Raw genomic sequence first — 288,358 nt, forward strand, 5'->3', positions numbered from 1 at the left:
GATGTTCAGCTGCATATTTAGCTAGCATTAGACATGGTGGGGCCTTTTGCCTTTGCTCAGGGACCCGGTGTTTCATAATACGCCCACTTTCATGTGTCTTCTAACTAAATTTTTCACAAAACTGGCTACACAGCTGGAGGGCCATCCCCCTCACTTATTTGTCGTCATGCATAATTTTGTAGTATTTTTTGTCTGGATAATGCTCCATGCTCCAAAAGACTGGATGGCAAAAAACAGATAAAATTGACTTTTTTTCCTATGTCTGCATTGGTGTTATCTAACACAGTGAAGAAGATCTCCTTTTGAATTTAAAGGAGATGTGGTCATTGGGTGGTAATGCAGCTGAAAGCACGAAACAGGTTTTGCTTATTGGTGCATTCAAGTGCTTCAGTGCACCACCTGGAAAATTCCTCCTGGAACAGTTGGTTTTGACTGTGGGTGCCTGAAAACATTGCATTAAAACATATTCAATATAAGAACAAAATAGCATGTTGGCAGTTTCATTGCCCAAATATTGATTTCACTAACTGTTTTACAAACTCTGCAGTTTCACTCCCTCTCCTCTGTCCTTTTTTCCCCTTCTCTTTGCTCCTTTCCGCACGCTTCAGCCTCCTTCTGTCCATCTCTCAGCGGAGCTGTCGTGTTTTGAGGCTCCCCTCTTGTTTGTTTCCTATTGTTTGGATTTTCCTCCGTCGCTGATTCTTTCCCCAGTGCTCTCCATCCATCTTTATTTCCATCTGCCTCTTTTTTCCCCTGGCGCTTACTGGTGTTCCCTCATTACAGGGGTTCGCCGACGGCTACTTCCCGCTGCACTGCTCTGTGAGGGCTGCGCACGGATTACATGTGTGCGTGTGTGATTGGGCGTGTATTTTTTTTTTTTTTTTTTTTTTGTTGTTGCTTAGTTGGCAGAGAAAATATGACAAATCCTACATTATTTCCAGCCCCTCTCTGATTTTTCATGTAAGTCGATGCATTTTAAGGAGATTTGTCTTAACTTGAAAAGAAGACTCCCTTTCACAGGCTAAGAAAAATGTAAGTAAGAGCACACAACCCATCAAGGCATGCCTTAACTATAAATCCCAACTCAGTCTTGCAAAAAAGGCTTTCTGTTTTGCTAAATTAACGAAGAAAATCACCAAATTTTAACTGGATTTCAAATCAGTGTTGATGGTTGGTGCAGTCAGTCAAAGCTATAAATTCCTCAGTGCGTGCTTTATTGTCAGAGAATGAGTTTTTCTGAGTGTTGCCTCCTGCACAGCCAGTATCGTGTGCCTTCATGAACAAGGATGCATTGCGCCTGAGTTCTTGACACTCGGCCCACAAATTCTCCTTAAACTATCCCTGCGCATGGAGGTGGGCGTCCCAAACACAGCTTTGTTTACAAAAAGTAAAAGCATGTGAAATAATTTAATTCACTGTTCCAACTGAAACACCAGGAGAACACTACAGTGTTATCAACAACAAACAGGCCTTATTGTACAGTGCTTGGAAGCTGTGTATCACTACTACGGCCTATTACAACTATTACTTTGTTAGCCAAAACACAGCGCTAGGTGACAAAAATACTCATTCAGTGGTCATCTGCATTCTCGGCCTGCTGACCTTAGTTGTTTTTCCAGTTTACCTTCGCAATCCAGAAGATGGTCTCTCGTGAGTTTCCAAGCAGCCACATTTAGCCCAACAACCGGCTACAGTTAGCCCAAAAAAAACGGCCAGAGTTAGCTCAACAACTAGTCAGAATTGGCCCAACAACCAGCCATGGTTAGCAGAAAAACTTGCCACAGTTAGCCCAACAACTGGCCAAACATTGTGTTTTATGTCACACAGTACCCCAAACTTGGATGCTTAAAGTTAAAGTTGAAAAATGGTAAAGTTATCCTTTAAGAATAAAATCACTCAATCAGAGCATTTGTCGCTGCTTTAGAGACAAGCTATTGGTCAAAGTCCCAATTTCGAGACACATGATATTCCTGCTGCATCTCTGCATGTGTGTGTTTGTGTAATCACAGCCATATGTGTACACATTCCTGTACTGTACATAACATCAACACACTCACAGCTCATGATGCCCAAACACAGAGATGCCGACTCCATCGCCATAGAAACCGGATCCCAGCCAGTAAGAAGCCTTTCTCGGCAGTGTAAACATTTTCTTTGTTGTCATGGAGAAGTGGACACTGTTTGCATGCCATGTATTTGTTCTGATTTTTAGACCGCTTTTCACTGTGTGACCCTTGATGTGTTGCCTGAAGACGTGTGAGCAAGAGTGAGAGAGGGTCAGGGGCGTGGTTAATAGCAGCAACAGTTTATGGCGCTCACAGTGTGGTGCACTTGAAGGTGGAGGAATGCTCCGGCAGACTCCACGTGTTCTGGACTGCGGAGGCTGTGGTTGGGAGCGCGTTGGATGTTGTATTGGCGCGTAGGTCTGGGAGAGGTTATTTGGGGTTGCTGTTCAATAGCTGTTTGTTCTTGTTTGGGTTTTGCTGCACGCTTGAACTTTGTGAAAACGACATCACCGCCAGGCGAAGACTGTCAAAAAGGAGCTTATGTTTGAAGATTTAAATTTGCTGTTGTTGCAAGTCCTTCTTAGAGATGATTTTTTAAGAAGTCTCCCTCTCTTCCTCCTTCCCTTTCTTTCTGTTTTTGATGTCGGAGGAAGCCAAACAACACAGACCTGGGATTTTTGTAAAGCTACAGAGAAAGTTTTGAGTCATCCAACACTTAATATCCACAAGGCATTCTTCGAGATTGGCAAAGCTTTTAGAGTCACTGGGGTTTATGGGCTCTTTTTCTCCCTCACACACGCTTCCCGCTTACCTCGCTCTCCCTTTCTGAGAAGCTATTGGGGCCTATAGCCATGGCTTATTTGCTCTGTATAATGGGCCGCTCAGTGCCAGAGGATTGGCTTGGCTGAGAAGAGAGACCAGAGGAGAGGAGAAAGTGGAGTCAAGGGAGGGAGACAAAGCAGAGTTTTGGGCCCAAGGTTCCCCAGGTCTCTATTGTAATGACTATGTGTTTATGTGTATCTCTATGGATGAAGTAGTGGCCACAAGCGGCAGCCAAGTGGAGACTGAGGGATACTTTAAGTGCAATGAGAACCAGACAATACACAGAATACAACAAACATTACAGCATCCTCACTGCCCCACTTATTTTAAATGATTAAACTGAGAGAGAGTGTGTAGTTGTACAACCTATTCTCATTCACAGGGTGTCAAATACAGCAGCTTCGTCTCGCCCCTCAGCATCATTTGGCAGTATATATCTGATACCAATCCACAAGACACCCTTAAGCACCTGTATGAGACATTTTGGATTTTTAGTTAACTGTTTATGTATAAACCCATCCGCAAGAATGGTGTAGTATTAAGAGTGAGAAAGTCTGTGAAGGGGGAATGTTTGGTTAAGTAGATTGGTCAAACAAACACAGGACTTTGACCCAGGAGATCACTGTTTGTGTGCCGTGTGAAACCAAAAGTCAACGCCATTTTAACCTTAACCATGACTGTTTCCTAAACCTAACCTGGCAGTCTTGTCAGCCAAATCTCATTCCAAAGTTGTCAAATACAGGCACGTGGTCAGTGAGTTTGGCACCAGACACTGACGCCAAAGGTCGCCTTCTCTGACGTTATGGGACGACAGTTTTTGTGATGTTATGATTTGATATGTCGGCTGGGGTGGCACCTGTTGTGCTGAGTCAGTTTGAAATACTGCTTTTAATTACGTAATATAAGGAGCTGAAAAGTTCCTAATGTGAGGGCAGAAGGGGCGGTGGATGGGTTCAACAAACCCTGGACTTTCAAAATGAAATGTAAATAAATTTAAGTAGGACTTACCCTCGATTTACTAAGCACAGTGTCCTATATGTAATGGAATTCTCAAATACTATCTTGAGATAAGCCTCAATGTGTTTGTAGCTGTTGACTTGGCCATAGATTAGTGGCTGTTGTGGAACACCATTGAAATGTAAATGTAAAGTCTGTGAAAATGCTTTTCCCCCTGACAGATGTTAAACTTGCATCTGAGGTGGATAATAATCATATATGTACACCAACATACACAAACCAACACTTATCTATAGGTGTCTTCATGTGAATGTGTGTTTGCTTGCAGTGGTAATGTGCCTATAGCAGTAGAACTGAATTAATATCCCTCTCAACATTTGAATTGTATTTTAGTACCAGTAATAAAAACAAACCCCTCAGCTGTCTCCCCAGCATCTGCAGTCTGAGAGATGTCTCCTCACGCTACACCAGCCAATCTCATCACTGCCAGCATTGGTAGGAAAAAAGATCCGTGATTTAGGACCAAACATTTAGATTCACTTTTATTTCTTTCTCATTCGGAACAGCACAAGAGAAGACAGCAAGAACAGGCTGTTCTTTAAAAAATGTTCAGACAAGAAAAAGCCACAGACAGAAAGATTAGAGCTACAGCGTACACTGCTGCTGTTGTACAGGTGTAACAACCGCTTCAAGCTTGTCACAGATATGCTCACTTTTTTAGGATCCGAGTCTAGTGTAATAGAAGGGGTTGAGAGCTAAGTGGAAAGATAGTGTACTAGCAGAGTACAATATAATCTGAACTTCTAATGTGCAGTATTTTTACAGTCTCAGAAAACAACCCAAGGTCCACATACTTGCATTTTTCAGAGCTTTTTAACCACACCTGTCATCTTAGACTTAGCTGTGGAGCTCTGGTCACAACTCATGACACCTAAGCCAACTCTATTTGCTGAAAAAGGCCCTGAGATGTGGTAGAAAACTCTGTAAGGTTAGTAAGTCGACCGTTAAGTTGATCTGGGATCATTTTGACAATGTTCCAAAGTTTGGAAATTAACATCCATGCTCATAGCGATGCTTACAAAAGAAGAAAAAAACCCAAGCTGGAAAGCAGAGTTTTCCTTCAAAGGAGCTCTATACATCAGAGCCAAAATTCACATCCCGAGTCGCTAAATATTGCTGCTTGCTCAGTACCGGTCACCTCTACATATGATGAGCTATGTACTCTCCAGTGTCAATTGTTTACGATCTGGGACAGCATGTCAGTCTACACCCGTTAAATGCATTGTGTCTTTTCAAAATACTTCATTTTCACAGGAATTTTACAGTTTTTCTGCTTGTTAAACGCACACAGTCTTTAAAAAAATAAACTTACAAGGCTGGTAAAACACCTTGAAGTAACGTTTATTTCCTTGTGCAACATAATCACATGGTTCTGGGGTTAACTAACAAAACAACAACAAAACGTTATGGGTTGGCTCAATATTCACACGAGTAGTGAACAGTGGTCCCCCTGGTGAAAGTCCTGGATTTGTTGGACCCATCCATCTCCTCTCCCGACACCTTATATTATGTTGTTACCATTTGGCCGTGTTATAACTGCAAGCTACCCAGGGGTGTATCATATATCATGCTGCCGAAGGTGCCTTTGTGTGTCGGTGTCTGGTGCCGAAATCACTGACCAAGTGGCAGTATTTGTGTATTTGTCAGTGGGATAAGCACATAGGACTAACATGCATCCACAGCCTGGCCATCAACCACAACAAAAAACAGTGAAGCTGGAATAACAACGCACACAGAGGGAGCATCACTTCATTCTCTGCTCTGGATGCCATTAATCACCTATCACTTTAAGTAATATAATAGCTGTCTGCTGCTTTATTAATGCTCTGAGTGTTGTATAGAGCTCCTTTGACTAACAGTATGATGTTTTTTATTCAAACCATTTTATTTTGGCCCCACCAACACTTGAGGGTCCATATAACCGTCTAAAAGCTCTTTTCTTTGTCCGTTTATGTGCATGTCGTCATTCCACAAGGTCAGACCTGTTTTCCCGTTAGCGCTGATTGCTAATTAGCTTACTATCTGAACTGTATCTAACACATGAAAATCCTGTGTGTGAGAGCTTTCATGTGTTCTCATTTATATTGTTCTGCGTGCAGACTACAGTAGCGTGCCTCCACCAACGTCCCTAATATTAGCCTGTGTTCAGTTCCGGGACCAGATCAGCAGCATTGATAAAACTGACCTCATCTTAATCATGCTGATTCTGGCGCGGCGCTGCATTTTTCTCATATCGTAACTTCCCTCCATTTGCATATTTTCAGTCAGGGCACTTCCATTTTTCTTTTTTTTTTTCTCAAAGCTTTTCTTCATCCTCTCATTCTGTTTGCTAGATGACCTCTAGCTAACCTGTCAATGCAGAACAGGGTGTGCTTTTCTCTTTCCTCTCCCTAAAGAATTAAGGGCTTATTTGTTTGCGGTGGCATTTAAGTGGATTTCCTTGGGTGTACGTACAGCTTATGTGTGTGTGTGTTTGTGTGTGTACGTTTGTGGATGAGCATTCAATGCTAATTCCACTGAATGGAAAGAGGTCTCTAAATAGCTTTGCCTATGAATGAAATGGCAGTAATGGCAGACTCAAGACTGGGCCGAGAGAGATAGACCTAAGGAGAGAGCGAGAGAGCGATTCAGTCAAAGCTTAATTAATAAGAAGCTACAGGGAATTGAAACACTGCCTGACCTCTGCCCTTGCATAACTCCCCCTACGCCTCTCTTCCCTCAAACACACACACTTTCTGACAGACCAGTTGCGTCTTAAGAATTTCTGAGTGTGCGCACCAACCCGCAACAGGTCTGCCAGCCGGTAGCAGCTGGTAGCGGCCATTAGCTGTGATATTTCTGCATTTGTGTGTGTGTTAGGTAAAAAAAAAACAAAAACAAAAAAAACACTCAGCTGAGGATTTGGATCAATTATTCATCCCTCATCTCTCTTCTCAAACTTTTTACTGGTTTAATTTGTTCTTCTCTCACCTCAATCTTTGCATAGCTTTTTTTCGCTCCATTTTTTTCCCTCATACCTGCGTATTCCCGCTCGTCAAGTACTGGTTGTGAGATATGAGACATGAGTAAAAAAAAAAAAGAAAAAAAAACCGTGCACACTCATCAGGGTGATTTCTGTAGAAGGTCATCCTCTGCAAACATGTAATATATATGCTTTCTGTTTCTCTGGGCTGTTAAAGCTCTCACTCACAGTCAGAAAACTGTGAAACCAAGCACCTGGACACGGACACACACGCGCGCACACACACACACACACACATATTGGCCAGTACATCTCTGTCAATTAGAATGACAGATGTGCTGCTCTGTCCTGTCAGACAAACACACATCTGTTAATTCCGAGCCTTGAGAGCACTTCCTGGCCACAGGTGTTTCGGTGAGAGTGTGTGAGTGTGCCTCATGGTTGTACAAATAACTGTCATCTTTCAGTTGCAAAGGACAGAGGAAGTTGTGAGGAGTTACATCAGGACTCGGGCTGGACAATGTATCGCTATTACATTGATATTGTGATATGAGACTTAATATTGTCTCAAATTTTGGTTATCCTAATATAAGTGTTGTCTTTTACTGGGTTTTTAAGGCTGTGTTCATTATTGTAATGTAATTTTCCGAACTTACCAGACTGTTTTAGCTTTTTATTATTTGCCTCTACACACTTGGTTGTCATAATCACATAATCGTTGATAATTTATCAAAATCACATTGTGTAAATATTTTGTAAAAGCATTACTAGTCAACCCCATATCATCAAGATATAGACATTAAGGTATTCTGTTCAAAAATATTGTGATAATCTGTTTTCCGTTATTGCCAAGCCCTCACAACAACACAAAAAGTCTCACAAAAGAGGTTCTGTGTACAAAGAGTGTTTGATTTGAAACCCAAGGACGTAATATGTGTCATTTTGTCTACAGATGGTTGGTTGAGAAAACAAGCGAGGCCAATTTGCTCCTGAATTATTGGCATAAGTTTTGCAGCTGGGCTGTTTTAGCACTCTGTGTTGATTCTCCCAAAACTGCAGATTTTTACTAACTATACAGACAGTAGCTGTTACCTAGTAAGAGAGGTGCTAACTGTGCTAACTGTGTGAGTTTGGAGCTTGTGTTTTTGTGACTGGACTCAGAATTCATCAGGATCTCTACTTTTACTCCCGCCAAGGAAGTCGTGTTTGATTCTGTTTGTTTGTTTGTCAGCAAGATAACTGAAAAACTACTGGCCTGATTTGCATTAAACTTGTTGAAAGAGTGTAGCCAAGAGAGAATCCATTTCATTTTGGGGCAGATCTGAATCACAAGGCGAATACATGAATTTTTTCTCACTTTGGTAAACATTGAGATATAGAGCATTTGGCCTTGGTGAAGGTCTGCGCTCTCCAAGTGCCCTTGTAGTTTTCTGTAATTTTATGATCGTCCTTATTTTCCTTTCATCTTTGTTTATGAAGCAGATTCATAAAGCTCTGGAATAAGCGTGAATTCTTGGGGCAAATCTTTGCCCAATTCTACTCCATTTTGCCCCTTTCACAGAACTTTGCATGCACTGCCTCTGACATTCACCTCATCTTTTGGCAACAAAAAAAAATCTGCTTATTTCATTGCTGTCTTTCCTTATCTGAAACAAACACATCTTACCACAAGGTCCACTTAGTAGCACTTCTGCTGCTTTCTCTCATATCACATGATCTTCAGCAGATGGAAATTGCCTGGGTGTCATTGTTCCTATGGTCAAAAATGGAATTTGAGTGGGAAGTCTTTTAAATAATGGAAACGGAGACATCTACAATCTCATGAGAAGTCCAGCGTCAAACTCCATCTGCTGATGAAAATTGTGTATTAAAAGCTCCAGAACAGCTAGTAAACTTTAAGCCTGTTATTTGTTGGACATGATGCCCAAACCAGTATCTCTTGAAATATTGGATGATTCTGCAGTGCAAAATTTATGTCCAAAACCAAGGTTTACTCTTTTTGCTGGAAGCAGTATGGCCTTCATATGTTAATGTGGTGCACATCCCTAATTTAAATAGTGAAATTTAAAAATGTTAGCACTGGACATTCAGACACATTATCTTTTAGGGTTTTGCAGCAATATTGAGTATCAGTTTCTCATCTGGTGAATTGGTTATGGTCTTCCTGTGTGTCTGTATGTGTGTTCATGTGTCTGTACCTTGATATTTCTAAGACATCAGTGACTTCTGAGCCAGAACAGCAAAGTATTGTAATCGTCAGTGAGTCCATTTCAACATTATGACATCAATTAAATGCAAAAGGTTCCTTTGCCTTTCCAAAGCTGCTGATGTGTCTTGTCTTAGATCAGTGCAAAGAAGCCTTTAACTGAGCAAATAATGTACATCATAAAACTATACTGCAGAAATTAGCATATTTCAGACTCCAAATGGCAGCAACTGTACCAGGATGTGATATGATATCCTGAACTATAGTTTCTACCTTCTTGCTGACTGGAGTGGAGAAAAGTGATATTTCCTCATATTACGTCACCAATCCAGCTCCTCCGAAAGTGTGAAATCTCTCCCACTCCCTTTTCTTTCTCTCACTTCTCACACGTTGGCCTGCTGCCATTTAACAGGATAGTGGAGCAATATTTTTGGCTAAGAGTGTGGCAGAGTGCTCTGACACTGGATCAACTCTTTGGTCATACTATGCTTTTGTCACCCTATTGCACAGCAGCGACCTGTGCGAACTGTGAATAGCGAGGGATGCAAAGCGTGTCAGTCTAAGCAGATGGTCACGGACAGAAAAGCGAACCCCTCATGTTCTGGACCGTTTCTGTGGTTGATGACATTGCCAAAACAAATGTCAGATTAATCAGACTTCCAAACGTCAAAGTTCTGCTGCGACAACTCTGCCCCATCACCTCGTCTACAGATACCACGGCAATGGAGATGTGACTTCACAGTACTTCCCAATGAAAGCCTGCGTTGCTAAGCAACTCACAGTCCGCAGTGGCAAGATACAGGGGTGTTTCCTGGCTGATGAGAGAGATGTGTGTGTGTGTCTATGTGTGGAGAATCTGTTTGTGCATTGAGCCCATTAGGAACCCCCCCTTCTTTGGCGCATACATTTCATATGTAAAACTTGCTTCTAAAAGCACAAGGCAGCAGTTCACCAGCTGAAATGATGTATTCACAGGAGGACATATTGGAAGATAAACCGGTTTTGTTCTGAATATTGACGAGGCAACCGATTTGTGAAGTCAGCCTTTTCTTTCACATAAAAATTAATCACTTCATACAGTTCCTCCTAAGTGTTCCCATTCTGCCAGTATAGCCTAATAGTTGGGCTGCATGTATCCATATTCATGAGCATAGGGGGGCATGAAACAAAGTTGCTGCCTATGTAAATGTCTTAGAGTGAGGGCTGAATTTATCAATAATGTAAGCTGGTAAAAGTTTAATGGTGTTTTGCTGTCGTCTACGTTACCCCCGTGGGAAAACCTTCGGTCAGTTATCTGACCTCAATGACAAACATCCTCGTGAGGAAGTTAAACTGATACGGATGTGTTCAGCTCCATCCTCCTCACGTGCTTCTTCTTATTCCCCCGTCTTTCACATTTGCTACTCCTTGTGTCATCTCTTGTTCTCACACATGCCTTTTTTCTTTCACATATTCCTCTTTTTTTCCATCCCTTGTTCCCTTCTCTTCCATCCATCCTCCCATTTTTCAACCCGCCTCTCATATGGCAGGCACTGATACAGCAGGCCTAACAATATGCCGCTATTTCCCTCAACCCCCTAACTCCCCAGCTCCTGACTCAGGCTGCTGATAAGCCGTGTCAGCGAGCGGCTGGGATATGCAGTGTTATACCAGCTGGATTTTCCACGCCATAAGTCGAGGCGCTCCGCTGTAACTTGCTGGCCTTTTGCTAAGAGGTGCGCCGCTTAGTATGTCGCTGAGGCAGCTTATTTACAAGCTTAATGCTCATTTGAAGTGGTATAGTTTTGATTAAACTCGCTGCCACTTAGTGACAGCTGTATCACAGCAAAAAATTGCAGGATTTATCAGGTCTTAAAGGTTTTTGTGGGCTTTCTTTTGCCTTTCTGGGTTATGGAAACAGAGAAACAGTTTATAGACACAGAGTGAAAAGGATCTAATCGAAACCAGATTTCTTTTAAAATACTTAAAGGAAAACCATGCAGTTATGAGTAACAAAGTTAATTTATTAACTTTCCCTACACATATTTTTCTAGCTAGTCCCTGATTTCAAACTTACATCTCTGAGGTCACATACTTTTGAAACCTCCATGCTATATCTGTCCCAATAAGTGTTTTGCAAGTCTTTAAATGTCTTAAATTCAGTTTTATGAATGTAAGGCCTTAAAGGTCTTTAGTCTTAAATTTGGATTTGTTAGGTCACAAATATCATTTAACATCTTTTTGTCAAAATGAGTCAAGCTCTTCTGTGACATTTCTGACCTACCTAATTGAATTCAATATTTTACTTTTCACTTTCCTTTGCCTGTTGGCAAAATGCAGATTCAACCTGCAAGACAGCCAACCAGCATTTCAGGCATGCCAGGAATCTGTTTGATTGTCCAAATGACAGAGCTTTGATTATCTGGGCAATTAATCAGGAGGTGGATTATTAGAGTCACTGCTTGCCTCATTTTGTATCCCAAATGTAGCCATTCCCAACTCTGATTGTCTTAGATTTTGGCGTCTGCTGTGAGAGCACTCACTGATGGTAGGATAAAGTGAAAGAGAGACTGATCAATCTTAGTTTAATGTCCTCCTGCTCAGAACGGGAACAGCAAGACAGCCAGAGGACTGCCATCCCCTTTTTATTATAAAGTGGTATTTTGTCATGTGGGGACTCACAAACACAGAACTAAATGTAGATGCGTGAATGCACACTCATGCATGAGCACACATGCACACATTTAAGCACAATGACAGTGACAGATCGAACATTACAAAGGGCTGCAGCAGTCGCTCTCAATATTTCATGAACATCCTTCCCCTTTCAGTTCTCTCCTCCTTTTTTATTTAATTCTGGCATGTTCAGCATTCTTCTCCCAAAAAAAGCTTCATTTTTGTCAACCCCCTCCCTGAAAATAGCTGGGTTAAGATGGTATAGGTGGAAAAGTGAAAGGAGCAGGAAAAGAAAGTGATCAGAGAGAAAAAAAAGCTTTGAGGGGTTTGGAGAAAGGAGGGATTGATGGGGGATGAGCAGCCAAGGTTAGGCAGCAGCAGCTGTCTCTGACTTGCGAGATAAACCTCACTTTTCACCCAGAGCTACCTTCCTTCCTGTTTTGCACACCATCACATATAGTTGCTGTGCTTTCTTGCCTTTGTAAAGTTTGTCTTCTGAAGAGAACGCGTTGAACTCCTGAGGAAACAAAGACGAGAAGAGGGACGGTTGTCATGAGTGGTAAAAGACAGAGAATGGTCTGTATAGTAGAGAGGGCACTTCAAAGAAGCTGAACTAAGAAAGGGGAGACAGATTTTACTGTCAGCGTTCCTCTTCACAATGGGTATTTTATAATCATTTCCCAAATGATTTCCTGTCATCAGACATGAAAAGTCTCAATTACTGTCCCTCTCTCAAACTGACTTCTGGCTGAAACCAATTGTCTCGTCTTCCCTGTCCTTGCAGACTTTAAGAACTGTCCAAATCCGAGACTGTCCTTCATCAGCCATTTCTCAAGGAAATGCCAAAAACAACATACGCTTAAGTTTAAATAACAAATCTCTTCGTTGGCTGTAGAAATCAGAAAGTACACCACTGTTTTTAGGAGAAAATAAAGGAAAGGGAATAGTGTGAAAAAGTGTTGTTAAAGAGCCACAACGTTCATAGAGGAAAGAAGTTCCTGTGGTTGGAAGTGTCAGCATGACATTGTCAAATGACCATGACCTCATTACACTGCATTATGTGGTGGTGCTACATAATGTGTTAAAGTTTAGGAAACAATGCCAATGGGAAGTCAATTATATATGGTTTCAGTTTTAAACATCTGGTTAAGGTTGTAGAACAGTCACAGTTTAGTTAGGTTTAGGCACCAAAACTACTGTTGTACTGTTAGATTTAAGAGAAGATAGTGGTGATGTTTAAATTTAGTATTGTAAGCTTATGTTAGTTTTTTATGTACGAGAGGTAAGTGTGTCAAAGAGTGACACATAGAGTCACCATTGACTGAAGATTTGACACTGGACACAAACGGTAGTCTCCTGGGTAGAAGTCCTGTGTTTGTTTGAACCATGCACCATCCTGACTGCTATTTGCAGACTTTCTCGCTTTTTATATTACCAATCGCGCGAGTTTGTACAAGGAATTTATGCTGGCACATGATGTTAACACATTATATGCCATCAGTGTTGAAGTACTGGAGATGAGTCTCAAGACCGCTTGTTGAGGAACATTTGGATTCAACCATGTTTTTACTCGGTCTTGTCTTGGTCTGAGACAAAGAAGGCTTGTGATTTTAGTCTGAGACCAGTTAAGAACATAGTTTTGCTTGTTTGATTGTAGAAAACAAAGGAAAATTCCTCCCCATAAAATGTACCTCTGCAATGCCTTTTGATAAGACATTTTTTTACGCTACACTTGTACCAACTACATACACTATACATACCCGCTCTACTGACTGAGCTACAGGTGTTCCACAATGTAATGTTGGCCCTTTATGGGCCAGGTCTTTATCTTTATTCAGTTTCATCCAGTCTTAGTCTTGACTTGGTTGAAACCCCTCAAAGTCTTGTTCTTGTCTTGGTCTCGATACACTCTGATGTCAGTCATTATTTGGTATTGGTCTAGTGGTTTTGACCACAACACTGCGTGCCACTATCAAGTTAAGCTGTGTTAATATTTCTGTGAGACTAGGCTGTTCAGGTCAGAGCCCACAGCCCTGGGGCTCACTGACAGGTTTATTCATCCCTGGTCAGTAGTGCTGGTAATATCAGACTGACTGAGGTCTAAAATTGCACTTTTTTGCCTCTTGGCTCAGCAGCCTCACAGACATACCATAGTGGCACTTAGCTTGTCACTGCATGTATGAGACTCTTCAAGAACCCAGCTCATGTGTACAGAAAACATCATATTTACACCTTTTCTTGGGCACTCTCTTCCGTCTTCCTCTCATTCTTAGTCCTCCCAACAAATTGCCAGCAAACAATCTATCAAAGCATTAAACCCTCCCTATTTCTCATATGTCCTGTCTGCTTCTCACATCCACCTACCTCTACTTCCATCTGTCCTGTTCTTCATGCTGTTCCCGTGCAGCCTGCCATTTCCTTTAAGTCCAACCGTCAACTTCTAATGAGGGGACACACTCACACATTGTGACGTACGGTTGAATATCACAGCACCTGTCCCAACCACAGCTCAGTTTCCCAGCTGCTTAGTATGCCAAGGTACCTTTACGTTTACCAGTGTTGGACTGTGCCTTTGTCATGTCTGAACTTCAGGGCACAGTGAGTTTTAATCAAGAAGAGGTGCCTTTGCACATCCTCTGTAGGAATCCCTGTGTGCTTTGATGTGAATTCCTTTCATGAGCATACTGGGGAGTTGTGAAGACAGAATTGCACCAGGTTGCATCAAGCAGTCTCAGTCACATACTGTACAAAGTAAGCAATTATCATGTTTTTTTCAACTTGGACTCATACATGTTTTTGAATTCCAATGAGTAGCTTTTGTGACTTGAAGCTATGACTTCTTAAGACACATTATATACCATGAAAACATTTAGAGGAAACCCAGAATTATGGTATTTCCAATTATAAGAGATATTTCTGGTAAGCGGCCCTACGATAGTCTGGCAACCTATCCAGGGTGAACCCCGCCTTCTGCCCGATGACAGCTGGGATTGGCTCCAACCCCCCGCTACCCTTGCGAGGACAAGTGGTTAAAGAAATAGAATGAATGAATGATTTCTGATAAGCCAATGAGTCTTCCTCAAAATATTAGCCCGGACAAGCATCGCACCCTCTCCTTTACACATTATACTAAGTGGGTCATTCAATAATGGTAGAAATTATGAATCCCTGATGATCTTTTAGCTTTGCTTAGTTTAGAGGTTTGTTGGAATAAATAGTGTTATTTTTGTTCAGATATTTGATTGCATCATGGGTCACAATGCTGAAACACCTCATTAGGCGCTGCTTAGAACAGGTTTCAGTGCAGTTTTGATTTCCAACTCAGTCTTAGTTCAGTTTGTTGGTCATCATTGTTATTTTGAGTACATTTTACAATCAAGCACAAATTTTGAATAATTTCCAGATAATCCTCAAAAAAATAATTGTGTTTCTGTCTACTACAATTATGTTGACCAGAAACAGCCCCAAATGGTTTTTGTCGAAGCCACCAGACTCCATTAGAATAAACAGTAATCATATCTTTGTAAAACACACTGTGTTCAGAGTCAATTGGAAAAAAAATAAAACTCACAAAAATCGTCTCGGTCCATCTTTCCACTTTTCCAACAACCCCAACTCAGGTTTGGTAGAAACAAACTCTTAATTCTCCTGCTTAAATGTAAAAAAATGCGGGTTGTACACACTGTTTTGCGCACTGCTTTTCTGATCTGACCTCCCTCTTACTCCTCTCCTCATATTTTATACATAAAAACAATCTGAGCCTGTCAGTGGCAAAAACAAGCACTCTTAGTGGATGTTAATTGATGTGCATTGGAATGCCAGTCCAGGGCTGTTTCTAGTTAAACAAAAGGGATCATACTCTTCAAACAAAAGATCTATCTTTGTTGGGATCCTTTCCATAATGTTGTCAGACACTTAGAATAATGTGCTGAGCCTGCCAGTGGCAAAAACAAGCATTGTAGCCTGTTTTGCCCCTGATAGCTGCAGTCCTCTCAGTCAATATTAGACCAGTTTCAAAAACTGTTGTCTCTATTAGTCTCTGAGACACAAAAACATGGGAAAATAGGGTCCAAGTTGAAAAATATCCCCATAAAGCTGTCTGGTGTTTACACTGAATGATATATTCAAACTTAAACTTTTTATGGCTGTCAGTTTCATCAAATAGACATCTAAGGATTCTTATTTTCTATACATTTCCCCAAAATACATCCTGACATTTTTATCCTTCACAACATTGCAATCTTCACTTGAATTATACATTTATCTGCATGCATGAACAGACAAACCTGAGTTTGTAATGACTTGATGAGTTATGCATACTGTATGTCACAGCTGAGATGATGCTTAAAGTCACTAATGAGTGGAGCTCCAATGAAGAGCGCCACTGATTCAGTATATTTATTTCAGCCTGAGGACTTCAAGCGCTGAATACCTACGCTATACAGTCTGTGATTGACAGTTCCCTCACTGGGCTGGTAAAGATCATTGTGTTACATTTTCAATCTGGAAAGACATAATAAAAACTGTGAAAACGCTGTCACATTTCTCTCAATGTATTCACCAATATTGGTTCCTGAATACATTATAGGTGTGATGTATACAGTGCTGTTACATAACATGCTCTATTATATACCTGCAACACCTATTTGAAGTGTTAAAGAGATTTAGGAGTGTGGAAAGGTGGTGTCTCACGTTTGTTGATGCTTCCTGTGATGCTTCCTGTACTCACTCTATCTGTTAGGGGTTTTTAAGCTGATTGTATGACTCTGCGCTGGCGATAGCCATGGCCGAGGCATTATGTTTGGGGTTGTCCTATTGTGTACCGTTCCACTCTTGTTAAAGTGATATCTTAAGGATGCCTCAACAGAATTTCTTCACATTTTACACAAATCTCCACTTGGAGTCAAAGGTTGAACTGACAGGATTTTAGTTGTTATAGGTTGAAAAGACAAGGTCACTGACACACCTATTCTGTCTCATACTTGTAAATGCCATATGTCAAGGACACCCTGAGGGAATTTTTTAGAATTTGGCACAAACGCCCACTTGGACTCAGGGATGATATGTTTAGATTTTGGTGGTCATATGTCAAAGACCACTGTGACCTTGCACCCATCTCATTCTTGTGAACACAATATCTTTCAAATACCTTGTGGGAATTTCTCCAAATTTGACACAAACATACTGAGACATAACATTGAACTGCTTAGGATTGAGTGGTCAAAGGTCAAGATCACTGTGACCTTGCATCTGTCTCATTCTTGTGATCGCAATATTTGAAGAAAGGAAGGGACTGTTTTGAGGGAAATTTGTCAATCTTGGCCCTACATCCATTTGGACTAGAAATAAATTCGTAAGAATTTGGTGGGCAAAGGTGAAGGTCATAGTGACCTCATAAAACCTGCTTTTGGCCATAATTTAAGAATTCGTTTGCTAAAATTTCACACTAATGTCTTATAAAATATAATTATGATGCGCTAACATTTCTTATCCAGGTGGTTAAAGGTCAACTGTGACACTATTATGTTATAGAAAAACACTTTTCTGGCCATTACTTAGCATTGTATGTAGCATTGAAAAATTTGGTCAGATACTGAATAGGTGACACTCATCTTAGCTGCACACCTTGAAACAAGGCTGATTGTATAGAACTGGTGCACAGAGGCGTACAACAGCAAGGCAGTAATTCAAGTTTCAAGACATATTTCTTAATCAAAATGTACTCACTAATGTGCAACAAGTGTAGACTTGATCATTTCCACAACAAATCATATTCTAGATGGCTAAAGTGCTGGTGCCAAATATTTACAGCAGCTCCTTATGCAGCTGTAGTACCATATCATGCACAGCCCCTTGGTGAGAGATATGGATTTGGAGAAAAGAGCGTATGAAGAGCCAAGAATGTGTGTGAAAATGCAGAACCATGTTCTGTGTGAGTTATAGTAAACACAATGAATAATATCTATTCAGAGAGGCTCGTCCGTATCGATCGGCCTTCGGAATGTGTACGCACCTCATCTCTCGCTGCTGAGGATTCATTCCATGTTCTCTCATGAAAGAAACAAGAGCTGGAGAGATGAAACTTTTTCAAACTCCAAACTTTGCTCTTTTGAATATGTTACTTTATTTCTTCCTCTGGAGCCACACTTGCACATATATATAAATATACACACACACACACACTGTTTCTCCTCTTTGTTGTTTGTGTCCTGCTGTCTGGTGTCAGATCATTAGTGGACAGAATCAGAGTGAATCAGCGGTGTGAGGCAGGGGAGGACATAACGGCTTGCATATTGTGTTCCCTTCATTAGACAAGAAGAAAGGGACTTAAACTGTGTGTGTGCGTGTGTGTGTGTGTGTGTGTGTGTGTGCATGTGCGTGTATGTGTGTGAAAGAAGGGGAAAAAGCTGAAAGAACCCATGAGAGCAGAACACAGGATACTTTTTGAGGTGCTGATGAGTTTGATAATGTTGCCTCTTTGATGAAAGCGTTGTTGTGTGAGTATGTGTGTGCATGTACTCATTTGTGTGCATACATGTGTGTTTGCGTGTGTGCGCTGCGTGTGCGTGTTAAGTGCACGCTTCTTGCTTTCAGAGTTTTGACAGAGCATATCCTTGTGTATCTTTCCTCTAATTGAATCCATCCCTCAGGGCGTCACCGCTTGTTTATATGCTGACACCATGAAGGTGTGTATGTGTGTGTGTGTGTGTGTGTGTGTGTGTGTGCACCAAAGGCAGAACACTGCAAACACTCTCTCCTTATTGTTTAATTATAGCCCACCAGCTGGGGAGACAGAGGAAGAGAACGAGGGCAGGAGAGGAAGAGTTATTGATCGAATTAGTCAGATTATTCATATTTAATGTGTTGCTTTGTCTCCATCCTTCTGCCCAGGCCTTCTCCATTGCCGTCTCCTTGATTTCTTTCTGCTAATAAATTACTTTTATGTAAGACTTCCAATAAACATTACATTTCATAAACTTCTTTTGTCGACAGGGTCTGAAGTGCATCAGTAAAACATGTCTGCTTTATGCACCTGTGCCCAAAGGCAGGGAGTGAAGCTGCCAACTTTACAGTACTTTATTCATTGTCCTTTTAAAATATGTTTTCTAGCCTTGTCTGTTCAAGCAAGAGACTGTAATCTACTTTTTCTGTAAGTCTGTGATCTCTTTTTTCCCCTCTTTGGTTCACTAATTTTGTTTTTCACCTTGATTTCAGCTCATAAGCAGTCTGCACCCACTATCAAGTGCAAGATTAAGTCAAAAGGAGTGACCGCTTCCATAGTTAAGGCATGTGATCCATTATTAATAAAAGATATATTGATTATAGATAAGGATTTAGTGAGCAAAGATGGATAATTTATCATTCTGACTCACTAAAGTTAACATAACAAAAAGAAAGAACAGTTCTGACTCTTCTAATGTCATTCTTTTTTTCCAAAGTACATCAGAAAATCTCCCTAGCATACTTCGTTTTTTTACAGGGCTTTTTGCCAAATAATTCAAATTTAATGCTCTGACATAATCTGTCAAATCAGACATGTCAACATGTCAAAAAAAAGTAATTGAAACAAAAAGCAAAGTGCATCTTTCAATACGAAAATAAAGGCTTTGTGTTACGCACCACACAGTCTCTCCGCCTTCCCATCCCTTGAAGAATAATGCTGCAGGAGTGTGAGCTCTTTGCCGAGAACAGTTAGTGATAGTCCGCCCGCACACACATTGACAGTGCTGCTAGCATCATACAGATATGTTACCTAACGGGGACGGGTACACAATAGAGTTGTCTTCCTCTGAAACTGTGTTGTTTATTCCTTGGTATTCCGAGAGGAAGATTATTGTTTTTCCTCTTCAGAATATATAGTCCCACTTAAGTTTTTTTGACTTGTTAGTCTTTGTACCAGTCACTCAACCTGCCTGGCAAATTGTCCTTCTCCCTAAATCCCAACCTGTCTGTCTCTTGATTGTTACCTTTGCAAGATACCAGCTTTGCTAAATAATGGACTATGTAATGTCTTCAGACAAGCCCTCTGTCCACAGCAGCAGACGCTAATGATCCTCAGCCTCAGCATCAGTATTTATGTCAGCAGTTCACTGTGATGACTGTCTTTGGTAACATTGTTCAGAAAGCTGAGTGCAAAAACGCCCATCCAGTGATTAGGAATGATTGCAGAGAGTTTTTGGCGTCTTGTTCAAGGTGTTGAGAGGCAAGACGATTTTCTCATGGAAATCTCACCAACACGGATCCTGACACTAAAGTAAAGAAAACCTGGCTTCCTTTGTGCAACACATAAAGTGGGAATTGTTTCCGTTGTCTCCTAGGTACTGTAGTTGTGCTTGTACATCTTGTTTTCTTTGTATGTTGTTGTGAGAGTATTCATGCTGACCTGTGCAGTCCTCCGTAATGAGGACAACTTTTGATGCTATTGTGGTCCAGACATCAGTCGAATTTACAGGTTCTGAATACATTTTTAGTGTCAAATCAAAGATTTGTTTTGCTACCATGAATTAGGAAGAGACCAATTACTCTATGAAGTCTTAAAATTCTATTTGTAACCCTGGCAATATCAGCAAATTCTGTGACGCTGTTCATATTTGTGTTCATTTTTTAGGGGCCAATTATATGAAGTACAAGGTCTGCTTATTAAACTCGTCTTGTTTTGCAAACGGGACTTTGAAGAAAGAGTTTTCAGTGACCTGTGATGTTGTCTATCTATTATTATCTATCAAACACCACAAGCATGTGAAGTTTTAGGAAAAGGGGAACAGAGTGTGGAAGCAAAAGAGACATAAGAATTTGGATTTAAACAAAAATTTTTAACACCACTGAATTTGTGGCAATGAAATGTTTCTCTTTCAAAATCATGTATCTAAATGTATTTGTTCCGAATTCACCTTTTTGAAATTAAAATATGAAATTTATTAACATGCAGCTTCAAAGGATGAATTTGAATACTTGTATTTTACAATGCCTACTATTAAGATCTAAAAATTCAAGTTGAAGAAGTCCAAATAGCATCATATGAAATTTTGGATCTTCATTTGTGAACATTAAAAAAATTAAACAAAAAAAAAAATCACAGAAAAACAAAATCAGCCTTTCACTAAGGTGAATTCAGAACAAATAAATTCTGATAGGTTACATGGTTTTCAAAGTAAAATACTTAAATGCTATGAATTCAGTAGTGTTAAAATGTCAATATTAAGTATTCAGTGTCTGTTAAAATTCATATACTTAGGGCTCCTATTTGCTTCCATAACAAAGGCCTCCTTTGAGTTTAAAGCAGTCGCACACACAAACCAGCAGACTGTAAAGCATGGCATGAAATGTAGTCATTTTGCTGTTTTCTTTTAAAACTTCTCTGTGTTATGGTAAGCATGTTATGGATTATAGAATAGATCTTGTTATATATTAGAACATGTAATCAAAAATGCCATGCTCATGAATTATTTCTGATGGAGAAGGAAATATAATTGCTTAAACAAACCAGTTTAGAAACAACATACAGTAAATCAGTCAGTTTATAGTTGCTGAAGAAATGATCAAGTGAAACTTTACTGAACTAAAATAACATTGTGTTTAGCTATAATAGAAGTTGATGATTACAAAGGCAACACATGCAGCTCATTATTTTTAATTAGCCCCACCTTCCCAGTCCTTGGCAGTGAACTTTTGTCGACACTGCTGCTGCATGTCAACAACAGTTTGCTCTCCCTAAAACTTTCATTGCCACTGCTCTCAAACAACAGGCCAGAGTGTCTGAGCTTTTGTTTCCTGTTTAATGATCCCACTCTCCATACCGACTGATCTTTTTAATTGCATCCCTTTGGACTCAGACAACTTTCTGTGCATCCTCCGGTGTGTGACATAATCCTGTGCTGCCTTCCAGACACAACCATCATTACCCAACTCATGCTACTGAGGAGCCTTGTGGTCACGGACTCAACTTTCCTCCAGCCTGCATCTATTATTCAATATTCCTGGTCAATACTATATAGGAACTACCACAGAGTATCACATTCCAGCCCGGTATCCCTTACAACTACTCTCAAATTGGGTGATTCTGCAGGACATGATTCATATCCAGTGTCGACGTTCATAGCTGATGCAGTGAGAAGTGTCTTTTCTTTTGCACGCTATAAAGCAAAGTTTTGGAAGTTGGTGGATGCACTCTGACTTTAATGCAAAAGGCAGTAGTTTGCTTACTGTCACGATCCAAAACTTACAGGATCAGGTCTGTTTTTTTCAAGCTGGATCTTATTTTTACCATGTTTTTGTGTCTAAGTGACTAACAGGAAAAACTATTTTTGAAAATGGTCCAGTACTGAGTGCGAGGACCGCAGGCGGCAGTGGTGAAACAGGCTGGAATGTAAACTCTCAGGGCATGTTTGCATTGTCAATTTAAGTCCTCTAAAAATGCTTCTTTTTTCACTGACAATTGATAGTTGTTCGAACTACAGATTGTACTTACTTATTTTGAAATGTCTGCTGCCACCATGGACACAAAGACAATATTAGCGGATCAAGAGAGACACCTCTCTCACTCTCTCTCAACTTCAACATGCCGCTGCCTGTAGGGCTGTTGCCTAACTGCAGATTATACTTCAGCATTTTTGAATACCCACCACCATGAACACAAAGAGCATAGAAGCGGATCCAGAGAAAAGGCTGCATCTCTCTCTCTCTAACTCAAATTTCCGTTGCCTCTAGACTGTTGCTCTAACTACAGATTCTATGTCTACATTTTTGTATACCCGCCACTATAGACACAAAGAATATAGAAGCAGATCAAGAGAAGGAGCTGCCTCTCTCTCTCTCTCTCTCTCTCTCTCAAACTCAAATTTTCGCTGCCTCTAAGGCTGTTGCTCTAATTATAGATTGTATTTCTACATTTTTGTGCACTATGCACAGTGCATATTTTAATGCATTGTTTAAATGTGACATGAGAATTTGTGAACAGGAAGTGGACACCATGCTATTTTCTGTGTTTTGAAATATGTGTTGCCTGTGTCTTGCCTCAAATGTTTTCAGATACATATTTTAGCTTACTGTTTAACTGTAATACAAGATTGTTCGTTGCCAGCCAGCTGTCATATTGTTTTTCGGATGAGCAACTGGCATTACTTCACCCACTAGTGAGAGCATTTATTGGTCGGCTGTGGTTCAGTGCACGCTGGTAGTTGTAGGTTTTGAGCAAAAGTGAGCACCACAGCTCTTTGTCTCTGGTCATGTTGCACCGATTTCACAGCCAAGTTTTGTGAAAATAGCGTCCTTCCAGCAGAGAAAGTACTCCTTTAAGAATATGATTCTTTTTTTGTTAAAGAAGAAACAGCCCTAAAATTGCCATCTCCAAAGCCACCTGAGATATTTGGGATTCTCAGTGTTTAGCTCTCGCCTACAGATCTGTTTTGTCAGCTTTTATCAGATTGTCTGGTATTCTACTTTGAAACTCCAGCCTGGGGTGGCAGCTTTGACCAACATAAAGGAAGAAAGTTGAAAAAATCTGGCTTTCACAGTTGTCCTGCACTCAATTTTTTTGTGTCTCAGCTCTGGGGCCATGCTGACCCAGCTGCATTATGGGTCAGCAGGATGAATGAGCAAGTGGCGGCAAATGCGATAAAAGACGGACAGGTCGTTTGTCCTCACAGCCTGTGTGCACCCTTTTACACACACAGGTTCACAGATGAAAAGCACCGTTTTCCTCTGAGCTTACACACACACACACACACACACAAACACACATACACTTGGATGACAAAGAGTCTCTTCTGTCTAACATTGTTAGCCAGGCTGGAAGCAGGGTGCTGACTGTGGAAGCAGTAGCAGTCTATATAATGTGTGTGTGTATGTGTATGTGGATGCAGCCCACATTATCTGACGGCACATATTGTGGCAGTGGCGGCCTAATCTGTGTTTGATCTCATCATTGATTGGTGTCACATAGCCCAGCCTGGCATTTAACCTAACCACATTAGGAATGCCCACTCGACCCTGTGGTCAATAAAAGTCATGCACTATGCATCAGGATGTCTTCACATTCGCTAACTCTTAAGCCTGATACTTCATTCTCCTCTCAGTCAGCCTTACAGTTTCTAAGCATATGCCTCTGTTTTTGTTTTTTTGCCTAACACAGTCTCTGTAAGCTGCCTTAGCAGCGCCCTTGCTAACACTGAACGTTTTCCAACACGCTTTTCAAACAGATTTTTAGATAACAGGGTGAAATAGGAACAATGACTGCCACTCAGAACAGCCACAGGTGGGATTTCCTACTTCCCACATTCCTCTAAAGGCTCATTTCTTCTCTCAAAAACATTTCTGATAGTGAATTGGAGTGGAAGAGATAAACGTGCATCACTTTCTCAGAGTTTATACATTTGAATGAGATAATGAGGTCACTGGAGAGAGCACAGAGATTGTTTTTGCTTGTTGTTGTTACTGTAAGCCTCTTGAGTTGTCATGTGCCTGCAAGCTGTTATCATCTTTCTTTGTTATATTCCTTAACTGTTGTTCTCCACATGGTTCGAGCGAGCGTCCATGTTGGTGATCCTGCTGAACTGTGTGACACTGGGCATGTTTCATCCCTGTGAGGACATCGACTGCGACTCTGAGAGGTGCAAGATCCTTCAGGTAAGACAGTTTGTGGCTTCATATGTTAAGGTTGAATGTGGGGTACTACAAACAAACTACAAACCATATCTAAGTATGTCCTGATACTGATGCTCAAGCCATTATTTCCAGAATATCAGTATATGTGTGTGCATCATTGCACTTACAGACACCATACTGTACCTGACATTTTCATAACTTTCCAAAACCAACAATCCTACTTTCACACCCACTTCCCACTGTGGTTGTCCAGCTGTGCAGCCGTGAGAAAGACGGCAGGGTTCTTTAAATTATTATTATTATTATTTTCAAGCAAGTAAGTCCAACTCACTGGATATGTGTCCAGCCATGGAAAAACCAGGAACAAGCTGCCAGAGGGACATTTTTAGTTATTTACAGATTCTGAAAGTGTATTTTCTAAGCTTTCCAACGATGTCTAACATATGGAAATCTGAAAATATTTGAAGAAGATGTGGCCATTTTAATGTAGGCGCTCCTCAAACTAGTTTTGTGAGAAATCCAGCCTCAAAGATTCTGAAAGATGCTTACCTACCTGGGGAGCCAGGTAACAGTGGCTGCTCATTTGCATCACATTTACATAAATCCAACCAGACTAGCTATCAGTGACATCCGTTAGCCCACAGGACAGTCAATACTTTATTCATGTACCCATGGTTGTGTCATTCACACATTATTCACATTATCAGGTTGGTGTGTTATTCAAATTAATAGCAGATGCTCACAGTTTCGATGTGCGTATCATTGCATTTTTCAAAACGACAATACTGAGCTAGCTAGCTGGATAACTTGACCATTAATGAAACTCACAGTGGATTATTAAAAGATAGTTTCTAGCATGAAAAACATTTTGTAATCCCTGTATGTGACTTTGTACGTGACATAGAGTGAGTTTACATTAATGTCCAAGTTATCTACGTTACGTTATCTATAAGAAACTGAAAAGTATTCCTGCAGACTTCATTGCCTCCGATCAGATAACAAGTTCGCCGCAGGTTTCTTGGTGGATGTTGTCATCTCAGGAGTAACTACTGTACGCCTGTTCACCTCAGGGTGTCCATTCATTCTCATGTCCTGCCACTCTCTTTTGGCCACTAAAGAATCCATCTGTACGTTGCACATAAGCTCAGGAGAAAGTTTGCGGCTACACGACTGTGTCCTGAGGAGAGAATTCTCCTTTCTTCGTCCGTAGCATTTTGCTCTTGTAGATTTTTTCAGTTTCATCCTCTAGTTCGGGTTCAGAATCAGAAGTGATTCGGCGTCAGCATGACCAGAAGATCTGGCTTCTTGAAGAATTACTGCCAAAGATTTGCGCTATAACAGCCCTGCTTCAGTTCTTCTGCAATGCGTTTTTCCTGCTCCATCTTCATCCAATGATGAAAACACACACAGCTTCCACACAGCAGTAACAGGTACTAGCCTACTTTAAATGCAGGAGCGGCTGCTCAAGTAGCTATGTGGTTCCTTTTTAACGTGCAGCTGATATGCCGAAAAAAGGAACAAAAGCACATGAATAGCCAAAGAAAGCCAGTATGCTAATTTACTGCGGTATCACCACACCCCCAAAAGGGAACTGGCTTTTCCCCTAAAACAACCCAAATTCACATACAAAGTTTTTGGTTTTAAGACCCCAATACTGTTATTTGAAGTATGGAATGGCTTCTTTTTGATTTCAGCTTGCATATTCTGCAAAAAAATGAAAATCACTAATTAAAAAAAAATGGATTTTTCTTTGTTTACATGACTTGTGTTGGGCCGACTTGTTGCTGAGTTTCAGGTGGCGGGTCACATATATCTTACCGGTGAGACTGTCTGAAAATGTGCTCTTGTCCTCATATTTAAAGGATATTGAGTCTCTCCCCTCTGTATGAGGCTGGCTTTTCACCCCACCTTTGAGCGTGAGCATGTAGAAAAGCTATAAACCCAACACGTTTGGGTAAAGCTCCAACTATGCTAGACTTCAGCATTCTAGCAGAGAGGTTTTTCATGAACATTCACTGTCAATATTAACCTTTTTTGCACAGCCTTTTCAAGGTGGTAATACCGTGGTGTTATGCTGCCTTGCCGTTCTGCACAAATGGTAAGATTGCGGATAGGGGGGACAGAGTTGTCTCGCTTTTGTGCCAGCAATGGAGGAAGCAACAGCAACGAATTGATGTCTATGTAAAAGGGACAGAATGGGAGTGACATTTTGATGTTGTGTTATGCGTGTTACCTACAGCGGGAGATTTAAGAAGCTGATGATAGAAAGAAGTGGCTAACTCAAAGAGGAAAAACAGCAGCTGAAAATGTCTGCAAATTGAAACAACAATGTGATTCGGGACCTGCTTACCCTCTGAGCAGAGGAAAAGATCAGCCACTGTATAACATCAGTGATAAACAATTGTTGTCATATTTTGCCATTGTTATGGTTTAGAAAGGGCTTCCAAAGCATCTGTTATATGTCACAGAAGAGGCAGATACTGTTGTGTTAGACTTCACTCTCGTCATGCCTCTTTTGCTTCCATGATGCCAGCATGCTGTCTTAAATTACACACTGGAGCGGCATGATGCTGCCGCTGTTTGGTTCTGTATAAAAAAACTGCAAAGACGGTGTAAAGAAGGGACTTTGTAGCAGCTCTATAGTAAAAGGGCAATTTAATCTTGAGATTCAATAGGTTTTTTTGTAATTTATGTTGAGTATATAAAATTTTGACATGATAAAAGTGAAATATGTTACAAGTCACATCTGATACATCGGTTTAAGTCAACTTTGACTTCTGGTTTTACATGGGACACAAACAGCTGTCTCCTGGGTCAGAGTCCTGTTTGTTTGACCCATCCATCAACCCTGACCTGCTTAATCGGGCTTGCTTTTTATACTACGTCACCTTTCTTCCTCCTTTGCTCCCGTCATAAGCACTAAAGCAACTAGAGAGTTAAAGTTTGAAAGGTCTGAAAGTTTAGTCATCTAGTTTAGTCTGAGTTTTTATTATGATTTTACTGTTGATTGACTTGATGTTTGAGTCATCGTGTTGAAAGAAACAACACCAACACATGACAGTAAGACACATTTATCATCAGCATTCGTTTATCTTCATCACCTTTATTCAGTAAGACAAGTACAACTCACTGGAAAGCTTTCTGGTAGGATTAGCATGAAGAAAACAGAACACAAATTATTAAAAACAACAGTCACACTCATACAGTAAATCTGACATGAGTATACAGACAAGACATTCAGAAAAATGACTGAGACAATACAGAAAGGCAAAACCAGCACAGTTTAAATGAAAGGTTATTCAAACACGTGAAAACAGATGACGGAGCGCAGGAACCCTGAGAGGTACAATTTTCTAAACCAATGCCTTTGATAGAGTCCCATAGAGAGAGAGCTACTAAAACAATATTTTCCATCATATCTGGCCTTTGCAGCTCCTTCGATTTGCATTATCTCTGGTGGCAAATAAACAACAACATCGTGTGGAGGCGTTTCCATTAATTTATGGACCTCCTTTAACCTAACAAACACTAATGGAGGCTGCATTGTTGTCTTTGTAAAACACGGAGGATAGAAAAGCCATATTTCCACTGCGTCGGCTAAGGGAATGAAGCGGACTGAGGTGCAGCAGAATAGATCTGTGTTATCTGGCACCGTACATCTTCTGCAGTGAAGGGATAATGTGCTTGCAAAGTGGTTCCAAATAGATTGAATCAGAACAAAGTCCTCTTATTTTCTCGTCCACTGACTCAGTGAAATAGAGCAAAATGAGATATCTGTCATTTAAAAAAAAAAAAAAAATAGCCATAGTCCAAGTATATCCTTTCTGATGTGAAAGTCAATTTACTGGGTGGACATGTACTGATCTGATGCTTTTTTTTAAGGAAGTAATCATACTTTGGGTTTCTCCAAAAAAAAGGGATGCATACGCTTAACTTTCTGTTATGCAATTGACCGTTACTTTTGAGAGAAAAGTCAAGGAAAAGAAAGGAGAGGAGAAGATTTAGGAGGAGTAACAGGCAAAGGAAAGCTGCGTTTTGAGAACAGGTCAGTTTGGAGAGGAGAGTTTGCTGTTGCCGGGCAGCCCGAGCCCGTCGACTCCTTCCATCGCTCTGCTCAAGGATATGAGATGTGATTTAATTCAGTGGGTCTCCTCTCCGGAGCGCAGATGAATGCACAGCCTAGAGGTTAAACGCATTCCCATGAATTCCCCGCTTCCTCCATTTCAATCTCGCCATCACTCTCCGCACCGATATGTTAAGAGATCGTAAAAGCGGATAAACGACTCACTCCCGTGCTCTTGTTTGTCTTTGATCCGTCTCACACTGTCTGGAACATACTGGCTCTCCGGTTTTCTCTCTCTTTACATCCTCTCACATCTCTTTCTTTCTCTCACACCCTTGACGTGCTGTTGCCTCAGTCCTTTTTTACTTCTCAGCTTAATTTGATGTTACAACCTCCGCAAGTAAAATATTAAGCTCAATGCATTAATTTCAAATAGATTTTGATAGCATATTATAGTTGTAAAGGGAAGAAAAAGGTGCAAATGTTTCATTTAAGGCTGTTACACGCCAAGCCAACGGTCGGCCCTTGTCAACTCTGGCCGGCTTTTTTTGGCCAATTCAGCGTGTTGAATCGGCAGTGGCGGCTATGGAGCCCATAGCTCGTAAACAAAAAGCTAAAGTTAGAAGAGAGTGAGTTGAAAGCAAACTTTTTACATGAGGTAAGATTGTTTATCTTTTGAGCTCTTAACAGAAATGTTTCCTGATCGTTTTTGTCATTGTTCACTGGCGCACAGTAAAATTTGCTTTGTTCTTTTCAGTATTTATTGTTAAGGTGCTAATTGGCTAACTAGCATTAGCTGGCTCAGATAGGGCTGTCGGGTTTCCAGTTCTGAATGACTATTACTGACTGCTGCTGTCTGCTGGTATGGAGGGCTATCTCCTTTTAGGCAGGTGCAGATCAAACATGCTTATTGTTTTGGTGTGTTCCTCTGCAACTTTTTGGCTGAGACATGGTGACGTGAGACAGCAGGGGGCTTTTATCGCCGCTAGTTCTAGGATGTCAACTTGGTGTTTTATTGCCTTTAGTGTGTTTTTTCTTCTTTTAGTAGGTAGTTAAAAGGTGCATATGTAGACATATATTTGACTCACTGTTTAAAATGAACCCTCGTTACGCTTAGCAGTAAAGTGGGATTTAACACGACACACAAACATATTGTGTGCTTGCAACATAAACCTGTAGTTAAAGACACAGCAGTGGCAGTATCTCCTGCTTGGAGGTTGTCATGTCTGGCGTCCTCAGCAGCGGCCTCATCTTCTTGCCCCTGTTGTCTAATAGAGTCAACTTGCTGCTGCTCATCTGTCCAGAGTAACATCACTCTTTCCTCCTCTTTTGGTACCTGCATTCTGTTTATGTTATCTCTGCTAGAGCTAGCAGGATTTTGCATGATGCTTACATTGTCAAAATTAGTTTTGAATGATAAATGTGGACATGAAGCCAATGGGGTTAAAGCTCTAGATGGATTTTGCTTCAGTATGACACCTGTAAATGGCATGAATAACTAAATAAATAAATAGTACAAGAATTACACAGATAATTTATCATGGCTGACTCCCTCTTGAGTTTAGGATATAGAGACTTTTTTTTAAAAGTCTTGACATGATACGCATGCATACACATTCCATTGATGTGAAATTTAAAGGTAGGGGCTTGAACTCTGGTTACTATAACGGGGCTCTATCAAGCCATTCTCTCAAAACCAGTCAGAAAGAAGAAAGTTGGAAAATAGTAAAAACCTAAACCAACCAACAAAGACAAGTATTTGATAAAGTTATCACTGAGCATCAAAATGAGTCTCTTCTCTTTCTTATATCAGCCTAAATCCCCCAAAATAATTTTCTTTTGTCACCCTTCATGCCTGAGCTCTCACATCAGGCCTGTGCTTAACATAGCCATGCTAACATCAGGGCTAATAAGGGAGGGTGGAGGATCAGTCAGGCCCCTCCATAACTCTCCCCTCTGATGCAGGCCAAATGAGCTCTCATCTCCTGACACAGCTAATGGCTGCTGTAATGGTCACAGGCCACTGTGTAGCTGCAGGGTAGAGAAAGATGAGCCACGCTTTATGTGTCAGCACTGTTGAAAGGTTACCCCGAGGCATTATTTACAATTTGTTTTAATGACACTCAGAAGTCGCTTTAAATTCACCTGTTTTGAGCTTCATTACAGCATGGACAGATGATCTCAAAAGTAATCAATGATTTGGTTGTTACTACCACCGCCACTGAAGTTGTGTTTCGGTGTTATTTGTGAATTTGTTTCTTTCTTTGCTTGCTAGCAGAATAACAGAAAAACTACAGGTCTGAATTTCACGAAACTTGGTCTAAGGCTGCACCATGAGCCAAGAAAGAGACTGTTACATTGTGAAGCAGATCTGAATCATGAATTATTATTCAGGATTATGAATAATAATAATCATTGTGAAACCTGAGATATAAGCACACGGCTCACACTGTGGAGACACAAGCAAACATAGAGGTGCATAGCAGTGCTTATAACAGCAATGGTGCTTATGGAGCTGACAGTATTAATACAGAAATGTGGGTGTTATGGTTATTCTTCTTCCTCTTTTTCTTCTTCTGCCTCTGCGACATATACATGTTTTTACCGTTTGAAATGGGTGAATTGTTTAATTATATAACTCCATGCAGTGTATTGGTTCCTTGGCTCTTCTCATCCATTGATCTGATCAGCTCTTATCAGACACATACAAGAAAAAAAGTAACACTGTCTCCCAACCTTTTTTCTTGCTTAACCAGCAGCCACAACATTTATGATTTTTAGTGTGTTGTCTTGACAGTCATTAAATACTGTAGATTGCCAACCAGTTGCCATCAGCTCAGACATTCATGCCCATGCTAAGTTAAACTGTAAAAACTCTGTTAGATTACAGCTATATAATGGCCAAACTATGTCTGTATTCCACATCTTTTGCATTTCTATGCTGCAGTTTATTGTTATCAGCCAACATAAATACAGATATGAGAATATCAGTGATCTGCTAAACTGTATCCCTCAGGCTCCAGTAACACCTTAATGTATATGTCTAACACCAAGCAGCAAGTAGAAAATATAACACCACTTATCTCCCTTTTAACACTTTATCCTGGTTGATACACAAACCTGGACAGACTGCAGATGAGGTAGAGAGAAGAAGATCAGAGAGCACTCCATACAAGAGTGCAAAACTAAGAGATAAGTGATGATTTAGATGATGGAGTAGTTTCAAAGAAATGTCAAACTGCGGCTATAATGTAGCAGCTCTAATGTTAAAGGTTGTTTCTTTTTTTTCCTGAAGGAGAGATTTCAATGGGATACATTGTGCTCTGAATGCTACAGCGCGCACTTAACCTTCCACCGTCCCCCCGCAGCAACAGTACAAAACGATGTCTGTGGAAAGCGAATTAAGTCATTGCCGATACAAAAGGGAACGCTGGGTTACATGAAGATTCACAGAGGAGGAAAGAGAGGAGGAAGGAGGGAGAGGAGCTGGCAGGAAGAAAAAATGGATTTAAATTCCTTGCTGAGAAGGAGCTTCTGACATTTGTGTAGAGTCGGAGTTGCTACATGGAACTACTTTAGGAGCTTTCAGGCCTGATTGTGGAAAACACACACACACACACACACACACACACACACACACACACACACACACACTGGTTCAACCTCCCGTCAGCCTGGAATGCGCTCGTAGGATGAAGAACCTTCAGATCCTGTGTCTGCATGCGTTCAACCTGACAGCTCTGAATGGCTGTGATGAGCTGAAAAGTCTCGGTCACAATATTATCTCCATCCACCTGTGAGGTGTGAATCTCAACTAAATGGCAGATTACAGTAAACCCGCCCCATTGTCCTCACCACATGAGGCATACGCCGCCTCCGTTGGCATATATTGCTGTCCGCCTTCCTGCACAGTGCACCTGTGTGTGTTTTGAAAGCATCTGACCCCTGCGATAATGGCATTCAGACTTGTGACAGGCAGAATTAGCATACATAGTGGCTGAGATTTCTTTTCCAGAGACGTTGCAGCCAGGGAAATGTTTCCACAGAATTGATGGCACCTGTTTTGGCCAAAAAGACTTTACACATTCATATATAAAACTTTCTATCTGTTAAGATGCCCTTTAGTTAAGTGCGGGGACGGACACAGCAGTCACGGAGGAGAGAGATTCTCTCTGGATTCAGGCTTCATTAGTTATGTTCTGAGAGATCTTGTTTACCATCGGCCATCTACCCTCTGGGAGAGGGCTGCAGAGAATTTGGCCCAACATCCATTTATTCATAGCTTATTTATCATTTTACCATCATCTCTAGCAGCATTATTAGCAAATAGAAATAAAAGACATCAGCCAAAAGAATTTTCACAACTTACCAACTTCATTTTTTTCTCATGAATGGCTGAGTTGCTGATTTATAAACCAACCAGTAAAGCCATCTGTTCAACTGTTTTTGTTCCTCTTGAAAACCCTAGACTGTATTCCAGGATGGATGACATGTCTCCAGTTCCTCCCAATGTACTAAAAAGAAGCCTAAATATCCCTGATATGGCCGCTGCCATCTTGCGATCATGATGTCATTTGGAGCCAGTCTGTACAGTATCCAGCCCGCGTACCTGTCTGACTCAATTACAAGACAATGGCAGTTGTCAATCATGACTTTACACCCCCTTTTTAATGGATCAAATAAAAATGCATATTCAGTGGACTGCATAGTGTGGTAGCATTTTTTTGAAATTACTTTGTAAATAATTTTTTTGTTCATCATCAGTAAAACAATTTTAAAAAAGTGTTGTAATTGACAATAATTTTCTAAATGAAAAAAAATTAAAAATTTTGTTGAGTTTGCCAGGATAAGACAAAGAAAAAAAAGCAAATTTTTGGAAAATCAGGAGCTGAAATGTTGCATATTTTTTCTGGGTAAAGTCTAGTTAGTCTATTTAGTCTATTATTGAAATAGTAGCAGGTATTTCCCTGTTGATCGACTAATCATTTAATTGAGTAATTGTTCCAGCTCTTAAACAGATCTGAGACGAACAAGGACTTCCCTTCTGAAATCTTTTGTATTTTATTGATCTGGAAAATGATTCCTGTTTACACACTATTTATGGGGATTGGAGGCCGTGGTCAGAAGCAGCACAGACACAAGGGTTTTACTGAGGGGCGCTTTCTCTGGGTGGATACTTGCTGTAGACTTAATCCTTCTTGAAAGACAGACCTCCTGCCAATCTCCCCCCTCACCCCCGCATCAACTGGTTGATTATTTAACCACAGCAGCCTGTGCTCATGTGCAGAAACACATGGCGATATTGGAATTGTGCGCAGGAACGCTTCCCTGCAGATCTCGATTGTTCATGGAGGGCTGCAGCACTTCACACTCGGGCACCATACTGTATCTAATAGCTGCTTTGACACTTGAGGATTTGGAGTGAGCGGCATCAAGTCATTAGGGAGTGTTTTAAGTGCACTTCGCATTAGTGATTAAGAGCACTTAGAACATAAAGGCTCCGTTCAGGAGGTGATGAGAGGGCGTGTAATGTTGGCACTTGCTTGGCGCATTGATAACACGCAATAAAGCTCGCTGTGCTTGCTGATGTCTGCATGAGCCTGGTGGACACGTGTGTTTACACTTGTTCTCAGGCAATGTGAGAAGTTGCAATGGCATTCACACACACACACACACACACACACACACACACAAACACACACACACAGGGGGCTGTTAAGATGGTGTGTGGTGTCACTGTTTAGGCTGAGGTTCACGCAAGCCTGGATACACATGGAAGGAGACAGAGAAAGAAGGTGTCTGAATGCTTTAATTGTGTTTTACACACAGACACACACGCACAAATACAGTCAAAGTTATTATAAACAAGCACATGGAAAATGGCATACTGTATACACATGCGCACATGCAAATGTACCATTATTCACACAGACACACACACACTCACACCACAGCTGTGCACAGAGTGAGATACTGCGGGAGTGATCACAGTGGCAGGGCAGTGATAACCACGGGGGAGAGAGAGAGAGTGTGAGGGGGGGTAAGAGGAAGATAAAGATGAGAGAGATGGATGTCGGTGGCATAGGACTAACGATATTAGTATGTATCCCACTACTTTTTTTTCTTAATTGGCACAAAAGTAAACTTGCATGGAAAAAAAAAACAAAATTACAGATGTGCTATATCTAACATGAAAAAGTGATGAGCCTCTGGTGCTGGCCAGTGGCAGGCTGTTGTCATATTCATCGACTGTATAGCTTATGATATCACCTGTGGGTTACTTGGGCTGGATTGGGTTTATGGCTTACTACCATTTTAGGCAGTCCCATTAATCATTTTGACATCAAGGGCAAAGCTTTGCATTAAAGGATTTATATTAAAAATCAGTATACATGCAATAGACTGTTTATTTTTTTTTGCTTTGCTGTCATACTTTCTGGGCAGCCTGTTCTCATTCTGAACCCGTAAAATAGCAATGCCTTGACAGGACTTTTGGCATCAGTTTACGATGCCAAATGAAATGCTGCTGGACGGCGTCAGGTGAGAACATGGCTGGACAGAGGCGGTCACAATGTTATTGTCCGTTGTCAGATAGTAGAATGGCACCTGTTGTGCCTGCATGAAATGCAGCAGGATGGCGTTACTTGAGAACGCAGCTGGTCTGTGTCAGGTTGAAACACTGCCGGTAACGACTTCACATAAGGAGCGCGAGGGTGCCAAAAGGGTGAGTGGGTGGGGCAGTGGATGGGTCAAACAAACGTTGGACTTTCATGCTGGAGTCTAGTGTTTGCTTCCTGTCTGAATGTGATGTGTTTTTCTACACCTTACCACGTGCCTCCTTTCATCCTTATATCCTGGAATGTAAAGAGCAGAGATGAAGGATACCTAAAGCGTCACATGTAGACGTGGAAGTCGCCTGCAAAGCAGCACGATGTGATGACTTGAGATGAGAATGTGTTGTTCTGGGGGTAAGAACAATTAGGACACTCAGAATGGTGAAATAATGCACCAGCACATAGGGAGTGATTGTGGACACATGCTGCCTTCAAACACATGTGGGCTTGTACAACATTGTTACGTTTTCTACCCAGTGTTTAAGGTGTTTCTTCATATTTAATACATTTAACAAACTGATATATATACTGTATTCTCATTATGAAGCTTAAGTTGGAGCTTAACTTTGAGGGAATGGTTAGTAGCAGCTCACAGTAAATATAGAAAGTGATGCTACATGAAAATGTTTATTAAGATTAAAAATTAAATTAATGCAGTTTTATTGGCTTTAAAATGTAGTCAGCTTTTATGCAATGAAAAAGTAAATGCTATCAGTGTTAATGATGAAACCTTTGTTATATGTATAAGCCTAAGGACCTTTTTCCAGGAAAGACATTTAACAAGTCACAGTAGAAAGAGCACAGGTGTAAATAATACAGTTAACGATATCTGAATTCCATTTATCTGCTTCAGTTCCAGGGTCCTGGTATTGTTTATGCTGGATAACTGTCATACTGTCATGACTTTCTACTTAAAAATTACTTTATAGTGATTAGTCGTGTACCCACAGTTTATGATCTGAGGCTTTCAGAATTGCTGTTATAAACAGTCAGCGTCTGGTAAGTCTTTACAGGGATCGTCTGGTGCACAGGAAGTGAAGGCTTTTCCTTTTCTGGCAGCAGCAACAGTGGTTTGTTTGGAATAAATATAGAAGGATGAGCAGTTGCTATCTAACACCTACACAAAATCAAAAGACAAAGGCTTTACAGTACTGCCAACACTGTTTCATTGACAAATGATTTTGGAGAGATGCAGTGCAAAAAAACACGGCAGCAATGAGCACAATAAGCAATAGCAACACATGCAAAACCTGAATGAACAGCTGGCTCCTTTTGAACAGTTTCTGAGCTATGATATACCCATAAAAGGGTTTCAGTTTACCAAAGAAAATTGCATAACCGCCCCTTATATGATCTGATTACCCGCTTAATTTTGCTTCAACAATATCTTTGCATTTTCTTCCCCCTCTATTTCAAAGAGTTTTAGATTGGACTGACTCACCACAAGTTCTTTGCCGTCATTTGTTGGCCTATTTCACACTTGTGTGACTGTCACGCAGAATGAAAGCCAATTTCGTAAGGCTTGTCTGAACTGGGATTAGACTGGATGATATTATAATTAACTTTTTAGTTTTGTTTTCACATAATGCGAAAGTCTCATTATTATTTGGGGATATTCTAAAAATTGCAGAAAATATCCAAAGGAGTTCAAATGCTCTGTTGCTCTGTAAATCTCCTCACAGGGAGAGAACGCAGTGGAGGGTAGAAATTAGGAAGTGCGAGAGCAGTGAGCCGTTCAGCACAGGTCACTTGTGTCTATTCCCTCTGAGGCAGGCGTATGCATGTGTGTGAGGCTTCTCTGGTCTCCACATGGACGTACAGCCAGTGAACCATGGTGACAAGCAAAACACACACACACACACACACACACACACACACACACACACACACACACACACACACACACACACATTTCCATTCTGGTAAACACTCTGTTTGGCATCATCAATGTCAGAAAACCCTGGAGATCTTTGGATCTACAGAGCGTTTCCTGTGTGTTTGGATATCAAATACAGTCCATGTTCATTAGGATCACGCAACATGTTTCACGCTCCACTGATGTATGATACAAGTTTCGGGGAATCAATTTCCTGAATGCAGAGGCTGTATTACGATGAGCTGCTGCACCAGTGTGCTTCTGTAGGAACGCCTCTGGCTGACATGTTTGTTGATTTCGATGAATTTGAATCCCAGCTGTGTGTAGAGTGTGTTTACATGTTGAGAACCGTATTGACATCATCAATTTATCAAGAGTCCCTAAAGGCTTGATCTCATGTTGTATGTGATACAGTTTGCATGTACTCTATGTGCTAATAAATGAGTTGTGTAATCAGTGTGCAGATGCACATCTGAAGTGTGTGAGAAACAGTAGATATTGTACCCATCACCCTGAGTCTTAGAGGGGATTCTTATATTGTGAGTTCTGCAGGCATGCAGGCTTTAGCTAATGCAAAATAGATGAGTAATTACTCCCCAGCAGAGACAAGAGGAATGGTTCCGTCATTACACAAAAGAGAACAGAGATAGAAGGATGGAGTATTAGAGGGGAAAACAATGCAGTCATTTTATGCTCAGCATGGTGGTAAACTCTTTTTGCTCTTCTCCGTTTCACCCAACAGCAGACCTCTTGCAGTAAGCCGTGCATTTTGGGTCGTAACACCCGTCACTAGTCAGACTGTCTTGTTATTTTTTCCAACAGACTGTTGATGTGACCTTGTTATTGGTTTTCATGACAGGTCCAATGTAAAAAGCGTCTTTTGAGGAGCTGATGACTAGCATGAGCAGGGGGCCTCCCTGTTGGTCCTAGATCTTGAAAAAGGCAGACAGAAACCATTCACGCATACTTTTTACTGTAATTCATGTGCAAATGTATCTATTTCATGGAGAAAAAAAACTTGAGAAACCTGCACCAAATAATCTAGATAGGATTTAAAGTGGAAACAGACAACTTTCAAGTGGTAGTATTGTTGGCATTGCTGTTGCAAAGGGAACTGGATCAGTTTCCATTTTCCTCAGAGCCGAGCAGCTACTGCAGTTTAGACATTTACGGCTGTTGTTCTGCCGTCCGCCATTTCAGCTTCCTTTCAATGTACCTGACGTTCTGCTGCTCCGTCTCTACCGTGAGTACACTCTGTGCTCAGACACTGTGGTGCGAAAAAATACTGAATGGTATATATATATATTCTGATAGGGCTCCTAAAGAACGGTCCAACTCCAAAACCAGAAAATATGTTTTGTGTGCAGGTGTGTTAATTGCGACTGTAAAAATGTGTGGGAAACCCCTTGGATAATACATGCGAAGAACTGTTACACTTTTTGGTAAGGATAGGAGAAAACACAAGCGCTATCCCCTTCCTGTTTTGGTTGTGCGAGGGTTGACACACTTCCTATGTGCCATTAATTGAGCCTTTGTTTCCTAGGAGATTGTACCCTGTGCAACAGTGAAAGCAAGGCTTATTGGGAATAAATCACAGTGCCAATGGTGTCATATTATAGCTGTTATATTGCACAATCAACATTTACTTTAAAATGATGACTTAAATAAAAAAAGATGCCTGTTTCCATTCTAACATTATGTAGCAAAAAATAATGTTACAATAAGAATTTGAAATTTTAAGAAATGTAATTATTTGCTTCGAGTTACATGACAGGATTGGTTACCGCTCTCATGTTAAATTTTGAATCAGATTCAAGAGGCGATTAGCTGAGCTTAGCATAGAGACTGGGAACAGGTGTAAACAGTGAGCTCTATGTGGGGAGTTAGGAGCTGTACCTTGCTGGACGAGTCGCATTTTCTTCCTGGAGTCTCCGCTGGTTACCTGGCAATCTAACAGTGACTACAAAATTTGGACATCTAGCTTGTAAAAGTCTTGGCAAGGCTGAATCCACCTGGAGTCACCCAAATTTGGATTTGAAGGGAAAGGTTATACCTGACTGAAGTTTTTTTTACTCTGCTTCTTTACCTGAAATATGTCTCTCCAGACTTCAGTACAACACTCTTTAGTTGCAGGGTTAAAGGGATACCTTGCCGATTTTCAACCAGCTTTGTATCAAAGCAATGTGGTAGCATGTGTAGATGAACTGTGATAAACGTCCCTCCATGTAACCAGTGCCAAGATATCCCTCAGGCAAACACCACCAAGTGACGTAAATTTCATGCTAATTTTGCTGGCTCCTGGGGTTGTTGCTCAACCTACAGGATGTCCTTATGCATTCATGTATTGTCCACCAACTACCATCATGCACACAAAGAGTATAGAACTGATCAAGAGACCCAACCCTCTCTCTCTCCTTTTCTCTCAAATTGGAATGAAATCCGATTAAACAGTAAAACTGCGCAGTGCTGATCGCATATAAATCAAGATTATGTTACTGCACTACCCATTTCTTGCCTAAAATGTGTTCAGAAACTAATTTCAACCCCTAGTTTTGTCATAGAGTTTGTGAACAGGAAGTGGGCCCCATACTCCTTCTGCATAGTGAAAAAGGCCAAGAAATGGAGATCAAATGGTTGAACTAAGCAGTGCTGAAGTTTATGTTTCTCGATCCATATCTTTGTGAGCAGACGGTGAGGGAATCCCTCACCCTTTTAAAACCAAAATTACCACATGTTTAGTAAAAAAAAAATCGTTAATAATAAGTAATAAACTGCTTTCCCAATGCCATTTGACCAGAGCCATGCACACAGCTCTAGAGCATGTGCGTGTGCCTTTATGTGTTTTTTTCCCCCATTTTTTTAACTGGTGTGTCATGCTCAACATCACAGACGTGCCTGAAAACAGATTAGTAAACAGAAAAAGCAGCATGGAGTCCATTGAAAACGTTAATGGTGGTTACTTCTTTTGTTGTATCTGTTGCTTTTTCAGTCTCTTTCAAACTCAGTCTTGACTACTTTTGAGCTATGTCTGAGTTCTGCTTGGATGGAGACAGATGATATTTTGTGGTGGTCAGTCATCGCATTGCTCTGTCAAAGGCCTTTTGCTAAAATCAGGGCATCCACCCAACTGTTGTCTTTCTATCACTTCCGATCATAGCCAGTCAGAGGTGGAGCTGATAATTACTCACGATTGCAGAATCATTTGTCCAGGGAGTAAATGCTGATTGTAACCTTTGCCATGAAATACAAAAGTGAGATGGCAGTGTGTTTGTGTGTTTTGTCCAGGGGGAAATGGGCTATTCTTGTTGGTCAGGCACCGGCACAAATAGCAGGAACTCCCCGTGTATACAGCCCCTTTGACGTAGAGGTAGTGCATGTCTGTCACACACTGTGAAGGTCAACAGTGGAGTTAGGCTGCAGTGCTCTGGGCAAATTCGAAGACAATATCAGGTGATGATCAATCAACAGGCATTGATCACCACCTGATAGCACGTCAACACAATACCTGTCACTGGCGTATCACTTGTACTATGGCAAAGACAAGTTGGTTCCAGCAGTGAGACAGTTCAGATTCAATTTAGATCAAACACTGAACACAATGCTTTGTTTCCCTCTATCTTTTCTTTTGGGGGATTCTGCATCACTGAACAACCTGCTCGATGGCTCTTCTGCCTCTTTGGAGTAAATGGGTGATGTGTAAAACATCTGTCGTGATGTGCGGTCAACATTTGGGAGGAACCTGGGGCTTCTATTTGCTGAAGAAACCTATTGTCTGATAGACTGTATGCCCTGGAAGTATCAGTGCAGACCCATATGTTGTGTGAAATATGTTGGGATTTCCAGACGCACAACATGAATGCTCTCCAAAGACAGATAGGAACTTTGCATCGCACACACATATACCAGTACATTCCCATGTGAAGCTCTATATTTTATTTACAATAAGAGGCTAGCTTGTGCCTAAGCTAACAGGATTTGATATTTTTATACATTTCTCTGTTCATGTTTGGATGACTCATCTATCAGTGGGTGTCCTGTGCCTTGATCTCCTTCCAGATTTTTTTTTTCCACTTTTTGACTTGCATTCTTTTAGCTCCTAGTCACCATTTCCCTCTCTTATCCCTTTTTGAAATGTATTTATTGATTTTAACATTTCAAGAATTAAGGTTATCTTCCTTTTAGTTCTTTTCCAACTTCCGTCCTCATTCTTGTTTTCGTCTTCAGTCCAATCTGATAATGATTGGGAGAGCTCAGCCAGACAGCCAGACAGACAGTAATGAGGGCAGAAATACTGATTAGTGCAATGAGCGGCATGTTCCAGGTTATTACATTATATACTCTGAATCGGACACAACTTGTCACTTGAGTCCCTGCTAAAGCAGTAAGTTGGCCTCCTGGTGTGTAAAACCATCCTTTGGCCAGAGGACCCATGTTAATGTAAGCATGTTGCTTGTTGAAGTGTCCTTGAGCAACATACTAAATCCTTTGCTGCAAGGAGGCTGTTATCTTTATTCTCTTCCGCCTTCCACAGGGAGCCTGCCCTCCTGACAGCAGGGCAAAGAGAAAAGAGGATTCCTCTGCAGGAATTAATAAAGTATGGCATTACTGTCAAAGGTTCTCAGTGGGCTATTTTTAAACAGGCATAAAAAATGTTAGAGAGAAAGGTCTGTTGAATGGTTGGTCAGGCCACCATGTTGGTTTGGACTAGAATATCTCCAAAACTATTTGATGGATTACCAGTAAATTTTGTAGAGACAGTCATGGTCCCCAGAGGATAAAGCCATCTGACTTTGGTGATCACCTGACTTTTGTTCTTGTGCCAACAGCAGGTCACAGTTTTTACTTATCCAATAGAATATCTCACACATCGACCAATGCACCGGCACACCATCTTGTACAACCATGCACACTTTTCCTCTCTGCCACCAAGAAGTTGGCTATTCTTACCAAGCTGCAGACCACTGTGTGAGACCCAAAAACAGCTGAACTGGTTGTGTCTTAGTGACCTGTGCCAGTCATTCCACAAGGGATAGTGCCACATAGATAGTTTTTTTAGAAAGACATTGCTGTTGTTCAAGCCTGGTCTCATTCCAAACCCATCAAATAGGCCACTTTGTGAGTGCTTTTGGTGTGACGCCAAAAGGCACCTTTTGCATGCACATTGAAGCTGTCATGTGTGCATGAAACGCATCAGGTTGTAACACTGCCGATAATGACGTAATATAAAGAGTGCAAGGGTGCTTATCGGCTGGGGGGGAAGGGAAGTGCATGGGTCCAACAAACCCATCATCTAATGCAGGATTCTGGTGTTTGCTCCCTGTCTGAATGTGATGTTTTTTCTACACCTTACCATGGACCTCCTCTGCCTAAACCTAACCATCTGTGACTTTATTGCCTAATCTTAACCTTCGTGCTACACCATCCCATGGTAGTGGCATCCTGGAGCGTGAGATAGAAGGATACCTTACTCGATGTCGATGTGTAATTCCACTGACAGAGCTGCAATATGTGATGAGTCGGGGTGATGATAATGCCATGAAAAATGGTTGTTTTTTATAAAGAAACTGCTGCATTTCAAGCTGTGATAGTGCCACAGAAGATGGTTGTTCTTTTTTAAAGAGACATTGCTGCGTTTTTAGCCTGAATAGTGCCACAAAAAGCTTTTTTTTTTTTACATAGACATAATTCTGTTTCCAGGCAGGGTAGGGCAGAGTAAAGCGGTTATTTTTACAATGACATTGCTGCATTTCTTGCAGAAATAGTGCCATGAAATGGCGTTATCTTTTCAAAAAAAATGCCTGCATTTCCAGCCAGGATTTTGCTACCAAACTGGATATTTTAAGTCAAAACATGACCTTTTCTAATAATATCAAAATGTTTTTGCGTCCAAACCTCACCTTTGGTAAATGGTAAAAGGACCTGCACTTGTATAACGCCTCTCTAGTCTTCCAATCACTCAAAGCACTTTTCACACTACATGACACATTCACCCATTCACACACACGTGACTGATGGTACCATACAAGGTGCCACCTGTCACTCATTCACACACACCCACACATTGATGGAACAGTCATTGGGAGCAATTTGGGGTTTAGTATCTGGCCCAAAGATACAAAAGCTAATCCTCCAATAAATGGATGACCCGTTCTACCTCCTGAGCCACACCTGTGGCACTATTATGTTGTTTACTTTCCATAATAATGCTAACTTGTCTTTTCCGTCTCTGTCTGTCCCTGCAGGACTTTGATGACTTCATCTTTGCGTTCTTTGCCATCGAGATGGTGATCAAGATGGTGGCTCTAGGGATTTTCGGCAAGAAGTGTTACCTCGGAGACACGTGGAACCGCTTGGACTTCTTCATAGTCGTGGCTGGGTGAGTTGCGCAGATACACGTGCACACAGACACACAGGTGGCCGTGCATAACTGTGCGTAAACACCGACAGCTTGCACAAGAAGCTGTACACAAAAACACATGCAACAAATTTGAGTAGTAATCAATGTGCAAGTGGAGGACAGAATCGAGATAGTTGTTTTGAGCTTGTAAATGTAATTGTGTCACCAGATTTCAGAAAGCTGCAGGGTTTTCTTTGCCTGATGCCCCCCTGAGCAGATCAAACAACATTGGATTTAAAGCATAAACCTGTTAGAACCAGTCCTCTAAGTAACATCAGGCCTCCTTTCTGCACGCTCCACTGGGTTTGCCATTAAATGAATTTACCCTGAATGTCCTGTAAAAGCCTTTTCAAGAGAAATTGGTAGCAAGTACCCTCTTAAAATTCTTAAGTGCTCAGAATCTGTCAAACAGCTGAAGAGTGAGATCAGATTCACAGAGTGAGGGTGTGAATGCAAAATTAGTTTCTTTTGATGAACATGTTCATGTTGTTTACTTGTCATAACTTCACTCGCAGATTGAAGCGATTGGAGCTGATTGAAAAGTTTTGTGCTTTTTCAATTTCGCACGAAGACATGAACGCTGCATGCACAGATCCAGGCACACAATATAGTTGCAAACACGCATGCACACACACAGACACACACGCCTACAGATGCATATTAACAGGCATTCTATGCATGCGGTGTACGAGCGCAGTGGGCACAGACACTCACACAGTGACACACGCAGCAATGCACACACACTGTAATTTGATTAAACATGTTACAAAACATAGCCTGCTGGTTTTGGTCTGACATTTTCATCACACTACATCCCCTGCTGGTTTTTAATGCCATCCTTCTGCCACGGCTTCTGTTGTCCATCAGTGGGAACAGGGTGAGTTTCCTTCCCTTTGCGTGTGCTTCAGCACAGAAATGAGAGACATTTCACCTCCTTGTATCCAGTAACACACCTGTAAATATGATGAACTGAGATATTCTGCCTTGATGCATACAGATGAAACCATAATGTACTGGTGAGGGAAACTGGGTCATCGTAGCAGTGCGGGGTATAATGGGCGTAGGAGAGAGGCATTAGATGATATATTACTGTGCGGAATGTCAGAAAAAAAAATGGAAATAGACAAACCCATCCGTTTTTCATATTGCAATATCAGGCTAGAATTGAAAGTTTGACTAAGAGCATAATTATATTTCAAAAGTTTTTTATTGTTGTTTAATATTTCAATGCAGCGATTTGACTTGGATATTTCATAAATGAATTCAAACGCTGACTGAAGTCAGCAACATTCTGTCTAAATATCACTTCTAGTTTCCTGGGAACCAGACAAAATCTGCGAGCTTTTATTTGCTCTGGCAGATGCGTATAGTCCCCCTCTGCTTTTGGAGAGGCTTCCAGCAGCCAGAGACATGCCCGACCAATCACAACAGTTTATCAGTTTGAGACAAAGACCATAAAGAGGAGCGCTGTTGAGGCAAAAAAAATCAGAAGGACTACAGAGGATGTGGAACTTTTTTCTGTTGAAGCCATGACAGTGTGTAACAAACTGGACGGTATAATTTGGCTAACAAAAGAACAGCTAACTGCTCTTAAAGCTTTTTGGGAGAAGAAAGATGAATTTCTTGCAATTCCAGCAGGATCTGGCAAAAGTTTATTGAACCAGCTTATAACATACCAGCTCATTTCTGCACGCTGTAGTCTGTACTCCATTGCTCAAGCCTTATTTTAATCACCCTAGTCAGTGGTTGCTCAGTGCCAAGTCACATGTTGATTCTAGGAATGTCAGTGGTTGGCTATTAATTGGTTAACCCCCAGGAGTATTTTTGATTGTCCGTCTATAGGTTAATTTTGCTACTCTCCAGTTAACTATGCACCACTCAGGTCTGGTAGAAGCTGGCTAAAGATGAAGCTTATGTAGCTCCTCCTCTGACTAAAAAATACAGTATGTAGTAGGATTTAGGGCCAAATGTTAAAAAAATGACAAATATATCTACCTTGCACCTTATTTGTCCATTCCTGCTAATAACACAGTCACAAACCAACTGCCCATCCTCTGGTAGTCCCAGTTCACCCTGGTGAATAAGTAATCAACTGTTGCCGTCCCCTGGCGTATCATACTGCCATGAGAAATGGCTTGCAATGACGAGGTGGCAATATTTGACAAGTTTGGAATGAGAATGGGCTCCCATAGCCACAACGTATACTGTTGCACTTCTCAGTCTGCACATTTTATGTCATTTCAGTGATGCACTCCCAATAGTTCTTGCAGACAGAGATGAGTCGTCAGTCCTGGCTGTCATGTTGCGTGTATGTGGGAATCCAAACTTTTCTTTTGCATATTATCTCTCTGGGAATAATTTCACATGTTTAGCAATGCTCTCTGAAATCTTCAAGCTGCCCTATGAAGCCTGATTTTTATGGTTTTTTTTTTGGTTTTTTTTTAAAAAAACATGCTAGTTTGCTTAGCATCTTTCAGCACCACTACTCTTTTAAAAGACTCAGTGTTATTGAACTCATCTTTGAAGTTTTTCTCATGCTTAACTTCAAAATGACACTGTACCCTTGATGTCTGACACACCACATTTTCACATCAAAACACACACGGCTTAATCTCCTCCTCAAATGAATCCAAACTCTGTTGTTTAACTGGGCTGAAAAGGCCTGCTAGATTCAAATTGGAGCGGTGCAGTCTCCACTTTGCCAGATGATTACTGGAAATGGCACCTGTGCTGCTGTGTGGCGAGCTAGGTGACTATTTGTGCTTTCGTTTGCTAATTTGACAATAATTGAACACTTTTCAGAATTCAGAAAAACATATGTACACCGTCCACTCCTGTCTCTCAACTGAAGACAGACCGCCTATTTTGTGGTGCAGAAAATGGTAAAAATACATAGACTAAAACAATAACTACATGCAGAGACATTGCTAAATATATTTCTGCTTATTCACAGCACTCACATAGACTTTGATCCCACCTCCCTGCTTGACTTCACAGCGTCACATTGATGGAAGCTGTTAAAGCCAACATAATGCAGGTTGAGGCTATATTTCGGTCCAGCAGTCTACATGCTATGTAACATGCAACTGTGATGTCTTGCTGTCAAATTGAGCCTGGGAGCACTATCGCATATCACCCTCTCCTCTCTCCCTCAACATATTTCATGTCACTTTTTCCCCTCTAACTGTGAAAAAAATCATTTCTGAAAAATGTTGGCGCAGGTTCTGTGTGTGTGTGAGTGTGTGTGTGTGTGTGCGTGTGTGTGTGTGTGTGTGTGTGTGTGTGTATCAGAGCATGAAGGATGTGGAGCGTGAAAGAAAACATGGCACAAGAAATTAAGTTTGTATCCTTGTCATATACGTTGGCTTACATGGGGTGTAGGTGTGAGTGTGTGTATATGTTATATATATATATATATTTTGGTTTTTTTTTATGGGTTTCCTTTTCTGAACAATTAAAAAAAAAATCTCATCTGTACAGAAAGCCCCCAGCCAAACGGAGACAATGGTAACCTAGGTAACGGCTGGTTGTCGAGCATTTGATATATCCCGGCAACAGTTGTTAAGTCTGTGGAGGAAGGCTCTGATGAACTGTTTGTTTCTTTCCGAGACGATAATTACAGCTAAGCTGCTTTTTCAGCAGGTCTTCGCTCTCTCCTCCTAATCACCTCGCTGTCAGGAGGGAATGATGGAGGGATGAGTGTACCAAACAGGTGGAGTGTGGAGAGAGAGTGTGAGATGTGCAGGGAGCTTTTTTGGCTGTTGAATGTTGAAGGGAGTGCAGGATGGATGTAGTGCTGTGTTAACATGATGAAGAAAAAAAAGCAGGAGATGGGAGTTTCCTTCTAGGGGTGTAAATCTCTATTCACATCATAACGTATTATATTGATGGTTGGGACAATTATACGATATTTGCCGATAATTCTGCCACGATATGATTTCAATTCAGTTTAGTTCAGGGGCCTGCAATCAACATGAGGCGATGTTGTCGGGCCATTTAACTCAGTCTGGAGAAGAAGTAGCTGCCAGACCTCTTTTTTTCTGCTTTTAGCCATAAAAAAACAACAAAAAAACCCCCACATACATACAGACAGCCTTTTGAGATAAATGTTTTCACTTTTAATCCAAACCATGATCTTAGGGCTATCTGTTGTAAGGGCAGAATTCTCCCAAAAGTCATAAAACATGGATTCACAACAAAATCACCTTACCAATGTTCAGTAATAACTGTTAAAGTTGTAGTCTTGGTTAATTTAGCATCACATGGAGTGACTGTTGGTAACCGCAAATGCGGTTAAACAGACTTCTGAGGCAGCAAAAAATTGTTTTAATATGGAAGTCAGGCAATAATGGGGATTTTTCCATTATTCTGGGAACACTCATGGTTTGATTTTATGCTGCACATGGCACCATTCTGCAGACAGCAGAGCGCAGTTGCTGCTGCTGACTGTTCCTTGACTCCCTGCAGTATTTTAAACTGATCCACTGTCAAAAAAAGACTGACAATGGCTGCTTTCGTAGCTGTAGTGCTAATCTTACTGACAAACACATTGCATTTCTTATGACTGCTTCATAATAAAAGTCCACTCATGTTTTACCAGCTAATGCCTTTAATGTGAAGCTGCAGCAGTAGGAAATGTTCAGTTTGCATTAGCAGTAATTTAGCAGTAATAAATCTTTTTTTTTTTCACAAACATTGCTGCTGATATCCAGTTCATAAAAATGCAATTATATAAATAATGCAATACTTTCATCACTGGGCCATAAGCTCAATTAACTTAGTGTAATCTCATCTGTGGACAGAAAGTGATTTAACAGACATTTATTTAAATGAAAATGTTTGAGATAGTTAGTTTAAGGTTCAAGGATGAAACAACTGTCTTTGTCATGTTTTCCCCACTTATATAACCTGATAACCTTTTTCAGCATAAGTATTTTACATTGCATAAATTAGCCTAGTGGCTAGAGTTTTCTCATACTCATCTACTCGTAACTTAATAATTACATGTATTATTTATACTTCCTCTGACTTGGTTTAAGTCACTGCATCTGACAGAATAGCACGGTCCAGTTTCAGCCTGTATGCAAATTTTTTAAGGATTTCATTGCTGAAAAAGCAGCTAATGTTGTTGCAAAAGGTCCAGGCAGGTACGTCATGATTTATCTTAACTGAGTTGTTTACATAGGACATTTGTGGTCTCTGTTGACCAGTATTTTCTCCAAAATCAAATACATTTATACACTTCTAATGTATTCCTTAGGAAATAACATTACCCTCCTTGTCTTTTCTTGGCTGCTTGCCGTTATCGCTGTTCGCTGTTAACACAGCGTTTCAAGATAGAGGCATGTCCTAAAGGTGATGATATGAATGGATGTTTTCACTTTTATTGATCAAATTGCATAGTTGATCATTGAATTAAAATATCAGTCCAGATCGATGGATTGTTACATCATTGTTTCCTTCATCCCTTTTTTCTTCCTGGTGGTAGATGAAAACTCACACCTAACAAATGACATTTTAATCTCACAAAAACACATAAGTCATTTTTACAATTGCATCAGTGGAAATTCTGCCACAATGCTGTGCTATTTAATTTCTGAGTTGACTTTGCGATGCTGAGTTTGCTCTCAGTCATGAACTCAGTCATGGACATGTGTCACTTTCAGCTGCATGTGTGAGAGGTGTGAAAAAGCTGATGACAGCGCCCAGTGTGAATAAAAACATTCCCTGCCTGATGGCTTCAGATGACTGGTGTTAACACCTCCAAGTTGTTTGTTTTACCTGTCAAGTTGTTCAGAGTCATGAACACAGACAAAGCACATATTCTCTCCTCTTGAAGTTTTCTGTGTTTTTCCAGTACACAAATTTCTGAGCCCAGACAGGTGTTGTTTTAATGTGAAGATATGTTTTCTGTCTGTTTTTGTGTGATATTTAAGACAGGGCTCTAGAGCTTAATACTCCCAAAATCTTTTATGAGCAACATTTTTATTGGGCACAGAGGTGCATGTGATCTATATTATAATCCCAATTCCAAGAAAGTTGGAATGTTGTTTAAAATGTATTTTTTAGTTGTAACTAAAAATAAAATGGAATTGTTTTCAAATCTTTTTTGACCTATGTTCAATTGATTACAGTTAAGAGATAAGATATAAATTATTCAAACTGACATAGCTTTTTAGTAAATACACAGTTGGAAAGTTGGAACATGGGGCTTTTTTACTATCCAGAGAGATTATCTTTTCTTTTAACAACACTCAGTGCATGTTTTGGAACTGAGAAGACTAATTGTTGAAGTTTTTAAAGTGAAAAATTTGCCCATTCTTGCTTGATATACGGCTTAAGTTGCTCAGCAATCTCCGTTGTCATATTTCGCAATTAATCATGCACCACAAATTTTCAGTTGTAGACAGGTCGGGACTGCAGCAAGCCAGTTTAGCTCCTGTTCTTGTTTACCACAAAGCCACACTGTTGACACTGATAAAGAATGTGACTTGGCACTTTCTTGCAACAATGAACAGAGACGTCTCTAAAGAAGATGTCATCTTAATGGCAGCATATGTTGCTCCAAAACCTGTATGCGTCTTTTAGCATTCATGATGCCTTCACAGATGTGTAGGTTTTCGAACTCCCATCAACATCACTTAATTTGTGAGATTTTGGAGTACAATGGCATCACCCAAGAGAAGTCCAATGAGACAAGTAACAATAGTGGTCTGATGAAGTTACACTTAGAAAAAAGTATTAGAAATTTTACATTATTACCCAAACTAGAATATAGATAGATGTAGATATCAATAAAAGTTTTCAAACCTACTTAATTTAACCTACCCTTCCTGTGTGCATGCAGAATTCTGGTGCAACAGAAAATTATTTAGTTGCCCATTTTTTCTTTAAGCTCTGAATACAAAGGTTTAGCAAATCTGGCTAAACTTTTAGCTTGTTTGTAGCATGTCTGCTCTTTTCTGGTCCTATCTAACTGCTCTGTGCTGATATCACTGTATTCCCACATCGCAATATCTGAAATTGTCGTTATAACTAATAGGAATGATGGACAGTTCTACAAACATGAGACAAAAGTTCTAATAAATTGGAATTATTCTTTGCTGTAGCAGATGCCTAACAAACAGTTGGCATAATGAATCTGGCTCTGTGTTTGCTCTGTAGTCTAGTTTCTTATCTGTTTTGTCAGCTCTGTATCTGTGAATTCATTCAGAGCCAAAAGTAACTTTTTAATTGTTCTAGGAGGACAGTTGTCTGACTGAAGACTTGACACATCGTATCACAAATTATAAAGTAGGAAATATTCTGCTACAAAGTTACAGAATGCACATTTTTCACAAAGATTTTTAAATGAAACAAGACAGAGATTTGAAGCGTCCCTAATAAGCCAGATTAATCAGTTCATATCCAGTTAGTAAAAACACTCAAAACAAGTCAATTTGCATTAAAAAGAACTGAGTTTTTGTAACTAAACTCAGCTCTAGATTGAATGACTTGTCATGAGAGTGTTTTCATTTATTTATGTATTTATTTATTGATTGGTGCAGCGGAGCCCCAGTCAATAGCCGAGGGATTCAAAGTGCAGAGTGTATCAGCACTCACTGTTGCAGGCTGACTATGCTATCCATAGAACATCGATCTGAATTCACACTTTCTCTGGCTGGATTCCTCCCGGAGCGAGACAGAAAGGAGGAGGAAGAGGGGGAGTGAGGAGGGAACAGGACGAAGGGCGATGGATTGACAGAAAAAGGCAGACGGAGAGAGGAAGGGACGCTAAGACAGTCGGGTCGATCACTTCACTGGACTCCCTCAATATATAATCGGGTGTGATGTTTGATGACTGACACCATGGATGAAAATACTCATTTTGGCTGTATAGCTCAGTTTGTAAAAATGTCATTTTTTTCTGGAACCTTTATATTTCAGAGGTTAAAAATAATATATAAATTACCTAAATGATCCCTACAAAAAAAAGAAAAGAAAAAAGAAAGGAAATGAACCTCAAAAAAAACTTTTTTCCTCACAGCAAAACTTTTTATGTTTTCATTTCCACTTGCTTCACATTTAAGAAAAATGTTAGGGATATAAAGATTATCCTGGCAAACGCTTTTTAAAACATGTTCTTATATAAACACAGGAGAGAAAACAATTTTAGATCAGACATAGAAAATGTTTAACCAGATTTTTTTTTCTCACTTGCCCCTCGGGGCCTGTGTAGAATTGCTAGTCACAGGATCTGTTTTCTTTTTTTTTTTTCAATGTGAAGCAGAGCTGAAGGTCTGAGAGTTTGTTAGGGTTGTGGATGTCAGATGTAGACAGAAGCAAAAATCAATCAGCTGCAATGTGCTTGTCCTCTTCAATAAAGTAAAAAACAGCCAAAAATTGTATAGGGAGTGCGGCCTTACTGTAAATTTGCGGAAGATTAAAACAGCCTGACACAAAGCAGAGACTGTATGGGAAACCTTTCACCTTGACCATGTTTTCAATCATTTAATTTAATTATATGAGGGTATAGCTATTAATTTTGCCATGATGTATTGATGTTTAAAATGCACGCTTAGCACCTTTAACTGGCTTTAAATATTCAACATATCCTCTTGGAATTCAGACCTGTGATTGAGTCACACTAAAGGAGGTGAAGCACAGGAACTAATCCTCAGCATCTCCTTCTCTCTTCTCTTCATGATTTATTGATGATGCTTTGGAACGACTCCAGCCCAGTTTAGGGGACAGCGGAAGGGAAGAAAGGGTGTGAGAATGGAGGAGGAAAGGTGAGGGTAGTAGACATGTCCAAAGGAAGTGAGACAAGGAGACAAAGAGAGAGAGAGAAAAATAGACAAGGTGAAAAGGAAAACATGAAGGTGAGATGCTGTTAGAGAGGCAGCATGCATATTTCAGTGTTATGAAGTAATTTATCTGTTAAACATTTTGGGAAGTACTCTCAGTTGCTTTCTTCTCAAGATTGAGATAATCAATGTCACTTGCATGTCAGTGAGTGAAGTACAGAGCCGCAGGCTGTTGCAGCAACATCCCAGTCATTTGAATAACATGTTGGCATTGTACATTTCTGCAGAATGACATAGTACACTTATATGAGCAGCAGACTACTGTTATATACATATAAACAATGTAAGTGGGTATTTTTCAACATTTCGAGCTGAGTTTGTTGCGACAAAAGCGGGTATTTTTTAGCAACGCTTTGCTGTATTTTTGGCTACAAAAACAGGTATTCTAAGCCAAACAGGAAGTTTTCCTAACGCTGACAGTATGGTTTTTGTGCTTAATTCTAAACACATGATAACCACAGCAATGTCACAACATAAAATTTAAAATGCAAACGTTAAGTGTCATTATATTCCCTACGTATGAAAATCACAAATTCAGTATATGAAATGTACAAATGTATCTGTGGTTTGCAGAAATGTACATTTATTTTGGAGACTTGGTTAGCACCAGCTATGTCTTAGTTCATACATAGCTTAAAGGGATAGTTTGGGATTTTGAAGTGGGGTTGTCGGAGATAATTTTGTATAGTCAGTGCATAATACACACTCCTGTTTTGCAGAAACAGCCGGGCCACTCCAAAGCTGAGCACTACCATGCTCTGAAGAAGGGTTGATATAAAAACATATTTTAGCCACTTTAAAAAAGGCCTGCCTAAAAAAAATCAAAACCTGTCTAAGTGGAGGCGATACTTCAAGCGCATAACTTCCATATTCCTTCGCAGAAGGCCAACTGAGCTGTGAACTGCATCATGCCACTGGTGAGCTGATCTGCAGTCTGTTTCTGCAAACCGGGAGCGTGCCGCCCTCCAGCTACTGTATGTTGTACACTGACTATACAAAAGTATTTCAAACAGCACCATATCAAAAATCTGTAACCTTCACTTTAATGTGTATGTACTGTAATGTAGTTAAGGCTCATTTACACTCCCATGTGCGAAAAGTAGATACATCTTTTTCAAACGTAGCCGTCACTGCCCTCATACTTCCATGCGTCATTTATGATAGCATAGATACAGCCAAAAGATGGCGTTAGGGGGTGGACTCAAAAGTTTCACACAACAATAAATTAGGTGACAATGAAGGAGGTCTTAATCATTTTAAGGAGGCAGCGGCGGTCTGTGAGGCCATTAAATACATTGCAATATGTGGACAGAGAATTCTTTTCACTTGAGTACTAATTCATTCCTTTCTACAGTACTTTAAATATCTCCATTGTCTCCTACAGTCATATGTCACTTTAACCAGGCTACACTGCCCCAGCACTGCTCCATTTTGTCCGTATCCACAAGCTTTAAGAAAACGTGCACAAAGACGAATGGAATGAATGATGAGGCTCCATCTGTGTCAGTATACATATCTAATATTGAGCATTAATGAGCCCTTAGACGGCTTGCACCATGCAAGTTACAACATCGAGTTAACATAGAACTTGAAATTCAGAAATTTTCATGTGGGTGTAGGTTGTTCTTCGAAAAAAAAGAAAGCAAAAAAGATGGGAGAGAGACAAATGACAGAAGAGCCAGATGATATTTCATTTCATACATGGTCATGTTGCCTTGACATCCCGTTACATTTACAATAGCACTTATGTTAACCCTTGCTATTATGCTGAACAGTTACCTAAATCTGACTGTGATGTTGCAATGCATTCAATTTATTTAGGAGTTGTGGCTTAAGCACCTTACATTAACTTTTAACTGTTGACTTTGGACAATCTTTTATGCCAAGATGGACAGATTATTTATGATCATGAGTACTTCAACAATCCTCATATTTACTTTTTTTAAAAAAAGCCAAAAAAACCCATCAAAGTACAGCAAAACCCATTGTTGAGCCCCTTATAATGGATCAAAAATTCAAATTGTATCATACTGGCTAGTTCACAAATTACAGCATACATTACCTCCCCTACTTTGTGTCTTTAGTCAGGGGAAACAACCAGTCTCGCTCTGTGTTTAGTGCGAAAGATACACGTAACATCAGTTTTAAGGCTGATAAATTAACATGTTGTATGTCGGTAAACCCACTCCTAAAGTGTGTGTGTGTGTTAGAGAAAGAGAGAGAGATAAAGAACCAAGTGTGCTAAAGTGTTGTCGATGTCCAGAAGAGAGAGAGACAGTGAGAGGACACAGACAAGGATACAGCATCCATGAGCAATGATGGCCATTAAACAAACTGTCTTCTATCAAGAGTCCAGCAGCGGGTCCCTCTCCTCCCTCTCTCTCTGTGAGCTTGCACTGTAAAGGATCCGGGCTCGACTGCAGTACTTCCTTGTCCTGGGCGTCCTTATCCACCTGGATTCTCCTCCATTAGCTAGATTATCTCCGTCAAACAAGTGGGTCAGCAGATCGGCTGTAGATTATCAGTCAGGGAAGGAGGGGATGCTGGCAGAGATAGAGGGAAGAAAGATAAAGATGAAAAAGGGTTGAGCAGAAGTGTGAGTGGAATATTTTAAAGCTTCACAAGGATGCATTTGAATGCAAAACTGCGCCTGTATTATCAACTAAAATTACAATGTGGTAATAGAGAGGAGCATGGTGTAGCCTCAGCTCATTTACACTGTGCTACCAAGTGAAATCATGCTTCCATTAGTCATTGGTGGGAAACCCTCTTCGTGCACAGAAAGCGAATTGGACTCAGCCTTGTCATGTCGTGCATCTTGTTTGCAAGAATATAGGTTATATTGAAATGAAGTTATCATGGAAATGCTTCCAACAAAAGATGACATGGCATTTTATTCTGTATCTTACCTGGAAGGCAAAACTCAGGACAAAAAAAGTCCACAAAAGCACTTGCCACTGCTTGTAAATCTTAATGGCTGTAAGCACACAGTACTAATTAAAAGATCAGTGTATCAACATTTTCCCCTGTGAATTTTGGCAGCTGGATAAGTCGGATGACACTATTGGTTTTAGTTCCAGAGAGAATGACGTCCTCACTTGTTACGTTGAGATTGTGGTCACTAACAGGATTAAAAACAAAATTATAATCTCTGTAAAGTGACATCATGTAGCGAGGTCTGTGGGAGCTGAGGCTTGGAGTTGGAGCCTGTAATTTACAAAATTGGCCTGTACAGCTTCGTGAAAGAAAAGGAGGACAAAATAGTTCTTTCAAAATTCCACTGACTGGCCAAAAGGATGTGCTGCAATTCAGCACAGTCACCAGAAGAACATAATGGCATTGTACATTTCTGCACACCACATATATATGTTACATTTGGACATTTCATGCATATAATATTGCCATTTCTAGAGTGAGGTAGATGTGATTACATTTATATCAGCTGACCTCATCACTGAGTGCATTTCCATGCACAAAATATTCAGGTTTTTTGCCCTTATTCTAAAAAAGACTGTATTCCTTCTAAGTTGTTTACATGTCTAATGAAAATGACTATTTCACTTTCCTGTTTGCATGCAGCCGTGCATACTCTGATTAACGTGCGACATGTCATTTATCACATCAAAATATGGAAAATTTGAACAGCTGGAGCTGCTTGTCATTATGCTTATTTGAATTAAAAGACTTTTCTACCAGTGGTGGACTTGTTGGACTCTCTCTTTCCTTCCCTCGCCGTCTTGAAAAGGTCAGCGCTGCAACTTTTGCACATATCCAAAAACCTGTCGATATCCAAGACTGTCATGAAGTTAAAAAGCAAGTGTGGTTCTCCATCGGACCAGAAATGTGGGATTTTCTTTTGGGCACGCATTTCTACCGCAGCCTTGCAAACTGTCAGTGAGTTGGTTTGTGAATAACGTCTCCATGACAACACACAAAGCTGACTGTAAACAAGCATGAGGCTGTGTGTTGCAAACTGCAGTGAAAACACCAATTGAGATGTATATTCAGAATTGGCTGTATAAATGCCCAAATAATGCTCCTGAAACCCAAATAATACCAGCATATCCCAAATGCCTAAATGCGGAAATGCCTAATTTGGAATATTTAAACTGAATATGCTGTTTGTTTGAACCACATTATATTCAGAATATTGTCATATGTGGAATAGTAGGAGAATATTGGTGTGCATGTAATAGTATCCATGGGAGGTGGAGGGGATGGTGGATGGCCTGACTCTGAGGCGAGGTGGCTGCCGCTGTTTGAAAATAAACAAAAATAAACAATCCCATGAAAATCATCATGGGATTGTTTATTTTTTAAGCTGGTTTGTTGTATCACATAGTATTCAAGAGTATTTGCAGAGAATACTTGATTCCTGATATCCTGGCAGGATTCTGAAGTTTCAGTTGTTGTCTCTTGTTGTAGTAAACTATCACGAACACAAAGGTTGAAACTGAAAGTTAATTTATCAAAAGCACTTTGCTTAAATAAAGAGCTCTTGTGTTTGGATTGATTTGAAGTGGCCGAGGTATCAGCGGGATACCAAGCTCTGCACTTATCAAACAATAACACATTATTGTTTGAATGGAGAAAAGAAAGCCCCTCAGGCACATTAGCACGTTCACGGGGAAATTGCTTTGTTAAGTTTGATTTTGTTTGACCTGGGAACAGTCGAATGGAACTACTTTATATGCAGCTTAGACACGGTCACATTTTGCAAGCATTTTTGTTTACATAGTTTGCTACAATTACAAAATAATAAGATTCCTGTAGGGACTGATGAAGCATATAACTTTATGACTATTATGTATTATTAAATATGTGCTGCTTATACAGATGTCTTTAGGTTTTATTAGTTTTTACGCTAACGGCACCTCATGGCCATCCTTAACAGAAAGGGTGCAACAACAAGATTTTGGAGTTAGATTTCCCATTTGGACAACTCTGAAGTGTCCATGAGCAACACATTTATTGCCTATGTGAGTGCAGTTTTGTCGCTAAGACATCTGACTTTTCTGCTCGGGGAGGAGAATTCCCTCGCTGTGTGTGATTGTTGCAAGAGAAAGAGAGATATTCGGTAATCAAGCATGACTGCGAAGAAGAAGTTGGTTAACATTTGGGTTAGATAAGCAGCAGAGTGGGTTGATGGCAGAACGTGTTGCTGATGAAAGGCTTTCAATCTGATTCAGCATGAAAACACTCCATCTGTCTGTTCTCTGTGGTTTTTCCTCCCTCCGCTTCTCAATAATACTGCACGCTCTCACTTTAATGTTATCAGACTGTCATCATTAGCTGGTGTCCATGCAGCGTCTTGGATTGTTCGTGTTGTTTAAGTCTTATATAAGGGTTGAGTTGCTTCTGTGATGCACATACTGTTGCACTTTAACAATATACTGTGTACACAAAACCACCTCCGACACTCACTCAAAGAGCTACCCATCACTCGCAATCCATTTGTTAAGGAACATTGAGTGTGACAGCTTGCCTGTCACTGATGTGGAGGCGACTAGAACGCAGGCAATATATGACTAAAGGAATATCAGTGAAGAGGACGGACGACTTGTTAGTTCATAATAAGTGATAAATGACAGATTAGACGGATTATTTTGGAAGGAATGTGCTTCGCTAAAGCCCTATAATCCAATAATCTCAAAACAAAGCCATTATTTCATGTAATAATAACAGCAAGGTTAAACTGGTGAATCAATCAAATCAAACTACCACTTAAATGCATTCCTTAATAATTATGATTGTGACTCAATATTTCACGGATAAATCATTTCCCTTCAGGGTGTTAGTGTTGTGTATGCAAATATTATGTGCAAATGAGAGCTAGCTGTGTATGGAAGCAATCTGTTTTTAAACAACAAATAAAGCATTTTCTCACTCTGCTTGGCACATATTATAATTAAGTGCAAGGACAAAACGAAAGCAGGCATTATTTTAAAATGAGATTAATAGAAGTTGTGTAAAATTTGGTTATTACAGTAAGAGACGGGGTTCTTTAAAGTTTTTCAGGCCATGCCCCGCTTTGCTTGAAGAGAGATGGAGCACTGACTCCTACATATATTGTGTAAAACTGAGTTGCACTCAAGATAATTCTCTTTGTATTTTCTGGCCTCACCCTCTGCACTTGCACCGCTGGTTTCTGAGGTGGACAATGTGTGAGTCTCTCATTCAAAAAAGTTGCAAAAGGATCTATTGTGGCTTACAAGAATGTCTGTGGTAATAATACAAGTAATTGGCCAAAAAAAGGTGCTGCACAGTAATTTAGTGTTAGTTGCTCACATGATTGCAGAAGGATTCATGGGTAACAGTTAGCTTGTCACTAATGTAGTGTAGCCCACTCTAAACTAAATAGGTTTATGAGATGGCTAAATTATCTCCACTAGTTTTGGATTTATGGTAATGTGTATTTTTAGAATTGTTAAAATACTACTACTACTACTACTACTACTACTACTACTAATAATAATAATAACAGATTAAAACTTGGATAAACAATCAAATAAACAATCATTTCGAGTTATTTAGCAAAAAATTGTGACTTCTATGCATTGGGCTAAAACAATAAATGCCTGATAGTACTTTAAATGCATATGGTCATGATTAAAGTGTATTTTTGGGGGGTCAGAGTCATTGAAGGGAAGTACATACAATAAATGGTCAGTAAGTTATATTAAAATGATATATTATTATATTAAAAATTTGCAAAAAAGTGCTAATGTGCCCATGTATAACTATGTTAACAGTATGCAGACAATAACAACATAAATAACTGCTGCATACACTGAATGAATGGATAGAAAATACGTCCCTGACCTCACTTTTGTAGAAGGGACACAGTGTTTTAAGCTATTGATTGTTCTTTTTTACCGCTTTTTGGAACTAGATGTATCTGCAAGCTCATGTTTTATTTGTTCAAACTATTGCTATTTTATGCATTCAACATTAGCATTCACTTGATGTCAATATTTACTTTCCTTGTAGCACTTTTTGGTCTCCACCAACTCCTTAAGGAATTTTATTTTAGCTCTTTAGCTGCTAAATGTTCCGTTACAACTTTGTAAAGGACCGTTGTTAAAAGCCGTAGCGTAGAGTTGCCTTTTTAAAGCTTTTTTTGTGCTTAAAACAGCTGCCTATTGAACCTGAAAACATGATCAATTAGAGTGGAGTTGCAGGGCAAAAAAAAAAAACCCAAACGATCCACGAAAAAGAGGGTAATACTGCAGAATCTCTGTTTCATTTTCAAATTACACACATTATTTGATCATTTAAAAATATCAGCTTTATAGGACATGTTAATAAAAACGTGTATTTTCTGAGCTCTCAATTCGTCGGAGGATGTATTCTCTCTTCATAATGCTATGCAAGGCTTAGCACTTCTTTGTTTGTGCGATACACATAAATAAAACCGCCTTGTATTTCCTATTCACATCAGTCCTCTTGCTTTTGGTAACCACACAAATAATATTTAAACTATGTAATTATCAGCTCTCCACATGAAATAATCTGTGTGTATAGCAGTGGATATGCATCATGTCTGTTTTACACACACTGTGCCATCGCAATACTGAAAAACATTACAGAATACTCAAAGCCATTTGTCAACTTGCAGCACAGTGAGGATGCCGCAGCTCACCTCATTAGGTATTCATTCGATGTATTTCCAACATTATTTATCGCATAATTTTCCTCACTGATAAAACAAACTCCCCAACCTCAAATCGAGCATGAAAACCGAGGAGACTCCATCAAAATTTGTCAATTTCATTTATCTTTTTCTCAGTCTATCCATCATGATTTGCATAAGAGAACAAAGATGGAAACCCAGCCAGGGAAATGATGAAAGAATACACTTGTGAGTTCACTTTTATATCCGTCTCTGCCTTTTGGTCCATTTCTTCTTTTTCATCTGTCAGATATAAGACTGCTGGCTACTTCACAGTGTAACAGAGCCGTAGCTGCAGGAGGACAGATGGGCGGACTGACTGAGATGGACAAGAGATGGACAGACGGATAGATGCAGACAGAAAGGCAGAAAGATAAAGGTTAGGTGAGGACAGGACAGGTTAAACACTGGACACTGCTCTACATTCTTGAGCTGCCGAGCGTACTTTTCCTAGTATAGCTCCTTCTGGGTGGCATCATGTGTAGTGTCTGTGTCTGTGTTCCAAGCTACTGTTGGCTTTGTTTTGGAGGAGCTGGAGCTGGAAAGTTGTATGTATACCATCCTTCATGCGTCTGGCTGCTTTGGCACAAACACATTCACACTGTGATAAGCTAAGAAGCTACACGACTAGAAGAGTGTGTGGTTCTTGTGCACGGCGTATATCGTTGGCTGCTTTTTATTTTTTGACTTATACAGCATGAATGTCATTACATTCTTCTGCGAGTTTGTCCTTGCACCGATCTCTCCATATCAAGATATCAGAGTGTGTATGACAGGATGTAAAAGTGTTTTTCTTCCTCGACCCCGTCCCCGCTGTGTGGATCTGCTTTAGTTTGGGAATTCTCTCACGCAAACTCCTTCCAAGGCTGGGCCTCCCCCCCCCCCGTCCCTCTCCTGCTTCTCATTTCTCCTCCGGTTGCCCTTCCCCGCACCAGCATCATCAACACTGGCACGGACTCTGACAAAAACAGTGCACGACTTCCTGTCGTTTCCATCGTTTGTTTGATACACTCCATTTCTCCTCGGCTGTTTCTTCATTCCAGATGAGGGGAGATGGGTCAGTTTTCACTGAGAGCACCAAACTTCATCTGGCTCTCATCAGGGGCAGCAAGTGTTTTTGCATGGACTATTTTTCAACAGACGTCATTCATCATCCGCTTTTTATGTTTGTTTGTGCAACTCTGTCTGACGAAAAATTACCCTAATATTTGTATTATATTGCTCTGGGGATTTATAGCATGTCAATGGCACTCACATGAGTTTTCCCATTGGAATCCTTATTGTGTTGCCGTTAATTTCCCATAGGGACTATACTATATTCAGCATTGTAATGATGGTGAATTATTGTATATTCTCTATAGCCTGATAATCAGACTCAGTGGCCATTTTGCTGTAAATTAATTATTCAGGTGGACATTGTTGGCATATAAGTCATTTTCTGTCTGTAACGGTTTGTTATTTTAATTGCATGAATCACTAATCTAAGTGACCGATGTATTTGTCCTCTCAACACTCCACAGCAGTGGTTGCTGGAAGCCGTTACAGAGGACCTCTTTATGCTATTTTTCAGGCTCATGTTTGTAAAAGAATATATTTAGCCTGTTGAAACCTAGAACAACATCGCTTTTCTTGTGCTGCAGTTCACAACATTGGAAAAAAGGCAATGGGCTACTTAGTGAGATGCTCCTCAATTCAATAGATTTAGAAAAAATATTATTTTTAAATCTAGGGAAAAATTTCAAGGCCAAAAAAGAAAAAGCCAAGGAAAAACCATATAACTAATTACAATAATAATATATTTATAATTATGTTACAAAATTATTCTAATTTTGTAGCAAACTTCTTTTTCCCAGGTTATTGTTCTGGATTTTCATTACTCTTTTTTCTTTTCTTTCAGGTAATATTATTGTGCATCTTACTAATTTCTTGATTTTTTTTTTTCTTTTGTTGCTCATTGAATTCTTGACAAGTTTTTGAAAGAAGTCAAACCAATCTGCACCTTTCTCAGGGTTAAGCCCGCTACCCGAACAGCTGTTAGCAGTGTACTTGCAGAGCATGACAGTAGTAGCGAGTATGGTGGCACTTTCTTCTATGAAAAATAACCAATAAAAGCTTTTAAACACAACCAGACGCGTTCCAGAATATGATCCGAAATCAGGGAGAAATTTACAACATCTGCGTTTAAGTGTTTTTCTGATGTTAGCACGTAGCAGTGTTGTTGCAGCTGGGAAATGACTGTAACAGAGAATAGCGGCACTTTCTGCTACTAAAAAAATAATTACAAAGCTTCTAAACACAAGCAGACATGTTCTAGATTTTTTGACTATACAGCATGAATGTCATTACATTCTTCTGCGAGTTTGTCCTTGCACCGATCTCTCCATATCAAGATATCAGAGTGTGTATGACAGGATGTAAAAGTGTTTTTCTTCCTCGACCCGTCCCCGCTGTGTGGATCTGCTTTAGTTTGGGAATTCTCCTCATGCAAACTCCTTCCAAGGCTGAATTCAGGGTGAAATCTACATCAGTCATCAAGTTTTAATTTCCCTGATGTTAGCATGTAGCTATATGTAGCAGTGTACTTGCAGCTGGGGAATAACCGTAACAGAGAATAGTTGCACTTTCTACTGTGAAAAAAATCATTGAAAAAAGCTTCTTAACACAACCAGACAAGTTCCCGAAAAGGATCCGAAATCAGTAACCAGGTTGACATGATTGCTGATATTAGCGTAAAGCTGCACATATATTTGCAGTGTACTTGTAGCCAGGGAATGACTAACAGAGAATTGCGGTTAAAATCCACTAAAGTCTCTATAGTGGCATAACAGACATTTGTGACACAATCTCAAGCAAGAAATTCGAACAAACTTGACCTGAGTCGATACCGATTTTGAAATATTGCAAGCTTTTAAAGTCCGGTTTGAGCTGTAGTCGCTAGTATGGTTCAAGTTTCTAAAACCTCGGATCCTACACTTCCCATAATACAAGTATCTTCTTCTCGTTAGGCCTTTCCCATCTCCAAACACAAAGTTGTTAAAGTTATTCACAGTTGAGTGATACTCTGTATGATTTGTAAATTGACTTTGACGTGTAATTTTAGCGCTGTGTTTCTTTAATGTTTTTTTTTCATTTCCTGTGCTACATGATATTAACCTTAGTCCTGTTTGAACTAATAGTCTTTTTTAATGGGCTATTCATATGCCACTTCTTGCTTTTTTTTCATAAAAGTTTCATAGAAGTACCACTTGATTCCTTTTGACCTGAATGTCTCTGGTGGCTATTACAGAATATGACACAGCTGCTGATGAGATGTACCTGTTCCCAGAGACCGCCAGACACCGTTAGCCTCGCGTCTCTGTGCTGGTGATGGGAGGGCATCCCTGTGCTTCTGTTAACTGTTTACCCATTTACCTTCTTTTCGTAGTCCGCTGGCCATCTGTCAGCTCCGAGCGTGTGTGTGTGTGTGTGTGTGTGTGTGTGTGTGTGTGTGTGTGTGTGTGTGTGTGTGTGTGTGTGTGTGTGTGAGAGCGAGAGCGAGAGCGAGAGAGAGAGTGTATTCTTGTTTTGGTTGTACCAGACTAGAAAACGCTCACATTAGGATAAACACACAGATTCATTAAGGGAGTTTCTTGCTCTTAAGGTGACCAACAAGCCTACACACACACACGCACACGCACACACACACACACACACACACACACACACACACACACACACACACACACACGTGTGCTCATGCACATACACCGCCGGACATGTGTTGCAAGTTTGTCAGACAGACAGACTTGGAGTCTGCGCAAGGAGGGAATTCCTTCATCTGCACGCCCCTTCAAGCTGCACATGTGCTCTGCATCTGCTCCACACACACACACACACACACACACACACACACACACACACACACACACAGAAAAGGAGAGAGTGAGTGGAAGATGAGATGATGATAAACACTGATCAAGAATCAAGAAAAAGTTTTTTTTTTAGCATTCCATGGTCTCTTAAGCGCTGTCCTTCTAACCTCCCATCACAGCCTTAGAGAGTCTCTAAAGAGCTTCTGGAGAGGCTGTTAAAAGAGAGCGCGCCGTCTCAAGGTTACGAGGCGGACCGATCTGATGCTGTTCTTTTATGTACTGTGGATGCCACATTCTCCTCTCAATGACATGTGATTCACCCACTCTGAAAGTCTCATAGGGGATCCACATATGACGCTCACTTCTTTTGAAGGTCGACCATGCGAGGGTGAATGCATGCGTGTGTTTGTTAGGCACACAAACATTGCTCCATATACGAGCACAAATGCACGCATTGCAGGTGTTTTTCCAACTTTCTGCTCCGTTAGCAGCAGTTAGAATGAAAGCACATTGTTTGCCAGAACACATGTACGGCAGTCATGTCTAAAGGCAAAAATGTGATTCAGGATATTAGGTTAATTACGACTTGCCCGGTGAGAGTGGGAGAGCGTGTAATACATGCAATATATAATTGGCGACATAATATTGCCCTAACATTTTCTGTGTTTTTATTCCCAGATGATAAAGAATGCTCTGCGGTATGAGCTGTAGTAGCAATTAAAGGATTTGGTTTGTTGTTGCTGTACTCACACATCCTTTTTTTCCCTCTCCGCATGTTACAGGATGCTGGAGTACTCCCTCAACCTACAGAACGTCAGTTTTTCAGCGGTGAGGACAGTTCGCGTGCTGAGACCTCTGAGAGCCATCAACAGAGTGCCAAGTGAGTGCAGACCTACTGGCCTTTCACACTCCAGCTCTCCAGCCAGACTCTAGATCCCAGAATGCTCTTTCCTCTAATATCGCAGCACTTTTGGCTTCCTCTGGAGACAAATACACATCTTTGATCTAAAACTACAGTCATGCTGCCAATGATACGAACTCTGTGGATGACTTTTAAACTGGCTATTGCTTGAGGCGATTGTCAGTTACATCAGTGCAAGTTTGGGGCGATAATTATGATAATCTGATAGTGTGTGAGGTTTCGATAAACAATCTTTTACACCGCAAAACAAAATTACATGTTGAAATGTCTTTATATATCCTGAATAATGTCAGCTACTTAAAGAGTACATTTTTTCGTCGTATGTTTTTGTGACTAAGTGACAAAGGGAAACAGCAATTTTTGAAACTAGTCCAATTCTTGGGCAAGAGGGCTGAACAAATACAAGCAATTTGGGTTGATGGGTCATTCCAACTACCAACCCGAAGCATTGGTATTTTACAGCCTGGGAATGAGACTTAACATTTGACAATCTTCTCCAAAAATCGCAAACTGACCCTTTGAGGGAAAAAAAAAGTGTTGTTGTCAGATGCTCGGTGTCTGTACACTTTGTTCCCAGTTTAAGAAAGTCAAACAGATCAACCAACACAATGACAGCTGGCAGTAAAAAGTGACGTGTCTCTTTTTCCTTCATGTGAACTTCTGCGATAATTTGAAGTCAAATGTCACATTATTACTATCTGACACGTAACTTTAAAACTTGGCACCAAAGAGCCGACTTTAACTGACATTTAATAACTTATCACAATGACCAACAAGTTATATCTCGATTACTCGGTACTTTAGATATTAGCTGTGTACCTCCGCTCCTCTGTCGCTGTAACAGGCAGGTGGATTGTATTCCTACGCAGCAGTGGAATTTAGGTCAGGGACAAGCTGCTCCACACTTAGTATGCCGCTTTCTCTGTGTCTCTGTGTTTTGGCGTCCCCCGGCCGGTCAGCTTGGTCTCAGAGAGATTCATATGCAATTTTCCAAGTCACCGAATTATATTAAAGAACTGTAGCTCATAGCTACACCCGCGCACACGGGCTATCACACTTGTTCATTGCGACGCGAAAATCCCAGAGTCGCTCACTCCATCCGTCATCCTCCCTCCTCCCTTTCTCTTGCACGCTCACATATTATCCTAACCCTGCAAAAATGGTTCCATATTTCACTCCCCTTTTCTTCCATCGGTCTCCATTAGAGTTTAATCAGCACAAATTGAATTTCCAGTGCACGCATTAATGTTTAAATAAATCATAAGCATTTTTATACCCACCCAGTAGTCCACTCTCCGCATTCCCTCTCACCTTATTCCGCCCCCTGCGATGCTTTCATTTAAATACAGACCCTAATTATGTCATTAGCTCACGCAATTGTTCAGAGGAGATTGCAGACAAAGTGAGCAATGATCCCAGAATGTGTGTGTGTGTTTATGTGTGTGCGCATGCAGGTGTTTACCCCGTGTAGGTGCATCGATGGGGCATCAACCTCCTATGAATCCGCGGATGACACTCCCAGAACCTCTTCTGTAATCTCACCCTCTTGTCAATCAAAGCCATGGTAGGGGTCCAGCGCTGCTCATTAGGCCGCACAGTGATACACGCAGCCTCGCTCATTAGGCATCCAACCATTCCTCATCCTAATCACAGAGGCTAATAGCGGCATTAATGTGCAGATGATTCGGTCTGGTTCTGGCCCTGCAGGGAAAATGTCATTGGTGGTGCTGGTGGTGGTGGAGGGGGGTCCCCAAGCGTTTGGTGTGGCTGATATCTATCTGTCTCTGCCCCACCCCCACCCCCCCACCCCCACTCTTCATCTCTTTACCAGCCTAATCAAGTCCTGCAGAGAAGCTCGCAGCATTCATCATGGCTGGGTGGGGATGTTTATTGTGGAGTATTCTGAGGCGCACTTAGCTGAATTTGGTGCTGTAGTTTTTGGATGCTGTTAGTTAACCCTTAGAAACCTGGGGCAACATCAGTTTCCTTGTGGTGCACCCAGACACCCTTCACAAGTATTTAAACCTTTGAAACCTGAGCAAATTGGCTTGATTTCTTTCAAAAGCATGGACAATGAGCAACTTGGTAATATATTTTTGACAAATTTCAAGAAATTAGTAGATTCAGAAAATTATTTTTTTTTTTAAAACGAAATAAATTCTCAAATTTTTTTTTAAATATATAATATAATATTTAAAATTCTGTTACAAAATAATTTGAATTTTTAGGCACTTCTTCCAGGTCCTTTCTGACTTATATGTTTAAAACTTTAAAAAAATGTATTTATTTATTTTTACTAATTATCAGATACTTTTCTTATATTTCTTAAAATACTTTTTACTATTTTCTTGCTAATTTGGGGGTCTTTCCATCTGTCGCTGCTCACCTCCTTCCTCCCATGTTTTTGAGAGAAATCAAGCCAATTCTCTCAGGTTTCAAAGGGTTAATCCTATACGATAGAGCGGATTCATGGAACTGAATCGTGTTTTTGTCCTGTTCCATTTTTAAGCAGGTCCTGAGTTGGTAGGAAACAAGGCAGAAAAAAGTAAAAGCTACAGTTTGCCCTTTTAAAGTTCTGCAGGCACAAGGAGTTTGACCTGCTTAATTGGCTCGGTGACATTACAAAGAAGCTACATGATAGGGATGACATAGATGCAGCAACAAAGTATGTGACAAGATCCACAGATTCGCAGTAGTAGCGGTGCAGCAGCATTGAGTCATACTTGTGAGGTACAGTTGCCCTACATTACACACTTAGAAGTTGATTTAAGTAGCATCCTTATGTAATTCCCACAGAGCAAACTCTCTGTGCTCTTGAAGTATAGATTCAGATTTTTCCAATTCTATCTTAGAGCAATTGTTACTTGTCAGTATGCATAGTGTTAGCTGTAAGCATTCCTCTGGACGAGAATGGTGTAAAAAATGGGATCACTGCACCTTCAGTATGGACAGGAGGACTTATTAAATGTACTGTATATAGGGGGTATGTGGTGACTATAGTCCCAAGACAGACCTTAAAAACTGTAAACCTGGGGGGGGGTTAGGGCTAACCCTAACCCTAACCCATAACTTTGGGCCTTATAAAATTGAAACGAAGAGCTATAAAAAAAAAAAGTGTTGAAATTAGTCACAGAGACCAAAATGACCAGGCTGTGAACTGCTGCTCTAAAGTTGGATATTTTAACATGGGGGTCTATGTGGATTGACCCGCTTCTGGAGCCGGCCTCATGTGACCATACGATGAACTGCAATGTTTTGCCCTTCCTCATTGGCTTAATTTCTCAGCCTCGCAGGTTGAGGCTTGTTTTTTTTTCATTGGAGTGGCAGCTTGAATTTGGCTACACAAATGCACCTGAGGTTGTGACTTTTGCAGGTCAAAGTTCAAGTTCAACTCTCAAATTCAGCAAACTTGTATCCTCACATTGTGGAGGGCACACATTTTTTATTTGCCCCTTGGCTCACAATAAAGTGAACAGGAGGTGATTACTTACCACTAGTAATTTTGCACATGTATGACTGTACTCTAAAGCTTTTTGGGATGTTACACACGAAAACAAACTGCTGGGCCACAAGATCGAACTGATCAACATAACCATCCCTAATGCTGTGCTGCTAGCATGGCTAAAAAAATTGGTTCTTTGTTAATCCAATTCAGTGTGAATAGGTTTTATCACTTAGTATACATGCTAATCTTCCTAAGCTAGTATTCAAAGCTCATGTGTCAAGCTGCTGTGGTTGACAGAGAGCCACTTAGCACATAAACAGCGATGCAATGAGCATCCAATCTATCTAAGATAGCCACCATGTAAATGAAAATAGATTTCATATCAAAGGCTACTGGAAAGCACATAAATAAACAAGCTGTTGTCAGTATTGATAGATTAACCGTCAAGAACTGATCTCAGGTTACTGTTGTGAATAGAGCTGTCAGTTTTAAAACCCATAAATCCTGAAAGAGGAAGCAACGAGTGTATTTATTTTTGTTTTAGCGAGGACAGGTAAAATGTATTGTGTATTGTGGAGATGTAGCTGTATTTCAATATAAAGTGAAAGGAGTCCAGTAAATCATAACCTGACACGGTCCAGATATGAGGTGCTTTTTATTGCCAGGTTGAAACAGAGCCAAGGCTGATATAAAGTTGAAGATGCAGGCCAGTCAGAGCTGCTGGTTGATGCACGCTGTGGTTTAAATAGCTCATATCAGTGTGCATTTACAGGTCAACGGGGTTCACTCAGTCTGTCAAACCAAGCTGGTGTAAACTTTACATATGCAGCCTCTTAGTTGACTTTCTTGTTGATAGCCGCCCAGAATGTAAGCCATCTGAACCTGGATCAGTAGAAGTATAAACTGTCAGTACTCACATCCCTCTTCCTCGCCGACTACGACTGCACATCGCCCTTTTCGTGCCCTCTTTCTGTCTCTTACTTTATGTATTGGAACAGAATGCTGGAGCTCATCTTAAAACACACACACACACCCTCAGACTTGCATTAATGAACACATTGTTCCCAGTGTCCATGTCCTCGACTCTGGCATTGATTGATGCGCTAACACGGCGCTCCTGCCAGTGGAAGTGACAGATACATTTCGCAGGCTTTATCCACCGGCTGCCAACAAAACCCAAAAATCTCAGGCTGTGCCACCGCCACATCACCACCCACCATCTGCCACCTGATTGGCTATTACCCTTACGTCCAGCGTTGGTCTGCACCGACTTGTACCAGGTCTGTCATTGGCTGCATCAAGGCAAACATAACAACTTGTGGCTTGCCTCTGGATGTGTCTTAACCCTTTAAAGTCCTCATCGAGAAAAATGCAGTAGAAAAAATGGGTTTTTGCTTTTTTTTTGTCTGTGGGACTGTGATAACAGGAATCAACATTTATTTTTTAACATCCCCCATAATTTCTTAAATTTAGTTCTCTACCAAACAGTTGAGATGGGTTCTCATGGTATTGGTAAAAGAGAAAGAAAAAATCCAAATTACAAATGATATACTGTTATAACACTTGTTATATGTTAGTGTACCTACATCATGAAATTAAAAGTATCTCCATTGCTAGTGTAATCTTCATGTGTTTTTACCATTACTATACTTTGAAAATGTCTCAGAAATAGTACAAAAAAATTATACTCATGTAATTTCTTTTACCACATATAATGGACTAACATTAAGTATATGGTATTAACAACAAGGAAAATTCATCCTTTTCAAAATTTAATACAAAAGGTAATTATATTATCTTAGCATCACTACTATTATTATAGATGGCCAATCCAACCATTTGGTTTTTTTTCACGGTATATATAATAGATGACATTAAATGTACGTTTTAACAACAAAGATTGATCCAAAGTTAATTTATTTCTTAACAAATAGTCAATTTTAGCAACATTAGCTTAGCTTTACTACCAAAGAGGGCCACATCAGCTATTTGGTAGAGCACCTTTCTTTCTTTTTTTTTTCTTTTTTCTTTGATATTTGACCCTTATTAGATTCTGATTTTTTTTTATATAAATCTGTTCTATAAGACCTCTGAAACTATAACATGTTAAATAGATATTCCTACCTCTGAAAATCCCACAAGAGCCCTAATACCAGGATTGACTTTTTTCTTACAAACCTTTTGTAGGAGGCGAACTGAAATGGCAGACAGTTTAAAGACATTTTTTTTTTTTTTTAGCATAACAAACCTAAACTGAATGGTAGAGATGGCACAGGTTCAATTTACTTCAAAACATTTTAAATTAAGATATAGTGACTCAAAATGTGCTCTGCCATACAGCCGAGTGGGACGTGAAAGGCAATATTCAAAGGGAGCGACTGGCCAATCGTGTGTCCAGAATACTGTTTGTTTTTCTAGGAAGCAGAAGAGGATCTCCCTCACTAGAAGAAAATAATATTTTCCTTGTGGCATGGATACAGATTTGTTGCTTTGGTGGGGTTGTATTATGTGTTTGTATCGGTATATACAGTATAGTTCATGGAAAGAGCAGGAAAAGAAAGAAATAATATCCTTTTTCAAAGTAAGGGATGGTTCCACTAAATATTAAGTAACTGCATACTTTATCATTTAGAATCTATTATGAATAAATGCTACTTTTGTGACCTTGATTCTGCAGCTACAATATGCAAATAGAAGTGAAGAGCTGCTTTAATGGGTTTTAGTTTCAGGCCTCTAGGCACTCAATCCTCGAATACCGACTTTAGAATGCTGAAATATCATTTTCTGTCTTTTGTCTGTCGGAGTAAAGGTGTCATTGTTATACACAGCCAGGGAAAATAACTTTTTCTATCCTCAGGCTAAAATGACACATTGATTTCACTATCCAGCAGATACTGTTTTTATGTTCAAGCCAAACATATTTTTGGAATAGAAAAGGACCACAGGATGGCGAATGCTCACCTGCCAAAGCGCCTGGTTTTGTGGCCGTGCCAGCCAGCTGCAGTCTGAATTTGCAATTCATTATTTACCTGCTGGCTTAGGTTGATGCATTTTCCCATACTAGTTATTGACATTTCCTGAATACCAATGTTAGCTCAGGTTGGAGGGGAACTCCAGTGATTTTAAGTCTACTGTACAAGTCAGTTTAGAAGACGTGAGGAGTAGTGCACAGCTGACAAAACAGTTATATAACGTCTTTTGTAGCTGTGGAGGAGTGTCTTCTTGTGGCGTCTGAGAAGATAATCCCTCGCGGTGTCATCAGAAAGCCTGTCTTTCAAACACAGCAGCTACAATTATATGGACTGCAGAGGGCATGCAGACAGAGAGACATTTGCAGAAAAGGTCAAATACACATAGAATACTGTTTGCATTATTTCAGGGTGCAGGATCTGTTTTTGCTTGATCACAGACTAAAAGTCAGAGTATCTTATCCCCTGCTGCTCTAGCTGACTAGTCATTTTTTTATTGTTATCGCTCTTTTGTGAGTAACTTGAAACCGAGACCTCAGCTTAGATCCTGTCCCACATCTTTAGGACCCAACCAGACTGAATCCAAATGTTAAACCAGGTCTTAGACCAGAGTTTATGTTTTTACTATTATTTTACCAAGTGCTGACCGCTATTTTACCAGGAGATTGCAACAAATTTGCTCGACTGTCTTTGTCCTTCCCTCTATACCAGGCATGTCAAACCGGTCCACAGGGGGGCCGGTGTGGCTATAGGTTTTGTTTCCAACCAAGTAGCAGCACACCAGACTTGACTCATTTAATCAACTGATCTCCGTCTTCAGACAGTTGATTGGTCAAACTGTGTGCTCTTGGTTGGTTGGCACAAAAACCTGCAGCCACACCGGCCCCCCTGTGGACCAGTTTGACATGCCTGCTCTATACACTGGGGATTGAGACATGTGCTAGGTAACCCCAAGAAGTGAGGCGACGAAGATGAGGAGAGTTTCAAAGGTACTAAAGGTACCATCCGGAAGTGTTCAAAATGGAAACACCAAAAAATAAGTACCAAACTGAACTGAGCCGACTAGAAGCCTGCGAGTTCCACATTTTTAATCACTGAATCATATCCCTCTTTAAGGAGGCAGTGATTCATTGGTATCTACATTAAGATGGAGAATACACTGCATCAGCGTGGAGGGCAAAGGCGGCACGATGCTGCAGGCCTGCAAACCTAACAGACATAACAGGATGAGACATTAGTTTACTCCCCCTCCCAGAGTCGATGAGTCTTGATGAATCTCTCGATGCTGTCAGTAAGCCATGTGTGAGTGAGGCAGTGCTGATTGATAAGCCAGAGGCAGCAGTCAATAGGTGATTATTGCAGGACAAAAAAACCCCTCACACACACACACACACACACACACACACACACACAGATACAAGTCTCTGTCTTAACTAGACTGAGCCCAGAATAGCCATTGCACGCTTCTTTATTGGCAAGCCACAGCCTGTGCCCTTTCCCCAAGCCTTATCAAACCCGCACACATGCAAGCAGTGCTCACACACACATACACACACACACACACACAATTTCTTCACACTCGTACATGCGCACAGTACTGGAATGCATGCACGTTTGTGCTGGTATTTTCACGCTTCAGTAACACAGAGTGTTTCATCCTGTTTTCCACGCTTTGTTAGACCCGGTGTTCGAGCAGCGCGTGGTTCATACACACTGTCTTGTACTTCCGCCCAGATAAGCCCTAAAGGCAACAACAACACAACATCATCGACCTCCCAGCTCCCTGCGTGCTCATGCCCTCCTCCTCCCACTGCACATTGTTTGCTGAGCCTCATTACTGTAATTAAAGAGCTTGCAAGAACGTCCTAGCTTCTATTCTTCGCAAGGCCCATAAGTCACCCCTTGACTTTTGCTCTTGTATTGTGATGTTAAGCCGAGAGGAGAGCCCGGAGAAGTCAGGGTCGGGTGTAATCCGGGAGCTCCTTGTTAAGTGGAGCTGAGAAAATAAAAGACTGATAAGGTTAGATGCAGTTCACTGGTGGAAGTTGTCTGCCAGAAGCAAAGAATGTCACCACGTAGTGCTCGCTTTTTGCTGTCAATCCGTTCGCTGCTAAAAACAAAGGCTCTTGTTAGTCGGATCTCAATATGACAAGAACACCTCCAGCAGCTCTTGTTGTTTGAAAAGAGAAAAGATTCAGTTTTTCTTGTATTTTCAGTCCAAATTCATTTTCAGCTCAAGGTTTAAAGTTGCTACAGATTCTTAAAGCTTGAAATTCAGTTCTTTGATCACTTGGAGTCGTGCTGCGGTACAGTATTCCCAGATAGCCTTTCAGGTACGCACCTACCTCCCAAACACAGCTGTGATTTGTCAAAGAGATTTCAGTTTAAGCTGTAGTAAGTGCTGCTTTTGAACGAATTGATGCATAAAGGTGGAAGGCATAAATGATCGTTCTTTTGAGGGAATGATTTAGTCCAAGTGAGATGTTGTGGAAACAAAAATCTGGGAAAATTTCCAGACAAACATGCATGGAACAATTTCTAAATAAGTCTCTGCTAACAAAGAGGCATACTCACATCTTCACGCAGTGAACAATGATACATTTCTTGTATGCTGTATCCATCTTAGTGTACAGACTGAGTAATTCTCATCGGCAACGGACTCCAGGATGTCATATATGATCAACAGCATCAGCATTTTAGGATTCAAGTTGTGGACAAAAGTAGCAATGAGAAAAGGTAGAAAGGAAACCATTACAGACAATAGGGTTAAAGAGGACCCGTTATGCTTCATTGTTGAATCTGAAGTTTTAGTACATGAGACAGAAAAAACTCAGCTTTAGACTGCTCTGAATACTCTGTTTCCAAAAGTTATCTTTACGTAGGCGCAAAGCTGATTTCTTTACATTGTCTTGTGCTCCAGGTCCACTACTGCAAGTGTTTGCTAATGTTGTCATGGTTGTATAATGCTGATGGTTGCATGATGGCAGAAGTGCTGCTGAACTCCGTTATAGCAGTTTGCAAGTACACTGCTACATATGGCTATATGCTAATATAGGTGAAACCTGTAATCTTGGTTTCTTATGTTCATTCCTCCCAGCTTTCAGATCATATTCCTTCTGAACATGTCTGATTGTTAAGATTTAGGTCTAGAAGCTTTCATTCTTAAATTGCCTTGATAAAAAGTGCTGCTGAATTCCATTACAGTCGGTTCCTAGCTGCGAGTGCTCTACTACATGTAGCTACATGCTAACATCAGGGAAACATGTAATCTGGGTTGCTGATGTTGTTAGAGTTGCATGACATTGATGGTTGCATGATGGTAGAAAGTGCTGCTGAACTCTGTTACAGTCATTTGCCGGCTGCAAGTACACGGATACATGTAGCTACGCTAAAATCGGGGAAACATGTAATCTTCGTTGCAGATGTTGTTAGTTTCTCCCAAATTTCAAATCATAATTGTGATGGAACATCAGGTTGTGAAGATTTTGGTTAAGAAGCTTTTATTCTTAAATTTACATGCTAAAAGTAAGTGCAAGTGAACTCTGGCTTTCCCTTCTGCAATACAGTGCAACATGCCAACATCAGAGGAACCTTAAATCTTGTTTGCTGATGTTAGTTTCTACATAATTTCAGATCATATTCTTGTTGGTACATGTCTGGTTGTGATAATTTTGGTTTAGGAGCTTTTAGTGGAGATTTTCCACAGTAGAAAATACTGCTATACTCCATTATAGTTCTTCCTTGGCTGCAGTTAAACATGTAATCCTGGTTGCTGGTGTTGTTAAGTTCTCCTGAATTTTGTATCATATTTCTGCTGGAACATGTCGTTGTGAAGTTGTTGGTTTAGAAATTTTCATTTGGGGTTGGTCATGGTAGCAAGTGCCACACATTTCCTGCAATTCAGCTGCCACATATTAACCTTAGGAAAAGATTTAATCTCGGTTGCTAAAGCTGTTAATTTCTCCCTGATTTCTGATCAAATTAGTGCTGGAGCATGTCAGGTTGTGAAGATGTTGGCCTTATGGGAAATTTTTTCACATAGAAAGTGCCACTATACTTCGATTATGTCATTCCCGCCGGCTGCAATGACAGTACGGAGCACACCGAGATGCTGAGTGTAGATACAAAAGACTGTGGACGAATACACTTACTGATTAGAGCATTATAGGTTTTTTTGTGAAGGGGTCTTAAAGAGACAGGCACTAAAACAGAGTCTCAGAGAAAGGGACAGAATATAGGTGTTCCAGCACAGACAGTATAAGAATAATAACATGTTTCTGAATAGTATAAACTTGAAGATGAGCATAATAGATTTCCTTTAAGTTACTATAGCGACCAGCATGCATTCGGGCATGGACTTACAGAAAAAAGCGTAATTTAATGTGTTAATGTGTTTCAATCACCAGACAATCTGTGAGGTATGCTCACAGGATTGGAAGTAAAGTTGGGGATTGTTTTTCCGTAATTTAGGAATCCTGTTTACCCTGGAGAACATCACTGTGTCACTAAATGTTTGTTGGTATTGTACGCAAGTTGGGATTGGCTCTTAACATATGTGCATTCTCACGCACAAGAAGAGAGAAATTGTTAAATGAAATTTCATGTGTGGAAATAAGCTTAAGCAGTGCTTAAGATCCAGATCCAATGAGATCCGATTCGGTAATTTCATACAAATTGGTGAACACAAAAACAAGTAAACTCACTCGGGCAAATAAAACCAGCAGGTAAACAGAGTTCAGAGGCTTCTCTGTCTTCTTTTCTCTCCATCAGTTTTCATTTTTCTGCATGTACCCTTCTCTTCGGGTCACATGGCTCGCTTATGCAAAGGCACGTTTCCATTTCAGGGACGTCTAGTCATCTCCGTCTGGAGTCACTGACATGATGCTAGTTACCGTCCGCTCGGAGCAAATAAGAAGAGACGCAGGTGTACTCTGGCCCTCGACTCAGAAAGCCCATTAGTTCACAGTACACAGATTACAAAGCTGGCTAGGCCCGAGCTGGACCTGGACAGGAGAGCAGAGGAAGCAGACCTAATCTGCGTGCTAACAGATGGCTCCTCGATCACACACAGCCACCCGCCTGCCAGCCATGTTGGAATGGAGTGGCCGCCCACAGCGAGGTTGGAGAGGGCGCACAGGCGGAGGAGGAGATGATTGTTATTGAATATGAAATGTCGATCAGTTGGAATGAGCACGGTTTTCAGGTCGGGGGAGGCTCACAAGATTGATTCTCTTATCTGGGAGATAAACAGAGGTGCTCTATGTGATATTCATGTTTCTCTGTGCCGCATTTGAGTTGTCCTCAAATATAGCTCTGCATTGCTTTCTAACTGTCATCACTCATATTACTAAAATTCAAGCGCCGACCTGTTCTGTACATCTTATAGGTAAAATCAACATAATACAGCTTTGTTATGGTCACCATAACATTATTCATTTATTACATTCATTGGCTTTAAGGATATACACAGTAGCATTATTTTGGGTGAGAAATATTGAATGTAGACATAACTTTGTTTGCGGGGAAAAATCAACAGAGTGCCTTTATGCATTTATTTACTTACTGAGCGTTCTGCAGCATGAAGTCATTCTTACTGAAGTGCTTCATAATTTCACCCATTTTGCATGAAATTAGATGAATTTTTGCAGTAGCCTTTATCCTAAGTGTCTTAAAGGTATATTATGAAGGAACTGTATGTAAACAGGACATTCAAACTTTTCTTTTTGACTCCACAAAATTGGATTTGCCTTTGCTTTTGCCATATATGTATATCCTCATACCTCTAGATAATTGGAGTAATATTGACTAAAAAGTAGACACCTTTACATATTGTACCTAAAAGTTATGACAAATTAAGTGAAAAGTACAAATTTTTGTCAATTCCGTGATAATTTGTGACATTGATATTTTTTCCATCAAAGACTGAGTTGTCACACAAGGAAATATGTGGTAAAAGTGTGTTGCTCTCCATGGCTGCAGCTGTCAGAGGTGTGGAAACCACAATGAGGCAGTTTAAGTATTAAACTGATTGAGCAGATGTATCTCCTCTCTGGATCGCTGCATATGAAACCAGTTAGCGTGCCTCGCGCCTGCTGCGGACACTAATCCCAGCTGCTGCCACTAACTCAGGCACAGCTAAGCAGCATCCTAACAGCTCAGCACATTACACTCTGAGGGCAATCACTTGAAGGAGCTAAATGTGTGTTCCGCGTGTGTGTTTGGAGTCAGACGAGGGTGTGTGTGTGTGTGTGTGTGTGACCGCAGAGAGAAAGCTAGAGATAAAGTTGCTGTTGTAGGCAGCGAGTCAGGTCTGTCAGAGCGGATCAGAATACTCTTTCTTTGCGAGTTCAGGGCAATTATGTTAAACGGATGTCCTACCGAAGAGCAAGTGGCAACAAACAGCCCCAGGCAATGACTCACAGTTTAACTTTTACATAACTGCGTGCACTGGATCTCCTGAATCATGACACGATGTTTCCCTTACGAACAGCGCTGTGGCAAAGCATTTAATAACTTCTTTCACGGCGCCGTTATGAGATATTTTCTTTATGACTTTCATCTCACACTGTGATTGTATACTCTGTTATGCTAGTAATTGGCATGCAGGGTGTAATGTGGCAGCTGTTATTAAATTGAAATAACTCGAAAACAGTGTTTTTCAGGAGTCATGGATGTCATTCATCTGTGTTTTCACTGCCAACGCTTTCCCCCCAGCTGGGTTTCACATTCACATCTTTCCCTCTGAGAGAAGGATGCAGCCAAAGGCTCAATCCAAACATGCATGTGGTCCCATGATGCCACTCATTCTCCTGTCCTTCAGTAGCAGGGTGTCTTTGCTCCTCTCCCGCCTTTATCTCCTCCCCACATCTCCTGGCTGTCTTCTCCTCATTTGTTCTCTCTATCCTAGCAAATCTGCGAGATCCTCCTTGTTTTCCATCCATCTGTCAACACCAGGGAATCTCTCTCTCAGTGTGTACCCACATTTGAAAAAAAGAAAAGAAAAGAAAAAAATCGACAAATATGAAAAGTTCTTCATGCAGTTTGGTGTGCCACTCCCAGATGGAAGAGTATTGTTGAAAGATTTTGGAACGTGGATAGAGTTGTATTTGTGGCTCAGCTTCGGCAATAGCCATAGCCAGAGGCATTATGTTTTTCTAGTTGTCTGATTCTCCCATGTTTGTGACACGATATCTCACAAACACCTCGAGGGACTTTTTCAAATTTGGCTCAAAGGTTCACTTGGAATCAACAATGTAATGATTTGATTTTGGTGGCCAAAGGCCACGGTGACCTCGCCTGTCTCATATTTATGAAAGCGATATTTCAAAATGCCCTTAAGCTTTTTTATTTCTTTTAAATTTGGCTTAAACATTCACTTGGACTCAAGGTTAAATTGCATAGCTTGGGGTGGTCCTAGGCCAAAGGTCAAGGTCACTGTGATCTTTACCGTTTCATTCTTGTGAACATGATATCTCAAGAACACCTTGAGGGATTCTTTTTCAAATTTGGCACAAACGTTCACTTCGACTCAAGGATGAAGTATTTAGATTTTTGTTCTCATAGGTCAAAGGTCAAGGTCACCGTGACCTCATCTGTCTTATTCTTATGAAGGTTATAAAAAAAACCTTGAGGGAATATCTTTAAGTTTGGCACAAATATTGATTTAGACTCATCAATAACTAGATTAGATTTTCGTGTTCATAGGTTAAAAGTCAAAGTGATGATCTAATCTTGAAACTGTGCTAACTGTATTGATCCTATGCTGTGCTCTGTGTGTATGTGTGTGTGTGTGTGTGTGTGTGTGTGTGTGTCTGTGTGTGTTTGTGTGTGCAAGCGCAGCATTCACATGTTCACATTTGCATTTTTGAGTCCATTTAAAGACTCAAAGGTTCTCTTTTTTTCTTCCTTTCTCTCTCTCGCCCCCTCCTTCATCCTGGTGAGCTTCCCTCTGTCTCTGTTCCTTGGTGGCTGTCAGCCCAGCAGACAAGCCCTGCTGGCGCTCAGACAGGGACGGACCCAACCTCTCCAATTACCCAGAAAACCCCTGATCAGAAAAATGATCCTCATTATTGACGCTGACTCACAGGGTGTCTGCTAGGAGGGTAGCCTGCAGAGAGAGAGAAGAGAGAGAGAGAGAGATAGAGAGAGAGAGAGAGAGAGAGAGAGAGAGAGAGAGAGAGAGAGAGAGAGAGAGAGAGAGGACGTAGACACAGAGATTATACACATTATACACTTGCAATGGATGGATGGATTAATATATAGGTACATAAATAGATAGATACATAGATAAATACATAGATACATGCATTCAGGGATGGTTTCATATATAGATAAGGATGAAGAGAATCAGTGCATGACTGTAAGAGCAAAATCTGGGCTGCAACAGCAGAGGGACACAGCCAGATTTAGCAGAGGGAGTGTGTGGGCGGCAGGAAGTGTGCGTGTTGTCAGAAACTTGAGGGAACACTGTCCAGAGCTGACAGAATCAGGGATGTACTGTATGAAAGGCGGAAAAAAGCAGGTCTTTTAGTGTGGCGTTAATTCAGAACAAGCTGTAGGTGTACTGCTGACACTCTCACAGACTGCTAACAAATCTCTGTTCTTCCGTTGGACTCGGGACTATTGTGTTGTATCCAAATGTATTTTTATACTTTATTCATCCGAGGACGGATGCTGCCGAGCACACTTTGTTTTTTACAATGGCCTGTTTAATATTTATACGGTTACAAATGCTCACAGCCACAACTGACACAATGCAACGACAGTCTTCTAGATACTATTGGAGCATCACTAGCTTTCTGTGCCGTGGTCATAAGGACTTGATTACAGCAGTGCAAAGACTGTCACTGTTGGTTTTTCACAATATGTCCTCATACATTAATTGCAGAAATGGTTATTTGCCAGTGACTCTCAAAACAACATATATGACCATTAACAGTCAAGGTTTTAAACATGTTAGCTTTGTGAAACTGTTGAAGGTATAAAACTGATTGGTTATGTTTGCAAAAAGATCACGGTTTGTATTAAAGTCAGATTATTTGTTAGCTAAATGAAGTTACGAACATAAGTTAATTTACAAAATGTAATAGGGTTACAACAATCTGCTGCACGGAGAAAAGAAAAGATGTGAAGCAAAACAAGGAATGTTTGATTCAACATATGAAACTTTTACTGAAAACTTTTTTGTCATATGTAAACCCTTTGTTACATTAACATTTTGATTCGAAGTGTAATTTAATTACATATTTTCTGTCAGAAACTATAATTGATTAATATTACATTTATTTTGCAATTTAATTACTGTAACATGTTACTAGTTACACGTAACATGCGTTTAATCCCCAGCACTGTAAATGATTTATAATAAGTCACTAATGCATCCACCACAACCTCCTCCCTATGCAATCTTTGTCACTCTTCATGCCACGCCACCCGACTTCCTCCTTTTCTCCTGTCATAACTACTACAGCCACTAGAGGTCGCTGCCTCACAAAAAAATGTAAATATGGCTCCTAATAAGCTGCTTGTGTAAACAACCTATTGATTTTTGGGGGAGGAGAGTCTCAGTTTTTGTTACACATTTTAATACGGTGTGAACCTAACTTCCTAGCTCATGCCATAACATCAATAGCGGAATGGTTAAGTTTCACTTCCACTTTGCCTTACATTTTGCTGCTCTGTCTATACCCACGGTATGCTCTTAACTCCCAGTGCAAGCATGTCAAAAAAATATAAAATCATTGTGTGGCGGCAGCTATAGTAACTGTGGTGGGCTGCCACAAATAAATGAATGCACTGACAACTCTGCATACACTAAGAATCAGCATAAGCCACCAGAGCAAGAGAGGAATACAGTCATCCACTTTTTGATTTCAGCACTGCTTCTTTTATTGGTAGGATTTTGTGATGTTCATATTTTAAAAACCTTCCCAGTGGCAAAATGTCCTCCTGACAAATGAATTTGGTGAATCACTTCTGTTTGTCAAGAGCCAGACCCCACATTGTTTTCGAGTAACCCACAGCACAACATCCGGTATAATGAATGACCCGTTATGACAGTCCTTCATTAAGCTGTTTAACTAATATAAAACACTGGGAGGCTAAATTCACCGGACTTTGATCTGTAGTAGGCTATTACTTTCACCATGCATCATTATTATTTGATTTTTATTAAACTGAAAAAAAAAAATGTTACAGCATCCACTTGCGAGTGTATAATTAGAAGATATGAATAAAGACTCTAAATTGTGCACTTGTGCACTTGAAGTGTGTTGTAAAAGCCCAGTATGAGGCGGTGAATGGTTGTAAATTAAAAAGGATTGGTACTCATATAACCGGCCCATTTAATATAATACCCAGTACTCAGCTCTGAATAACATGTTGCACTGCCACTCGTAGTGAAAGAGGTTTGATTTTTGAATTCTGGGAGGAACATACACCTGACCTGCTGTGATACATATCTACTGTGTGTTTATTGGTGAACAAGTGTGTGCTGCCCAGCTGGTTGACCTTGTCTGTTTTGTCTTCTCTCAGGTATGCGTATCCTAGTGACCCTGCTGCTGGACACGCTGCCCATGCTGGGCAACGTGCTGCTGCTGTGCTTCTTTGTGTTTTTCATATTCGGCATCGTAGGCGTCCAGTTGTGGGCTGGCTTGCTCAGAAACCGCTGCTTCGTGGAAGACAACTTCTCCTTGTGAGTTCAATGTTTACTATATCCATATTGTATCTGTGTCTTTGTGCCAATGTATGTAGATTTTTTTTTTCAAGATCGCAGTACTCACATCTAAACTACTGCAGTTCTGAGGTGCTTGTACTTCACTTGATTATTTCCATTTTATGCCACTTCATACGTCATCCACTTTTCTTCAAACGAGACATTTTGTGGTGACAAACCTGGTGTTTCTTATCAAGTTGTCGGGTATTTTTTAACAAAATGTCAGGACATTTGCCAATAATTTTGATGAGATGCTTGTGGGACAAAACTGGATGTTTTTAATGAGACAGTGGGACTTTTTCAATCCAGGTACCAATCTTTTATGCTTTCAAAGAGGCTTCAGAAATGCTCTCTTTTGCTTTGCTTTTATTTCTATTTGTATTTTTTAGTTTTTCTATTACTTCACTTTGTTTGTTATCATAACCATGGTCAAACCTGCAAAAAGAAGACCAAAGTTGTAATAAACCATAAAATACATTTAAATGGTGAAAGGAAGATATTATCAGAAAAAAATCATCTTTGAACAAAAAGTACTCATATTCTTTGTTTGAAAAAAAATCTATCCTGGTGTTGGCCTTCAAGAACACATGATAAAATTGTTATTTATTACAAAGACACACAAAGCGACTGGTTTTATCTTGAATAATAGTAGAACCGAATGAAACAACAGAGATGGGATTGCAAACAGGTCTACATAAGGCCAAGGTTTAAACTTTGGAGTAAACCTTGACCCTGCACACTAAACTGGGTCATAAAGTCAATGTGGTTAGCGATTACAGAGTCTCATCATAATGATGAATGGGAGAGCGACAAACCGTGGAATGATGAGAAAGACCCCATGTTAGATGGAACATGGGCACCCATGACTTATTCATGTTCCCTGTGTCACCCCGGCTTCATTACTCTCTATAGGATTTATGACGTCTCACAGCTGTAATTTAAGTTCATGCTTAATGGCTTCTGTGAGCTGGCACATTTTTCCGTCATCATTATCATTTTTTTCTTTTTGGAAGGCCTCAGCATCAGATGAATGGCATTTTCAGTCCGGCTCTATGTCCAAAGTCATAAACATATCTGTTTTAACACCCGCTTCAATTTCTCTTGTGATCATATCGCTGATACATATTTTAGAGCTTTAGCAGAGTAACAGCTGTTAACTGTGTTGACAGCGACTCTTTATTGGGCTGATGGAGAATATGTGAGAGCACCCAGTAGGAGCCACATCCCATGCGTCACTTAGGGGTGCGATAAATCAAATGTGTTTCTTACTGAGCTCATCAGAGCAATAAATGTTCCTGTAGATCATCCCGACATGTGAAACAGCTTTTAAGCATGTATAAATAAATGAATGTGAGGTGGTCTGCTCCCTCAAAGTATTTGAGGATACTATGCAATTAATAAAGGCCGCCAGCTGAATGTGCGTTGACGGACAGGCCAGATATCACACATTAGCCAGATACACATGCCTGTTATTCCAGACAGAATGCTGTGGAGCAGATATGCCTAGAGTCAGTGTGGCAGGCAGACACACACAAAGCACACGGGTCTCCACAGCCATTTAGCTGCAGGTTTGTCAACACAATTACAGCTGGCTTCACTGATTAGTTCCTCCTATCTGTTGGAACGACTGTTAATCAGTGGAATCAGCTGCTGTAGGATTTGCATGGCATTAAAACCTGTAGACTTTGCGGCTTTAAAGTAAATCTACTTAAAATGAAAGCCAGTGAATGCCAAAATTTAAAAGAATCATCGCTTCATATAAAAACATCCAGACATTTTTACCGCCTCGACCTGGCAGCGAAAGCAGGTTGGAATGCAGTGATGGCTGAGGGGCAAAGATGATTCCCTGAGGAGAGACATGTCACTGTGTCTTTGCAAATTTTCTGGGAAAAAACCCAGGTAGAGAACAAATGTTTAGCTTTTAATGCCTCCCTATCCTTGTGTCCAGGTGTTTTGTAGTCTCACATTGCAGAGCTCCTCATATTTCTACATTGTTTTGGTAAAATGTTAAATAATTCTGTCATTATTGTTGATAATCAAGTCATTTTTTAACTTTATGAGTACGCTTCTGTTTTTCGGAAGCACCTGACCTCACCTAAGGGTATCATTTTGAACCTTATATTTAGTGGTTAGGTTTTGTTTAAAATCAGATTATCCAACTTTTAAAGAATGAGGATAACAACAATAGTTGTCACTTTTATTTGTGAAAAGTTGAATTCATTAGCAATATTATTATTATTATTAAGTAAATCATTATTTTGATAAATTTTTGACAAATATAACACACCCCACCTAACAGGGAGACCTTTCTCCCTGTAGTATTTTCACACTATGTGATTATTCCACTCACTCAGGCCACTTAAATCTGTTTTTTTTTTTTGTTTTGTTTTTTTTTGTAAGATTCAAGAGAATCTTGGGAATTCAGTGGCATTTTCAGTCTGCCATTGTCTTGCAGTTGTCACTTGTGGCCACTGGCCCTCAAAAGTATATAAGTATATAAGAGTATTCATAGTCTCACTTTAAGAGAGACATGTTATCTACTTCCTGTAAGGTATTCATGGATTCAGAAGGGATAGAATTGGAGGTCTTTGAAACAAGGGAGAACATTTTTTAATACAGATGCCAGTTTTATTCAAAAAGATCAATCCACTCTCATTTTTAATAAATGAGTTGCACATAAGCACATCTCTCAGAGATCAGTGCAAATCTGTCAGCTAACCCCTGCAATGCCCTCTCTCTTCTTCCTTCCCTAAAGCCCTCTGTCTGTAGAGCGAGAGAAGTACTACCAAACTGAAAACGACGACGAGAACCCCTTCATTTGCTCTCGGGACCAAGAGAACGGCATGAGGGACTGCGACTCGGTGCCCAGGCTGTATGAGGAAGGAGGCATTCAATGCAACCTGGACATGTACTCTTACAACAGCACTGACAACACCACCTGCGTTAACTGGAACCAGTACTACACCAATTGCTCTGCTGGTCTGGTCAACCCCTTCAAGGGAGCTATCAACTTTGACAATATCTGCTACGCCTGGATTGCCATCTTTCAGGTAAAACAGCTATGTTGGATTGACAAATGGACCAAAACAGTTTGGGAGACGTAAGATTTTGCATTGAGGCACACACAGTAGGGTTTGGCTAACATGCAAGCCTGTAATACAAGATGCAGACGCAGAGGAAGAAACGGAGCCTAATTGCAGATGCTGTATCAGAGAAATAGGGCTTACTGGATTAGCAGGTCGCCACAGCCACACCACCAGACTGCGGCTTAATTTTTCCAAGCATTTGTTTGCTATCTCTACATCATCTTAAAACCCTTTTTCATTGGAGTGTAAATTTATGGCTGCAAAGCTGGGGGGGGGGCAATTTTGGAGGACAAGAGCCAGTTTTGAGATGATTTTGGAGATGAAGTCTGGCCGCTGCTCCAGTATGCCTGCGTGGGGTAAAGCACACAAGAGAAATGTTGGGGATTAGTCTTCTGCTGAGTCTGAGTCCTGGTGTTTTCAGCAGTCTGGACTCTTAAATATGGTCTATTTTTAGTCCCTTTTTTGACTCTGTGTCATGATGTTTTCACGTTGTCTGTACATATCCTTATCTGTCCATCCATCATTCCTCTGTCATTCTGTCCGTCCAGTTCCCTTAAACACAATATCTCAAGAATGCCTTGAGGGATTTTCTTCAAATTCAGCACAAACGTCCACTGGATTTCAAAGATAAACATATAAGATTTTTGTGGCCATAGGTCAAAGGTCAAGGTCACTGTGACCTATCTCATCCTTGTAAACATGATATCTGAAGAATACCTTGTCAGATTTTCCTTAAATTTTTGGCACAAATGTTCACTTTGACATAAGAGACTTTGATGGTCGTAGATAAAACGTCAAGGTCACCGTGACCTTGCATTCTTATCATACTTGTGAACCTTATATCTCAAATGCACCCTGTGAAAATTTCTATAAATTAATCACAGATGTCCACATAAACTTAATAATTAACTAATTAGGATGTGGTGGTCAAAGGTCAAGGTCAGTGTTACCTCATAAAACATGTTTTTGGCCACAACTCAAAAATTCAAATGTTAAAATTTCACACGAATATCTTGTAGGATAAAATGATGAAGTGATGACATTCTATATTCAAAAGGTCGAAGGTTAACTTCACTGTGACATCATAATATTCTTCATAAAACACTTCTGGCCATTGTGCAACTTCATATCTCAGGAACAGAAAGGGAGACATTTGGTCAGATAATGAATTGGTGACACTAATCTTGGTGCCCACCTAGAGACTGTGCTGATTATATAGATCTTATGTGCTGCCAGGGGAAACTGTGTCATGCATCCCTGTTTTCAAAGAGGTGGATGTAAACTGTAAGACAAACTTGACTGATGCATGGAAGGGGCGGCAATTCTGGTTTATTTATATTCTCCACGGTTTCTTGTTTTATGAGTTTTCTGATCTCGTCTTCCTTTGTCTCTCTCCTCTGCCTGTGGTCCTCTTTAGGTGATCACTCTGGAGGGCTGGGTGGACATCATGTACTTTGTGATGGATGCGCACTCCTTCTACAACTTCATCTACTTCATTCTACTCATCATCGTAAGTGCCACTTCATGGTGCCATCGGTGTGTGAGCATGTCCGCTGATGATTGAACAAGTGGGTCGGTCAGGGGGACGCTTGTTCGAGCATCCGTTGCGAGTGTGTGAATAACAATGTCATCTCCCCCTCCTCGTCCTTAGATCGGCTCATTCTTCATGATCAACCTGTGCCTGGTGGTCATCGCTACTCAGTTCTCAGAGACCAAGCAGAGGGAGAGTCAGCTGATGAAGGAGCAGCGGGTGCGCTTCATGTCCAACGCCAGCACTCTGGCCTCCCTCTCCGAGCCGGGCTCCTGCTACGACGAACTGCTCAAGTACCTAGTTCACATCGTCCGCAAGGGGGCCAGGCAAGTGGCCCATATCTGCAGGCTCTTGGCTCGCCGTGCCGGGCTTAATATTGCTGCATCGCCCCCACCCACGGAGCCCCAACGCAGCCAGAGCCAGAGAAGGAGGAGGAAGCCCTCCAGACAGGGATCTGTGTCGGTTCATCACATGGCGCACCATCATCACCACCACCACCATCACCATCACTACAACCTGGGGAATGGCAGCGTGAGAGGGGCGGGTAGCATCAGGTGTCTGGAGAGTCGGGATGTGGAGGCTGGTGCTCACAGCAACAACGGAGGGGGTCTTGTAGCAACCACTGGCGCTGGGCATCTCGGTTTAGCCCCACCGCTTACAGTGACTGCAGCCACCTCTGATTCAAACCTGGCCACGTTGTCCAACCTTGCTGCAGGAGCCGATTCATTTTCAGTCCGCAGTGTTTTCCGGAGTGAATCTCTTCGCTGTACCCCGTCGCCCACAAATCTGGGGCCGACCTCAGGCCCCTTCTCCCTAGCCCCGGCTCCCACATCCAGGGTCATGAAAAGGAACTCTGTACCTTTTGCAGCTCCGGGACCTAAGAACTACCCAACTCTGCAGGCTCGAGCCCTGGCAGAGTCCAGACGAGGGAGTGTTGCTGCCAGCACTCTAACTAACATCAGCTTGAACATCCCGCCCATGCCTCTGGAGAGACGGCCATCAGGCCTGGTGGATACACACAATCCCACAGGTAGGGTGAAAATTTTCAAACTGGCTTGATATTAAGTCAAACACCAGACCAGACAGATATACCAAATTTCATTATTACCTGATTCAGCCGTCATTCCTGTGTGGAACATAAAGACATCATGTCCCAACAGGAATAGACCATCATGTAGCATTATGAAACACCAGAGCTCTCTTTCCACACTGACTATTAAATATGCATTTCTGTCATTTAAACAAACCACTATCGTCAGTGCGCTTGAGATCAGACCAGAGCTGTAAACACTTAAAGGATAAGTGAATAACCTACTTGCGTGCTGCGTTTGTAATGTTACATGCACTTTATATTGTGATGTTAATTGGAAATTACATAGAAGATAACAAGTAATGTTAGCCTAGCATGTTTTTATCGATGCTCATTTCCCTCAGCAGAAACTTTCACCCTACATGCGATCTCTCTCCAGCCAGCTGACACTGTGTTAAAGTTTTTGTAGTGGAGAAAAATGAGGTTTTGAATAAATAAGGCCTCATTTTGATTTCATGAATTAGCTAGTCCTCATCCACTGCAGCGCTTTCAAAGCGAGCGACAGATATAAATAGAAACACTGTACGACAAAAGTTTAGCTCATAACAGCGCTTGCAGCTGTTGAGGATAGCTCTCTTGTCAGTTTCAAATTTAAAATATTGTCACAATGGCAAAGTTTTAATCTTTTTAAGAGACTAATTCAGTAAGTAGTAAGTAAACAGTAAGTAAACAGTAAGTAAACAAATTACATGTGCCGCTTTACCCTCTCCTCCCTCTTCTGAAATTTGATGTCTGTCATGTTGCAGACTTGGATGTTCAACAGTTGGACACTAGTTGCTTCATTATTAAGCTCACAAACATGCTCACACATTTAATTCCATTACCATACTGCTATGCTAATGCTTTTGTTATGTTAGGGCTGTGACATAGGCTACTTTTAAAATTGCCAGAACATAACATAATCACAAATGCAAGTTCAGCCTGTTTTTATAAATCAAAACAGTTTAAGCTCATATACCAGACCGCACGGGACCAGCAAAATCCAAAATTAACTCTCTACCAGCAGATGCATTGAAAATGATGATCATAAATACAATCAAAAACTTGGAAAATGTTTGATTAGCTCCATTAGCTGCATTCCTTCCTTTGTGCTATGTTTGCTTTGTTGAGTATTCCCATTAAGAAAAAACCTGGAAGGCATAAAAGAGGGTTTGAAAATAACAGGAGTATCTTACTCAGTCAGAATAAGTGCCTAACTTCCATATCAGTGTGGAATCAAGTCAAGTGACACGCCACTGGAAGTGTTCCTTTTCCTGCAATCATCCATCTGGTGAAGCACGGTATCGATTTGTCGTGATTAAGCCCGAAACTGTAACACTGTCCAGAGTTGTTTTTTTCTGCGAGAGACAGAGAGATTGCTAATTACAGTCAATAAATGCTAATCCCTCATGTCCGAGCTCGCAGCCAGCTCGATCTGACCTGGCCAAGTTCTGAAAGGCAGTGGGCTCAGCAGAAGTCAGGCCAGGTCTGTTTAGGTTGTACAGACGGTGGAAAATGCTGGCAGCTGGCCAGACAGGCCGCAGCACAGCCTGGAGAGACGAGGCATTACTCATAGCACACACTGCCCATCACCGTCAAACGCACTCCCTCTGACACACACACGCAACTGTCCAAAAATGTTGTTGTTCACAACAGATCTCTTTCATTGGGTTTGACAATTTGTCTAAACCACTTCATTTAAGTAATTTATCACAATCACGCTGATTTCACTCTGCTTCCCTTCTCTTTGTCTCAGTTTCTCCATCTGACCTTTCTCACTCGGCTTTCAGCCCAGCTCTCCTGCCAGCTGTCGGCCCGTGACCTCAGCACCACCAGCAGCGCCATGGACACAGCCGCGTTGACACTGGACCCCGAGAGTTGCCCCTACTGCGCCAAGGCCCTGGCAAATGAATCAGAGGGTAGAACAGAGGGCAATGAAACCCCCGGGGACTCAGACAGCGAGGGCATATACGAGTTCACTCAGGACCTCCACCACAGGGACAGGAGAGACAGCAGGCAGCCCAAAAAGAAGCACCGTAGGCTGGGCAAAACGGCGGCGAAGGTGGTACACTTCTGGAGGCTGGTGTGCGACACGTTCAGGAAAATCGTGGACAGCAAGTACTTTGGACGAGGGATTATGATCGCCATTCTGATCAATACTCTGAGCATGGGGATCGAGTACCATGAGCAGGTTAGTGGATGTGTGTTTCTGTATGTCTCTTTCAGAAAAGTGTGTGTGGAGTTGAATGCAGCTGTTGATGCTTCATTGAGGGAGTTGTGCTTAACAGACTGTCAGATGTAATGAAAGGTATTAGTTTAATGAGGCTTTTACATCCCAGTGCGCTTGACCCCAAAGTCCAGTTTGTTTGATTGCTGTAAACACTAGTCATGCGCCGGTCAGGGTTTTTTAAAACCCATACCAACCCAATCCATTATGAAAGCCAATTTGTTCTGCCCGCAATACTGCAAACCAGAGCTAAAAAGCTTCTGGCTTCACGTGATGTTCTGCTGCTCCATCTGTGCCCCCACAGTATGCTCTGTGCTTCGATCACGAAATGGTATGAATTTTTCAACACGGCTCATAATGAACAGTACAGATCCAAAGATAAAAAGATCACAATCACGATCCCAAATGCTAATTACCGTTAGCATGTTTATGGTAATTCATATAATGTGTTAACAATGGACTAAGGGTTGGTTATTTGCCACATGATAGAAGAGTGGAGGTGGAATAAGTTTTATTGCCAGGGTTTCACTTAGCCTACAAGGGCTTTTTTTTTAACAATGTCTGCTTAGGATTGGGTATATTAATTAATTTAAATTTAATTTCATTTTGAATTGATTTTTTTGGGAGTGAGTGAGAATTCAAGTGTCCAGGCCATGAGTGGTAAAGTAGGAAGGCAGGCGAGACGGTTGTTTTTGACACTGTCTTGCTCGTATAAACAATAGAAGGCATGATGTGATGGTTGACTCCATTGTATGGGCTTGGGACATTGGTCCATTTTTCTACTCTTTAGCAACAACACAAACAAATGTCTCTTAGATGATGATGCAAGTGCACTTGGGTATGAAACGACATTACTAATGTGAAACTTGGGCAGCAGGGAAATTGGGAGGCAATCACATTGTCACGCTATGAATCAAGCATAGCTAATATGAATACATCCTAACTTATAGATCCTCTGTGTGCACGTGTGTCATTCTGTGTGATCGTGAAAGCTACACAGCTCCCACAGGCCCAACTGGAATTCCTGATGTCTTTCTTGAGCCTCGTTTGTTTACACGAGCGTAATTACAGCCATGTGAGAGAGAAAACGGAAACGAGAGAGTATTAGAGACAGAGGATACTGAGAGAGAGAGAGAGAAAGAGAGGAGCAGGGGTGATTTAACGGGTGAGGAAGGCCCCACAACATCTGATAGAGATTCTCTCCTTCAATCTGCAGATTTTTCCTCCTGGGTTTCTTTCTCTTTGACCCCATTTACACTTAATATTAGCATGCAATCTGTATCAGGACATCTTGTCTGCATTAGGAAAAATGCATGTGAATACAAGGTGTGAATGCACGCAGAACACATTGCAATCTGAATGATATTTGATCGACTCGGCCACATCTGGAGGTCGTTTGGAGTGCATTGTGATCAGATCTCAGCCAGGTGTGAATGCAACCTGTCCAATCTCAAGAAAAGTATCAGCCCAGCATTGTTTCCCTTAATGTAGGACACATGTTTGTTGACAAGTCCACAAGCTCCAAGTAATGAATAATAAGATCAGACTACAACACGGGCAGAAAAGATGAGACACACTTATTAATGCCAGGTGTAAATGCAAAGGCCTGGGATTAAATGTCATTGTCTAGACTACATATACAGATACACACCTATTACACTGTGGGATGAGACTACATAAGAAGGGTAGATCTGAGCACGATAATTCAGAGGCTCTGATGTCTTCAAGTCTGGTGGCAATTAAGCACACACCAATCCAACTTTTTCTCTCCAAATATTCTGATATCTAAACAAAGGTAACCTGCTGACACCAATCTAATAGCAATACTCTTTCTGCATAGAATTAATTGGAATAGTTTTTATATTATTTAGCATGGTTGATATTTTAACAGTTATCCTACGTTTCCTACGATAGTCTGACACCCCTTAAAACCCATACATTTTCTTGTGCTAGGTTGAGATGCCTTCTACATGAATTAGTAAATCTATCTTGTACTTACTTAAGTATTTATACCTCTGAAACCTGAGCAAATTGGTTTGATTTCTCTCAAAAGTGTGGGAAAAACCCAATAAGCATCTTCACATGCAATGTCCCACAAATTACAAGAAATGTATGTATATATATAATTATTATTCTTTAAAACTTAGGGGAAAATGTCCAGAAAACTGTTTCCAATTATACTAATTATATATTTAAAACATTTTACAGAACTATTATAATTTTTAAGCACTTTTTCAGATCATTTCCGTGTCTTATTTGTTTGTTATTTTTACTTTCCCGTTGTTTTTTGTTGTGTTTTTTCTTTCTTCCTTATTTTCAGGAATTTTTTCTTGTACTTTTACTAATTTCTTGCTTATTTGAGGGTTATTTCTTATTTTCTTATTTGGGTTATTTCTTCTTTCCCCATGTTTCATAGGGTTAAACACTGTTTTGCAGTATTTTATATGATTCTGAAAAGTAGGATATTAAGTCAAATAAATAAAAATAAACTTTTTTTGCTCTCTGTACACACAGACATTGGGAGTTACCCCCTCAAAAATAAAATTGTTTGATCATTTTACAAATCAGCCTACCATAAACATTACAAATTAAAAGGTTTTGCTTTTTAATTTTTTTTGGTATGTATCAAATGGGGGCCACTCGACTGCAAATTCCCGGGCTGCTTTTTGTTGCCAGTCTGCCCCTGGGTGAAGGGGTTACCGTGGGAGCGGATGAAGTGAAGTGGTGATTTAGTGTGCATTGAGCCTTCACTTTCTATCACTCCTTCAATTCATTCTTCCAGATAAAGCATCAAGAATCAGGTTTTTCAAACTACAGTTTCCTTCAGATGAGATGATCTTCCAAGTGCAGTTTTATCTGTTGAGGTGTGTGTGAATCGTGCTTGAGGCTATTGTGTTGTGTTTTTGGCCTGTGTGAGTTTGTGTGAAGTTATATAACACAAGTAAAGTAAGTGACACAAGTAGTGTGTGTGTGTGTGTGTGTGTGTGTGTGTGTGTGTGTGTGTGTAGGAGTTTGAAGCCTGGCCAGGTTTTATGGGGTTACTTTCGGTCTCTGACCCAGTGCCTATAAACGTATCCAGATGCCATCCTCAGCACTCACACAGGAGGTTTTATAGCTTTCTAGTCTTTGTTCAGTCCGTACTTTTTTCGGACTTGTCTCCTTCTCTCTCTGCCCTCGCTCCTCCCTTTCTTTCCTTCCTTATTTTTATTGTGATTCTGTTCTTTTATCCCCTTTTATTTCTTGTTCCGTTCTCTCTTTACACCTCCACGTTCTCCTTTTTGTCGTACTATCTTCTTATGCTCTCCTTCTTGTGTCACTCCTAAAGTCTTTTCTCCTGTCTCTTGAGTGCTCTCTCCTAGTTTGGGTAACATGGATCTCTCTCGTCTCCAGACAGGCTGCTGAAAACTTTACTGAGACGCTTCATTGATTGCAAGCCAATACATCCAATAGACACAAGGATAACTAAGCCTCTGTTTGTCTCTGTAACTCTGTCCACATGGAGGAGAGGCTGGGTTTCAATTTCCATACATCCTCCAGCCAAGTTTTCTGCTGGAGTTTTGCAGAGTGTGTGCCCCGTGCAGCTGCCACTTTAGAAACGAGGTTGTGACTTTCATACTGTGTTAAGTGCTGCAGAATCATCTTTCATCTGCAATGGGCAATGTGGATGCGTCACACGTGCCATAATTGTTGCCTTAACCCTTTGAAACCTGGAGCAACGTCACTTTTCTTGTGCTGCGTCCAGATGCTTTCCACATGTATTTAAAAGTTTGAATCCTGAGCAGATTTGGTTGATTTCTTTAAAAAAAAAAAAAAAACTCAAAAAAAAGGTCATGAGCAACTTAGTGGTCTCAGAAATTTATTTTAAAAAATCTAAGGAAACATTTCTGGGGGAAAAAAAAGCTGGGATAAACTATACTTGTCATTATTCTAATTACTTATTAAAAATACTTTTATTCTAATTTTTTAAACACTTTTTCTGGGTCATTTTCTTTCTTTCTTTTTTTTACTATCACTTTCTTTTTAATTTTTTGTTGTTTTTTTTTTAAAAACAAATTTTCAGGTGATTTTCTTGTACTCTACTTATTTCTTGCTCATTTTGGGGTCATCACTTCTTTTGTTGCCCATTGCCTTCTTTGTTTGGTGAGAATATTTCCACAAATTGCAAGAAATTCGTAGATTTATAAAATGATTTCAACAAAAAAAGGGAAAAATGTTCAGGGAAAAAAGAAAAAAAATGTATACATGTATTTGTTTAGTTATCATGACTACATGAATAAATTATAATAATATAAATTATATCACAGAATTATACATTTTTAAGCACTTTTTCTGGGTCATTTCCTTGTTTTTTTGGTTATACTTTTTTTTGTATTTTGTTTATCTGGTTTTACTTTTTTAGGTAGTGTACTTGTACTTTTTACTAATGTCATGCTAATTTCTTCTTCCATTGCCAATTACCTTCCTCCCATGTTTTTGAAAGACATTAAGCCAATTTGCTCAGGTTTCAAAGGGTTAGTCCTCAATCCATGCACCTCTCTGATAGAGATCCACCCTGTTATACTCCATATCATCTGTTGAACCTTAAAAATATGAAAATGTGTTTTTGGGGAAAACTGCCCCTTTAAGAAATTGTATTTCAGCTCTGCTGAGTGTGACAACTTTTCGATCAAGGTGGCCCGTTTTCCGGCAGACACACACACATGCACACACACATGCACACAGCCGACAGATCTGGCGTTATGCATCATTCTGCTGCAAATAAGGTTGTGCATTTCCAACTGTGTCTTAAAGAGAATTTGACAAGATAAAACATCCACCCCAATGAGTAACACTAACACACATACAAAGTGAATCAAACTTCAGCCTAATTGTAAAGGCCACTCAATGTCTCTGCTGGCCATAATCACACATGATGTGCTTATTAATCAGGGATTTAATGAATATGGATGAGTGTATCTGAGAGACGAGTGCATTTTGTCACCTTGTCACAAAATTTCTGCAGCTGAGCGGTTCAGACCTTTGAATCCGCCCACTCTAAGTAGATTGATTTGTCTGGCACTGTGATATGAAACAGCAGATTCGTGATTGAAATAAAAACAATCCAATGAGTGCCACAGGGGTCTGATGATCAGCCAGTCAGCACCACAGGCAGGACTTAACGCTGTTGTTGAGCCTAGCCAAGCACCGTCAAGCTGTGTGCCAGAATCAGCCTGTTCTCTCTCTGAACTCGTAAAATATAGCTGCTTTGACAGTGCTTTTGGCGCAAGATCACGTTAACTCCATCAAACAACAAACCCCGGACTTTCATGTGGGAGTCTGGTGTTTGCTTCCCGTCTCTCTGTTATGTTTTTTTCTACACCTTACCATGTGCCTCCTTCACCTAATCCTAACCATACTTGACTTTGTCGTTTAAACCTAACCATCCGTGCCAGCATGTGTATTTGTTGATGTCCCGGCGTTGGTTGCTATGTTCTGCCTTTGCCTAAACATCACCACATGCAGCTTATTCCCACCATGTGCTTGTGTTGACATGATAGCGGCATCCCAGGACGTAAAGAGCAGATGCAGAAGGATACCTAGAGTGTAATATGTGGCCACGGAAGTCCACTGCAAACTGTCAATATATGACAACTTAGTAAAAGAACATGCTGTAGGGCGAGTTTAAAACATGGCTGGACAATACGTGTTGTGGTAGTATGATACGCCTCTGGACAGCATCAATTTAAAAGGCCGAATTGGTGCGATTGCTTTCAAAAAACATGTGAAACAAGGCAATAACCAACTTGGTTATAATTGTTTGACATCTAACAAAAAATTAGTAGATTTAGAAAATTATTTTTAAAAAGCTGGGGGAAAATTTCTAGGGAAAAAAGAAAAAAGCTAGGGAAAAACTCAGTTCCGTGTATAGTATTATTATAATTGTTGTTGTGTTTTTAATTTATTTGTTTATTTTTAAAAAAAAATTCAGATAATTTTCTTGTAATTTTTTTTTACTCATTTCTCACTAATTTTTGCTTTTTTTCCTCTTTTGTTGCTCATAGCCTTTTGAAAGAAATCGAGCCAATTTGCTCAGGTTTTAAAGCGTTAAATTCTGCTCCCAGAGTTCTAAATATTGACTCTTTAGCCCAAAACTTGTTCCTCTGGGTCTGGCACACTGGATGAGCCTGTGCAACACACACACACATCCATGTTCACCATGCACCGCTATGACCAGACTTGTGAGATATAAACCGGCTTCTTAAGTAGACAGACCACAACAGACACTCCACATCCACACACGTGTCCTTCAAACATGTTGTTACCCTGCAACCCATCAGTGTGTGTGTGGAGCTGCAGGGCCTGGACCCTCACTGTCCGTGACACATAACAGAGCCCCTCTGTCTGTGTCCTATCTCTTAAACGCACAAATACGTTCACACAAACACTCAGCTGCTCGGGAAACGGCGCACACACGCGGCCGCGTCGAGGGCAGCGAATGTAAATGTGTGCGCGACACAGATGGAAGGATAAAAAGATGATTAAATAGAGTGTTGGATAGGGATGACAGAGTGTAAGGACTTGGAGGTGAAAGGATAGACGGGGTGATGGGTGGAAGAGTGGAGGCGGACGGGTTGGACGAGTAAGGAGAGGGTGTCTGCTTTATCTCTCAGCGCAGTTTAAGAGCATTACCATTTATGGTGGAGCTGATGGAATAGTTGTGTGTGTGCCAACTATGTGACACAGCCCATAGTCTGTTTACTTGAGAAGGTCAACCTCTCTCTCACTTTACATAAGAAACTTCCCCCTGTCTGTATGGCCACCACTCCCCGTCTTTCCCTGCATCCTTCTTCTGAAGCTCTCCTGTCAGTCTTTCCGCTCCCTGAACGCTGCCGACGCCAAAATAGCTTGAGGAGAAGTTAAGAGGCGTAGAAAAGACAGGGATGTCAGGGGAGACTTGGTAAAACGCACGGTTCCTGTTTTGGAAATTGTTGTTGCTGTTACAGCGGGAGCTTTTGAGCACTGACATGAATATTGATTCAGCGTGTAGCTGTTACATGAGTGCAAAGTGATCTGGAGTCACTTTTGGGTCACTTAGTCTACGTCTCCCACAGGCCACATTTTGACTTTATTAACCTTGAAAGCTGTTTGCTTGGAAAAGAAAGTTGCTGCTCGACAGTGAGAGATGTTGGTGTTTGCACAGTATGTGTGTATTTAATCTTGCTTTGTCACATTATGAGGAAATGAAGGGAAGGTTGAGGAGGGCATGTTTTGGACAAGACCTTGAGATTGAGGTAAAGTTACTAGAGCCCGACAGATACTGAAGGTTTTGAAGCCAATACCAATATTAGGGAGTTAAAAATTCTGATATTGATAATATTGGCCGATATTATATATGTATATGTAATTATGCAATGCAATTATCCCTCGGATATGGTTATCAAATACTTTTGACAAAAGATATGTAATGGAGGCAGGATATTTTACAGTTGAAAAATAAACTTTGCTGTCCAAAATGACATAAGTGCACTGAAACAGTGAGCTTGAATCTGATCATTCGAAATCAGTCGGGTTCTATAAGTTACACTCACCCACAAGTGCTTGCAGCTTACACAGACTGCAACAAATACAGAGCCTGTCTGAAATAAATTGGCATGCAGCCTTGGTTTGACCACTTTTACTTTTTCTTTTATTACTTGAAGCAAAAAAAGCCGTATTTTTTTTTTTTGTTCTTTTTCCTGGTAATCATGGTTCACCCCAAATTTAAAACTACATACTTTTCCTTTTATCTGTAGAGCTGTTTGTCAGTCCACATGCACATTTCCTTCTGCACAGTTGGCAGGTGAAGTTCAGTAGAAAGAAAATAGTCTCGATATGAAACTACTCACAGCAAGATCTGTGGATTATCTTGAATAACTGGGACGTGATTTCTGGAAAGAGACATTGCTGTTAAGTTTTCAAATGCATTTATTTATTTATTTTGGTCCTTTGAGCATCACAATCTGAGTGCCATCTAGTTCCATTATTTTGAGAGAAGGCAGATATCTCTTCAGGCGATATCTTCAACACTCAGTGACTCACAGCAAAACAACCTATACTGATAAATAGCAGTACAGGTAAGAGAATTTTTTTTTATTTTTGGATAAACTGTCCCTTTAAAAACTACACTGCATGCTCCTTTTGAAATCCCCAAATTTCAGCTGAAATTCAGTGCCTGTCGAATGTTTGGCCTTCCACTTTGTAGATCATACTCATGAGAGAGCCTTTAACCATGATACATCAAGAGACAATATCCTTTGAAATTAATGAAAGCCGTTTCACCACCTGCAGTGATTTGTCATACAGGACAGTCAAACCGTCATATGGTCACATCTTAGTGGCACATGTGAGTCATCTTATTCTTTAATGAAATGAAAAAAAGAGAAAGTTCTTTTCTGTTGTTATCTTGTCGCAGTCATTCAATTTTACAAGCTAGCATAATTGGTGAAGCTGTCCTTAGAGGCACAGTGGGGCTAAAATCAGCATGAAAAACTTGCCTTGTTTTAGCAGGTTTATCATCTTAGTTTAGCATGCTAAAATTTGCTAATAAGCACAAATGTACTTTACATAAAACACAAAGTACAGCTGAGGTTAATGGAAATGTTCTGATGTTCTGTTCTGTGATTCTACAGACCTGATCGTAAACCAAAGTATTGGATTGCATGGAAGCCCATTTCTGCCAGTGTGGTGAAAAAAACAATCCTATGTCATTTTAATTAGAAACTTTCCCTAAATAATAACTTAGTATCTGAAATAATGAGAACATTCTAAAATTCTGATTTAGCACCAAAACTAATGCGTAACTTTCTTAAAAATATGGACTTGGTAATTGAAAATTACAATTTATCTCACAAATAATGAGTAATTTTCTTAAAATAAGGACTTGGTAACAGAAAGTAATGACTTCTCTCAAAAATAATGTGATTTTTTTCCCCCTCAACATAAGGACTTCTAAGTTTAAGTTAAATGACATAAGTATTTAGTAAAAAATCAATCAGATACTTTCACAAAATAATGGAAGTATTGTTTCTTCTGTTTTAAAAGGTATTAAAGCAACACTAAGAAAGCTTCTTATTATGATGCAATTTGTAGTCATTATTTTAAGGTTTCTCAGTGTAACTTTACATTTAAAAAAGAAATCTCCTCTGAAAAAGTTTGTATTGCAACAGGAGTTGAAAAAGGCAACAGAAAGCTTGAATACTTGTTGTGAAGTACAGGGACTTGGATGTTGTGTACAATTCTTTAACAGATACATCACTGAGATTATTGTGGTTTGATTGAATGTTGTTATGAATGGAAATGTCTGCTCTTATTGCTGAAGTTCTGCCCACTTCAACATTAAAGCACTCTGCAATTAAAATTTGTGAGGTAGGTTTAGGTTCAGTTATTGTATGGACTAACAAAACATTACTTTAAAGTTATAGCTTGTTTCTCCTTCCATAGGTTATGGAGTTAATGCACAGTGGTCAGTGTCTCTGACGGTCTCCTGATGCATTCTGATGCTTTATTGTGCACACACACTTTAGCTTCTCCCTTTGCCAAAGAGACAGTGGAAAGACCCTTTTGTTGTGCTTCTCGCTCCAACCAGAGACAATATTTATTCAGCTTTTATCCTGCCCTGCCCGAGGAATGTAGAGTTGGCATCTGAAGACACTGGCCTCTCTCCAAGACAGGCCTAAGAAAGTGTTTTTCTAATTTGTACAATGGTGAGACGGAGAAGGCAAAACAACAGCTCTTAATCCAGGTTTATAGAGGGGGGCTTTTCCAGCGCCGAAGGCCATGAAATCAAAAGGGGAGAATCAATGAAGTGATCAAATGATGGATTCAGTTATTTCCTGGATCAGTGAGATGTCAAATAACATGCTGCCTGTATTCAGCAAGTTATCCTCTCTTGCTCTTGCTCTTAATCTGCCATTTCATCCCTTTTGCATTGTCTCATCAAGTTTTGCTTTCAGCTTTTTGTGTTGACGTAAATATGCTAAAAATAATTATTGAAAATAGAGGGCTGAGTGTGTTTGGAATAACAATTTATTAAGTAAACAACCTATAGTTTATGTGGAGGATGAAAATATGACAGAAACAGAATCTCTGTGGATGAAGCAAGTTTTTTTTACTATCTTTTGTAACTGATGAACTGATGTTCTGCAGTTTTATGTGCAGTATAATTGCCCCAATTATATGAAAGTAACTTACACAAAGGTAAATCATAGAATAATATAAACAAATCAGTGCATGGCATTCAGTTCAACTTATATGATATTACTCACAGGCATTGTGTTGAAACAGCTTTCTTTAAAAGCACACTATCTATAAAACAGCTTTGTTTTTGATGTAGTTCCACATAGAATGAAACCTTAATATTAGGCTGAAATGTATTTAACACAATCCATTTAGATATGTGATTAAGTTCATTATTAAAAACTGAACAGGCAGTTTGATTATTAACATTTCTGTTAATAATGTTAGATCCCAGTATGGTCTGCAAATAAAATGTTATAAGCTGGTCTTAAATCATCAGGTATTTGAAGCTCTTGCACTCTAATGATGGTGACTGTTCCGAGTTTGGAAGTTTTGTGTGGTGCTTAATATGCTAAAGTAATCATTAAAGACTGAATGCATGTAGTTTAAAACAACAAAAGCCCTAAAATTGATACTTGCGGAACACCAGATATAAGAGAATGGTTTGACATTTGGGAGTATGTAATCATTTACTTAACAGTTAGACAGGAAGGTCAATACCACTCTCATTTCTGCCTATTAAATATGAAAGCTTTTGTTTTACACTTTGATCTAAGGGGTTTACAGATTCTTATTTGGTAATAGAAAAGCCTAAGTCTCAAAATGCAATTTGCTATTTCACTGGGGATTATATCCTGGACATTCTTTTGACCAACAAGTTTCCACTGGGGTTGTTACCTTTGTAGAGTCAGGCTTTCTCTGTGTTTCCACTCTTTATGCTAAGCTAAGATAACTGGCTGCTATTTATAGCTTCATATTCACCATGAAGACAATTCAAATATGTGCAAAGTTTCATTGACTTTGACCATGAAGAAAACTATGACATCATGGGTCACACTTAGTCTCTGAAGCTTCTGTAACATTATATTACGGTTGACATTTCAAAATGCTTTTGAAGTTATCCAAAAACCTCAATAAATTCCTGATTACTTGTATTACCCTTGTATAATTATCCCATCAAATATGTTAAGGAGTTGATGCAGAGTTTCAGACCATTCAGTCATCTGAGACAAATCATCCTCATCACTGTTATTGAATTCCAACCAACCATCCATAATGGTGAGTGTATCACTTTCCATTTCATGCTTGAAATTTCCTCCTCTGTAGCACGCCTAAGCAAACCACTTGATTAAACTAACACACACACACACACACACAGCAAACATAGAGCTGCATCATTGACAGTCTGGGGCTGAGCAGAGTGTGGCATCCCGTTTAGATTAGATCACATCAGATTAGGTGACATTACATTTGCGCTAACCAGATTACACTGTTCCTCATCTAACACACTTTACCTCCTAATGCTGCTGCGGCCTCATTACCCAGGACACAGCCATCGAAGGAAGCAATTAAGAAAGCAAGAGCGTCTTTCTCACTTACAAACTCATGCACGTGGGCACATTTATCTCCCTCTAGGAAGAATGCACACCTCAATGGCCATTTGTCAATTAAGAATTTTCTCCTGTTTGATAAGCTAATCGCTGTGAACCTTAGCTAGCATGCCCGTGCGTGTGGTTCTGGGCCTATTTTTCTGTCTGCGTGTCTTTTGTGTGTTCCTATGCTCGTTTCTATGTGTGAGAAAGGCTTTTATGGTCTCGTTCTCTTGCAGTATTCTTGCATGATCTCTGAGGAATGTCTAATATACAAGCTGGAACAATAGAATAGCAGAAACAGTGGGGGAAAAATAATGACGTGAACCTCAAGGCCAGATGTCTGCAGTCCAAGTCTCACCTCATAAAAACTGTACTTCTTGTTCTGGCTTATCAATCGCATCTATTATAAAGCTGTGTGTGGATGTGTGTGTCTGCACGCAAGTGTGAGTCTGTGCAGAGCTTTGTGCATACAGTATGTGTGCATACATGGTAATGAGTAGAGCTCATGGTGTGAGTTTATGTGTGTGGCCTGGATGTATGATGGTTATGAGTGTAACTTTGGGGCACACCTCCGTGCATTTGTCTTTTAGCCTAGTCTGTGTTTCTACTGTGTGTGAGGGCATTCATCTGACAGGACACACAAACATCCAAGTGCCCCAGCATTTGTTCACCCTTTGAACTTTTCTTAACCGCGCAATGCGTGCGCATATGAAGGATTTGCCGCCGCCGCTGCGCTCGTCAGTGTTCAAATGAATGGACACACTAAAGCAACGGGATCAAACAAATGGATTCGTCTGTGTCTGTAAACCCAGAGACAGACACAAGAGACGCAGACAATGAAAAAGAGGTGAGATGAAACGGAGAAAAGCTTGTTTTTTATGAAGCACACTGAGGGCAAATTATTCTTTTTAACAAGGGGGAAAACACCGCCCTCCTCTCTGTAGGTATTTTCTACACTGTCCATTTAACATTGCACATGTATTGCATGATGGTGCTTCCATTAACACGCTTAACAAGTAACGTGATGAAATACACTCCATTTATATTAATCCTGCCTTAAATCACTTTTCAGCTCCTCCACTTGGATTCCCCAATTATTTCTCCTCATTATTAGTTGCTGTCATCTCATTTAACATCCTAACTTTGACAAGCAATAATAACAAATATGAACTTGTTGGATACATATTCTTTGATTTATTGATCATGAGGATGACAAGAATAATGGGTGTTGATGCAAATATACTGATCACAGCAGAGTTTAATTATGATTTAAAGGAAGGGTAGCAGCTGCTAGCTTACAGTCAGAAGTAAGGGAAGAAATCTCACCTTAATGGAAGGAGTCTGTTTTTCTGTATGTATGTCTCTCCTTCGATTTTCTCAATAACCGTTCATCAGATCAACTTCACACTGGTAGGTGTATTGCAGAGGATCAAAGAAAGTGCGGGGTCAGCTGTGAGCTCTTATGATAGATGATAGATATTTTTTTAGTAGTATGTTACTTCTGCCAGAAGTACACACTTGATAGCTTATTCAGAGTGAAACCCTATTGATTTTAACACCACTAAACGGCATTTGGGGGTATGCAAGTTTGCACTTCCTTTGATAACAAGGCATGACCCGCCTGACTCTGCCTCTGATTTACTTAGCCTGACATTCCTACCCTAACAAATCTCACTCCTCTTACCTAAACCGAACCAATCTAATCAACGAAGGCAATGAGTACTAGCCAATCAGTATGAGAGTACAGAGGGTTATGCATTCACTCTCCTGGGAAATTTGGGCTTGGTACAGCTGCTGACCATCATTGGCTATAGTTCATTCAAGAACAGTACCCCCCCCCCCCCCCCCCCTCCCACACACACACACACACACACACACTTTATATCCTTGGGTTTGTATTTGACATCACAATGAAGGATGAGGTCAAAGAAAGGTGAGGTCTGTGCAAAGGCGCCTGAAGTAGGAAGGGGCCATTGTTTTCTCCAGTTTACACCCTTGACTGACATTCGCTATATGTTGCAAATTGCTGTTGCAGCCGGAGTAATCCCACTGAGCTTTTTGAATTATGTCATGAATGACTTTTTCATTCAAGGGAACAAGCCCCAACACTATTTTATTTTAAATTTTAATCAGACTTTGATCCTATAATCCTGCAAAGTACAAAATATACAAGTTATTGCTGACATTACCTGACCCCTGATTGTCCAGAGTTAAGTCCATAGTTATATTTTATAGTTATATTTTATCACAAATATTCAGATATTTGTGGCAGTGGAGCCAAACCTGCAAGACCTACACAATAGTGAGAGGCAAGAACCGGATGGTTCACAGCTCCTTGTTGCCCCAGGGCTCCTGGCGGGTTCCTCCAGCCCTGTCAGGTTGGATAGCTGGACATAGAAATTGTCTTAATTTGTCTCCTTACCACCAGTTGTCACTGGTTTCTTTTAACCATGATCCCAATGTTTACAAAGTACTTTTATTCACCTAAACGTAACAAATCAAAAAAACGCTAGTAGGAATAAATTCCATAAAGGTCATATGGGTCACTCTGGAAACAGGCTATTTTGTCATTTAGGTATGAGGTCTTATTAAAAGTAGCCCTGACAACAAGTGTGGTTATCATAAGCCAATTCAGGTTTGAAGCTTCAGGCTCTAAATGATGTTGCAATAATAAATCTTGGTGTTGCTGGACCCTCTTTGCCGCCTCAGGGCCGAATGCTGCATCCCAGTCTTATGGGAGTAATGACTTAATACTCAGCAATGACTTGTAAGTGTTGACTTGTTCAAACTCAGATACGCTGTCAGGATGCTCTTATTGAAGTTTTCTGTAGACAGTGGTTGGTTTTGACTGTGCTTACACTGAACACATAGTGAATGACCCATTTTAAGTTTTAGCATCTAAGTTTTGGAAAGTTTGGAAAGTGAAGTAATTAAAGAGTGACTTAACACGAAGCTGAGAACCGTTGTTTCACTGCCCTGTTAGGTTGAAAGTTTGAATGCTGTTGCACCTCTTTCCACAGTGAGTGTTTCTGGTGGGTGTGGTTGGTTGTGATCGGGAATGTGTTGTTTTGCACCTGTACAAACTTACGTGACAGGGTGGTAACACATTCTTGAATACAGTTGGCGTACACAAATTGTCTTAGCTTGTCTGCCCATTAAAGGAGTTGTTTAAAGCATTAACATATCAGAAAACTGCTATTTAACTCTGTAATAATGTAGTGGAGTAATGGCCTCCTGAGCAAAAATGAAGTCACGCTACATTTGTGTATGTTATGATCCACAATTCTCTGTTCTTTGGTTTGGAAGATGTTAGCGCAATACATTGTATAGAATAATGGATGTAGCCACTGTGAAATACCCATTTGTCTCTTGTTTTGAAGCACCAAGTTTGGCATTTTGGGTGTTGGTATCTAGGATTTTTGGAGACATATTCTGACAATGTGGTGGATAAAACTTCTGCCTTCTGCTAGCTTTGTAAGCAGGGTTTATTTATAGGCAACTATGGTTAACTGATGCCTATTTTCGTTACCAAAAAACTGCTTGAAACCATCAAAACACAATGTATTTTCCAGGAAAACGGAACCTGCAATTCTTTAGTAGGTATTTTAGTACAACCAAATGCTAATTTATTAGAGACCAATACATTACAAATAACTTTCATGAGCTGAAGACACACTGAAATAGCGACAGCTATGGCTATATTAAGCCATTAACTTACCAAAGTTGTTGCCATAGTGGCGACTTATAAAGGGATGGCACCCATCTGTCACTTTAATCGTCTGTGTCCTTAATAATGCAATAATAAGCCTTTGCAACACTGAAAAGAAGAAAAACAATGTAAAGGATTCGAAGAACAAAATCCAGTTTTTTCTCCCCTCCCTTCTTGCAATCATCTGTCCATCCCCTCCTCACTTGCTCCCTTCCTCCATAAAAAGCCAAGGGAAAATGCTTTGGGGTAAAAGTTAACATTTTATTTATCAAATGTAGTGTGGTAAAACTAAAAGTTGACAGAAATATTTTAAAAAACACGTAAAGTACAGATATTCTTAAGTATTGTAACAAAGTACCATGACTTTGTTGCTTGACACCACTGACAGTTACCATAGCTTAGCCTCAAGACTGCAAACGCGTAGAAAACAACCGGGAGTTCAAATTTCAACTATTAACCTGTTATACCTTCCCTTTAAAATAGACAAAAATTAAAGTAAAAAAACAATTCCTCATTTTCATGGAGCTCGTGTACCTGGTTACTGCAGTTAAGCTAGCATTTAACAGACAGGTATTAATAGTATCATCTAACTCTGCCTGCATGCGAATAAGCATTACTCCGAAAATCATTTGTCACACTTAACTGTTGGTACTATATTTTCTTTTTGAAAGAAAAATAGTAATAGACATTATGTGCCTGATAAAAGCTTAGCTTCCATTCTGAGTGTTTATTGCTTTAAAGCGGGGATACTGGAGCAGCCATTTTTCCCATATGACTTGAAAGCAGTGTTACAACACTATAACAATATTTCATAATAGATATCTGACTTTTGTGTCACTGTTGCAGGAGTGCTCTAGACAAACTGGTGCCGTAATGCAGCACGAGGAGCTGTTATTCAACTGGTGATGTTAATCTCTGTATTCTTTTCTCTGTGTATCCATGCTGGTGTTGAGTAATGGCCGCTTAAACACTGGTGGTGTATAGAGATTAGTGGCGGCCCACCAGGACAGGCCTTAATGACACAAAATGTTTACATTACATTACATTACCTCCCGGTTCACCCTGGGGATAACGTTTCTGCCGGGACGGCGACTCTATTTATACACACAGAGGGATATTGAAACTGAGATATAGGCAGTCACATACATACATGCACACATTCGCTTACAGTTTTATGATGGAGAACACACAAACAGAGATCGGGCCCTCCGACACCTTCCATCCTCTGTGCCATGTCAGTGTAATGTGTGTGTATGACACCATGTTGGAGTTGTGTAAACTGTTTATTGCATGGAGATGAAAGGCCTCATGAAGCTTGTCTGGGGTGTTACGCAGCCCACAGACACATAACAGCGCTCCCACCGGCTCTTTTTTCCCAGCCAATAATTACGGATACTCGCTATAGATGTCTGATTTACATACTGTGTCACATTTAGATGTGCCGCGCCTTTTATCTTTGGGCCCGTGTTCTTTCTCTTGTCTGTCTGCATCGCCTGTTTTCTTCTGTTTTTTCTGGCACACAAACACGTACTGTACACACACCAGTTGTTTGATCTAGATGTGAGTGGCAGTCCAATTCTCTGATGAGCTTTGAGCAGGCGCCCCAGGCATAGTCAGCCGCCGCATTGTGATCCATGTGTGTCCTGGTGCGAGATAAAGTGTGCATATTGTATTTGAGTGTGAAAGGACAGTTTTGAATTGAATTTAGCCATTTGCAAAGTCACTGTCACAGCAGGTGTTGTTGCTGTCATCATATAAAAAACTGTCATACATGCACATCCAGGTTCAAACTGCTGCCGGTTGGGCTGAAAAGAAGGCAAATTTCTCAGCTCCTGAAAGTTTTACAGGTTGGAGATACAAGGTTTATACAAAAGTGGGTCACAGTTATGCATATGCCCCTTGAAACCTGGGCAAATAAGCTTGATTTCTTTCAAAATCATGGTAAGAGGTCAACAAGCAACTTATTAAGAAAAGTTAGCACAAAATAACAACAAAAAAATAGCACAAAATTATTAACAAGCTACAAGAAAATAACATGAAAATACATACAACATCTATATTTTTAAACTCTGACATAATTTTAAATACATAAGAGAATTATAAATATGCTTTTCTGGACATTTGCTCCTCATTTTTCATAATTTTCTTAATTTTCAAACTTATAATTTCCCCAGCTAATTTTTAAAATTATTTCCTCATCACCTTTTACTTAGTTTTTGCAGTTTGCAGTTTTTGCAAGTTGCTCATTATTTTTTTCCAGTGTTTTTGAAAGAAATCAAACCCATGTTTTCCGGTTTTAGAGATTTACATGCTAGTTAAAGGCGTCTGATTAGGGCACAAGAAACCTGATGGTGATCCAGGTGTTAAAGGGTTAACCTGTCCTCTCTTTGTGTTTCTCTGTGTCTCCGTTGCCAGCCTGACGAGTTGACCAATGCATTGGAGATCAGTAACATCGTGTTTACCAGCCTGTTTTCTCTGGAGATGCTGTTGAAAGTTTTGGTCTACGGGCCCTTCGGCTACATCAAGAACCCCTACAATATATTCGACGGCATTATCGTGGTGATCAGGTGAGCTGCAGAGCAGGACTTTTTAACGATAGAATTTCTCACTAAATGATACGCAGTCCTTTTTTTCCCTGCTCTCTGTTTCTGTTTTTAACAGAATACCATTGGGTACACATAACCTAAAGGTGGTATATACCCATGATCATTGTTATACAATAAAGATATAACAACTGTTGTACAGTCATGTTAACTTTCCAGCCCTTCAAAACAATGTGCCATCACTATTCCAATGTGGGGAGTAAACAGAGTCCTCAAAAACTGCAAATATTGTGTTGTCTGGTTGTGCAGTGTATAAGTAATGGCTCCTCTTCTTCCAAAAAATGCTTCACTTTTGCTGTTTGCTGGATTTTTTTTAGTTTTTCAGTTAAAAATGTTTTGACTATGTACAAATAGTGTACAGTGTTAATCATGAATGCTTTATATTTGCCTTAGTAATAAGATATGTTATTATGGGAGTGAGGAAACTACAAAGTTAGCAGCTAGGTGGTAAATATAGTTGTGCATTCAGAAGGACATTTCCTTCAGGAGTAGGTGGAGACCAAAACAGAGCTTAAAGAAGAGTTAATATTGGGCTTACATTTACCAGGTGGCCAGAAACATGACTCCAAATAATATTGAGTGAATACTTTATCCCCGAAATAACCTTTTGTATATCAGTTACTCACCCTGTGTTACACTGAATTCAATCCCTGATGGGGTTTTTTTCATGTTCTTCCAGTGAACTAAAGAGTCCAAAAACTGAGACAATTCTTGATGAATTGAAGTAAAACAGTCTATGTTTATAAACAGCAAAACTACAAAGTCTCACACAACTTGTGCAGTATAATGCAAGTTTTATTTATCCAGTATGCTTAGTACTTCCCACGCAGCCCTTTCTGACAGGGAACTGAACTAAAAGTGAAGCTTATCTATGCTCTCTTCAAAGCCAGACTCCATTGAAAAAAAACAGTAATTTTACCTTTCCAAACAAGGGCTTGCTGTTGTGCTGCTACCTCGATTGTTAGTTTGTTTGTGTTCTTGTGTGACTTTGGTGAATTCAAACTGGTCCTTTAAAACACCAAAGCCATGCAATAACCACAACTGCTGCATGATAATAGAAGCAGAGGCAAACCAGTTGCTCCCGTGCTCAGTGAGGTAAATTAGTGTTTTTCTCAATGGGGTCTGGCTTTAAAGAGATTATAGATAAGTTTCACTTTAAGATCAGTTTCCTGTCAGAAGGGGTCTTTTTGTGAATAAAACTGGATAAATAAGACTTGGATTAAACTGCACGAGGTGTGTGAGTTTGTGAACGGATGTTTAGATATAGTTTTTCTGTTGTTAAACGTGGACCCCAATGACTTCAATTCATCAAGATTTGATCAAAGAGTTTTGGAGTTCTTTGTTTGCTGTCGAGGCATGCGAGAAAATAGTTTTCTTCACAAACTCATCAATCCACAGGGTGAGTCATTGATATACAAATGCTCATGGGGGTGAAGTCTGCCTTTAATGTTGCTCCCTATCTTTTCGATGTTTAAATAGACAACTGTTTGCTTGTTGTGTTTACAGCCTGTTGTTCTGCCCCGAAATGGCCAAAAGAATCAAATAACACTGCTTTAATGATTCAGTCAAGTAGATATAAATGATAAAAGTTTCATGAAGTATTAATAAGCAATGTGCGACTCCCTGTCACAATGTTGTAAATGCTGCTAACAGTGCTCAAACATTTATTGAACATGTTAGTTCTAAGCACATCATGATTAAAAAAAAGTGAAAATGAAATCAAGCTGAAGATCTTTTTAGATCTGAGTTTATTTATCAGGACTATTCACAGTTTGAAGATGTTGATTCTAATGGGAATGCATACGTGTGTGTGTGTGTGTTTGCACAGTGTGTGGGAGATCGTGGGTCAGCAGGGTGGCGGTCTGTCGGTGCTGAGGACCTTCCGGCTGATGAGGGTGCTGAAGCTGGTCCGCTTCATGCCGGCCCTGCAGAGGCAGCTGGTGGTGCTGATGAAGACTATGGACAACGTGGCCACCTTCTGCATGCTGCTCATGCTCTTTATCTTCATCTTTAGGTAGGCAGAGGGAGTGTGAGCTGCCTCACCCTGCAAAATATATATGTATCGATCTTAGAATCTCATGAAAAAATGAACCCTGTAGTTCTTGCTGCTGATGGAGAAACGACATCAAAGAGAGTTAAAATAAAAAACAGATGGGGTAAACTAAAATAGAGTTTGATCAGTGACCATGAAGCAAGTTCTGCAGATGGAGCTGAGAGCACAGAGGTGTGGAATGAAAGTAAATTGGTAGATCAGTGCATATGGCAAGCGAGGAGCAGAAAGAAGCAGTGACCAGTGCAGACATGTGACAGGAAGATCAGTCGATAAGGTGACGAGACTAAGTGATTTCTGGGTTTTGTCAGCAATCTTTCTTTCTGCCTGATTAGGCCTGTGGCTGAGCTCAACAAAATCCAGTGTAGCCCAGTGTCAAGAATAAAATGTTGGCATTGCGTGTCTCTGCAAACCACAGATATGTTACAGTTGTATGTTTTATACGAATGATGCGGTTCATATTTCATGTACTTAATGTTCATTTCTCATCAGGAAGAACAGGAGATGGTGGATAGTGTGACATTTAGGTGAGACTGCTGCCAGGCAGTAAATGGCAGCAGATCACGGTTAGAGACCAACAAAAGCTGGTCATTTTTCACGATGGGTCAGGACATTTTCAGCCATTTCTTTTGTTTTTGTTTGTTGTGAAAGGTTGGGAAATTTTCACCTGTGTATGTAACGACAAAAGTAGGTATTTTTTTACATCAGGCTGGGACATTTTCAGCCATGTGTGTAGCGACAAAAGTGCATATTTTTGACAACAAGTCAGGATATTTGTAGCCATGTTTGTAGATACAAAGTGGGTATTTTTTAGCAACAGGTTAAGACATTTTTAGCCATGTTTGTGCAGCAAAAGCAGGTATTTTTTTTAATGACAGGTTGGGGCATTTTTAAGCCATGTTTGTAGCAACAGAAGCAGGCATTTTTTAGCAACAGGTCAGGACATTTTCAGTGGTATTTAAGGAAACAAACAGATGATATATTTAAATGATAGGTATATAATTTTTTGTGGTAATTTTAGCAATAGAAGCAGACATTTTTTAACAACTGGTCAGGACATGTTTAGTCCACTTCGCACCAACAAAGCAGGTAATATTTTAACTAAAGTTAGGTACATGTCCAGCCATGTTTGTAGTAAACAGACGGGGTGTTTGAGGCCAAAATATGATGTTTTTCTGACCATAACTGTTTTTGTCTAAACCTTACCACACATTAACCAGTGTTTTTACAACATAGAATTATAAAGTAAAGAGACACAAAGTTTCAACATATTCGCTATATATAAAACACACAAGTGTGACTTGTTTGTGGTTTACAGGAAAGCATAGTGCAACATTTATTCTGGCGGTTGGATTGAAGAAACACACAGCCGATCATCAAAGACAAAATGCAGTTGATTTATTTTTTATTTTTTTATTTTTTGGGGGCTTTGTTGATAAAATATGTGTTATTCAAGGGACTACTTTTGAAAAAGACCCTCTTTTTATCTAACTGTAGAACTGACTTTGTTCCAAAATGGATAATTTCCATTAAATCCCTTGGAAACTTAACTTCACTTCCAAGGTATTTCTCTATAACATTCGATATTAATAACTAAATGATGATGATGAACTAAATCTTTAATGTAAAAAGAAAAGAAAAAACGCCCAATTTTGCCAGAAAATACTGTGTTAATGTTCAACGCCATCGGTCGCAGTAAGAAGCTGTTTGAAAAAGCAAGTTTTCAGAGGCTTTAAATGTCTCCAACATCAAACATCTTCCAACAAAACTATGTTTTTTTTACAGATTATTTCAGCATGGTTATAGTGACTGGAGCTTTAAGCGACTGCATTAGTGGGAACAATATTGTCATTAACTGGCCTCCTCTTGTTCTGGCAGCTGCATTTTAACTCCATGTTAATAATTTGCATTAGGTGCATCTGAGCATGTGCTGCTTCTTTTCAGCAGCTTGTTTGGATGCGTGTATGTGTGAGTGCACGTATGGAGGAGACACATGCACTTAAGTCCACTCTCACAAACACAAACACACATAGAATTCCAAGGCCCTTGTATATGCATATATAAACAGCCTGTGATTTGAGTGAAGAGTTGCCAAGTTGACACAGCAGAGGCCTGTTCATTGATCCCTCAGCTCCAGTTGAGCTTCACTGTCTGTGTTTATGAATAAAAGACAGATTGCAGTGCTGCACGCTCACTGCTGCTTCATGATAATAACACCCCCCATAAACTGTCTGACTGTATTTAGCGTTAAACTAACGTTCTTTTTCTTCTTCTTTCTTTCTTTCTTTCTTTTTTGAATCAGAATCACCCTTCTTGCGTTCAGATGCCTTTCACAAGCTATTTAACCCTTTGAAACCTGAGCAAAATGGTTTGAATTTTTTTGGGAAAAAGGCAATGACCAACTTGGCAAGAAACGCTCATGATGTTTTTCCAGAAAAACTGATGTCAGTTCAGGTGTTAAATGTTAAATGTCTAATTTCAAAAGCAGTGGAAGTAGCTTTTATTTGGATGAATTTGTGCCTTTGTTTCTTGTTGCCAGGGATCCTCATTTGTTTGAATGAGGTGTCATTGCCACGGCTTGTGACGCTCTCCATGGTGCTGAACTCAACCTGGCATAGGCACTCCATTTCCACTCCCACTCCCCTTGGCAGCATTGGTGCCTCAATGCATCATGGGCCAATGAACCAATGACTGTTTATTTCCTGAGTGACAGTACTCCATATGTGGTGTTTTTGTTTACTTTTCTACTTTTTTTGCTCACAAAACTAAGTTGTGAACACTTCTATTTATGCTTTTGTATGTCAGTCCCCTGGGCAGTAATTACCATTCATGTTCGGTACATTGTGTCTCGGCTGTCTTGCTAGCAGCAGGTATAATCAGTATGGTGGAGTCAAAACAAGTGTGTTTATTTCTGTTTATTTGTACTGTATCTCATTGGTTGGCCTGATGTAAACATTTACCCCTCAGTTTCCTGTTTGTTTTCTCCTATTCTCTGCCTCGTCCTGTGTCAGTATCCTGGGGATGCATCTGTTTGGTTGTAAGTTTGGGTCCGAGAGGGACGGAGGAGACACTCTGCCAGACAGGAAGAACTTTGACTCTCTTCTGTGGGCCATAGTGACTGTCTTCCAGGTGAGCATTTACTTTTGTTTTTTTTTTTTTTTTAGTCTGTTCACATTTCATTGTGTTATGGCTAATTTAGCTTTAGCTTTATGTCTAACTTTAGTGTGTTGAGATAGTAAAAATTATGCAGCAGGATGATCTTAAGGTATGCAAGTTTATCTACCATCTGGATGCTTGCACTTCCCGTGTTATCAAACTTGGCTGCTGAGGTGCCCTCAAGCAACCAACATCTTCCTGCTTCATTGGTGCTGACTGAACTTGTCCCTGTTCAGCGGCTGAAAAGAGAATTTCCTCCTGAATAAATAAAATACATGATATTTAATATTCCTCCTCACTTTCCCTTGCTGCCTATCTCTCTCATTTTCTTCCACTCTGTCTAATTTCCATTTCCAAGTATCTTACAAAGGTTAAGTAGACCTGCCTCCTGCGTTATGTCGTCTTGGATCTGTGATTAAGCCTTCCGCTGGGTCCAGCCATTCATTTATTATCTATCTGTATAGTATTTATCACCCTTAATATAGTAGCCATTTATAATTCAGTGAAACATCTGATCAGGGACAAGGTAAAGTGTCAGCATGTCTCGCTGCATAGAACATTGTACTGACACGTCTGTTCTTATGATGTTATTCATGGACGGTTTAATGTAGCGTCACTGATCCAGTCTACATAGTCATGAAAGCTTTTACATTCCAGTGTGGTTTCCTTCCAAATGAAAAATGTGTGGTGCACAGAAATGCCTTCATGTTGACACAGAAATGAAAGGGAGGCACTCATCAGGAACTTCATCACAACATAACCTCTGAAATATGACAGGATTGTTTCCCTGAACAGTAACTGTCCGGTCATTGCTCTGAAACTTTAAAGGCATAGTTCGGATCTTTTAAAGTTGGGTTGCATGAGGTACTTGTACCATAGTCAGTGTAATACTCAGACGGCCAGTTTAAGTAATATACAGCTGTAAATTTGTGCTCCTGTTTTTCTCACATACCTCTGGTGAACGAAACTGACAAAATTCTTGCTGAATTTTAGGTAAAAGGGGTTGTATGCTCAAGTACTTCTCAAGCGGACAGCCCTTGATGCAGGGAAACTGAGCAAAATGTGAAACTCTATGCTAAATCTGCTGTTTTCAAAGCCATACTCCATTGGCAAAAACAGTCATTTTACCTCTCTGAACACAGGAGCTGCTGGTCTACTACTCCCATCTAGTTTGTTTGATTGTGTGAACTAACCCTTTTAAACAGAAAAGCTACACATTAACACAAACAAACTTACTGATCAACATGTGTGACATCTTTATACGGCATATGTGGCTTTTCAGAACGGAAAGCGACAAACTTAAAAAGGGGGACAGAGCTTAGGGAGGAGTCAATTATTAGATGATTTTCAGTTCAGTCACAATTGGCCTTAGAAAGCTTTGCAACATACAACATCCCTCTGTCCTTTGACCCCCCCCCCCCCAAAAAAAAAATTAACGGGTGTGAAAATGGTAGACATACAACTGATGTGTGTACAGACCTCATCAAAACAGTAAAATTACAGTAGTCCCTCTGGCAGACTCGGCCTATATCAGCCTAACTAGGGGCTGGTTCAAGGCGGGCCTGAGCCAGCCCTAACTATATGCTTTAACCATAAATACTTTTTTCTTCTCATCTTCAGATCCTAACCCAGGAAGACTGGAACAAGGTGTTATATAACGGCATGGCTTCCACTTCTCCTGTAGCCGCCCTCTACTTCATCGCACTTATGACCTTCGGCAACTATGTCCTCTTCAACTTGCTGGTGGCCATCTTGGTTGAGGGTTTCCAAACCGAGGTACACTGTTGCTTGTCACACGTCCACAAAAATCAACCTTTAAATCCTCTTTTTCTAAAAGCATTTGAAGAAATCTGCCACTGGGATGAGATTATATATCTTTTTATAAATGCAGGTCAACCTGTTGAATCTTTCACAGGGATCTGGCTTGCTTCCAGGTCTTAACTCAAATTATTTTTGTCGGGGTGAAAGTGTTAAATCGTTCAATAAGGTGCTTATTTTTCGGCGCAGGCACACAGAGCACTGTCGGATGGATGTTGACACCCACACATACATAACAAATCCATACGCTGTAGGCATTAACCTATACCTTTTCTTTGCACTCTCTGCAGCGGGTTATGTGAGGACATGAGAGCACACTAGTTGCAGCGTTTCATTTTTCCTCTCCTCTTCATCTTCATCTCGCTGTCAGCCTCTTCTCCTCCCACTCTTTCCCACTATCTCAGCAGTCATCCTCATTATCGTTCTGCTTATTTGCCAATGCAGTCATGCCATAAAGCACATCATAAGAAAACTATGTCCGCTAGACTAGACTGTGCATCAGCCCACATCACCCACATCCCGTTTCATCAGCCTCATGCTCAGATACCTTCTTCTCATGCTCCCCTGATCTTTCCCCCTCCTTAGTGCAACTCTTTTATATCATAAAACAAAACTGAAATTCTCCACCGACACACTATGTTTGTGATTCTTCACCGAGACAGAAAAGGACAAGAAGCTGTTCAGAGACATCAGCTTGGAAAAAATATTTTCGTGGGGAGCAAAGAAGTTGAAACTCATCGAGCGACCTTTCTTCACTTTTCAGCCTTTTCAGGAACATAAAGGGCTTTATTTGAGACAGACAGGGCGACAGAGAGAAAGGAACAGAGGGCGAGGCGTGATTGAGAGAGTAAATCACACAAGTATTCAGCCCATCTCTAGCTTTCTACTTGTCTCCCCCACTTTCTCTTTCTTTAAGGAGTGACAGCACCTATGCTTTGATCACTGACGCTCTGGCTCTTGGGCTGAGAGGAGAGAGGACGGACGAGGGGTGGCGGGGAGCGAGGATGACAGCCTCATAAAATATGGATTAATTTGAATGGGCTTCTCCTCCTATTGCACTTTGCTGCTGTACAAATATCTGGTGCATGACTATGGTGATTGGAATGACATAGGAGGTGGGAGACAGTGACCAAAGCTGCTTAAGATGAAGGCTTTACATGCGGGCCAAGACTGAAATTAGTGCGTTTCTGAAGTCCAACTGACGTTAAAAAAAAGGTTTAGCTAAAATCAGTGTATATATGCTTGGTGGTTTTGACTTGTATTCTGATTTGGTCAAAATTGTAATTAAATAAAATAAGAATTAATTTGTTTTCTGAGGTGATAATTCCCCTTTTATTAGTGTGGTCCAAGGTATTGGTGCTTTACATTGATTAGTGCAATATCTGTGTGTATAAGACAGATTCAGACAGTCACTCAGACTGTTAACTAACTGGATAGCTTATGTTGTTAATTGTTGCTTAGTCCCACCTGTGTTTTGAGAACTTTATTCCCTGCGGTACTACAAGTCTTGATTCGAATGATGATTTAAAAAAGCTCTAATATACGAGCCTGAAAAATAAAGCCAAAACTAAAGTGCCACAATCTGCAGTTCCTCGAGTGACCACTTGAGGCTGGCTCTAACCCTACGAAGCTAGGTAAACTAGGCATCTTTTATCTTGCTATTTTTGGTTTTCTGGCCTCCAGTTTTGTTGTTATAGTTCACCTCATCTATTTCTCTAATAGTCTCACTTTCATTTGTAGCAGGCAGCTCTTTTTTTTTTTAGCAAATATGCTATAAAAACCCACTCTACAATACTAGTTGTGTGAGAAATCTTGATACAAGACACTAATGCCAAACAAAGCTGAAGCTCGTTAAACTAACACATTTTTTTTTTTTTAAATTTCAGCTTGTTTTGATTTTCCGACCTCTAACTTTGCTGTTTCAGTTCCTTCTCATCTATGTATCAGAGTCTTATTTTTAATTTCATCAAGCAGCTGTTTCTTAAGAAAATCAACTGCCCAAAAAATCTTCAAACAACACACTAGGTAAACAATGCTAGCCATAGGGTAAACGAGCTTACTTTTTAGCATCTTTCAGCTTGTTGTTTTGGTTTTCAGGCCTCCATCTTTGCTGGTGTTCACCCTCATCTATTTGTTAAAAAGTCACATTTTCAACTGCAGCAGGCAGCTGTTATTTTAGCAAATATGCTATAAAAACCCACTCTACTATGCTAACTGCCCAAGAAATCTTCAAACACATACATATACACACTCCCATAGGCTACACACACACACAAATGTAGAAACCCCTTAAGGTCTATTAGCGCAGTGTTCTGTTCTCCCCCTCTGCTCTCCTGTATCATCACAGAGCTGTCGGCTTAATTCTCCCTCTCCTTTTTCAACTTAACATCCTTTTCTGCAAACACTAAGTTTATTTTTAGTCGGCCAAACTTTCCCTGCGTCAGGGTTGCTAGGTAACGGGCGCTTGAACGACGTGAGCCAAAGCCAGGAGAGATGAGCGGCTGTGGAGCCAAGACACACACAACTGTATCACTATTAATGTCCATATTGTTTTTGGCTTAAAACGGGGGTGAAATCACCTTATGGAGGTCTTGTTTTTAGTCCTCTTTGCCTTCTTTTACTTTCTTGACTTTCCTCCGTCCTCTTCATCTGCTCCTCATTTTGTTTCTTCCTGTTACCCATCCCTTTTTTCTCGTTGTGTGTCTCTGTCAGGTTGCAACAGTGTGTCCATGTGACAGAATCCAATATCCGCTGCCGAGAGTGCAACACACCGACTCTGTTTCTTTATAGAGACCTATTAACAGCAGAGAGACAAAAGCTGTTCTTCTTTTTTATTACACCTCTCACTCTGACAATAAACATACATTTCACACAAACATGTAGGATTCACACCGAAGCTTGAGTCAGCAGCAGAGGAATGCTTCCACGCCGAGCACACAGTGTCCTGAACGATGCACAAGCTCATTTAATTTATATGTCGAGATCATTTTCATTACTGCTTTCTGACTGATTTTCATCCATCGGAGCCAATGGAGGGTAAAACATGTCTGTCCTGTTTACCTCGATACTGTCTCGCTGAAATACACATGTGCAGCACGTGACTGCGCACTGTGATCCAGGACAGTGGCTTTGACATGCGGATATGTTGCATGGTAAAGATGAAATGTTACGACAGGCTGACTCTCCTTTAACTTCTGCTCTTTGTCTACTTGCTGTGGTTCCACCTCTCTCACCTCTGTGCCTCTTTTCCTGTGCGCGCCTCCCTCTCCTGTCCGGCTGCAACGATCACTTCCACTATAGGAAGTGGCCAAGCGGGAGGACTTGCATGCCCAGCTGAGCCTAATTCAGCTGCCTGTAGACTCAGGGGTATGTAAAGCACTGCAGCGCTGCCTTCCCGCCCAGCATTTGATCGACTAACCGCCCTCCTTCAGTGTCCCCTCTGCCCTCCCTCTCCACCTGTTCTCCTCACCCCTCTCTATAGAGGCTTTGTGTCAGATCTCTCAGCAGCCACAGCTTGGAGGTTTTTATTAATAGTTGCAACAGTAGCAGGATAACTGCATTTGTGTTTCATTTTTGGCGGATTAACAAACCAGTTACATCATTTATCAAATACACGAACGCAAAACATAAATGCCAAGCCTGTGCTAGCAGTCTCTAAAAGGGCAACTCCACCCAATTTATAAAAACGATCTGCTGTAATGTCTAACGTGCCATTAGGGATATTGCATCATTCACATGGTTGCAGTTTTATTCGCAGAGGTTTTGAGTTCTTCAGTGGTAAAAAGTCTCGCTGCCAACCCAATTCAATAGAGTACTAAAGTGGGAAGTAAAAGTCCAGTTCCGTTGCAATGAACATTCATTCATTAGCATTGCAACTGGAGCTTCTCCAAAAGATGAGTAACTGTGAGAGAAAATTATCTGTCTCTTTGACATAAAGAGAAGTTTCAAGCCTTTAAAAATTTAAAGAGCGAAGCCAGCTACAGATCCAAACAAGCAGTCTAGCCACCATCTCATCACTGAGCTTAACCCTTTGAAATCTAGATGGATTAGTTTTCTTTTTTGGGTCTTCAGGCACCTTTCACAAGCTATTTGATGCTTTAAACCTGAGCAAACTGATTTGACTTTTTGTGAAAAAAAACTTGGCAAGGAATGTCTCGAAAAATGAAAGAAATCAGTAAAAGCTGACAAGAAAACAACCCTAAAACCAGTTTTAAAACAGAGGGGAGGATTGTTAGAAAACTACTCAGAAAGATAGGGAAAATGTCCAGATAACTTTATTTATAATTATAATAATTTTAGCTTTAACATTATGTTACAGGGAGGAAAAAAAAGTATATATACACTTTTGGGGGGTGATTTTCATGTTTGTTGTTGTTTTTCAGTTCTGTTTTTTTTTCTTGAAACTTTTTTTTTTTTTTTTTACAAATTTCTAGCTAATTTTCGGGCAATGTCTTCTTAAGTTGCTCGTTACCTTCGCTCCATGTTTTTGAAAAAAATAAAAAAATCAAACTCTTGTTTAAAGCAGTTAAAATTCCTGCTAACCATAATTGAGCTCAAGGTCACTCTTTGTAGAAACCTGACAATTTTTTAAAAAGTTTTAAATAGGGCTATCAATGTTTTTTATTGCAAATAATTGCTGGATTTCAATAGCAATTGCGAAAAATTGCATTTTTAATGGTATGCTTAAAATTCAATCATAAATGCACATTTCATTAATGCATTAAAGGCATTGTGATTAACAAATGAATGCAGACAACCCTAGATTAACACTTTAAAACCTGGTTAAATTGGTTGAATTTCTTAAAAAAAAATGGCAAGAGCCACTTACTAAGATGGCCCAACAATTAGCAATAAATTGGAAAAAGAAATGTTAATATATGTAATAAATGTTGTAAGGCAATAAATTACCCGAAAATAGGAAAACAAATAGGAAAAAAATCCCCCCAAACAAACAAAAACAAGAAAATGACCTCAAAAAAGTCCTTTTTTGGTCTTTTGTTTTCAAAATTCCAAATAAAATACACAGAGAGAATTATACATACGTAGATCCAATTAGATCTGATCAGGCAAGATCAGATCACTTCCTTGTCGTCTTTGTTTTTGCATTTTGCGGGACATTTCTTTACCAAGTTGCTCATCATATTTTTTCCTGTCTTTGAGGGAAATCAAACCATTGTTCTCAGGTTCAAGAGGTTTAAATGCTCTTAAAATCTGTCTGAAGGCAGCAAACAAAAAACTTAAGTCTATGCAGGTGCTAAGGGGTTAAATCAATCAATCAACTAAATCTGGGTTTTCAACAAAGTTGGCAACTCTGATGCTTTGCTCCCAGTTGCAACATCAACCTTCTATAGATGCATTATGCAGAGGCATACAGGTAATGTAGTATTTAGAGCCTTCTGTTTTACCAAACTAATGGGAAAAAAACATGATTTGGCAGAAAGTTGAAGTAATTAAAACTGCAGACTTTTTAAGCCACAGCTGAAAGAAATAATGAGAACTGTGCACAGCAAGGTTTGTGGATTACCCTGACTAAATAGAATGTCTTTGGAAAAAGGCATTGCAATTTAATTATAGTCAGTAATTTGTCAGTTCTTTGTGCACCACTAATGGAATTCTATTCATTTCTCAGTATTGTGGCAATGTTATAAATCTCAGCAATAGAAATCCAAAAACCTCTGTTGAACCAGCATGACTCAATACCTGTAGGGCTTAATGGAAATGGATGTTGGGTGTTTCAGACATTTAATTGAACTTGTGGTAACAAGAGCTAGTGGAAGAAAAAGCAACAAAATGCTAAATGCCATAACACTTGCCCTTAGAACTGTGCAAATCCATTTCACAGTACAGTATACTGGAGTGTGACTGCACTGTAAAATCTGACAAGTTGATCTGACTTAAAATAATCTTGATTTCCTTGAAAAAGTAAAGTGAATACAACTATTAATCTTAATTTGCGTTTACTTTATATGTAATTGTTTGGTTTACTAGAAATTTAGCTCTATTTACTTAAATTTTTGCAGCTTTCAAAAGACGAGTGAAATTACCTTGTTCTTTTAAGGTTTTAGCAACTTCAGTACTTCAGAATTATATATTAAGTTGACATAAATTGCTACTAATAGTTACATTTACATTTTTCAAGGCAGTCAGTTTTCTAAATTTGTAAAATCAACTTGTCAGATTTTACAGTGTGATTGGATCTCTATGAAACAGTCTCCATCTAAAACACCACAAAAATGAACCAATTCTTTACTCTTCAATCACAAATGCAGAAATGCAGTTTGTTGCCTTCATTGCTAAAAGCAAAGGACCTCCAACATGGCTGCCAGAGAACGTCACAGCATCTAGACGTCCTCTAACCCGCTTCCTGCATGATGCCCTTGCTGCTGTAACTAACCGGGCCGTGAGTGACTGTTCAGAGGAGACAACAAAGTGCTTAAACACTTGCATCACTTTGCTGTGTGTGTATTTCTTTTCTTGTCCCGTTTAAAAGCAGACTCCGCATCAAACCTCAGATTGAATGCTCACCTCCCACCAGCCCTCCGCCCCTCCTCTTTTTTGCTTTCTAGCCTCGGGGTAAGAAAGCTTCACTGGCACTGCCAAAAATCCCCCTCTCTCAATCTCTGTTTTATCTGGCTGAAGAATAGAGATGAAGTGACGGAGAGAGAGGGGCGAAGGGAGTAAGCGCCTGGTTTTTTGGGAGGCCCCAGCACAGCCAGATGAATCCATACGGAGGATGAGAGCTAATAAAAAGAGGGGGGGAGAAAAGCTCTGTTAGCATGACTCAGGCTCTTAAGGCAAGGCCAGTACACTCTGTGAAATGAGGCCTTTGAAAAAACGGTTGTAAGACTCGTCCTCGCGTCCCCTAATTTTACACTGTTGAATGCTATCCAGAACTGAGCCATGAGTTTGCCAATGTGTGAATGTTCCAAACTGCTGAAACACAGCAGCCAAACTGGGGGCCCGAGCTTGCAATTGGGATTTGAGGGGAGTCTGCTGGCTGGTCTAATCGTTAAACTTGCAGTTGATTGATTCTTCCTCCAGATTGCCTCCAATAACTTTACACTGTATACTTTACAAACATTGTTTCCATCAGCCACCTACAGAACTCCAGGGATGCCCATATTAAAATGAAGTCATTCAATCAGAAGAAAAATCAATTTCCACTTTATTTTTAAGTTTAAAGTGTGCATTACCATTAAATGTAGCAAAAATCCTTTTTAATTTCATTTGGCAGCACTTTGCATTTTTAAACTGCAGAGTGGATGATAAACATACTTTTTTGGACCAAGTCTGTCATGAAGATGCCACAATATTGACTTGTGGTTTTCATTGAAAAACTGTAGATTAACTAGAAAATTATTGGATGGAAAGTTGGTGCACACATTTATGCCCCTCTCAGGATGTATTGTAATGTTTTTGCTGTGATAAGGCCATTAGCTTTTGTCTTGGTTTTATTGCTAATTAGCAAAAGGTAATGATAAATATAATAATAATGCCTTTCATGGCACTCAAATTCCCCTTACATCACATCAAATCAGAAATAAAACAAAAAGCAGCAAAGCACAATAGCATGCTAACATAATGAAATAATAATAATGACATAATGAAATACCAAAAAAACATCTGAATTTTCCTTTGTAAGCTTGTTAGCAAGATCATTAGCTTAAAAACTTGTGTTCCAATAAAAATGATGTAAAAATAGGGACATGATTTAAATAAATATTAGCATTTAGTTTTTATTTATTTCATTTTCAAGTTAAGGTTGCCAGTTTATTACATGTTTAAAAAATGATAATTATGGTAGAATTATGTTTTGGAGTAATTTTAATGCCATGTGTGGCAGTACACCTATTCATTCTGAAAGATGAAAATAAGATAAAGTTTTCTTAATATGAAAAGAAATTGCAGTTTGATTAAATGATTTCTATTTAAATATTGCCATCCCTAGGCCTCCGTACATGTATTGTTGTGGGTCTGATTAATTATATTAGTTTAGAGGTGTGCTGCTACAGCACACATCCAATCCAATTCCAGGTCGATGTCTCTTAAATGCAGCAGTGGTGGGATGTAATTTTGGTGGACACACACACACGCACACGCACACACACATACACACACGCACACACACGCATACACACACACACACACACACACACACACACACACACACACACACACACATACATACACAAAATTACCCCTATTCCTCCTATCAACATCCACCCTCCGTCTTCTATTTACACCCTTTTTAAAGCGATGTAATTGAGATTCCCCTGTGTGCTGCTAGTGTCTATTATTGTCTGGCTATCAGCAGCGGACCCGGTCTGACCCGTCTCCTGCTCCTGCCACCATGTCCAAATTGGTGTGGCGGAGTGTAAACAAGCTATCCAAACAACCGGGTTATTTAGGGATGAGGGATTTCCCTTGTGTCCAGTCTCCCAGCCCTGCCTCGAAGCCATCATCTCCACCTTTCCTTTCCCCAGTGTATCCTCCAACACTTCCTTATACTCACCAATCTTGGCTCAATTCTTCCCAAACAGCAGCATTTCAGTAATATAATCCAGTTAGCATTTCCTCCCACCCCTAGAAAAGTGTTAAAACCCCCCAAAAAAACAACGGGTTTTCTCTTGATTTCTCATTCTACCAGTCTAATTTAATTCCTCCTCCTCCTGAGACGCCTGGAAAGAAATATCTTTTTTTTTTTGTGTGCGGTTTTTTGATTCACTCTGGCTGGATCTTTCTTTCATATAAAGGATTTGTTTTCTGACAGCTGAGATGCGGATTAATGTCTGTCCCTCTCTCGTACATTTCGTGCAACTTCTTCACAGGCATTGTGAAAAAAAGACAAAAGAGAGAGAAGATGACGCAGAAAATAAAGGAGACCAGAGGAAGTGAGAAATAAAAGCAACCGAGAGAAAGAGATGGAAATTTGTTAGATCAAAATCAGGTCTGAGGTCTGATTCATCTCTCTCTCTCTCTCTCTCTCTCTCTCTCTCTCGCAGTCTGGTGTAGTTTCACCCAATTTCGCCAATTTACTGTGGGTTTCTAAATTGCATTGTGCACTCCTGACAACCAGAGCATTAGGGCAGAGCAGATCTCAGGTCAGCCTGATCTTTGACATAATCAGTCAGAATTGTTCAATTTAAAATGCTCTGTCCGTCTTGACTTTCTAATGCCATCTGTAGACACAGGTTTATATATATTACTACTGCATATATAAGTAGCAGATGAACAGCTATTGTTATGATGCAGCCTGAAGAAATCTACACTTTATATTTCCTTAAAGGAATCATTAACTTAGTGTATCTGAGATGCTGAGCCAAAAGAAATAATAGCCTCAGTTTATCTTCTATACTGTGGGTCCTGCGGGTGTAGTTGAATCACCTGCTTAATTTGACTTCTGTTAGAAAAGTTAATATATAATCACCTACATGAAAACAAAATCACAGTTAAGGTGGATGGGTATTTGAAATGGCTACTTATAAGGATTGTGTTATAGTGTGGCTGTAAATTCTTCATGACTGCAAAAAGGGGGCTTTGTAAAGAAGAGGGTGGGGTGTTTTACTTTTGCAGCAGTATATTTGTTCTCCTTTATTTGCTGCTTTTATGTGAAGCAGTAGTTTTTATTTAATAGCCCTGCCACACAGGTATGGAAGCCCTGAGAGGCAAGAAAGAGAAAAAAATCTGGTTATCCATTTGTAGTCTGATGTAAATTGTTTTCTCTTGTGTTTATGACTTAAGAACAGGTATAAAAAGAGGTTCTGCCAGGATAATCGCTCTAAGTTCCCTATTTTATAAAGTAAAGCAGGTGAAAATAGTTTTTTTGATGGGTGGAAAAAAAAAGTTTTGGCAGATGGAAAAACATTTTGTCATGATCATTTTTGAAGTGCTTGTTTTTGAAATACTCATTTTAGTGCACTAATAAGTCCCATTGTTAATGGGACTAAAACCATTCATGTTTTCTTTAAGGTTAAATTTAATCTCTTAAACACAGGTTGATGACAGCAAGCATTTAATGTACCTTGTGTTTACAGTGCATGCAGAAATGAAAACTTACCTGGAAGGAAACATGGAGGCTTTTCGTCCTAATTAGAAAAGGAGCAATTGTGCAGTTCAGTCTCGTGTTGCTGAAATGAGTGTCATGATAACGAAAACATTGAAAAATGATCCGGACAGAAAACCTTTTTATGCTTTCACACTGGTGGTAAGCATTGCTACAGGCATTCTGTTTTCCAGACATCTGTCCATCCATCCTTTGTATTCTCATATACACGATGACTCAAGAACACCTTGAGGGAATTTCTTAAAAAGATTTTTATGGTCAAACATTAAGGTCGCTGTAATCTTGTGTCATCTCATTCTTGTGAACCCATTATCTCAAGAACATCTTTAGGGTATTTCTTCAAATTTGGCACAAACGTTCACTTAGATTCAAGATAAACTTATTAGTTTTTGGTGGACATGGTCACCAAAGATTATTGTGACCTTGTCAGTCACATTCTCGTAAAGAGAAGACAAGAAAAACTTGAGGGAAATTCTTTAAATTTGGCTCTAACATCTATTTGGACTCAAGAAATAACTGATTTGAATGAATGGCCAAAGGTAAAAGACCACTATGACCTCACAAAACATGTTTTTTGGTTCACAAATGAATACAGTAATTATGACAAAATTGAACACAAATGTCTAATAGACAGACTTGTCCTCATTGTTTTTGGAATTGAAAGCATTCGGTGTTGTGACGGTGTGCTGTTCTACAGCTCTGTCAATAGTTGCAGTTGCAAAGACGTTAATTTCTGGGGAACATTAACGGTGTGCACTGTTTTGCTAGGTGACAACAACATCAGTCTTTAACCACTGTAAAAGAATGAAAAAATAAAGTGCTTTATTTCTGTAATTCAAGCTGTAATTTGAACACAATGTGGGTTGCAGTGGCAGAGTGGCACTGTTGTTTTCACTCATTGACTCCACGCGTAGAAGAAAAAGCAATATTATTTATTTATGAAGTATTTTTATACAAAATGGGTACAGGCAGTGGGTGAAAGAGAGAAAGGGCTTTGTCAGTCTTTACCAATGGCAATTCTCAATGCCATTGTGCAATTTCAGATTGATTGATTGGACAACCCATTGAGGAGGAAAATGGATGCAGATGGACAGATGGAGTTTTTTTCATTTTACAGTGGAATGATGAGGTGATCATATTTTATATTCAAAATTTCAAAGGTCAACTTCACTGTGACATCATACTGTAAACTGTAAACACAACTTGAGTTGTTTTGCGGAGGCATGCAACTGCTAGCCTGTAATTCTAGTTTTCAGCTAGCTTCATACATTTAAAAAAAAACTTAGAAGGATGATCCTGGCAAACTTTATTTTCACATTTAGCACACTTAGGAAATGTTTTTTTTGTCTCTCAAGGCTTCTGTAGCAAGGTGTGATAATGGAGCAGAAATTACCATCCATGCTGGTTTATATATTTGACTACAGACTCACACTGTGCAAGGTGCCGTCAGACAGAGAGCAATTTTTCCTTAGCATTTTCCTCCAGTCTCCTTTTTCATTTTCGTCTCTCTGTGACATGAAATAACACTAGATTAAAGCACTGGGATGAGCACAAATCCTCTGACGCAGCTGAAACGTTTTCAGCGGACATATAGATGACGATACTTGTGTTTCTCAGTGAGCAAACTGATGAATCTGTCAATTTTTCCAAAACCTGGGTCATATCCTTAAGCCAGCTGTTTCATCTGTGTGCCTCAGAAAGGAGAGATGAGGGTCAAGTTGTCCCGTTGCGCTTCACCTGAGCCTGTCAGGTCTGGTCCTTATGCTTATACTCCAAGCTCCTCACAACTAAGCCCCTGGCCCAGCTTTGTGAGTACACACACACTCTGTCACGCTGACCTTTACGCTGACCAGAGGCTACTGCAGATACAAGCACCTAACTGACCCACCGCTCAGCAGGAAACCACCGATCTCCTCCCCCCCCCTCACCTGGAGAAGAGAGGGAGGGAGAGGAGATAAGGTTGAGCACCCATAATGCTTCGTGCTGATGCTCCGCTGGGTTTGTCCCATCACAGCTATCCTGTCTGATTGATGGTGTGTGGGTTGATGAGCCCTGTAGGAGAGTGGCTCTTGCTGAGGTTAAAAATTTTTTTTTACGTTTGATGATAAATTGTTGTTGGTGTGTGATGCACGTTTTCTTAGTAGTGTGTGTGAACATTTGTCTGTGGCATAATCTTAATAATCTTCAAATATAGCTAAAGCTAAGTCAGCCATGATTGTCTCAATGCAAGCCCTATAGGATCAGAATTATCAGGCAAGTGATTTTTTTAGATTTAAAATATGAATCTGCTTACCAGTAGCTCTCAATGTATACAAACATTCATTTTGAGATAAGAATGAACTGATTAGAAGTTAGTTGTCAAAGTAAACTGTAACTGCAATTTGATTGATTCATGGGCGCATACAGCAGGGAGGCAGTAATTCTAGTTTTCAATAACATATTTTGACCACATATTTATCAGTTGTATCTAAGGCCCAGTCCACATGTACACGGATATTTTGGAAAGCTATTGTTTCTGTCTGTTTTCTAATAATAATCACATTCACGCAAGTACTGTTTTAAACAGTTTCTTTAAAAAAACAACTTAGTGCTTTCAAGAGCATGCCAAACCAACAGGCTGCGATATTTTTGCCTAATCCCCACTCGTAATGACCTCATTGCGCTACAGTATTTGTGGTACAAAACCACAGCAACACACTGTGGCAACACCTTAGCATTCTGCATATAAATATGAGCATGTCTCAAAAGCTAAATAATGTTATGTAAATTGCTCAAGTAATTTATGGGGTGTCAAGAAATATTTTCTTACTGTTTCTACATTTGAAATATTTTTGAGCAACATGTTTTGTGCTTTATTTATAAAATTCTTATTTAAAAAATTCTTATTTAAAAAAATATGTCCGATTTGTGGAAAAAAATTTAATGACACAAAACTGTTACAATACTTTTAGAGGTAATTACTGTTAAATGACTTACATAATCCTTTGTGTGGTTGTTCATATGAAGCAATTAAAAATTCTCCACTAAATAACATCACAATATTGTTTTCCTGCAGTAAGCCGAGTTTTTCAAATAGGAACAAGCCAGTGTGATAAATAATTAGATGCAGGAATGTGATGAGCACTGCAACCACGGCAGTCTCCAAGTAGCCCTTGAGTCGACTTGTCTGCTAGTTCATTAGCATCCGCTCTCCTTACCTCATTTTCCCACACTTCACAGGTCAGAGGAAATCAGTCTGGGGCTCACAAACATTTCCTTTAACTAGTAGGGGAAAAAGGCAAATTGGCGTCTCAAAGATAGCCATACCCAACACGCCTGCAGTAAACAAATGCAATATGCAGTATACATCCACACCCACTGTGCCTTTCTCTTACACTCATGGGAAGTATCAGGAAAGTAATTTGTTAGTTTAAAAGGAGGTGCATGGTGATTAGGTCCTGAGGCTTTTCTGCACATTTTATTCACTTTGCTACCACAGAGGTTTGACTCACCGGGTCGGCATTCTATTAATCCAGCATCCACCTGGCACCCTCGCACATATTAATGGAGTCTGCAGGCTCTGGCGCATGGCGCAACAAATACAAGCAGGAACTCTGAGGTTCGCCGCAGTAGGTTTGTAAGTGGAAGGCAGCATGAGGCAGAGGCTAGAGGAGAGTAATTAAGAGCTCTGGGAAGTCTGTGAAAGGTAGTTAGGGAGGATATGTAAATGGGAGATAGTGAGAACGAATCCATTTGATATGACCATCTGGAACAATGATAGAGAACAAAACAAGGCAGTTCTGCTGTTCTGACAAAAGTTGGGGGTTGCTGATTTACAGATTACCTGATACAAATTTGCCAATCCTAGGATAGCAAAGGAATTACCCAGCCTATTCTCACTATGATTGGCTAGAATTTGTTGCCATCTTTGGTTTGATTGGTTAAGGTTAGGCAAGAGGACAGAAGGGGGTTTGTTTTGGGTTAAAACAGTGCTCTTCATGAGCACTTGGAAGGACATGGTTGCAGGGGGACAATGAGTGTTAAAAAACTTAAAAAGTTCCTTAATTGAATTCAAGTCGTTATTAAAAGGCCCTTGTAAAACCATAAAAAAAACAATTTTTTTTAAAGAGTGAATTTAGATATGAATGATGGTTTAAAGGACCAGCGACAAAGGCACGGCAGAAGAAATTTCAATTATTAAAATTGTAAAAGCTCCCACAGTCTCTCACTGATAGTCACTTCAATTCACTGTATAAAGAGAATAAATACGTTTAAAAAAACAACGCAGTTATAAAATAGACATGTATAAAAAATATATATTAAAAAAAGTGCATAAAAGTCCAGTGTGTATGTTTATCTGTATTTATATCTGCATACAGTATGGTTCAGTTTGATAATGTTAGGATTATTTTTTGGGATTTGATTGTCATAAATAATATTGAATAAAAAGAAACTGAAAGGGTAAATTGGAAAACTGGTCTTAAAAAATCCCACTCTAGGGTATCTTTCACAAAATTTATTTCAAAATTACATCGAATTTTAAAACATCTTTTATTAAGGGACCATCTCTGCGGTCGGTTAGGGTTAGGGTTGGGATTAGGGCAAGAATAAAGGTAAGCCAATCAGAGGCAGAGTATGTGGGCCATTCCTTCGCTTTCTTAGGGAATGCAAATTTGCTCACCTTTTGCCATGTTGAAGTACACTTGGTGTGTGTCGTGTGATTGTGTGTAAGTGTGAAAATCGTAGAACTAGACCTAATCATAGACTTAGCAACCACACTGAAGCTCTTCTGTAGCTGTTTATGGGTCACGGCGAGTAAAAAGAATTGTCTTGTGGCCAATGTGTTGTACAGACAAAAATAATAAGTGCCGTGTTGTGTTTCAGTGTGGTTTCTCCATGAACCTTCTCACTCTCCTTGCATGACGACACTTCCGTAGTTGATCTTTTATCGCCGTCTCTCTGCACCCTTTGACTTTTGAACCCTGGGATCAGGGAGACCACGCCCTCATCCGCCTGCTTCCAAGAGGGAGATTGCCTCTAATGACCGATCCGAGGTCAGATCTGAAAAACGAGGACCGGTGCGACACTGGGACTGAGATAAGCAGGGATCTGTGTTTAGAGGCAACTTCAACCCACGTGCTTTTCCGTTACCGCTACCAAGAAACAGAGATTTCTCACATGTGCATTCCTCTAACTCTTTGTGTGTTTTTTGTGTGTCAAGGGTGATGCTTCTAAATCGGGTTCGGAGATTGATTCCTGTGCACGAAGTATGGAGGATGTGAACGGCAGCAAGAAGGATTTATCAGCCTCTGCAGGTGAAACTGTACATACAGACAACACAGTTCATGGCTGCTTGAATCAGTGATGCTGCAAGAAGAATGCAAAGGACTGAACTCAGAGCCTTGACAACACTTGGAAAAACTTGTACCATCTGTGTTTGCACAGCTAACTGCTGGCTGTTTTCCTCCCTAATCTTCGTTAGATCCCTGCACGCTTACACATTGTCTTTCTTACAAAATGTAAAAGTTATCTGCAAGGCATCTGAGGTATACCCCATGCAAACACTCCCCACCTGTTCTGTGTCTGTGGCCTACTGCTGTCAGACTTTCCCCACTGGTTTCAGACCACACTCAGAGGCCACGTGTCTGCACAGCATCAAACCAGAACAGCAGCCTCATCCATAATTCCTCATACGCCACTTCCCATACCCTCTAATTACTGTTCACGCAGACTCAAAAGCCCAATGGAAAAACTACTGTATGGAGCATAACTCCCAGACGTGCGGTATCATCCCTGCTCCAGCCCCTTCAGCTGCTCTATATGAATCTACTTACATAGCTGAAAGAGCCTAATATACGTCTTCTAGGGCTCGGATAAAGGTTGGAAGACGGAGGAATTAGCGTTATTAAAGTTGCATTGCCCTCCGCATGTCATGTATTTGTGTTTCTGCCAAACATAATATTCTCTCCCACGCATCCCATAAGATTAATGCCCTGCTGAAATATTCATGATGTTCAATAACAGTATGAGGCATCCATTTTTAAGTATGCTATGCTGTTTTACTAAGACTGTACCCCTGTGGCACTCCTCCCTATGCGCCAACTCTTCCTGCCCTTTCTCCTGTTTTAATTTAAGTTAGCGCTTTCATTCTCCTCTATGATGCGTCTTTATCAACTTTTTTTGTTCTTTTCCTTCTATCTCTCACCTCTGTCACTTTTTTCAACATTGCCATCTTTGATGAATTAATCCCTTTTATTTTCTTCTCTTTGCTTCACATTAAACCTAGAACCCCTTTAAAGTAATACTTTACCTTCCAAATTATTATTTTTTTATAACATACTCACCCTGTGTAATGTTGAATTCATGAAGAAAATGTTTTTATGCCCGCAACAGCAGTGGCCAAAGGCATTATGTTTTCAGGTCCATCCCAATCCTGTTAACGCTGTATGGCCTTGAGGGAATTTCTTGAAATTTGGCACAAATGTCCACATGGACTCAACGATGAAGTGATTTTTTTGTGGTTAAAGTGACTTAATGGCATCTCGTTCTTGTGAACCCAATATCTCAAAAAGTCCTTGAGCTAATTTCCTGAATTGTGGCCCAAACGTCCACCTGGATTTTAGGATGACCTGATTAGATTTTGGGGGTCAAAGTTGAAGGTCACTGTGACCTTGTCCGTCTCATTCTTAGAATGCTATATTTGAGGGGATTTCTAAAAATTTGGCACAAATGTCCATTTGGACTTACACATAAGGGTGTTTACAACATCAGAACTTTATGAAAACATCTGTTTACAAACTCTTCCACAACATGCATACAAGTAGCCCATGGACAAGCTTCTTATCAGTGCATGAGATTGTTTTTACAGAAGTGTTTAAAATTTTACGGTTTAAACAAATCCATGACTAGATAAATGAGACTTGGGTTAAACTGCACAAATTGTCTGAGAGTTTTTAAAGTGATATTTTGTTTGTTTTGCTGTTGTTAAACCCGGCCTCCTTTTACGCCACTTCATCAAGAATATTCTCCGCTTTTGTATTGTTGTTGTTCACCATGGAGGCTTGTGAGAAAAACAGTCTTTGTAACAAATTCAACATAACACAGGGGAGTAATACAAATAATCATTTTTTTAGGTGAAGTTTTCCTTTAATCCTCTCTAACACTAATCCGATTTGTTCATAGCCACTCTTTAATAACTTAAACTTTCTTCATTCCTCTCTCCTATACTAGTAGTGCCTGTAAATGGCCATGTGGACCTGAAGACCAGCCTGACTCCACCTCTGATTACTCACACGGCTGCCACACCCATGCCTGTGCCCAAGTTGCCCGTCGGAGGAGACCCAATCCTGGGCTATGAGTCCCGTCGAGGCAGCAACGTCTCCATAGACCCGGCCTGCTATGACAAATCCCCGGTATATTTATTATTCCTCTCACATCCACCATACCACCCGGCTTTCCTCAGAGTGTCTCTCTGAATTCATTGTGTCCTGCTGATATGTGGAGGTCGTAATGATTTATGATGATGAATATGGCGTGCCGCTCCGACACTCTGCTTACTGCTGCCACTGCCACTCTTTATTTGACAAACTGATGATTGGGATAAAGACCTGAGAAAATAAGCCCAGATCTCCACATCTGCTCCTGTCTGCCTGTCAGCATGAATCTCTATTCATTTCAGCTCACGTCAAGCCGAGTCGACCCAATTCAGCTTGGTTTATTTGCATGAAAGAACAACTTCGCCCAAATTGTAAGATACAAGATCAACACTTTAACATGCTGTCCTTCTTGTTTTCCTTTTGTCTTTCTGCTTTCTGTCACTTCCTCCCTCTTGGTCATCTTCCTGCTCCAGACAAGCGCCCATAGCTCTTCCCCACACGCCCCATGGAGCTCTGGCAGTGGCTGGACCAGCCGCCGGTCCAGCTGGAACAGCGTGAGTCGTAACCCGTCGCTTAAACGCCAGAAGCGGCAGTCTGGGGAGCGACGGTCTCTCCTCTCCGGGGAGGGTGGCTCCAGCTCAGACGACGGGGAAGGAGGTGGATTGATGGAGGAAGATGACGCCTCTCTTGCGAGGACGGACTCCATGTCCCAGTCTCAAAGAGGACCCCGTCACCGGAGGATGGAGTCAGTGGAGACTCGGAGCTCCATGGATTTGCCCCCTGATGCTCTGCTGCAGGTAGATGCTGTTTGCTCATCAGTCATTGAGTGTTTGTCCAGACTGCTGTATGACTCTCGACTTGCAGCACAGTTGGGGTTAAAACTATATTGATACCACAACCTCCATAAATTGTGCACCCCGCTCACTTGAAAGTAGTAACTTTTATTGTACATCTTAAAATTATATTGTCAGATTTTTATGGGATCCTTCTTTGATGCACTTATGGGAATGTTATTCCCCGTCACAGCTCGAAGTAAGAGTGTGAGAACAAACACAACACAGCTGAATACATTTATATTATAACCTTGATGACACGAGGGATGTGAATCTGAATACATTGTTTGGTGAAATCACAAATAACATGATGGAAACATATTTATTCTGCTTGAGGTTGCTGGTTATTATTCTGGGGGTGGGAGCCCTGGATTTATATTTCTGTTTCAAATCAAGTGATGTCATCGTGGATGGCTACAAGATAAAAATCCCCATTCTGTTTGCATCAGGACTTTGTTTTCATTCCCTTTCATTCAGTCCCTCAAGGATTTTTGCAATCACAACATTGCAATGCAAATTTAGAAAATCCCTGTGAATTCTGGTCAACCTTGCAATTTTGTCTGATCACTGGAAGTTTACCAAAGTTTTGACTATTTAAAATGGGTAAAATATCATTGCATTGTAGAGCTTTGCACAGTATATTGATTGACTCAGCCCTCCTAGTCATGTAACTAATACTATGTCTGTGAGAGAGCGATTCACACAGTAGGTAGGCTTCCATTAACAGTCAGATTGTGTAAATTGAAATTGTAGTTATGAAATATGCCTAATGGGAAAACAGTGATTTTGAAAAACACTCCCATTCATTGCAAAAAAAGTTTTTACGCTTGCAAGAGGTGGTATTTCACGTGCTTTGAAAAAGTCATATTTTGCAAAACTGCAATGGAAACACTTTTTTCCAGCTTTTATTTGTTGAAAAGAGAAATAACTATAATTAAAATAAATAAATAATTAGAATCATAATGATAATAATAATAATAATAACTTTATTTATGTAGCACCTTTAAAAACAGAATTTACAAAGTGCTTTGACAAACAAAGCAAAGCAGAAATGGGTTACATAGATGTAGATATAACAGTGGAAAGCCAAACAGTCTTATTAAACTCAAGTGAGACGAAACTAGGGACAAAATTAAAACCAGAGGACGTAAAATAATTAAAAATATTACAAAGAAATAGACCAAAAACAGCAACAACAGGAGCAATAAAACCAATAAAACCACAAATAAAAGGAAATTAAATATATAAAACATCAATTAAAAAGGTAAAATAGATTAAAAGATGACATCACATAAAAGCATGTCTATAAAACTGGGTTTGAAATCACCTGCTGTCATTGGCTGGGACACATGAAGGGAGGAGGAATGTGCTTTGAAACAAAGAGAGAACTTGCTTCATGGGACAAAACAGGATGCAGTTCTTCAAACATGTTTGTAGTCTAAACAAAAGGAAAAAGAAGACCAAATAAAAGTAAACAATTGCATTCTGTGCCAAACCTCCAAGCACGAAGCAGAGCTTACCAAATCTGGTGCCACGCACAGCACCAGCATGATTACACAATGAGGCTATAGCATTTCTATGATAAGTGTAGTTGCATTCTGTCACTCCTTCTAGGTGCCATACCTGTACCGCTCAGCCAGTATGCACAGCTCAAGGCCGCCCTCACTGGGACAGCTACGGCCCCCGGAGCACAGCGACTGCAACGGGAAGGGCTCTCCGTCAGTCCTGGGACCCACACATGTCTCTCTGGAGGAAAACACTGAAGATGAAAATGCAGAAGAGGAGGCCAACCTGGTCAGTGTGTTCGCATTTATGCATGTTTGCTTGTTCTTGGATGGTACGGGTCGTGATTGATGATGCAGAGCTAGAGTCTCTGCTTGAAAAATGTCTAAAAATGACTAGACTGATGTTATATATTTTTCTGAGTCACGCCAAATGTTTCCAGCAAAACAAACCCAGAGAAATCTAAAATTTTAATCAAGGACTTGGTTTGTCATTTTTTTGTGAGTTGTGATTATCTGCCAGAAGTATTTTTTAACTCTTGGCTGTTTCTAATTATATGTTTTAACCAGATTTTAGCAATCGGACATCTGGATCTTAACTTACCAGAGAAACAAGCTGAGCAAACATTAGCACTAGCTCAGCTCCAACACCTGCCTGAGAAACAATGATTTTTAATGTGCAGCAGCTTTATTCAGTGTTTTTACTGGTTTAAATCACTGGGTGCGTTTGTTTTGGAGAAGAATAGGCCTCTGTGGATAATGTGGCTTCTGGTAAAAACCATCTGAATATCTGGATCTTAAGTAATCAGAGAGAAAAGGTGAACACATATTGCAGTAGCTGGGCCAACAGCCCCTCCGTCATGAGCCAAACAGCATCGGAGAAACACACATTTTTAAGGCGAAACTGCTTTACTCAACATTTTTTCCATTTTAATCACCTGGTCTACTTATTTTGGCGAGGAGGAGGCTGCAGATAATTCAGCTGCAACCGTGTGAAGGTAGACCATCACTTTAATTGAGAGACAGCACGAGGCAAAAAATTAGCATTGTACACTTACAGATTAGGGAATTAAATTATGTTTTCAGCTGTTTTCAACCTGGACCCTATTGTCCCATGTAATTATGTTTCATTGACTGATGTAAACAACAATTTTGGTCCGGTTTTGAGCGAGAGGACAGCAGTCACACAACAAGTCGTAATGTAAACATATGGGGCAACTGAACAGCATCACTGTATCTCTGTGGTTATTTTTGCCACAGACAAGCTTATACACTTACAATAATCGCCTGAAATGTCTCTTAACCTTTTGCCTCATCCGGTCTAGTAATCTCGTTTGAAAAATCTTACTAGATGGGGCTGTTGCAGGAAGACGTGGAAATGTTAGTGAGAGTTGGAGAGAGTAGTAACCAGAGTAGTTTACAGAGAGGGCTTGCAGCAGCTTGTTCACCCACCACTGCCTGTTGTCCCTCTTTCTCTCTCTCCTTATCCACTTCATTTAGTAAATAAATACAGGTTGCCATGGAATTTAAAGGCAACATCCACATTGTCGAAATCAGCTAAAAAATCATCCATGTCATTAAATGTCTTTGACACTAAATACATTTTTTCCACCTGTTACTACCCATTTTGTACCTGTTACTACTCTGGCAACATGTAACATAATAACAATCTGAGCCTGTCAGTGGCAAAAATGAACACAAATTGAGATACAGCAACAGTGTTCAGTTGCCCCATATACTTACATTGCTGCCTATTATGTGGCTGCTGGCTGTTGTCCTCAATACTGGACCAATGTCAAAAAACTGTCAAATCAGTCTCTCAGACACAAATACATTGAAATAAAAGGTCTAGGTTAAAAAAAAAAGCTGAAATTATCCTTTAATGTAAAAAGTGAAAAACAAGTGTGCATATTTGCATAAAATGCAAATATTTTGTGTGTAAGAGTGATCATAATATTCATCTTTTTTCAGGAGATAAATAACTGAAGGGCTTTTCCTGGAATTAGTTTAATAAAGTTAAAGATCATCTGCGAAGAAATGGAATTTACTAAATATTGATGCTCCAGGTGGCATTTTTGATGAACCTTTTTTATTCATACATGCAAAACAGTTTTGTATGACAAAACAAATGGAAAATATTCTACCTGTGGAGAATAGTTTTGGCTCACAATATGCAACAGGAAGCTGTAAACGTATGAATAATGAATGCAGTGTGCACTTCCTGCATCCTCCAGGGTCGTTTTGCCAGACTGTTCCGCTGGCTGGAGAAGAAGCAGCCGCAGTGGTGTCGACAGAGAGACACCTGGTCACTCTACCTCTTCCCTCCAGAGTCGAGGTAGGATTCACACCTCCGCTCACCACCTCCTGGCCCTGCTCTCAGTTTTGCAGGGTTTTTTTGTGTAATATCATCATTTTTACATATTCATGAGAGTTGTGGGTACAAAGCATTTTAAAACGTTGTTGTCTCCAAAAGAAAACACTGGTAAACGGCCTCCTCCTGTGGCTGTATGTGTTTTAAAATGAAATGAAATATTAAAACACAGCACTTTTTAAATAATAGCTTTTTGTTATCAGTGTACAGGAAAAGACCGAGCCATCTTCCTGTCAAGATGAATCTTCATATTGTATCTGACTAACATCCCATAATGCTGACAGTAATGGCATTTTTTTTTTTTTTTTTTGCCGCAATGTAAGCGCAGCGTTTTTTTTTTAACTTTTTTTTTTTCCCTCCCTTCCTATATCATCTCCCTCCCACAATCTCACTTCAGAAGTCTCTTTTATCTGCACATTTCTGCCATGTCAGGGGTGAGTAAGGAGCAGAGGGAGGAAGGGAGTTTCTCCTACTGAGTGCTGCGTGTTATCTCGGACACGTGCTGAATCCATCGCTTCCCACCCTCCTTCGCCCCCTCTTCCTTCACTCCTCCTCCCCTTCTAGCCCTTTGATCTGTGTGTCTCTGCTGTCTATTTGGAGGATGTGGCTGTGAAGGCAACACCAGGCAACATTGGGCCCCAGCCTGCTGCCACAGCACCGCAACATGCCAATTAAACATCAAACAACAAGTCCCCACTCAGCCACCCGATAGGAACCGAATGTTAACCATCACCAGTGTTGTATAATGTCCGTTCCAAATGTTGTGATCCTCAGAAACAGGAAAAAATAATCGTCAGACAAAAGAGTTGACAGCACAAAAGAAAGTGTAAAAGATGAACCAGATTGGTTAAATTATTTTTTGCTAAAAGTTGTTTATGTACCCTGTTTTTTTATTTTATTTGTTTTATTTGTTGTGTTCGTTAATCAGCCAAAATTGTAATAACCAAAAAGAATACATCTAGTATAGTGGCTTTTTCAACATGCCCTAGTTCCAAGGCCACCTAGTCTGCAAGGTGTCTTGGTTCATATTTAAGCACCATTTTGTGGAATCCAAGTACTCATGTAAGGCAGGAAAAAAATTAGTAAGGTTTATTTTAGAATACAAAAAAAAAAAAAATACAGCACGCAACGTCTTTCCAAAATCACATCGTGTCTGGTCCACTACCGACTTGATGGCCTATTCCTAATCACACTTATCACCTGTTATAACACAATAAAAAACTGCATTCGACGATCAAAATCGTATGACAATCTTGACCTACACAGACTTCTCGTCGTCTTCAAGCACATAATTTCTATAGTCATGTGCACTAAACTGCCTTACAGCAGCATACCTGTCGCTAATAACCTTACCTGTATTCTGAATAAATTATTATTCTAAATAATGTAATAAATTAGGCACATATCAATAAAACCTTAGCATAATCTACCTCTATACATTATTTAGAATATACAGAAGCTGTTATGTAACCTAAATAATATCACAACCTATATTATATGTCATGTACCAACATAAACATTTTTACCAACTATAAAATATGTGATCAAGTTGCTCTTACTTTAAGGTTTTATTATCTTTTTCTGCAGTGACTGCATTACTTAGCCTGCATTAGTGTTCTCCAGACAACAGAAAGTTTTGGCAACTATACAGACTTGTTGCTGCTATCATTAAGATGTGCCATAGTCACTTATCAATATCCGCTCACTTCCAATGGGCTGGCTGCCCTTATTTTTCTTTCATTGACTTATTTATGGCATATACATATCAAGGGTTCCAACGGGTGGTTCAAAAAGTGATACAGATGCATTCTGAGTAAGTTAGTAATAATTTACAGAAACACTGTGTGCAATAGTCCACCTTCCACCTTCTCTTCCCCTCTCTGATACTCTCTCTCTCTAACCCCTTTCTGACTGTACAAAAAAGCCCAAAAACACACGCTAACTTCTACTTTTGTTTGTAATTGGAAAGGTTGCAATCAGCATTACCCATGAATCCATGGGTTACAGTCAGCCTACCATTCATGTTGTATACTGTAAATCAAATGGTTTTTTTTTATAATTAGGCTGATTTATAATAATAATAATTTCGATTCATGCTAATGTGTATTTTCAAAAATATTTTCATTTTTTGGGAAAATAATTTCTAAAGGTTGAATTATCAAAACAATAAATTTGCAGCCCCTCTGCAGTAACATGGAGGACCCGATAGGGGTTGGGTTTGCGGACCCATTTTTGAAGACCCAAGTGCCAGAGCATTGTTGGCTCTGGAGGAGTGGAGTGTATTTTAAGAGCATTAGAGTAAGGGAATATGAAAAGGTAAAAGTCATCCCTTGTGCCGAACAAAAAAAGATGAGGAAATTTTCTGATTTGCACATACCTTATCCTCTAATAATTTATTATTGTTTGTTAGCTAAATTGTTTATTTATGTCATTTTATCATTAGATGTCATTCTTGTTTGCTGTTGGAGGGGTACCAGGGGAAGTTGCTGAGGGCATCGAATTTGCTGGTGCCGGCACTGCAGAGATATGTACAGTTGGTTGAATGGGGGACAGGGGATTACTCTTATTATTGTTACACAGTATGATGTGCTATACAGGAAGAATTTAAATTTCATTTAATTATTGGAAGAAAGCCAACAGCAATATCAATATGAATAATTTCATGAATTTGAGCCGTTTCAGGAGTTCTGGATGGTTCTCCTGTCTTTTGGCTGTGTTACATGATTTGGAAAAGGTTAATAAGGAAAGCTCCCTGTAGTCTGTTATTGTCAGATTATTAAGAAAACCGAAGGATCTTGGCTCAAACTGGACTTCTAGCTGGCTTTCAATCGCAGCAGGCTGTAAGGTTTGGCTGTGGCTGAGAGTGACACGGAGGACACACGCTCTGTGTGGCGCCCATTCTAGCCTTGAACCACCGCGGACACCCGCCTGTGCTCACAATCACATCAAGAGACAGCAGCGTAGTGGGAGATCGGAGTCCAGCGGCTTTCACACGGACCCGAGTTCACCTCAACCTGCCTTTGCACTCTCTGTTGTAACTGCTGCTACTGCTGATTACTGCAGGGGAAGATTTAAATGAGCGGAGGAGTGGGACGGCTATGAACGCACACTGTGATGCAGTCACTGTGATTAGACGCGTTCGCCATAAGACTGGGCTGTGCCTGAACAGTGGTCTATCAGCTGCTCGACTCACTGACGGTTGTGCTTATAGTCCCTCACATCCCACATGATCAGATTACGTGGAACTACACTGAAATGTGGGGGAAGAGGGTCATGTGAGCAGAATATAATAGGATGCAAATAGGAATAGAACAAATAGACAGCATGGAGGATGTTTTCAGAGTTACAGTAAGTAGTGAAAGTAATGATCTGCGGCATCCTTATGTCGAAACTTCCTGCGCTGCTACTTTTCCTTCCCGAATGACATAACACAGAAGTGATTCCCCGTATAGCTGAAGGAAACATTAAACGTTCTTGCCATCTGTCAGCTCTTTCCTGGAAAGCCAGCACACAGGAAGTGATTCGGTTTATTTCTCTGGTTTCTTTGGAATGCACAGAAAAAAGAAGCGGGTAATTAGCATGAGCGGCTCTTATCTTTTCTAGCTGTTCTACACAAAGAGGCAGTGATGAGTAGAGTAATGAAAATCTATGGTTATGCAAAAGTACAAGTATTCCTGTAAAAAAAAAAAAAAAAAGAACTCAAGTAAAATAATAATTTGAAAATCCTACTCAGGTAAAAGTTTAGAAGTAGCAGATTGATAAATTGGGCAAAGTACATGTTACTTTTCCTTGCAGGACAGTGATAAATAATGAAAAACAGCACTTGTTTTCTAAATTTTGATAAAGTGAGGTAGGCTAATCAAACAAATAAGGATAGCCTATACAGCTGATATGTGAGGATTTCCCCACTTTCTTTCCATCTCTTCCTTATCATAGCATCAAAGATTAAGTTTATACATGAAGAATTATCATAGCTAACATTAGTAAGTAGCTACATTTTCTCTCACAGTATGAGCAACTAACTTCAGTGTCTTTGTGGAAGTGAGGAGTTTTTAAAAGCGTAGATCTCAGGGTTTTTCAGGAGGCACAAGCACTTTATCATGTCACTGTTGTCTTTTGATACCTCTGCGGCGGTCTTATCCATGTAGGCATTCTGTTTTCTGGTTGTATGTCTCAAAAACACCTTGAGGGAATTTTTGCAAGTTAAGCACAAACGTCTATTTGGACTCAACAATGAACTGATTAGAATTGGTTGGTCAAAGGTCAAGGTCACTTTGACCTTGTCCCTGTCATCTTTGTGAAGAGCAAGTTTGAGGGATTTTTTTTTTTTTTTCAAATTTGGCACAAACATCCACTTGGATTGAAGAATGCATTGATTTGAATTTTGTGGTCTAAGGTCAAGGTCACCATGACCTTATTACACATGTTTCTAGCCATAACTCAGGAAATCATGGGCTAATTATGACCAATTTTCACATAATTGCCTAAAAGGGCAAAATTATAAAGTTCCGACATTTTATAGAAGAACATTTAGTCAGATACCTTGAAACTGTGCTGATTGTATAGATCTAAAGAGTATGAGTACAGTTTAAAATAAGAAATATGATAAGTACTCTTTCCTACACTTTTTTACTCATGTGCATTCTTTGTAATATATTACTACACACTCCTGCAGGGAGTTCATGCCTCTCTTTGTGGGAGCACCATCAGAAACTCGTTCAGCACAAGATCCAAGCAAGCGTGTGACACTGCCGCCTACACTGTTAAAATGACAGGTGATATCTGGGAAGTTCAGTGCAGAAACACCACGATCAAAGACTGAGAAGAATTAAAAAGGATCATCAAAAGATGGTTGCTTACTTTAAAATCAGCAAACATTTTGGAGGTAAAAGGTATGAAAATATACAGATTCGCAGCTTGTGTATGGACAAACTTTTCAAAAGTATAAAAGTAACTGTAATCAATAATTAAGTCACTTATGTCCACTGTCATTCAGAGGCACTTTTAACCTTTTGAAAGTTGAAGTGACATCACTTTTTGTTTTGCTGCTTTTGGGCACCTTTTGCAAGTATTTTAACCTTTGAGCCCCAAGCAAATTGGTTTGACTTGTCAAAATATGGGGAAGAGGGGCGTCTGGTGGCTCCGTGCATAGAGCGAGCACCCCATGTATATAGGCCGTGTCCTCGCCACAGCGGCCGTGGGTTCTATTCCAGCCTCGGCCCTTTGCTGCATGTCACCTCCTCTCTCTCTCCCCCTTTCACACAAAGATATCTTAAAAAAAAAAAAGATGGTGAAGAAAAGACAATAAGCATCTTGGTAAGAAAAGGTCCACAGACTGCAGAATTTAATAGATTTAGAGAATTATTTTTAAAAAGCTAGGGGGAAATATCTATAGGGGAAAAAGTAGAGATTTTTTCAAATCCAAGGTCTGACAGAAACGGGTACTTCTGCTCTTTGCTTGAGTGTGTGGTGACAGTTTTCTTCCTGTGGTTTTCAGTGCGTTGTTTGTCAGTCTCGGGGGCCATTTGAACTTAAAGTTCTCCGCCAGCCCTCAAACTGTGGCATCGGAGGCGTGTGTTTTCCACGTGTCCTCCCTCCCGCTCGAGGATAACACATGAATTCTTCAGCACCGAGGCTCTGACGCGCAGATGTCAAAGAGGAATTAGCTCATCCGGGCTGTATACCGTACGCATAATGCTCATCGCTGTCAGCTGACACGCGTACATACACACAGACTCAGCAAATGTTGACACAATGGTGTCTGCAGTGCCAAATAAAGCCAAAAATCCAGATCTGAGCCTCTCAATATTGTCCCGCGCCGTACACCGATATGAGCTACCAAAGCGGATTTGACACACAGTTTAATCCCCTTCCACTGTATATAACAAGCGTTCCTTCTTTCTTTCTCTCAGTTGTCATGAGCTCTAAAAGCCAGGGAACCATCTCATGTCTGCTGATGAAAGTCAGACTTAATTAATGACTCCTAATTCTACAGCAGTTCATTACAGAGTTACTGTATGTGAGACAAGCACTTTTAAACTGAATGAGAGTTTGTCATTACTGTGGATGGCGTTTCATGTGTTTGTACAGTACTGAAATATTATTTCAGGCTTTATAGAAAATGCATGAAATGAGCTGCAATCTGGATATGCATGTGTGTTTGTTTAAGTACTTCCATTTAATGACACTTTGTACCTGTACTTCACAACAAGTTAGTTAGGATACATTGCAGATGAGGATTTATAAACTTAAGAATATAAAGCAGTTTAGGTTATCCTTTTGAAATCAGAGCAAATTGGCTCCATTTCAGTCAAAAACATGGGAAGTAGGCAGTTAACAATGAAAGAAATGACCCAAATGTCAGCAAGAAATTTGTAAAAAAAAGTAGAAAGTAAAACAACAAATAAGGTGAAAAATCTGGTGATGAAAGGTCAATGTCACTGTGGCCTCATGTCCGTCTCATTCTCTTAAACACAGTATATCTCAGGAACACCTGAGATCAGCTTCTTCAAATTTGGCACAAATGTCCACTTGGACTCAAGAATGAACCGATTACAATTTGGTGGTGAAATTTCAAGGTCACTGTGACCTCACAAAACATGTTTTTTGCCAAAACTTAATAAGTCATACTCTAATTATGACAAAATGTCACACAAACGTATAATAGTTTTAAAATTATGAAGTTATGACTTTTTCTAATTAAAAGGTCAAAGGTCATCCTCACTCTGACATTGTAATGTTTTGTACAAGTACTTTCCTGGCTCCTACTGTTTTATTTCAGGAACAGAAGGGGAGACATTTGGTCAGATATTGATTTGGTGACACTAGTCTCGGTGCCCACCTTGAAACTCTGCTCCACCTCCACCTGAGGAAAGTAGTGTGTGAAGTATCCATGTTTTTGACTACTCCTACTCAGCTAAATAATTATGGGAATCTTTCCTTTCATAATACCCCTTCTTCCAAAAATACACATGTTGGCTTGCTTTTTGCAGTTGCATACCTACTTGTCAAGTCAATTTCTAGTATCACTGATTTTTCAAATTTCTGTGTTTTTTGTCAGGTTTCGCATCGTGTGCAATAAGATCATCACCCACAAGATGTTCGACCACATCGTGTTGGTCATCATCTTCCTCAACTGCATCACCATCGCCATCGAGAGGCCGAGCATCACCACTGTTGTGAGTTTCAAATGATATTTAAGAATACAAATACGCAATTGAGCACATGCTATGTAACTATTTGCTCTGTTACTCAATGAAAAGGTGACAATTTAAGTGTATGGAGAAGAGGAAAGACAGCCTGAAAAATATTAGGAAAGGCAAAGAAACAGACACCTATATATCATAACATAAAAGTTATTATAAAATTTTAAAAAATCTATCTATCTATCTATCTATCTATCTATCTATCTCTCTATCAATCTATCTATCTATCTATTGATATCGATACCTTTATCAATATTTCTGTCTATCTATCGTTCCATCTATATCTATATCTAAATCTATATCTATCTATCTATTTAGCCATCTATCTTATCCGTTTATATATATATATATATGTGTGTATATATATATATTATATATATATATATATATATTATATATATATATATATATATATACAGTATATGTATATAAACACAGGTATTTTTGAAATGAAATAGGTGTGTGAAATCTATCATAAAAATCTCACTGGCAGCTTAAAAAAAGTCTGAATAAAAATGGAGATGAAAGCGAGGAAGCACCTGTCAACAAGTCCAGCCTTGATGTCTGTTCAAACAAACACATTCGCCTAAAACAGAACGACTGCTGCAGCTTCCTCTCCAAAGAGAAAAGAAGTGGAACACTTTGTAAGCAGGGAACCACTCCTGTTTGACTGTGAGCCAGTAGCTGTGGGTAATGTGTGCTACACCCCTGTATCTCCTGACTGCATCATCAACACCATCACCTCCTTAGCTAATGCACCATCCCTTCAAATGGACGAGGCCTGGCCACATGCCCTGCAGCAACACATATACACACACCTAATTGTGTATCCTTTTCGACTTCCAGCCATAGCAGCGGAACACAGTCCAGCGGCTCCATGCACAAACACAACAATTATCACTGTTTGATTTTTTCCCTCACTGAACGAGGTGTTTCGTAGATGGGCCTAATTGTGGTTCGGTCTCGCTGGAACGCTCCATTCTGCTTGTTTTGCGACTGAAACGCGGAGGAGACAGTGCCTTTGTAATTGATTCAATTATCTTTGGGCCGGTGTACATGACTAATGTCCAGGAAAAGAGATGTTTAACAAATGGAGGCCCGGCCACGGGCAGCTCTGTCTAATCAGGCCAGAAAGATCACACGTACGCGATATAAATGGGATGATTTGTTGCCTCTCACCTCTGCACACACTTAATACAAATACACAGAGTCCACCACAGCAGGCTCGCTAACATTCACATCAGAGAGCAGTGTTTTTTGCATGCACATACATTTTTGTCAGCTTCCCGCCATGGCCGTTGTGTCCAGTCTGCACCCTGAGGCCATTATTGAAATGAGATGGAAATGTATGAGGCGGCAAGCAGCCCCGAGAAAAAAAAAAAAAAGAAGGAGCAGTCTTTTGAGCCGCGATGCTTGTTGCTCCACATCTCATTTGGCTGTGTGGTCATCGAATGATGCTATTCGTTTGCCTGCGTGGGTTGTTTTGAATTAATGAAGCCGATTGTGAATCGATTGCCACTCGCTGATTCTGTTTTGGGCTGAGTATAACAACCCAACATGTATAATTTATCAGTCCGCTGCTTCTCTTTTGAAGTAGGTCCTGCTTTGCATCACCTGTGGTGCCAGCCTGACAAAAGACACGTTATATTCTTTAAATAGAAATTTCGTCAGTAAGTCAGTTCAGAGATAACACATTTTAGTCACAACATTTTTAGTGTGGAATGCAGGCTGAATAATTAGTTTATGGAAGCTATGTCAGACACTTTGTGTTTGGCTCGCAGTGCTCGGCTGTTTTGGTTTGGTGCTGGATGTTGCCTGGATACTGTCTTCCTGTTGCTCAGTGGAAATGATTGAGGATGATTATACCACCTATTATGATTTATTATTCCTAATTGAGCTAGGGGACAATACATCACTGTCTGGAGTTCTAAATTGAATTATATCAGCATCACCAGTATAAAACACAATCAATCTGAGTTTTCTGCATCCACATCATCAGCTCCAGACAACATTAAGATAGAGAGATGGCGCTACACGCTGGGCAGCAAAGAAAACTTTCCGGGAGGTGTGGGGTGACTCTTTTTATGCTGCTCAGGGTTACAGGAAGGATTTGTAATTGTTTAATTAAATGCTGCTTTCAACAAGATTTTTTAGATAACATTGCATTCCTGTACAGTGACCTACTAAATGAACCCTATGCAATGCCTCATGGAGTTAAAGGGATAGTTCAAGTTTTTTGGAAGGGTGTTGCAAGGGGTACTTATTCATAGACAGTATATTACAAACAGTAGATGTTAGTCAGCACGCCCCAGTTTGAAGAAGCGGGCTTAAGTTTGACATGAAAGCTGAACAATCTACTGCTGTGGAGGGGCCAGCAACAAAAAAAAGAAATGTATTTAAGCCACCTAAAAAAATCAGAGTCACTTTAAGTGTACACTAAATTGACAGTATTTTCACAGCTATACCTTAATTTCAGACAGTTATTTCCAGCTGGAAAATAAAGCCATTGTATCGCTCTCTTCAAAGCCAGAATCCATTGGAAAAAACAGTGATTTAACATTGCTGAACACAGATGCTGCTGGTCTATCACTGCTTCCATCAGTTATTTGTTTGTGTTATTGTGTGACGTTTAAAACGGTTAATTCAGACTCACCAAAGTCACACAATAACACAAACAAACAAACTGATGGAAGTAGCGATAAACCTGCGGCGCCCTTGTTCTGTGAACTAAAAATTAATGATTTTGTCAGTGGAGTCTGGTGGCTTTGATAAGAGCATAAATGGGGAACTGGCCTTCCTGTCCAGCCTGTCTGATGTAGGTAAAGCAGTGAAAATACACTTGATATGGAGTACACTTAAAGTGATATTGATTATTTTCGGTTGGATGTATTTCAGGTGGCTAAAATACGTTGTGTTGCTGACCCCCCATTTACAGCAGTGCATTACGCAGCTTCTGTGTCAGACTCCAGCCTGCTTCTCCAAACTGGGGGCGTGCAAACTTGCATGTTGTAACACCTGCCAACATAATAACAGTCCACATCAAAATAAACCACGAATGTAATACAAATCTGCAGCTTTTAATCTAATAATCCCACAAACATAATAGCGGTTGCCTACTACAAAAAATGTAATATGTAATTTCCTACAAATGTTACAGCTAGTACATTTGCTATGTTTGTGGAAACGTGAAAATCTTCAGCTTTAAAAATTGTAATAACTTCCCACAAATGTAATATGAAAATGAAAAATGATCTTTGTGGTCATTATTGTTTTTTTATTTACTTATACATTTGCCAATGGGTTCAAGTCAGCTCATTAGAAAATATAACGGGTTTGGGCAGAGTGGGTCAAAACGTGTGAAAGCAGCACTCTGAGTAGGTTAAACCCTCGTGTTGTCCTTGGGGTCATTCTGACCCCAAATGAAATCTTTTGCCGTCAAAATATGTCTTTTATACTTATGTAAACAAGGTCTGTTGGCCCTAAATTCCAAAACGAAGGGAAAAATGTGTGGTAATGGGTTGGACTGAAGTAAAAGTAAAGGTGTAACACAGAATCTATTGACAATTTATACAATTTGCTTTAAATAACAGTCAAAACTGGGCGGGGTCAGAATGACCCCAGAGGACAAAAGGTGCTCGGCAATTAGGAGGACATCTGATCTACCCATTGATATGTATTAGGTATTGCTTTGACTTTCTTGTAACTAAGCAAAGTCATTGCACGTCTCTGCCAATACGTTCAACATTGCCTCAACCAGGCTAAGAATGGTTCCTTATATTGTGGTGAGACATATCAGATGCTGGTCAGTCTGTCCATGACTGAAGCAGGAATAACAACACCACCATTAGAGAGGAAAGGAAAAAGGGAGATTCTGAAAAAAAGATGGCTGAATTCCATTTAGTTGCTTTGATTTCAGGATCCTTGGTCACTTGCTCGCTCACTGTCACTCTCTCTGGAGCACTTGAATAGAACAGAACCATCCTTAATGTTTTATGATTCACACTTGTGCTTTTCCTACTATGACAAGTCAAGTGCCTGCTGCATGAAAGTCCTATTTCTTTATTTTCATCTACAGTCTTTTTATTTATCATTTTACTAATTTCAGTCTTCTAAAATGTAAGTATACACATAGAAAACGTAGCTATAGTAAACTTGTTGATTTTGTGCATTTTGTTCGTTTAGCTAGCTAAAATGGTTAACTACAGCTATTTGTAGTTTCTGTGTCTCTTGCCTCTCTCATTCCCTAACACTGCCCGTTAGTTCCTAAAGAATGAAAGTATGAAAAGTCTTCACAGAGGACAGGAATGGCTGCTGTCAAGCCTGGAATTTATGAACCCTCTCAACACCCACATTCCCAGTGATGTCACACTCGACAATACCAGAGACTTCACCAAAAAAAAAGCACTGTCGGACTGCCATCCCTGTTTATGTGCGTGTTTCTGTGTTCCTTGGAGCATGGGTGATGGTACTTGGAGGCCGTGGGAAAGGCAGCCACCTACACCCGCTCACTTGCACACACACGCACATTTCCAGTACATAGACAGTCAGTGGCAGGACAGGGTTTTGTCCCCTCAGACAGAGGGTAAATAGGGTAAATAAGCAGTCGGTGAAGGGAGCTTATTCTTTCTAGATTGCTTGTTTTTTTCTCATCAGTCCTTGTTTAGCTCAGTAAATAGGATCCCATCCTCCCTGGCGTGCACTGCACACACACCACTGAGCCATGCTGCTTCAGGCAACAGGGAGGCATGCGGTGCAGTAAAGTGTATATATGGAGATCTGTTCGCTCCATCCTGATGGTATTGTATTGCGTGCACACTCACAAAACAACATGATGGTGCTTGTTTTCTGAATTGCCTGTTTATCTCTGATTAAAAAAACAAACAACATGCTCGTTTAATTGGAAAACTGCCAATTTCAGCCCAAAATTCTTGTTCTTCGACACAACTGAAGTGTTCCACAAGTGACATGCTTGCTCCCAATGCAATTCATTTATTCATTTAAAAGATTATTTGCACTACGCAAAAATGAAGATAACATTGTCTCTCTCTCTTTTTTCCACCAGTAAAGGGAAATTTTAGGATTTTAGGCGACAAAATTAGATGCCATGTTTGAATTCTCCTGCAGCGCGAATAGTAAACTTTATAATTGCCTGCCAGCCATCATTAGTGAGTGCAACAGGGATGTTTGTAAAGATGGTTTCAGATAGTGTACGAGGAAAATAGCTCCCTCATACATTATTCAGATCAATTTGGAGGCAAACAAAGAACAAACTCAGTAGGAAAACATGCTAAGAACAAAAAAATGCACATTTTGAATCATTAGCACTATTAGCATGTGCCTCATCTTAACCAGGTTTCTCTTCTTTCTTTACTGCAGGAGCGGATCTTCCTCAAATTGTCCAACTACATCTTCACCTCCATCTTTGTGGCTGAAATGGCTATAAAGGTGAGACACAGGATTTACACTGACACTTGAGCTTTTACTTACATTGTTGGCTGCTGCTTTAAAACAGTCCACACATTCCAACCCCAAGACAGCCGACAACAGCTCACTGTCACACTAGTGCTTATTCACTGTAGACACACAAACAGAAACACAGTTACCTGGCTAAATGATGCTGTTCTGGATTCTGGGGGGGGGTTTGATTTGTATAAAGTATTGATTTTTTTAAAGCTAAAGAAAACAATGTTTTTTTTAGAATTTTTTTTTATTGAATTTTTAAAATTAGCTTAAAGAATTAGGATTTTGAAGCACGTCTTTTTTGCCTTGTTTTTTTTTTGTTTGTTTGTTTTTTATACTAATTTTTTGGTAAATGTCTTCTTTCCTCTTACTATGTTTTGAAAATAATATATCAAATATGCTAAGGTTGTAAAAGGTCAACCAAGTTTCAGTGAATCAAAGGGTAATACAGTTTATGATAGCCGGTTGGAAACTGATGTGGCACAGAGGTCGTTCAGTTTATGCTCTAACCCCTGTACAGTGGTTAGCAAGATGCTCTTTCAGCTTGCGCCCATTCTTCCCATCTTTCCTCGATGTTTACTGATGTTTACGTTTGTAAAGCTCGACCTAGCTCGCTAGCAGCCAGCTAGCTAGAAGTTGTCAGGAGGAGAATTTACAGACTGGTGAGTTGATTTCCTCATCTTGATGAATGATTCACAGTCACAAGCCTCCACCGCCCAAAGCCAATCACAAAAAGTACCACCAAGACTTGCAAAATACACATAAGACAACAAATTTAGGAGTTAAGCAGAGCTGAGAGGTGACTGGAAGCGTCCACACATACGTCATGTATTATGTGATGGGATGCCAGATACTGCTAAATATAATGATTCTGTAGCATGAAGTTTGCATGCTATGGCCTGTGACGACTTATGGTTATGATTTTAAGGTACTTTTGCTTTGCATTCTTCCATGAAGTCATCACAGACTTCTGCTCGTACTCACCCAGTTGACATCAGCTCATATGCCACAAAATATTTAGTATCTCAGGATTTTTTTGGGGACCATACCTCATCGCTTGTCTCCAGCTTTGAGAGGAACGGGATGAAGCATCTGTCTTCACTCACAATGTGCAAATTTTGCATAAGATGGAGAAACCCTCACCAGACTCCCCAAACCGCTCAGACACAAAGCAGCAGAGAGGAATACAGAGTCTGCCTGATACCCGCATGCACTGTAAGCCCCCAAAATACAAAAGAAAACAGAGTTAAGAGGGAGGAAAGGGAGAGGAAGGGAATGAGAGATTGAGACTCAAACAGACAGTGAACACACACAGCGCACACACACACACACACACACACACACACACACTCAGGGCTGTTTCATAATGCTAAGCGGAGGATTGTCTCGACAGTATTCAAATGGACCGGCTTTGAATGGAGGTCCGTGCAGGCGTGGGCGGGAGCGAGCGGAGGCAGAGGGGAGGAAAGTTCATGGGTGTCGCTCATTCAAAGCCTCTGTCTCTATTTTTGGTCCCAGTACAATTGGTGGGCTCACGAACGCAAGGTCCACACACACACAGAGTTCTGGTTGTGTCATTTGTTTTACAGTCTCTTTAAGTTTAATGCCAAATTCTAAAAGGATCCCATATTTAGCAAAAAAAAAGCAAACATGGGATAAACAAATGTGTGTAGTAGAACTTTTTTCTACTTTTCTGCCTCATTAAATAGATAACAATTTTCAAAATGTATCTCATGTCCTTTTATAGGATGCTCGACCATTGGTTTGTTTCACTTAACTACACAATTACATTACTGTTAAGATTTAGCCAAAACCAGCAACAACAGTAAAATGCCGCTCATATTGATGCATCAATATTACTTAAAATGACATCATTCACGTAGGCCATTTTTCTCCAGAATTGTGTGTAATTAATTTTTACCACTTGCCCAATCAGGCAAGTGAGGTGCTTTATATACTAGCCCAGCCTGGAGTTTTACTTGCCCAGTCTAATTGGGCAGTCCTTATGGTTGAGCCCTATATAGGTACTTTTACTTAAATAAATACTTTTTCCACCACTGATTAAAGTCCAAATAAAATGTTATATTAGAATATGCAGAGATTACATTGTTTGATTTAATGTATTAGCATACATTAGCATGTATTAGCAGCAGTATTTAATGTAGTAAAGCAAAAAGTGCAATATTTCCCTCCTAGAAGTAGTGTAGTGGATGTATAATACAATAATTAAATGAAAATACTTGTGTAAAAAATAATCATGGAAAATATTTAGGTGTAAATGCGCTTTGTTTGAATGCAGAATTCAGCAAATTAAAGTAGAAGCTGCACGGACTGTCAGAGATCTCTTTGTTCATAAAGGTGGATCAGCCTCTTTGATGATTCCAGATCATGTACAGTATATACTGCCGTGCATTGATTAGCATCAGCTAATGTCAATTATCTTCTCTCCATCTCCTTTTCACTCTCTTGCTCTCTCATCTCTTCAATCATATTAGGTGTTAAGAAACGCATGAAGCAAAAATAGCTGTCGTGGCCTGATTTAATAACTTTCAGCTACAAAAACAAAAACAAGTTCAACCAGTGTCTATTATTTTCTGGAATGCAAATTGCATTATGGGTAGAATAAATGATGAGTGTGGAACCTATAGAATAAGAAATGTGGTGTAGGAAAGATTGCAGCTTTTATGATCTTCACTGCCAAGATCCAAGTGAACGATCTACAAAGTGAATGAGCTGGGCATATAGGACAGCAAGCGTTAATAAAGACAAAGAAACCTGCAAACGCACAGGCAAAAATAGATATTGAATATATCACGTTATGCCACTTCCATTCAAAATTGATATTTACCTTTGAAACCTCAGGAAATTGCCTTGATTTGTTTAAAAAATACGGCCGATATTCGATATGCCCATATATTACAACTCATTTGAGAAGATGATGCTCTATGCCGATGTTGATGGTTTCTGAATGCAGCACAAGAAAAATGATGTCACTCCAGGTTTACTTTAAATGTGTCCCATACATATCTGAGCCGCAGCAGTTTACCCTTCGTGTTATCTGCTACCTGAGCAACATACAGTGACTGATTTTTGCCGTGTGTTCATGCCTCTGCGTTGTGTTTGTGTCCAGATCGTAGCTTTGGGCTGGTGTTTCGGGGACAAGGCCTACCTGAGGAGCAGCTGGAACATTCTGGACGGGATGCTGGTGATGATCTCTGTTATCGACATCCTCGTGTCTCTCATCTCCAATTCTGGAACCAAGATCCTGGGCATGCTCAGAGTGCTGAGGCTGCTGAGGACCCTGAGGCCGCTACGGTAAGTGGCTCTCCTGGGGACGCTGAAATGTATAAACAACCAAACATACTGAGAAACAGGCCCTGAAGCTGTTGATAGGAATCATAAAATGAAGCCTTACCACAGAATATGTAATCGTTGAACGTGAAATATTTAAAGGCCAGTACTAACCGACCCCATATATATGTGTGTGTGTGTGCTTGAATCGCTCCTTTTCCCAGACTCATGGGAGCATAACAGCGCGGTATGGATGTTTTGTTTTCAGATGCAGGTGGAACAAACTGAGCTTTCTCTCAGCTCTGACATGTACCACCTTTTGGAGGTTTTGGGAGATGTGTGTGTGTGTGTGTAGGCATTCATTTTAGTGTGTGTTCATGCGTGCGTTATTGTCAGCGTGCACACACTTGCACAACTATGTTTATTTGAGCGAGATTAAAGCGGAAATCGCCAATTTGGGAGGCTGCATTTGTACTTACATCTCCAAAAAATGTGTGTGTGGGCACAGAGGGAAATGAAGAATGTGTGTGAAATATCTGACAGGGTCTTCACGTGAGTGCACTCCTTTCGTCCTTAGTTTCAGCTTCAGTGTGTGTTCACATGTGTGCCATTTCCATGCGTGTGGCGTCACGCTTGACTTGGCTCACAGCCGCACGCTCAGTGTCTCGTCTCGTGAAGGGGAGCTCTCAGGCTTCGCCCCGTCTTGAATATTTATCACAGCTCTGAGGGAGAGCACAAAAATCAAATATTCATTTTCTTCCTGCCAAATTTACCCGCTAAACACAACTGATCTTCTCCGTCTTCCTTTTGCTTTTATAACTTTCACCTTTGCCATCAAAGTGTAATCTTTTGCCAAGACTTCTTTTCCTGCCTTCAAACTGTTGCTTTCTTCTTTGAGTTCAAACTGTAACATTTGTTTGTGAACTCGGTTGTGTTGAATGTGCTTCACATTATGTGTGCGTGTCTTTTTAAGTATGCATACCCTGTATCCTGTGTGTGTTTTTATGAGCATTCAACGCTCTTGATCGCAGCAGACCTCACGTTCCTGACATGTAAACAGTGCGTGTGATTATGAGTTGGGTCAGATCAGACCAGAATAATTTGCCTTGAGTGAAATGATGCAGAGGATGTGTTTTATCAGCTTTGTGCTGTGTTGACCTGTGCTCAAGAATACTGCAACAGAATTTCAAAACAAGCAGTCATCACTGATTATTTGTAATTGTAACAGTTTCAACAGGACATAGTTTGATAGGTATGTTTAAGTATGACTCTAGTTTATTGCTATAGAAAACCCAGTGACTTTCAGAGTCAATGGGTTTTTTGAATGGGTTTTTGGTTAAAGCCTTAAACAAGGTCTGTGGTTAACACAAGCTAAAGAGACTTTCACATTTTGTTCTACAACATAAAATAAGTCAGTAAATATCCTACTCCCAAACTTTTAGGCGTGTATGTGTCTTTAAACATCTAGCCACACCAAACTCAGCATTATAGCCTTTTAGCGGTGGCAATGCAACCGTAATGTATGTCATTTTAGCCTAATGTTAGCTTTTTACTTCTGATGATTGCATTTAAGCTTCAAAAATCCTGAAAGTGATGTTCATTTGTAAAGATTATATTGCTGAATAAAACATGTAAACACGATAAACGTTTGTTTACCACAAAGCATATTTTCTGCATAGATCCAAAATCCAATGGAAAAATCCCTTTGGCTTTTTGATGAAGGAACAGTCCACTTTAACCCTTTGAAACCTAAGCAAAATGACTTGATTTCTATCAAAAACATCGGAAGGGGGCAATAAAATATCAAAGAATCTGTAAAAAGTACAAGGAAAGTACATGAAAATTAGTTTAATAAAAGAAAGTTTTTAAAAAATCATGGGAATGACCTGGAAAAAGTGCCCAAAATTATAATGATTTTGTAACATGTTTTTAAGTATGTAATCATGTATCATAATTGAGAATATTTTTCTAAATACTAATTTCTTGACATTTGTGGGACATTTCTTACCAAGTTGCTCATTGCCTTTTTTCCCCGCATATTTTTCCACAGAAATCATTCCAATTTGCTCAAAGTTCAAAGGTTTAAATACTTGTGAAAAGCATCTGAAAGCAGCACAAGAAAAGTGATGTCACTCTCTGCTTCAAAGGGTTAAACATCATCCCTGTTTACCTACAGACTTACTTCCTCACTTTAACTTTGTCCAGCCATCCCCACGGTAGTTCTATCAGCCAGCTTGTGTAGTATAGATTATTATATGAATGTAGAATAGCATCGGCCGTCTACACTCTGACCCTTTCCCTTTCCATATGGAAACACCAAACACAGCAGGGAGTGGGGAGTGCTGATAACAACTTTCCATCTATAGGTGAACTCGGAGCCTACAAGTGAGTGGGAGGAAGGTGTTGAGAAATGCTGTCGGAGAAGCAGCTTCAGACAGAGCGAGGGGAACATACTCAAACATACCTCTGAATGTGCTTTAGTTGCCACTGTGGTTACTAGCATGCTGTTCACTTCCAAGTGAAATGTTAATTTGACATTAAAGAGTGCACTTGCTGTCAAACAAGAGGCTTTCTAATTAGATCTGGTGCAACTGTGACAAACTGAGCACTTGAACAGAGTACCTGATTCTAACTGCTGCTGAATCCTCTTATTTAATCCCCACAGGACAGCACGGCTGAGGCTGTATTAATGTCGAGTAGGGAAGGTTTTAGAGTCAGATTAGAAAACATGTAGCAATTACAAGTTTGGGGGGAAATATTCTCGAGAGCAAAGGGCAACCATTTCTCAAGGGAGCGATGTCTTCAGTTTGAGAAAAATGCAAAATGGCAGAGAGAGATGGGATTAGGAAGAGTGTATGGAGACAGGCAGAGAGTGAGTGAGGAAGAAACAGGAGAGGATAGAAAGAGGAATAAGCACAGATTGGTTGCTCGGCTCTCCCCTCCGCTGAGGCTGCAGATGAGTTACATGAAAGCAATGCTGTAAAATAATTTTGAAGGTGGTTATTAACTTTCACTCCAAAAGGAGGAGCAGAGCATTAAAGGCTATAGCATATTAAGCTATTAGTGTGCTGCTGTGGGTATACTATATGGCTTGGTAATACTGTACAGCAGGTACATAAAACCCTGTTAAAGATGATTCAGTCTGATCAACACAGAGTGGAATTACTGCTCTTGTTGCATTAAAGCCATGTTTCAGTTTAAGTAGTCAACTAACATTCCTTTGGGGAGCACAACATTAGTGGAGCTACTGTACAAATGCTTTTACCAAAAGCAACAACACAAGGTTGGATCTGTTTGTTAGTTACTGTAAGGCCCTGACTCACCAAGAAATGGATGTGAATAGGGTTGGGCCAGAGTTAAAATTTTCAAGGAGTGAGATCAAAACAAACTGAGTATATATGGTAAAAATATTTTAGCCACTGAGCTCTTAAGTAGAAATGTTTCCTGATGGTTTGTGTTGTAGTTCACTGGCACATGGTCTCTCAACATTGGATTGTGTTGTTAATGTGCTAAGAGACTAACAAGCATCATGACAGTATTCTGATTTCCGTATTTGAATGAAAATTACAGACTACCGCCATCTGCTGGTATGGAGGGGAACTTCCTCTCAAACAGGCGAAGAACATACTATGTGCTGGTTTTGCCTTTGGTTTTAGTCTTTGCCAAAAAAACTGCACATGAACACACCGCAGTGATACAGGCGACTTAAGCGCAAGCGTTAACTGTCGTTGTTGCTTTGATGTCGGTTTGCTGTGCTGATTTGGAGACTGGCGGTTGAATGATGCATCCAAAACTGCCTCTGTCGAAAAAAGGGGGCTAAAATTCTTTAGTACTCTAATGTTTTGGGGAAAAACCCAAATCCAAACCACAGGAGAGTTTTTCTTTTTTTGAATTAGAGTCCTTACCAGTGGCAGGACAAAACAACATATATGACTGTTAAAGGTCACAATTTCTAACATTCTAATGTGTGGTTCATGTTGTGACACAGTTGCAGTTTCGATATGTTCAGGCACCGAAAGTACTCGGTTAGGTTTAGGAAAAGATCATGGTTTGAGTTAAAATAAGAACGTCATCTTCAGTGATGTAACTTAGGTACGTTAAACAGAAACAGCCATCTCCTGGGACAAAGTCTAGTTTGTGTCTGTTTTCCCACAGAATATGTGAGTTATCTTAAGGAAATTATTGTTATTGGTGACTGTAAGCATATGGAAAAAAAAACCAGATGGCACCATACAGGATAACTGACTCAGAATTGCTACAGTGGAGAAGAAGAAGATGAGGTTGCACTGACAGGTGGTTTGAGTTACAGATGGCTGTAAGTCTCTGCTGACAACGTTTGTAATTGTCTGTTGTTTGCTGATTGAAGTTGAGGTTATTGTCTAGTGTATTGTCAAGGTATCTGAGAGACTCCACCACCTCTACCTTCTCCCCTTTGATGGGGAGACCCCAGCAGGCCAGTGTTTTGGGCGTCTAAAGAGCAGTTCATTAGGTTTTGCGACGTTAAGATCACACCATGAGCTAAAATGGGATATGGGATGTTGATAGTGCGAAAAAGAGTCAGTGTCGTTATAGAGCATTGCGAGGATGGCTGTGTCATCTACATATTTGAAGTAGAGAGTAGTGGTGAACGGACAGTTGTTTGTAGAGCGTAAAGAAATGGACTGAGTATGCACCCCTGTAGAGCGCTGGTATCGAGAGTAATGGTGCATGACGGTGATTTCTCAACCTTTTCTGCTTACATTGCACATTACTGTCTGCTGATTAATTAATTCAGTAAACAAAACACAGAGTCAGTTAACAAAATTTCAGTTTTCATCATCAGTGGAATTCATTGCAAATCAGCAGCCCAAATAGTTTAATTGTGACTAATAGGCTCATTTCTGTGTAATTAAACCATGTCAGACTCTTTTAGGGGAATAGAAACAATGATAAATTTATATTTTACTCTGGAAAAAAAACCCCTGATGTTTGTTAATTGCGTCATTTACAAAAAATAGAATAAAACCAAATGTATAACAATGGCTAGGCAGTTAGGCTGTAATGCCTATAACAACATGTTAACCACTTTCATGAATAAAACAAAGCCTTAAAGTTTTAAACTGTTTTCTTCCCAAATCCTCCAAATTCTGCTGTCAAACACACCATGAGGCAGATGTAGCTTTGTCATCCTGCTTCTGTGTTTTGTTATCAGCTTGGTGTCATTCCACCTCGATTGTGGCAGACACGGGCTGTTTGAATTAAATATGAGCTTGTCTGTGTTTTCCCCTCTGGCAGCGCGGTGCACGCGGGGTTCAGATCGGCAAGCAGCATCATCATATTCTTGAACTGCTTGCTACATGTGTTTGTGGGAGTATAATTGCAGCGATCAGGTGAATTTGTATTCGAGAGTGTGTTTGTGTGCAGGTGTCTGTTTGTTTCTCATTAGAGGTATTATTGGTAACCTTAGAGTGTACAGGAGAGGGTCAGCAGGGGTGCACGGCCATGTGACAGAATGATGCATCAGCTTTGTTTAACAGTACACGCACACGCACACACACGCACGCAGTCATACATCAAGCCCACAAGCATCGCTTATGGCCGGCCTCAGGGAAGGCCCAGAGGGTTGTACCTTGTGTCACCAAGTGGCACTTTTATGTCACCCAACACCACCTACAGCTCATTGACAAGTCAGCTACAGCCTAAAAACCCCTCTCCACCACCACCACTGCAGCGGATCCATTAATTGTACCTGCCACTCTCCCTGGCCTCAGTGCAGGAAGACTAATCTAAACAGCTTTATGGTGTTTGTAAGGTCAGAGCTGGCTAACAGGTTTCTTTATTGATAAATCCCCCCTGTGGCTGACCCCTGTCGCTTCAGTCTGTGAGCTCATCCGTCACTTGATGATGTTGTAATTATCCAAAGGTTTATGTGCTTGCTCACTATTGTTTGTTGTTTGATCCTCGTGTCTTGTAACATATTGACCCTTTGATAATCCCTGCTCCTTTGTGGTGGTCCATCAAGTTGTTGGAGTTAGCATGGAGCTCACATGGTAACTGAGTACACTACCTGAAGAAATATTATCTAAGTTTAGGACAAATAAAAAGGCGATTTCACAGAGAAGCAGACATAATGGTTAACGAAATGTTAAGGATATATCTAAGACATCAGCCTCAGTTATCAGCAAAAACAGGTTAAAATGATACAGTTAGACGCTGAAGCCTCACGTACACATCACAGTGTGGAAGCGAAAACACCAGAATGACTTTGCTGATATCAAACTAGCTGTGTGTAGCTGTTCGTCCTCAGGCCCAAACAAGATTATCTCCGGTACATTTTTTTTTGCAACTGGCGCTCTGTAACATAACACTAGTTCTTGTTGGTTTTCTCCTGCAGCTTGATCAAATCCTGTCAAATTGTTTAAAACAAAGTAGATCCATTGAATTAAGAGTGGACCTGCTGGGAATGAATGGCTTTAGTATCAGTTGATTCAGGAGTTCAAGTCGATCTGCATGGGCCCCTAAGCAAAGCAAGTCAAGTGTCCCTGGCTTACATTTACATTTTGCTCATTTACCAACAGGTACGAGAACAGCGGATGGTGCTATTTGACAGCTGAAGAGAAAGGACAGCTGTAGGTTGAAAAACATGAGAGAAATTTACACAGCAAGGTGAAGCAGTAAAGTTTAGACCAGAAAAAAAAGCAAGAAAATAGCAGCTGCTTCATTTTTTATTCCCTCTATATCCCCACTACCTCCCAGCCCTCCTCTCCTCCCTCTATTCCCTATTTCTATCTCCCAGCATCTCCTAATTACACCCAGTGTTTGCACTGTGGGAACACGCCTGCCACTTATTGCCCGACCTGTTGTTCTCTTTCCTCAGTGAGAGTGGTGGAGGCAAGAGATGGGTGGCGCACGTGTGCAGGTGTTGTGCAGACTCCTTCCCGGTCTTTTGTATAGCACACAAAACAAGGACACGTTGCCAACCGCTGTGAAATTATGTAGGGAAGTAGATTAGAAGAAGCGAGCGCTAACTTTTCTCCCCCTGGTTCCCTCCATCCAGCGTCTCCTCATCCTCCTTTTCGTGTCATATGCAAATAGACTTGACAGAGAGGAGCCCATCGCAGTGTGTGTCCTTCACGTACCACATCATCAGAGTGTATTGACTCAGAATAAGAGGCTCGTCTCTCCTCCGTTCCCCTCCTTAATAAGCCTTTTCGCTTTGGCATATTTGTCAGAGTGGAGCTCAAAAGGAGAACATGATGTAAAGAGGTAGGGAGGCTGGTTTGGGGTTTTCATATGCAAAGCAGCAAAGTGTGGAAACATCCTTTTTTGTGTAATCTGAGGGGACTGCGCAGTAAACGATGAGTTTCTGTCCTTGATGGACTGCAGATGCACCAACTTTCCCAACATGTTGCACTTCTCTCCTTCTTTAGGATATCTCATTTTGTTTTAGTTTTTAAGGGACTGTTCTTTATTTATCAGAGGAGGGGGTGGCTTTCATTTTTTTTACCCATTCCTCCCCGAGTGACTTGCAAAAAACACAGTTCTCCCTCCACTGTAAATAAGTTGTTAGATTGTACACTTTGATGTTTAAAAAGTGAAAAGTTGAAGATGAAATCCCTGATTTTTCACTCTTCATGCATGCTGGTTAGAGAGTGCAATGCTTTATTCTTGGCCAAATTTTAAATGAGACAGAGAAAAAAGTGATTTTGATGAAATATCACTATTTCAAGCTTAGATTTGGTTATTTCTTTTGGTAATCTTTTGGTTATTCTCCTCTGAGGCTTGTTTTTCTTTTTTTTTAATCTCACTTGTTTTACTCTGTTTACTGACTGTTCTTTATCAGAGGATGGGGTGGCTGGGGTGTGAGTTTTTTTTTTTGTTTTTTACCCTCCCCAAATCTACGAATATTTTTCTGACTGGCAAAGAATGCATGACCTTTCATACACATAAATAAGTTATTAGATTTTGAAACATATCTTTTGATGTTTGAAAGTTAAAAGTTGGAGTGAAAAAAAACAACTTGATTTTTCACTCTTGTTATGATTTTCCTTGAACATATTATGTCCCACATAATATGTTCAAAGAAAATTGGAAATCCAACAATTATTGTTTTTGCAGTTTCTATTCATGAAAAATTGTGTAACTGAAAAGAAACATAGAAAACATATTTTCTTTAAAAATTGGTGCTAAATACATACAAAATAAAGACATTTTGTAAGTTGTGTGCCCCTCCCCCAAGAATACAGAACATAAGTCCCTTTTTGGTGATTAAAAAAATATTTGACATGCCTCCCCCTTTTATGCACCACCCCCTCCTCTCTCATAAATATTGAACAGTCCCACCTTGTTTAGAGAAACTTGCACACTAACGAAAGGATGACACTAGATCAGGAGGAAAAACATATTCAAAAAAATGGAACATCTTTGAAACATCTTCATAATAATCCGAATGTTTGTCCATAAAACACGGATTGAACATGCACTTGCAACTGACTCTTGCAGTGTTTTCCTCTCTGTTTCTCTGTAAAGAGATAAGAGACTATTGCTTCAACATCAGGATAAACTCCTCGCCAGAGAAGAACACTTAATCTGGACTTAGATAACTAACTTTGTTGAGGAATACAATGCAAAAATGTTCTCATCCCAGCAGAGCTGCATCGATCCTAAAAGGAGATGAATGCAGATGCAGCTCTTGAACACTATTGCCCTCCATAGCTCCTGAGTGGTACTGCATCCCATGGTTTTCAATAGAATATCAACAGATAAGTTGTAGCCGTAGGCTCGTTATTCTCTGATCAGGGCTATTGATTAGTGGTCTGTCCTGGTCTTTTATTATCCCATGTCTTTTCTTAATGTGCTATTGACTTTCCTTTCACTCATCTGTCTGCTCAGGGGACAACATACAAGGCATACAAAGACAGATAGACAAAAGGCAGAGCATGCACATCTGTGTTTTCTGTGAAAAAGCTTGTTCAGATGTGTGTGTGCATTGGCAGGTTTTATTGTGTGTGTTTGTGTTTATACCCTGTTGGAGAAGCTCAGCTGCAGTGCGGTGCTGTGCCGGGTGCCGTGCTGGCACTAATTAAACATCCTCATCAGTCCATTGGCTTAATTAGAAGTGTCTGTTTCCTTGACTGCAGAAAGAGAAAAAAAAGTTTATGTTAAAGAAGAGCAAGAGTGAATGAAAGAGGAGTGAATTTCTAAAGCAACAGGTGTTCGGTTTGAAAAGTGCAAATGAGAATCGGGTTTTGGGGCTGTGGTACACAAGGGGAATTAGTCTATATGTGTGTGTATACAGAGTGAGAGCCTGGAGGTTGCAGGTTGGAACGCTGCAGGCATCCCTGCTCCATCTGGTATGAGCCGTATTGTAAGTGACCTTAAAGAACCCTGCACAAGCACACAAACACAGAGGCAGTGCACTAATATCCTCTCACATGCTGTGTTTCAGTGTGATCAGCCGAGCCCCGGGGCTGAAGCTGGTGGTGGAGACTCTGATGTCGTCACTGAAACCCATCGGCAACATTGTGGTCATCTGCTGCGCCTTCTTCATTATCTTTGGAATCCTGGGAGTACAGGTGAGGGGGGAGGGTGTAGCGTAAAACAAAAAGACAGTCTTGACAGAGAAACATCATGCGACAAATAGTCCCTCAATTCTTCACTTTCCACTGACCCACCATGTAGTACATACATCACGTAATCTTAGCAGAGAAATAGTTTTTCCATTCACTCCATGCTTTATAACTCACACTGTAGGACACTTATGAATGCTTATCTGCTGGCAATGGAGATTTCATGGCTAACAGCCCAAGGACCAATCTATACCAATGAGCTCTGTGTCCTTGGCGTACTTCAGGCTCCTGTCTATTAGCATGTTTATGTCCATAAACCATCTGTCCAAGTTAAGCAGTGTCACAAAGGATTAATGGCTGTGACAATGCCATGAAGCAGTGACTGGAAGCTGTCACTTGTTAGAGAGCGTCAATAGAATTCACTACACCGCCTTTAATATCCGCCGTTGAAATGTTTTTAATGTTGTCAGTATAAGTGTAATCATTCAGTAACCTATATTTTTTTTATGATACATTTTATACCAAGCAGCCATTGATGACTTTTGTACTCAAGTTTCCAGGTAATACTTATGGAAGACCCAAATCCAAGCTAGTGCCCTAATTCTAACCGTATACAACCTGAACCTTTGGTACTCACACAGCCTGGTAGTGCGCTTTGCAAAGTACAGTAAATATGCATATATAGTCAGCAGCCGGTTAACTTACTTTAGCAGAAAGACTGCGAACATGTTCACTTTTTTCAGGAAAATTAGTATGTGTATGCTGTTTTTTAATGCAGGTAAACCCACTAAAAATAGGCCATAGACTCCTTTGCCATTGCCAGTAGACCAGATATGTGTACACAGCTCAACAGTTGAGTATGCCTTTCTGAGTCTTTTTACTGGTGTGTCATGTTCGCCAAACACAAAGTGACAGTAAAGCAGTGTCATATTTCCATCGCTGCTAATCAGAGCTGGAGCCAATAATTATCTGCGCGTACTGCAGACTCATTTGTCATGAGTACCTCGATTGTAACCATTTCCACTGAGGGCGAAAGTCAGACTTTAGGGGGATTTTGAGTGCTTTTTGTCTAGTGAAAAAGCTGCTTACTGAAGTCAGCTAACCTGGCTCTGGCTAAAGGTAAAATAATCCTTAAATGCGATTTTAACTGGAAGAAAGTTACTTTTTTCAGTAATCGTTTCTGCTTTTCTCTCCACCCTGTTGGGGAGACTGATCCCTGTATCATGAGCAGCAGTGCCTCTTAAAGAAGTATTTCAGACGTACCTCTTGAAGAAGTATGTGAAATTGATGCTGCATAATCAGAAAGAAAAAAAACAAGAAAAAGAACTGTGGCATTCGCTTTGCATATGAGGCAGAACCCTACAACTACCAGAATGCAGTGCACCATATTGGACCAATAAACAGCCAGCTAGTGGGTGATGTAATGGGAACTTGTCTATTTGACACAATGGAGGCCGCATGGTAACAAACATCTTGTATAACTTTTAAACAGTAATCTAAAAAATGTTTCTTTTTGCGATTCAAGTTTGGTCTGCGTTTGAGAGAGAGAGAGGAAGAGAGAGGGGGAAATCTGTCTCTCAATCCAGCTGTATGCTCTTCGTGGAAATTTGGAAAGTACAGCTTGCAGTTTGAGTTTGAAAGCCAGCAAAACTCCTCAGAATGACATGTGTTGTGTGAAAACAATGAATAATTGAGAGGAACAGTGGAAAAAAAAAAAATCTGTTTTTTTTTTTTTTTTTAATTGTATGAATTTTCTGGAAATATGCCATGTATGAGATGTTATGCGAAATGACTAAACCCAAACTTACCACAAACAGCATACTGAAGTTTTACAAACCAATTCTCTGAATCAGAATAAGAATCAGAATCAGAAAAAGATTTATTGCCAGGTATAGTTAACACAATACGAGGAATTTGTTCTGGTGGGTTGGTGCAACATAAATATAGAAAAAGAAAACAGATAAAATAGAAGATACAAATATAAAATATAAAATATTAAATATAAAAAGTACGAGTCTTACAGTGCAAAACAAAACAAGTAACACAAGTAACAGTGTTACAGTGCAAGAAACAGAACCATGGAATTAAAGTTATATACAAGAAAAAGTTCACTGTAAAATAAACAACAAGTCTGTTTTTCTTCCCAGCTCTTCAAGGGGAAGTTCTTTGTTTGCCAAGGAGAAAATGTACAGAACATTACCAACAAGTCAGACTGTATGCAGGCCAACTACAAATGGGTGAGACACAAGTACAACTTTGACAACTTGGGACAGGTGAGATTTCAGATCAATAAATATGAAATTAAAGAATTTGCTGAGGTGCTTAAATATTCCTGCCATCTCACTACTTCGTCCTTTTTTCTGTTTCAGGCCTTGATGTCTCTGTTTGTTCTGGCGTCAAAAGATGGCTGGGTGGACATAATGTATGACGGTCTAGATGCTGTAGGAGTTGACCAACAGGTTAATATGTTAAACTCTCTCACACACAGAAACACACATGTGCAGAATCTGTTAGCGGTCACTTATGAGTCAGAATTAAACAAAGCTTATACTGTAAGTGTCAATAAAATCCTCTGTATCCTGTGTGTGTTTCAGCCGAGAATGAACTACAACCCATGGATGTTGCTCTACTTCATCTCCTTCCTGCTGATCGTTGCTTTTTTCGTGCTCAACATGTTCGTGGGTGTCGTGGTGGAGAACTTCCACAAGTGCCGGCGCCACCAGGAAGCCGAGGAGGCCAAGCGCAGGGAGGAGAAGAGACTGAAACGCATGGAGAAAAAGAGACGGAGTAAGGAGAAGGAGCTGGCTGGTCGGTAGTCTTTCCACATCTTTCTGAGTCCTGCTTGATTTGAGCCTGAGCCTTTTTTTTGTTTTTCTTTTTTGCTTTTTGATTTGGTTTGGCCGAATCTGGAAGAACGCAATTAGTGAACTAGTACCAACTAGAGTTGCTGCTCTGCGGTAGAACCTTCCCTTTCCCCTCGACCATCCTCTTTTCCTTTCCTCGTAGGCCCTCAAGCTAGTCTTTGACGCAGTCCGGTGGTCACCTTTTCTGGCTCTGCGGACTCAGCTACAGACTGTGGAGGCTCTTCTTCAACTTCAGCATCATTTTCATCAAGTTGAATGTTAAGAAAAGCTTCCATAATCGGCCGGTCCACAGAGCTAGGACAGCTGACCACTGGTGTTAGCCTCCTTTCCCTTCCCTCTTTCCTTCCCTTGCCTGGTCTACCGTAGACGCCGTGCTTGGGATGGCCCCTTGGAGCATGCCCAGTGAGTGCTGACAGACGGGGCTTGCATGGTGGTGGGTATACAGAGCTAGAGGGAGGGGGAGTTGTTGATCATTTTAAACGCCCTAAAAACAAAAACAAGACGACCCCCCTCCCTTCCCCTCTTGTGCATGTGGTTTAGTACAGCCGCAGGGGCAGGGATAGACTAAATCTGGAAGAAAACCAAGAGTCTCCCCTTTGTTTTCACAAAGCTAAGATCTGAGATCACATTGGGTGAGATCTGTAGGAGTTAGATCCCCTGCCCGTTCCCCCTCCCCTTCGGCTGTATAGGAGTTGGTGACAAACTGCTTGGTTTGGTTTTTTATTCTTTCCACTGCCTCCTATATGCAAAAACACAAGTATTAAACTCTTTTCTTTTTTTGTGAATTCAGTGCCTATAACACAAGTATTTTCCCAAAATCCAAAGGCACTTTCTTTATTAAATGTCTACAAGGAGCAGTGGACACGATTGGTTTCTTGAAAAAAAAAAAAAAAAGATCCTTTTGTTTCTGTCTTTTTGACATGATACTTGACGATAGGAATGTTTCAACTCTTGAGAAATACAGATGGAAATTGATCTTCCTTTTTCAGGAGGCGTCTGCCAAGGGTGTCCGACCAATCGAGAAACTCGCCCAGACCCTTGCACACTCAGTCTAACACATTTACACTCTAACTCAAGAGGCCCCTTTTCTCGAAAGCACACAAAACCTTTCATATTTCCAAGTTCGTACCGCTGTTTTTGATTTTTCTTGTTTTTGGTTGAAAGCTCTTCTTTTTTCTTGGCCTGGTGGTTCTGTCAGGTGTTCTTTTGTCAGGAAACCTTTAGTCTGAGAATAAGAAAAAAGGGCTAGGGTAGGTTGATTTATTAGCAAAAAGCAACACAAAAAGGCAAGGTTGCTTCTAGGAATCGCTTACCAGTGCAACTTTAGGAATATAGTTTGTAAGGTGGATGAAAACTTCTGCTTTGGTTTGAGAAGTTTAGTTTGAGAATCGACGGCTACCTGATTGTTACAAAAGTTTTAATCCAAAGAACTGGACTCAGAATCACTGGAAAGACAAAACATAGGAACACAAAACCAGCTTAATCTTTCATCGCTTCCTTCTGGCCTTACTCCATCCCTCTTTCCCTCTTTCTCTCTTTTTGACTCTCTCCTGTTTCCAACTCATCCTTTCTTCCTTGCTTTCTTCTGCTTCTCCCTAACTAACACGGTTTCGTTCCTCTAGATTTATTGGTTCCGGGGGTGAGTTGGGCCCTCTCTGAAGGCACAGTGAAAGGTACAGAGTTTCCAGCATGTTCTGTGTGTCCCTTTAAACCCACTACCACTACCACCACCGACCACGACCACCCACCATGGTGGCTAGGGTTCTAAGTTCAATGATCACGGGAGGTAGGGCCCCATCCCGCGTCCCCGCCCCCCTGCCTCTCTCCCATCAGCTCTCAGTCCGCTGGACATGCTGTTACTTGTTTTCTCTGTCGTGGCTTTGTCTTTCACAGCTCTTCCACACTTTCAGCGATCCATCCACTGACCACAGCACTGCACCACTTAGCCACCACCGCAAGAGAAGAAGACTCTTGTACAGTTAGGTTGGCAGGGAAACTGAGCTGGAGACATGGTGAGAGAGGGAGCGTGTGAGGTAGTGAGGTGTAACAAATGTTTTAGTTGTTTGTTGGTAAAGGATTCTGAAGTGTTTTTTCTTCATAAACCCACTTTAGTCCCAAAGTTCTTTAAGTACACAGTTAAAGAATAATTTTAGTTAATTGCATCTTCGGGCTGTACTTTCATTGTGATCTCTTGGCTGCGATAGTGTTTTGCTTACTAAAGAAAACTGCTGAAATATGGGAATTCAGTGAAGTTGCCACTACAGAGTCACACAGGATAAGACACTTGAGCACTAAGACCATCACACAGATTGTAACAAGACCAAAGCTTTGATCCAGCCTGTAGATTTTGAGATATTCTCTGAAAGGTCAGGGGATCACTAAGTCTGTGTTCACATTCCAAGCAAATATAGCTCAAATATGATTTTTTTGACTCTTGTGTGACACAGATCAGATTTTTTTATTCCTCCTTGGTCGGACATTGACTTATTTTTGAGGGAAGCAGAAATGTTAAAATACTCATTTATGGCTATAAGGACTCATTCCTGCACCACTTTATGGTGACTGTTTCAGGGGATGGAGCTTGCACCCCTATGTCATAAATTTTTCCTCAAATGCCTTTTCGACAAATCTGACACTTTCTTTATTGCTGTTCCGACGTGCATGTGTTTGAGGTAATTGTTTGATTGTGAGGCGCATCAGGGCAGTATGGATATGGGTCACTTCAAACGTGAACGTGAATAATTTTGGTAGAAAGATCGGATCTTAGGATTGAGCATGAGGCCCTGTAGTGTGAATGTAGCTAAAGGCAACCTCTTGGAACCATGAAGATGTGTACAAAACTTTCTGGCAATGTATTTGGTAGTCGTTGAGATATTTCAAAGTGAACTGACGTGATGTATCGACAGAAAATTCACAGTACCAGCAAAGCTCCCAGGCCAGTAACTGGCAAATTGTGTATATCAAAATTGAACCAAGAAGGTCTGCAAACTTAAATAGATGTTTTCAGTGGACAGTTGAGCTAAATGTTTGGCCCTCATTTTCCTTTCCAAAAAAGTTTGGAACACCTCTGATCATGTGACTGCATTGTGTGTCTTGCCTTCCTGATTCAATGAGTACAAGGTGATTATTGCCAATAAGAATTGATGACCAAAGCTATAATAATAAGGGCCAAGTTTGGACAACGCAGGATCCTTCTTTAACTTGACCAACTTGTATTTCTCTCCCATTGAGTCGTGTGTTTTTCAGCTCCCTGTTTTTTAAATTGGATCAGAGATTTAGATTAGAGCTTGATCAGGTTATACAAGTGGTGGCATCTTGAATGAATAGACTCTCACTCTAACATTCTTTAATAACATCCTCTATTAAAGGTCACTGGCCTCCATTAAATGGCATTGGAGCACAGAAATTCAATCAGGAGCATTCTGTTATTTTTCCACTGAGTCTGTGCTTGACTTAAAAGCTTAATTTAAGACACCCAGTGCCAAAATATGTAAATGTAATCACAGTAAATCAAACTGCAACAAACTTTGTCGGAGTATCTAACTAGTTTTTTGCGCTGCAGTCTCCACAGACTTGGCTCCAAATAGCTTGTTTCACTTACAAAGAGGGCTTAGATAGTTTCTTTGGTAGAAAACAATCTATTTTGAGCATCAGTAGGATACTAATTTTATATCATGAGATAAAACAAAGTAAAGTCTGTAGCCAAACTGCATAAATTTATCTCCACCTCATGGCTGATTTACTACAGCACAATGAAAGGTCACAGCAGTACCAGTTGTTATTAAACGAGACCACAGCAGGTTTGTTAACAGTGGTCAGCTCTTGTTATCGCCACAAAGGTCATCTCAGGTCTGTGTGACCACTCTGACTGGTTTGCAGGCACACGTGGTTGAATTGTCGCAACTTGTTTCCATGGCGATCTGGTTCAAGTATTGTTATGATAGAGCTGCAGAGAGGTTTGTTACATAATGACAGCACCTACAACTCTGCATTATAAAAGTTTGTGTGTTATGTCTTTGTTTTCTCATATTTTATTACCAGGTGCAAGGTCTGTTAAATAGGGACACATTCCAAGAGGGTACACGACTGTGCTAGACAGTATTTTTGTTTGTGTGTGTGTGTGTGTGTGTGTGTGTGTGTGTGTGTGTGTGTGTGTGTGTGTGTGTGTGTGTGCGCGTGCATATGTGAGTGTGTCAGGGGGCAGATGGTTGGCGAACAGGTTGTAAAATATGCAGGAGCAGCTCTCATCTCAAATCCCCTCTCCTCTCGGCCTGACCATCTGAGAGGCGAGCAGGACCCCTACAATCCTTTTGTTGATCCTATGCGGCATTTCACAAGTGCTCTGCAGTATTTTCATATTTTTACCCACAGGTAATTACAGGAGTGCCAAAAACACAAAACACATACATAAAATAAAGCATTCACATAGTGCGCTACTTGTTTATTTAGGGATGTTAACACTCAGAGGATAACGTGTTTGTGTGTTTGCGTGAGTGTTATGCACAGTGTGTTTGTGTGTAAGTACACTGACTCTTATCTTTGGCTCACACTGCACTAGAGCAGCTTTTTTCAAAAGGCTAGAAGGGGAAGAGGAACAAAGAGGAGAAGAGATGATGGAGGAGGCGCATTAAGATTTTGACTGAGGATGGATGAAGGAGGGGAGAGACACAGGGGTGGAGGGGAGAGGTGGTAGTTACATACGCACTCACTGACAAGTCGGATGAAATTGTAACTATATAACTGTAGACATGCAGCCATTTTTGACTAGAGATATTCTAATACAATTTTGCTTTCCTGATACCAATTCACAATACCAGAACTTGCATACTGATCCGAAACCATTGTGTTAGAAAAATGAAAAACAGCTGTATACTACTAACCCTGAAACTAAAGCCTTGAAGAGAAACTGTACATGTCTCATTTTTATTGCGGGACTGTTCAGTGTTAAATGCTGCTTGTATTGCTGTGACATCTTGCTGTGTAGTCTACGGTTTCAGAGTGATGAAGAAGAATTGATTTCTGGGGGAAGAAAAAGCTGTTTTATTCAAGTGTAAAACTACTTTTGACAGGGTTCCAACAGAAATGGACAACCTGTAAAAGTCATGGAATTTCATCATCACATTTTCCATATGTGGAAACGTAATGGACTTAGACACAACATTGAAAGTTTTAGAAAAGTCACGGATTTAACAAAAAATGATTTAATATTTTGAAAAAATGATGGACTTTGTAAAATCATAGATTTTCTTTTTGGAAAAGTCATGGAATTAGTAAAAACCATTGAAAGTTTCAGAGAAGTCATGGAGGAAATCAGGTAATGTAGTTTAAAGAACGACTAAGTCTGTGTAGCAAGGATGTCAAGGTGGTCAAACAAACACATGACTTTTACCTAGGTGACTGCTGTTTGTGTCCCGTGTGAAGCCAAAAGAAAATGTTGAATTTTTTAAACTCTCATCTGTACTTCATTTTTTGATCGTAATCGTGTTGACACACAGAGAAAATCTCAACCATACACAGTTAGACAGTCATGCATTCAATACACACAATGCTACACACACATACACATAGTCACAAACACACACACAGATCCAGGACGGCTTAGTTCCCCTCAGGGTTAATGCGAAGTGTCTCCCTGTTTGACTCGACTTGTTGTGTTGAGTCATGCATTCTGCAGTCAGAGTCAGCTGCTTGTGACAGACACATCAGGAGAGGCTACAGTACACTGCACATGATGTATGCTGCAAATTGTAAATATAGTTTCATATTATTTCCTCCTTCAGTGAGCTATCAGAGAGGTGGCATGCTGGATGTTTTGACAGACAGCAGCTTGTATCAGGGTAATGATGCTCTCAGTGTTTCTGCACAAATCTATAGGCTGTCGGCTGCTGTGTGCTGCAGTAGCAGTTTAGGCAGCGGCAGTTTTTATGAAGTCTATCAGAGAGTAACCCTATGCAACCTACACTCTTACAGTCAATATTTGAAACATATCAGTAGATCTTTGAGACAAGATAACTGCATCAGTAACCCATTTGGACTAACATAATAGGGCTGCAATAATTGTTTATTTTCATCATCTGTTTCTCTATGGACAGCTTTCTGTTTTACAAATACTATCTATCTATGTCGAGTATTTCTTGACAAAGAAGTTTAAGTGAAGGTCGACCACTCCTTACAGACTTCTTAAAAGGTTTGTACTTCTGAGTATCCCGGATTTTCTTTTTTAGATGATCCAAGAGTAAAACCTTTAGGTTGTTGTGTATGGCATGTCCAACCACTATTCTGCCTTACAGGATCACAGCAACCTCCCTCTTCACCGTCTGTAACTCCTCTCCATTTCTGATGTAAACTATACTTTAGTGTGTGTTCACAAGCTGGCAGTCAACCATTGTAATTCTTCATAAAACATGTGTGACACATTGGTGTCTAGGTCACACGGACTGCTCAGATTCCATCCATTCATTAGTTCTCAGCCCTTTTAATGGTCTAGGTCCACAATCTGTGAACCCAAAGAAATACATTTCCCATCCATCTTCTCTGCAGTTGATGTATATTACTACACAAAATCTCCCTGTCATGTCTGCTTTGGAGCTTGGCTGTGCTAGAAATACCGTGAAGAGCGCGGCTTTCTGCCGACTAGTTGCACGCACTTAGCTGTGAAGCCGTTGCACAGAAATCCATCTGTGTATTTTCTTTTTAATCAATTGATTTACTGTGATATGTCAGAAAATAAGGACAAATGCCTTTAGCAAGCTCCTAGAGCCTCAACTGGCGTCCTCTGTTTTCTTATTCTGTCTAAAAAGTATTTAAAAACCCAAAGGAACTCTGTTTATACTAATCTAACTTAGAACTCACTTCATTTCACATCTCAAAGGCTTTAAAGCAGCCAATGAACAAGTAACATTAGTAAAGAAACATTTCATCATTTACATGGCAAACAGCAACCAAACTTGACTTCTTTCCAAGAAATTTGTTGATAATTTGTTTTGCCAGTTACATTTTGTTGGAAGTGTTATTGCTGCCTGGATTATATTCGGTTGGAATAGTTTGAAGTGCCACGCTCTTGCACTGCACGGAAGTTGAATGTGGGTGGTCTGGGTGGATTGTGGGTGTACAAAACATAAGACTTTGACACCAGAGGCTGGTGTTCACATCCTGAGAACATTTTATATTTTTTTTTCTGCAATCACTTATATTTCTTTATTTCATGTGTTATTCACACTTAATGTTGTTAATGTTAATGTTCTGATAGTGTCTTAGTGATGGAGAAGAGATGTGTTTGTCTGTCAGAGTGCACGGTTAGAGAGGAGCAGTGGACAATAAATGATAAGAAATAACAGTAAATAAGTTCACTGTTTTTAAGTCTGTGCAGGTGACATTTATCTCAACACGTGGCAGAATATGTTTGTATGTGTTTGGGCTCTGTGCTGCTCTCATATTATCACATTATTATGTGTGGATTTGGTTGGATTACAATAGTCTTCGATGTAGTACTGAACTGTGGTGTGGAAGCTTTGAAAGAACATTATGGACAAAATAGGCCCAAGTGTCTCACTAATGTCTCTGTCGCTGTCCATGGTGCTAACATGCTCATCACAAACCTGTTGTCCACAGTTACTTTACACCAAGTATGAAAAACTTCACCTTCAGTTCATAAATTCCTGCAGCCATCTGAGAGCAGTCAGACAGATATGATGATAAACCTGCACCCTCTGATTGAAAAGTGCTGCACCAGAGCCCAGTGGGGCCATCCACAGGGTTTCATTAACTTACATGCAAATGACACCAGACTCAACTCCTCACACAGCAGACTGCTCAGTTAGAACTATTTTTTTCAGTGTTTCATGTTTTATTCATGATATACATTAACTCTATGTAACCCGAGCAAAGTGGCTTGTTTAAATTATTATTTTTTCAAAAACATGAAAGAAAAGAATAAGAAACTTTAGAGGAAATTATGCAAAAAAAGCACAACATTGGTCAAAAAAGTAAAAGAAAATTACAAAAATAAAAGGAAAGTAAAAATCAAAGCCAAGGAAATTACCCAAAAAGTGCTTAAAATAAAAATAATTCTGTTACATAATTTTAAATACACAATTCTGATAATTATAAATATAGCGAAATTGACATTTTCTTAACCAATAAAAAAATCAGATAAATCCACTAATTAATGGGACATTTTATGCTTAATTGCTGACTTTTTCCCACGTTTTTAAAAGAAATCAAACCAATTTGCTCAGGGTTCATTATTTTTAAATGCTTGTGAATGGCATCTGAAACCAGCACAAAGAAACTGATGTTGATCCGGATTTTAAAGGGTTAAGATGCGGACGCCATATTGTAGTGCTGGCTGATATTGAAAGTTCCCTGCTGATGATATTGCTTTGAGAAAAATGAGATATGAAATTAGAAGAGAGAGACAGGCATAGATGTAGATGTCTATGGACTAGAGACACAGTATGTTGCAACACCCGTAAGTGGCCACACTTTATAAGCAGTAAATGCTATTTTGCACAACAATCAATCAGCTGCTGAGGTTATGTTTATTCAATAACAGGCTTAGCTGCCCTTGTACAGTCCTGCCACCATTTACCGTCACATTTGTATTTTGTACTGAACCCTATTGGACACTGAGTTTTAAGATGGCCACAAAATATTTGTTTTTATCCCCATCTTAATTCCTGACTTTGTTCCTTTTCTTTGGCTGTCAATTTTTGTTTGGTTTTAAACCTTTTGCTACCAGAGCAGACATCTTTCCTGCTGGAGTTGGTGATACAATTACTATGGTAATTACATACAAAGCCAAACGTATGCTAGCGTGTTGGGGTTTTTTTAAAAAATATGCTACAACACGCTGAAACATAGAGAAAGCAAGACAAAATGAGAAAGAGACTGAACTTAGCGTAACATATTTCTAAGTGTTACATTGTAGGCAACTGGACTTCCTTGAGTTTCTTGACAGTCAGACAGACTTCACCTTTCATTTAAGCCACTCGGATGAGAGAGGAAACATCTTCAAGAAACTCAAGCAAGTCCAGTTATAGCACCTAGATACCATGACCTGCATGACTGACAGTATTCACCAGTTGTTGCATAATTATATCTTTCTGTTATCTTGGACACATGAGGAGCAATATTGTGGCCAAGCAATATAGTGTTGAACGCTAATTTCATCATATCGTCCAAGCCTATCATGCTAACACGTTGTTGTGTGTTCACATGTTGCGGCTCTGCACCATCCAGACAGCAAGTGATTTCCTGAAGAAGCGTCTCATGATTTGTCGAGCTGTCAGAGCTCACTGTGATTGACTCAGCTGTTTCAGAGTTATGAGATCAGTGATGTGACTGCTGAGGGTGTATTTACTAATCACCACACCCTCTGCTCCATCTTACGCAACCCTTTTGCACAACCAAAATCGCAGGTGTGTTTAGAGACGGCCACACAATCCATGCATCCAAACTACCAACTTTTAGCATTGATTTGACTCTGCAAAAGAAAAACTATGTGAAAGCTGAATGAATTGAATTTGTCCATTTGTGTGTGTGTGTGTGTGTGTGTGTGTGTGTGTGTGTGTGTGTGTGTGTGTGTGTCTGTCTGTATGTGTGTGTGTGTGTGTGTGCGCGCGCACGCCATGCTTGTATTCCTTCAGGAAGTCAGTGAGAGAATTGTGGTTCTGCCATATTAACAGATGGCCCTCGACTTCTCAAACAGGCTGAACAGATCAACACTGTGGCCCGAGCAGCTCTGGCTGGGTCAGCCCCCACATGAATGCTCCACAACACTCTCTCATCACATCTCACCCAAAACAGTCATCTTATCAAGTTATACATGTGCAAAAATAAGGCAAATACCCTGAACACCACATACACATACCAAGGTGTGTTTCTGTAGTGATTTCAATATTTACTGTAAATTGCTGTTAACTGCATGTGTATCTGTTGAGTTTTTGATGTAAGCTGCCATGATTTTCAAGGCTGCTACCCTGGAATTGAGTAATTATGTTATTTTTGGCCGCAGATGTCACAAGCTCTCTCCTTCTCTGTTGGTGGCCGTATGTTGCTTTGGAAAATCACATGTTTAAGTGCTGATTGCCGGTGGTGGCAGGCCAAGTCGTAAGGCCACATATTTTGTGCTAATCCATTTTCAAGCGCTGCACATATTGAATCTGTAGTGATTCCTTCAGCTTTCCGAAAATCAGCCTCTCACTTAGAGTCCGACAGCAGCTCTTCCCTGCTGTGTCTCGACTCATGTCTTTTACATGTTACCAACCTTACTGCACACAGCAAGTCGCTGCAATGGAGGCACAACTTTAGGTGTGTCCCGTGGAGTCACTAGAACACATTGTGGCAAATTCACATGGAATGGATTGCAGTCGCTGAGAGCACCGTGAAAACTTATAATAATCAACTTTAATCTGAAAGTACATTATGTCATTTAGGTGGCAAAGATCATTGTTTGGTACTAAAATAGTATTTTAGATGTTTTGTTTGGTTTTTTTTGATTGAAAAATTCATTACCATAATGAATATGAAATATGTACAAATAGCACAGCAGCAATGATTTGTTGTGCTTGTCAGCGAAGTTAGGTTTCTTTTTGTTTCTCTCTTTTTGTGCAGGTTTAGAGGCCATAACAGTAATTTTTCGGTCCTTTCGACTTTTGACAGATATGGAAAAATGCAGAAAATTGAACTTGTTTCAGGATGTATAAAAGTTGAAATACGCAAAGGTCATATTTATTTTTAAACATGCAAACATTTTGAATAAAAATACAGAATTTTACTTACAATCTGAAGTATTGAAATTACCTTTACAAGTGACTTATGAGGAAAGAAACACATTCAGCATATTTGTTATGCCTGAATGATAAACTCAATACCTACAATTTATGACAGAAGCTGCTAATTGGCTTAAAACCCAAAAATGACCTGTCATATTTTTGATAGTGATGTTTAAATGTTTCACTCAGACTTTTTCATGAAGTGTTTACATTATATGGGATACTGTAGCTGAATTCAGTCCCACATTCAGTTTAAGGGTCATGGTGGAGTTAAGACGCTGCACAGTGATAGTCGGTTGACTTCAGTGAGGGTGGCTTGATCTGTTGCCTGCTTTCAGAAAATAAGCTGTTTTAAATTTTAACAAGCCTATTATGTAATATATTTACAATAAGCTTGCAGGAAGGATTTGTATTTATCTCTGAAACACTCATTTTATTTGTCAGTGTATTTTAATTCTTAATGCAAATCAAAACACCCTAGACCAAGTACTAAAACAAGTGACAAATCGACTTAGACTGTTAGAACTCATTAGAATACTCCAATCTTACATTTAGGATTAAAGACTTTTTGAAACTTTATTAATTCCAAATACAGGTCAGATTTACTTTGAGGTTCACAAAGTTTTCCACCTTTTGAACCTTTTTTAAATCCAAAATATAAGTAAATCTTTTGCTGAGCCGCTGCATAATGTAAGTCTCTATATCTCAGGTCAGTTTTAGAGTCAGTATGAAAATTGAATAGGGCTTTAAACTTCTATAATAGTTTTCCCATTTGCAGTAAGTGAGCAGATAATAAAGGGTTCAGCTGATGTGGACAAAGTGACTGTTGCATTTTCCATGTAGATTCATAAATCCTCATCACCTTGAGGTGGGTAAACAAAGTCATTTTATATGTTGTGCTAGTAATCTTATTTGTCACGACACAGCCAGCAGTCAACAGCAACACAAGCGTAATAGGATCACACATCATTTGCCTTGACACCAAACACACACAGTCATCCAAAAACATAAGTGTGGGTATATGCAAAGCATCTTGACAATCCATGAGTAGCTGTTCTTCATCTACTGGCACTCACACGCACACACACGCACATATGAGGAGACACACAAGCCAGCCGGTGACAATCCCTAGCTGTATCTGGGTCAGTGCGAACAGAGATGAATCTAACGGAAGTTTCACATTGCCCCCCTTTCTTCCTTCTGTTCCTCTGTTGTAGAGATGTAATTAATAACACCAGTCCTTTGGGGAGAGGGCGAATGAGAGAGGGAAAGGAGGGGGGGAATCTCAGAGGAGAGGAGAGCAGAGAAAGAGTGAGAGACAGTGACATACCTTGGCGAAAAGTTTGATGCCACAAGGTATAGGTAGCAGTGTTAAGTGAAGTGTTAAACGTGTTGAATCTTTTATAACTTTTGGGGCTTGGCAGCGATTGGAAGCCATGTAAGTGCAACTGCTTTGGATGTGCCACAGGGTGTGTGTCAGGGGTTCCTGATGTTGCCTACATTGCTTCCCACCCAGAAACTGACACTGTTATCCAAAATTTTACCAGTAAAGTCAAACCCACCCACATGAGGTGTTAATGTTGCAAGCTAATGAAGTGAATTTTCCTCCTGGAGACATTAAATATATGAGTTCATCCATAAATGTGGAGGCATTAATGACTGATGAAATGTACTGAATAGGTGAAATCAGAAACTGATGGATGATGTTGTTATGCCTGGAAAGAAAAATCGAACATAATATAATGAATAATAAATCTCATTAATTGCCAGAGAAGGCAATGTTGTAGCATTAATAACCGCTGTGAAAGAACATATAGTTAGTTTGATTGAAAAAGTATTTTGTTGGAAGAAAAACTGCCCCTGACAACACTACGCCATGAATGTTTCATGTTGGAAACTTTCTCTATGAATATTTCATCAACAGAAATGTCAAGGAGAGAACGGCACAGAGCAGAGTGGCAGACAGTCTCATACTGTAGTGCTGCCCTGCTGCACTGAATGTAGTGATGAAGAGACATGAGGTGGGCTTTGAATCATTTCTACTGAGCCGGGGAGCTCTCTATGTAGGGGGCCGAAACCAAAAGCTGTGTCTTAGCTTTTGTGCAAGTGCTCATGCAGTATGTAGTAAATATTATGGACAGGCCCTCAGGACAAATGCGGAAGTGGCTGATGAGCTGTGCATGAGATTAAACATTTGGTACAGGACCTTGTGAGAAGTCATGTGTGGGGTGTCCGGGAGGATTATATTTGACAGAGTGAACTAGACAGCAAGTTTTTTTTTAGCCACTTTATGTGTGATTTAAAGCTTTGAACGGGCTTTATATATTGTTTTACCTAAAAACGCTTGCATGAAGGGGTAAAAACGTTCCAAATTCAAGTCCAGGGGCTTGAAAGTTAAAAAGCCTTCAAACAAAAAGGCTCTCTGGAGGACCTCTTCTTTTTCTTGCTGTGTGTAGCCAACGCGTTCTCACTCCGAACTCGTCACATGGTGCCGCTTTGTCAGGACCTTCTGCGTCTACCTATGACATTTTAGGTATCCTGATGTCAACAAATGCTCATGGTGGGATGACATCATGGTGGGATTACGCGGCCTGTTACCATCATGTCAAAAACTGCACATGTGGTGGGATGAAGCAGCACTGTCCTTGTGTTTGTGTATGTATGTACACAACAGTGAGGACCGTCATGATGGTTGGGAGGAACCAAAGTCAGGGATGGTAAGGTTTAGGCAAAAGAGGCACATGGTAAGTTGGAGAAAAACAAATACATACACACACACACACACACACACACACACAGGAAAGTCGGTTGTTTGTGGGACTCACGAAAGTCCGTTGTTTGAGGCACCCAACCACTTCCCCACCCGCCTGCCCTGTAAGCACACTTGCTCTCCGGCTGTCTGCCAGTGTATGATAACGAAGTCACTGGTTCCGTCCATCAGCAATATCAAGTGACGCCATCTGTGTGCGTTGCATGTGAACAATCCTGGTGCCTTCCAGTGATCCACCAGTTTACCATAACAACGCCACTGTTTCTGTCCGACCGCATGCTCATCTGATGCCATTCGTGCATGTTTGATGTGGATGCAGAGGGTGGCTTTTGGAATCACACCTGTACGCGAAAAGCACTGACAGAACGGTGCTATTTGAGGAGTTCGGAATGAGAACGGGCTGGTATGGTTGACCGGGACTGTGTGTGGATATTGTTGCTCTGGATTTAAAGATGGATTCCACAAAGGGAGAAAGGGTAAAACACTACGTCATTATGCTGTTAAAATGCTTCCCATCGGTCTGTACCTTGTCATCACTTGTTATCCCTGTTGCTCCGCCCTCCACTCACGCCGTCCAATCGCTTGCCTTCACCATTAAGTCCCCCATTTCAATTGGTCCATCCTGCTCAAGTATGACTCAGAAAGAGGTGTGTCAGTCTACCATGTGAACCAGCACAATGTCTGTTTGTATGTGTTGAAAAGTGCAGATAAGTGTGTGTGTGTGTGTGTGTGTGTGTGTATCATGCCCTGTCATTTTGAATGATTTTCTTATTTCTTCGCCTGTTTTTCTTCTGGACTCCTCAATTTGCTCTGCTGCTCCTCTCTGTTCTTCCACAGTTGAATTCATTACTACTTTTGATCGTCTTTGTCTGTGTTCTCTCTGTGTCTCTTTCTCTCTGTTTGATATTTAAGCAAGGCAGCAGAGCATTCGGGAATTCCAGTCGAATCTTTTTCTTTTTTTTACAGTAACTGTTTACGTTGACAATTTTTTTTAGACTCAGTGTTTGCTGGATTTCAAAATTGGACATCTAGTCCTTGACATTACCCATTTTCCCCGGCAGACACTGAGTCTCAAGGTTTACTGCTGAGCCATTCACCATGAAGGACAGGGGCATAAAAGCAGCCGCCGCATCCAACCGAACTACTGTCTCAGAAATGTAAAAATATAGATGTTTCTCTCTGACATTTTACTCACTTCCATCCAGATCATTTGCCTTCAAATTGCACTGTTGCTGCTTTTACTGCCCATGCCCTGCTGTTCCTTTCACAGTCATTCTTTTTATCATCCGGGTCCAATCTCATCCATTCCCTTCTGCCATGCCAATCCACAATTCTTACCTCAATGCTCCAATTATCCATAAATCTCTGATGGTACGACCAAACCCATAGAGCTTCAGATACATTCAGAGGAGATCCAGCTGAGCAGAAACCATTGCACCGATGAATCACAGCAGTGTGTCATGACGTTTTGAGATTCACAGTCAGGCCTCCTTTTCATTGGACTAGCTGGCACAACATCCTATCCACTTCACAACCAACTGCAGACACCCTCACTCGATCACTTTGTGGACAGCTGTAGGTCCACAGTGTTCCAGACCCATTCTCTACATATCCAATCCAACCCAACCTGCGCTCACCCAAACACGGTCACAGTATACCCTCAGTGCTGTACCGTGCCCTTCCAACTCATCGGTCCCACAACCAAGGACCCTAACTGTGTCTGTATTTCCCAACAAAGACCGCCTCGGAAATGTATGAATTATGTTTTTGAGCGTGGCCGTGTCCAAAAGCAACTCCCAGGCCCAATCTCCAGCCTTTAACACCCTCATCCCCCAAAGGTGAATCAAGAGTCCACAAAGGGGAAGGTGAGTGCACTGGAAGGCAAAAGAAAGAGGAATAAGGCTCTTGGGGTTGTTCTTGGACTGGGAATTTTTTTTTCTAACAATGTTTTTTCTTTTTGTTGTCTGTTGGACCCCAGGCAGAATTTCAACAAGGGTTTCGATCTCCTAACAGTTAGTAAAGTCATTCAGTAAAACTAAGATCAAATCTCCATAAGATCCAGCTGCTTTGCATTCAGGTTGTCCTGATGCTCAGTCGAGGCTCTGTTGCTGTTTCAGTGTTCACAGGAAAAGTTGCAGAAGCTGAGTGTCTGTTCAGACATAGTTAAGAATTTTTACACTTCTGCACCAGCAATAGCTGTGGCCGGAGGCAGTATGTTTTTGGGTTGTCCGTCTATCCATACCAGTCTCATGAACCTGATATCTCAAGAACGCCTTGAGAGAATTTCTGCAAATATAGCACAAATGTCCACTTGGACTCAAGGATGAACTGATTGGTCATGGGTCAAGGTCACTGTGACCTTTCATCTGTCTTATTATCTTGAACCCAATATCTCAAGAACACCTTGATGTCTTTTTTTCAAATTTGACACAAACATCAATCAGATATTTGATGGTCAAAGGTGAGGGCCACTCTGGCCTTGTCTGTCTCATGCTTGTGAATGTAATATCTGAAGAAGGCCTTAAGGGAGTTTCCTTGAATTTGGCACAAGCGTCCACTTGTATTCGAGAATGAACTGATTGGAAATTGATGATCTAAGGTCAAGGTCACTGTGACCTCATCAAACATGTTTTTTAAGACATGTTTTTAAGTGCAACATAAAACTGAGGTAATAATTCTATTTTGCCATAGTCTTTCATGATGTGTGTAACAAATGCTTTGTGGTGTTGTGGTACTTTTCTTAGTTTAGTTATTGAAGTACCCCACACCTAAATAGGAAGCCATATATAGGGTAGCCTCCTTTTTAAAAAATTAAAAGCGCATATTTTCCTCTTAATTTCAGCCCTTTGTCTTCACAAACCTGTTTTTCTCACCCCGCAGCTGAGCTTGGGACCTGCCCAGTGAAGGAGGGGGGCTGTGTGGCATTAAGAAAACCTTCTGCCGCCTCCTGTAATCAGTCAATTTTAAATGTCAGTGACTTTATGATAATGACACAAATAATAATTTTATCAGGTCTGCTGGTTAACATGTAGTAGGATTTATGAGGTGTGATAAAACCACTATTTCATACACATTCCAGCAACAGAAACAGAAAAATATGTGAAAGAGAATAATTTTTATTATGAATTCAGCTTAAAACACCCCAAAAGTGATCACAGAGAGGTGACAAACCAAGGTTTAAAGGGGACCTATTATGATCATTTTCAAGTTCATACTTGTTTACAGGCTTTAAGTTCCAAAAAGTTTTCCTAATACTTTCTGTGCTGGAACGCCTGTCTTAAGCCTCCTCCGGGGTAAGCCTCCCTTTCGAAAAAGCCCAGTCTGCTTTGATTGGTCATCGTTTAGGGTCGTCTGCATCTCGGCATGTCTGTACAGCCATAGCAGTCAGAGGGATGACTGTAACAGAGAACAGCAAAACTTTCATCCTGTGAGAAAGTAGATTAAAAGTTTGAAATAGTGTATTTGGAATGGTTTAAAGCCTAAAGTTTTTGCTCACAGGAGAATTGTTTTATAATATGTGTATTTGGAATGGTTTAATATATATATATATATATATATATATATATATATATATATATATATATATATGCCTATAGTATAATAGCTCATATTATTATATATTATATATATATATATGTGTGTTATAATATATATATAATTTTTATATATATTTTATATATATATGTATAAACTTTGGCCACATTTAATATGAACAATCAATAATGTAACAATACATATATATGACAGAAAATAAGGTCCTGTTGAACGTGCAGAGACTGTCTGACAAGACCCAGTCTGTCCCACTCCTTTCAGAAGAGGAAGACAGAGGGGAAACTTTTTTTATACAGGACAAATGTGTTTTGCCGTGTAGGCTTTGCTGTTAGGACAAACTCGGTAACAAATGAAATACATAATTATGTGTTGATAAGTACATTGCCAATAAATATGGACATTTTTGAACATAGTCACGCTTCAGACATGCACATTTATGCAACAAAAATAGACACACAAAGAGCCTCAAGTGAGACAGTCATGGAGCTGTGGACATGGCTACACGGTTTAGAACGGCAGCTGATCAACTAAGGCAGCTGCAACAGAGCCGCAGCTGAGCCAGATCTTGTGGATATTGACCATAAAAAACTGTTGTATTGGGACGTAATTTGTTTTTACGGGTCACCTTAGTATCAGAAGAAATATTGTATTCCATTTAGGTCACATACATACATATGATAACTTCATTGTACATTCTAGAAAGTTTATGTAGTGCAGTTATTTTAACAACCACAATGAGATCTAAGCCCTTGTGAGATGTTTGTCCTGTTTGGTCTGTTAAAGGTACACTGCATCTGTATCTAACATGAGGATGGAGGTGCAGAGAGCAGATTTCGTGACCTGCGCAGAGAGGTTTGCAGGTTGTGACCCCCCTGTGGCTATGCACCCGTCCTCCCGACCTGTCAAAATGATGTCAGAGCAGAGAGAGAAGGCTGCCACATCAGTGAAGGAGGCGAGCAAAACATGGATGCTAAATATTTTCTCCTTTCAAATGAATATCTGTACCATCTGTTGCTACCTTACTCAAAAAAAAAATCAGACTCCAGACAGGAGCAACATTAAATTCCTCTTGAAGATCAGCTCTGCTCTTTTCTCTGAGAAGGAGAAAAGAGCAGTGGCAGTGAGAACAGGAGAGCTGGGGCAGCAGTGTAATTTGGCTTTGTAAACTTTCACCTTTTCTTCCCTCACTTCATTCTCCTCCTGCTCCTCCAGAGACGAGTTGAGCTTTAGCCAAAAGGTTTCTGGCTCTGTCTTTGCTTCCATTTCTTCTCCTTTATCCCCTGATGTGTTGTTCGGTCTCTGCCTCTTTGCCCCATCCATAATATTAAGGGTAGTGCTTACTTACATCCTCAAATTACATTTTTAGGGAACCAGTCTTGCATACTAACTCACTACTATATCCAGTTTTTTAACCCTTTGAAACCTGGGGTAATATCACTTTTCTTTTGCAGCCTTGCAGGCAATGACGAACTTTGTGAAACATTGTCACAAATTGCAAGAAATTAGTACATTTAGAAAATGATTTAAAAAAAAGATAGTTAAAAATGTCTAGAGAAAAAATAGGCAAAACTGGATTTATAATGATCGTTATATATATTTATAATTATGTTGCAAAATTGTTATAACTTTTTAAGCACTTTTTGAAACTACATTTGGTAATTCCTTATTTCTTTCTCATTGCCTTCTTTCCATGCTTTTGAAAGAAATCAAGCTAGTTTGCTCAGGTTTCAAAGAGTTAACTTGGCCCTGCTTTTGCACATATTTTACTGTATGCGAATGTAAATGGAACAGCAGATATATGATTCTAGGCAGAGAAAAAGTTGTATGAATCATATTTAGATGAGAGATAGAGCATAGAGGAGGAGGTGAAACAAAGGGACTAGAGTTCTGTGTGCATGTGGCTCGCCGTGCACCTGCAGACAGTAAGTAGAACAGAGTAAAAATAATGTCTGCTCATCCGCACATGATGGAGGATCTCGTAAATAGGAACTCCCAGTGAATGAACCAAGTTGTTGCATCCCACAAGGGTTATGCCGAACTGTCCCAACACAAAGACAGGTGCCCAGACTTCCCCAAGACGCTTTAAACCTGTTTTTTTTTCCTGCTTTATCTCTGTCCTCTCAGTGGGCCACATGGTGAAACATCAAAAAAGTAAAGCTTCATTTATAAAAAAGCATCTGACAAGATGAGGGTGCAAAGCAGGTGACCGAGTCTGTCATCCTGTTTTAGTGCATTTATTTGAAAAGCCAGAGCAAGCACACCAGAGGCCACATTATTTTCCCTTTCCGGCACGCACATCTCCATAGGAGTCCAGGGGCAGTCAGACTCCAGCACCGGCTGCCCTGTGGTTCAGCCGCTACCGCCAGCATTGAGGTTCTTCTCCCCTGTTGTCAATATCGATAATTACCAGCAGGCGCAAAATTAGCTTTCAGCAAAGATGACCCTGAACACAAATATAGAATAATTAACTTGAAGCTCAGCAGCAGTGCAGACCTCTGCTAAACCTTTACAACTCTCCAAGTTGCAGTGCTGTAGATTGGCCATAGTGTGTCTCAACATCAGAGACATTAATTTAAGACAGGTTTATTTTCTTAATATTGTTTTTTTTAAGAAGTTGAAAGGAAATTCTACTAAGGCGTTTCCATTTTTTGCTAATACGTTCCCAGGTTTGAGTTGTTGTCGTGCTTTTATGCAAAGTCAACAGTTCTTTCATGATTACCTTGATAAATTCAGGATTATGTAAATTTCTGCACTAATTTCACCAGAACAACAAGTCATGTCTTACATATCTACTCTGCTTCTCTTAGTTTCTTTTTAAAGAGGTACAACAGCAATTAAGTATAGCATGCATGCAGGTTTGCCGGTGAGCCCTTTTTACACAGAGATCTTGCTATAAGGCCTGACAGTCCCTTCATTAAGCCTATTTTTAACTTTTACACAGAACCAAACCAAACTTTATCATGCCGTTCCAATGTGTGATTTGAGACAGCATGCTGTCACTATGGAAGCAAAAGAGACATAATGGGCATGATGTTTAACACAACAGCATCTGCCTCTGGTGTGTCACCATACGTTGCTGTCTCTCTGATGAAAACTTGGACGTGAACACACCAAACCGACAGCCAGCCAGTATGCACATACGGCATTTGCATAAGAGGAAATAACCCTCCGTACCAGCAGACAGATGTTGTCTGTAATTGTCAGCCAACACTGTGAGACAGCGACTGGGGCGACGGCAGCTCACTGACGGCCCAAGATTGACTGAGGTGTGATTGGTGTGTCAGGGCCTTTACACAGACCGTATTTCTGCCGTTACTTTCTCTGTTGCTAGCTGAATCAAAAGACAACTCTGGTTCCCCATTATGGATTGAACCTTTAATATAGAACAGTAAGGCAGCATAATGGCACGATATTCTCACCTTGAACAGGCAGTGTGGAAGGTGCTAGTTTAAAAAAATAAAAATAAAAAAACGCCAAAAACTATTAAAATGGCAAACTTCTAGTCCCTAGCAAGAGTCACAACCCAAAAACCCTGGAACTAGTTAGCATTTTTATATCAATGCCTGATAAATGATCACATCTGTCAAACTTTTGTTAAAAATCTTATGTCCCATATTAAAACTGAGGCATTAGACAATAATGTGAGGGTACTTTTCCCAAATTGAGAATGCTACTGAAATTTAACCAACTTGTGGTATTTTGCACTCTTCATTAATAGTGGCTGTGAACCTGGTAGGGTTTATCTGAAGTGATGAATTTCAGTCCCATAAGATGCAAATATGTATTTAACTTCAGGGATGGTTCGATGGGCATTCTCCTTACGGACTCTGCTTACTCAGCTTTCCTGTCTTATTCCCTGATTTATGGTGGGGGGGGTTCTCCAATATGATAGGGTATCCACAAGGCACACACCATGAGCTGCACACACACACATACACACTCGAGGGAATGGTTCCAGCCCTGCACAGCTGCAGCCGCAGCAGCTCACCAGGGCTAATTGGACAGAGAGGGGGAGCTCACGGCACCCAAAGGACGTTTGCCTTTTGAGTGTGTGACATGTGTGTGCTCCCTCTCCTGTGTGACCTAGAGCCTCTCCTTCACTGATGGAGCGATAAGGTGATAGATAGCGCGAGCCTCCTCTCTCCTCCTCATCCTAACTCCCAGCCCATCCATCCATCCATCCTCTGTGGATGGAGGGAACAGAGTGATGGACGAGTGTGGAAAACTTTTTCTCCTACATTCCTTTTTTGAGAGGAGAGACGTGAAAGAAATACAGTGAGGCTGAGTCACATGACGATCAGAGAGACAGAGGGAGAAATGGCCAAATCTCCACAACGAAATATCTGTGTCTGGCATGCACACACACACACACTCACACTGAAAAATGCTGTTTATCTCCCATTGCACTCACTCAGGGGAGAGTTCATTTAAACAATTGTTGATCAGAGGACAGATTTGATTTGATTAGTCGTGACTGCAGACCACAGGAGAGCTTGGCTGGACTCTCTCTCTCTCTCTGCCCATTATCTGATCTGCCCTCCTTAATCTCTTCACATCTCTCCTTACATATCTCTTTTTCGTAATGTGAATCAACCATCTTGAGTGGCAGGAGGGTGTTGTCGTGTTTAACTAACCACTTTTTTTTAAAGCAGCTTTGGATGCTCTACTCCTCAACACAGCTGGTCAACTGTACAGTATTCCAGTATATTACCTCCTATCTCACTTTTTGAACACCCCCCTCCCCTCCTCCTCCTCCTCCTCCTCCCCCAACTCCCTGCCCCCCTCCCCCCCACTACCTCCCACTTCCAACAGAAGCTCAGAGTAAGCCCTACTACTCCGATTACTCCCCCATTCGCCGAATGATCCACAAGATGTGCACCAGCCCCCACCTGGACCTTTTCATCACCATCGTCATAGGGCTCAACGTCATCACCATGTCCATGGAGCACTATCAGCAGCCCAAGGTCAGATCTCGGGGGAGGGAGGTGGGGTAATGATGAGCTTTTTGCTTCAAATGTTCAAACCTGCCTTTGAAAAATAATTGCAATTTTGTCCTAGAGTTCGGTCCCTCAGTGCAGTCACATATCGGACAAAAGGACATCTACGTTTGGTGTGATGGATACAATGCAGTTTGTTTATACTGCATCAGTCTTACACCAACTGTTACACAATTGGCCCCAGGCTGGATTTTGGACATGACTGCTATATGGGGTTGTGATGTAGATGGGGCTGTTGGGTAGGATAGAAATTCATGGAGTAAGGGGATGTCTCAGAAACTGGAACCAGCTGTGGGAAGATGAATTGCCACCAGTGAGGACTGAGTGAAATCCCAGTAGAAAACCAGTTCTCTCCACATCTCACTGCTAAAGGTCAGTTTTTACATGCAGACGGGCACTGTGAGTTCTCCCACAGGCAAAAATGGACACTTTGATTCTGATGGCCTTTTCATGAAGAATGAGGGAGGGAGGAGCGCAAGGCGATGTGAGTGATCTATTAATGGAAGGGCTAATTTTGGAGAAGAAAAGAGTTTACAATATGGACCCTGAAGACTCTGAATGCAGGACAAATTGTATATTTATACACCAGTTAGTGTAACTGAGTACCAGTGAAAAATGGTTTTCCTTTTAAAAAGTAAAAAAAAAGCAATAGGGTGAGATCATTTCATTGCTTTTCAGTGCTGTGCACATTTTATTAAATGAGTAGCAATGAAACCCGCAGCTCACTCTGCTAACACAATAGAATATTTAAAGCTAGGTTTACTGACTTGTTAACATTGATCCTGTGCAGGTTGTTAATCTTTAATATTTCTCTCCCTGACATCCTCAGGAGTTGGATAAGGCATTGGAGATCTGCAACTATATCTTCACCCTCATCTTTGTGCTGGAGTCCGTCTTCAAGCTGGTGGCCTTCGGCTTGAGACGCTTCTTCAAGGACAAGTCAGTATTTAATTTTACTACCGCACTTCCCAAAGTGACCTTAATCAGACATCTCAGACACAGATCAGAGAGAAATCATGAATAAACATTTAGCTCCCACTTTGGGGTTTTGACAATTTTCGTGGACGTGATATTGTAATAAAGCGGTCGTTAAAGGTACCGTTCTTTAACCTCTGACTCATGTGGAAAATGTGAGGCAGCATTCATAGAGCTCAAATGAGCTTTTTCGAAGGTGCTCCAGTGGATGGTTCTCAGCGAGGCCAGTATGAATACAAACGGCCTCGTTAAACACCCATAAAACAAGCTGCCTTAGATGATTTCATAGCTTTGAAATCCCTGGCTCCCCGCTGAAAACCACACAATAACACAATCACAACAGTGCAAATATACTAACTACCACACATCACATGCACATGAATACACACTAAAACACACTCCTCAGTGAAAGCATCATGTTTTTGGACTAGTGCTGACCACCAAGGGCTCCATGATGTCCGTTTTCTTTGCCAGAGTAGACAATTATGCTTTTTGCAGTTGGCAGTGGTCCAGTGTGATATTACTTCATTACACATACATTTACACACAGGTACACATAAACACAACATTCAGCCAAGACCCACCCCCCCCCCCCCCCCCCCCCCCCCGCACCCCCCTAAAAGTGTTGATTCACTGCGAGTATCTAAAGGAGATAAACTCCAAAGTGGACTCTGAAACCTGCTCAAACCTGATCAGTGCGACCACCCACCACTGACTTTCTACCCTCTAATTGTGTTCCAAACATTTTGTTCAGTGCTCATTTATAGTGCAGAGGCTGGAAAATGAGGTTCGGTCCCAACACTTTGATCTCAAGTTGCAGTACCTTGGAAAGAAAGTAGCCAGCTGACTTCTGATCTATCGTTAGGATACACTAAAATGAAATGATACAATTGCTGCCTTTTTAATCTGCCTCATAACCCTGAAGTGGTTTGCACGCTCCCATGCATCCAGCTTAAATACTCTCTAAATTTAAAGTTTATGTGATTACTTAACTGTGTGTGTCAAACAGTCACCCCTGTAGGCTTGGAAGCTTGTAAAAAGCTTGCTGTTCGCTCCTTCACACCACAGCTGTCGGCGGCTTTGGTTCCTGTCAGTTATGTTGAATTCTAGTGACAAGTTTTTATTGCTGAAAAAGTTTCAAGATCAGTCAATCAAACCGCTCATGCAGCTCTTTATCGTTGTCCTTCCATGTGATTAGTGTGTTTCAAACAGACATTTATTCACCAAAATATATTGTAGCTTAACACACAGCTTCTGTGTTTGTTGCTCTGATTGAGCAGGCATGTGCAGTAACAAAACAGATGAAGTCAATAAAAGATTATACGGCTGTAGAGACGCCTGATGAAATACATCATTCAGTTACTGACAAAAGTCCAATATCTTGTACTTTACAATTGTATTTCTGTTATAAATTAACCAAACCAAAAACAAGACGGGTTATGAGAACAGATAGGCATGCAGTATTACACAATCCGTAAAATTTCAATTTAAAGCTGAGTCCTAATTATACAGACTTTAACAACAAGGTGTGGCTACACATTTCTGTCAAAATGTGTAGCCACACCTTGTTGTTAATGCCAGTCTCAATGAGATGCTGGGTCATGTTTCTATTGATGCCGCCAAGAAAATCATTTGATTGGAAGTTCTTTGGATGCATAAAATCTTTTGAAGCCCAACAGGTTGAAAACTTCCCAGCTTATGTTATTTAGCTTCAGAGATCGCAAAAAATTATATAAATTAAAACTTTTGTTAATGTGGTAACGCTACACATCGTCAGCTTACTTAGGTTCTCCATAATTTGATCATCAGTTCGTTTTATTCATTCATCAAAAAAAAAAAAAACTCTTAAAAAAAAAAATCTTTTTAACACCTAGGTAAACAATGTTTACCTCATGCTTTGGTAAAGTTCTTTAGGTAATGAGCTCCTACAGTAACATAAGTAGTAAAAAATGTACACAAGATTTACACAAGCTCTTAAAACCAAGAGCTAAAATTAGTGCATAAAATGTCATATTGGCAGATGTGAGCACAGGTGTTAACCCAAACCTTTTTGTGTCCCTTCACTGGTGATGCGAGCTGAGAATGGCAGGTGCTGAAACACATCTGCTATATTGAGTTGAAATGATTGAAGATCTGGTTTCTTAGGAGCAAGGGCTTCTGGGAGGTCACAGATCATTTGTTTGGAAGCCTAAATTGAGTTGTAAGTCTTGTTGATTCTGTCAAGTCTAAAGTGATCAGATTTCTGACTCGAGTTCAACGTCATTTGACTCAAGTTCATATTTCTACACTAAAGCTAACGAACAACTATCAGTTTTTCAGAGAAGAAAAGTGATCGGAGTCAGTGGTAAAGACTGATGAGTGTGTTTGTGTGTGTGCATGTGTCTTTGTGTGTGTAGGTGGAACCTGCTGGATCTGGCCATCGTGCTGCTGTCCATCATGGGCATCACTCTGGAGGAGATTGACGGCAAAGCCTCACTGCCCATCAACCCCACCATTATCCGCATCATGAGAGTGCTGAGGATCGCTCGAGGTGTGAACGGCCTGCCTCTCTATCCATTCATCCATCCATCTATCCATTCATCCTTCCTTCCTTTCATCCATCCATGTTCATCCATCCATCCATCCATCCTTCCTTCTTTCCTTCTGTTCATCCATCTATCCATCATCCACCCTTCCTTCCTTCCTTCCTTCCTTCCTTCCTTCCATCCATCCTTCCTTCCATCCATATATTCATCCATCCATCCCTGACTCACCTCCTTACAGACACGTATACACACAGTTTCTTTATTTCACGGTGCTGCTCTTTTAAGCTGCCTTGTAAAACAGCCACATCCCTGGGACTCCCCTCTTTATCATCTTTGCATGGCGGGTCTCAGCGGGGTTCAGGCAGGGTGTGAGTCGACCAGATGGTACAGTGAGCTGGCAAACACAGCGCCGAGAGGGAACAGGAGAGTTACAATACAGACACAAAGACTGAGAAATGGGAGAGATGAGGAAAGATAGCCAAGGGTGGAGGAGAGTCAAGACACATTATGACACTAAGTGAATTAAGCTGCGAGAAACTGAGTCTAGGTATGGAGGGAATAAACGAGCAGAGAGAGGGAAGAGGGGAGAAATAAAAGGAGGAGGCAGGGATGATGAATAACTTCTGACCTGAAAATAGATTAGAAGAAGACAGAAAGAAGTTGGAAGGAGGAGAAGTTGATGTTGAGATAAAGTAAATGGGGAGGAAATGAATGACGGAGGAAAGGTAGGTCGTGGGTGAGAGAGAATGGTGGAATCAGGTGGAGGAGGTTCAGAATTAGGAAGGGGCAGTTAAAGAGATGGGATGGATTTGGCAGGAGGAAAGAGAAGGAACGGGAGAGCAAACCTGCCTGTGTGCTTCGGCCTGATTACTGTCCAGGTAATTAAAGATAAGAGAAGGTTGGAGGGGAGGAAACAGGAGAAAGAGGAAGAGGAGACCTGACAGAAAGAGGAGATAAGACAGACAGGAGGGAAACTCATCTGTTCTGTCTGATTACTGAACGTGTAATAAAAGAAGTAGCATGGAAGTCGCTATTGATTACTGTCACACAGAAGGCACCGACACAAACACATGCTCGTGTGTGTGTGTGTGTGTGTGTGTGTGTGTGTTTGGCAGGGTCCAATTGTTGGCTCATTTTCTATCTGGCATCTACATGCATCTCATGTTCCCTGTTCAGTCTGTATCATTTACACGTTGGCTCTATTGTGATCACATTTTATCACATTTTTGCGACGCCAGCATTGATGTACCAGTTACATTTTCTGTTAAAGCTGAACGTTTTATTTTGTATTCCTATTTAACAACTTTGATTCTACTTAAGCTGCCTAACAATAGCTGTCTGAATTTTTAGTATATACTTTTTTTATTATCCTTTTGTGCAAATCATCTGCCGATACAGATAACGCGCCGATATTATCATGCATCACTACAAGTAATGTAACGTAACATCATATTTATTTTCTGTAGCTGCTGATGTAACGTAGCTCAAATCTGCATCAATGTGTGACCCTTTGCTTATTGTCACAGACTTTCCTTCATTTTCTTTCCATGTTTCACATTTTGTCCATGAAAACGTGTGGGAATCCTGAGTCAAGAGTTACACAAGAAAATCGTTACTACTCTCCCTGTATGGAAAGTGAAAAATATCTCTGTATGGTGATGAAAAGGGTAAAGTCGATTAGCATAGCTTAGCACGAAGACTGGACGTGGAGAAACAGCTTACCTGCCTCTAAGCAAATTTTAAAAACTGAGCTTTAAACTTGTTTTTTTAACCTGCTTGTGTATGTTAAACCAAAAATCTTTGTAGGTTTGCTAAGAATTGCTACTTTTCATCAAGGTCAGTGACTTTCTGGAGTTTTGTCATCACTGTGAGCTTGCTTGGCAGGTAGTTGAGACTCCTGGAAGTCACTGGCCGAGGGCAAGAAAAAGCACCACTTTTGGTGTATCTCTATTTATCCACTCATTATTATGCATTATCTGTCAGTCTTTTTGTAGTTCCATTGGTAACCCTTCACCATATAAGTGACCTCGTCAAACTGCAACCCCAATCAGAAAGATATGACCTCAATCAGGCTATGTAAAAGCGTAATGCTGTTCAATAAAAGGAAATCTGTGACCACACTACCGGAAGACGTTGAGCCCTTCAATTTCAGTGAAGGCGTGATGGCTCAAGTCCCTGTTCTGTTATGTAAGACTGAACAATTTTAATATTGCTAAGACAATCTTTCATTTTCAGTGTGTGTGTTTGTATGTGTGTCCCCACAGTGTTGAAGCTCTTGAAGATGGCGGTGGGGATGAGAGCTTTGCTGGACACCGTTATGCAAGCCCTGCCGCAGGTACACAGTCAATTGTGTTAAAAAAACATCCACCAAAGCCTCTGAATTCTCTTTTCTTTTCCTCATCCTTATTTCTCTCCATTGGCTTTTCATTTCCCGTAACGTCCCACAGAAGCTGTCCCTAAAATTACATCCCAGAAGCATTTCTTTTTTTGGTACATAGTCTTCTTATTCAGGGCGACGTTGTTTCCCATGAGCTTTTTAACAACTCTAGAGACCCTTATTTGCATATCCACCCCCTGCAGAGATCGGGAAGAGAATGTGGCTTCAGGTTTTGTTTTGAGCGATGGTGGGTGGATTGGAGTTGGTAAATTAGAACAACTTCTGCAGTGTTTGGATTGAGATAAAAAGCAGTCCTGTGTTCACAGCGTCCTTTGATACTACCTCTGTCATTCAGAGAGAGAGTGAGTGTTGTTCCAGGCTAATTCCTCCTAGAGCTTGTCAAAAGTGTTCATGATTAATAAATCTGATAATAAAGGGTGGTGGGAGTGTGAGCAGGTTGCCACATGCTGATTAGCATTGACAGTAGCAGCAGACACAAATCCTAAAGCTTTTCATTACCTAAACCCACCTCTCTATCAAAGCTGTTCGTCACTATTATCTCTTTTACTCTTGTCCAGGATCAGCTGCAGTATTAAAGCACCTCATATTTTTACCCAGAATTTGTTGCTTTTATTCCTTTGTGTCAGTCACTCTTTAACAGCATTCATGCAAGGCACATATGCAATTTAGAGTGATAATAGTGGCAGATTAAACGCCTGAAAGTCTCAGCAATTTCTGATCAATGAGCCCTTGATTCCAGACAGACATACACAAAAGCAGTTTCTCTTTTCGAAGCCGATTCAAGAGTCAATTGAAAACACCTTCTTTAGGTGTTTTCGGACTGGATAAACTTAGAACCATTTTTATTGGGAATGCACCATGAAAAATAGGAATGATCATAGTTCTTAGGACGCTGATTTAAGGGACTTTTCTTTAGCTCCTATTTCAAACAGGTACTCTCCCAGCAGAAGAGCAACCTTGAGTGACATAAGTGTACAGGGATTACTATAACACGTGAGCCAACACAGCACCAAAATCTGCCTTTTTTCAAAAACCTCTTGGCCACGTAAACGACAGACAACATAAAACCAAAACAGCTCAAAACGAAAAACAAGGAAGAAAACATGCACAACTGAACCGACAGTGAAGACAAAGCTTTACTGAGCATAAATGCAACAAATGGAACATATTTTTTACTCATCAAAGGGACATATAAGAATCTTAAATAATCAACTTGTGTCACTTCAGCTTTCCTTTGTTGGGGTGACTGTGGCTCAGATGGTAGAGCAGGTCGTCCACTAGTCGGAAAATTGGTGGTTCATTTCTCAGCTCCTCCAGCATGTCCGATTACCATTGGGCAAGATACCGAACCCTAAATTGTTTACAATGCCTCTGCACTGTAATGGTTTTCCACCTGAGCTGCATGCACCAGTCAGACTTACCACTAACCATTGAGCAGGACTGATGAGAAAAGTTTGACATACTGGATACTATAGCAGTTTAATCTGGGGTTGGGTATGGGACTAATGTAACATAACATTACTAACATTAAATATCTCGTAATACGGGGCACCTGTTGGCTCAGTGGATAGAGCGGCGCCTCATGTACAGAGGCTGTGTCGGGTTCGAATCCAGCCTCAGCCCTTTGCTGCACCCCCCCCCCTTCACACTCACACTGTCCTGTTAATTAAAGGCAATAAAAGCTCAAAATAAACTTTAAAAAAGAAAAAAAAATCTCTATACCGCTGCATCCGAGGGGGAAAAACAATTAACCAACCAACTGTCACAGAGGACAAATACAAATACTGAGCAACAACTGTCGTTTTCAGCTGGGGAAAAAAGGCTTTGGTGGACACACGACCATATTAAAGTAACACCTGCAATTGTAAGACCCATGTGAACTTTGTCAGACAAGAGCACATTGACTAACCAACCAACCGACAGATCTGAAGTGTAGTTCCATATAACAGATGGACTGTTAACTTGAGATTAGCTACAGTTGCTCCAGTTTAAACTCCCCCAAATGTAGCAGAGCAGGACAGAACTGCTAACGTTAGTCGACATTGTAGTGTCTTCCTCGACAGGCTTCCACACATTGGTCGAATACCACACCTTGGATGTGCTAGTTGTCAAAATACTTTTTTCCCCTCAAAATCCACCAAATAATGTGGTATGAAATGTTCAGGAAAGCTTAGTTACTACATCTTGGCTGGTTTGCCAGATATGCTAACATTTTCTGCTTATGTTACACCAGATAAACACATTGTTAAATCCATTCCTTACATTTGTTTTTTGGACTTGGAAAGGGTGTAAAGAAAGACACCATCATCTAAACTATTTAAATATGAAGTATCTCTTACTACAGCCCCATGCTCACTGCCTCAACGCGCAAGGAAATCCAAAGCTTGAAAGGCCTGCCGTGCTTAGTTACGGTTGCTAGGCTATAATTGGACGATCGCTGTTTGGTTGGGGTTTAGCGAATGGTCAGTGGCCATATCTTCTATTTTCTCTTGGCTGCTTCCTCATGACCCTCCATTCATTTTCTCACTGGAATGAGCTGTTTGTTGTCTCTCATTATTGGTTTATTTTGCCAGGAATTTCTCTCCTCTGACTAATCCCTCTCTCTTCCTGTTGTCTCCCTGCAGGTGGGGAATCTGGGTCTCCTCTTCATGCTCCTCTTCTTTATCTTTGCAGCACTGGGAGTGGAGCTGTTTGGTGACTTGAGTAAGAACACACTCAGGCAGTCAGGCACACCACACAATGATTCACACACATACATACCACTCAGGCACGCAGGCTTACACCGAGTGTTTAATTCACTCCTCTGTGGGTTTAATCTATCTGATGTTAATTGCTTTCTAAAAACCCTTTGTTGAAATGCCATATTGATTTCCCTTTTTCAAATAGTAGCTGGTAGCTTAGAGCGTAATAAAATACTTTTACAGTTATTAACATTGTGTTGTTACAACTTTTTTTTATCTCTGTGTCTCTACTTTACTGTTTGGCTGGGACTCTCCTTTTGCACCCCCCCCTTACTCCTCCTTGTCTCCCCAGTCTGTGATGAACTCCACCCATGTGAGGGTCTGGGCCGCTATGCTACGTTCAAAAACTTTGGGATGGCATTTCTGCTGCTCTTCAGAGTTTCCACTGGAGACAACTGGAATGGCATAATGAAGGTGAAACTAACACTGACATAGACATACATACACATATTGCACTTTCATTCTTTTGTATTTCAGCAGGAAACAAGGGCAGATTTAGTGGTGATGTGTTGGCCTTTTTTGCACCTCCACACTGGCAATAGCGATGGCCAAAAGCAAGGCATGTTTTCGGGTTGTCCATACGGACATCTCATGAACATGAACATGATATCTTAAGAATGCCATGAGTGAATTTATTCAAATTTAATCATCCAATTGGACTCATGGATGAATCAATAAGATTTTGGGGGTCATGGGTCAAAGGTCAAGGTCACAGTGACCTTGTCTGTCTCGTTCTTGTGAGGGTGATATCTCAAGAACACCTGTAGGGAATTCTTTCACATTTAGAACAAATATCCACTTTAACACAATGATGAAATTATTACATTTTGATGGTCGTAGGTCAAGGTCACTGTGAACTTGCATCCTTTTCATTCTAGTGAATGTCATATCTCAAGAATGCCTTGAGAGATTTTTTTAGATTTGACACAGACATCCACTTGGACTCAACAATGAACTTATGAGAATCTGGTGGTTAAAGGTATGGGTAACTGTGAACTTGCATCCATCTCATTCTTATGAATGCAATATCCAAAGAAAGCCTTAAGGGAGTTTCCTAAAATTTGACTCAAGTATCCACTTGGACGAAACAATGTACTAATTAGAATTTGATGGTTGAGAAATCACTGTGGCCTCATAAAACACATTTTTCCCCATAACTTAAAAATTCATATGCTAAAATTTAACACACGTCTTATAGGACATAGTGATGAGGTGCTGACATTTCTATCCAACAGGTCAAAAGGCCAGCTGTGACATCATAGTGTTCTGCAAACCCTTTTCTAGTCATCACTCAACTTTATATTTTGGGAACAGCAAGGAAGACATTTGGTCAGATACTGAATTGGTGCTACTTATCTTCTGTGTCCACCCTGAAATTTTGCTGGTTGTAGATCTTCTGTACTACCAATAACAGTTGGTAGTAAATGTTAGCTGTTGTATTCTTTTAGCACTAGATTTGCTCACATTTTAGCTCGAAGACAAAACAGTGGCAGATACACTGCAAGTTACCTCAATATAATGTATAATTTTTATGGTTGTTTGTCTATTATCTTTGTGTCTGTTTCAGTCCCCTAAAAATACATGTTGATTTTGGACAATTGTGCAGCACAGTCCCCTGCCAACATTCAGTGCCAGAAGTAGTGTTGTGCCCTTTATGTGGTGAAGCAGAAAGTAAGAGTGTGGAGGTCGTGTTGATGGATGTAGTGCATTACTTTCACAACAGAGACCTGACTTTGTGACCTGTTTTTTTGTCTTTTGGCACTATCAACATCATCTTTTCCCAACCATACTGTGGCTGAAGTTATTAATGCAGGGATACAGCAGCCACAAAAAGAGCTATGTAAGGCTGCACAGGCTAAATATTAATGTCAGCATGCTAAAATGCATACAATAATAGTGATGGTGTTTAGCTGATTTAGATTTTTAGGCATTATGTATGTTCATCATCTTAGTTTAGGGTGTTTGCATGCTAATATTTGCTAATTAGCAAATACATGACATACAGCTGAAGCTGATGATAATGTCAGTTTTTTTGTATTTGCTCAAATTAAAGTTTTGACCAGATGGTGGCACTAGATAACAATTTAGGGGGTCACTAATGTGATTACAGTTCCTTCTGAGGGGGCAGGGCTTGGTATCATGACCAGGTAGTATTGAAACATCTCCAGTTATATGATTCCTACATTCCATCCTTTTCTGTGCTGGTGCTTTGATCCCAGGGCGTCCAGACTTCCCACTGGATAAGCAAATTTCCTTATGCCGCCATCTCCACAGCCACAGCCGGCAAAAAAAAAGTTTTCCTGTTTTGTGCGACCTAACACAGAAGTGGCGGCTAACGTCTGACACTGAACTGTTAAAAGGTCCCAACAAACACCGAAACGGCTTGACTCTGTCGCAAAAAAACATTATTTACTGTAAAGTAACATTAGCTGTTGCCTGATGCTAACAGTTAGCGTTGTGTGTATGATGCCAGGTGGACTCTCACAGCAGTCCCTGGCATGGAGCTCAGACACCCACAGCAGCAGCTACAATCCATACAGTCTAGCGTTAGTATTTCACTGGCAAAGATGCCACCAAAAAGTTTAAGAGTATGGCTTACTACACACCAAGGTATCGAATGAAATACTCTGTTGGTATTGGTGTCACTTTAAGGGCACTGGTATTATCATTTTTAAGCAATACTCAGCCCTATGAGGAAGAAATACATGTGTTTACCTAATTTCATGCCAATCCCTCCAACAATTGTTGAATGACCTTAATAAAAAATAAAGAAGTGGCATGAATAAGGATATCATCAAAGTCATTATAAGAGACATCATAAGGGAGCCATTAATGACATTGCTTAATTTGGTGCCAATAATAAATCAGTATGATAGATATTGATGTATTTTTACTGGATAAGTGGAAACTTTGACCTGGCATTAGATGAAAAGCTGATTACTAAAGTCAGCAGGCTTTTGCCTTTGGGCAACATAAAGATCTGTGCAAAATGTCATGGCAAACCTTCCAATAGATGTCAAGACATATCAGGACTGATTGACTGCTATCTCTTAAAAAATAAAATATTGCCACTGGGCATTCAAAGTTGTCCATTTTGAATGTAATTAAGGATTTTGCAGAATCATCCAGTAGCGATATTAGTTTGTGTAGAGCACTGCTTACTGCAAAAGCTTTAGCTGATATGCTCATGTCATGTTTTCATGCTTCTTCCAGGACACTTTAAGGGACTGCGCCCAGGACACCAGCACCTGCTACAACACTGTGGTCTCTCCCATCTACTTTGTCTCCTTCGTTCTAACCGCTCAGTTTGTCCTGGTCAACGTGGTCATTGCTGTCCTGATGAAGCACCTGGAGGAGAGCAACAAAGAAGCCAAGGAAGAGGCGGAGCTGGAGGCGGAGTTAGAGCTGGAGCGCCAGTTGGAAGCGGGGGAAATGGCGACGAGGTCGCCCCAGCTCACCCCTCTAGCACTGGGCATGGACAGATCCAGTTCTGGGGGTTCACCCTGGAGGTCCACTGGAGGAGGGGACAGGGAGCAGGAAAGAGACGGTCCTATGGACTCACCCACTGCTGATATAACCAGAGACACTGTAAACATCAGAGCAGACCCCCCTTCATGCCTGGATCCCCCACTAGAGGTAAGGAATCTCTTTGGTGTTGTTTGTACGTGTGTGTGTGTGTGTGTTAGACAGTGTGCTTTTTTAGTTGTTTTGTTATGATATCCCTGAGGATACTTGCCAAAACCCTGTAGTGTTCAACTCTGTAGCTACATGCCTTAGCTTTAAATGCCTTGATCACACTGCTAAGAAAGTCATGTCAGTCAATGCATTCTCATCCCAAGATGTCACATGACACTGCTTTGTCAGTGGACTTTTGGTTTCACGTACAGGGTAAGTATCCTCCTGGGTCTGCTGTTGATGCTGTGATGAAAACAAAAGCACATAGTTAGATTTAGGCAACAAAAGCATGTGGCAACCAACCCCAGGACATCAACGATAACGTGGTTAGAGAAAAAACATAATAGTTTGGCTCTACATTGATACAGGAAGCAAGCAGTGGGCTCCTGGGTAAAAGTCTGAGGTTTCTTTGACCCATCCACCACTATATACAGACTTTCCAGCGCCATATATTACATCATTATCAGCAGAGTTTAAATCTGATGCTGTCCAGTGGCGTATCATATGGCCGCCACAGGTACCATCGAGCCACGTTATAAACTGGCTCCATCTGTTCACATATCACACTGCCGCCTGGCTGACCGGCACCATATCAAAACACTGTCTGGCCCTGTTGCAAACTGACACTGCCCAGCAGCGTCAGTTTGCAACAGGGCCAAATCAGTGATTTTGGTGTTAAACCACTGACAAAGCGGCATTATTTGACGACTTTGGAATGAGAACAGGCTGCTCTGTCTGAGTGTGTTTATAAGATGTACACTCTTTTGCACACAAGTAAAAGAGAGACACGCCTTCATATATTGTGTAGGTCAGATTGCTCGATTCTCAATGGTCCACTCAGCATACTGCATGACATGACAGATGCTCTGAGGTCAGTTCCTGCTGGGGGCAAAGCTGTAAGGCCAGTCAGATGACCCCCACTTCTCCGGTCATTAGTTCTGACTCTGGTTCAAACCATTAGTTAACTCTCTGGCCCCTACTGAGGGACACTGAGCTTTATGGATAGTATTTGAAGTAATGGATTTCTTGGGAGGAATGCCTCTTCACTGTCTCCATGCAATAGCCCATATGTTTACAAACTATAGCGGATGTGGCCATATTAGGACATATTCGCTACACATTCTGGCATCATTTCAAAACATAAGTGGTTACATTCATGTATGATGTATCCACAATTAAGGCCACAATTGTATAAAATGGACTGCATTATTCAGTGTAACCAATACTGACCCATATCAGCATGGTTTTCAGATTGTGTTTGTTCATGCCTCTGTGTGTGTGTGTGTGTGTGTGTGTGTGTGTGTGTGTGTGTGTGTGTGGTTGGTCCCTGTGGAGGACATGCCAGTCATAGACAGGTCACAGTGCCATGGGAAAGCTAGACCACAGGGTCTTGTTGTTAACTTCAACAGCTATTTCCAGACAGCGGGGAACTTTGTGGGGATAGGAAATAGAGGTCTCGCTATCGATGTGTTTCCCTTCGAAGATGTTATCAGTCTTCCTCCACCACTCTCCTAAAACATGTGTGGCTAAGCCGCAATCTCTTCTCTGCCCTGTGGAAGGACAGTTCTACTATGGTGTTGTAGTGCCCCCTTGTGGACCTAAATGATAACACATGACAGCCTGTGATTGTTGTTGGTTATCAAGAGGGTATATATATTCAGTCATAACATTAAAGTGTTAAGTTAATTAGTTAAAACAGGTTTGGAGAGTAGCCAGAATATAGCTCTGGTGTTTGTTGGATGTGTTTCTTTTGTCTTGTTTTTCTTTGTTTGTTTCTACCTGATCAACTGTCTTTTTCCTTCCCTTTCTTTCTTTGTGTTCCACTCTTTCAACATTTATTCATGTGTCTCTGTCTTTTGTCATTCTTTTCCCCTGTTCTTGTCCTTTTTTCTATATCTTCTGCCGTCCCTTTCTTTCTCATTTCTTCTATTGCTCACTCTGCTTTTTTTTTCTCACTCTGCATTATCTAAGTTTGTCCAACGGAGAGCGCAGTTTGACTCGGTCTCCCTGGTCATCCAGGGTTCAATGGAAGGAGAGTTGAGTTTGATGGACAACCTGTCCGGCTCTATCTGCCACTACTACGCGCTGCCCCCCAAGCCCAGCAAGCACAGCAGCGACAAGAAGGTCAATAATCACCAGAATGTTGACTCACCTCCTCCATTTCATACGTCAAGCGGGTCTTATTTCTTTCTGATGTTCAGGGCTGCACAAGTTATCATAAGAAAGCAAATTATAATTCAAAATGATAAATCTACAAAAGATTACAGATAGTATTTTTTCCCGTTGCACAAGGCTAAATACAATCATATTTCTTGTTTTCAATGCAATTTTACACAAAGACTTTCTAAAAACAAGGGATTATGCCTTTAAAGGGTCAGTTCACCCAAATAAAAAGGAATTAATTTTCCTTGTGGTTTGAAGCTATATAAATAGACTAGCCCAGGGATTCTCAATGTGCTTTGCCTGGGCGCCACTTTTGCAAAATGACAGGAGGTCAGGAGGACAGGGGCCAGTCGCAGCAGTTTCATACATGTTTCTAGGACTTAAGGAAATTTCTAGGATTTTAGATTGTTTCTTTATGCACTTTTACACCTTATATGTACTAAATGTATAGAAACAATTCCCAGTTTGAAAATTTATTTTTATTATGAGTTAGTAAATGGTCGGGGGGAGCCTGATTCAGATTCGACCTGCCAGCTGTAAGTTGAGTTTCACTGGTCTGTCATAAGTTTCAACATATCTCCAACATTTATGCCTCCACTCCCAGTGCAAAAAAGGTGAATGAAACCATGGTTGTGGCTGTTGTTGTGCTCACAGCATTTTCATAATCATATGTTAAAAATTATACAGCTGCGTATCCTCTCATAAACAATGTCCTAATCACTTTGGATAATCTAGAACTGGAACTACTTTCCACAGAGAAAATAGTCCCTATGAAAATCTTCCACACAGTGTTCTGTGGATTATCAGAGGAAACAATGATCCTTGAGAGAGAGATGTTGTGTATTAAATGTAATTTTCCAGTGCTGTGAGCAACACAAACACAATTTTATTGACCTCCTCTGGTTAAACTGAGTCAGTCTTGTTTTTTGTAGGATATTATCTGCGTGCCAGTGAACATAATATTCTGAGTTGCAGGGAAGTAATTCAGATGTATTGATTTTGTATTTAGGTGTACTGACCATGCTGAAAATGTGTTTTCCCTTTAGAGGGGGCATTAGCCTAATTCTGAAATTACAGCATGTTATCCCTATGGTCTATGAAAGTGCCAAACCTCAGACTTCTGATGTAATTGAGTATAAAGTCTGGAGCTGCTCCATAGACAGTGAATGTTAAAAGATGTTCCAGATGACACTGAGAGCACCCAGGGGAATGTTCTGAGTATAGATCAAATCACAATGTTTATGTACAATAACTCTTGCATAAAATCCTTGTGTCTTGTACATGAAGTCAAACAGCGACAAGCAAACACTGCCTCAATTAGTTAGCTTTTAGCCACCAAAAAAGACACCCAAACACAACTTATCAGTGTAAGTCCCATGCACAGCAGTATTTTCCTTAGCTTCCATGCCAGAGGATTTGGTTTATCGAAGCTGAGAGTAATGCAAAAAAGTACAAAAATTAGGCACAGCAGAAACATGAACTATGACACCACCTTAATTAACTATTATTTTTTGAATGTTACAGAAATCATCAAGTATGTTAATATTACATATCTCTGCTATTAGAATAACCAGCCAGTTATATACCCAAAAGAGACTTTTGTTAACACAATGTCACAGTGATTCGGTCTGTATGGGTACATTGTATGTTTCAGAACTGAGATCACAACAACAAAATAAATCTCATTTGGCTATAAAAAAAAAAAAAAAAAAACATTCTGTGGGTCCACTAAATCAGGTTCTGTTCATAGTCTATGGAGCAGCTTCAGACTTAACTTGATGACACGTTCGAGACTGACGTCTCTGGTCCTAGCTTTGAGAGAGACTAGCTCATGTTCACAAATCCTGACTGAACTTTTCTAGGCCATAGAAATAACATGTTGTAATTCTCAACATCATATCAGTACAAATTATGCTTTTCAAAATCATGCATATTTTTCAGACATTCTCATTTTCTTAGAGCTAGGTTTGGGTGGGTGTTTTTCAGCTTAGCTGTTTGTTCTACCAATAGAGACCAGAGACTGAGCTTTGGTGGTGCGTGCTGTGCACTACCTAAAATAAGTTTAATAGAAAGAGGAGCACCTATATTTATGACGGTATTGAAAAACATAACTTCAGGATTTCTTAATACCCTGGTGTAACGTAATACCATTATACCGCCCAAGTTTGCTTGGAGCCCTAATCAGGCCTTTGAAAAGGGAGAATCACACTTTGATTGAAATGATCCTCACTAACTGACGTGATTAGAGGTCGGCAGGTCGCAAATATATTTCATTTTGTTTATGGTGTCACAAGCAAAAAGAAAAAAAGGTTTATTGTGCTGTAGTTAAGTGTTTTTTTAAAATATATATATATTTGGGTGAACTGACCCTTTAAGTTAAGGGAGTGTAGTATGGAGATGAGCTTGGTTCACCCTTGAAATGATTGAATTTTATTGAGAACAGGTGAAATTATCTCACCACTGTTGGCCGAATTCTCCATATGTATTAATGAAAATAACATTTTATGACACAATACCAGACTAAATTACTTAAAGATGAAAAAAGTTTGTCGAGTAGAGAATTCCTGGCCTGCACAGTCAAAGACAGCTCTGCATATATTAAGAACCTCATTTCATAAATTCATGGAAAAGCATTTGATGTTTTGTACATATCGTGCAGCCCTACAGCCATTACCGTCCTGGCATTCCTCCACATTGAATATTTTCCCCCTTTCTAACCAGCCTTGTTGCCCACCACAGTGCAGTGCGTCATATCCCGCCTCAGCTATGATCTCATCCCCTCGCTCACGTCTCCACTCACTTATATTCATTCATGCTTGGCAGGTTTTTGGTCTGGTTCAGCAGCCTCAGTGACATGGTTTAGCACTGTTTTCCTCTGTTACTGTCTTTATGTACATAATGCATGGCATGTTCATATATGTGAATCCGTCCTCTGCCAGACAGTTATACACACCATTCCTGAAGAGAAGAGATCACACTCTTACACACAAGTCTGCAGAGTTATGGCTCAATCAATAAGCTATGGATCACTGCACCACTGAATAATGCATCTCGGTGCCTCTTTTCCTCATTTGAAGACAAATTTTGGACAATTACATTAGCATTGCAAAACCCCATCTTCTAAAAGCTTTAAATGGGACTGAGATGTCATTATCAGATGCCATGGGCCTCTTCTCTGACTCTGATATGTTAGCAGAAGTGTTTTCCATTGAGTTTCAGGTCTTGCCCCTCCTCGCTCAGATGGCCCATTAGCCTGTCAGAAAGCATTTCCCCTGTTAAGCAGGTACAAGGCCAAATATACAGCAGCTCCGCTTACAGGAGCCACAGACGCCCAAAGCTTCTAAACAAAGCAAGACTGACGCCAAACTCTGCACGCTCAGTAATGTGAATTAAATCAAGACTAGGACAGGCACTTAGAGGCGTTTTGTTTCACACCAAGCCTCTGCAATTTTGAATCTGACTGTGCATTACAGTGCATACAATATAAATGATTCTACAGTGGCTGACAGGGGCAAACACTGCAACGTGTGAAAATACATGCAAACAGACAAAACACAAGCAAATTGACATTTCTATTCAAGGGCTCTGGCCAACTCCAGCAAAGTAAGACACAAACCACAGCCAAAGCAAGCACATCCAGATATGTGCATCACCATCAGGTGTCCTCTGGAAACACTTTTGTTGTGTTGTGATGTGTTGTGGCACATTTTCTTTATGTGTTGTGTTGTGATATTTGCAGCGTGTTCTCTGCTGTGCATGTGTCCTCATATTGATGAAGATGTTTTCTTAATTCGCTCGTGTTCTGTCTATTTGCATGTTTTCATAAGAAGCAGCGTGTTTGCCCCTATCGGCCACCGTATAATTCCCCATCCTATTGGCTTGTTTGTTGCTGTGAGTGAGTGTGATTGGTCTCATTGGCATCACATAGTCTGTCAGATTCATCAGGCTGTGTGTGTATGTGTTTGGACCCTGTCATGATATGACTCTTGGTAACCCCACAACACAAAAATAGGGAGATTAAAAGTCTTAAGGTAGCCATGTGGTTTAAATTTCAGCTTGTCTTCCACTTTCAGTTTTATAAATGTTGTTTCAAACATGTATTTTCCTGTTAGCTGCAGGTCTTATCTGTGTGTATTGTCCTTATCTTTGTTTGTTGCACGGAGTGTGCGTTTGTTTTCTCTGCTCACCAGCCGTTGTCTCTTCCTGCCTAGATCCCTCTAGCGGAGATGGAAGCTCTGTCTCTGGCCTCTGAGAAATCCTGGTCCCTAGCTCTGACAGACGACTCGGCCCCTGACGATTTTAACCCCCTCTTTCTAACCAGTCTGGAATGCAATGTACTGACAGTTCCTGTCTTTCTCTCTCTTCATCCTTCTGCCTCCTCTTTCCCTCTGCAGTATCTTGTAGTGTTTCCTTTCCCAGGGCACTTTCAAAGCCACTTGTTGCCCCACTACTCTCACACACTGGGGTGTAACAAGTTTAGGTTGATGGGGAAACTAATTGGATGCTAAATTAGCTTAACAGCTTATTTTCACCTGTAGTCCCACAAGAAACAAAAGAAACAAAAATTAGCGCCGCTGTAATTAACTTTTTTCATATAAAAGGTTCTGTATGTAGCTTTTTACATGTATAAAGTATTTTTTTTTGCCATGGGTGAATGGATTGAAGCCTTACTTAAAAACTGAGACCTGCTTTGACTTTCCCGGTAGCCTGTTATAGCCTGTGGACTGATTTCTATGTGAGGGACTTAGAATGAATAGTTCAGGAAAATCCAAAAGACTAGCTAGGAAATTCTTATCTCATTTGTGGTCTGATAAAATTCTTTCATGAAATTCAGCCCCCCATATCATATAGTCAGTGCCCCAATGCGAGAGGAAATTCTGACATGTAAAATGTGTAATACACTGTGTTACTGTGATTGTTGATCTGTCTATCTACTGTCTATCTATCTAAGCAATGACCCTACAAAAGATTAGCAGAATAATGTCAACCCACCCAACTGCCAAAATTTCCCTGCAGCTAAATGCTGATAAAGCAGAGATATTATAGGTCAAGACAGAGCAAACTATCTCTGAAACAAACTACCAAATATTAAACAGCCTTGGTCTATTGTCCGATTCAGTAACCTGGCATTGCAGAGATGTTGGTGTCGATCCTAGCTGACACCTGGCGAGAGTTTGGGAACACTCTGGGCAGATCACCACACTACCACAGGATGACACATGCAGACACACGACCATTCGAGCTCAAAGCCACGCCTACTGCCAATATAGAGTCAACAGTTAACCTGACCTGCAGGTTTTTGGACGGAGAAAAGCCACACCGTCATGGGGAGAACGAAATGATGACTCAGTATCTCAAAATAATAAGTAATTTTTTGCAAAATAAGTAGTAACTTATCTAAAAATAATGACTTGGCATCTTAAATACTATAATAGTATAGATACAATATTTTATCAATCACCCACCTGCATTGCCTATATTTCTCGCCTCAAATGGGTTCAGAAACATTATAGTGCACTGTTTAGTTGTAAATTTAGAAAGTTGGTCCTTTAAGTTGCCGTTACTTTCGCATTTTACAGCCAAACAGTACACCGAAATGATATTTATCAACGACTGTCTCATGTTCTTCTTTCAGAATATAGTGACAGTTTAAGCAAAAGTTATTTTCACAGAAGTTTCCAATTATAGACACACAATTGCAACTCTATTTACTGTATGCTGCATGGAAAACAAATGGAGCTAGCTGCACTCATGGAAGCACAATGATGCATCCAAAATGTCTCACTCAGGAAAATAATAGACTCGCAGGAGGGAACACCACTGCTTTCCATCATAGCGTTCTTTGTCACCACCTCATCCATTATTTGTCAGTTGTCATGCGTTGAGGCTTATGTATGCATCCTCACAAGGATTCATCCATAGATTCCTCATGCTGTCCTGTCCCACTGGGCTCTGTCATTGAAAGGACATCTTCCCTTTAAATTGAAAATGAATTAAATGTCAACTGGGTGTCAGAATATAATTAACAACCACTTTGGCTCATTAATGATTCCATCACTCCCGAATGGTCACGTGTCTTCCCCAGAGAGGGTCACGGTAACCTTGGCAGTCTCAGAAGCAGAGAATCCGGGCCAACACAGGACTTAGACTGTGCTGGGACGAACACTCAAAGAAAGGTGGGAGTGAGGAAGCAGAGGTGTACAAGAGGCGTTGAAAGACCCTGGTGAATCTAACCATGTGCCCTCCAACTTTCTCTTCTCTTTCTCATTCCACCTTTCCAGCCTAATGTGTGTTACTCTCCAGTCCAGTCCAGTCCAGTCCAGTAGAGTAGTACGCCTCCTCACCCGCCAGTTTGCAGTTTTCTCTCCTTTGTCTCTACTCTTATTTTTCTCTTATCTCTCTCTTTGTAACCTTCTTTTCCTTCCTTTTTCTTTTCCTCAGTTTTCTGTCCTTTTCCTATGTGCTTTACATGTGAGTCCATGTCTTTTCTCGTGGTCCTTTCCTATCAGTCGTCTTCCGTGTTTGTACTGTCTCCTGTCGTCGTGGTAGTTCTCACTCCTCTCTGACCTGTCGTGCGTTTGCTACTGGGGCGCAAAGTGAGCTCCAGTAGCTCTGTGATGAGTGTGAACTGGTTCTGTAATGGCTGCAGGACACTGCCCCAGCTGACACACAATCACGGAGCAGGCTAAAGTTACATGACTGCGGGGGGAAATGGAGACACAAGACGCAGTGTCTTGCGCACAAAAGAAAAAAAAAAAGGAAATTTCAGCCTAGCTTGGTCTTGTTTCTGTGATCTGTGGCAGCTCTGTGCCAGTCAACTCCAACATGCAAAAGATCCTGTCTGTTCTCTGTGTATGCTGATGACAACCGCCTCTTTGCTCACATTGTCTTAGAACGATATCAACTTGTGAATGTGTTGAAAAGAGTGTGAAAGTGCTTGAGTTAAAGAGTAGCCCAGTCATTCCAGCTCCAGAGGAATCCTGACTCTCTTCTCTCTTTCCCAGCCGGAGCAGCTCGATCCCGGGGAGCCACTTGAGGACAACCTGCTGAGCGTCAGGAAGCCTACGGTGGGACGCACACACTCCTTGCCCAACGACAGCTACATGTTCCTCCCCGTGCAGCCCTTTGGAAACACAAACCTGGCTCCAGCACATCTTTTAGCACAGACGCAGGGGCCTGAGCACATACTGGGCACCCACAGGTCCCAATCAGGTAATGTATATCAAATAAATGTCACAATAACAGCCCTCCCTGACAAAACACCTGGACACTGTTTATGTTTTTTTCTAAGACAAGAGTTTGTAGCCTGGGAGCTTATATATTGTTTTGGTCTGGAATTTGTGACACCTCATTAGGACTTTGGAGGCCTTGGTTTGTAACATAATGCAGTTTGACATCAACCCAGGAAGATTCAGGTTGTTTCCTCTGAGAACAAACACACCTGCTGTACCTGTTCTGCTGTTATTCCATATTCAGTGCTGTGCTTGTTTGTGTGCAGGCTCCAGCAGCTCTGTGCGTTCACAACCAGAGGAGCGTTCCCAGCAGCTGACCGTTCCCACAGACCTCTTCAGACCCATCAGCCCCCACAGCCACTCAGACTCGGAGAGTATACCACGACTACCACCTCCCAGACGCACACACACACTCAGCCGCACGCTCCGCAGACAGGTGACTAAATCACACTCTTTCAGATTTTCTCTTTTCTCCAAAATCACATCTATGGCCCGTTTGTTTCTGTGCAGTTTGTGATGAAAGCTCAGTGGCTCTCTGTGTCAGTTAGGCCCGTTGTTCTACAAGTTTTTATTCATGCCGAACACTTCGGAGGGTGATTTCACCGATTAAAGCATCTTCCTAGAAGAGACAAGAAGCTGAACTGGAGTGCTGAGGTGTTTGGTGTAAATGAAAACCTCGAGAGTATTAAGGCTGCTGTTGGGGGGAAAAAATAATGAATTAATGTTTTTTTATTAAAGTTTTATACTGAGAAAAAGTTTTAATGTTATGAGTCATGATTTTAGTTTCAATGATGAGATAAAAAAAATTCTATCATAAAAGTAGAGTTGTAATTGTAAAATAACATTTAGAGAAATATTCTTTATGTATCTTTAATTTTCTTTTCAGGGAATACTCCGCTCCCCAGATAAGCATTTCTATATTAATTATTTACCTTGTGTTACCTTAAATTCATGAAGAAAACTTTGTTTTTGTTGTATGCCTCCTCAGTGAAAGAAGAATCCAAAAATTTAAAACATTCTTGATAAATTGTGGTAAAATGGGTCCGTGTTTAACAACATCAAAAGTATACCTCTCTTACACAACTCGTGCAGTATAATCAAAGTCTCATTTATCTGGTCATATGTTCCCAAACAGACAGCCCTTTCTTAAAGGGAACTGAACCCAAACTGAAAATGATCTATGCTCTTCAAAAACAGACTCCATTGACAAAAGCTATCCAGTCCACGACTCCCTCCATCTGTAGTTTGTTTATGTTATTGTGTGTCTGTGTTGTTTTGAAGGGTTAGTTTGTATTCACACAATAACACAAACAAACTGATGGAGGCAGCAGTAGAGCAGCAGCTCACATCTTCAGTGACATAAAATTACTGTTTTCATCAGTGGAGTCAAAGATAACTTTCACTTTTAGTTAAAAACAAATGAGACTTGAATTAAACTGCTCAAGTTGTAAGAGAGTTTGTTTAGGGATGTTTTGTTTTATGGTTTTGCTGTTGTTAAACACGGAACCTGTAACTTCAGTTCGTCACAGATTTTCTCCATTTCCTTCGTTCTTTGTGGAGGAGTGCAAGAAAAATTTCTTAATGACTTCAAAGTAACACAAGGTGAGTAATTGATATACCAATGGTCCTTTAATCTAAAAAATACTACAACTATATTCTTCTGACATCAATTTTTTCCCCCAGTTGTGGCCCTTAGATCTTGTTACAGAGAAAAACTGGTTTAGAGCTTTCATAAATCTTTTTCCTTGCTGCATGTTCTAAACAGTTTCACTGTTTTTTCCTCCTCCTTCCTTCCCTTCTTCCTGGTATTCCTATCTGTTATTTACTGATCTGCTGACTCATTTTCCATATTGTATCTGTTAACTTTGTGACCTCAGCTCAGTTGGGCCCAAAAGCCGCCCGACCCTGAGCTCCTGCTCAAACACAGATACTCCTGTTTCTGAAACAGCGACAAACAGCAGACTTTAGCTACCACTGGGCCTTTCAGAAACACTGGACTCCATGTTCATCTCCCAACAGACAGACAGATTAACACAGACTTCCCTCCTTTTTTACTTTTCCCTTTTCACTCATTTGATTTTTGTCTCCTGCTAACCATCAGCCACAAAGCATCTAAACTCTCTAACAGGTAGCTCTGCCCGGAGGAAACCTCACTGGGACTTTGAGTTTATTAATCCTTCTATAAAAGCAGCAGGAGCTAGCTGTGGCATTGCATCAGTGGATTATTCAGCAGCTGTGTGATAGAATGTATTCATGCCAGACTAAGATGTTACATGCTTGAGAAATTTACCAACAATGCAGTGCACTTACTACTACTACAAACTATATAACTCAGGGGATTGCAAAAGAACAGCGAGTGCTGTCCATATGCATTTGGCTATTTTTTACACGCAGTACCATTGTGATGGAGCACTTGTGACTTTTCTATTGACTAGACTAGTGCTTAAAAAGTACATAGTTGTTCACCAGAGTGCAGTAGTTAATGCACTTAACCCTGCTTTACTTTAAAAAGTGCCACAGAGTGATTATTTCTTAGTAATGGTCCAGTTATTATTTGTGACTTGGCGTTGTAGTGCTGTGGCTGCTGATTGGTCTGACCTGATTGTGATATCTTGGACCACTAGGTGTCTCTGTGGTCCCACCATTCAGGCTCAAGCAGGGGAACCCATGAGTCCAAATATTTCTCAAAGTGCCAAAACAACTCATGCATGCTTTGTACCATCATTTTTATAAATTCAAGACACTTAAATTGACCTTATTTAAGACGATTATATTCAACTATTATTATGATTTCCTTTCCCCAGTTTGTTTTTGTAAGGAACAAGTCATTATTTTGAGTTTCAGCAACCATTGTGCTTACTAACCCTTCCTCTCCTATAGTATTTACATGTTATGCTCACCCTCTGACTTTTGGCCTCACACCCTGTAGACGGTTTTGTTCAGAGGTAAGGATGACGGGACGGGAACACTGATGAGAATATGGTTGTAAATTGAACAACACACTGCACTGCTGTCGGTTTACAGGGTTTTGTGTGAACCGTCAAAGGTTAGAGGGTCAGGTGGTGTGGCTCAGAGTTCACTGTGTCAGCCAGCGCTCAGTTAGCTGATTCCCTCCGCCCAAAAAGAAAATCAGTGTAAACTTTAGTGATGAGAAATACATGGAAATATCATGAACATCAGTCACAACCTTCTCTGATGCAAAACATGACTTACAGGGAAAATGACACAAGTCTGGATTATATAATTCAAACAAAGTTAAGGAGCATTTCAATGAAAATTCTCTGGAAGGTTTTTTTTTACATTCATCACATCTTTTTAAAGTCTCATCAAGATGTGTTTTAAGGCAAATACATAATGATCTGCCATGTGAAGTGTGAATGCTAGTTCAGCTTCTTCTTAAAAGTTCAGCTTCCAGTTCTGCCAGTTTTACATTGTAGCCTCTGGGGATTTCAGCAGGGTAGTCAACATTTTAGCTTTCTAGTTAATTTGATTCCTATTTCTGCTATTCAGCAGTTCTTTTATATTCATTTCAGATGTCAGCATTCACACTCATTTTCTTCAGGAAATGCATTTATATCTACATAGGGAGCAGGTCCTCTTCCACAGAGTAGGCCATGTTTTTTCTACAGTAACCTTAACCATAGACTGTATATAGAGATGGACAATGTGTCTCCACTTACCCCAGCTATGCAAAAGTGAAGCCAAAACATCCTGGATATGGCTGCTGCCGATGTTTTTCGGAGCCAGATTCTGCGCAGTGGCAGTCACCACAATAGAGGAGTTCCTGCGAAAACACCCATCTGACTAATCATGAGCAGTGCTGTTGACTGCAAGTGCACGGATTGGCAGACATAGCTGTCAGTCATGGCAGAAAATCCCCTTTTTGTAAAATTAAATAACTCATTAAACCCAAACTCATCAGAAAAAAAAATCACTCTAACAAACATTTACCTGATGAGAGCTACCTTAATTGACAGTAACATCTTTGGGAGAAATGTATTTGGCGTGATTTGAGTTTTTATTTTGGCTTACTGACGTGTAGTGCAGCCAGCCACAAGGAGGTGATTGTGATGTTTAAGCTGCACTTCAGGGGAGCTGTCATGACCATCTTTATAAACACTCTATGTCCCAAGCAAAGAAACAAATACACCGTTCAAGTCGGCCACTGTAGTTCTGGAGAAATGTCACTTCTGTAACCTGTGCACTAAAACCAAAAACATCCTACAACCTGGACCTTTAAGGCGAGCACAGCGAAACGTTTCTCCTGTAGCAGATGAATGTGAAAACAAACTCTACACATACATAATTTAGTCCCGCGACACGCAGAAATCCAAATGAAGCAAGAACAATAATCACTAAAGAGTGGAGGAGGGCTTTGACAAATATTCCCATCAGTTGTGAAAACAGAACACTGGCTAACAGAAGCACCGCGCAGTAAATTAATAACACAAAACCAAGGAACACATGCAATAATGACAAAAGTTGTTTACCCAACTTATCTTGACAAATCGTAATACGGAATTCTGCCGTTGAGTAATCTGGTGTAACCTCTGGGTTATAATTCACGGCTGACTGTTGCAATTGGGATTCAAGCCCACGCTGCCTTCAGGGAGACGAGCAGAGAGCACTCTGAGGACTCGCTGGCCAGACTGTGAACTTTGACCCCAAACTACTGCTTCTCATCCTCATCACCTCACACTAACTAGTCTCCCCCTCTCATCCCTCCGATCTCCCCCTCCCTTCCTCCACCGCACATTTACCCCCATCCCCATCGCCCTTCTCTCCTAAATATTTAATCCCGCCCTCCCCCTCTCCCTCCATGCCCCGTCCTCCAGGTTGCGGTGTCTACTGATTCTCAGGAGGCCCTGTGTTCAGACGGAGGGGAGAGCACTGAAGGACTTGTGAATATGGCCTCTCTTGGCCTCCCTCCATCCCCCTCCTCCTCTTCCTCTTCCGCCTCTCTCTCCCCCTGCTCCCATCATCATCAGCAGCCCGCTCTCTGCCTGGTCCCCGCCACGCCAGGCGCCTCCCCTAAATCGCGCCCCAGCAGCGTGCACACCCAGCTTCACGACCAGCACTGCCTCGCCTCCTACTCCCCTTCCTCCCCGTCGCCTCCTCCCCCCTTACCAGCCAGGCCGCACCAACAGGAGAAGGTGGACCAGGAAGTGTCCCTCATCACTCAGGCGGGGTTGGCTGGCAGCGATGACGTCATAGCAGAGGACAGTGGCGATAATTACAGGAGCTACGCGGGCTGCCAGGAGAGCCGGAGTCCGTGTCTGAGGCAGCTCAAGAGGTTCCACAGCGCCGACACGCAGGGCCGCAGCACCCCCCTGCCTCGCCCCCGCCCTTACTCCTGGCTGGACGACCCGCGGCGCCACTCTGTAGAGGTGTGCTCCTCTGTCGAGTCCAGCCCTCAGCGCAGCACCACCTCCACCTCCTCCGGTTTTGTCTCGCAGGCTGACAGCCTGCAGATCCAGACCTCCACTCAGACCTCGCTGCCCTCGCCCCGACGCAAGAAGAAGATGAGCCCACCGTGCATCTCCGTGGACCCTCCTGACGGACTGGAGCCTCAGTCCGGCCTCTACCCTCTACCCCTGGGTGGGCTCGGGGGCATGGGGCTGGGGGGATTAGGGATGCCCCCTCCTCTGCCCAGCCGGGACACCTGCCTGAGGAGGAGGGCGCCCTCCAGTGACTCCAAGGACTCCTTTGACCTGGGGGTCGGAGAGGGTTCGGGACAGGACGGAGGCTCGCCAAACACCAACCCCAAGCTACTGACTCTCCCCAGAGAAGACAAGCTCTGAGCACTGAACACTGATACTGCAACACACAGACACACACACGCACACAGCCGGACGAACCCTCCACACACACAAACACACGATGCACACCGTGTATCTGTGATGGTGATAGTTCTAGTAATAATGCTGTAGAGAGTAATAATGGTAAAACTACAACTAACAGTGAAAACATCCTTGGTTTCATAAGGAGTGCAGTACTGTAGTAGTGTGACCATCCCTTGTCTTTGTATTGTTACTGCCAAAACAACCAGAGAAGAAGAGAACACACGAAACAACACAAACATGACTGTTTCTCTTCGGCAACGCCTGCACGCCGCCGGCTGCAGCTTGACCCGTTACCTCTGGAGTGACATCAGCATCCCTGGGACATGGCGCCGTCTGTGGTCGCCATCTGAACTGCGTGATGTCACACAGGGTGCCCGATCGGTGGAGGTACAAAGCAATATGAACGTTTTAGAGACACTATTTTCTTAAATTATTGGGCCATAGTGTTTGTACAGGATGTTGTTTTTTAATTTCTTTCGATTGTTTATTTTCCATGTCTTTTTTGTGATTTTCTTTTCTTTTTTTGTCAGAGATGGTTTGTCTTTGTCTTTTTTTTCACTGTAGGATATTTCTAGCTTTCTTGGTTTACTGAGGAAAGTGAACGTTTTTCAAAGTGCTGAAAACCATGTATTTGTAGGAATAATATATAAATATATATATAAAAAAACAAGTCATTAAACTGAGCTTGGATTTTTAAGCACACGCATTAGACCGTGGTGGTTTGATTGTTAGAGGGAAAAGGAAGTTGCACTTGAAGTTTTTTCAGTGATTGCTTGATTCTCTGGAGTATCTGTGACAGCCCCTCAGGTGTCTGTATGCGGGATGTGGAGACAGACAAGAACACTAAAACTTAAAATTAATTCTACTGTGGCTTTTTTTTTTTTTACCCAACTTCTTCTCTAACTTATTCTTAGAATGTACTAATCCAACTTTTCTTGTTCAGGTGTGTGTCTGCAGCAGACCGATGTCCCTCCTGACATCAGAGATTGATGTCCATTCCTCTCATTGAATCTCTGAGTGAAGAATAGACACTGCAGAAACACTCTGCCTCAGGAGACTGAGGTGAACTCTCCTCTGACACTGGAGACTGCTAATAGCGGAGACAATATTTAGGAGGTTGAAGGAAGACTAAATTGTAACATTAACACACTTAGTGCATCCATCTCTACCAACAATCACTGCACTCTATCTTGTGATTGAATGAATGTAGACAGGATGAAGTCACGGCAGAAGTCTCCTATTTAGTATGAGATAAGGTCAGAAAAGGTCCTTGGATACAACTCCAGTTCTGGTGTGGTGTCACATTAGGAACCCAGGCCCAGATCCAAGTACACTTGAACCCAAAGTCCAGTTCATTTGTGAACACAAGACACAAACCGTGATGGAGACAGCTTAAAAAGGTGGTTTCTGGCACGATTAATGTGTACTCGAGCACGATCCGCAGCAGGTGTGAAAGTAACCGTGCCATCCTATGTGTGTGTGCCTGTCACTGGTTAGGCAGCTTGTCCATGCTTTTTTTTAAATCCACTGTGGAAATTAAAAAAATATTCTAGTCAACAGCTAGTCTGTTTCTCACCTCACAGATGACCAAAAGTTGCATTCAGCGAGTGGAGTTGTAAAGGAATCCCTCAGCGCCTCCTGTCTTCTGAAACCTTTGTATCCAAGCAGCACCGGGTCCACTCCCCGCACCGAACAAATGCGCCTAGTTGATGAAGCAGTTAGTTGCTTCTTTGTGTGTATTGGCAGATTGCTGATGATGAGCATACCGCCACCATGTATATGGCAGTGTGTACATATGCAAGTGTACTCAGGCACGGAACAATGTTTCGAATGAGAAAGCTGACCAAAGGAGGATAGGGGAGCAGGGAGAAATTGTGTTGAACATCCCAGTGTGCTCGTATCTCAGTATTGCTTAACACAACAATGTCAAGTTTAAAAAGTTACTGTGGGAAACAGTTCACTTTGGGAGCAGAGTCAGAAGACAAAGCTCTCGCTTCACTGGTCCATCTTCATCCAAACCCTCACCTATGTTCACGAGCTTTTGGTAGTGACCGATAGAATAAGATAGCAGATGCAAGAAGCTGAAATGGGTTTCCTTTGAAGGTTGGCTGGATTCAGCCTTACGGTGTGTTCGCATTGAATGTCATGCAAGCATTTTGCTTTGTGAAATTACTTGCAAAGTCAATGCAAAGATGCGAATAAATGCCAATTTGCACCGGGCGACGCAATGGACGTAAAGACAGCTATGACGTGTACCTCGTCGACAACAATCCCTATGAGATTTTTGCCGCCATTATTGTACTGCAAACATCAACCTGTATATTACTTTATCAACTACAACATGGTCCCTGATTGGCTGCCCTACATTGTCAACCATAATATGGATCAATGCCAGAAAAGAAAGGGGGAAAAAGTCTCTAGGGATATATACATGTTCTTCTTTTAGAAGGAATTTCATCTTCTCCTCAAGCAATAGCAAAGGTTATTTACAGCTTTCAGCTTTTTTATTTGAAATTTTTAATGCACAATTTCTTTTTTTTTTTTTAATGCACAATTTCTTAATTGCACAGTGAGAATGACGCAAAACTTGTTGCACTATGAGCTCTTGCTCAGTACGTTATTGTGACATGCATTAATTGGAGACAAATGCGGTTGCTGCCCAACATATCCCGTCTGCTTTTAGAACACACAAACAACGAATGCAGAGACGCAGGAAGCATGATGTCACAAGCGTGATCAGAAGAAAACGTGTCTAATGATGTGCTGACACATTATTTTGCAGCATTCATCTCTGCTTTTAATGATTAGTCTGAGTTGTTATGACAAAAAAAGCAGCATGATTCATCACTCGAATATCTTTTATAGAAATGAGAGGATATGTATGGAACAACAGAACTTCTTAGACAGGCTTATCCGCATACAGTGTTCTATGCTCCATCTTTGTTTCTGCTCTTTAAATGCGTCAATATTTGCTCTGCCTTTTTATGCAAAAGAATTAACTAAATGATTAATTATGAGTAATTATGAAAGTGCTTACATCTCAGCAGGAGCAAAAGAGAACGCCTGAGGCGCTTGTGGTTAATAAACAACAGCCTTTGTGAAATGATGATGATGTGAGCATTTAAATAGCATTCAGATATCATTTGAAGGCATCCTGCTGCTAAATAGTTTAGAAACAATAAACCCATAAAGTAAAATTTGTGAGCATAAGTCTGATTAACACATTAAGACGCTGCTACTTACGGATTAAATTTTAAAGTCAGAAGAAAGAAAAGAGTTGCTGCTGTTGGCTCAGCACATTCTCAGTCAAACCCAGAAATGGAAGGATAGAAGGATAGCTAATGCATTCAAAACTGTTTTTTGTTTTGTTTTGTTGTTTGTTTTTGTTGTTTGCTGTGTACTGTACTGTATCTGGTATTCTGTCAGTTTTACTTCAATTACAGATGAAAAATTCCATCCAATTTAGTGAAATAACTCGAATGTAAACCAAAAACATACTATTTATGTAGTTAAATCAATAAAAACCAAGATTAATTTTCGATATGAAGTTATGACACAATATCTCATAGAATTTAATTTACTTAAATTCAGTTTTTGTAAGTGCTGTTATTACTTTCTATGTATTGCAAGTATGTTATATTCACTTAATAAAGGTTATATAATTACTGTCAATAAATGATATGTATTTTAAATACATTAATCAATAAATATTTTTTAACAAACATATATTTAGCAACAGTAATTACATAAACTTTATTAAATTAAGTATATTTATTCGAAAATAGCCTATTCATTTAATTTTAAAAAATATATAACTAAATAAATTTGATAATTTGTGAAGTTTACCTATTTCAGTTAGATATTAAAAAACATCCACCAAATTGACTCAAGTAATTCTAACACACACAAAAAACAAACAATTTATGTAATTAAATAAAATAAAATGGAGATGAATAGATGTTGGGAATTTATGCAGCCATATGTCATAGAATTTACCATATTTTCCTAAATTATGTTTAAGTAATTACTGTAAATAAATTCTGTGTTTCAAAATTGTTTTATCAACATATTAAAAATATTTACATTGAATTTAGGAACAGTAATTACATAAACTCAAAGAAAATGATGTAAATTATATTAGCTATAGTTACACTACATCTCAGAGTCTGTTCATCTCAGTTTTTTTTTAATTGAATTAAATAAATCATTTTTTACTTTGTCAGGTGTATGTATTTCAATTACATAGAAAAAATCATTCAAATTGAGTCAAGTAATTCTAACACAAACCAAAATACAAAAAAGGGGAATTTATTAACAATAATTACCTCAACTTAATTTCAGTTTTATTTGATTGAATTGAATTAATGGAACTACTTTTGTGTAGTGTTAAAATTACTTTACTCAAGTGGATTACATTTTATAAGTAATTAAAATATATAAACCTGAAAAAAAACAAGTAATTTACATTTTATAGCGTACATGTATTTCTTCCAGCCACCTCACTTGTTTCTTAGATTGTTGTCCTTTGGTTGCACACCCATCAGATTAAAATGCAGACCTGCATATCTCCCACTCAGATATAAGTGTTAGTGTAAACAACAACACAATTAAAATTCAATTTGTTGATTCAAATTAGCATCATGCTAAAAAAACATGCAAAACAAAGCTCCTATACACAGTATATGTAAATATGCTGAATTAATTTCAATAACATATGCTACTCACTTTGCCACAACATTATATAGCACTTCAACAGAAAACAACATGGTATATAGCAGTGCTGAATTGTGGACCTAATTTATCTGCATGATTTCAGTATTCTGGGCTCATCTTGCTCTCATTAGCCTTTTATAAGTTTTCTCTTTGCACAGGCAGCCGTGCATATACAAATACAAATCTGTGCTTACTTGCTCCGACCAAAATGATGAAAATTAGGCTGTAGGCTTGAAATGCTGCTCTGAAAAGTTTGTATTTTGTTTTTAAGTTTGTACCAGTGCATGGAAAAACAAGAGACTGATAGGCATTAACACAAGAGATTCTTGTTCGCCAGTGTTTGGCAGGGGCCCTCTGGGACGCCAGCCACAAGAGGTGGAGCAGAGCAGCGAGATCAGAGGAGGTCTTTGCTACGCCAAAACTGGGCAAACTATATATATGGCTGCTCCTTCCAACGCAGGACTGGCGTCTAAAGCTCTGCTCATATGGCAGAACGATTTGGATTAACTGATAAACTGGCATTTTGCATTAAACCAGTTCCCACGTGAAACTCGCTGGAGAGAGGACTGTTGCCAAGCTATTCAAATCTAGTCAGAGGATATTTGTCTCACCTCACATTATTTGGGACAGACGGCGCTGCTGTGAAACAAGAGCACATAATCAACAGTCCAAAAAACATGTTGCAGCACATATAGTGAAATCCTCTTAGATAACGATCAAAGTAACTTTGATGTTCAAACAGAAGATGATTAACTGTTTTTCATACTGGTATTGATTTGATGCAGTGCCCTCCTCTGCAGTTGAGCTCTGTGAAAAACCACTGTCTCTCTGTCTCTCTAACTGTGTTCCTTCAGCATCAGCCGGTCCTGAAATATTTCTCTATCGATTCCTGAACAGGTAAAACCAGCCATATTAAAACAACTCAACCCACACGAGGCTGCAGCTTGAATCTTTTATCTAAAATCAGCCGCTGTTGATAATTGCCGTCAGTCAGACTCTGTGGAGTCTGAGCGCAGAGATGAAGTCGATCCATAAACCTGAGTCTTATTTGATTCCACAAATTCTGATAGATTGGAGGGCTGGCTGCTCGGTGGGGAGATCAGTGGAACTTTCTTAACTGTTCACACTGATTCCCATTTCAAAGTAACAAAGTAAGTAGTAAGAAGCAGAAAAAGCAGAAATCTGAAGCCTTGCTTTTCTGTCCTATGCTATGATGTTGCACTTTTGACTTTTTATTTTTATAGAATGTTAAAAAAAAAAAGCAACTGTTAAGTCAGTTGTGAGTAGTCACAGTTCTGAACATGTGATTAACAACTGGAAACACCATTATCGGTATCTGTATCTATATCTGTATAATCAACTTAATTATCTGTATCTGCGGATAATGAGCGGAGTTTAAATAATAAGTGGGTGGGGCCTAAATAAAAGTTGCTATCTAACCCTGAAACTGATATGGCTTAATTAGAAGTAGCTGCATTTGTTTTTTATTAGAAATTACTTACAGAACAGCCTCAGAGTTGAGCTCCAGACCATTCATTTCTAGATCACAAGTGTAAGAGACTGAACACAGCTACGGTACTCCACTGGAAGAGCGCAGTGTTTAAAAAAAAAATATTATATTTTATTTTTTTTTTAAATATATATATATATATAAACTGCATTCATTTTACGAGGAAAAACTTAACAATTCCTGTGAAAATTGTGAAAAAGTTTACACTGAAAAAAAAAGAGAAAAGAAGCCATGCATGGAACAAAGGTAAAGTGACACAACATCCCTGGCCGTCCAGAAGTGACACCACAGGGTTCCTAGCGTGTCATATTTTGACATGTAGAGCCTCTGTCCAAGTGTCAGTGTGTAAAGAGTTAAGATGTGAATGTGTTGTATATATTTATTACTTAGACTCACATCTGAAGGCTCTGAACGTATTATTTCTGCATAAGTGTGCAGACTTTTCATGCCAGCAGGGTGTCACAGTTTGACTCAAATCATCTGTCATTAGAATCTGGGGCGTTTTGTTGAAGTCAAAATCCATCGATGTGATTTATGAAATTGTGACACAGATGCTGTAGACAAACGATCATTCAGCTTTAAATAGGGTGGTTAGTGCTTGTGTTCAAGTTTGGGTCACAGTCAGGGAAGGAGACTTATGATTTAATACTTATGTGTTATGTCTTTTACTCCTTCTTTAAGACTGAATGAGTGTCCTCTGGTGTCTTTTCCTCACTGAGGTAAACGCTCACTTTTAAACCTGTCCATGCATCTTTCACTTTCCTTTCAGCCAATCAGCACTGGTTCCTGATATCTAACCCAAGGGAAGGGTGAGTTTTGCAGCCTTACATGTTAATAGACAAATTATAGCCTTGAAACATTCATGACCATATCCTGAATTCACACTGCATGTCCTCTGCTTTGATTGATCAGAACCGCCTGTCCCCTGGGATGCCATGTCCTCGCCTTACATTCCTGTCCTCCAGAAGCTGAAGCAGGATGATACAGGTATCATGAAATTTGAAGACCTAAGAAATCACATTTACACTCACCATGTCATGCTGGCTTGTTGGGGCATAATGCTTCAAAGTAAGGCTAAATTTTGGTGAGCGAAAAAACATTTTCAAGGGGTTCCTTGACCCCTCACATCAAGTTATCTTCCCAACACGTTGAAAATCAATGCTTGGTCAGTGTCAGACACGGATGCACAGAGGCACCCTCAGTGGCGGTATGGGGCACATCGGGCAATGGCAATTTTTGATGCCTAGGGCAGCTGTTTTGGTATAAAAAGCAAGAAAGTCTGTATAGGGTGAATGTAAAAATGCAAAGGCTGTAAAAAAAGGGGACTGTGTAGCAGCCTTGTGGAGTGATCTCTGTGTAAAAAGGGCCAGATGCATTTTTAATAATTTTTTGGAAAACAGTGCAGCTCAGTGGCACAGAGGCATAAGATATACCAGACTTTGATAAACACACAATACTTTTTTGCAGAAGACATCCACTGTTGGTTTGGTCTTTTCATTGGATTTACAGAAAATAGCAATATTGTGTAACATTACCAGTCGAACCCTTTTAGTTATTGTCAGCCTATAATGCGATACTCAGCTTGCTTTGCTTGGGGGCCAAGGGCCAGTCGCAGCAGCCCCAAACATGTTTGGAGGATTTTAGGATATTTCTTGGATTTTAGTATAATTCTAGGTTTTTAGGATTTTTCTCAGATTTAGAATAATTCTATAGGATATTTCTAGGATTTTATGATGTTTCTAGGATTTTGGGACACTTCTCTGAATTTAGATGTTTAGGACATTTCTCAGATTTTATGATATTTCTGGGTTTTTTTTGGTCATTTCTCTGACTTTAGGACATTTCTAGGATTTTTGGATGCTACAAGGTTTAAAGACATTTCTCAGATGTTTGGACATTTCTAGGTTTTTAGGACATTTCTCAGATTTTAGGACGTTTCCTATATTTTTGGATGTTTCTAGGTTTTTAGGATATTTCTCGGATTTTAGGGTGTTTCTAGGATTTTAGGATGTTCTCAGATTTTAGGATGTTTCTAGGATTTTAGGATGTTTCTAGGATTTTAGGATATTACTAGGATTTTAAGATGTTTCTTGGATTTAAGGACGTTTCTAGATTTTAGATTTTAGGATGTTCCAGGATTTTAGGACATTAGGGATTTAGCTAGGACCTCTGTTGGGGGTGCAGGGGATCCTCCACTGGCACTTGTTTTGATAACCAAACTCTATTTGATACTGTTTTATGTACTTTTCCCATTGTGAATCACTTTAATTTTACTGTGAATTAGAGAATAATTGGAGGGCCACTGGGCATCCTATCAGGTGTCAGATTTGGCCTGCGGGCCATAAATTGAGTATGCTGCTATAATGGCTTTCACTGTGTGGCTGCAGAATATTGCAGAATTGTCGTCTACTCCATGGCGGCTCTATAATGTTTAACCTGATCGACACAGAAAGCTGGACCTGAATACTTTATTTTGCTCTTTTTATGCCATCCATGGCCTCAACAGGAAGTCGAGGGGAAAATTATTTAGGACCGTGCCAATTTCACTTTTTGTCAACTCCATTCATTATTTCATTTAGACCGCTGTAATGCGTGAGGGCCTGCTAACGTTCCTTATTAAAATAAACTCTCACTGAGGCAGAGAGTGATTTTGTTGTATCACAGCTTAGCTGTTCAAATCTCTTTGTTATTCAACAGATTAGACAAACTGCTGCCAGTGCTTTCTGTTTGGCCAAGTTGAACTTTTAATGCAGTTTTCCCAATAATGGAGGCTGTCTGCTTTGTGCTGCTCTAGTTGAAGGGGACTGGTGGCTTATGTAATTTAACTTTGCTTACATTAAGTGGCTATAACAGAACAAACAGATAGCACTCATATAATATTGGATTCAGAAGGGACTTTGTCCTGCATGACTGAGAAAAACAATGCAATAATATAAATGCAGATGGATTTTTGTTTTTAATTTGGCCGATTGTCCTTGCTTGAACTGGGGATGTTCTGAAGAGGACAGGAAAGTGTCGGCTGCCATAGTAAAACAGGAGGCATACCTCAGGTACAGCAGAGTAAACAAGCAAGCACTCTAGAAATTAGAAGCTACCCTAAGGTGTGCCAGATGACATGCTCCAAACACACCTCTGCAATTATCAAAATTATGTCCCCGGTGCCTTCAGCTGTCCAAACGCTGCCTGTTACCGCCTGACTGACTGCTAGTTCATCAGTCCATGTCTATTTTTCTCCTCTACTCCTGCTCTCATACCTCTCACAGCTCTCCATCACAGTCTACTATTTGCTCAGTTTCTATGTCAACACACTGAATCTGACAGGGTGTTTAAATTCTCTAAGCATTTAATGCCACATCTCCAACAGAAGCCTTTTCCCCCATTCAGCGCATTTCTCTACGTATATGTATGAGTTTAGAAATCATGGTTTAATTGTTCAGCTTTATGCATGTAAAATTGTAGCAATGAGTGCAAATCAGCCTTTTGAGCGACATCACTTATCTTGTACAGCTTTCAGATGCTTTTCACAGGTATTTAAATCTTTATTGGTCTCTTTAAAAAATATGGGAAAAATTGCAAAGACTACCTCGGTAAGAAATGTTCCACAAATTGCAAGAAATTTACAAAATATTTTTTAAAACCTATGAAAAACATCTAGGGAGGTAAATGAAAAAAAGCAATTATAAAACCATGTTTATAATTACAATAATGAATTATTTAAAAATGTTGTTACTAAATTATTAGAATTTGTTTATCTCTTTTTGCAGGTCAATTGCTTGTTTTTTGTGTTTTTTAACTTTTGTTGATGTTGTTAATGTTTTTGTTGTGTTTTTGTTTCTACTCATTTTCAGGTAATTTTCTTTCACTTCTTTCATCTAATTTCTTGCAATGATTTTTGTTGCGTCTTTTCTTTTGATGCTCATGCATTCTTACCCCATTTTTTTGAAGAAATCAAGCCAACCTTGCTCGGGTGTTAAGGAAGAAATTCTTCACGTCCACTGGTATGCAAACTTCAAGGTATGTTTTATCCAATTTTCAAGCAGAATTTTTCATTTGTTTGTTGCAATTTTTATGTTATCTGGTACAGAAGCATATTGCTGCCAAGCTAGAAAAAAATAACTTTCTGTCACTTATGTCATACAGACTTTACAGAAAAACTTTTTCTTGTTATAAAAAATACTTTCTGTCTTGTTATGACATGAAATGTTTTGTGTTAAAAGGTGATGATTAATTGGTGTTAAGAAAAATTTGATACCTTATTGATTCAATGAGAAGCTCATGTAAACATGTACGAAAAAGGATAAATTGAGGAATATGTCTCATTTACATAATTTGATGTGGTTCTGCTTCCTGCTTTGGTTGAGCCATGGCGACATTTTTTTGTTATTGATATTGTGATAAGAATGTGTTTTAAAGGCAGACACAAAGAAGATTTTAGCAGAGAAACTGCTCAGGTGAGTTCAAAAGGTGCCCTGCAACTCATATGTATTTATGTGAGTGAGTATGCATACTTTTCACAATGTGACCCACCTCGCTACATAATAACAAAATCTCGCCATGTCTCATATGAGCCCTCTTCCTCAATTTATCCTTCTCCCTACACCATTTCCTTACTTAAACAGAAGCTTGTTATTACAAGATAAATAGTATCTTGTAACAAATAAAGTCTCTTGTTATACTTTGATGTTTGTATGATGTACTAACTAACTCCTAACTAACATGGAAATATCTTGTGAAAGTGTGAAAAACATCATGTCCAAAAAATAAAAAAACATGTTTTTTTGGGCGTAATATACTGCCGTACTCTGGTGAGAAGGACCTCAAAGGTTTGTATTTTATTGTGTAATGCTCACTGTAAGTCATCAGTGTGTTCCTGGTCACAGACAGAGTGTATCTCCTGTTGATGAAAACCTCCTATCTTGCTCAAATCAACAACTTAAGGAGCCTCAGGGGAAAACGCAGACCTGCTCGCAGGCACGTCCTCAAAGGCCCTGAAGTTCACTTAATGCAGTGCATTATTTAAGCTGTCAACTTTCAAACCATGATAGGTGTTCACTTCAGAAAAACAACAGTTATTCATAATATTACTGCATAACTCACAATAATATTCAGTCAGAGTTGAGCAGAATCAACTTGTGTACTGAAACTGTCAGGAGTTTCTATTTACAGCTGTAGCAAGGTCAGAGTCAAGTGAGGATACGTGCGTGTTACAGCTTGGGGTGTTACTGCATCTGTGAGTGGAGATGAAAGTGTGTTGTACTCTTGCATACCTGTGTGTCAGTGCCCTTGGGAAGTGCTATGGAAAGTACTTACTTTTCTGCATATCACTCAAGAAGCTGTTTAAGGACAAGCAAAGCCACCAGCAAGACAAAATAAAGGACTACACTAGGCCCCTGACTTTTGGGCTTTAGCACTTGCTGCCACTGACCAGCGGAGCAGCTTTACCTGGAAGCCCCTCCTACGAGACAAATCACAGTTAATTGAAATCAATCACCAATATATAAAATCTTTACATATAAAAGCATTTCTGTGCACATTGACCTATCACTTGGTCTATGTATCCCAACAGAAATATTACGAGTACATGCTTTTTCAGGACCCCCATAAGAGCATTTCTGCCCTACCAATAAAAACACCCCTCTGTACTGACTACAGTTGGTACATTCTGCCCACCCCTGCCCTACAAAAATGCTTTGGACTCTCCCAGCTCTGGTTTGAATGTTGGACCAGGAAACTGTGCATGAAGGTGATAACACATGTTAATGGACAAAACACAAGGTAACAAATATTTGACATCCCCTTAGTTAAATTTTGTGCCTTGATAGTATATATTTTACAACTGGTTGTGATTACTGTTAAGATGCATTGCACAGCAAGCTAAAATGATCTGTTAGCTAACACTACCTTACCATGCAGGCTCCATTGCTCATGCTAATGCTAGCATTAGTGGCATAACACAACACAAGCAGTAACAACCCTATCACTCAGCAAGAGGGAATTAGAATAGGGTTTATGGCCCTTGGCTATTTGTAAGACCTGTCAGCAACAATGTTATTGTATACAATAAAATAAGGGTCTTTAATTTTCTGTCATGAAGTATATAAATTCAAAAAGAAAGCAGATACACAGTCAGTTGCAGTGTTTTGTTTTGATTTACAGACTTTTAATTTTATAGCGTTTAATTCAGAAAACTCACAGTTTTATGTTTACCTGTATTCTTTTACAGGGAGGCAGACCTGCCACATCCAATATGGCGGAAGTGCCATACTTTGTCTTCAAGTCAGACAGCCCTGAAGTTTTTGGAAAAAAGGTTATGGTTCGAATTAAAATGAAAACATTTTTTTTTTACAGAAAACGTTTTTAAGTTTTAATTATTTCCAGTAATGTGTATGTTTATTTTATCTTTTCTGGCCAAAAGCAAGGAAAAGGGTGGCAGCTTCTCCTGTAACCGACTGTGTTAAATTAGCAGATAATATTGGCCCATATCTACGCAGGCCCCTAAATCGTATCGAAATCGTATCGTAGTAGACTTTGTAATATTGGCAAATATCAAATTTTAAAACTCCATAAGACTATGCGAATAATCTTAGCATTTAGGGTGCTTGGAAAAATGTGATACAGTGAAGGTTAAATGTGGCTTTTATAAGGTCATGGTGTGTATTTAAGAATGAGTTTAATACAAGTTTTGATGACTGTTAGTTCTGTTTAGTGATTATTACACTCATGTAGTAGCGTTTAGTTCTCCCACACAAAGTCCAGCAGTTTATAATAAAGTCATTGCAGTAAAATGACATAATTTGCCTTATAGAAGAAGATGGTAAACTGATGGTAACTTCCATGTATATGCTGTTGCTATATGCTATCTATATATAATATCCATGTGTGACTTGTCTTTAGGTCAGGTTTTGGATTGATCCTGGACCCAGAGGAGCATCCAGTGAAGAGAGCATCCATCGGCAAACAGAGATTCCAAAGATTCCAGTTACCTGGATGGCGAGCCAATCTACGAGATCTTGGGAGTGAAGGAAGGACTGCCTTCCTTTGCCACTTCACAGTAAGGTAGGGCAGATAAAATAGACACACACACAAACACACACACACACACACACACCAAAACACAAAACAACTGTACTCAGACACCTAAAAAAGGAGGATTTATTTCATGTGTGCACTTCTGTTTTGGTAATAGGACGAGGTGTCCTACTCTTTTAAACCTGGTTTACCTTGACACATTGTATTTACGTAACAACAGTTAAACGTGCATACTTCATGATAGCATAGATTCAGCCAGTAGCACGAGAGAGTTAAAAGTTTCACTCCACAACAAACCTTGTTCCTTGAGGCAGCGTTGTAGATGGCGCTCTGACAGGCCTTTAAATACACTACGATGTGGACGGAGAATTCTTTCTGCTATATTATCGATTTGTTCCATTCCACCATTTTTTAAAATGTCTTCGTCTTCTCCTAGGGTCGTATCTTGCTTGAACTACTCTACACTGTACCGACGATATCTGGTACTACTGCGTCTCGTCCATATCTGTAAGCTTTCAGAAAACATGCACAAATACGTACAAAATGAATGCAGAGTACAGACAGAACGCTCCATCTGTTCGAGTGCATGTATCTATTATCAACTATAAGTGAGACTTAACAAGTTATTTTTCCCAGTAGGTAACACTGTAAAATAATTTACTTTTTGATAGCAGTAATCTTGGAATCTAACAAGTTACTTTTGAAAGTAATGTTCCCAACACTGCCCGAAAAATGGCCTAAAAAACTGTCATAGCAGCTTTAAATGACTGATCTTTGTATAAATTGTTAGTAAAATATTGCCTTCACTATGAAAGAAGCATTGATTTGGCTGTTAAAGGAGCACTCCTATAGTCTTGCAAGGGGCCTCTGAAAGGTTTGCAGCCTTCTCCTCTGGCAGTGCAAATAGATTCCAGTGGCCACCCGCTGTCACAAGAAAAAAGTAACCAAATTAATAGCAGTTTGTTTCAAATGATGCAGCACTGTGAATCTTTGATCATTTTAGGGGGGCACCCAGCAGTGTGTCCGGACTTTTTTTTTTTTTTCTCTTTGTGTGAGACCATGGTGCTACCAAAGTAAGTTTGTTTGTTGATTCTGTCAATTAATCCTTATTTCCCTTAGCTTGAGCCTTGTATGTGTGTTGTAGTATATAAGCAAGTGTGATGCATGTGCTAGGGAAAGTGGCATCGGCACAGTCACTACTTGGAGCTTGCATAAATGGAGCCTGGGTCTATTGAAGTTGGCAATGCTGTTTGGGCTGTGATAGCCAGTTGATAGCCAGCCTAGCTAGCTTAGCTAGCTCAGCTAGCTCAGCTTAGCCTTAGCCTTGTATCTGTGATAGCTTTGTAGTAGTTTATCTTAGCCTTGTATCTGTGATAGCTTTGTAGTAGTTTATCTTAGCCTTGTATCTGTGATAGCCATGTGGTACTGCCACTACCTGGAGCTCACATAAACAGAGCTTGTGTCTGTTGAAGGTGGTAGGGAGAGCTGGCACTAGGGGAGTGACTTTGGGACGCCAGAGTTCACTGCCTAGCCTCCTGGAGGTGTTGTGGGATCAACATGGTGAAACACTGATGAAAGGAGGTTCCCACCTGATGACCCCAAAGACGTGTTAGTCTTCACTGCTCTCTGACCTTTACAGTTAAGCCATAATAGCTGATTAGTGACCCTAGTTTCTTAAGTGAGTGCTTATTCTTTTCTGGAGCAAAAGTTTCTTGTGTATTCATTGAATTCAAAGCTAGCTTAGCTAGTGACTGCTGTGAATAGGGCAGCTGACAACAAGGGAAAAACCGAGTGACCGCTTGGAAAGACAGCTGACAGGAGGGAAAGACTCCAAAGGTGCTGACATGGGCTGGCAACCCACGCCTGTAGTAGTGAGGTGTATTAGCCTTTCTACATCCAGAATAAGCTACAGTCAACACAGGAAAAACACCCCAAGAGTCAGTGAAAGCAGGGGTGGAAGATGACTCACGGGTGGATTACACAGTAAAAGACATCGGAATGAACGTGACTATGCATCAGATATGTGACTCAGTGAGGGATAGGGGCACGGACCTATCTGCTAGGGTTAAAACTAGCAGCATTCGGGGTAAGGTGAGCTCGTCTGTAGAGGACAAAGGTAGGCAAATAGTGGGCACGATGCTTCAGGTTTGTCCTTGTGCCTGGCAGAAAGTAACATCAATCAGGGGCCTTAAAACTAATCAAGGAAGGAAGAGGTGTTCAGCAGAGGAAAGGCAGAGTGGCCGCATCGATCAGTACTTTTTAAGAAGTCAGTTGAGTCAGTCGGATGATGTCCAGCGGCCGGTCTGTGATAGCTTTGTAGTAGTTTAGCTTAGCCTTGTATCTGTGATAGCCATGTGGTACTGCCACTACCTGGAGCTCGCATAAACGGAGCCTGGGTTTGTTGAAGGTGGCAGAGCTGTTTGGGTTATATAGGAGCAGGGAGAGCTGGCACTAGGGGAGTGACATTGGGACGCCAGAGTTCACTGCCTAGCCTCCTGGAGGTGTTGTGGGACCAACAAGGTGAAACACTGATGAAAGGAGGTTCCCACCTGATGACCCCAAATACGTGTTAGTCTTCACTGCTCTCTGACCTTTACATTTAAGCCATAATAGCTGATTAGTGACCCTACTTTCTTTAGTGAGTGCTTATTCTTTTCTGGAGCAAAAGTTTCTTGTATTCAGTTGAAATCCCCGTCCATGTGACGGGGAGGAGGAGAAGTTGGCAGAGCTTTCAGCCCGATCCGGCGGGGGTGGTTTTTAGTCCGTTCAGACCTGCCACCCTCGCTCTGCCTCCTCTTTCTTTCTCTTCTATTACTGCTCTCTGGCCTTTATATTTAAGTCATAATTGCTGATTAGTGACCCGAAGTTCTTCATTGAGTTCTCATACTTTTCTGGAGCACAAGTTTCTTGTGTTTTAGTTGAGTTTAAAAGATAAATATACCTGTCAATCACAACACAACAGAGTGACAACACACAAGTGTATAATACAGCTTCCATACTTTATTTGAAAAAAAAAAAGAGTTCCTTCAAATACAAATAATACAACAGTAAGAATAAAGTCAGAACAAAATTAAAGCCCCCCCCAAAAATAAAATAAATAACCCTGTGTGAGCAAACTATTTAACAGTTCAACAGATCAATTTCTTAATATGACAAGTTAGACAGGTTAGACACTGCTCTAGCACGTCATTGCCTCTCAGGTTTAATAATATCATAATAAAAGAACCATGGGTCCTCCTTTGATTTAACTATAACAATACTTTTAAAAATTCCATTGTAAAGTACTTTGTTCTAACTTTATGTTATTATTACAGCAGTGTATTCAACTTTATTGTTTGACAGTAGCTACTTTACTTTATTGTACTCTATTTAACATTATTATAACTGCAGTTAATTCAGCTTTTTAAAAAAATGTATTTAAGTAGTTAACATGAGTTTAAAGATTTAAAAATATCATTGTATATAGCGTGTATCGAGATATAGCCCTAAAATATCACCATATTATTTTTAAGCCCAGCTCTACTTTCCTCTTGTAAAACCAAAACATGGTGTAAGATAACATTTTTGTGTGGCTAGTCCAGACTTGCTTTCAAGTATTGAATAAACTCATTTTTTGCCCCAGTTGTAATCAAATGTAATTATATCAAACAATTCAAACAGAATGGAAAGTTTGTCATGAGAAGCCACATCTTAAACAGTATTTTGACAGCTAATTTTGATTAACACTTTGTCTTGACATGAAAGTGCTTATAAGATTGTCACACTTTAGCCATTTTTGTTCTTCATAGTTCTCCTAGTCAGCAACAACTCGTAACATTTTAGTCCAGTTTTATTTGATGAAAGGTCATTACGTTTTAGTAAATTTTTGGGGAAAATGTTTTTTCTCTTTGAACTATTCCAATTAGGCCAACAGAAGTATCAGAAATTAAGGTGACAGCTTGTATCAAGTGCAAAATTTTACTTAAATTTTTTTCTCTACAAATACAAACAATTTCTATACCTGTACAAAATATAATTTCCCCAGCAGAGTTTTTGACAGGTTTAAAGCTTGATTTACAAGCACACACTTACTGATCATTATTTCAAAAGCTCAAAGGCTCTTTATGTTTAGTGTTAAAAAAAACTTAAAACTGAAAAAAAATTGAGACAACTATTAAACTAGGATATGTATCCAAGTTCACTGCTAACCCTGACTCACTGTTAAGAAGCAGAGAAAAACTTAATTTCAGTCTGAATTCCTCCTAAATCTTCAGCATTTTAGTCATTTTACTCTCAAAAACATGGGAAGAAGGCAATGATAAACAAAATAGGATATGTCCCAAAAAAGAGCAAGAAACTAGTTAAAAGAACAACTACTCTTTAAAACCTGGATTGACATCACTTTTGTTCTACTGCTTTCAGACAACTTTCACAAGAATGTAAGTTTTTCAACCTAAAAAAAAGTGTTTTTTTCTCCTCAAAAACATGAAAATACAGGCAATGAGCAACTTGGTAAGAAATGTTGCACAAATTATAAGACATTAGTTTTTTTTTTTTTTTTTTTTTTAAAAAGTAAAAAGAAAAAGGCTAGGGAAATTATTGTAACTATACTTTTTTCGGGCCATTTACTTGTTTTTTTCTGTAAATTGTCTTGTACTTTTTTTGTTTTTACTATTTTCTTAATAATTTTTGGGTAATTTCCTCTCAAGCTGGCCATTGCCCTTTTTTTCAAAGGAATTAGGCCAGTTTGCTCAGGTTTCAAAGGTTGATACGTGTAACAAAAAAAACCCCATCAACAACGCAAAATAAACAAAAAAATGAAAAAAAATGAAAAAAAATGATCACTAATCTTAAAGTAATTGAAGTATTATGAGGAACTAAAAACACCAGTCACATCTCCAAAAAAACGTGTGTGTATGTTCGGATGTGGCCCTGCCTATCATCTGATTCTATCTCCTCACCTCCTTCCTGTTATCTCCTTCCCTGTGGCTGTTCTCCACGTTGCCTCTGTCCTTCTTTGGTCATTCACTTCCTGCTTTAAGGCCAACAGATGAGGGAGATAGTATGTAGCTGCTGGAACAATGTTGTTACACCATAAAGAACATGTGACACAGGGAGGGATGAGGTCGCATGGCGACACCGAGTGCATTTCCTTTTCTTATCATGCACTGCATAATGAAGTCAAACTTCTAATAATGCTGGAATTCTGCTTGTAGCTGACGGTTTGCGTTTGACCAGGGAGTGCAGTAAACAGTGAATTTGCTATAACTCTGTCTCTTTAAGGTGTGACAATGTGCTGATCAAAAAATGTGAAACACTCTTAGTGTGTGTGTGTGTGTGCGCACTTTGTGTATATAGAAGAATATAAAAAAGATTTAAGGTCCTATATTTTACAAGGTTACATTCAGTACCCCACATTAAATGACAAGCAGCCTCACACACACGCACATACATGCATGCACACACACACACACACACACACACACACACGCGGTCTTCCTTCTGAGGCTTAGCTGCAGAAATAGCCTTGTCACTGTGCTGAAGTTGTGTTCCACTCAGCATACTGAAGATTATGAGGGATCAGTTGTGTCTCAGATGCTCTGCCATTAACCTTTAACCAGCTCATCACCTCTCTCTTTTTTTTCTCTACTCCGTTCTGTTTCACTCATGATAGCTGTTCCATACGCTTCTGGGTCGTGTCTTTCTCTTAATCCCTTTTCCATCCTCTCCTGTGTCACACTCGTGCATTGCTGTGGAAGAGAGTGAGTAATGCAGTGTGGATGCAGCTCAGGTCCAGACAGTAAAGGTCGAAGCGAAACAGCATTTATTTGACCCAAGTTCGTTAACCTTGTGTCCCCTGCCTGAAAGGGTCTGAGCACAAAATCTTTTTCTGCTTCCGCACCAGCGATAGTTTAGGCTGAAGGCATTATGTCTTTGGGTTGCCAGTCCAACTGTCTGTCCATCCATTCTTGTCAACATAATACCTTCATGATGCTGCAAGGGAATTTCTTCAAATGAATTTTTTTGATTAGAATATGGTGGTCAAAGTCAAGGTCACGTGACCTCATAACACATGTTTTTGTCCATAACTCAAGAATTTTGACGCTAAAATTTCACACAAGTGTCTTGTATGATAAAATGACGAGGTTTTGACATTTTATATCTGTTAGTATGTATTTTTATGATTTAGCATCTTCCATTGTTAGTTCAAGACTCTATGTCTACCTTAAGGAAATACCTATATATATATGGAAAAGTCTTAGTGCCTGCAAGTTGACCATGAATACCTGAGCTGGACCAGTGCCAGTAAATTTAGCAACACAAATACATGCCTCATTCCTAAAAAAAGGAGTCTAGTACCTGACATGTTAGTAATTGATACCTACCATCTACGTCACAGCATTGTATAAATACTATTGCCTTTCTAAATGATCGGTGTCAGCCAGCTTTCTGTTTTCTGTGTCAGTTAGTCTGCGTTTAGTCTTGTCTCTGTCTGGGCTGACTCGAGCGCTCGTCTTTGTTGTACTTGTCCTCATTTGTAGTCTTCGTTTTAGTTTGTCATTGTCCTCCTCTTCATTTATGTTGTACTTGTTTATTGTACTCTTGTTCGTTGTAATTGTAATTATACTTTTACTCCTATTAAATGTGTGCTGATTGAAGCTTTAACAGGTGTCACCATCCTTCAGAGGTCATCACAGAAAACTTGTCTGTGACGTCATAATGTTACAAAACACTTTTCTGGTTATTTTTCAACATCATTTCTCAGGAACAGAAGGAAGATATTTGTCAGATACTGAACTGGTGACACTAATTTAGTGACTTTAGACTTTGTGCTATCGGCAAATCCAAGGTCCAAAGTATCAATATAATATTGTATTGTGATGAAATCAGTGATTTACAACACCACTATGTGACAAGTTGGGAGTGAGATCGAGCTGCAAGAGTAGGTATAGCTGGCTGGACCAGGGACTGAACTACAACCTTCCTGTCATAAGTCTACTTCTCTTACCTTTAGGCACCCCCTGCCTAAATTACAAATTCAGACTGTACAACAGACAAACCAAAAGAGTAACATACATATTAGAAATTACTTTAACTTTAACTCTGTTTTGGTGTTTTCTTATGCGTTATGGCATGCATGACTTCCTGTGTGTCTTTACATGGTAAATTTAATTTATCTGTGTAAAATCTGTTGTCTTAACAATTAAGCCTTTAAATAATAGTGCGATATTTTATTGTTATATCGCAATACACAATATATACTATATATATCTAGATTTATATGTGTCCAGCTATGGAAAAACCAGGAACAAGCTGCCAGAGGGACATTTTTAGTTATTTACAGATTCTGAAAGTGTATTTTCTAAGCTTTCCAACGATGTCTAACATATGGAAATCTGAAAATATTTGAAGAAGATGTGACCATTTTAATGTAGGTGTTCCTCAAACTAGTTTTGTGAGAAATCCAGCCTCAAAGATTCTGAAAGATGCTTACCTACCTGGGGAGCCAGGTAACAGTGGCTGCTCATTTGCATCACATTTACATAAATCCAACCAGACTAGCTATCAGTGACATCCGTTAGCCCACAGGACAGTCAATACTTTATTCATGTACCCATGGTTGTGTCATTCACACATTATTCACATTATCAGGTTGGTGTGTTATTCAAATTAATAGCAGATGCTCACAGTTTCGATGTGCGTATCATTGCATTTTCAAAACGACAATACTGAGCTAGCTAGCTGGATAACTTTACCATTAATGAAACTCACAGTGGATTATTAAAAGATTTAGTAGTTTCTAGCATGAAAAACATTTTGTAATCCCTGTATGTGACTTTGTACCTGACATAGAGTGAGTTTACATTAATGTCCAAGTTATCTACGTTGTGTTATCTATAAGAAACTGAAAAGTATTCCTGCAGACTTCATTGCCTCCGATCAGATAACAAGTTCGTCGCAGGTTTCTTGGTGGATGTTGTCATCTCAGGAGTAACTACTGTACGCCTGTTCACCTCAAGGTGTCCATTCATTCTCATGTCCTGCCACTCTCTTTTGGCCACTAAAGAATCCATCTGTGTGTTGCACATAAGCTCAGGAGAAAGTTTGCGGCTACACGACTGTGTCCTGAGGAGAGAATTCTCCTTTCTTCGTCCGTAGCATTTTGCTCTTGTAGATTTTTTCAGTTTCATCCTCTAGTTTGGGTTCAGAATCAGAAGTGATTCGGCGTCAGCATGACCAGAAGATCTGGCTTCTTGAAGAATTACTGCCAAAGATTTGCGCTATAACAGCCCTGCTTCAGTTCTTCTGCAATGCGTTTTTCCTGCTCCATCTTCATCCAATGATGAAAACACACACAGCTTCCACACAGCAGTAACAGGTACTAGCCTACTTTAAATGCAGGAGCGGCTGCTCAAGTAGCTATGTGGTTCCTTTTTAACGTGCAGCTGATATGCCGAAAAAAGGAACAAAAGCACATGAATAGCCAAAGAAAGCCAGTATGCTAATTTACTGCGGTATCACCACACCCCCAAAAGGGAACTGGCTTTTCCCCTAAAACAACCCAAATTCACATACAAAGTTTTTGGTTTTCAGGCCCCCCAATACTGTTATTTGAAGCATGGAATGGCTTCTTTGTGATTTGATATGTCTTTCTTATTTTTGCAAAAAAAACAATAACATTACAATAACATTTAACATAACATAACATTTAATGAAATACGTTTATAAGGATGTTAAATAAAGTACTTTTGTAATGAAATTCTGGTTGCAAAATGTAACAAAATAGTAGCTGGGATAATATGCTTTTGTTCCAATTCGATTTTATCACAATACTTAGGTGCAGATGGGATTTGTATTTTCATTCTGATTTATTGCAATTCTACAAGTAATCGATAGTATTGATTATTGTGACTCTCTTTTTCTTCTCATACAAAAAAAAAACGGAATCATAGGTCAAATTTCCAAAAACTGCATATCAGATGTCATTCAGTCAGTCTGACATTTATTTCAGCTGCATAGAAAAGTGGTGAATAACATGTACAACAATGATTTTTCAAGTAAAGTGCTACATGTAGATGTGCCTGTTCATTAAGCCAGTGCCATAAGAAAATAAATAATATCAGGCCAAAATGAACTGAACATCTGAAATCACACAGCAAATTTAACAAACATAGGCCTTTAAATTAACCTAGGGGTAATATACATGTACAATTTGTACATTAGATATACAAAAATATACTTTTTAAAATAATAAAAAATATATCGAATGTGGAGGGGATTTTTTTTCCTGCCTGGAGCAGCCTGCAAAAGCCCTGCTCTGTGTATGTGTCTGCGGGAGGCAGAGAGCCCGAGAGGAGAGTACTGAAATGCCGGTGGCTCATCCAAACAATGTAACACGTTATTCTTGATGCTCGCGATATAGTCATTTTATATATTGCACATGGAACAAGCTGAGATACATCAAGTATATTTGATATATCGCCCCTAGTCCTAACATATGGAATCTTTTCCAACATTTTCAGCATCTAAATATGTTTCAGATTTAAAATCTACACTTTATGTGATCAATCCTCCAGAGTGGAATTTCAGTTGTTTTTTTCACCCCAGCTTAACTAATCATTTTGAGCCATATTTTTATTATTATTATTATTTCTTGAGAGTGGCATCAGTAATGTTCCAGGCGAGTGAAAATCCTTGTTTTTTACTCCTGGTGTTCGTGTCCAGCGCTGAATGGGTGACCCTCAGTGACATGGCTTCTGCAGATTGGCAATTCTGGGATCTGGTGTACTTTATGATTGGATTGGCCGAGATGATTCGAGATGATTCGAGATGATTCGAGATGGGTTGATGCTGGCAGCAGAGTGTTTTCCCCCCAGCAGTCCGAAACTTAGTTAATTTGTGTAACTCTGTTAGATATTGTTTATAAAACAATGAGCAGTTGCATGATGTTAGATATTCTCAGTGTGTTAGCATTCTGTTCTCTGCTTTTCGAGTGCCAACATTGGGCCTCATTCACAAACAGCGCGTACACACAAATCTATGCTTAAACAGTTTTTAACTATTCATCCTCCACCTTTCATCCTCATCAGTTATTGTCATAATTAAAGGTACAAGGTAGATTTATTTGTCATTTTTTAAACATAGTTAAAAAAATGAAATTAAAATTTCTCCCCAAATCCTGCTACATCTTTTGGGGTCGAAGGATGATGAGTCTCACAGCCTGGGGAAAGAAGCTGCTCTGTAGTCTGGTGGTTCGGCAGCGGATACTTCTGTATGTTTTTACAGATTTCAGCAGGGTGAACAGGCTGTGGCTGTGGTGGCTGCTGTCTTTCAGTATCCTTTGTGCTCTGTGCAGACACCTCACTTCACTGAGGTCATTGTGCTCTGTAGATGGGAACCAGTGATGTTCTCTGCAGTTTTTTCTGTCCTGGTACCATGCTAGCTCGTGATGTTTCCAGACAGTATGTTTCTGTTGCTCGTCTGTAAAAGTTAACCATATATATTTATATGTATATACATAACACACAAGTCCCTCTGTTTTTACTTATTGACTTTTTTTTTGATCTGGTTAGGTATTGTACACTGCCACTACATGCACTTTAGTTCAAACATTGAGGGGTTTACTTTTGTTATGTTGCCTATCTACCACAGGGTGTCACTGCTGCTGTCCCAGTGCAACTTAAAGTGCAGTTATTAGGTGTTGCTCAAGGCTTAATTCACTTTTGGTTCAATAAGTGCTTTTTGACATTCACTCTTATGTTTTTAATGGATATCTGGACCATACATTTTTATTTACTTTGTGAAAGGTCAGTTAACACTAAAAAGGATAAATATGTTTTTGTTATCAAAACAGTTGACCACTTTTTTTTCTCCCCCGATATTAGAATCGAAACTAGGAATTGATAAGAACCGTAATTGATAAACATTACGATAGGACGTTTTGATGATTTTTTTGATCACATATTGTCATGATGTTTCGATACATTTTTGGACAACATACTAAACAATGATGTTTTTATGATTTTTAGAAAGACATAAGATACCATGATGTTTTTATTAGTTTAATACATTTTTTGGGACCACATACTATACTATGACGTTATGATCAATTTTTTGACGACATACTATGCTATGATGTTTTGTTAAATTTTTAGACAACATACTTTGCAATGAAGTTTTGATACATTTTTGGATGAAATACTATACTATGATGTTTTTATGATTTTTTTGATTGACATACTATTCTATGATGTGATGATCTATTTTTGGATGTCATACTACACTATGATGTTTTGTAAAATTTTTGGACGACATACGATACCAGACCTTTTTATGATTTTTTGAACAACATGCTATACTATGACATTTTGAACAACATTTGGACGACATACTATACTATGAACTTTTGATACATTTTTCAAATGACAGCTGACATTTTGATAAAAGTTTTGATGATGTACTATAGTGGCTGTTTTTTTAACATTGTGTCTTGGCACGCTATTTTATGTGGTTTTCAGCTATTTTGTGGACTGTTTGCCGTACTGTAGTATGGCATTTTTAGATGTTTCTTTGTCATGTGTTTTTGGCCGATTTGGTTATATACTATGACATTTCTTGGTACACTATTTTATGTAATTTGTCAGTGTTTTTTGACATTCTATATTTTGAGATTTTTGCCAAACTATAGTATGGCATTTTATTTTTACATTTTTTAACCATACTTTAGTATGACATCTTTGGATGCTTTTAAGACATGCTGTATTATTGTGTTTTTGGCTGATTTTGCAACAAGCTACACCATACTGTCTCTGCATGCTATGGTATGTGTATATCAGCATGTTTTTAACATATAAAAATTTGTTAATTTATGCCATAGGCATTTTTGGTTGTTTTTTCCACATGCCATTTTATGGTGTTTTTAAACAGCGGAAAACAACTTAAAAAAGCATAAAGTAGCATGCCTAGACACGCCATAGCATAAAATGTTGCAAAAACTGCCAAAAAGACCATAATATAGCATGTTTAAACAATGATCGAAGAGGAAAGGCTATAGTGTGGCTAAAAATGTGAAATACGACATGTTCCAAAAAAACTGAAAACACTTCAAAACAGCATAAAATAGCTTGACAAGAAACACCTTAGCAAAAACCGTTGCAAAAATGGCCAAAAACACTGTGATAATGCTTGTTCAAAAAATGACTGAAAAGGCAAGGCTATAGTATGGAAAAAAAAAGTAAGAATATGACATGTCTCAAAAACAGCTGAATACACCCCAGAACAGTATCGAATAGCGTGTTAAGATGCGCCATAGCATAAAATGTTGCAAAAACGGCCAAAAACACCAAAATAATGCATGTTGAAAAAATGACCAAAAAGGCAAGGCTATAGTATGGTAAACAAAGTAAACAATGACATGTGCCAAAAACAGCTGAAAACACCTCAAAACAGCATGAAATAGTTTGACTAGAGACGCCATAGATTGTTGCAAAAACGTCCAAAAACACCCAAATAATGCATGTTGAAAAAATGACCGAAAAGGCAAAGTTATAGTATGGCAAAAAATGTCAAAAATGACATGTCCCAAAAACAACTGAAAACAACTCAAAACAGCATAAAATAGTGTGTCTAGAGACACCATAGCATAGAACGTTGCAAAACCGGCCAAAAACACCAAAATAATGCATGTTGAAAAAATGACCGAAAAGGCAAGGCTATAGTATGGCAAAAAATGTCAAAAATGACATGTGCCAAAAACAGCTGAAAACACCTCAAAACAGCATAAAATAGTGTGCCTAGAGACGCCATAGCATAGAACGTTGCAAAAATGGCCCAAAACACATCAAAAATAATGCATGTTGAAAAAAATGATCCGAAAAGGCAAGGGCTATAGTAATGGCAAAAAAATGTCAAAAATGACATGTCCCAGAAACAGCCTGAAAACACCTCAAAACAGCATCAAATAGTGTGTCAAGAGAAGCCCATTTGCATTGAAACGTTTGCAATAATGGCCCAAAAACACCAATATAATGCATGTTGAAAAAAATGACCAAAAAAGGCAAGGCTATAGTATGGCAAAAAATGTCAAAAAATGACATGTCCCAAAAACAGTCTGAAAACACATCAAGAAACAGCCATAAAATAGTGTGCCTAGGACACACCATAGCATAGATTGTTGCAAAAACATACCAAAAACACCAAAATAATGCATGTTGAAAAATTACCAAAAAAGGCAAGGTAGAGTAATGGCAAAAAAGTCAAAAATGACATGTCCCAAAAAGAGCTGAAAACACCTCAAAACAGCATGAAACTATCATGCTGACAGGCTACACCATAGCATAGATGTTGCAAAATTTGGCCAAAAACACCAAAAATAATGCATGCTAAAAAAATGACCCAAATAAACGCAAGGCTATAGTATGCAAAAAAAGTCAAAATATGACAGGTCCCCAAGAAACAGCTAAAAACGCTTCAGAAACAGCATAAAATAGTGTGCCTAGACACACCATAGCATAGAATGTTGCAAAAATGGCCAAAAACACCAAAATAATGGCATGTTGAAAAAAATGATCCAAAAGGCAAGGCTATAGTATGGCAAAAAATGTCAAAAAATGACATGTCCCAAAAAACAGCTGAAAACACCTCAAAACAGCAAAATAGTGTGCCTAGACACGTCATAGCATAGAATGTCCTCAAAAATGGCAAAAAACAGCCAAATAATGCATGTTGAAAAAATGACCGAAAAGGCAAGGCTATAGTATGGCAAAAAATGTCAAAAATGACATGTGCCAAAAACAACCGTGAAAACACCTCAAAACAGCATAAAAAATAGTGTGTCTAGAGATTGCCATAGCATAGAACGTGCCTGCAAAAAACATGGGCCAAAAACATGCAAAATAATGCACATGTTGAAAAAATGACCGAAAAAGGCAAGGCTATAGTATGGCAAAAAATGTGTCAAAAATGAACATGTGCCAAAAATGACAAAAAACAGCTGAAAACACCTCAGAACAGCATAAAATAGTGTGCCTAGACACACCATAGCATAGACTGTTGCAAAAACGTCCAAAAACCACCAAAATAATGCATGTTGAAAAAAAATGACCAAAAAGGCAAGGCTATAGTATGGCAAAAAATGTCAAAAATGACATGTCCCAAAAACAGCTGAAAACACCTCAAAACTGCATAAAATAGTGTGTTCCTAGGACACGCCATAGCATAGAATGTTTGCAAAAAATGGCCAAAAACACCAATACAATGCATGTTGAAAAAAATTGACCGAAAAGGCAAGGCTATAGTATGGCAAAAAATGTCAAAATTGACATGTGCCAAAAACAGCTGAAAACACCTCAGAACAGCATAAAATAGTGTGGCCTGAAGAGACGCCATAGCATAGAACGTTGCAAAAAATGGCCAAAAACACCAAAATAATTGCATGTTGGAAAAAATGACCAAAATGGCAAGGCTATAAGTATGGGCAAAAATGTCAAAAATAGACATGTCCCAAAAACAGCTGAAACACCTCAAACAGCATATAAATAGTGTGTGCTAGACACACCATAGCAAGATAGAATTGTTGCAAAAATGTCGAAAAAACGCCAAAATAATGCATGTTTGAAAAAATGACCGAAAAGGCAAGGCTATAGTATGGCAAAAAATGTCAAAAATGACATGTCCCCCAAAAACAGCTGACAAACACCTCAAAACAGCATAAAATAGTGTTCTAGAGACGCCCATAGCATAGAACGTTGCAAAAAATGGCCAAAAACACCAAAATAATGCATGTTGAAAAAATGACAAAAAAAAGGCAAGGCGAATATAGTATGGCAAAAAATGTCAAAAATGACATGTGCCAAAAACAGCTGAAAACACCTCAAACAGCATTAATAGTGTTCCCCCTAGAGACGCCATAAGCATAGATGTTGCAAAAACGCCCAAAACACCAAAATAATGCATGTTGAAAAAATGGACCGAAAAAAGGCAAGGCTATAGTATGGCAAAAAATGTCAAAAATGACATGTGCCAAAAACAGCTGAAAAACACCTCAGAACAGCATAAAATAGTGTGCCTAAGACGCCATAGCATAGAACGTTGCAAAAAAGGCCAAAAACCACCAAAATAATGCATGTTGAAAAAATGACCGAAAAAGGCAAGGCTATAGTATGGCAAAAAATGTCAAAAATGACATGTGCCCAAAAAACAGCAGAAAACACCTCAAAACAGCATTAAATAGTGTGCCTAGACACACCATAGCATAGAGTTTGTTGCAAAAACGGTCAAAAACACCAAAATAATGCATGTTGAAAAAATGACCAAAAAGGCAAGGCTATAGTATGGCAAAAAATGTCAAAAATGACATGTCCCAAAAACAGCTGAAAACACCTCAAAACAGCATAAAATAGTTGTTCCTAGACAACGCCATAGCATAGAATGTTGCAAAAAAGGCCCAAAACACCAAAATAATGCATGTTGAAAAAATCACCGAAAAGGCAAGGCTATAGTATGGCAAAAAATGTCAAAAATGACATGTGCCAAAAACAGCTGAAAACACCTCAAAACAGCATAAAATAGTGTGCCTAACCACACCATAGCATTAGAACGTTGCAAAAACGTCCAAAAACCAAAATAATGCATGTTGAAAAAATGACCGAAAAGGCAAGGCTATAGTATGGCAAAAAATGTCAAAAATGACATGTGCCCAGAAACAGCTGAAAACACCTCAGAACAGCATAAAATAGTGTGCCTAGAGACGCCATAGCATAGAATGTTTCAAAAACGGTCCCAAAAACACCAAAATAATGCATGTTTGAAAAAATGACCGAAAAGGCAAGGCTATAGTATGAAAAAAAGTCAAAAATGACATGTCCCAAAAACAGCTCAAAAAATACCTCAGAACAGCATAAAATAGTGTGCCTATACACACCATAGCATAGATTGTTGCCAAAAATGACCAAAAACACCAAATAATGCATGTTGAACAAATGACCAAAAAGGCAAGGCTATAGTATGGCAAAAAATGTCAAAAATGACATGTCCCAAAAAGAGCTGAAAACACCTCAAAACAGATGAAATAGTGTGCCAGGCTACACCATAGCATAGAATGTTGCAAAAAATGGCCAAAAAAACACCAAAAATAATGCATGCTAAAAAAAAATGACCCAAAAAGGCAAGGCTATAGTATGGCAAAAAAAGTCAAAAATGACAGGTCCCAAAAACAGCTGAAAAACGCTTCAGAACAGCATAAAATAGTGTGCCTAGACACACCATAGCATAGAATGTTGCAAAAATGGCCAAAAACACCAAAATAATGCATGTTGAAAAAAATGACCAAAAAGGCAAGGCTATAGTATGGCAAAAAATGTCAAAAATGACATGTCCCAAAAACAGCTCAAAATACCTCAAAACAGCATTAAATAGTGTGCCTAGACACGTCATTGAATAGAATGTCTCAAAAATGGCAAAAAACAGCCAAATAATGTATGTTGAAAAAATGACCGAAAAGGCAAGGCTATAGTATGGCAAAAAATGTCATGAAAACTGACAATTCCCAAAACAGCTGAAAAAAAACCTCAAAACAGCAAAACATAGTGTGTCTAGCATAGTGAAGAAATAGTGTAATGTTGCAAAAACGGCCAAAAAACACCAAAATAAATGCATGTCGAAAAAAATCACCGAAAAGGCAAGGCTATAGTATGGAAAAAATATCAAAAATGACATGTCCCAAAAACAGCTGAAAATACCTCAGAACAACATAAAATAGTGTGTCTAGACACGCCATAGAATAGAATGTTGCAAAAAAATGGCCAAAAACACCAAAATAATGCATGTTGAAAAAATGACCGAAAAGGCAAGGCTATAGTATGGCAAAAAATGTCAAAAATGACATGTCCCAAAAACAGCTGAAAAAACGCTTCAGAACAGCATAAAATAGTGTGCCTAGAGACGCCATAGCACAGATGTTGCAAAAATGGCCAAAAACAGCCAAATTATAATGCATTTGAAAAAATGACCAAAAAGGCAAGGCTATAGTATGGCAAAAATGTCAAAAATGACATGTCCCAAAAACAGCTGAAAACGCTTCAGAACAGCATAAAATAGTGTGTCAGGACACACCATAAGCATAAATGTTGCAAAAATGGCCAAAAACACCAAAATAACGCATGTTGAAAAAATGACCAAAAAGGCAAGGCTATAGTATGGCAAAAATGTCAAAACTGACATGTCCCAAAAACAGCTGAAAACACCTCATAACAGCATAAAATAGTGTGCCTAGACACACCATAGCATAGATTGTTGCAAAAACATCGAAAAACGCCCAAAATAATGCATGTTGAAAAAATGACCGAAAAGGCAAGGCTATAGTATGGCAAAAAATGTCAAAAATGACATGTCCCATAAAAAGCTGAAAACACCTCAGAACAGCATTAAAATAGTGTGCCTAGACACACCATAGCATAGATTGTTGCAAAAATGGCCGAAAAAACACCAAAATAATGCATGTTGAACAAATGACCAAAAAGGCAAGGCTATAGTATGGCAAAAAAATGTCAAAAATGACATGTCCCAAAAACAGCTGAAAACACCTCAAAACAGTATGAAATAGTGTGCCAGGCTACACCATAGCATAGAATGTTGCAAAAATGGCCAAAAACACCAAAATAATGCATGCTGAAAAAATGACCAAAAAAAAGGGCAAGGCTATAGTATGGCAAAAAAGTCAAAAATGACATGTCCCAAAAACAGCTGAAAAACGCTCAGAACAGCATAAAAATAGTGTGCCTAGACACACCATAGCATAGAATGTTGCAAAAATGGCCAAAAACACCAAAATAATGCATGTTGAAAAATGACCGAAAAGGCAAGGCTATAGTATGGCAAAAAATGTCAAAACTGACAATTCCCAAAAACAGCTGAAAAAACCTCAAAACAGCAAAACATAGTGTGTCTAGAGATGCCATAGTGTAGAATGTTGGAAAAACGGCCAAAAACACCAAAATAATGCATGTCGAAAAAAATCACCGAAAAGGCAAGGCTATAGTATGGAAAAAATATCAAAAATGACATGTCCCAAAAACAGCTCAAAATACCTCAGAACAACATAAAATAGTGTGTCTAGACACGCCATAGAATAGATTGTTGCAAAAATGGCCAAAGCACCAAAATAATGCATGTTGAAAAAAATGACCGGAAAAGGCAAGGCTATAGTATGGCAAAAATGTCAAAAATGACATGTCCCAAAAACAGCTGAAAACGCTTCAGAACAGCATAAAATAGTGTGCCTAGAGACGCCATAGCACAGAATGTTGCAAAAATGGCCAAAAACAGCCAAATTATATATGTTGAAAAAATGACCAAAAAGGCAAGGCTATAGTATGGCAAAAATGTCAAAAATGACATGTCCCAAAAACAGCTGAAAACACCTCAAAACAGCATAAAATAGTGTGCCTAGAGACGCCATAGCATAGAATATTGCAAAAACGGCCCAACACACCATAATATGGCACGCTAAAAACAACAACCGAAAATGCCATTCTATAGTCAGTCAGTCAGTCATTTTCTCTAACCGCTTGTCCTCGTAAGGGTCGCGGGGGGGCTGGAGCCAATCACAGCTGTAATCGGGTGGAAGGCGGGGTACACCCTGGAGAAAAATATCAAAACCTGACAAGTCCCAAAAACTCACTAAAAACTGAAAAAATAGAGTGCTGAGACACACCATAGCATAGAATGTTGTGAATACTGCCCCAAACACCATAATATGATCCATCAAAAAATGACTGAAAATGCAATGCTATAGAATGGCAAATAATGTCAAAATCTGACATGTCCCCAAAACAGCTGAAAACAGCATGAATTAGCCAAAACATGCTATAGGATAGAATGTTGCCAAAATGGCTCAAACAGCAAAATATAGGATGTTGAAAAAATGGCTAAATATGCCCTGCAATAGTATGGCTAAAATCTGACACGTCCCAAAATCAGCTGAACGCCGCATAAAATAGAGCGCAGAGATACACCACAGTATATAAGGTTGCAAAACCAGCCAAAAACACCATAATATGCCATGTTGAAAAACCGACCAAAAATGCCATACTATAGTATTGCCAGAAGTGTCAAAATTTGACATGTCCCAAAAACAGCTGAACTCCTCATAACTAACACTGTCGTGATACACCATAGCATAGAATGTTGCAAAAATGGTCCAAAACACCAGTATACGGTATGGCAAAAAATGGCAGAAAATGCCATACTATTGAATTGTGAAAAATGTCAAAATCTGACATGTCCCAAAAATAGCTGAAAACAGCATAACTTTGTGTGCCGAGACAAGCCATATCAGAATTTTGCAAAGACGGCCCAAAACACCACAATATGCCATGTTGAAAACACAGATGAAAATGCCATACTATAGTATAGCTAAAAATGTGAAAATCTGACTTGTCCCAAAAACAGCTAAAAACCACATGAAATAGCCTTGCAAGACACGCCATAACATTGATTGTTCTGAAAACGGCCCAAAACATCATTACATGCCATGTTGAAAAAACAACGAAAAATACTAAACTATAGTATGGCTAAAAATGTCAAAATCTAACATTTCCCAAAAACAGCTGCAAACCCCATAAAATAGCTAATGGGACACGCCATAGCATAGAATTTTGCAAAAACTGCCCAAAACACCATCATATGGTAAGTGGGAAAAACGACTGAAAATGCAACACGGCCAAAAAATTTCAAATCTGATATGTCCCAAAAACAGCTGAAAAACGCATACAAATATTGTGCTGAGCCAAAGTGTAGAATGTTGAACAACATTATACACTATGACGTTTTGATCAACTTTTGGATGACATACACTATGACGTGTTGATACATTTTTTGGGCAACATACAACGCAATGACGTTTTCATGATTTTTTAGAGCGTGGTACGGGAACTGCTCCAGACACAGCCAGAAAACACTACAGAGTGTGTTGCCGACAGCACAGTACATCACTGGAAACAGTCTCCCCTCCATCTCGGACATTCTCCGCAGCCGGTGTCTGGGAAAGGCACGCAGCATTATCAAGGACCGCAGCCATCTAGCACACAGACTTTTCTGCCTGCTACCATCTGGCAGATGTTACAGGAGCCTGACTTCACGCACCAAAAGACTGAAAGACAGGTTTAACCATCAGGCTTTCAGGCTCGATAACTCAACATAAACTGGTTGAGGCACTGCATTAACCCCATATTTGCCACACACAAATCTATGCACACACACTTTAGAACTTGTTAATGTTTACATTCTGGACCTTGCACATGTACATAAATACATCTGTTTTTATTGTTTTGAATAGTGAGTTGACTGGTTCTTCTCATCCATAACATTTCATTGCATTGCTGACTGTGTGTTAACTTGCATATGGCAAATAAATGAATTTGAATTTGACACTAACCAGTTTCTTTTTTACTTGTGTGTGCTCCATCTTTCAGGATCTCATATCGGATTGGCTGCACCCACCTCGTTGTATGGGATTCACCTCACCTGCCACCAGGCTTTATAATCAAAACTCTGTTTCCTTATTATTTAAGTTGGTATCACACACTTAATGCATCCAACACACACACCTCACCACTGATTATGACCTACATCTTAGTTTGCTTTTTGTTGTTTTTACCTTTAATAAACTTTTTTGATGATTTAAATTGTTACTGTCTGGTTCTCCCTTCTTTGGTATACTCTTGAGTAAGTTGGGCATAACAATACTATACTATGACATTTTGGGTAATTTTCAGACGACATACTACACTATGAATTTTTGATCTATTGTTGAACGATATAGTATACTATCACGTCGTTTTTATGGTTTTTTAAACAACATACTGTTTTGATCAATTTTTGAACAACATACTATACAATAACATTTTGAAACTTTTTTTTGATGACATACTATACTATACTTTTTTTGATGACATACTGTACTAGTATTTGGACATACTGTATTATCGCGAATGACATACTATTGTAAGACGTTTTGATCAATTTCTTGACAACATATCACACTATGACATTTTGATCAGTTTCTGGACGATATACGTACCATACCATGTTTTGATCAAGTTTTGAACGACAAGCTATACTATGACATTTTGCTCAATTTTTGGATGACATGTTGTACTGTGACGTTTTAATCAGTTTTTGCACTACATACTATAATATGAAGTTACAATAATTTTTTTTGATATATGACTGATCAATTTTTAGACGACATACAAAACTATGACGTTTTGATATATGTTTGGACAACATTTCCGATGACATTTTGATCAATTTTTGAATGACATGCTATTCTATGACATCTTGGTAAATTTTTGGACGACATACTATACTATAATGTTTTGATCAATTTTTGAACGACATACTATAGTATGATGTTTTAACCAGTCTTTGGCACAACATACCATTCCATGAGATTTTGATTAATCTTTGAACAACATACTATAGAATGATGTTTTGATCAGTTTTTAGACAACATAGTGTACAGTGATGTTTTGCTCAATTTTTGGACAACATACTATACTATGATGTTTTGATCAGTCTTTGGACAACATACCATTCCATGAGATTTTGATTATTTTTTTTAACAACATAATATACTGTGAGGTTTTTTAATCTGTACTATGACGTTTTGATCAGTACTTGGATGTCATTCTATACTATGACGTTTACATCAATTTTTGGACAACATAGTGTACAGTGATGTTTTGCTCAATTTTTGGAGGACATACTATACTATGACATTTTTGGACGACATACTGAACCATGAGTACTTCATCAATTTTTAAACACCAAACTATAGTAAGACGTTTTAATCAGTTTCAGGACAACATACCACACTATGACTTTTTGATCAATTTTTGAACAATATGCGTACAATACCATGATGTTTTGATCAAGTTTTGAACAACATGCTATACTATGACTTTTTGATCAATTTTTGAACGACATAATCTACTACGACATTTTGATCAAACTTTGGACAACCTTCCATACTATGACATTTTGATTAATTTTTGGACAACATACTATACTATGACATTTTCATATTTCAATTTTTGGATGACACGCTATACTTTGTAGTTTTCATAAAATTTTGGACGACATACTGTGCCATGAGGTTTTGATCAGTTTTTGGAGGACATACTATACTATGCTGTTTTGATCAATTTTTGAACAACATACTATAGTATGACGTTTTGATCAGTCTTTGGACAACATACCATTCCATGACATTTTGATTAATCTTTGAACAACATACTATAGAATGATGTTTTGATCAGTTTTTAGACAACATAGTGTACAGTGATGTTTTGCTCAATTTTTGGACAACATACTATACTATGACCTTTTGATCAATTTTTGGATGACATATACTATGACGTTTTGATCAATCTTTTGACAACATACCATACTATGACGTTTTGTTTAATTTTTGAACGACGAACCATGACGTTTTGATCAGTTTTTGGACAACGTACTATACCATGACATTTTGATCAATTTTTGGACGACAGACAATACTATGACATTTTAATGGATTTTTGGTGGACATACCATACTATGACGTTTGGATCAATTTTCGGACGACATACTATATTGTGACGTTTTGATCAAATTTTGGATGACATACTTTATTATGATATTTTTATAATTTTTTGGACTATACTATACTATGATGTTTTTAAGATTTTTTGATTGACATATACTATGATCTGTGTGTGTTTTGTTTTTTCTGAAGACAATACTTTTGACATTTTCGTGATTGTTTTGAACACCATACTATAGTATGGTGGACATAGTATACTACAATGTATTTATGATTTTTTTAAGAGACAAACACGTTTAACTACTATGATTTACAATATGGTTTTTATGATTTTTTGAGCATTATACTCTACTATGACATTTTTATAATTTTTTTTGAATGACGTTCTACATTATGATGCTTTTGGCAATTTTTTTGTAGTATGATGTTTTTACCATGTAATTAAAGATAGATTTACTATGGCATTTTTATGGGGTTTTTTTGAACGACAAACTATACTATAACGTTTTCATGATTTTTTTAAGCAACAAACTGTAGTGTGATTTTATTTATAGATTTTGTGAATAATATACTATATGATGAGGTTTTTATCATTTTTTGGACAAAATATTATAGCATGACATTTTAATAATTATTTGAAGGACATACTATACAGTGAGGTTTAAATGAACAACACATAATGCACTCACCAAAAAAGAAGCACCAGGGGTCCCATCAAATGGACCAGGGAAGAAGGAGCCGTCGTTCAACAAACAGATGGATACAGATCAGGCGTTGGTATGCTCCACCATTCATAAGCTGCTCTGTGGTAAAACAGTGATGAGAGATGTAAAGAACCAGGAGACTAGAAGATGGAGGAAGGTTGTCACAGTACCTGATGCTATGATTGACTACAACAGGTACATGTCATGAATCGACCTCTGACCAGCTCATCAAGTATTACTACGTGCACTGGAGGATCGTCAGGTGGTACAGAACTCTGCTGTGCCACTTCTACAATGTGATCTGAAAGTTGCTGTGGGGACTAGAAATGTCTTCTTTTTTTTTTTAAACAACTGCAGTCTTTCATATATTGACAGCTTAGGTCAATTATGCTATGATTAATCTCACTGTGTTATTGTCTCTCAGTTGTGATATGAAACCAGCATCAAATGTTGTTACCTTGCATGCACGTGACGTGGAAGTGAGCTGCTTGCACCTTATCCTTCTCTGTGAATGAGAGACAGAGAGAGAAATGGAAAGCACTATGAGAAAGAAATACTCCACAAAATGTCAAATGCCCTTTAAAGAAGTATTCCTTTCTCTTTAAGAAAGTTTTAAAGAGGCACAGTTTGTAAAAACTGCCGTGTTTACTTTTCTGTCAAGCAATGAGAAATAGCACACTGTGAAAATGAATGAATAAAACCAGAGGAATTTTATTTGATACTAGAGATTCATGCAAGTTCACGCTAGAAGGCAAATTATTCGGTATTCGTTTCAGAGAATCAAAATTAGAAAAACTTAAGATAAAAATGCTTCTGCAGTGAACATATTAACTTGTTATTTTCATCCTTTAAAAGTTCCCAGTGATACATCTGGAAATTAAATCGTACACATTTCAGCCTCTCCAGATCCCTCGTCTCAAATGTTTTTGAACAGGTTTTTATTAGATCCCTGAGATTTGAAGCGTTAATGTGTCTTAAAAAATGTGGTTGCAAACAGCTGGCCAAATGAGACTACAGAATGTCATCACATCAAATTTTATGACATAGAACAAAATGTGAAAGTCTCTTTGTGTTAACCACAGGCCTTATTTCAGGTTTTTAACCAATCCCTTAAAAAAAACATTGACTTTTATACAAGGGAACTTGAGGGGTTTAATGAGGTATAATGTCTGAGTGGTGGGGATCGAATTGGAAGAACAGCAAGGTGCATCAGCTAATTTTTGTCTCAGTCTTGGTTCGGTAAACAATAAATTCTTTAAATTTAGTGACCTCTATCAAAAATTCTGTGCCGCACATCATTTTCAGTGGACCCTCGTGCTGAAATAAGAAAAACCCAGAGGAAACACTGAGAGCATCTAGGCTGATGCAGAAGTTTGCATCACCCCAGTTCCCTCGTCAAAAGGTCAGTGGGATTTTTCCAGTGGATTATCGCAGGAAATAAACTCTGCAGCAAAAATATATTTATGATACTAACATGTTTTGTTAGGCAAGGTCATCTTTACAAATGAACCCGACGGAGTTTGGAAGCCTAACTGCCATGGCAAGAAGTAAACTTAATGTTGCCCCCACAACAACGCTGTTAAGTCATGTTTGGCATGACATATGTTAGCAACTGTCTTTTTTAAGACACATGAGTGAAGTATTTGCTGACTTATTTTTATATCACTGAACAAAATGGGCATCTAACCAAAAACCCAGAGGGGCCTGGAAACTCATTTACAGGTTTTAGGACTCATTCCTGAGGTACTCTGTAATGAGTATAGATAGTATAGATAAGGTCAAGTTATTCATCCATAATCCCAGGGCTGGTTTGCAAATTACTTTATCAGTTACAAAGCAGCCATGTCAGATCCAGCCCAATGCTAGCTTTATTAGCTAGCTAACCTTAGCTTAGGTTCTAGCTAGCAGATTAATAGTGATCTTTAAGACTAGAGGGACTAAAAATCGGAATCTAAAAATGACTTAATTTATCTTTTAGTCATTTAAAAGGGTAATTATCACAATTGCTTCAGTGTGACTGACAGTAATGAGTATGTTTACAAACTGACAGTTAATTATAAGACCAAGATTTTCAAGTTGTCTCAAGGACATGCAGGAATAACCCCAATCATCACTTCAATGCACGAATGTCACCACATTTAATTATGGGATCTGAGGATTACCACTTCATTTGTGGAAATGTCAAAGAGAAAGCAATGACAAGCCCTCTATTTCCTGTTTGTCAGCACTCAAATTTGCATCAAGTAGCTCGCACCGGTAAAACTGCAGCCGTGGTGCCTCTTCACCACGGCTCCCTGGACCACATCGATTGACTCACTGCTTGACAGAGAATTCATCCTGACTAAAACTCCACAGAGGATATTCATACTTGTTGGACTGAAAAGAGCACCACAAGTGCTATCAGCCAGCCTGAGGGATCTTACTCAGGCTTTTCAGAAAATAAGTAAGAAAGGCATTGCACACAAGGGAGCGGCAAGGAGACTTTTCTAATTCCAGCAGAGAGCATTCATCGATGACAAAGGAGCTGAGCTGACCCTGCTGGCACTTCAGAGGATCCACGAGTCCCCGCAGACTACTCCCCTCATTACAAAGACACAGTGCATGCTCATTTCAAAGAGGGAGAGTTCTGTTTGTGACGTCTCTCTGCTTTGAACTTCTAACCCATTTTCCACGTTTTCTTTCACATAAATACACACTGAGTGCTACATCGATGATGAAAGTATCAGGTGAGTAGCAGGGGGGCATCAAGACAGCACTAAAAAAAAATGACTGAACACAATCCTTTTTTTCTTCAGTTTCTCCCTGTGCCATCTCTCCCTCTGTTATTACTGGTCTCCACTCCCAGAACCACCTGAGCCTTTGCGCACACGATGCCCCTACAGCCGATCCGCTCTGACACTTCTCATCCAATTGCTCTCATTGCTGTGTGGGGTGATGGAGAAGGTTAAGAAGGGCCCGTGGGCACCTTGCTGCAGATGTTGAGTCCACACTGTTCCGGTACACTGACCACGACCTGTCTCCAGTCTGCCGCCGAGCCCAGTCACTGAATACCAAAAACACCCCACTAAAAAACAAATCCCTTCAAATAAAAAGAAAGACGATGACTCTCTTTATGTGTGTGTGCGTGTGTGTGTGTGTGCATGTGTGTGTGTGTGTGTGCGTGCAAGCTAGAGGATTATCTTGGGTGTTGCAGATAAAGGACTGATGTCTGGTGGGGAAAAGGATTACGGTTCAGCCAGACAGTGATGAGTAAAATGTGGACAACAAATACAATAATTAAATCTGTGCATTTAAGCTGTGGTGCAAAATAAGTTTCCTACAGGGAAAAAAAGTTACTGACAGTGAGGGAGGGCTGGCCAATATAGCTTATGCCTAACTTAATTTTTTTTGTTCATAACATTACATAATTGTTTAATTTAATGGTTTTATATGAACATATCTAAGGCAAATTCATAAGAATCTAGAGGGAACATGGGACAAGATGTATTGTCAGAAATGGAATATGGATAATAAATGTTTTCTTTCATGTATAATTACTTAAATATAATAACTGTTGTGTTTTTCTTACTTTGGAATGAGCCATTTTCATCAACATATGGAGCAGGTCATCTTCCACAGAGTCCACAATGAAGCCTAGAACAGATACAGCAGACAATGGCTATAGTTAGGGCCCTTTGCATTTTAGTGTCAGCCACTGGAGTTCTGGCATGTTCACACAAAATGCAATGTGAATTTTCACGTACATTCATCCCATAGACTGTATATAAAGATGGACACCAAGACAGCTCCCCAAAAGAGGAGCTTTTCTATCTTAGTCACCCTCTGGTGTCTGACTGCAGTGTAGGTCATAAACCCCACCCCTCCATGTTAGTCAAAAGGACAAAGACCAAACTAAAAACTCAAAGTACACACCAAATAAATGTTTCCCAAAGATGATTCTGTCACTGAAGGTATTTCTCATCTGCCTGATGTTTGGTCAAGTGATTGTTTCTAAGATAAGTTTGGTTTTAATATTATTCAATTCTACAGAAAAAAGGGATTTCGTGCCATGATTGACAGCTGTGTCAGCCAATCCACGCACTCACGTTCAATGGAGTTGCTTGTGACTGGTCAGACGGATGTTTTGGCAATAATGCCCCCACAGTAAAGATCTACAGCACAGACTCTGGCTCTGAATGACATCACCAGTGCAAGATGGCAGCAGCCATATCCAGGATATTTTAGCTTCACTTAAACATAGCAGGGGTAAGTGGGGACAGGTCGTCGATGTTTACACACAATCTATGGCTCCTCCCATATGGTCACTGAGGAGTTCTTGGAATATTTTTTTGCAACTCGCGAATATTCACCCTGAACACCTGTGCTAACAGCTGTGCTAGCTAACTCACTGGGGGATTCAGCTATCGTCTAACTTGGTCTGAAGGACGACGAATAGCTGGATGCCAACATAGTAAACACAGAGGCTCTGTGACCTGAAGCAGCATCAGTGTAGATGCTAACACTTTATTATTTATCACACCATCACGACAGCGCATTACTGCTTCACGGATTCCTTTGTTTTCTTTTCACAGTAGAAGACCAACTTAAATTACTCAGAGCATTTTGCCTACAAAAAACTCAACAAAATAGTTTACACATGTCACACGCATGTTTTCAGAACCCACTATACATTATGGCTTTGCTCACTAATCTCCAAGCCCTTCAACTTGCATTTAGTGGTACAGCTCCAGGTGCCCATAGATGGAAACATTGTTTAACCCTCATTTCTGAATATCCATAACATCTCAATTAGATCAATGCTGATGGGCAGGGGTGTAGCCATCATTTCAGAAGTGAAGGGTACAGATTGATTAGGAATAAGCCAACTTTTATTGAGTGATTTATCATCCTCTCCTTAGCGGCTAACAAACCAAATAACTACAAACAGCCACAGTATGGCACCCGGGGACCGACTCAAGTTCTTTAAAATGATCAAAATCATATACTATTAAAATCAAAAGTTTAAGCTGCTAAGCTCTGGTTGAGTTGACACAGAATGACCCTCAAGCATCTACAGGGTAAGTAACCAAATAGTTGGGTGCCAACACTGAACATGAAAAGTTCAGAAAAACATCATGCGTAATTGCAGTTATGTCAAGTCAATAGCACACTAAATGGCATGGAAGCGACAGGATAACAGCGTAATAAGCCACAAAATTTAAGGCTGTGAAAACAGAAAGTGACACAGCACTGAACATGAGCGTCATCATCATCAAGATGCATTCGATAATTTAGTTAAGTACGACAGCACAGAAAATCTTTAGCATATTCTGTGAAATGTGCAAAATAAATCAAGGAAAAGTTAAATGACTGGGCCTAAACCTTTAAAAAACACCAATAATATAGTGGACAAATAATACCTACAAATAAATAATAAATAAATAAACAAAAACGTCTGTTTAAAATTAAATAAAAGCTACATCTTTAAACATCCATGTCAGTCAACTAAACTAGATTTCATCTCTATATTCCTTTTGAACCTGAGTAAAAACATAAACAATAACAGAGAAAATAAATAAAAAGAAAAAAAGTCTATAATAGCTGTGTTGCTGATCCTCTACAGTTTAATAACTACCTGCATGACAGTCAGTGTTGCCTTCTGGTCCATGTTCTCCTTCCTGATCTTTCTTCTGTAGCACAGATGAAAAAAATATGTGCAAAGCAATTGTGAGCACACAGGTGGTGTGGTCCTAGCATGAAGCTAGCTAGCTAGCTACAGGTAACAATAACGTCAGTGTTCTTGTTCACGGAGCTTTATTGGCACCTTATTATTTGACATCATTTAGCGAACATTATCAACAGCATTACTCAACTCACACGGTTTGTTTTGAAGAAGGAGTGAAAGGTATTTTTGACTCTTGCTGGTTGATTTGCCGCACATTGTTTGTAGTACTTAATACTGGCAGTTCAAAGCAGTGCTGCGCGCGCACGTCTCAACTGTGTCATGTGATCACAGCAAGCGAGACAGCGCGTGTAAGTCGCCGCCCATTCGTGATGCGTTTTATATCCGCTCGGAAAAACGAAGAACTACATGTTACAAAAGAATTGAACGGTTGTAAAACGTCCGTGGGACAGGGGCTGGTATGAGTATATACCGTGGATGTATTATAAGGAAGTATATTTCATAACCACGCCCATTTCATTGCAACCACGCCCACTACAGGAAGAGAGCAACTGCAGTTTTCATTATAAGCTTGGATGTATTATAAGACATCCATGCCTTTTCCCCATGGATGTATTATTTTCCACCTCTCAAACTTTATTGAAAACGTTAAACACAATAACATTCGATAATTTCAGGATTTATCTTGTATAAAAAGAAAATAACAAATGTAACAAAAATGAAACCTCCAGGATCTGCTAACAGATGAAATAAAACTGAAAATTTAGGTGTTTTTTTCCAATTTACAATTGTTTAGTTTTAGATCTTCAGTATTTGTAAAGTATGTTATAAAATCAGTGTTTTTAAAATACAAATACAAATACAAAATACAAAAGGAGGGTAGTCTTTACAGCTAAACCATTTATGTCTATGATGTTTTTGACAGATATGCAAAAAACATTTTAAACCAGAGCATTTCTTTCTAGATAAATACATTTAAAAAGGAGTGCAAGTCAACAGTTTTAGCAGCATGGTACTCTATTCTTTATTTGTTTTAACACCAATTATCTGTGGTGACACAACTGCAACTACAATATCCTGCTTTCCTGGGATATAACAGCACAGGACATTGTGAATTTTGTCAGTAAACTCTAGATGTTAAAACTTGAGTTAAGAAGCTTTTTTTAAAAAAAAGAGAAAAATCTTCTAATTTCAGGGCTCTTCTGAGTTTGTCCTTAGTTTGCTCCAGCTTTGGTTGTTGTTCTTCATGAAGATTCTTTATCATGCAGTGCTTCAATAGTTGCCTCTCGTCAGTCACCTGTGGCACCAATAAACAGTCTATTATTATGATAGCATGAGAGTAATTTTATTATCATTTACATAATTAGATTTGATATTCAAAATTCATAATTACTTTAAAAAAGTGGTAATAGTGAAGGTATCAATGTTTAAATGTACACATCACTCAGATGAACTACTAAATCACATGACACTGTCAGTAACTCAAAATAAATTTCAACTATTTCAACTTAAACTTTCTATATTCCTTTAAATGAATAGTATTAGTACAGTATAGTTTATCATTATCTGTATGTTACTTACTAAGTTAACGTTAGATAAAGCACATTGTATGTGGGACTGGCAAGGTGGTTGCTCAAAACGGCATAGGACTGCCAGTAAACAAGCCTCAGGTCGGGATTAAAAAAAATGCACAAAAAATGAATACTTTTTACACTGTGCAAACACCAAAGTCCTGAAAATGTTCAAAAAGCTAAACATATCGCTACATAGTCATATTCAGTTCGGTATTCTTGCCTCAGCTACTTCTGTGTTTGTCTCTTCCTTATTGTGGCCTCCTTCTTGGTGACGGGTTTCCGGGGACATGTTTCTGTGTGCGTATTTTCGAGGTGTGTTTTCTGCATCTGCCGTCTTTAGCTGAACCCTACTCCACAGAGGGCACAGATATGAGAAGTGCGGGAGGACATACTCCATATGTACCTACGCACCTGCTGCTAGGCTTTTTATGACAGTGTCACACAGATTTTTTATCTCTACACAATTCCAACTCATACTGTTGACATGGAGAAACAAATGTTTCATCTTGGTGTTATTCTTGGTGTTATTGCATCATTTGCATTTAACTTGACTTTGTAATCTGACCATGCAAAATGCTATGAATATAGCAATTAAATCTTGCATGCTGTTTATTTGATTTATTCATATATTTTTTTAAAATTCCACAGAATGTCCTTATTTTAGCTGCACAACACTCAAGACACATATAAAACGCACAAGAGTTTTTACCTTAACACTTTGTATTGTGTTCTTTGTACTTCTTGATTTTTATCGGAATAAGGCTGTTACTTTTTCTGCTCGGTGTGCTCTTTGTTATCATTTATCATCTGTTGTATTTTTCTGTATTATTTTAATTTAGGGGTTTTTCTTTTTTTGCTTTGTTTTTTTTTTTATTTGCATTTTTCATGTTGAGGGAGGGCATTTGTATGACCCTTTAAAAAATAATATAAAATCAATCAGGATTTTTAATTGTGCGCAAATAAACTGAACTAAAACTAACCTAAAACTTAACAGGAAGTTTGTCGTTGACACACTAGGATGATGTACTGTTTTTTGAGACCAGAAACACAATTATTCACACAGTTTTTCCTTCTCTATGACAATGAAATTCAGCTTTTATCTGAAATGTAGTTCTTAACTTATCATTAGTATTCATTTCATTGTTTAATTTGGTTTTTGTTTTGTTTTAATCAATAGACACAAAATAAAATAAGCCATGGTGATTAACCTACAATCATAAATTCAGCAGCATATTCTGCATTGTTAGTTTTACTACAGTAAACCGTGTGTTTGTTTATACATTTGGTGAATAGCTACAGTGTTTAAACTCCGCATCTCCTGCTGTAAAGTCTAACGGAGCAGCAGCTGTGCTGAGTAAAGCACAATAATGTGGATGGATCAAACCCTCTGAGAACACAATGTGCCCAACGCTGCAGTTACAAACACAGAAACTGATAAATAAAATGTACTTGGATTTTATATTCATTATGATCTGAACCACTCTGAACATGGTGTTTATATGCAGTACATCTTTGTTTTATTCCTCACCTCAGTGTTATCCATCTTTATATACAGTCTATGGCTGGAACAGATAGGGTTGTAGCAGGCTGATTCTGCTTTGCTCCATGGCTGTCGGGGAGACGAGAGACAGCTGACAAAGGTGGGATCCAAGGAGGAGTCAATCAAAATATGATCTGCCACGCCCACACAGTCTTGAGAAATACTGTTATCTTTAAAATGAGCTATTTTGAACTCGGTTTTCTAATATTTGGAAACTATACAGATTTTTGTAGATACTTAATGGGACACTCAACTTTGACATAATATGTGCATTCTTATTATTTCAAGCCACGTTTCCAGACACTTTAAAATTTAAAGCAGGAGCTAAGTTAATTAACTTTATATCGCATGCTGCCACCAGTACTGCAGCTCCTGTACAACCTTACTTTGCATCTGCTGAAGTTGCTGCTTCAGCATGAGGGCACTAATCAGCACACTGCAAGGCAAAACTGTAAGTTAGATTATCCCCATGTGGAAATGTGCTGTTTCATTTATGAATTTAAAACTTTCAGCACGCAACTGTCTGTGCAGGCTTTCTGGAGTATGCAGCACATCAGGACATACCCCTGTCAAATGGAAGGCAGACAAAATGGAACCTTAAAGTCCCTGAAATGGACCTGAGGCATTAGCCTGTTGATTTGAATCTTCTATTACTGTGACCTAATGCTGGGCCCATTTATCTGTTTCTTGCTCGTTGCCGGTGGTTGAATTTAAGTTTAGAAACTCACATCCAGAGAAAAGCTATCCAAGAGGATTTGCTGGAATGCTTTTTTTTATCCACTCACTGGATTTAATTCCGATAAATCCAAAGTCTGTCTCTGCAGACCAGAGTCAGAATCCAGAGGGGGAAACTTGCATAATTTTTTGCTATACTTCAGATATTTTCCTCAGTTTAAGTGAGGACGACATCTTTAACTGCACATCACAAATGTACTGGGATTGAAAAAGATTGATATATTAGTAGCTCGAAGTCTTCACAGCTTGAAGTGTTCAAGAGGAGAGGGTTTTTTTACAGACTGCATTTATTGATGAGTTTCTCTCTGATACCCAGCTGAGACGTCCAGCCGACTAGAATCAAGATGGAATCTGACAGAGTTTAGCTCAGCTGCTGACTTCTTACGTGTGTCTTTTTTCAAGAAAAAAAATCAGCAGCAGCACCCCCTCCCCACTGGTGTTCTGTCTGCTTTTAACATTTCTATTTAATCCCCATTTTTGCTGCTGTAGAGTCTGGTCTGAGGTTTCTATTGATTCTTGCAAAAGAAACCTGCATGAGTTACTTAACTGATCTTCAGTTCTGATATCATGCATCCCTTTATGCCTTTTTTTTTTTTTGCGCACCATTATATCTCCTTATAAGCTTCTATCTGCTAGTTTCCATGTGTTGGAATGTAAAGTGGAGTAAATGTAAATACTAAAGATAAATTAAAGAATGCTTTAGTTGTTTTTAGCAGTAGAAAATTGTAACTTGGAACATTTCTTAACATTTCTCTCCCCTATGCTCTTTAGCAGCAACTGATTCACTGCTTAACTAATCACTAATTATTTTCTCGGTTTGAATGGATTAAAGATACAACAGCTGTGTCTGTTTTATTCCCAGCTATTTAAAATGGAAAGATGCAATGTTTAATAGGTTTCTAATTCCCAACAGGGTTGGTAATTAGGCAAGAGAAATTTAATGAAAGTAATAGTTTGATGTCACGGAAATCGGATTAATCGAATTAAAACTATATATAATTATTTCTGTCACAGTTTCTCAACACCTATATTTCATTTTCATAGTCAGCTGCACCAGGGCTCTTATAGACCCTCGGGGAACTTAAAGTCCAAGTTTCACTGAATGCTTGGATTGCAATAATTTCATAAATTGTAAATTTGTTTGTGAATACGTGTCACTAATTGACAATAACTGACACTGAAAGGGCCTTAAAGGTTATGCAAGGTCATCAAAACTTGAAGCCCTTTCTTGAAGAAAGGCTCTAAGTCAAAAACTGGTTTCGCTGCCATTATTTCAGTTTATGTTGTGCTCAGTGCATTTGGAAAGCAGAGAAGTCAAAGATTACAGTAGCAGTCTTGGTGTTTATCTGTGGAAGCCCACTTGTGCCAGTAATTAAAAAAGAAAAATCCTTTAGGTCATTATCATGAAAAACTTTCTCAAAACAATGATTTAGTATCTCAAAATAATTGAAAACAATACTTACTCATTATTTTAAGAAAGTTTCTCATTATTTACTTTAAAACTGCTATAATAACAAATTCATTGACTAGAGTTGGAAAAATAGTTAAATGTATCAATTTAGGTTGTTGAACGTAACTAAATATATTTAACCTGATGTAAGCCAATACTGAAGTTAGTGTCACACTAGTTCCCTTGTCAAAAATCTTATGGAAGGTTTTTTGAAGCCCAAATGCAATCCCCAGAAGTAAAAAACTAATGTTTGGCTATAAACCTACAACATTGTTAACCACCAAAACAAGGCTGTACAGCAGTGTGATGATGTTCTGCAGTCTCATTTATCCAGTTGTTAAACCTTTTCAAGGCAGAAAAAAAGCTTCAAAGTTCATGAGAAGGGTATTTACTGACTTCTTTTATGCCATAGAACATAATGTGACTCTTAGGTTTGTGTTAACCACAGACCTTTTTAGGTCATCTAACCAAAAAAAAAACATTTAAAAACAAACAACTACAAAAAAACATTGACTTTGAGTTGAGGGAACCAGTCAGTCAGTCAGTTATTATCTGTAACCGCTTGTCCTCGTAAGGGTTGCGGGGGGGCCGGAGCCAATCCCAGCTGTCATCGGGCGGAAGGCGGGGTTCACCCTGGACAGGTCGCCAGACTATCGCAGGGCCGACACATATAGACAGACAACCATACACGCTCACAGTCACACCTAAGGGTAAGTTAGAGTCACCAATCAACCTGAGCTGCATGTCTTTGGACTGTGGGAGGAAGCTGGAGACCCCGGAGAGAACCCACACAGACACGGGGAGAACATGCAAACTCCGCACAGAAGGGCCCCCGCCGAACCCCGTTCATGAGGGAACCAGCAGTACTGAAATGCTAACTTATTTGGGGGTTTTAGGGTTCACTACTGGGGCACTCTATTTATGAAGCATATATAAAGCGTATATATTTAGATCTGGGGCCATTTATCAGTCATTGAACAGTCGGGGCTGAAGCCTTGCATACCAAGACCTAACAATGTCACTGATAATTTGCTGCTTACAATGACTTAAAGTTTTTTTGTTTTTTTTAAATGACACTGGTGGTAATGAGCTTCCAGACTTTCCCTCTGATTCTGGGCCAAAGAATACCATCTGTGTTGTTCTGTGTTTCTTCAACAGTTCTGCTTTCTGGAACACCTCAAGTCTGCTGCTGACTCAGATCTCCATACACAAACTGCAACCCACTCACAAACACACACGTATGCACACATACACTCATGCAGCACACAAATAAAACAAAAACTTACACAAATCTGAAAGAAAATATATATCACACATAAAAAGCATAAGCAAGCTGTGATAGATTTTTATGTTTCCAAGTTATTGCTGATTGATCTTCTTTTCATAAGTTAAAAGGATTCCTTTCCTAATGAGGTTATTGTACGGCAGTCCGTAGCACTGCTGACGAGATGAGGTCAGAGAGAGGTAAAGGAGGGATGAGACTAAACAGACTGAATTACAACAGGGCAATAAACTGAGACAAGTATGCCGCAAAGGAGTTTTTATGGTTATAAGTTCACCAGATGCACCTCAAAACACCCTTGTGTTGCTCTGATAAGGAGTATCACTTCCACTTTATACTGGAAGATTTACACAAATGGATGTTTCTTTCTTGCTGCCAAAACAATGTTGCAGGTGATTTTATGGGTCCTCATTGGTTATGACAGTTTGACTTGCTGAAATTGGAAGATATATGTCTCCAGACCCCAAATTTCCGTATGTGAACTCTGGTATGAAGGCGTTTGTGTAATCAAACTTCATATCCCTGTAAGGTAGTATTTTCTCAGTGTTTAGAATGACTGCTGCAACTAATTATGAACAGATCACTCTTCCCAGTCTCATCAGTTCACCAAAAATTGAGCTCTAGACAATAGCACAGGTGTCCAGGACAGAACTATCAGTCTCCTGGGAAATGCAAAATAATTAAAAATCAGGATGTAAACACCCTGCTGTTGTTGCCATGAGAAATTTTCCACGCATATCTCCCCGCCAAGAACATTTTCTTCACACTCGCCTTCGGTTACATTTCCTGTGAAGTAATTATCCTAAATTAACATAGTAAGACTCTCTGCTCACAGTCATGAGAGAGAAGAGCGCCTGCTAAATTTGCATAACACCTGTAGCTTATTTAGAAGAAAAACTAAGTCAAGTAATTACAAGATGATGCAGTCTGTGCCAGTGTAATTCATTTTTCAGGAAATTGATTTTGAAGTTGATGCTTTGCTTTTCTGTTTTTTACTTATTTGGTGGAATTTGTCTTTTTCTGAGTCTAGAGTTTAAAGAAAGGTTGCTGTACGTTGTACAGATTGTAATCTAGAGGAATAATTCTGCAACAAAATTACCATTTGTCTATCAATGACGCTGTGTCTCTTTTCAGTCTTGGAGTTTGCCACTTGATTAAATATAAAGTAACAAAGGTACAAGGTAGATTTGTTATTTTTCAAATGAAATTAATGGCAAATAACAATGTAATACTTTTAAGTAATATGTAATTGTAAAAGTATTTAATTAAACTTCGACATGCCCGACATTGGCTGTTCAAGCATGTGAAATATCCTAAATATACAGCATAGAAATGTAGCGTAATTTAACACACTTGTTATAACTTTCAGCAAGGATAAGGCAGAAAACTGTGGATAAGCTCTGCTTTGGAACAAACTTCTTTCTTTAACAAATATCAGAAAAAAACAACCATTTTTAAGAGGTGTATTTTTCCATTTGTTTTCAGTCATATTCCACCTTCTCAGATGACACTGTGCTCAATCATTCAAGAATTTCTTTTGACTGCAATTTCTCACATTTCACTATTGAATCCAACAGTGCCCCTTGAAAACACATTTTACAAATATCAAGAAAGTTGTATAGTTTGGGGTGGGGGTTACTGATGAGGTGGGTGCACTACGATATAGATCGGGAAAGGTTACCAAGGAGGCAGTGGATTTATTGTCTTATACATTGCAATGGCTTTTTGGCTTATAGGTGGGTATACTGCAAACAACCAGCAAATGAGGAGGGATATCCTCATATATACCTGCGTGCATCCTCCAATACACCACGTGACTGGGTAGCCGACAGTATAGCCTGATTTCTCTTTCATTATTTTTTCTGAGTCTCTCAACTTGAAAGTAGCTTTTAACTGAGGGTGTCAACGGTTAAATGTTAATTGTTTAACCACCAAGGATATTTTTGACCGGTTATACACATGTTGGACTATAGGTTAATTTTGTTACTTTTCAGTTTACTGCACTGTGTACTAGCCTACCTGTGTGTGGTAAGATTAAGCTTGAGATGAGGTTTTATTGTCTCCCTTAGGAGAAATTTGTCTTGGACAACTAAGAGACCCAGGCCACACAAAAATATAATCAGACTACAACTGACAGACAGTGTCCTACCCAGATCCACACATTAAGACAAGAGAACACAGGTGACACGATCACACACCTATACATTCAGACTATAATTAATACACAGTGTCCCCACCAGTCCATACAACCGGAGAGTATTGTACAATGCTCTGAATTGCACGGATGCTCTACTATCATAATACACTAAAGTGCTACACATAATAATTGCACAAATACCCTACACATAATAATTGCACACGAACTCTGCACAAACCAATTCATAGACCTGACATCAAATATTAGACAACGCGCTATACCAAAATATGCTAAAGTCAAAAACATTTACATCACAAAACATAAAAATGTCACCACCTTGTAAATAGAGAGTGCTTTTTGCAGCGCAACAGCTCACTGAGGCAATGGAGAGCAGGACTAAAATGAAAGACCTTATGCATTTTATGTTTTATTTCTTTCCTTAAAAATTAACCTGTTAGTAACCAGGTTATGATTGTTGGTCTATCAAAAGCAAAAAATGGAACTTACTTCCTTACTTTCAACATGCTATTATAAGTGTCTTGTGTTGCTCAATGAAAAATCCCCAACCCAAATATTTCCTGACACAGCGGCTACTATTTTGAGATGAAGACAGGCTTAGCCAGGGAAGACAACAACAATTTCTTTCACCCACAGTAGTCTACATAATGAGAGTAAGATGACCTGTCGAAATGACCTTTTTGATTCGTGAGAGTCCCTTATGTTCCTCATTCATGTCTTCAATTATAAAACCTCAAAGGTCTTAAGCAGCTTAAGATTTCAGCCTTAAACTTTACTCTATATAATTACTCCCTGGAAACCATTTGTTTAATCGCTGAAAATCATTTGCAGCTTGGGTCACCGAGACTTGTTTTATAATTATCGTCTTTGACACGTTCAAAGCCAAGTTTATTCGTGATTTTAAGTCTGCAATTTTCTGCAATCTGCTGTAGGGACGTACAGACAAAGTGCCCAAGGAGCTAATTCACCATCAGTGCCTGTGTGAAGTCTTTAAGCCTGCAGTTTGGTGGATTTGTGTTAGCGTAATTCATCTCTGACCTTGCAGGACCTACAGTGTGCAGGTTTGACTTGTTCATCACTGCCTGTGGCAGCCAACTGGCAAACACATCACCGCTCCAGTGTTTAGAGGACACCAGGAATGGACACACAGACGGAGCCAAGAAAGGGATTATAGATCACAAGTGCAGAATTGAAATACAAAATACTGTAAGATGCACAGTCACAAATATTAAACTTCTGTTATGTTTTTGGCTGCTTGTACTTTTCTGTAATTAAGAGGCCAGCTCCCTGTTCATAATAATGATAAACTAGCAAATTCAATTTGGTCATGTTATAAAGCTTTATGGATTTTTTTTTTTTTTTTTTAACTTCAGAAATTTGATGTTACATCCTAGACACATCAATTTTTCATCAGTAATTGGATGTTGTGTGCAGATGTTGCTTAAGAAATTTAAAGCCAATCAGACAGATGGGGGGTGCAATAATGAAAGACCAAGATTCAATTTTGGTAAGGCCATGCTCACACCATAAGTTGGAGTGACTTGACATTCAAAGCAGAAGTTCAGTTCAGTATTCCCTACAAAAAAAAGCCTCAAGAAACATTAAAGTCTGTCTAACAAGATTTTTGGGCATTTTGAATTTTTTGAAAATCTAACTATGTACTAAATTTTCTGTTGTCAAGTTATTAAAAGCTTGTTTACAGGGCGTTGATGGATCAGTGGATAGAGCAGGTGCCCCATGTACAGAGGTTGAGTCCATGCCGCAGGAGTCGCCTGTTCAACTCCAGCCTCGGCCCCTTGCATGTTGTCCCCTCTCACAGCCCCTTGCACACTTACTCTCTGTCCTATCCAATAAAGGCCAAAAAGCATCTTTAACAAAAAGCTTACTTTCAAAAGACAAACAAAAAAACTCAGCTTGTGATGAGGCTGCTGTAGAGCTGAGCGCGCAGTGGCCTTAAGTTTATCACAAGGCAGTTTTTGGATAAACCCATCACTACCAGAAAATGACATGTTATAGCTATAATTATGATTTCTGGCCAGCAATACTGGAAGCTATTTTCATGTAATGAAATATGTACTGTGGGCTATTGTTTTCTTTGTTGTAAAGGTGTCATATAATCCCAAGGGTAATGGGCCACTAGATGGCATGACACTAAAATAAAGGAATTCACTCATTCATTCAGTCTACATTTATTGGAGGAATTATTTGAATGGAGCAGTGAGTTCAAAGACTATACAGAGAGTTTTATCAAATAAACCACATTAAAATTGCATATCATTTAAAATATATAAGTTTGAGTGTGATCCCTTGCTTGAGTCCAAACACATTGTGCTGCTCGTTGCTCGGCCTAAAAAAAAAGTTGTTTATCTTTAAAACAGGTGTTGCAAACTGTCAAAGGTCTCAATCCTTCCAAGATTTCCAAGATCCAAGACGTTTTAAAGCTCCATGCTGGCTTAAACCCCAGATTCAGCACTTACTGCTATAGCTTCCTTTTTTTTAAATTTATGGATAGACATGGACAAGACTGCACTTTTTTGTTACACAGAAATGAGGGAGTGCTCCACTGTGATATTTATTTCTATCCTTAAGTTTTTTATGTACATGGACTTTTATAAAGATATTTTCTCACACAGTTTTCTTTTTCACTGATCATTCAACCAGGAGAGTTTCAAGCTGATCCAAGCCACACCAGAGCTCCAGCTGTGAGTCACATAACATTGTCTACGAGAAAAATGAATGAAATATTTTCTTTCATAACCAGGGGCCTGAAACAGCACCTTGCAACTCTATTTAAAATAGATAAACATGTCATGGCTGACTGATAGTAGCCTGAAGGTATTCTCTGTAACATTGTGAAAACAGTGTCCAACTTCATTTGCAGACAGAAATTGGTAAAAGATTTCAGTATCTGACGAAAACAGTTCCCCTTAAGATGTGTCTGCGTTCCGACTGAGCCAGACTATTAATTTTACATTTTTACTTCCACTGGCCAAACCGTCTATCCAAAGTCTTAAACCCAACTCCTGTGTTATCGCACTACATTACAAACAACCATAAAAGTTCTGTAAATTATTTTATATTAAATTTGTGTCTTGAATGTCTTCTCACCATATTTCACCATATGTCTCGCCTCCCTTCCTTTCTCACAGAGGTTATGTCTCAGAGTGTCTGACAAATCTAAAAACATCAAGCCAGATAAAACAGCAAAAGGAAAGAGTTTCCAGAACATTTCCCTCTCAGCCTCCCACAAACCAGACGTCCTTGTCAAAGCCTGATGGCGCTGGAAAAGGGACGTTCAGGTCATTTTTGGTATAACAACACTTGAAAAAGCTTGAATAATATTTGGATTTCATATTAAGGACATAAAACAACAATACAATAAGTAGCAGAGCCTTGATGTGATGCCAAACTCTTCTTAACTCCAACCAGCCTTAGAGACTGAGCCTGCTGACTGCTTTCAAGTCACATAAATTGAAAACACAAAATTGAGTTTTCAAGAAGATTACACAGGAAATGATAAAACCTTTGTGACCCCGCCACCTGGAACTCCTGGAAAATAAAAACAGATGACAACGTGGAAGCCGAAAACACAACCGTCTTGCTCCCACACTGACTCCGTGTTCAGAAAAAAAACAACCACTTTTAAGAGGTGTATTTTTCCATTCATTTTCCGTCATATTCCACTTTCTCAGCTGACACTGTGCTCAATCATTCAATAATTTCTTTTGACTGCAATTTCTCACATTTCACTATTTAATCCAACAGTGCTCCTTGAAAATACATTTTACAAATGTGAAATTATCTCAGAGCTGTTAGCAGACATGGATTTATTTCTCCTTGTGTCTTATCTTTTGTTACAGTCCCTGGTTTTAGGACTACCATTCTGTTTTAGTTGGTCTGCAGCGCAATATAAAAAGCTTTGCACCAGAAACTTCATATTAAAGAATGTTTCTAGACTTCTAAGAGAGATTTTAAGGATGGTCAGAGGTTATTGAGCTATGGTGGAGGTATCCTGATTTACAGCCTATTGCTAAAGCCAGCTTGCTAACATTCTCACAATTACAAGGATAACATTTTTAGCAGGTAACATTTACTGCGGCTCTGTTTTTTTGATATAAATCTCAGGTATTAAGTTATTTCTTGTTTTATTTATTTATTTACTTATCTAGTTAGATTTTGTTAATGTTTTGTATGCCGCTGAACCTGAGTGAATGGTTTCGTTCTTTTCATGTGTACACATGTATTTGATGACAAAAAAACAAACCTTGACCTTGACCCATACTAATATTTGCTAATTAAAACTAGTGCAGCTTTAAATGTCATTAGCTTTTCAGGTATTTGGTCACAAACCAAAGTATTGGACAAATTGAATTAATAATGAGTTAAAGATTCGAGGGATCACTACAGTTATTACAGATCATCCTGGGGGGTAGATGATGTTTGTACAAAATCCATCCATCTGCTATGGTAGATCCGCCACTGCCAAAACGCATGTTAATGTGGCACAAAGGCTATTTATTCTCCACTTGTTTTTACTTTATATATATGTTTATAGTTTCAATTTCAACAGAAAACCACCCATTGAGTTCAAATAAGTTCTGTTTTTAGTGAGAAAGGCACAAGCTCCCCTGCGACTCGGCCTACAGAAACGGGATTCTGGTTGCATTCTTCAGTTGGCCGAAAGCAGAAAGGCAACTGAGAGACAGCCGAAAAATTGCTTTTTTTAAATTTATTCTTGCATGTGGGTAAATGGAATTCAAGCATCCTCATATTTTATCAGTAGAGTAGGCCACCTTTACTAGTTTATCTGTTTTATCTTATTCAATTTTAATGGAAATGATGTTAAAACATAAGGTTACATTGGGCACTGGTCGACATAATGGTTGCGAACGGCTAGAGCATCTACAGGGATCTAAGCTTTTTTTTATTGTGAAATTCACTTTTATCAACACATTAGTTACAGTTTGGGAGAGTATAAGGATTGGTAGATGTCATCTCGGTTTTAAAGTACCAAATTACAATTTTATGGTTGACTGTTTAGCGGCTGGTGTAAAATGGGCCTGTGAATGCTAACAGTAGCAAAGACCTGTTGCCATAGCAAAATTCAACATCAAGGTCAGTACTTAGGCATGAAAACAGAGCATGGATGTGTTAAGAATCTGGATACAGCCATGAAAGCAGGGCCTCATTCATTCTTATGAGAGCTCCTCATTGGTGCATGAAGCACAAAAACTGCAGACATGTGTGCCTGAGAGGATAACTTCAACCAGCGGAATGACTGACTTCCAGTTTAGCACTCTGCTAGCTTCAATGGCAATGTAAAAACATTTAATCTTGAAGCTCTTTTAGACTTTCCAAATGTTATCATACTAGATGGCATATCTAGATAGTGAAATAAGTTGTTTAGTAGTGTTCTTGATGCTCATAAAAAATTATTTGCAGATTTGTGGACATGTCTTTTTCAATGTAAGTCAATGGGGAAAAGTCTTTCCTGGCCAGTGGGCATCATGTGATGGACCCGGACGTTGTAATTTCACTGAGCCACTGTGTAAAATTTGCATGACAGCCTGGCACACATCCTGGGGGCTTAGAAGAGAGGGCAGGAAGTAGTTACATAAATGTTGTTGATATTTTTAAAATATGTATATCCTGAGTCTGCTGTGATTTGTGGGTGCAACCTTAACGGGTGAAAACAGGCTCATGACAGGTTCATGAGTCAAGTCCCAAAACACCCATAATGCAACTTGAGAGCACTATGAATTGTCGACTCTCCCTGCCTGGCAAACCTCCCTTTGTTTGTTTCACAGATTTCTTGTTATGAATTTAAAGTTTCGTAGCCAAGACCAAGATAACCCTGATGCCATCACCATGGGATGTTTTCATACTCAATAAAAAATAAAACTCTTCAGACCCTCTGAAGTTATAGAAATCTTTTCACAGTTCTCCCTCAGCCAACTTCATGAGTAAAATACCTTGAGATGTGGTTGTGCTCATTTAGACTAATTACTGAAGGGTTATTAATGATGCAAAGCTGGCAGAGAATGTGCTTGTACATTTTGTTCGTGCATTATAATGAATGATTTATGCCTGTACTCCATCAACAAAAGATTTATTTGCCATTAGACTCTCTACTTAGAAGTTCTTGTTTTACTATGAGTGCATTTTTTTAAATCCGATTTCAAAGTTTATGAGCCTGGATTTTCCACCTGTAAAAGCATACAGCTGCATATGCCAAGAAAGACAAAACCATTGCAATAAATTTACAGAGAAGGAACCGGAGAAGAAAATCAAAGGTAATGTTAGTTACAGTTAATCATATTAGTGCATTCATCAAAAATGATGATTATTGCTTTTGTAAGTTTTTATCTCACTTCATCTGGACAGGCAATATTATATGGTGATGCAAAAAGTTTTTCAAAAAAATATTGCTCGGGTAGGTATGGAGAGTTGGAAGAACGTCCAATTTGCCCAATGTGTGACCTTAAGGAAATAGGAAATGAGTATAACTTTGTTCTGTATTGTCCTTTTTATTGGAGAAATTGCTTAGTAATACAAAAAGTGACTGACCTGGGTGTTTGAAAAGGAGACATTTAAGCTAGCAACTTTTTGAGAGAAAGCCTGGGCAATAAGGGGCACTGTTTCAGTAGGTGTACAATGTGTATGTAGGTATTGTTTTTGCCTATTTATTTATTCATTCATCTATTTATTTATTTATCTTATTAATTTATTTATTTAATTTATTATTATCATCATCATTATTATCAATATTATTGTTGTTGTTGTTATTATTTTGAATACATTTTCTAATTTATTGTTCAGCTATAATTAGGGATTTCTGGCCAGCAATACTGGAAGCTATTTTCATGTTATGAAATATGTAATGTGGGCTATTGTTTTTTTTCTGTAAAGGTGTCATATAATCCCACTGGGGATGGGCCACTAGATGGCATGACACTAAAATAAAGGAATTCATTCATTCATTCATTCTACATTTTTTGGAGGAATTCTTTGAATGGAGCAGTGAGTTCAAAGACTATACAGAGAGAGATTCAGCCCTGAAATTTTGACAGCAGTGAAATTCGAAGCTGCTCTAATCGATTTTTTTAAATTCATAACCATGCATCAAATGACTGTGTGCGATGCGAAAAGGGGTCTCTCATTGTGATGAACCCAAAGAAAATGATTCAATTGAGTAGTTCCGTACAGCTTTTTAAGTGCGTCAGCTAAATGTTTTGAGTTTTACAAACGATTTTACGATTACAATTTTGGTTGGGCATCACCTAGGTATAATAGTATGCAAAGTAAAATTTAGGAATTAATAATTTAACAAATTCAAATTTTAGGAATAAATAAGAGGATAAATTGAACACCATCAAAATTAAAGAGTGAAGGTCACCAGTTTGCGTTCAGGTTCTTTTTTTAAATCTGGGGAAGGGCAGTATTGGTTTCCATTAATGCAAACTAAAAGTAGTTAAGACATACATTTGTTTATATTTTGATAATGTACCATAAAAACGTGCTTTTGATGTGTAAATAAGCAAGCTAAAAATAAACACAATTCTCTTAAATATAATGAAAAATGAGTGCATAAAAAGGTAAAGGGAATATGAATCTAAGGGGCAGGTTTAGTTTTAGACGTAGTTGAACAGAACAAAACGGTAATCTGTATACTCTGAAATGTGAAACCGAGAGCAAAGAAAGTCCATGTATCACTCGCTGCAGCTTTAAAAGCTAATAACTATGAACAAATGGTAAGTAACCTAGATTAACATTTTTATCATCCCCTCTGTTGTGGATTTTGGCATCTGGACAGAACCAAGTCCGTTAGCGGACTGTGTTTGAAGGATTAGGTGAATAATGTTTCAGAGGAGACAGCATAATTTCATTTTCTTTGTGTGTTAGGAGAAAAGCAGTACCTCTACTCAACATGTTCTTTATCAGCTCAAACTGTAACTCTGCGTCATGGTCTACAGAAATCCCCCCCCCCCAAAAAAAAGCACAAAACAAGACATTCTATGAATAATCTGATCCAATTCCTCAAAGGATATTTCTGTTAGTGTACGACTATAACTGTTACTATTTACACTACACGCTTGCGAAGTGTGCAAATTTTATTGTTGTCTTAAATCAAATATGGCCATTGCGCACTTAGCAGAAATGGTGATTGCAAAATTTGACCGCTTTTCTTCTTCTACTTGCTGAATTGCAATCAGGTGCAATCTGCTGGTTGCTCACTTGACTTCTGACATATGCATTTTCTTCTTTTAAATTAACTTGCTTTCACTGCTTTTACATCACCATCTGCAACCACAATGTGTACTTCGCCTACTCCTAACTAAAAAAAACTAAACGTACCAGTATGTTGATGAACATATTTTTTAGTATTCTATACTTTGAATATAGATTTTTGCTGTGATCTATAGTAAGCCCATAAACTACACTGTTGTGCACTCTTACACCAAACTTGCCTAATAAACAAACCATCATCTTTAATATGTGCTCTAGCCAGACTGATTGTTACATAAACTCCCATTACAGCATATAGACATCAGACTATATCATTATTCATGTACGACAACCTGATACTAACTTCTGTAGGCACACCAAGCAGCATCCTCCAAGGATGAAAAATTTAACACAATGCTGGACTGTCAAAAACTGCAGTTCCTCTAATGGCCACTTGAGGCTGGCTCTTAAACAGAGTAGATCCCTACAGAGCCCCCATGTTAAAATGCAATTTAACAGCAGTAATAAACACATTTACAGCCCTGTACAAAACACAGTCTTGGTCTCATGACAGATTTTTTTTTAATATAAGTTGTATGTATGCATCTCATTAAGGGCCAAAATTGTGCATATTCTATGGTTGCTTAAGTGATGGGCTGTCTGCCAATAGTGTCCTCGGCTTCTAGCCACATCCACCCGCCATTCCTTCATAGTACCAGCGTCTTATCCAAATATGGTCACTTCTGATTTCAAAAACCCAAGATGGTGAAGGACAAAATACCAAACTCAAGGCTTCAAAATGCCAGTCCGAAAACCAGCAGGTGATGTCACTTTAGTTATGTCCATTATTTACACAATCTATCAGTCTCAAAAAGTGTAAATGCAAAAGAAAACATATAGCCGACAGCCTACTAATACAAAGGCTCTTTCATACCTAAATGACAATTTTTTGACAGCATTTTGAATTCTGCCATAATGCAGCCTGTAGCAGTCAAGTGGAATAAGAGCATCTTTATACATCCTTTTTTTAATGGATAAATACAGCTAAAAACACATTCCAGATGTTTTCTGTCTAGATAAAGTATGCAAATTCTCTGATTTTTTTTTCTAAGATTGAAAATGAAACAGAAAATTGAATTTTTGACACTTTTGAAATCTGCCTGTAAATACATGTACAGCTGCTGTGCTGCACACTGGCGGTTGGCTGCATCATAGTATGAAGTCATCTTGAAATTCTACACTGGGGATGTAGCTCAACTTCACAACAACTGGCCTTTCGGGCCATTGGTGCCTAAAGGCTATTTGTTCAAGTTTCCGGTGATGCAGATTAAACTTGCTTTTGCCTCCTTGTGCTGTGTGGATAAGAAACACGATTTCAAAGATATTTCAAGGATTAATGATATTTCAGTTCGGAATGTTTTACTAATGGATCCTCATGAGTTGGTTATTTGTCCTCCGCCTCTTCTTCCTCATCCTTCACTTTTTCTTCTTTTCGTTCTATTCTCCTCCTCCTTTTCTGAACACTTTTCCATAGGTATGTTTAGCTTAACTGTTAGGTGAGCTTTATTTTCCTCTTGCTCCTAAAAATGCCTGGCCCCAACTTATTGCTGCACAGCAGCTATCATTTCTTAGATGTTTCTCTCTCTTCAGCCGTTAAACCTCAGGTAGCGACTGGCAGCTGAAGGCTACAGTGCTGACACTGCCCATTGACAGTGTATGGGATGTAAGAGTGATCTAAGACCGTGAAAGTGATCTAAGAGACCTCTCTGTCTCTCCTGGGCAACCTTCCACTGTCTGATGACCATTCTTGGCACTGTGTGTAACCATTGCTGTGTACTTGTACTCTACCTGCGGACCTCAATTCACACTCCTACAACATTTTGTATTCAGAAGAAAAATGATTTTTATATGCTTTTATTTATATGTTCAACAAAGTACAATGCTCAGATGTTCCTCCCTTGTTGGTTACCTTTCAGCCTGTTGCATAAAGCTGTCCTGGGGGCCTTTAAATGTCTGTGCCATCTGAAAAAAAAACGATAATAACCCCATCACACCAATTATAAAGTGCTATTGGACTTGGCAGAGGTACTTGATTGTGATTACTTTGAAAAGTTCAAGGGAAAAGGTTCCATACAATAGTGTGCTATTTTTATGCTGTCATTATCACCTCCCTGCAAAAAAAAACCCAACAATTCATAATCGTTGAAATGTGGAGCGGGAGTCTATCCTTAAAGCAGCACAGACCAATATAGACTTTGAGTCTGAACAGAGCACAGATGAAGATGTAGCAGGCATTACATATATCACGTCAGTCAGTCAGTCAGTCATTTTCTGTAACCGCTTGTCCTCGTAAGGGTTGCGGGGGTGCTGGAGCCAATCCTAGCCGTCATTGGGCGGAAGGCGGGGTACACCCTGGACAGTTCGCCAGACCATCGCAGGGCCGACACATATAGACAGACAACCATACACACTCACAGTCACACAGGGCAATTTAGAGTCACCAATCAACCTGAGCTGCATGTCTGTGGACTGTGGGAGGAAGAGAACCCATGCAGACACAGGGAGAACATGCAAACTCCGCACAGAAGGGCCCCCGCCCAGACCATACCCCATACCAACCGTGATTCAAACCAGGGACCCTCGTACTGTGAGTCACCGTGCCACCCCACATATATCACGTACTAAAACAAAAAGAAATGTATGTAATTATCAACAGAGACATTATACAAACCCTAATTTTATACAGTTTCATAATGTGCTGCACACTGCCTGGTTCTGGCATGCAAATCGTGCCATATATGGATTCATTTAAACAGCATCTGCATCAGCTCTACATTTACTACAACAAGACTTTTGTCATTCAAGCAGCATCAAAGACATTCTTAATTTGACTGTGAAGGTACATTTAACAGAAAATGCCAAAAGTCAATCTAATCATGTCAGATCACATCTGTCGGAAATCTCTGGAATTGCCTGAATCAATTTAACTTTACTATTGTCTTTCTTCTTGTACGCTGTAGGTCAAAGACAATTGCTGGCTGTCCCAGCGCCAGCAGACAGACACTAATTTATGACAGAACCTCAGCGCTGTGTTCAGCATTAGCTGAGAAGTTGGAGGTAAATTTGTGCCCGCTGGCAGAAGGGCTGTGCAGTTTTTGCTCCACATATTGATTTGTGGCAAGCAGATGTGCTGCTCCTCCTGTTAAGACTCACAAAGAGTCTTTTAAAAGAGCATGTCAACTTCTTCTCGAACAGCAGGTATACTTACAACTATCTAAGAAAGTATTCAATAATTTAAATATTTTTCTACACAATATTGAAATTATGTCAATTTAGAAGCAAACCAAAATGAATAAAACAGAACAACACTTGTTCATGTTTTTTTTTTTTTTTTTTTTTTTTTTTAAACTGGGCAATAAAGCTGAAAAATGTGGAGAAATAGGCTATGCCATACGAGGGCATTTCTGCATGGCAACACCATACAAAGCAACAGAATGAATGTTATATTCTTCATATAAATGTATTCAAATGTAACCCATTTGTAATCGCCAACATTAGGATAAGTGGTTTTAACTGTTTACAGTTGCATTTATTTAGTTACGTAAACAAACATAATCTGTTTCACAGGAAGCTCTGCCCTGGGCACTTGATACCGTTACTTAGGGCTACCACTAATCTAGGCTTTTGCAGCTATCATACATTATTTTTACCAATAAATTTACATGACTTTTCCATGATTTTGTGGCAAATTTCAAAGAGCATACATGCTCTGAACTGACCATCTAAACTGGGCAAGTAATCCACTGCTGGCATAATACACAGCAGGTGGGAACATCTGAATGATGAAGTTGATCCAAAGTGAAGTGGTGTGGTTCTTGAACACCCCCCCCCCCAAAAAAATTAAAAAACCAACAATTTTTCAGACTATTTTTCTCAGGAATTTGCGACTTTTGAAATTCAGAGAATAGCCAGTTTTTTCCTTACAAATTTGTGACTTTATAAACTGAGAATATTACATTTGTTTTTCACATTAATCCCAGAAATTCAGAGTTTTTGTCTGAGAATATTGTCATCTGTTTTTTTTTTTTATCTACAATGACCCTAATAGACTCAGGAGCATTCATTTGAGATTTTCTTTTTTTTTTAAACAAAGCAGCACCTAAAAGCATTCTCACTCACTGTGAAATTATGTGAACAGATTTAGGCAAATATTCCAAATATTCTGTGTTTGCAGATGACGGACAGCTCTGCCAGGGATAGTTTGTTATTCCAGAAGAAATGTAAGAGTTTGGTTTATAAAGTGGCTGCCTGTTTGGTTTGCTTTTACCACCAATAACTTCCATTTCTCCTCTTTCACTCTCACGCTGTCCATGTGTGCATGTACAAAACACAGCAAGGAGAAAATAACCAAAAAGAAAGTCGTTACTCTGAGCTGACATCAAGGGAACAGACTGCCTTAACACACACACACACACACACACACACACACACACACACACACACACACACACACACACACACACAAACCACACAAACACTGGGAGTCCTGTCTTACACTGCTGTTTCGGTATTACTCCAATCAAATTGTGGTCATCGCCAGTGAGTGATTCGACCCACAGTGCTTTAGTCTGAGTCTGTGGTCACATCTGTCTGCATACACACAGACACACACAGCGCCAGAAACACCAGCCCTGTATGAAATGTAATCTCAGCTTGACATCGCAAAAAATCAATGGCACCTCTCTCTCTCTCTCTCTCTCTTCTCTCTCTCTCTCTCTCTCTCTCTCACACACACACACACACACACACACACAAAAACACTAACAGCCACCCTGTGGGCCAGTTTAACTCATCAAGTGGATTCCACACAGCAGTTGTGTCCATTAGTGTGGGTCCAAAACAATAGATCCCTGCCAGCTCCCCCACCTCCACACCCCACTGCTCCATCTCTTTGCTTTTTTCTATTACCTCAAAGCATCCACCTTACTCTTGGAAGTAAAGTTTTCTCAAAAAGACTCATACACTACAGTCTGAAAGTGACAAAGTTGTGTGACATAATTGTTGCTTTCAGCCATTGCACAGGTAACAGTGCACAACGCTACTTAGGAGTAACACACAATGCCAAACATCCATCTTTAAGGCCACACACACAGGACACATTGTGTCATGTGATGAATAAATGACACCGAAATTTAAAATACTCACCAATGAATAGTTTTTATCAAAACAGCAAAAAACTGTAATGCAAATTTAGGACAGTTGTTCAGTAAGTTTCTGATGCAAATAGATTTACTGGAAGCTATTGCAAGAATTGCCAGGTTTCCCACCTTCATTTATTTGTGGCGGCCCGCCACCATTAAAACATGTGGTGCCAAGTATTGGACCGTTCATTATCAGCTCTATTAGAATATACTATATGTATCATTCGGTTATTCATTGCAGTGCACTCTAGGAGCACATAGTGTACTCTGGGCACAGATAGAGCTCAAGACCAGAGTTGAAAGTAAAATTTAACCGTTCATTGAGCTGGGTCTAAAAACTTGCTTTCACTCTCTGCAGCAGCTGCTTGTCTTATCCAGAGATCTGATCATTTCTAGATCAACAGATCAATTCTCAACACATCAAACACAGTTGAGGAAAAAAAGAAGTCATGATATGTTATGCCTGTGTTGTGTTCACAGACCTGCAAAAAACTCTGAATTTAGTGAGGGGACAAAGAATTATATATATAAAAAATGAAATGCTAGAGAGTGAATGAGTGCTCTCCAATAAACAGTAATGTTGTTTATTTCTATGGCTATCTAGGGCTTTTATTATAAAAGGTAAGAAGAGAAGAAGTGGCTTGTGTAGATGGCTCTGTGTAAGCGCAACTTAATTGTTCTGTGTTTTGTTTTTGTTTTTTTTGCAGGGCAAAGGCTGAAAAAATATATTGATATTTTTGCTGCATAATTTATGTATAGTCAAATTAGACATTCTGGGCCAAAGTACTCATTCCAAAAACAACAGTTTGAAATACTTTTAATCGATGATTTTCTATCAGAAATTAAGGTCAAATAATTATTTAATAGATAATGCATGGCCCCACCTAGCTTATGAATGTGAATGAAAGCATATGTATGTGTGTGAGTGTTTGCGTGTGCATGTGTGTGCGCCTTTCTGTGTGTTTTGACACAAATTACATCTGTAACATTGACTTTCCCTTCTTCACCATCAGATTCTGATCCACTTAAACACATATAGGATTGCCATGTATTTTCATCATGTTACTTCTTTATGTCAACATATTGCATAACATCCTCCATCGCCTCTCTCCAGAAGAGTCCCAGGTGTCTGTAGATTCAGTACTCAACACAGTGAATCAGTTAACTTAGACTGGAGAGCAAGGCTACACCTCAGTGACAACACCTGCCAAAACTAATTATACCTGGTAAGAACACTTTATTTTCTTTATACATGCATACCTCTCCCATTACTTCCCTTTAGAGGTACCATCTGGAGCTTCAAGTTGGCGTGGTTTACAGAACATCTGTGACAGCTTCCCCACAGTGTGTTTCTTTTGTAATCTGCCTCAGACAGAACTTAAGTATATTCAAAACACACTAGCACGACAATATCTACAGGCAAAAGTGTGTAAAGCCTAGCCTACTCTCATAGATAGGGGCAAAATGTTAAAACGGCTCAAATAGGGATGACGTCGCACACTTTGTCTCTCCTTAAAGGCACTGTTGTACTCAGTTGTACGCACAAAAATATTTTGCGGAACAAATGAAAAAAAGAGCTTAAGAGAGAAGATCAAATGTTGAATTGTTGCCTTCGGAAAGTTAAACAAATAGTTGTAAGCAGTCTCGCGAATTCCAATGTCAGAAAGGTGAGGGGAAAAGGGGTTTGTGATGCTTACTGACAATCTGCATTTTAAAGAATACTCACTTTTTCCCCAGTAAACCCCAGCTTTCTACATATATCTTAATCAACAATATACTATTTTGACATCTTCAGGCTTTTCATAAGTTATTGTTGTGTCGTAATGAGTTATAATCCACTCAACCATGGGACAGAAGTACTATGGCATTGTTCTGAAGGCCCAGAATTCTAAAATCCCATTTGTCCGAAATAAAAAAGCCCTATTGGAGTAAAACCCCATTTCTCCGACAGCCTGTTATCTCAAAAACTAACGCCCCTTCCTCTGAAGTCCCCTTCTTTGAAAATACTTGATCCTTGCAAATAGTACAAGTTTCTTAGTGGCTTTTAAACCATCGATCCCAAGGATTTTTGCCAACCCTTTGTGGGTTTTCCCTGCAGAATCTGAGCCACTGATACTGTGTCTATTACTAACTTGTTTATAGTTTTCCAGCAACTTGTGCCATCAAATATGGGTATTTCAGCCACAGCATGATCTTTTTCATAACCACATCCAAGTGGTTTTGTGTCAATCTTAACCATACCTTCACCACACCACTGTCCAGAAACATAAAGTTTCAACATATCTGCTACATGTTTTACAGAAACATGTAATGCAAACATTTTTTTTCTGATTGGGTTGTCTAACAGCACCATACCTTCACCACAGCATTGTTAAGAAATGTAAAATTTCAATGTATCCTTTATAAAATGATGTGCAAAAATGTAACAGTCTTTACAGAAACAAACACTGCAAACACTTGTCTTGGATTGGACTGTCTAACTGCAGGCCGTGTTAATTTTCGGAGAAACAGGACTTCGGAGTAAAGAATGTTTGTTTCTGGGATTATGAGCTGTTGGAGAAATGAGCTTTCAGTTGAATTAGAATTTAATTAGAAATTTAAGATATTTGGTCGTCAAAACAATGGCATAGCACCATAGTCCAATGGTTTGGTAAAACTAAACTCAACTGGATTACAATTTGGTTAAGACATGATTATGGACAAAGGGTTTTAGAATTATGGGTTGTTGAAACAGTGGCATGGCACTGTTTTCCCCATGGTAAAGTGGACCTTAACTTTGTTGGACTGTAACACAACAAAAGCTTATTAAAAGTTTAATGAGGTAAATGTCGCATATTGTGGGTTAGGCTGAATGTAGATGGTAGAAATATTTTGGTTAAGACATGCATATGGACAAATGCTTCATCACAGTATAAACTTTTTTTACTTCTATTTTTTGTGTGCATATTTAAGTCACTCTTTATGTGTTAAGGACAAAGTCAGATATCAGACTTTTTCATCTACACTCACTTAAAAAGGAACAAGACGGTCTTGAAACAAGGCATACCAGCAGATCCCTCCACTATCAGAAAACCAATCTGTATCTCACCCCTGTAGCTTTTTTCCTCCTCAAGACAAATCAATTTAGAAAAAAAAAAAACAGTAATAGATTTGATAGTCACTGTGACTTTAAAGATTAGATTTAAAAAAAAAAAAAAAAAACGTCACTCCCAGGCCACTTTTAGTCAGATAATTGCTGGTCTGTATCTCTGCTGCAGCCTTTACAGTATTTATAACATTATCTCATTTTTGATCTGTGAAATATAGCAGGATTGAGGCCCAGGCTGCACAGATTGTTTGAAGATGTGATTGCAATATGAGTGATTTGTGATTTATTTTGCACGCAGATCCATATCTGAATTTGCTCTGGCATAATGGGATGATACAAGCAAATATAAAATAGGACATGGAATAGGAAAAATGATAAATCTACCTGCAACTTAATCTACGCCCGCATTACGACTTTGCCTGACTTCACATTTCAGTGAAACCTCCTACTGTTCTTCTCTTTAGAGTACTGAATTGCATTGTGATGGGCTGCAGATGTGCGTTCGTACCCACTGGAGAACAAAACAATCTGTTGTGTTTGACTCAAATCCCTTCCCAACCTGGAGGAATGATTTATACACAAGCAATGAGCTGACAGCAGTGCCTTTAGATGTGCGTGCAGAGACAGTTGCCGAGACACGTCTTTATTGGGACTGATCCATGTGGGAGGATTGACTGTGATTGTCTGTCAGTGTAATGAATGAACTGTGACGGCTGTCCTTACTGGCTAACTAACACTTACGTAACCCCGGCTCTCATTTTTGTCTGGTGTTTTTTTTGTGTTTTCGTCCTGTCTTAGTGCTGAAAGCAGCTTTGATGTGGCCAATAACTCAGGTCCAGTAATGAAGCATTTGGCTTTATTCACAATGGGAGAAAGCCTCATTTGGTTATAATAATAACCCAAATATAAAGTAAAGTGAAGCAGCCTGTGGTAGAGTCAGACTTTCCACACACCAATTTGTCCCAAAGTTTACAAATTGCCAGGGGTGTAGTGCTATTTGTTTAAGTGGCACGGTTAAGTTGTGGCCTCTGTGGTTCAGACTTTATGAATAGTTTGATCATGATGAAAATATTTTTCAAAATATTATGGTGTCACAATACTTGGATTTCTAACTTTGATACAATGCCTTGATGTTAACTTTTTTCCTGTGTTAAAAATTTTGATAATCATTCAAATAAAAAATAGAAACCTCTTTGTTAAACCAAAAAAAAAGTCAGTGCCTGAATTGTTTTTAAGTTGACTGAATTTGAGAAAACAAATTGAATGATTAAAAAAATTACCTTAACTTGTCTTTTCAAATTCATTTAACTTAAATTTTTTAAAATGGCTTTTTAAAAAATGTCTCTTTTTTCAGTTTTATGGGGTTGACTTTTTTTTTTTTTTAAACTTTTTCCAGCAGAAAAAAAAATGAAATCAAGGGTATGCATTTTAGAAATTTTCTTAAGAAAATTACACCACAGCTATAACATGCCGACGTCTTTTTTTTTCTTGGCTAGTAGCAGAGAACATCAAAATGACTGTAGTAGACATTAAGAATAAGAGAGTGAGGATGTACTGGTGTATTGATACCATGGAAAAGGAGTATCGAAACAGTTTCAAATATTCAAAATCAACACATCAAAATCACACTCATTGAAGTACTGCACAAGGAATTTCAGTCACTAAGCCAAAGCCTGGAGTTCAGTCAGGAACAGACACACTCACCAAGGAAAACAAATCATTACAATGCTTTACACCCCAGCTCACCTCTGTTATCGCTAAAAAAACAAAGCCAAGAAAAAAACCAAAACTGTTGTGGATTTGCTGTTGTGGCAGCATGAGGGAAAATTTTGTTTTCTCCAGCATTGCTGAACAACAACCCACAGATAAGGCTGAAAAATCTGTCAAAGAATTCATGATCCAGCCGCTCAAACTACTTGCAAAAACCGTGAACATTACATTCCACCACGTGCACCATATGGGATCAAAGAACACCAACCGACCACAACCAATCATTGCAAAAATTCGAGCACTCCAAACAGAAAGAACTGGTACAACAGCAAGGCTGACGGCTGAAAGAAACAGACTTACTAGTATCTAAAAGAAATCATGCAAAGACGCAAACAACTGTTTCCAGACAAATAGAAACAGATGAAGAAAGGCAAAGGATTTATTATCATTAATACTACTATTATTTCTTATTTATTTTATTTATTAATATATTTTATTCATTATTATTATTTTTTATTATTTGTAGAATTTTTGATACACTATATTAATTTTAAATACTTGGATACTCAAAAAGGTGGAAAGCAAATATTACACAATAGAAAACAGAGAGGATTTCAAACACAGCCCTAGATACAGTGGTTGAAGATGGCACCCTTTTCATTCCAGTAAAGGTTGATCATATGCTGAATATTTTATTTTATTTTTTTTTTTAACTTTTATCAAAATTATGTGAAGAGAAGGAAAGAAATAAATGAGCATCCTGAATTTATAAATGTACTTGCTGCTATGTTGTCCTTGCTTTCATTTTGGGCATTTTGTTTTACCTTGGTTGTGTTATTAAGTTGTTTTATTTTTTAATGCATATATTTTGAAATCTGTCGTATTTGTATTCCCCCATTACTCTGCCATTTCATCCCCTCTCTGTCTGCTACCTTGACAATCTTCATCCTTTCATCCACAGAACAAATGAAGAGCAGACAGCAGTCACCGCTGCTCATCGCTTTGGAGTGAGGATGCATTATGCATGTTGTGCGCTCGTACAGCGTCAAATGGCACGGGGAGCCGCGAACACCTGTCATTACAGACACACACACACACACACACACACAACACACTCACACACTCACTGTAACTCCATCGTGACTGTTAGTGAGTGCACTTGGTAGGTGCATTTATGCATTCAGTCAAATTGCTATTTACCACAGTCTTAAGGTTAATATAATAAAGCGTGATTGTGTGAGAAGCTTATTGATGCAGCTGCCCCTTAGCAACTGCCCTGGCATTTAGTATGCTAAAGGAGGATAAACATTACACATGCAGACAAACACACATATTCCGTAGAGCTGTAAATGGATAATAATCTGCAATTGTGATTTTTCTGCATTCCCTGTGCGTGTGTGTGGGATGGCTAATAAGGTAGAAATGGGCGCCATCCTATAAACTCTTTAATGATTATAGAAATCTGTGACAGGCGGTTGCACTGCATCATTTACTGTGTAAGCAGCAGATATCCAGTCCTGATCTGCCTCTAATAGCTGCTCATCAGGGCTCCCTTAATCCCTTTTAAGACAGTCTCTAATTTTATGAGGACGACTTAAAACACACCCACATGCACACATACGCACCATGCACAGGCAATGTGACCCCTGCTGTGATAAGATCCCACACACACACGTTTTGAACTGCATTCCGCAAAAAACATTCACACACTTTCCTGGGGAACAATTTTACATAACAGCCAATAATTTATTTCTAATGGATAGTAAAGAATGCACAAGGAGACCTGCTTGCTTTTCGACTGACATGTTTACATTGTTACACCTGCTCGACTCTGATAGGAATTCTTTGACATTTAATTTGGCCATAAAAGCAAATGCGTGTTGTCAGAAAGATTTGTGCGTCTCCACAGCGTGCCAAGTGTCTCTTTTTTTTCCAAGCAACCATTTTTCATTTCGGCGCTGCTACCAATATGCTGTATAGTTTCATGATTACTACATGGCAACTGCTCGCAACAAGGTTGGTCTGAGTGGATAAACGTATTGATTTGCAACAAAAGGGGGCTCCATTGTCTGAAATGGAATTGTGACCTGTGAGGTTAAAAGGTTACAGCTGTAAATACAGGAGCATAAAAGGCTTGTCTGAGTGGCCGTTTCTGCATGAAATCAGTCTGCCTGGAGGCCAGCGCTGATTAGATAAGTGGCAAGTGACAGAATACTGAGAATAAAGCTGCAGTCACATTTGGCTGAATTGACTGTAATTGCAAACTGCCCTCTGTAGAAGTCAGTTCAGGTTATCGACCTACCGGTGGTAGTAAATAAGGATGTGTGGATTGTATTTCTTTCCCAAATGGCATAAGTTTGGGATTTGTTGCATAGCAGTCAAATGAAACATACTATTGATTTATCAGCAGTTCTACTTCACAAAAACTAAAAGCATCAGTTATTTCCTCACCAGGGGAGTCTGTTTTTGCCCTCAAATACTCTGAGTTATCTGCTGCAGTGTGTTTGACATTGATTTTATGCCAACATCTATTTGGCCCACAAGCTTCGCTGTCTCTTGGCTGTCACATATTTTTCTCACGCGAGGTATCTGGTTTTCTTATTTCTTTAAAACAGGCATCAGACATCGAACCAACGAGCAGTTCAATTAGAAAAACTAAAAAACATTTTGTTATATTCACACTCATGCCCACACATATTGATTTTATATTTTTTGAGCTGGACTGTTACTTAGGTGCACTGCTGGAATATATATATATATATATATATATATATATATATATATATATGTTTATATGGTTCGATCATTGTTTGCACCACACTCTCGGAGCGCAGAGTGTACTCTGTGCACAGATGGGGCAGTCAAAGTGAAACTTAAAAATTCATTGCACTGAATCTAAAAGTTTGCTGTCTGCCGCAGGTGCTCCTCTTATCTATCTGATGTCTCTATTCGCTAATTGGCATAAACAGTTATTCAGCAGTCTTTTGGCTCATGATCAATCTTAACACTCACATTCATACACACACACTTGACCACCAGGCCAAATCTAAGCCTCTAAAAATTGTGCCCAACAAATTGTGGGGAAATTTTGTGGACGGACCAACTAAGTAACCAACAGAGTAAGCTATAGAGCTGCTAGTCGCTGTCAATTAAAATACACAGGGAAAAAAAAGTAAAACAAAGACACATGATGACCACAGAAGTCGCAACATCTGTGCCTGGGATCCACAGATCTGTGCCTGTGTCTTGAAATAAGCAGTGGACTCCGCCACAGACTATGTGGCCTAACCTATAGAAAGCTAACTTAAGCCACTTTCCCAATACACAAAAATAACAACAACACCAACAAAAAATGTCAGCATCTGGCCTTTTTATTTAATGGGAAAGGTTACAATTGCTATTTACATCTGGATTAACATACTGTGCAGTCGTCACTGGTATTTTTGAGCAGCAGCTCTGATCTGCTTCCTTCTGCTGTGATGGAAATATGACACCCACAACAATGTGTTAATTTTAGTCCCTTTGCTGGCACAATGTAAATACAGGCCACAAGAAAATACTGTCCATCTACACCCAAGCAGTGCTCAAACATTGTTCAAAATGTAGCAGACACTGACTTTGAGAGAGTGACTGAGTAAGTAAGGAATATAAAAAAGAAGTAACTAATCTAACATTTCACTGGCCTCCATTATGCTTTCTGCTGTTTACTAACCTGTTTTCAGGCACATCAATGATGTTGAATGTGATGATGGGACATTGTTAATTTGTCAAAGTGGGAGCATCAACTTAACTACAGAAATTCACTACAACTGAACTCCAACTCCTGTGATGAATGGTGTCTTCCTGCCTGCCCCATACTTAGTGACTGCCTGTGCAAGGTGCAAGAGGAGAGGTTGTGACCCGGCAGTGTTGGCAGAGAAGACATGGACTGCAATTACTGTGAGCAGCATGCATGGGAATGAATTACAATATATTTGAATATATTTCTCGTTTTTTCCTTTATGGCCTGTCTAAATCGCTAAACTTCTTGTTCCTTCATTGAGAATAAATGCCAGCTATAAAAAGTGTTTAAATTGGGTTTAATATGGTGAAATTCTAAAAGGATTATAGCTTTACTTTGAAACATTTTCAACTTATGTAGACACATCACATCTTTATCTCAGCTTGCACCGCAGACCACTAATTTGCATCATACGTGTCTCAACATTGACTTTACATGTAAACATTTTCCCTCAAAAATTCACTTCAGTCTGAACTCAACTAAACTAGGATTTCAGGATGTTTTTAGGATTTTACAACATTTCTAGGATTTTAGGACATTAGCTGCTTGGTTAGGACCTCTATCGGGGGCTACGGGGGATCCACCACTGGTGCTTTTTTTAATAAACAAGCTCTATTTTGATGCTTTTTTTATGCATTATGACACATTATGTATACTAAAAGAACAAAAAGAATCCCAATGGGAATCACCTTATTTTTATTGTGAATTAAAAATGGTCGTGGAGCCACTCAGCATCCTATCCGTGGTCAGATTTGGCTTGGGGCCAAGAGTTGAATATCA

The 288,358-nt window shown here is 39.7% G+C and overlaps 1 protein-coding gene across 1 annotated transcript; it reads left to right on the forward strand.

The window, feature by feature from the left end:
* The first annotated feature begins 24,199 nt into the window (after positions 1-24,199).
* cacna1g (calcium channel, voltage-dependent, T type, alpha 1G subunit) lies at positions 24,200-215,141 on the forward strand. Its single transcript, XM_042508301.1, has 37 exons — positions 24,200-24,292; positions 43,067-43,200; positions 64,373-64,470; positions 81,460-81,619; positions 84,396-84,690; positions 86,144-86,236; positions 86,378-87,287; positions 89,117-89,517; positions 107,305-107,456; positions 109,321-109,506; positions 112,554-112,671; positions 114,319-114,474; positions 117,817-117,882; positions 129,780-129,873; positions 131,789-131,970; positions 132,408-132,731; positions 134,382-134,561; positions 136,504-136,604; positions 143,701-143,818; positions 149,222-149,290; positions 152,436-152,620; positions 162,024-162,150; positions 164,292-164,417; positions 164,514-164,603; positions 164,739-164,952; positions 186,921-187,069; positions 187,932-188,041; positions 190,474-190,607; positions 192,867-192,937; positions 195,625-195,703; positions 196,034-196,155; positions 198,955-199,377; positions 201,388-201,540; positions 205,791-205,913; positions 208,584-208,791; positions 209,078-209,247; positions 213,647-215,141. Exons 1-37 carry the CDS (start codon positions 24,200-24,202, stop codon positions 214,610-214,612), a joined length of 7,380 nt encoding a protein of 2,459 aa, XP_042364235.1. The 3' UTR covers positions 214,613-215,141.
* Positions 215,142-288,358: the final 73,217 nt, after the last annotated feature.

Source organism: Plectropomus leopardus, chromosome 19 (genome assembly GCF_008729295.1).
Source record: "Plectropomus leopardus isolate mb chromosome 19, YSFRI_Pleo_2.0, whole genome shotgun sequence".
Classification (NCBI taxonomy): domain Eukaryota; kingdom Metazoa; phylum Chordata; class Actinopteri; order Perciformes; family Serranidae; genus Plectropomus; species Plectropomus leopardus.

Bases quoted from the DNA above. Each gene is read 5' to 3' on its own strand.
- cacna1g (XM_042508301.1), top strand. From the start codon at position 24,200: ATGTTGGTGATCCTGCTGAACTGTGTGACACTGGGCATGTTTCATCCC. The intron at 84,691-86,143 runs GTAAAACAGCTA...GGTCCTCTTTAG, and splicing joins CCTGGATTGCCATCTTTCAG to GTGATCACTCTGGAGGGCTG. The intron at 117,883-129,779 runs GTATGTAAAGCA...TTGTGTGTCAAG, and splicing joins AGCTGCCTGTAGACTCAGGG to GGTGATGCTTCTAAATCGGG.